This window comes from Danio aesculapii, chromosome 21 (assembly GCF_903798145.1).
Source record: "Danio aesculapii chromosome 21, fDanAes4.1, whole genome shotgun sequence".
In the NCBI taxonomy this organism is placed as follows: domain Eukaryota; kingdom Metazoa; phylum Chordata; class Actinopteri; order Cypriniformes; family Danionidae; genus Danio; species Danio aesculapii.
The window spans coordinates 6391242-6679599 of NC_079455.1; the positions used below are offsets into that span (position 1 = coordinate 6391242).

The 288358-nt window shown below is 37.1% G+C and overlaps 3 protein-coding genes and 1 long non-coding RNA gene across 5 annotated transcripts; 2 read left to right on the forward strand and 2 right to left on the reverse strand.

Annotated features, from left to right (window-relative positions):
- The first annotated feature begins 11704 nt into the window (after window positions 1-11704).
- On the forward strand, window positions 11705-66511 carry LOC130214446 (uncharacterized). Of its 2 annotated transcripts, XR_008835619.1 has the most exons (5): window positions 11705-11746; window positions 20004-20109; window positions 57108-57236; window positions 63257-63347; window positions 66128-66511. It is a non-coding gene; the product is annotated as an uncharacterized LOC130214446 (long non-coding RNA). The 2 variants fall into 2 exon arrangements; XR_008835618.1 differs by lacking the exon at window positions 57108-57236.
- On the reverse strand, window positions 14790-173723 carry adamts2a (ADAM metallopeptidase with thrombospondin type 1 motif, 2a). Its single transcript, XM_056446154.1, has 22 exons — window positions 173537-173723; window positions 168917-169308; window positions 117572-117740; window positions 82386-82582; window positions 65260-65343; window positions 63166-63322; window positions 62278-62383; window positions 60253-60396; window positions 58526-58658; window positions 57131-57244; window positions 56908-57053; window positions 53382-53557; window positions 44315-44448; window positions 38627-38750; window positions 35662-35742; window positions 35212-35375; window positions 31298-31457; window positions 30668-30800; window positions 30308-30515; window positions 28042-28171; window positions 26456-26530; window positions 14790-19564 (listed from the first exon to the last, which is right to left on the reverse strand). The coding sequence occupies exons 1-22, from the start codon at window positions 173619-173621 to the stop codon at window positions 18783-18785; spliced, it is 3894 nt and encodes a 1297-aa protein (XP_056302129.1). The 5' UTR covers window positions 173622-173723; the 3' UTR covers window positions 14790-18782.
- A 45605-nt stretch (window positions 173724-219328) lies between these two features.
- Window positions 219329-240330, reverse strand: cnot6a (CCR4-NOT transcription complex, subunit 6a). The gene is made up of 12 exons (XM_056445806.1): window positions 240227-240330; window positions 238698-238819; window positions 234886-235072; window positions 234198-234283; window positions 232568-232669; window positions 232230-232298; window positions 230078-230235; window positions 229796-229950; window positions 227581-227735; window positions 226506-226739; window positions 226226-226428; window positions 219329-224102 (listed from the first exon to the last, which is right to left on the reverse strand). Exons 2-12 carry the CDS (start codon window positions 238807-238809, stop codon window positions 223890-223892), a joined length of 1674 nt encoding a protein of 557 aa, XP_056301781.1. The 5' UTR covers window positions 238810-238819; window positions 240227-240330; the 3' UTR covers window positions 219329-223889.
- Window positions 240331-275205: 34875 nt separating this feature from the next.
- adra2db (adrenergic, alpha-2D-, receptor b) lies at window positions 275206-276848 on the forward strand. The gene has a single exon (XM_056446385.1). It carries the CDS (start codon window positions 275372-275374, stop codon window positions 276734-276736), a length of 1365 nt encoding a protein of 454 aa, XP_056302360.1. The 5' UTR covers window positions 275206-275371; the 3' UTR covers window positions 276737-276848.
- Window positions 276849-288358: the final 11510 nt, after the last annotated feature.

The window sequence follows — 288358 nt, forward strand, 5'->3', positions numbered from 1 at the left end:
GCCTCAGGTGACATAAGGGGTGTCTCTGTAGGTTTGGGGGACTCCACACACTGCCCTATAACAATTAATCAACACTCACATTGGTTTCGTCATCTTTGGAGTATGTCAGATAATCTTGTAAATACTTTGGGGGCTCTCTTTTCTCTTTTTGAGTGGTAATGTTTTTAACTAGCCGTGGCTGTTGGACCTGTACTGTTGTTGTTGTCTTCTGTGTCTACTTTTCTGTAGTTCCATCATGTTCTGACAACCTCTGTGTTGTCTGTATCAATACTCCTATGGGAGACGCACACATTATGGCACCACTGCAAGGGCAGTAACCACTCCTATGGGAGATGCACATCTTACCATACACCTCTGTCAGCACAGCGACAACTATTACGGGGATGTATACTTCACCACGCGCCACTGCTAAAGCAGTGACCACTCTCACAGGAGACGTCCGTCTCCCGTGGGAGTGATCACTCCTGCTGGAGACACTTAACGCATCACCATCAATACAGTAACTGCCTCCTCCCGAGACACACACCTTACAACGCACAACCATCAACTCAACAGCACCCCTCCAAATTTTAAAGATCAGCAAATTTTGGGGGGCTCACACACTTGTTTGGCTGCTGTCCTATAACCAAAAAAGGAATATTGGTGAGCGTTCTGGGGCCGGGCTAGATACTCGCTCGAATCCCAATTCCTCTCTGTTTCCTGATAAGGGGAATAACTCGAGTTGGGGTGTCTTCCCCGAGCTCAGAGCCCTTCTCACACCGGACAGCACTCCAAATATGCTTTATTCTGAAACGATTGCAAGTGTGAACTCGTGAAGTGATGTTTTGTAAACAAATTTTGGGAGGAGCACGCGCAGAAGGTTCAGTATCAAATACGTCATTGACAATTATTCATTATCCAATCAGTTCTTGACGCAAACCCCTATATATACACCAAAGCTGTCTTACTGTAGCATCTACGACTTTAATATCCTCCACCAGCTCTGCCGACATGACCTCACCTCTTAAGCATTACAATCCCGGGGAGAGTGTTCTGGGGCGGTGCTAGAGACTTTGGCTCGAATCCAATTCCTGCTCTGGTTGCCTTCCTGATAAGGGCGAATAACTTGAGTTGGTGTGTCTCCCCCCGAGCTCAGAGCCCTCATCAACCGGACCAGCAACGCCAAATACGCTTTTATTTGAAAGCGATTGCAAGTGTGAACCTCGGGGAAGTGATGCTTTGTAAAAAGTTTGGCAGGAGCACGCGCAGAAGATTCAGTATCAAATACGTCATTGGACAATTATTTAATTATCCATCAGTTTCTTTTGACCAAACCCCTGAATATACCAAAGCTGTCTTACCTGCAGCATCTCACGACTTTAGCATCCCTCCACCACCTCCCGTACACCGCACCTCTTAAGCATTACAATCCCGGGGAGAGCGTTCTGGGGGCCGGGCTAGATACTTCGCTCGAATCCCATTCCTCTCTGTTTCCTAATAAGGGGAATAACTCGATTGGGCTGTCTCCCCGAGCTTAGAGCCCTCTCCCCCGGACAGGCATGCCAAATACGCTTTATTCTGCAACGATTGCAAGTGTGAACTCATGAATGTCTAATCATCTGTTTAATCCCACCGCCTTTTCGCAGCACCGCACGACAGAATCCGCACACACAAAGACCAGTGTGACCGTAGCTTAAGATCTGACCATGTGGTGGCCCATCCATGTGTAAAAAATTATATTTTCATGCTCCCCCAAAAAAAAATTTTCATCACTCTGGAACAGGGTTAAATCAAGACTCATCAGACCACATGACATCTTCTATTGCTCCAGAGACCTATCTTTATGCAAACTGAAGCCATTTACAATTAGTCTTGTTGATAAGTGGTTTCTCTACACACCTGTTCTCTCAATCCCTTGAGTTTACTTAACAATGTCGGTGTGGAAATGTTCTTGCGTTTACTATTAAACATAGCTGTGAATTCTACTGCATTTTTTTTACAACTTCACTTCAACAGATGCGCAAGTAATCAGCGATCTTGATCTTTTAAGATTTTTTTTAAACCTTATCTTTTACCCTTAAATATTATGGTTCCCCAATATCCTTGCAAATTTTTGTAATTTGTTTTTAAGTAGTTTCAGCAACCTGTATGTGTCTTCCAACATGGTTTTTTAAGTTGTTTGAGAGAAGCTACTCTATGAATCAGTTAGGGTTAAATAACTTGTTAGCAGCTGAGGTATAATCATCCATGTAGTACTTATCCAATGGAAGACACTTGCCTTTTCACTTTTTTTGAGGGGGGGGGGGGATACAAGACAGCCTGTTACAGGTTTCATACATCATTTAGCCAATTTTACATCATTTTCAAGTGTTTAAAATGTTGATCATAATAATAAATGATGAAACCACCACTTATAATTTAATCCAAAAGTTATTCAAGCTCAATCAGATTATTAAGCGTTTACATGAAGTCTTGTCTGTCTGATTAAAATTTCAATAAGTTTACTAACAGATTATTTAGCTGCACCAAACCAAAACCTTTTTATAAAGGTTTTATAAATTTGTTGGCATTTTGAATTAGTAAAGTCCATAAGAAAAGCAAAATTAGTCCCCTAGAATTAAACTAATAGTTGAGTTTTATCATGTTTGAATCCATTTTCCATTTCTGGCTGGAGCAATTTTATCTTAGATCAGCAGAAATCATTGATTTGGATTAGACCTTCAGCATCTCGCTACAAAAATAAATAAATAAAAAAATATAATTTTTCCCGTATACTAACACAGATTACAAAAAGGAAAAGTTGCATTTCCTATGTCGATATGGCTAGAAACTATACTCTCATTCTGACTAAATAATCAAGGAGTATAGCTAATATACTGTACAATGGCTGCAGAACCTGAAAATAGTTCCGGCTACTGTAGGTAACTACTGTCAATAACAACACTGCATAAAAACATTTAAGGGATTTAAAAATGGTAAAACTCAACTGTTTAACTCTAGGGGAGTGGTAAAATGAACCTTTAATATTGTGTGTTCCTTTAATATGCACGAATGTATTTCATGTTTTTTTTTATTTAATTTTTTAAATAAATTTACTGTTTCGAAATGGAACAATTTCCAAAAATCTGAAACTAATGCAATACTTCAATTCGTAACTTTTTGATTCAGAAGGTAATTAGTATAAATTTGTACTTTTGCATTCATACATTTGCTCATCCCCCAATGGAAGTTGGATTTAGGGGTGGGGTTTAAACATTTTTAACATTCATACAAATTAAATCATATGAATTACCCACCTTCCCAATAATAGTAGTTGCCTATCCTCGGGAGGTTGGGCTGATGAAACACACTTTTAAATGTTTGCACTTTCAAGCCCCACAAAAGCACTGTGAATAATGGTGGGTTCCACACAATTCCTTCATGTTGTCCCAACAGAAATTGGCTAAGTTAATAGTTTTTACAAATTCAAGTAAAAAAAAAAAATAAATAAAAAAAAAAAATAATAAATATATATATTTATATATATATATATATATAATATATATATATATATATATATATATATATATATATATATATATATAATGTGACTCACAGCAGAAAGGTTGCTGGTTCGAGCCTCGGCTGGGTAAGTTGGCGTTTCTTTGTGGAGTATACATGTTCTCCCTGCGTTTGCGTGGGTTTCCAACAGGTCCAAAGACATGTGGTACAGGTGAATTGGGTAGGCTAAATTGTCCGTAGTGTATGTGTGTGTGAATAAGTGTGTATGTGTTTCCCAGTGATGGGTTGCAGCTGGAAGGGCATCCGCTGCATAAAACAAATGCTGGATAAGTTGGCGGTTCATTCCATTGTGGCGACCCCAGATTAATAAAGGGACTAAGCTGAAAAATAAATGAATGAATGAATATATATAAATAATATATTATAAATTTAAATAATATAATAGTTAAAAAAATAAATAAATAATAATAATAATTATATATATATATATATATATATATATATATATATATATATATATATATATATATATATATATATATATATATATATATCCTATAAAAAATGGGTCAAAGATTACAATGAGTGAGAAGTACTATAAATGTTAATTTATGTTGCGAGGGCCTGGAATGTGGAGCTGAAGTAGGTCCGGGGGCTTTGGTTCAGCAGGTACAGGCGGGTCATACACCCACAGTGGGTGAGGAGGCTCTGGTTCAGGAAGCACTGGCAGTTCATCTAACCCCAGTGGGTCAGGAGGCTTTGGTTCAGGAGGGACTGGCAGCTCTGACAGTGACGGTGGTGGCAGCAGCAGCTCAAGCCACTCAGGTAGTGGTGTCCATTCTTGTGACTTAGGTAATGGTGATTCAGACACAGGAACTATAGCAGTAAATTATAGAAGAACAGATTTGGGACATGAAACCTGTGAGCTGGATGGCTGGTTGTGGCCACTTTGTGAGCTGTTGGACTAGAGGCAGCCATCTTGTGAGCTGGAGGACTGGAGCCGGGCATCTTTTGAGCTGGAGGACGGGAGGCGGCAATCTTGAATGTTTTGTGGCAGCCATTTCAAGAGCTTGCAGTTTTTTAGCTGCCATTTTGTGTGATGAATGTGTGGCGGTGGAATGAGCAGCAAGCCATGTTGCTAGCGGATCTTGCTGTTCTTTGCCTCCCCAAAAAATCTTGAATGTGGTTCTCGAGGGACCGCTTACCTTTACGCTGACAGACCATTAAAACTGCTGGATCCGTTTTGTGGCTGAGCCTTCAGTAATGTGAAGTGGGGGGCGCTGACAAAGGGGTGTAGATCCAGACACAGGTTTATAAACAAGAATGGTCAGGCAAGCAACTGTCAAAACAGGGGCAATCAGATGTACACAGGCAAATCCTGGTTGTGGTCAGTAAACAGGCAGATGTTCAAAAGGCAGGCAGCATACAGGAATAAACACAAAACAAAGTGAGGATCAAACACAGCAAGACAAGGCTAAGAAAAACTAGTTGTAATGTTCACAGTACAGTTTATCAAGACTCAGAAATGTGTATGTGTGTGTGTGTGTTTGAGAGGTGTATAAATAGTTTGTGTAATTAGTCCTGAACAGCTTCAGCTGTGTCTGTTTGCTATCATGGGGATCTAGGCCAGGTGTGTAAGTGGTGCATGACTGGATATGTAGTTCTTTGGCTGGCAGATTTGTAGTTCTCCAGTGATCTGCATGGGTTAGATCGCTGGTGACGGTGATAAAAACCTTTAATCGCTAAAATAAAAATTAAGTTGTCCCCTCCCCAAAACTAAGAATTAAGTAGTTTAAACAAGCAGCAAAAGCCATTTTTTAGTGTGTTGTTGTGTAAATAAATGGCAAAATCCACCCACCAAAAAAAAAGTAAAAAGTTTTTAGTTGAAAATGGTGCTGTCTAAATTTACTTCCAAAAGTAAAGAACAGAACCTGCACTTTTAGCAGTTATCGGCTTCCATTAAAACCATTCCTGTCAGCGAAGACAGAAAAGACTCCAGGATGTCTAGGAGGCATTAGTGCCAATTCATAATGGAGTCAAACCACCACCTTTATGTAATAAAAAAAAAAACGAGATGCACTTTGTTGACAATTTGTGCTCTGCAGTCATTTTGTGCACATTCTGACCAAGAGACTGTGTTGATTTAAAACACACAGATTATCCAATAGCGAACTCTTTGTGCTGCAAACAGCTTCTAACACATCTCAAAGAAATGTAAAGTGACCCGTTCAAAGCATTTTAAAAGCTCACCGTGATAAACAGTAAAATTACACAACAGCATGTTACCTAATTTACTTCAATTTGCCCTAAAGTTCTACTCAGGGTTCATTTTAAGTAACGCTTACACAATGTGGTTACATAAAACGCTACCATGCAGAAGTGTGCGGTGGTTGAAGGGAGAGATAACAACGCCCCAAGGTTTCAAAGCATTTTTTTGTAATTCGCTGCTCTGCTGAATTATTCAGGTATTTTTTAAGACAAAGTCAACTTCAGCAGAGCAGAACACGCAACGGAGCGACCATTAAAGTCTCAGTGCTTATCTGTGGTAAGAAACATGGACATGAAATATTGATCGAATGACACGGATGGATTTGTTTGTTGTAAATGTCCTGCACATACTGTATGAGAGCGACAAGCAAGACAGTACATTTCTCATGATGTTCTCCGTGCTGATAAGAAAATTGCTTACAAACCACAATTAACAACTCTTAGTCATATTTGAACGTTATTATGAATCATACAGTTAATAAGAAGGATTTACATTAACATTATTTTTACTTAAATACTGAAAGACCCTTTTAATTCTTATGTGCTGTTGGGATGTTTTCATCCACTCTGGGGTGATTTTCGGTGTTCATTTGGCCATACCTTTTTCTGTGTTTCAGCTAGCAAAATGATTTTTGGCAATGAATCTCATTTTTACACATATTTTGATATTTATCTATGATATTTATTATAGAACAGGAAGAGCTATATAAAATTATAAATAGCTCTAAACCAGCTACGTGTATGTTGGACCCAAATCCAACTAAATTACTGAAAGAATTGCTACCTGCTATAGGAGAACCTCTTCTTAACGTTATCAATTCTTTTTATCTTTAGGCCTTGTTGCAAATCTTTACAAGCTAGCTGTTATTAACCCTATTATTAAACCCTATTATTAAAAAAATGCAACTAAACCCCAACAACTTATAATTATAAGTTATAAATTATAAATTATAAATTATAGGCCTATTTCAAATCTTCCTTTTATGTCTAAAATACTAGAAAAAGTTGTTTCTAGCCAATTATGCTCCTTTCTGCAGACGAACAATGTTTTTGAAGTGTTTCAGTCAGGTTTCAGGGCTCATCACAGGACAGAAACTGCATTAGTTAAAATAACCAATGATCTACACTTAGCTGCTGACCAAGGGTGCATCTCGCTATTAGTTTTACTCGATCTTGGTGCGGCATTTGACACCATTGACCACAGTATCCTCATAAATTGCTTAAATTCTACAGGTGTCCAGGGACAGGCTCTACAATGGTTTAAGTCATACTTAACTGACCGATACCAGTTTGTGAATATTAATGGACAGCCTTCACAAGTCAGCCCAGTAAAGTATGGGGTGCCTCAAGGATCAGTTCTAGGCCCTTTGCTGTTTACAATATACATGCTACCCCTGGGAGACATTATTAGAAGACATGGGATCAGCTTTCACTGCTATGCAAATGATACTCAGTTATATATTTCAACTAAACCTGATAAGATGTCTGAACTGTCTAAGCTAACTGAGTGTATTAAAGATGTTAAAGACTGGATGACCAACAATTATCTTCTCTTAAACTCAGACAAAACAGATTTATTACTTATTGGGCCAAAATCCTGTACACGCCAGATCTTGCAGCTCGATCTACAATTAGAGGGATACAAAGTTAGCAATAGCTCTACTATAAAAGATCTGGGTGTCATACTATACAGCAATTTAACTTTTGAAAATCATATATCCCATGTCACAAAAACTGCTTTCTTTCATCTGAGAAATATCGCTAAGTTTAGCTACCCAGCATCCTCTATTAACAAATTTCAGATAGTACAAAATGCAGCTGCCAGAGTTCTTACCAGGTCTAGAAAATATGATAATATCACCCCCATTTTATCCTTCTTACACTGGCTGCCTGTTAAGTTATTGAATTTAAAATATTGCTTCTTACATATAAAGCTTTAAATTAACTAGCTCCTGTTTATCTAACCAACCTTCTGTCTCGCTACAATCCAACTCGCTCAATAAGATGTCAAAACTCAGGGCTTCTGGTAGTACCTAGAATAGCAAAGTTAAGTAAAGGAGGTCAAGCCTTCTCATTTATGGCTCCTAAACTCTGGAATAGCCTTCCTGATAACGTCCGAGGCTCAGACACACTCTCCCAATTCAAAACTAGATTAAAGACCTATCTGTTTAGTAAAGCATACATTTAGTGCTATATCATTTATCATTTAAATCATTTAGCTATATGAAACATGAATGTGCTCCACACAGGTTTCTGCATCTTGTTTATATACACTATGAAGAGCAGCTACGCTAATTATTCTCTTTAATCTCCATTTCCACTTGGGGATACTCATCCCGAGGCCCTCAGACTATGCAGTCACTCATTCGATCCAAGACCAGCAACGAGATGATCCCAAGGTTTCCACAATCCTGGACCAGGCCGTATCCTGAGCAGCTGCTCATGGAGGAGTGAAGAGCATGAGACTGATTCTTGTGACACTCCAGGGACAGACAAGTCTTCGCTGAGGTCCAGCTTTCAGCCTCCGGCGCCTTGACTGCAGCTCTGCACAAGACTCTTACGGTTTTTTTTTCTTCACTTTCGCCAATTAGTGAAGTTTTTTTTTTTCACTCGCCGCTGTCGCCACTAGCTTGCATGGTTTGGGATCGGTAGAGCTGCGCATAGATGAATTTGCTCTTCAGTTTTTGGACTCTCAGTAGTGATTAATAAACCACACTGAAATGAGCTAAACTGATCTGAACTTAAACACTAAAAACTGAACTACACTGTTCCAATTTACTATGGTCGTTTATGTGATATTGCTTTGACACAATCTACATTGTAAAAGCGCTATACAAATAATGGTGAATTCAATTGAATTGAAAAACTTTAATGCATTGTTTTTGATTCATTTTCATTTTTTTTCTCCCTAATTTACTTTTAAGTGGCTGTTTTTTCCTCACTGACTTCCATTATAACCACATTTTTTTATTACAAAGCCATGACACTGTATAATCATGCATTTTTGATTGTTGGTGGTTTTCCCTGTTGGGAAGAAGTAAAATTAGTCATTTTTACTGTTGATTTACTGTTGTTTACTGTTTCTGGATTTTATATGGGGTATAACAGCAAATTAAAGTGTGTGAATGAGTGTATGTGAGTGTGAGAGTGACCTTTATGGACTTACCTTGATGTGTTTGAGACAATCAAAATATGCATCTCAGCTCTCAGAACTACATGGAGTAAACAAAAACAAAGACTGTGTATTTATGCACCATCAAATGTTGTTATAATGAAGGTCAATGAGGCAAAAACAGCCACCAACAGTAAATTAGGAGGAAAAAATTAAAATCTAACAATGCATCAAAGCCAATGTTGTTACTCGTTCACAAGTCCAAGACTGTGATAAAAGATTAAAAAATACAATCTACAATTACTTTTTATATTGAAAATATGTCATTTTGTGGTTTTTTCACCAAATCAGCGACATCATTTATGAACTTGGCAATTAAAGAGTTCAAATATTTTCACTTCAGTTTAGTAGACATTAAACATTAATAAGCACATTTTTGTTCATGCTATGTTTTATTGATTAGTATAAACAGTGTAAATACTTTACTCTTGATGATATATATTTACATTTGTTTTAAATGTTCATTTTTCTAATGCTTCAGTGGACGTTGCAAACAAGCACATTTACTATTACGATTTCTTAAGAGTAATCTATGTGTGTGTTTTTGGGGTAAAACAACTTCAAAGCTTCAATAATATGTCCCAAATGGGTACTAAAATATGAAACATATTCAAATAAAATTATTTGAAAAAGGCATTGCTATTTTTAAATGCATTTAAAGTGGATTCAAAATAAACTAGCCAAAAGTCAACACATTTTTTTAAAGTTAAAAAAATGAAAATACAGATTTTATAGTAAACAAGAATCATCACCATTTATACTTTTAATATTTTAATTTTCATTTTACTGTTTGAGACCACAATAATTATCTAGATGCAGATAAGATATATAGTATATTTTTTTCATGTTTGTGTTTTCCACATAGACATTCATGTGATGCAAAGGCTATGAGGAAACTGATTCATAAACATTTGACAGACAGCTTTGGTAAAAGACATTTTTTAAAGATGCCCTTCATGTTGTTGTGCACAATTACAAGGACGCTGTATTGGTAATCTGAAATTTTGTTTAAAAAAAAAGAAAGTTCACTCCCTATTTACACAACCTCATATGGTTCCAAACTTTTATGAGTTCTTTCTTCAGAAAAAAAAAAAAAGATTTTGAAGAATGTTGGAATTATTAGTTAATTTGGCATTCAAAGACGCTAGTTAGATTTATTTGCAAAACAGGAAAATCCATTCCATTCAGAACAAAACCATCACTTCCTGATAAGCTGCTGGTAGATATTAAAAAGAAAATCATAATTTGGTGGGATATAGGAAAAGTCACTGTGGTCCTTTTTCTCTTAAAATAAATTACTTGCACCTCAGAAGACGAAACACAGTTGGAGGTGCTCGCTTTTTTAGGAACACAGATGTTCAAAACAATTCTGGCAGGTAATAATACCAAACCACTTTAATGATGAACTGTGGCTGAAAATGTTTAGAATGACCATAACAACATTACAGATGTTTTACAAGGTGGTCTGGTTTGTCTAGTAATGGTGTCCCATAGCACCCATTTTTGTTATCACATGATCTTTTTAAACAAAATTACATGACTTTTTTTTATATGCATGCTGGAATCAATAAATCATAGTTTATGCATATTTTTCTTCTTGAATAAAAACAATACGTTTGTTATGCACGTTTTAAAAATTTATGTGAATTTTGTCGTTTCCATTGAGCATTTTATTATGCGACATTCCAAAATGTTCATAAAAATAGGTGGATGGAAATATACTGTAGCTATTGACAGCCATAGTAGGAAATAAAACCTACTGACAACCAATTTCAGACATTTTTCAAAATATCTACCTTTTTAATTAATAGTAAAATAGAAAAAGAGGCTTTGGTAAATAAATGATGACAGAACTTTCATATTTGGTGAACTATCTCCCTAAATGCCTATATGTTAAATAAAACTTCAATATGATGCTATTATTATGATATTTATAGTAATTTCAGACAATTAATGAATTATAATAAACCTAAGGTACATACACAGCAGCAATTAAACCTTTATTGTCTCGTTGACTTTGCAGCAATAATAAAAGACAAGCTATTTTGGTCAGGCCTTCATTTCAGTTGTCTAATGACAAGGTTGCTTTAATATGAAAACAGCAACTTTGAGACCTTGACTAGGAGCAGTATGAAAAACAAACCATAAAATCATGAAGCACAATTTCACTAAACTGCCATCTGCTGTCTGTAAATGTAATATCTTTAAATAATGCGAAAAAACTAATCTGTATGAGTTTGACCCTTGCATAAAGTCTTATGGACTATGATTTTTGTTTTTTTCATAAAAAAAAAGACAATTTTTTTTTTATTAAAAATTTTCTTAACTTTTTTTTGATAATTTTGTTAATGTTAATGCAAACAGCATGCATTTTGGCATAAATATAAATTTCATCCTAATTTCACTTCATAAATCTATTTTACATTACAGCCTACAAATAAAACAAACAAATTTTGATAACTATTCTAAGGGGCTTAAGCACAAATATTTATTAATTCATTCATTTTCTTTTTGGCTTAGTCCCTTCATTAACCTGGGGTCGCCACAGGGGAATGAACCGCCAATGTGACAGACTGTAAATGTAACAGTAAAATATAAAAGTTTAAGCAAAAAAAGTGCACCCCAAATTATTATTTTTTTTTATCTTTCTTTTAGTTTTATATTTGAAAAGACCTCAATAATAAATGTGTTCTGTTATATGAACTGAAGTGTGTTCAGGAGGATGCCTGTAGAGGGCGCATTACACTAGCGCAATGAGGAAGTTTGTTCCGGTCAAAGGGCAAAGCTATTAAAGAAAGCGCCAGAACGCAGCAGATCCTAATCTGTGTGAGTTGCATCTTTCTTACATGTATGTAAAATCGGTTTTATAACCCAATACTCATTTATATTGAAAATTAAGAGGTTCATAAACATAATAGATGATGGTTGTGTTGTTAATGTGATTGTTGATTTCTAAAAACGAGTACTTTATATGCAACTCAGTTTATGCAATTACAAGTTGAGTAATTGTTTACACTGCATCATACTTTAGAAATATAATGTGTTAATGAAAGATGTTTAACAACTTTTCTGTATTTCCTGTATAATCTTGATAGATTTGTCGGGATATTGTGCCATACTGATGTTACTCACTGTAGTTAAGGTGTAAAAGGGAAAACACAAAATGCTGGTAGTCTGGAAGGGTTAAACACATTATACATAGATAAATGAAGACTGTTGATTTTGATTAATTGTTTATTTAATCAAATTTATAATGTTGTTGTACTCTAGTGATGCTGATTTTCCTTTGTATAAAACCTCACCATAACTAAAATAGATAAGTGTATCATTAAGATACATTTATGTGTGAAGTAAAGGCATATGGTGGTGGTAAGAGACAAAACGTGTTGAATCGTATACAGATATTTATTGCTGCTTTAAAATGTATAAAGCGAAAATGTTAAGGTATTACGTTTATTGACTTCATGGATGAAAATTGTAATACTGTGATTTGAATTGTCCAGAAAGCATAACCTGTGAAGGAATAATGTTAATAGTTATTGACTAAACGTTTTGCACTTGCTGGTTATTTTGAAAAAAAGCAAAAGCTATTAAAGAAAGCGCCAGAACGGAGCAGATCCTAATCTGTTTGTATTGCATCTTTCTTACAGTTACTGGCTCTCATACTTCACTGTCTGAGGCTGGTAACACCAACTTATCCACAGCATATGTTTTACGCAGCGGATGCCCTTCCAGCTGCAATATCCATACATACTCATTCACATACATACAATACGGACAATTTTAGCTTACCCAATTCACCTATAGCGCATGAATTTGGGGGAAACTGGAGCACCAGGAGAAAACCCACGCGAACATGTAAACTTCACATAGAAATGCCAACTGACACAGCCGAGGCTCGAACCAGCAACCTTCTTGCTATGAGGCGACAGCACTACCCACTTTGTCACAGACAAATATTTATTTAAGTGTAAAATTTTATTATTATTAGCCTACTTCAAGTTTGGCCTATAAAGCAAACAAAGTCATTCATTAATTCATTTTAGCTTAGTCCCTTTATTAATCAGGGGTCACAACAGTGGAATGATCCGCCAACTTATCCAGCATATGTTTTACACAGCAGATGCACTTCCAGCTGCAACCAAGTACTGGAAAACATCCATATGTTCTCATTCACACATACACTATTGCCCATTTAGCTTAGCCTACCCAATTCACCTATAGCGCATGTCTTTGGGGGAAACCGGAGCACGGAAACCCACGCGAACACAGGGAGAACAATCAAACTCCACACAGAAATGCCAACTGACCCAGCCAAGGCTCAAACCAGCGACTTTCTTGCTGTGAGGCAACAGAGCTACCCACTGCACCACCACAGCAAACAAACTAGCTACTAAAAATAATATATTTATTTTTATGAGTAATTAGGTGTAAATAATGTTATTTAAAGGGTTAAAATCCATTAAATCAATGAATGTTTGGCAGTCGTCATAAGGGCTAATGCTGGTAAAGAAATCTATCAACAAGGGTGTGGAAATGTTTGTAAAAAATATATATTTATATTATAAATGAGCATTTTCTCCTTCGTGTTTTTTCTTTTTAAATGGAAGCTCATGGTGAAGTATGTCCTGTGGACCAAAATAAATCCTTCCAGGAATGAGAAACTGTGAGAGATTAAGATGAAAACAACTCGCGTCACACCAGGAAAAAGTGATGTAGAGAAACATCGCCATCTTGTGGAAATCAGTTGGTTCCTCCTTAGCGTCAAATTATTTGACAGACTTTCTTCTCAAACATTGAATGAAACGTGTAGACCGACCAACGCTATTAGCTCTGCAACTTTATTAATTCAAGAATGTGCAGAATCAAAAATGTTGACGTCCACAGTCGTATCCATTGAATCAAATATGTAGATATTTCATTTTTGTTTTATCTTATAATACTCATACTGATTCCTCAAGACAACGAGGAAGAGATTTCGTAGCATTGGCTCTTGTATGTGTAGGATTGTCAATCATGCCGCATGCACAAAAAGTGGTCTGATAAACACAGAATGCACAGGTGCTTCAATAAATAGAAAACAGAAAATTCCAGTTTATATTTACAACATTTACGAAGGGATTCGAGATCTGTGCATTTACTAAGAACAAAACTAGATGATGTTTGCTAAGGAATCAGCAAAAGGGGAAAAGAATAAACATAAAAAATCAAAGCAAACATAAGGGGCCATTCACACTTGTGTCCATCTGTGTTCTTCTCTCATGTAAACACTGCGGGATATTTGACTGCTGCAATCTCGCTGTTTATTCAACATCATGCTCATATAGTTTACATTCCATTATGCTGCATCTGGCTCTTTTACATTTATTGATTTAGCAGAATATAAATATTTTTTAACACATGAACAGAAACCTAAGGGTTATGATTTTTCAACATATGGTTCATGGTGTCCAAACTTTAGGTGGTCTGTATGAACATTAACTGTAGTTTTGTGATATAAGATTTCCCCCCAGAGATTGTGTTATATGATCAAGCTGCACATGCAGATTCATAAAAGAGTTTGTGAATTGAGTTGGACTTTATATGTTGCACCTTTATTGACAAGTGGATATTTTAAGCCTGAAAGAATTGATCAAATCTTGCTGATATGAAATAATTACCACTGGTCAAATTTAGCAAATGTGACTTCACCATTACAATTCTTCAGGTTGACCATTGTGAGATATCTGTAGGAACCCTGCAATCAGGGGGGCCCTGCTCCTTATGAGAAATAATAATAATAATAATAATAATAATATATATATATATATATATATATATATATATATATATATATATATATATATATATATATATATATATTTGCTTTTTTAGGGTTGTATGCTAAACCAAATAGGCTCAACACACCTGTTTACTGTAATAAAAGCCACTATATATGTTGAAGTACTAATTTTGTTTCCATCTATTAATAAACAAAACTGCTACTTTTCTAATTAAATGGCACACATATAAAATATATACATTTAACTTATTCGCATATTTCACAAACTGAATCATAATATTAAAATAGGAAATATTTTTAAAACAAGACTACACATGAAGTTACTCTGACAGTAAAATGAGTACATTCACTAAGTGGTTCTGCCACTGTGTTTAATCCTTTCTGTGCATGACTGTGGTATAGATAATGCCACATGCACTGTAATGTGTGGTAGTTTATTTTGAAATAAAAATAGTAAAATGTTTGTTAAGAGTTACATTTTCGCTGGAGGAAACAGCTGTGATTATGAGGTGATTGTGAGGAGGAAACAATAGATTGGAAACCCGACTGCTCCTATATGACATTGGGGTACAAGTGATACAAGTGTATCTATAGCAAAGAACTGCAAATAAGCATATTTTATAACAATTTATCAATAAACACACTCTGTTCTATCGTTCTGTGGTTTGCTGATCAAATGAAAAGTGAAAGTCGGGGAGGAGCCGAATTCTGCCGCTGTCTTCACATCAAATTTAAAGTGGACAGAGACGATAATTTGGTCTACAGTTTATGAGCTAATCCGAAAAGTTTTAGGGGGGGCTGAATAAAAATATAGGGGGGCTACAGCCCCCCTTAAATAGGCCTAGCGACGCCCATGCCTGCAATCTAGATTCTTGTAAGGGCACAATATTTCCACACACAGGTAGAGGTTGGTCACGCAAACTGACAAGAAAACCAAGCAGATATACTGAAAAAAACAATGTACATTTTAAACAAGCACTCTTGATGTGTTTGGACAAGGTGAACAAGATGGTGAAAAATCACTCCCCTGATGAAATTGAGAATTAAACAGGTTTGGTCTTGGAGAAATAAACAAGATGATGGCTTCACCAGCTGACCAAAACTCATCTAAAAACAACAAACCAGTTACAACTGACAAACTAACAACTGATTTGATTCTGCTTTCTGTAAGTTCAGTGAACCTTTAATGGAGAGACAATGATAACAACATGATGTTTCCCTTATAAGGTATTTCTAACATTTATATGTAAGAAAAATATGACAAAGTTTGTGACAAACATGATTTATGGATTTCTTCATTCCGCAATAGTGTTATGTGCAACATCTTTCATTTAAGTGCATTCAAACAGCAAAAACATTTAAAAACTCTCCTATTAGTCGGTCCGAACTGTATGATTTTGCTGGCCAAGACGAATTTTAACCAAATCTGAGGTCTTTAATGTAACGTACATGATTCACAATGATTTTTAGTTTTCAATGAAGTTCTAGCAGGGAAATTGTTGAGTCAAATGTGCTTTCAACAGCACCATTAAGACCTAAACTCTGGCCTAGTTTACTCCTGGTATTAAGATGGGCTCAATCAGTCCAATCTCAAGTGAACATCACTAAATAAAGTTGTAATAGAACCTGGATATTCTGGGCATCGTTTAAAGCATACAGTGCAAGTGATCTCTCCTGAACACATGGTCAGTTCCCTGTGTATGGATAACAGAAACTGAAAATGATAACAGAAACTGAATATTCTGGGCATCGTTTAAAGCATACAGTGCAAGTGAACTCTCCTGAACACATGGTCAGTTCCCTGTGTATCGATAAACCAGGGACAAAAAAGCTAGTGGTAATAAAAACTGACTGTGTTGTCGGCTGCTTCTGGACTCCTCTAGACAAAAAAGCTGCATGTGAACACACCAATCAAATGACAGCCAACTAAAATAGGAAGATCTGTTCTGCACCTGTGTGAGAGAATGTAGCTTTCCAAACCCACAGGTGGCAGTAGTCTATATTTTCTTTCCACAAAGGGAAACCGGTACAACTCCCACACATACAAACTGTAAACAAAGCACTTGCTCACCATTTTCAGCTTGTAAATATTTAAGAAATGTGACAAAATTACAGCTGGCTTCTTTGTATTTTCTTTTGACTTGTGTCATTTGCCTAGTTACAGTAAGTCACTTATGTTTTTGTTATTGTGCTCTGATTTGTAGTTGGACAGCCAATCAGAGCGCTCTCTTTTAATGACGACAGACACCAATTCTGCATGCTGAATCTGATGCTGCCAATGGCCAACTGTCTTTGAAAGGGTTGTACTGTACTTATGCGAGTCATTTGGCGTTTCTTATTCGACAGGTTTGTGTACTGTCGCACATCCTTGTAATAAGCAGAGTTTGCATGTGTTGCGCACCAACATATAGGCGCATAAAAAAATGCAGTTGGCTTTAGTCCAGGTTTTAATTAGTCAATGATATTGAGTACTTTTGAACACTAAACGTTCTTGCCAATGTGTTCAGTGTTCATCATGGAACAATATTCCAATCAGATTCAAGGGATAAGATTACAGTTTACGAAAATATATATTCATTCATTTTCTTTTTGGCTTAGTCCCTTTATTACTCTGGGGTCGCCACATTGGAATGAACTGCCAACTTATCCAGCATATGTTTTATGCAGCTAATGCCCTTTCAGCTGCAACCCATGACTGGGAAACACCAAACACACTCGCATTCACACACATACACTACAGACAATTTAGCTCACCCAATTCACACCTATAGTGCATGTCTTTGGATTGTGGGTGAAACCGGAGCACCCGGAGGAAACCCACACGAAAACGGGGATAACATGCAAACTCCACACAGAAATACCAACTGACCCAGCCAAGGCTTGGCCCTTCTTGCTGTGAGGCGATTGTGCTACCCACTGCGAAAAAAAATATTCTTATTATTTTTAACACATCTATAGTTATGCCGTGGCACAAAGTTAGACCTCTTTCTTGACTTCACACAGAAACAGCAACGTACTGTATGCGGTAGGACATCACTTTGTTGCAGAGACGCTATTGGTTAAATGCCGGTAAAGTAGAACACGGAAGCAGCTTGAAGCGGAAAGCGTGAGTGTGTCTGCGGTCTGAAGGTATTATAAAGTTGATGACATCATTGCCATAGCAAACTGTGAGATTTGTAAACTTGGGATTGCCTGCCGGGTATTTTAAGTTGAGGTGTTATTTGTTTTTATATTCGATTTTTTTTCGAAGTCCAAAAGTGAAGAATTTATGTTATTTATTACTTGATTGTTCAAGCTACCTCACAGAAGTGCTCTGTTTGTTAACAGAGTTGATGGATATTAAATAAGGTGAATTAAATAAAAAATAAGAAACATCCTGGATCTGTTTCTTCTTTCTTCTTATTTTTTATGTATTATAGAAGTACCGGATCGGGTTTTGGTATCGGTAGATACTGAAAATCAAATGACTCGGACTCGAGGGCAAAAAAACCTAATCGGGACATCCCTAGTTTTGTGCTTCCATGTCACTGGTGTCCAGCTATAAATCCTCTCTGATTTTGGGAATAATTTACAGTTAGAGTTAGGGATTTGGTTCCAGAATCAACATAGATGTAAATCCAGGACTGCATCCTACTTTGCAAAATCAGACCCAGCCATGTTAATACCATGAAAAAATGGCAATACGTCTTTTCTGATCACTTGAGATTGGACCACTAAAAACATGTTAATACCAGCTGCAAAAAAGATCAATAATGTGTATCCTACAGTCTGACTGTTAATGTTTACATTTACCCAAGATCTCACAGGGATCTACTGTAAAGGACTGCAAAACATCACATAGCACATATAGCCAATTTAAACTGCTGAATCTCCACTATGGGATTCATCCATCTTGTACATTTTAAAAGTAGCAAAATATGGTAAACCCCCACGAAAAGGGACTTTTTTTTTTTAAAGACTGAGATTTGGACTTTGGACCTTTTTAAAAATTTGTAAATGCCAAGAGAGAGTGTAGAGACCATGAAACCACCTCAAAAATATACTCTCAAAATACCACAGGGATAAAGGGAAGCAAATCTATCAGTCTCCTGGTTTTCGTTTCAGTCTTTGAAGCAGGAAGTCCTGTCGTCTTTTCTCCGCAAGGAGCTCCTGAATTCTTTTATTATGTGTTTTCTCGTGAAAAGACACTCGCTTTCTGGGGACAAAGTGGTTGAGTGTCACCTCATTGGGACTGACAATTCTGTAGGACACATCAATGGAGTTGTTCTCCTTCTTGTCCTCTGAGAGATGCAGACTGACTATGGCAGGAGGGCTCGTTGTGGCAGTAACATTCGACTGTGGCGTTGTCAAAAGGGTTGTTTCGATGTTTTCATTCTCAGGTGTGGTTGTATATCGTGGAGTTGTTGACCAAGGCTTTGAGGACGATGAGATGAACTCTGATGATTCAGACTCCGAGACTTCGCTCCATGTTTCGTCTTCATAAAAGGAGCCACTGCTTTCCTCTTCATAGTCAAATGAATAGGGATGTTTTAGGAAAGCTCCAGTTGTAAAAGGGATTTTTGTTGCTTGTTTTAGGGTTAAGGTGGTTGCTGATGTGGTGCTAATGTCTGTCCATCTGCTGATTGGTGGAGTGGTTGTTGTTCTGGGTTTCTGTGAGGTCCTGTAAATCAGTGTGGTGCGAATGGGAGTTTTGGGTGGGTTAGCAGTGGTGTAGGTCCAAGGTCGAGTCAGGTTGAATTGAGAGGTATAGTTGGTCTCGTTGCAGGACTTGCAGCACATCTGTCTGTAGCCGGGGTTAGAGCAGTACATACTGAGCACCTCCATTCGACAGAACACAGATTTGTCTCCTTTACAGCGGGACCCTGAGAGATAAACCAACAGGAGGATTAATGTGAAGTTAGCCTTTTTTCTCACATCATGTAATACAGAAAACTATGAAAGAAAATTAGGAAGTTTAAAAACGGATTGAGAGTGTGCAGTAAGCATGCAACAATAGCAAATAGTTAGTTATGTAAATACAAAAATAGAAAATAATGAAATTAATAAATATATTAATAGGCTTAGCCAAGACTAAATGAGGCCAACAAAATAAAGATAATTGAAAAAAGTAAATATGTACAAAATGTATATTTATTATATTAATTATAGAAATAGAACTTCAAAATGTACAGTATTAAAATGATAATACTTTGGTGGGGGAGGTGTGGTCGAAAGCCTCACAACAGTGGAGAGCGGTTCAGAAGACCGGCGGCTGGTAAGTGGGTCAATCAGAAGTCATGATTAACACCTGTTTCTTTTCAGTGATTGGGTCGGAGAGCTGCTTTTTCTTCTTCTTCCTTCATATTAGAAGAACTTAATCACATTGGTGTCGAAACCCAGGAAGAAGAAGACGGGGTCGGCGATTCAGGTAAGCAAAATGTTTTAGGCCCAGTCCCAATTCTACCCCTTAGCCCTTACCCTTACCCTATTCCCTTGTTTTGCATGTTCACGTGAAGGGTTAGGTGTGTACCAATTCTCTTCAGCTTGAAGGTGTAGGGCTAAGGGGAAGGGCTAGATAGCCCTTGAAACTGAGATTTTTCAGGACCACACTAAAAATTTCCCAGAATACACCATCTACAACGGCAGCATAGCTGCACGGGGAAGTAAGTAGATGCACAAATTAGTATTTCTTGTCATTATTACAAATTTTTACAACAAACATCATGTTTTAATATGTTCATAATGGCTTTCGTGTTCATGTTACAGTCTAAATAAAAATCTAAACTGCTATAAATAAAATAACCCTAAATTTCGCTATCTATAGCCCCTAATAAAAACTCCTGTATAGCAGTCCCACAACATTCTGTCACTCGATGACACTCAAATACCATGGCAGTAAAGTCTAGTGGCTGGGAATGACATTTTTACCGTGCCTGATATAATGTTAATGTCAGGGATTAATTTGTGATGGAACAAGCCGGATCCAGATCCGGCACCTCTGAAATCAGATCTGGCACCTCATTTTACTAAGCCCCCTCCTCACACACCCCCCCGCCCCGGCCCACCCTTCACTTTCTTCCGTGACTCCCCAAGCCTTTTTTACTTTTGTCCACGACAACCCCCCTTGTGCTCTTCACTTTCGTCTGCGACACCTATTCCTCTCTCTGGTAACATGCCAGATCCGGTACCCCTTTACAATTTACAAATTAAGCACTGATTAATGGTGTTTTTGTACGTTTACATAGATGAATATGGCCACAGTGTAAATGCACAGTACAGATACAATCTTATTGGCACATTATATGGTTATGATAACGTGATTTTGTTGCCTTCAGTGATTTCCTAAAGATAAATACTAAAAAATAATGCAACTGGAATACCTAGCGACCAGCAATCGCCATCGTCGATTTCATATGAAGCAAGAGATCACGATGACATATGATGACGTGTGCAGGTGTTGTAGTGCTGTCCCATTTCTTAGGGTTAAATTTTGAAGAGGAAGGGGAAGAGGTAGAAGTACAAAAATAGCTCCTCTTCCTGCTTAAAAAGCATCTCTCCAACCCAATCAGTAAGAAGAAACACGTCTTAATCATGACTACTTATTGACCCACTTACCACTCGCCCGTCTACTAACCCACTCTCCACTGCTACAGGGCCTTCGACCATGCCTTCCAGTGTTGCAAACTATTTTCAATGAAAAGGCGATAAGCTCTTTTCAAAAAGTTGCTATATTACATCATACATCAATTTGCATATTATTGACATCATCACGTACAGCAGTTTTTGTTTAACAGCCTATGTTTAATAAAGGGGTATTTATATTTGCACTGCGCTTGATGTATGCATGTCAATTTAATTAAATGTATTGTTGTTTGAATACAGTATATCAGTATAGATGTATAATGACTTTGCAGTAATCTCCCTAAACTCAGACAAGTTCCAAAATGGTCACTAAACTGTCATCTCTCCGATTGTTAACAAGAAATGAATAAACAGCCAAATTAAATTGTTAATTCAGAGACTGACTGCAGTATGAGGACTGGGTTGTCTGTGAGTGCTCTGAGGCAGGGGATGGGCCGACAGCATCACCCGCAGCTCGTTGAGAGGAGTAGGAATGGTACAGTATAGATGCACGAGAGTCTTTAAGAATCTCCAGTAACACCAAAAAAAAATTGCTAGATTAGTCGCTAGTCGCTTTTTTGAAAATTTGTCACTAAGGGGGTCTGAACAGTAACTAAATATAGTGACAAAGTCGCTAAGTTGCCAACACTGATGCTTTCCCCATCACAAATACATAAAAGAAAAATCTAAAATTAAATAATATGCAGTTATTTAAATCAATGAAAAAAAATTAAGTTATACAAAATATGTCTTAAGTTATAATACATAGGTAATAATAAGTATTAAAGCTGACCTCTTTTGCCCCTTTTTACAAGATGTATAATAAGTCTCTAGAGTGTGTATGTGACGTTTCAGCCCAAAATACCACACAAATAATGTTTTATTCACTCTTAAAGACTTCCTCTTTTGGACTTTGATCAAAATTACGCAGTTTTGGGGATTGTCACTTTAAATTCAAATGAGATTGTGCTCATTTCTAAAGAGGGCGGGGCTACAGATGCCTATGCATCATCATAGCAGCAGATTCAAAACAGAACTAATGTTATATCTGTGAAAACCTGAAAATGTCAAAAGAAGTGTCCCAGAAAGTGTGCCAGTCTATGTACACTACGGTGTTCATTTGTGCATCTAAAACTGCAAATTTATGATCCTCTTGGTCGTTGACATTATTTTCAGCAGGTAAAAACCCTAATTGCAGACGTCTGCTTCTTATTTAGGGCTATTTATGCTTTTAATAAACAAGAGATCGTCACAAATGGACAGGACTATCTCCCTCTGATGACATGTACAAAGAAAGAATGTCAATCAAAGTGTTTCTGCAGACTGTTTTTAAGTGTGATTATAAAAAAAAGAATTAATTACTTTTACTTACCTATTATTTACCATTCGAGTAAACAATGTTTAACATAACACCACTATATTCACACACTGTTGCCACACAACTGTGTTTAAACCTCTTATAATTGGGATTTTGGCATAATAGGTCCCCTTTAACGTGATAAAAATAAACACAATAAAAAATATAAATAATAAAAACTAAGCAATTGACAGTAATATAATACAATATAATATATTATAATATAATTTAATATATGAAAGTGGAAAAAGCAGAACACAAGAAATCAGAAAGGAAGGTGTCATGCAAGACAGTTAGTCAGCCTGAGCAATATAAGAACCTAAAACGACAAAGCACAAAATCAGAGGTGTTAAGAATTCAGTTTATTACTTGACCCTTTATTCCCATAAACACAGCCGACAAGGAACCACATTAGTTACACAGAGACTTCCTGTCAAATATAGAGCGTGTGCAAGACAACACATACAACTTTTCATCGTACAATGTAAACTGCTTTGAAGTGTCACACCATTCACAGTTTAGTAAACATCTCAACACCATCAAATCCATAAAAAAATGCCTGGATTACATTTAAAAACATGATGTAACCTCACATACCAAAAAAAAAAAAGACCAATAAGAACCAGCATTCAGTAGAAACAAGACTATTAAATGCTGCCATTAACAAACTAATGAATATGATTTTTAATTACTGAAGTGTCCAGATGCAGGATGGTTTGAATACATAATTCCAGAAACATGCTGGAAATAAATGCTACCATTAGTGCTTTTCAATTAAAGCTTTGAAATAAAGGAGGATTTTCAACCTGGACCCTGTTACATATATATATATATATATATATATATATATATATATATATATATATATATATATATATATATATATATATATATATATATATATTTGTTACTCAGAAGAACAGCAACACCCATTAATAACAACACAACCTTTCTCTCTCTCTCTCTCTCACACACACACACACACGCACGCACGCACGCACGCACGCACGCACACACACACACACACACACACTCACTCACCTTTATAATGCACACACAATGACACACACACTTTTGTTTTTAGCAATTTATGAGGACTCTCTATAGCTGTAAATGTATTTTGTACTTTAACAACCGCTTATTGTATAGCCTTACCCTACCCTTACCCCTAAACCCAACCTTTGGCAAATTTTAAATGTCAAAAGACCCTGTTAAATATGATTTTTTAAGCAGTTTGAATTACAGGGACACCAGACAGTCCTTAAAAACCACCTCAACACTGTATTTGCAAAATATGTCAAATTTTAAATGTCAAAAGACACTATTAAATATGATTTTTAAGCATTTTGAATTTACAATGACACCTGGCAGTTCTTTTAAATCACCTCAACACTGTAATACCTAGGACAAACCTAGTCAGTCAAACCTAGAAAGTCATTATGCAAATGTGTGTCCTCATAAACCACCAAATCCAATACACACACACGTATAATGCTCTGTTCATCATGATATGCTGTTTAGAAATGTCTAATCATTGCTTTGCAGGCAAGGACTCATAGCCTCTCTCACAAACACACAACTTTATAATACACAAACACACACACACACACACGTTTGTTTTTAGTGGTTTATGAGGACTCTCCATAGTTGTAAATGTATTTTATACTTAAAAAACTGCTTATTATATAGCCTTATCCTACTCTTACCCCTAAACCCAACCTTTACAGGAAACGTGGCAAATTTTAAATGTCAAAATATGTTAAATATGATTTTTAAGCATTTTGAATTACAAGGACACCAGGTAGTCCTTATAAACCACCTCAACACGGCAATGGCAAGCATGGCAAATAGGTCAAAATACCTATTTAAGCATTTTGAATTACAAGGACATCAGGCTGTCCTTGTAAACCCCTTCAAAACTGTGATTCCTAGGTCATACCTATGGTAATATGCAAATTCGTGTCCTCATAAACCACCAAAAACAAGTACACAGAGATTATAATATTTTGTTCATCTTAATATACTGTTTACATATGTCAAGTTATTACTTTCCAGGCAAGGAGTCATGGCCCCTCTCACACACACTCAACTTTATAATACACACACACACACACACAAAGACACACACACGTTTGTTTTTAGCGGTTTATGAGGACTCTCCATAGTTGTAAATGTATTTTATTCTTTATAAACTGCTTATTATATAGCCTTACCCTACCCATACCCATAACCCAACCTTCACAGGAAACATGGCAAATTTTTTAATGCGAAATATAATTTTTAAGCATTTTGAATTACAAGGACACCAGGCATAAACCACCTCAACACTGTAATGGCAAACGTGGCAAATTTTAAATGTCACAAGACCCTGTTTACTATGATTTTTAAGCATTTTGAATTACAAGGACACCAGACGGTCCTTATAAACCACCTCAACACTAATGGCAAACATGGCAAATTTTAAATGTCAAAATACCCTGTTAAATATGATTTTTAAGCATTTTGAAATACAAGGACACCCAGCAGTCCTTATAAACCACCTCAACACTGTAATACCTAGGTCATACATATGTCATTATGTACATCTGTGTCCTCATAAACCACCAAAACCAGTACACACACTACAATGCACTGTGCATCATAATATACTGTTTACATATCTCAAATCATTACTTTCCAGGCAAGGAATCATGGCCTGTAAGGTCAAAATACATAGATAAATACAATATATTACTTTCGTTACTGGTGTAAGAGATAACAGTCATTAAATATGTCATTAAGATTACTAAGTATATTCTACATCATGTAATATGTACACATACTTGCGGTATAGTTTGAAAAAAAGGCCCTTAAACTGAATCTGCATCGCTAAAGCTTCGTCCTTCCACAGACTTACAAACATGATATAATCGTAGTAAGATTACACTCGCTTAGCTGTAAACATCCATATTCACTGTGGTTCTCTACCTTAACTGCCTCTTTTAAAAACACGATGGCCATGCAATGTAAACCTGCGTTCCTTCAATCTAAAATAAGGCAAAAATATCTGATGTGAGTTTGAAATAAAGCAGGAGCATGAGGTATTGTTATCCTTCGATTATACGTCAACCACTGACACACAATAGATTTATACAGTGAAAATGTGTTAAAACGTGCACCATCTGATCGTTTCACATCAACAAGTACAAAAAAAGGTAAAAGACGAATAAAACATCTCTGTAAAAGTCGTTTTTCGTGATTCCCTCTACATACGTAGCATTTTTGAAGAAAATACATACAAAAATACATGACATTTGACAGGGAAAATAAACGAGGATTATGGCCCACGTTGTTATTTTAGTAATATATCATTTTATATAGAATATGTATCTAACTGACACACTCACTACAATGCTCCAATGGTACCACAATGGCACCTTCCCAGAGGAGTTTGTGTCACTGAGTTTTTTCACCCTGGAAATCGTCACAACAGTCATATCCATTTTACCTGACGTAGCAAATCCGTCACGGCTTCTTAAATCAAGACCTTTCCCGCACAGGCACCTACATTGCCCCCTTTCAATGCACTTTCAGGCCGTGTTTAGCCCTCAGCCCTGCAGAAGAGCCAACAAGGGCACAGGAAAGAAATAGCCCACAGAATTCCCTCGGATGAAGGGAAAGTTAAGACTCTGAGAAGGACAGAGAAGCGGTCAGGACAGAGTGTAACAGAGCCAAAGTGTAAGAGACAGAGGAAGGGTCCAGAAGCGAGTGGCCATGCAGCACGCGGCAGGCTGATGACTGGAAATGGGACGTTTACTTGAGGAGATTTTTGGCGCTGGGAACTCTGGGTCTGCTCTGGAGAGCCACTGGATCAGGAAGTTGCCTCTGTCATCTGAGAGTTGGGGGGAGATGATTTAAATAGTTAGTTGAGCCAAATAAAGTGAAATTTGGTCATTATTTACTCATCCTTCTGAGATTTGTTTATGTCTGGATCACAAGTCCATAAGCTTTGGGACAAAAACTTATTTTAATATGGAAAATATTCCTTCTATCGCATGCAGTTGCTTTTATTTAGAACTCAACTTAAATCAGCCTTAAATCGGCCTGTAGGCATGATAGTCAGGCACGCTGCTGATGTTGTCAATATGGCAATCTGCACTTGCCTGTGTTTTGAACCAGGTGTGCAATACCTAGTTCAACCACTGGGTGTCAAACAAATACTGCACCTTTAAAGCCCATTAACACCAAGCATGATAACGATAAATATAAATATAACAATAAATATATTTGTATCCACACAGAAGACAGATAATGATGTTTATTTTTAGATTATGCTTTAAATTCAGGATTATACCTTACCAGCAAGTGTCCTCAATTTGCTACCACTGCATCTGCACATACTGTAGAGCTTGTGACATGTAATCAATCTAATCAAAGAGTGAATTTAGCAATCGTAGTCAGCTCCCTAGCATTTTCAAAGAAGGCAACACAAAGACGATGGCTACATCCGAAATCACCTACTACTCAGTCGCTACTGCATTTAAATTTGAATTTACTACTTGACCATGAGAAAAGTACATTCTATACACTATAAATGTAAGTAGTGAAAACTATCCCTAAAGTATTTAAAACTATCCCTTTATCATTCTTGGTGTAAATGGGCCTTTAGTCAATGTGTTGTCATATTTTGAAATGAAAGAAGAATTCAGGATAGGACACATTGAGCATTTAGCAATCGTAGTCAGCTCCCTAGCATTTTCAAAGAAGGCAACACAAAGACGATGGCTACGTCCGAAATCACCTACTACTCAGTCGGTACTGCATTTAAATTTGAATTTACTACTTGACCATGAGAAAAGTACATTCTATACACTATAAATGTAAGTAGTGAAAACTATCCCTAAAGTATTTAAAACTATCCCTTTATCATTCTTGGTGTAAATGGGCCTTTAGTCAATGTGTTGTCATATTTTGAAATGAAAGAAGAATTCAGGATAGGACACATAGAGCAGTTCCACCCCTTTTTGTAAATTGCCAATAGCTAATTTTGTTTATTTTATTTTTGTTTGTTTATTTGTAGATTTATTTAACAAATTTTTTTAATTAATGGAAATTATCTGAATTGTTTTTCCCCTTTATGTGCCTTTCACCATTTAGAAAATAGTAACGGGGTAAACAAGTGACTGATTTTAGCTGTACATTAAAGTTGGTCATACACAGTGCGAATTCTGTCTGAAGATTGTGTCCACGCACATCACAAATGAGTTTATGTGAAAAAAACGCAGTGATTTAAACCTGGCAAATGACAAAGCAGGCACAACAAATGTCACATTTTTGGAGTAAAACATGTCATAAGTGAATTTTGTGGAGATTTTTATAATGCTGACTGCATTGGACACTTACTTGGACATGGTGCTGGCAGACAAAATCTGACACTCTGAGGTTTGGTGTCCATGCAGATGCCTATGGCATTATCAGGGGTGCTGCACATGACCTGCCGCTCCTGAGTCCCATTACCACAGCTGACCGAGCACTGCACATCCATAAACAACACACAGAAAAAAAAATGGCAGAATGTAAACAAGAAGGTAATATTGTGAGGAGACGAAGTCATAAATTATGAGAATAATGGAATGTTGGTTTGAGAATAAGGTTGTTACATTAAACTAGTAATACACTTGCAAAAAATAACTAGCCTTGAAAGGAAAAACAAATGAGCAAAAGCAAAATTGTACTAGCCATTTGCTAATTTATGCAAGCAGTATGTTAAACATGTCAGGAATCATACTAGCAAATTGCTAAACATATTAAAAAGTTAACCATATGCTAATTCTTTATAATATCATGTTGGCAACATGCTTATTTAATTATTTAATTTGTGCTAATAAAGTCAAATGCTAATAATTAAATGTGCCATAACGATAAACCATGCTTGGAATGCTAAACGGGTTACCAACATGCTAATTAATGATAAATATTTACTAAACATATGTTGGTAGCACATTAATAATTCTTAACAAAATGCAAACATGCTAGTTAAAACATGTCAACCACATGTTAGCAACCTGTCAAGACATGATAGTGATATAATAGTGCTACAACATGTTAAGCCCCGGTCAGATCACAAGATTTTAATTGTTGGTTATGAATGTCAGATTATGCGATTTTTTTTTTTTTTTTTTTTTTTTTTTTTTTTTTTTTTTTTTTTTTTTTTTTTTTTTTTCTTGATAAAACATTGACTTGTCGTAGGTAACAAATATGCCAGACTACATGTTCCTTCACGAACAGTTATTCTGTGATGTCTACGATGAGGGTTATTCCCCAAAGCAGTCACAAGTGTTGCTATAACAAGGTTTCTTATATCAATTTCAAATTTTTTTATCTTATTTCAATCTCAATAAACACTGATGCTTGCTGACAACTTTAGCCTAGATTATTTAGGGGCATTCGTTATGACATTAATAGGATCAAACATATATTTCTTTTTAAATATTAAGATATATATTTTTTAGATCTAAATGTATATTTTCCCACCAGGGTTGCTTCATAAACACTCTTGTCTGAACTTGCCACGACTGAGACGGAGAAAGTGAAAGCACATCAGCACCAAGGAAAAATCAGATGCTCAAGACAAAATCTTAAAAATAATGTTATAAGATATATTTTTTTAAATGTATGACAAAGGTTTATGATACAACAATTAAAGTGGAGCATTAATTAAATCCTTATTTTCCACAGAGCGAATGAAAAAAAAAATTAAAATAAATTATTTGTATCTTTCATTTGGTATAATTTGTCTCCTAATTTCTATGTATTTTATGTTGGTCAATTATCTTCTAGATAAACAAGAATAACGAATAACATCTGAGGTGAAGTGCTTCAAAACCCGTCTCTATATGCTTCAATGCCAAAGCACAAACTGGTTTGTTAAATAAAATTAAAACTAGCCTAAATAAAATTAAAGTGAATTACTCAATTTCAGAGAAACCTATATTAAATGACAAAATCATCCATTGTCGGTGAGTTTCAATTTATTTGTTCAATCAAGTAATTTGAATAAGCAAGACAGGCTTTTACAATGTATCAGCAGCACTGAACGTGTTTCCAAATAACCTCGAAAAAAGAAAATCTGTTGGAAGGATGAGATAACTCTGTGTGTCTGCATATTTGTGCCAGTCTGTCAGATAAAATTGCTTAAAACACTTTATTATTTTAGTGTAAGTAGGTAAAGCTTGCACCAATGATTAATCTTATCCACTGGAGACCCACCCATAAGTAGGCTAAATATGCAGCCTATTTTTTATTACCTGACCTGCGGATTAACGGCATCACCGCAACTATAACTGAGAAATTATGCACTCCTATTGCCCAGTGTCACCTACGTGATGGAACATGTCGTGAACAATGAAAAAGAAAATTAAACATGCTAGAATTTCTGCTGTGGATGTTGTGAAGCGTCGCAGACATGGTATTGGTTGTCGTGAACTATCCCACATTACACAAAACGAAATGATTGAATCTTGTGTCGTGACACATGTGATCGGACTTCATTTGTGTAAAAATGTTGAGCAAGTGTCAGACAGAAAAGGTAACTTAAAATAAAAGATATACAGAATCAACAATAAGATATTTGATACTGCGTTTTTTTCACTCTCAATCTCTGTCATACCTGAGACCAAGGTCCTGTTCTCCAGTGTGCAGGGCATAGGTGACGATTGCAAGGCCTTCGCCCTTCAGGCCGGTCATCATTGCAATATTTGGCATTGATGGCTTTGTATGAACCATCCAGTTCAGGTCTCACACAGCGCACAGGTCGAGTCTGTGAACCTGTCTTACCACAAGATTTACTGCACTCCTCCCATTCTCCTGTCACCCAGCTACACACAACACACATTAAAAAAAACATTATCCACTGAACCAGTCATACCCTTAAACCAGCATCCATCACTCATTTAGACAAAGGTGTGTTTAAGCACAACTGTGTGAGATTGGTTTGAAAACTAGCACATGGTGAACCTCATTTGCTTACATTGGTTCTGAGCACTCCTTCTGGTTGCAGGCTCGGCTGATGGCACGAGGTTTGGGTATGTTGGCACAGAGAGTGCGGTGTACCATTTTGCCATCCGACTTCCTTCGGCATCCAAAACGTGTGTACTGTTTCCCTACAAGCCAGACAAACAGACAAAACACCATGATACAAGCTGTTGTCTTCTACAGTTCGTCCAAGTTTCACTGAAATCTCATGTCTGTCAGAGTTGTGCACCATACTGAGTTGAATTCGGAATTAAACTATTGATTATTTGTTCCTCAGTTTGAATTGACGTACCAAACAGAATACAGAATGCAAATAATAAAACAGAAACAATTCTTTTAGTAAAGGTTTTCACTTTGTTTTAATAGATGGTTTTATATAATTTGTAAAAAAAAAAAATTAAATTCACTTCGAACAACCACAAACTATAAAACCATTTTCTACATTACATATGACAATTGTGAAAAATGGTTTAAATCAATGTTTTAAATGACACCTTAAGTATCGAATGCTCATTTTAAGCAAAATTTTAATTCACAATAAATTGTTGGACTTGATCAATTCAACAAATTTAGATAAAATTAAAAAAAATGAAGAGGGATACAGTTTATATATATTTTCATGTACCTCCGCCACATGGCTTGGAACAGTGCGACCACTTCCTCAAAGCCCACTCGAAGTAAATTGTGTCGTCCTGAGGAAGGGTGTTCTCCATTGATGAGAGCGGGTCTTCTGGCAGGATGTATTTGTATGAGATCGTGACTTTGGAAATGCTGTGAGACTGAACCTAAAGAAGATGTTTAATCATGTTTAATAACTTTTTAAAGACACATTTTACTAGCCTAATTGGTAACCAAAAATGTGTGATCTTATCTTACTAATATCCGGTATGCATTACACTCCCTGACAAAAGTGTTGCCGTCAATCCCAGTTGTAAAAGCAACAAATAATAACTTGATTTTTTAGTTGATCATATGGAAAAGTGGCAGAGGAAATCTTCTGTTGAACTGCATCCCAAATACTGCAGAAAACCTATTGGAACCTGCATGCACCCAAGATTCTCATAGAAATCAGTCATGTTTGGTGAAAGAAAAATCATGGTTTAAGAATCAGAATCAGAAAGAGCTTTATTGCCAGGTATGTTCACACATACGAGGAATTTGTTTTCGTGACAGAGCTTCTACAGTGCAACAGGATAACAGAGACAGGACAAAAAACAGATAATAAATATATTTTAAAAAAAATACAAGTAGTGAAGTAGTGAATACAAGTAAGTAGTGGATGGTTTGGGGTTACATTCAATATGAGTGCATATGAGAAATTTGCAGAGTGGATGGCTACAGGATAGCGCTTCTTCTCATACTTCAGCCACATCAAAGTTCCTAAAAAGCAACGAAGGTCAAGGTGCTCGATGTTTTGCCAGCCCAGTCACCAGACATGAACATTATTGAGCATGTCTGTGGTAAGATGAAGGAGGAGGCATTGAAGATGAATCCAAAGAATCTCGATGCTAAAGTGCTTCAAAGAATCTTGATGAACTCTGGGAGTCCTGCAAGAATGCTGTCTTTGGCATTCCAGATGACTTTATTAATAAGTTATCTGAGTCATTGCAGGGATGTATGGATGCAATCCTCCAAGCTCATGGGAGTCATACACAATATTAATTCTTTTTACACTACACCATGCCTTTATATTCTATACTGTACATCATTTATGTTAGGTGACAAGACTTAAAGCAAAGTCAGACCTTACTGTTCTAATTAAACAATTAAAAATCAAGACATGATCATATATTATTTTGGTAAAATAAGTGTAATCTAGAGGCATTTGCATTTCTTATAAGCCACCAAATGATCAACTAGAAATAAAGTTATTATTTGTTGTTCCTAAAACTTGGATAGGCGACAATACTTTTTGTCAGGTAGTGTACATGATTTAATGCCTGATTTTCACCCTTCAACATTTTTCCAGACATAGCAAACAAAGGTCCCAAAATAGGGGCATTTTGTTGCTTGTTCATGTTAGTCATGACTGCATATTTTAAATTATCAAAGACAAATCTGAAAGAAGTGCCAATACATTTCTGGTTATAATTTAGCTGGCAAATAACAGTCTGAAATTGGTTTCGACTAGAAACATGATAGGCAACAACCTACAACCATTGAGAGAGCAATTTACAGGGCAAGAGTTATTTCAAGTTATTTCATTCTTCCAAGTGAAATATTGCATAAAGTCTGACCACTAGTGACCAATCTGTTGTGACCAATGTGTAAAATCCAGTGACTTCAGGATACCCCAAATAGTTGTGTTGTGAAAGAACATATTTTTATGCCTATTATGCTTATTCAAAAGATATGTTTATGCAATCTTTGGAATATTGCAAACAACAACACTTAATAGAAGCACGCACATTTTAAAAATGCACAAAGAAAAGTTAAAGGTAGGATTTGCAAACCTAAACAGCTGAGTAGCATAAACCTTTTATCTGATGAGAAAAAATATGCATAAACTATGATGGAAACACATTTACCGAAGTTCCAATGTACACATCAAAAATTCATGTGATTTAATAGATCATGTGATAAAAAAAAAAATTGGTGCGATAGGACAGCACTAACGGACAAACCAGCAGACCCCAACCACATTGTAAAACATCTGTAATGATGTTTTGGTCCACTGCACATTTATTGTATTTCGTTTACCATCTTCTGAGGCGAGTAATTTATTATATAAGAACAAAAAGACCCACAGTGGCTTCTCCGACCACAGCAAATTCCAATTTTCTTTTTTATATTTGGCGCCAGTTTATCGGCAATTGATGGTTTTGTTCCCTTTGACTCATTGGATGGAAATAATGCTTTATTTGCAAGTGTTTTATGGGAACTGAGCTCAATTGGGCTACCAAACCACCAGGAAAATGTGAAAACTCACATTTTCATCACCTTTCAGTAAGCATTGTTTCTAAAGGTGTGACCTGAGCTTGCTGAATTATGAAAATATGATGGGTGTATACACTAACCGGCCACTTTATTACTGTAGGTATGACTAGGTACCGGGTTGGACCCCCTTTTGCCTTTAGAACTGCCTTAATCCTTCGTGGCATAGATTCAACAAGGTACTGGAAATATTTTGGTCCATTTTGACATAATAGCATCACGCAGTTGCTGCAGATTTGTCAGCTGCACATCCATGATACAAATCTCAAGTCCCACCACATGCCAAAGGTGCTCTATTGGATTGAGCTCTGGTGACTGTGGAGGCCATTTCAGTACAGTGAACTCATTGTCATGTTCAGGAAACCAGTCCGAGATGATTCACTCTTTATAACATGGTGCGTTATCCTGCTGGAAGTAGCCATCAGAAGATGGGTTCACTGTGGTCATAAAGGGATGGACATGGTCAGCAACAATACTCAGGTAGGCTGTGGCATTGACATGATGCTCAATTGGTACAAATGGGCCAAAGTGTGCCAAGAAAATATCCCCCACACTATTTCACCACCAGCCTGAACCATTGATACAAGGCAGGATGGATCCCTGCACGTTGTAGATGCCAAATTGTGACCCTACCATCCGAATGTCCTAGCAGAAATTGAGACTCGTCAGACCAGGCAACATTTTTGCTATCTTCTATTGTGCAGTTTTGTGTATAATTTGTATCTTAATTTCTGTGCGAATTGTAGCCTCAGTTTCCTGCTCTTAGCTGACAGGAGTGGCATCCTGTGTTGTCTTCTGCTGTTGTAGCCCGTCCGCCACAAGATTTGACGTGTTGTGTGTTCAGAGATACTCTTCTGCATACGTCGGTTGTAACGACTGGTCATTTGAGTTACTGTTGCCAGTCTATCAGCTTGAATCAGTCTGGCCATTCGCCTCTGACCTCAACATCACTGGCATCAACAAGGCATTTGTGCCCACAGAGCTGCTGCTCACTGGATATTTTCTTTTTTCCGAACCATTATTTGTAAACCCTAGAGATGGTTGTGAGTAAAAATCCCAGTAGATCAGTAGTTTCTGAAATACTCAGGCACCAACAACCAAATTCACTTAAATCACCTTTGTTCCCCAATCTGAGGCTGTTAGAACTGCAGCAGATTGTCTTGACCATGTCTACATGCCTAAATGCACTGAGTTGCTGCCATGTGATCGGCTGATCAGAAATTTGTGTTAAAGAGCCATTGGACAAGTGTACCTAATAAAGTAGCCGGTGAGTTTTTATTGCATCACCAAGAATTATTAAGGCTATGTATTGCACGATAAGCTGACAAATCGATAACTGTGAGAGGTCTATCATGTTGTGTATTCCCTGCTCAACTCTTAATTAATGGTATTTAGAAATGCATTTCTAGTTGTAGTGCATTTCTTTTTTTAGCCTCAGGTGGTTAGTTTTGGGTTTAAAGTTGTCAGATTTAGTTTTGGATTTAGATTTACTGGTAGTGAGTGAGGAGATTCCCCCCAAAAATGTGTGTAAAGCGCATCGAGTGTCCAGAAAGCACTATATAAATATAAGGAAATATTATTAAATTGTAGCTGAAATGTGCTTACCATGATGAGAACTCCATATCTGAGTGGTCCGGTGGTCTGGACCATCTCCATGTCATCATTGTTTGTGTACTCCCATGCCACACCTTTCTCAATTACTGTACGTGACTCAGGAAAATCACCCTCGTCGTTTAGGAAGAGATGGTCTGTGGCCTGGTTCTTCACCGCTAGCAAAAAACAATTAAACAGTAAGACACTCTCCATGCAGTCCTAATCACACAAGAATCAATCTTCATCAACCTCATTTTATATGCATTTCATGTGCCTGTAAATCATACTATTGGAAGGCATTACTTCTAAGGTGCTTCACGGTCACTAAGCTGGAACTCCTAATGTTCTCAGTGCCAGAAAGAATCTAAACCTCTCCATCAATAGCAAACAGTGGGCGGCCAGATGTATGAATCATGAGGGTCACTGTCAGAGTAATTAATCACACAGGCGTTTGCGCTCTACCTAAAATATGTGGCGTTCCTTTGAATTCATGGATCTGTATGTGGCGCGCTCCTCTGGGGATCTCCAAGATCTTCAGGAAACCTAGAAATGAAATTCACAACAATAAAAATGAATGAATGTTTGAATAAATCTGGTATAAAGACATTGACTATATTTATGTAACAGAGGCAATATATCAAACGAAGTGCAGGTAAATCTCACTTTCCTGACCTTAGGAGAGGAGGTGCACTAGTGACTGATGGGAGAAACTGCAGTCTTTCCCATATTGTTAGTGCGCCAGGCTGTAATACTGGAAATAGCAGTCTGAATAATGTGGTAAGACTTTATTTTGATGGTCCCTAATGGTCCCCTATGTTTTGACTCAAATTTGCATTGCAACTACATGCCAATTACTTCTCATTTGAGTATTAGTAGAATGTCTGCTTAATATCTGCTGATACTGCTCCTTCAACAGACATCTGACTGTCTATAAGGAACTTTGCAAGTACATCTCAACTTACACTAACCCCAACCTAACAGTCTACTTATAATCTAATGAGAATAAGTTGGCATGTAGATACAATGAAACTTAAATTTAACAAAATGCGTTAAAAAGACCATGCAAATAAAGTGATACCAATAATGTTTTATTAGATCTGAATGTGTTGGTGCTGAGATTCAAATAGGACTGAGGCTGCATTTACACCAGTGTGTTTTCTTTTTTTATCAGCATTTTAGAATGCAGATGATCCTCATCCAGACTGCCATTTTTACTGTAGTTATAAAAATGTACTCTTTTCACACTATACAGCCTAAAACGAGAATACATGACCATTCATACTCACTGGACATGAGCATATTTTGCCGGCATCTGTATTTGGAGTCTACTGTTACTAATGGTCATATGATAGGAGGTTGACGAATCAGGGAACAATACGTAATATTCCAGAATACCAATCTAGTGATTGTGAAAAAAATTTCTACATTGAAATAAAACACCAGGGTTCCGTTTTTTGTACCTCGCTTATACGATCTAAGATGATTTGGCAGATCCTGGATGTTTTAATCGTGATAACTGATCTGTGGCTAATTTGGTTCTTTAAACAAGTTCGAGAATCAGATTAAAATGTCTGGATGAACAGATCTGAGATCGCTGCATGTGTTGATCATGATCAGCAATGCAACAATTGGCTGATGGCACAGAAGTGTAATGACATAATCTGATTAATATTCAGTTATCCATGTGAGCAAAATGACAAAAAATATAGTAAAGCGTAGTAAACGGTTTGTACAATAAGATACACATTAACTTTCCACATTTGTTGTGGGCTGCATGCTTTACACTTTCATGTTTCAAGAGTATTTAGCCATTTATTTAGTTTTATAGTTAGAGCTGATTTTCTTTATTATAGTAGCCTAAGCCTATTCAAGTTTCTTCAAGTCGTAAGCTGAGTCCTAATTTGTGTAAGGAATAACTGGTTGTTTAAATTAATTTTGCATCACAAAAGCATTTTGATATCGGTAATGGTGACTGCAACTTTTGCAAAACATCTTATCACCATTATATTAGCCGTCAAAAGACGTGCATGACTGTATACATCATTATTCCTTTAAAAAAAATAAAAACAGTCGAATATTGGGCATGTCTATTATCATACACAAATTGCACTAAAGCTGAATTAGTATCTAAAAAGTCCATATGAACACATGTGACAGTTTTATTTATATATTTTTCTTTAACTTTAAACTTAAACTGTAACTATATATTTTTTATTCATCATTTCGTTTCGGCTTACTCCCTTTATTAATCAGGGGTCGCCACAGCAGAATGAACCACCAACTTATCCAGCACATTTTTTACGCAATGGAAACTTCCAGCCAAAATCCGCTTATAGTCACATTATTAAGGTGCATGTAAATGTAACTGCAAGTAGAAACTTTCGTTGGTGCCGTGACCCGTATTGGATTGAGAGGATGACTGTAATTGAGCCCAGCTAGAAAGAGGGAATGGTTCAACCAAATAATTTTATTTACTCACCCCAATCCTAACCTTCATAAACTTCTTTATTCTGTTGAACACTTAAGAATATGTTTTGAAGAATGCTGAAAACCTCTAACCATTGACTTTGATTACTATAAGTCAGGGGTTACAGTTTTTCTGCATTCTTCAAAATATCTTATTTTGTGTTCAACAGAAGAAAGGTCAAAATTGACAGAATTTTTAGTTTTGGGTGAACTATCCCTTTAAAAGTTGTATTAACAAATAATGCCAGTTGCTAACAAGTGGTTATTTGAGTTGCTGTTGCCTTTCTATCAGATGGAACCAGTCTGGCCATTCTCCTCTAACCTCTGTTATCAACAAGGCATTTGCACCTACAGAACTGCCACTCACTGGATATCTTCTCTTTTTTTCGGACCATTCTCTGTAAACCCTAAAGATGGTTGTGCATGAAAATCCCAATATGTTAGCAATTTCTGAAATACTCAGACCAGCAAATCTGGCACCGACAACCATTCCACGTTCAAAGTTACTTAAATCACCTTTCTTCCCCATTCTGATGCTCAGTTTGAACTGCAGCAGATCATCTTGACCATGTCTACATCGCTGAATGTATTGAGTTGCAGCCATTTGATTGGCTGATTAGAAATGTGCGTTAACATGCAGTTGGACAGGTGTACCTAATAAAGTGGCTGGTGAGTGTATAATTGAATTTTGGCATTTTTTGGTCAATGTATTTTTTTAGTTGTCTAGAAAATACTTCTTGATTTCAGAATTTTTAGAAATTTGTAAGCAGGAGGTAGCTAGGGTATTCAGGCCCACGGTACAGGTCCTGGTTGACTGAGGTTCCAACTCAATTGAAATTGCCAGGGGCCTTAGAATCATCACCTCTTTCTGCCCTTAAGTGATGGTCCTGTTTGTGAGTAAACTGCACAGATCATGTATCCAGACTTGCTCATTGAGGTAGCAAAGTGGGCAAAATCTCACCTGGTTTCCTTGTGCTGCGGGTGAAGTTTCCTTTGACAATCTTGCAGGTGGAGTTGTCTCCTCCACACACACCACACTTATCATCCTCCAGCTCCGAGGCAATAACGTTGTCACAGCCCACTTTCTGTACAGAGAGCAGGATTTAAGAGAACCAAGAATATATAGAGACATAGATCTAGCCAAAGGGCTGACCTTAGATAAGCTGAGCAGATTCACAGAAATGTTGCTTTATACAACCTTCATTGCTGGAACTTACAGACAGATTTACTAAACAGGTCAAATGAGCATGACATTGAGAATCTCATAAAAGTGCAGATGGGAGTGCAAAGTTGTGCAATTCTACCAAGAGCAGAACAAATTAAAAATGCTGTGGCTTGATAATTGATGTTTTAGGAGCACATCTTCCTGACTTTCAAATAAATTAACAGAAGTGGAGAGAAATTGCTCTCTTAGACCACATGTGACTTCTGCGTTCATGGGTTATGATAAGGGTCTACAAATAGTACTGGGGTCTTAACAATTGAATAAATATAATGATTACAAAATGTATTCATTTATTTTGGCTTAGTCCCTTATTTATCAGGGGTCGCTACAGCGCAATGAACCACCAACTATTCAGGAATATGTTTCACACAGCGGATGCCCTTCCAGCCGCAACCCATTACTGGGGAACACTACTCATGCACACACATGCACTATGGCCAATTTAGTTCATCACATTCACCTATACCGCATGTCTTTGGACTGTGGGGGAAACCGGAGCACCCAGAGGAAACTCACATGAACACAGGGAGAACATGCAAACTCCACAAAGAAATGCCAACTGGCCTAGCTGGGACTCGAACCAGCAACCTTATTGTTGTGACGTGACAGTGCTAACCACTGAGCCACCGTGCCACCTTACAAAACATTTCTAATAGCGATTAGATTTTTTACTCACATATTATTATTTTCCCAGTAAAACAAGCTCAAAATAACAATTCTCTCAATGCTAAACTGCAGAACATTTAAAATTTTCACACACATTTTTTTTGTAAAATATCCATAAAATTACAGTTCTATCAATAAAATATTACATATCATTAATATGTTTTTCCAACACGATCTCATGGCAATTCATAACTTTTTGATTTAGGGACTAATTCGTATGAATTTGTATGATTTCATTCGTACAATTTACAACAATTTGCTTAGTACGTACATTTTTGTATGACTGAACTCGTACAAATTAGCCACTAAACTGACAAAATATAAAATAGTTATGTTTCCTCATGAGATGAGGCTGGTTTTTCACATATTAGTAGTTTTCCACGAAGCATCCTTTAAATGTGCAGTATGTAAGATTGACACAAGGCAGTGCAGTTAGGAATGCTCATTTTGGTTAATTTTGCCAACCGGCAACCCGCCACTTGTTAACCAAATATTAAACATTAACTGGTCAGATTAATATAAAAATATTATTTAATAAAAAAAAAATTGATGTGTCCATTTTATGTGACACATCAAATATTGCATTTTAAAATACTGATTTATTTTAACATGTGAACAGCAGCATACAGAACAACAACAGAACTGCACATGCAGTGTTTCCAACAGCACAGGAATAAAGAATAAACTAAATAAAAAGAATAAAATAAAAAGTCTTGCTCTAGACATTTTTCACTGAAATTACAAATTTAGATTACAAAACGAAAACACTGACTGAATGCTTTTTAAGGCTGTTTGTTCCAATCATGCTTTTTTCTTCCGTCAAATAAAAATATCAGGCTACCTCAAATCGGAAAATATGCATTTATTTAATGCTCCACTGTTATCATTATCATATCACAAAACCTCTGACAACATTTTATAATAGAAGTCATTAGCCCGTTGGCACAATAGCCTAGTGGTTAGCCGACATATGATGCAGTAGCACATCAGGGTCCCAGCTCGAGGACGTTTCCCTACCCTACCCCCCTCTCTCTCTCCCCAGCTTTGCTTCCTGTCTCAATACTGTCCTATCTGATAAAGGCCAAAAAAATCTTTAAAGAAGTCATTAGCCTAAATATTACGCCTTATGATTATGACTTATTTCCTTCAGCTCACTTGCGGTTCATGTATGTGATGAAAGACAATGACAATGAACCTTAAGGCTCATATGTTGACTTTTAGTAAAGTATAGGCTACTATAGCATATAACAATTTTGTTGTTCACAAATGATATTGCGTTAATTTGCATACATTTTTATAAGCTATAAAATTAAAGTCTCAGTTTGGTGTAGAGTTATTCATTTTGCAAAAATCAAGAAAATATTTGTATTTGTTTGATTCGTAGATTAGGCTTTGTAGCCTATTTTAAAAATTGATATTATTCATTCATTCATTTTCTTTTCGGCTTAGTCCCTTTATTAATCCGGGGTCGCCACAGCGGAATAAACTGCCAACTTATCCAGCACGTTTTACGCAGCGGATGCCCTTCCCACACATACTCTATGGACAATTTTGCCAACCCAATTCACCTGTACCACATGTTGTTGGACTGTGGGGGAAACCGGAGCACCCGGAGGAAACCCACGCGAACACAAGGAGAACATGCAAACTCCACACAGAAACGCCAACTGAACCAGCCGAGGCTCGAACCAGCGACCTTCTTGCTGTGAGGCGACAGCACTACCTACTGCGCCACTGCGTCGCCTATTGATATTATATAAGACGTTAATGACACGGCTCCAGGCAGCACAGAAGCGATCAGCATCAGTGCTGGTTTGTGTCAAATCCTCTGTCAAACTGTGACCAGAAATATCCTCCTTTAATTTTGCTTTTTTGGCAAAATATGTCTGTAGGCACGTGTGGTTACACTTGTTACCATCCTGCGAGTTAACAAATATGTGTTGCAGTTACACATTTAAGGGCCGATCACAGCGAACGTACTTTATATAGTGCATCGAACAAGAAAAAAAGAAGCACGGTGTGTTTTTATGTCGCTAGACAACAACTGAATCAGCTGGGTATTGTGCGAGAGTGTTGCTGTTGATGTTAATATAATTTTAAAATGTAATTATATTGTGATATTTAAGATTTGTGAAGTTACACAGCTCCAGGTAACTCAACCCTGCTGAAAAATCCAGCTTAAACCAGCCTAGGCTGGTTGGCTGGTTTTACTGGTTGACCAGCCTGGTTTTAGAGGGGTTTTGGCCATTTCCAGGCTGGTTTCCAGCCATTTTCAGGCTGGTCTTAGCTGGTCAAGCTGAAAAATGACCAGCAAAATCCAGCTAAAGCCAGCTTGACCAGCTTGGTTTAAACTGGACATAGTTGGTTTTGGCTGGGCTCCCAGCCTGGCTAGGCTGGTCAAGCGGGTTTTAGCTGGTCATTTTCCAGCCTGACCAGCTAAGACCAGGCTGGAAATGGCTGGAAACCAGCCTGGGAATGGCCAAAACCCAGCGTAGGCTGGTTTAAGCTGTTTTTTTTAGTAGGGAAAACAGCAACCACAAGTCTCTCCTCCATCTTCAAAAAGTCTCCGTTATTGTTTTGACAACACAAACACTGCAGGCACCTCAATGGAAACCCAGCCTCTGCTTTCATTTGATTTCATTTCGCTCAGAGTTGACTTCGAGCGCATGGCACGCAAGGGCAAAAACGTGAGGCGCGCAGGGTGCATAAGCAGCGCGCAAAACACTCACGGCTGTTAGTAAATCATTCAAAAAAGGTGCCTCTTAATGCAAAAAGTGCATTAGGTGTGATCGGCCCCTGAATCAGCTGACCTGTATTGTGCGCAAGTGTTGCTGTCGATGTTGTCATAATTGTAATATTTTATAACATTGTGATTTTTAAGATTTGTAAAGTCATACAGCTCTGGATAACTTGAAACAGCGACCACTAGTCTCTCCTCCATCATTAAAAGTTCTCTGTAGTCTTTTTGATAACACAAACACTCCAGGCACCTCAACAGAAACCCCATTTCTGCTTTCATTTGATTGAAGGATGAAAAAGACACGACTGACGTAATGCGTTTTTTCTACTCAGGGTTGACTTTTATTTCAACTGCAAGCACACAGTGCGCAACAGCAAAACGTGAGGTGCGCAGGGCGCATAAGCAGTGCGTAGAACTCTTGCGGCCAGTAGTAAACCATTCAAAAGATGCACCCCTCCAAAAATATGTTATATAATTTTTTAATCGTTTAACTGATACCATTAATCGGTTACAAGCGCATCCTTTTTGTTAACGGTTAATCGGTTATTTTGAGCATCCTTAATTGCAGTCTAAATTCTAAACATTGGAGAGGGTTTTTTTTTCATCCAGCCCCTCCTCTAATGATGTAGGTTGCCAGATTGACGACACCAACAGGAGTAAGCATGCCTGATGATAAAGCCTTACACATTGCTCAGCATATTCAGTTGAAGTAAAAATTATTAGCACCCCTTTTAATTCATTTTCTCTTTTATTTCGCAAATAATGTTAAACAGAGCAAGGAATTTTTCACAGTATTTACTATAATATTTTTTCTTCTGGAGAAAGTCTTATTTGTTTTATTTCGACTAGAAAAGCAGTTTTTAATTTTTTAAAAGCCAGTTTAAGGTCAAAATCATTAGCCTCTTTAAGCTGTATATTTTTTCGATAGTCTACAGAACAAGCCATCATTATACAATAACTTGCCTAATTACCCTAACCTGCCTTAACTTAATTAACCTAGTTAAGCCTTTAAATGTCACTTTAAGCTATATAGAAGTTTCTTGAAAATCATCTATTAAAATATTATTTACTGTCATCATGGCAAAGATAAAATAAATCAGTTAATAAATCAGTTAATAGAAATGAGTTATTAAAACTAGTATGTTTAGAAATGTGTTGAAAAAAATCTCCATTAAACAGGAATTTGAGGAAAAAAACAAGGGGGCTATTAAATCTGACTTCAACTGTATATACACATCAAATACGTTATATTTGTAATATTTATATTTGATTATCGTCATGTGGATTTTTATAACTCTGCATATTTTTTTTCGGAGTTTGCATTTTTCGGCTGTCTTCAAGATTGACTTCAGCTGACTTCAAGATTGGGTAAACTGGCAGTGGTCGGAGTTACAAAGATGGATATTCCGACATGGAACACACATTTTCAAGTGAGAATAACTCACTTTAGCATTGTTTTTCATATAAACAACTATGTTTACTTAACATGTTTCTTAAATATCAGCAAACATGGTATTTTTATGATTTAGAAGAGTCAAAAAACTTACATACAGCACCTTTAATATAACATTTCTCAATCCAAATTCCTACCAGTATCTCTATTTGGCATTCAAAACAATAAACATCAATATAAATGTAAGACGTTCACATAGGAAACACTCTTACGCACACAACTGCATGGAAACAATCTTTTCCTCACTGAGAGCCAATTCACATTCAGACCCATGGTTTTCCAGACCTTAATATCCCTCTCAGATTACAAAGCAATACATCGTGGAATGCGGTTTATCTTTTAATTCCAGTAGCAAAACACGGCATGTAGTTCGTCAATCAAGTTTTTCAGTCAAGTTTTCCAGCCATAACAAAACAAATCAAAACACAGGCCTTTCGATTTGAGCAAATCAACACCGTACCTGGCAGTGAGAAGTGGAAAGAAGTCTGATTAGGCCTGATATTATTCATTCTATGGCATTTTGGAGGATGAACTGGAGGGATGGGTGTGTTTGAATAACCTTTACCTCACACTCTCCACGCACACACACGCTGTAAGGGTCTTTGTAGGAACAGCGAGTGCCGTCATGCACCATTCTCTTCATGGAAACCACGTCTCCGGTCTCTTTCGACTGGCAGTACAGTTGACATCTTTCATCAGCTGGACAAAAAATAAACAGACAAATTCATAAAGGTAACTGTTTGCTCATTAGATGTACAAAAACATTCACTGCAATGGCTGTTTTTTATTCATTCATTCAATTTACTTCAGCTTAGTCCCTTATTTTTTCAGGGATCACCACAGCGGAATCAACCACCAACTATTCCGGCATATGCTTTACGCAGTGGATGCCCTTCCAGCTGTAACCCTGTAGTGGGAAACACCTCGCAAACATGGAGAGAACATGCAAACTCCACAAAGAAATGCCAACTGGCCCAGCCGGCACTTGAACCAGCGACCTTCTTACTGTGAGGTGACAGTGCTAACCACTGTGCCACCCAATGATTTTTATTTACTTTTTAAAATACATTTTTCACCAAAAGATAAAAAATTGCCATTTGTGTTACCCTCAAGTGGTTCAAAACCATTTTTTTTCTGTTGGTCACAAGAGATGTTATTTAGAAAGAATATTGGAAATGGTAGATATTAACATCCATACTAGGGTGTTGGGTTGCATTTGGTTACTATTTTCCAACATTTTTCAGAATTAATCATTTTGTGTTCAGGAGAAGAAAACTAAAACCCTCAAAATTCATACTCAAACAGAATGTATTGGAACAATTGTAGGGGGAGAAAATGATGACAGAGTCTGCCATTAAGTAGGAGCAATTTTATAAATGCACAAAATGAGTAAAGAACTTTTTAAGTTTTACTGTGAATTCACGAGAATGATTAAATAGGTTTAATGCCACTCATTTCATTCATTCATTCATTCATTCATTTTCTTTTCCGCTTAGTCCCTTTATTAATCTGGGGTCACCACAGCAGAATGAACTGCCAACTTATCCACCACATGTTTTATGCAGCAGATGCCCTTCCAGCTGCAACCCATAAATGGGAAAGCCACTAATTTCACTTAACATCAATGGATGGATAGATAGACAGACGGACATACGGATAGATAGATAGATAGATAGATAGATAGATAGATAGATAGATAGATAGATAGATAGATAGATAGATGGATGGATGGATGGATGGATGGATGGATGGATGGATGGATGGATGGATGGATGGATGGACAGACAAGACAGATAAATTGATGGATAGATGGATGGATGGATGGATGGATGGATGGATGGACGGACGGACGGACAAATAGATAGACAGATAGATAGATAGATTTAAATTAGGAGTTCTTGAAGCAAAAAGTTCAAATGGTTTGCTAAGAGCGAGAACTGAACTGAACCTTAAAAGAAAGTGTGACCAAAAGGTCCAAGTATAACAGAATATATCGCAATATCTAAACCTCTCAGCAGACCCAAGATGTGACGAATTTAGAATTTTGATTAAGGATAGTAACAACAAAAATTATTGTTAAAATGATATTAATTTTAGAGCCACCTTAAAGGGGGTCTATTATGCTCCTTTTTCAATATGTAAAAAAGTCGCGTATGTCCCTAGAGTATGTATGTGAAGTTTCAGCTCAAAATACTACACAAATCATTTTTTTATATCTCTTTGAAACTGCCCCTTTTAGGCTTTGATCCAAATTGTGCCATTTTTTGTGACTGTCGCTTTAAATTCAAATGAGATTGTGCTCCTTTCAAAAGGGGGCAGAGCTACAAACACCTGTGTACCAGCATAGTGGAAGACTCAAAACTCAAAATTCAAAAGAAGCGGACAGGTGCTTCTCACTCAGGGCTTTTTATGCTAATGAGGGACAGATCATCAATAGTGGGTGAGGTTTTCTCCTCCAAACATGCACAAATGGAGAATGTAAATCACAGTGTTTCTGCAGACACTGTTTTAATAAAGTGTGATTATAAATTTTACCACCATATTCAAACACCAGCTGTGTTTAAACCCTTTATAAAATTGTTTCTTGCATAATAGGTCTTCTTTAAAATGCCTATTACATACATTACATACATTGCAACATTATTTGCAGTGTGTGAGGAAAACAACACTGTTTTAGATGTCTCAGCAGGAAAGATGGAGACAGGAGTGGTGATTATCCATCTACCTGCGTTCTCTCTACTGTTGCAGTAATTCAGACTCAGTGGACAACAGGAGATGCCATTGTGGCTTAATTACATTTTCATGTGCCTTTCTTCCAACCGCTGCCATCTAATGCTTGGCTGAAGCTCTTCTCCATGACTGAGCCAAAGCTTTAGTGAATATTTCCAAGCAGCTAAGAGCAGCTCTTCAGTTAACAAGCCTATTACTATTTATGAATTCCTACTTTTAAAGTTAGCAAATAAAGACATTAAAACTGATAATGTATGCATGAAGTGTAAGAGGAATACAATAATTAAAAAAAACTATAAAAATAATCAAGTCACAAAAATAGTCTTTTAGGGTGCTTTTACATCTGTGGTTCAGTTAATTTGGTCAGGACAAAGGACAACAATCAGAATCAAAATTAGAAAGAGCTTCACACATATGAGGAATTTGTTTTTGTGACAGAGCTTCTACAGTGCAACAGCATTACAGAGACAGGACAAAAAACAGATAATAAATAAAAAATAAATAAAAAAAATACAAGTAAGTAGTGAATGCAAATATACAAATTGACAAGTGTATGTACAGCTATATTACTATATACAATGTTATATGAGAAGCTGTTATGTGCAAATTGGCATGTAAAGTGCGTTGTTAAATAAGTGTATTTGTGTATAAAAGTGTATAGCAAGTAGTGATGTTGTTTCCACAATTATTATCAAGTGTTCATGAGATGGATTGCCTGAGGGAAGAAACTGTTTCTGTGTCGGGCTGTTCTGGTGCGCAGTGCTCTGTAGCGTCGACCAGAAGGTAAAAGTTCAAAGAGGCAGTGTGCTGGGTGTGAAGGGTCCAGTGTGATTTTGGCAGCCCTTTTGCTCGCTCTGGATAAGTACAGTTCTTGGGGAGTAGGAAGGGTTGTACCAGTGATTCGCTCAGCAGTCCGAACTATTCGACATAGTCTTTGGAGATCGTATTTAGTAGCTGAGCTACTAAAATGCAGAATCTGAGCTGCAGATTCAATGATGGAGGTGTAGAACTGTTTCAGCAGCTCCTTTGGGAGGTTAAACTTCCTCAGCTGATGAAGAAAGTACAGCCTCTGTTGAGCTTTTTTGACAATGGAGTCAATGTGAGTGTCCCACTTCAGGTCCTGAGAGATGGTGGTGCCCAGGAACCTGAATGACTCTACTGCTGCCACAATGCTGTCCATGATGCTCAGTGGGGGGAGAGCAGGGGGGTTTCTTCTGAAGTCCACTATCATCTCCACTGTTTTGAGCGTGTTGAGCTCCAGGTTGTTGTGACTGCACCAGACAGCCAACTCCTTAACCTCCTGTATGTAAGCAGACTCATCACCGTCCTGAATGAGGTCGATACGTGTGGTGTCGTCTGCAAACTTCAAGAGTTTGACAGAGGAGTCTTTTGAAGTGCAGTCATTCGTGTACAGGAAGAAGGGCAGTGGGGAGAGGACACACCTAGATGAGAATTTTCCCAGCTTCACCAGCTACTGCCTGTTTGTTAGGAAGCTGTTGATCCACTGACAGACAGAGGTGGGCACAGAGAGCTGAGTTAATTTGGGCAGGAGAAGTTTTGGGATGATAGTGTTAAACGCTGAGCTGAAGTCAACAAACAAGATCCTCACATAGGTCCCTGTTCTGTCTATGTGTTGCAGAACATAATGCAGTCCCATATTTACTGCATCATCCACAGACCTGTTTGCTCTGTAGGCAAACTGAAGAGAGTCCAGTGAGGGTTCAGTGATGTCCTTCAGGTGGGCCAGCACCAGTTTTTCAAAAGACTTCATGACCACAGATGTTAGCGCCACTGGTCTGTAGTCATTTAGTCCTGTAAGTTTGGGTTTCTTTGGGATGGGGATGATGGTAGAGCGTTTGAGGCAGGAAGGCTCTTCACACAGCTCCAGTGATCTGTTGAAGATCAGGGTGAAGATGGGGGCCAGTTGGCCAGCACAGGATTTTAAACAGGCTGTTGTTATAAAATCTAGGCCTGGTGCTTTTTTCCTCTTCTGTTTCCAGAAGACCTGGCGCACCTCATCTTCACTGAACTGAAGTGCAGGTATGGGGGAGGCGGGGATCGTGGGGGTGTTAATGGTGGCGTGAGGAGCAGTTCAGAGTGGGTGTGGGGGGTTTTCTCAAACCGGCAGTAAAACTCATTCAGGTCGTTTGCAAGTCGTTCATTGTCTACAGTGCTGGGGGATGGTGTCTTGTAGTTTGTGATATTTTTCAAACTTTTCTACACGGATGCTGAGTTGCTGGAAGAGAACTGACTCCTTAGTTTCTCAGAATAGTTCCTTTTTGCGACTCTCATCTCCTTTTCCAGTGTGTATTTGGCCTGCTTATACAAGGCCCTCTCCCCATTCCTGTAAGCAACCTCCTTGGCCTGACGTAGCTGTCTACTGTCTACGCTTTTCTGAGTTTTACAGTAAACCATGGTTTGTCGTTGTATGTGAGTTGAGTCCTGGTAGGAATGCACACGTCTTCACAGAAACTGACATAAGATGTTACAGTCTCTGTGAGTTCATCCAGATCGTTTGCAGCAGCTTCAAAAACACTCCAGTCAGTAAGGTCGAAACAGGCTTGTAGATCCCGCTCTGTTTCGTTAGTCCATCTTTTCACAGATCTTAAAACAGGTTTGGCTGTTTTCAGTTTCTGCCTGTATGTTGGAATGAGATGAATCAAACAATGGTCAGAGTGTCCCAACGCTGCTCGTTGGACGGAGCGGTATGCATCCTTTATTGTGGTATAGCAGTGATCCAATATGTTACTGTCTTTTGTGGGACATGTAACATGTTGTCTATATTTTGCCAGTTCATGGGACAGTTTTGCTTTGTTAAAATCCCCGAGAATGATTAAAACAGAGTCAGGGTGTTGTTGCTCTATCACCATGATCTGATCAGCTAGTTTCTGTATCGGCAGGCTTGCGTGCGCGTGTGGAGGAATGTAAACACTGACGAGGATGAACGAGCAGAACTTGCGCGGGGAGTAAAAAGGCTTACAGTTAATAAACAGTGCTTAGAGATCTAGACAGCACATCTTTTTTAAAACTGTTACATCTGTACACCACCTTTCATTGATGTAAAAGCACGTCCCGCCACCGCGCAATTTCCGTGTTGATTCTTCATCGCGATCCGCTCTGAACAGCTGATAGCTCAGTGGGTGAAGTGCGTTGTCCAGTATGGTGTCGTTCAGCCAGGTTTCCGTGAAACACAGAGCAGCTGAATGCAGAAAATCCCTGTTTGTCTGAGAGAGCAGAATAAGTTAGTCTATTTTGTTGGGTAGAGAACGGAGATTTGCCAGATGGATGCTAGACAACGCGGTCCGAAATCCGCGCTGTCTGAGTTTCACAAGCGCGCCTGCACGCTTTCCTCGTCTGCGCGCTTGAAAGCGTTTGAGCAGCACTGCGGCTCCGCCGACTACAATGTCCAACAGAACATCAGATAAATGATACATTGTAGCATTTTTCCTGCCGTCTCTGGGTCCTTTTCACACCACACTGATTGCTTTGGTCTGAACCAGATTAAAATAACCAAAATGCAGTCATGTGACAAAATCCACTTAAATCATTGGCCAAATGTTATTTAACGTATTTCCTAAACTGTTTTTCGATTGATCAGACTTAACGTGCGGGAAAAGGCCAATGGAACTCCCGCAAGTAAACAAACCAGCAGACACAAAATGTCGCTATTTACTATGGGAAACGACTGCGCTGGCTAATTGTTTTCCTGGTCATGGTATACTATATAGTTTGTATACATCACTTTAAACAAACTATATATTACGAAAATGAAGTGCGGTCATCTTCGGAAATATTACCAACGATCCATCAGGTAATGTTTTTTCTTCTCTCCCTCTGTTTACAATTGTTGGTAAACCGCTGTCAACACATATTTTTTCTCTACACCCCATAAAATGGGACTACGGCAGCTGGATTAGTCCAAAAAGGCACAGTACTTTTTGGGGTTGGGTCTGTTTTAGTTCAGATCATGTTCTCACCACAAACAAACCGCTCCAGGGTTCGTTTGAAAGCGTACCGAGACCACCTCTTCAATGCTCTTCAGCGCTTTTTTGGTCCACTTTTGGTGTGCACCCGAGTGTGATTGCTGCATATCCCAAACAAACCACACCAAGAGGAAAAACAAACTCTAGTGCGATTCAACTGAACTAAATAAGGCAGGTGTAAAAACACCCTTAGCAACCCTGTAAAGCCACTTTAAAAAGGGTTGAAGTTGTAAAAAAAAAAGTACTAAAGTCTTTCTGCTTCAAGAATCCTTTTCGCTTCCAGTTTTCAATATTTTGAGATTTCTTTGTTAATTAATTGTGAAATTTACTAGCTATAGCTAAGTATATACTTAAAATTCTGTAGTAAAATCGATACACAATATAAAATTTTTGTAGTTTACACAAACACAATAAATGTGACATTTGCAGTTCATGCACACCTTCTGTGTTGTCACTTATTGCATGTTGTGTTGTCACGTGGGGTTGTTTTTCCATGTGCGTTTGCTGTGGTGCATCAGTTTGTTGTGGTCGCGTGCTATGATCAGTATGTTCAGCTGTGTTATCGGCCAGCTCCAGCTGTTGTCTATCACTGCACCTATTTTAGGGTGGCATTTTCCTTGCTCATTGTCAGTACGTTGTGGTTGTTTCATGTTACTCGCCGTCTCCATCAGGACTCACAGGGGCTCTGTGCGTCGGACTTTCCTGTGCTTTGATATCCAACGGAGACTTTCTAGTTCTCATTCCGGCAGCAATTATTGCCATTTGAACTCTGTTTATTTTGACCGGCACATATGCGATTGCTTCACAAATAAACTACACTTGCAATTGTAATCTTTTGTTGACTGTTCTTTTCATCAACGTGACAGATAACAATATCGTTTTCAAAACATCCATTTTGAAACCCATTTTTCTTCAAAAAGAGAGCAAAATGCATAAAAAAAATCCAGATTTTATTTTATTTAAAGGGGTGGTCCACTACAATATCATATTTTAAACTTTAGTTGATGTGTAATGTAGCTGTCTGAGCACAAACAACATCTCTGAATATAATACGCTCAGAGTTCAATGCAAAGGGAGACATTGGCTTTTACAGAATTAGCTTAGCAAAGTCTACAGTGAACGAATTTGGGGATTAAAAAAATACATCCAGGCTAGTGAGACCACAAGGGCATTTACCTCGCGCGCACACCCTGTGCAGCGAAGGGGCGTGGCCAGAGGCTATGTAATATTATAGCAGAGAAAGCTAAAATGGAGTCCAAATGCTGCTATTTCCACAGAGCTTGTTCTATTTCTGTATTTGGACTTCCAAAGGACACGACACAAAGACAGAAGTGCTAATAATTAAATTTTAATTTTGTTTCAGAGAATAATAAAGCTAGCTAGCATTTGGCAGAGGAGAACTTCCAGAATCTTTCCCAGTTAAGTGCTGGATTCAGTTAAAACTCCTCCAACAGGCGATGATGTGAACTATGAGCCACAACCTGTAAGTATTTTTATTTGTTAAAATTGATCAACTACCGGCACAGTTTCTTGCATTAACGGTATGTTGTAGCAAGGACGTAAACAAAAGCAAATGCTGTTTGGCACCGCTAACAATTTAGCTACAAATTCATATTTATCAGTCAAACCCCTGTAAACACACACAATCTTCAGCAGCGCTGCAGTGTCTATGCGTGGGTCTCTATGTGGCTGCTTTCCGTTCATTCTACATCTCAAATAACAAATTCGCAAAAGATATGACAACGTTTCATATTACTTACACATGCTTATTCCAAATATATGTGAAAGACACTTGTAAGATTTTATTTTAGAGAGCAGGCGTGAGCTGTGTGCTCCATTTTTGTCTGATTCAGGCAGCTAGTGCTGCTAACAATTGCTCTGACTGGACTGTTTACACAGCGCAAAATCGCGCACTTGTATGGGCGTGACGTGTAGCCGATCCATGAATCACAGCACATTATGTTAGCTGACCAATCAGAGCCTCTTGAGTGTGGGCCTTTCAGAGAGACTAGGATAATGACAGTCGTTTTCACATAAGCTGAGTAGTTGTATATAATCAAAGAAAAAGTATATGAAAAAATAACCTGATTTCTACAAGTGAAGCATAGCACACATTGCTTTGCCTCTTATGAACACAGCCAGGCCTTAAAAATACACTGTGGACCACCCCTTTAATACTTAAGAATTTCAAGGGCGCCATGGTGTCACAATTGGTAGCGATGTCACCTCACAGCAAGAAGGTTGCTGGTTCAAACCCCGGCTGGGTCAGTTGGCATTTCTGGGTGGAGTTTGCATGCTCTTCCCATGTTTGTGTGGGTTTCCTCTAAGCGCTCTGGTTTCCCCCACAAGTCCAAAGACATGCGCTATTGGTGAATTGGGTAAGCTAAATTATCTGTGGTGTATGAGGGTGAATGAGTGTGCATGGGTGTTTCCCAGTGATGGGTTGCAGCTGGAAGGGCATCCGCTGTGTAAAACTTATGCTGGATAAGTTGGCGGTTCATTCTGCTGCGGTGACCCCTGATTAATTAAGGGACTAAGCCGAAAAGAAATAAATGTATTTCAGTTTTTCTTCTTCAAAATGTTGTTCACTCAATGTGTAACCTGCCATATCTTAATAAACACTAGCACTTTTTGAGCAAAAATGATTTCTACACAGTTTTGTTCTGTCTATTATGTAAAAAAAATGCTACCTTCAATATAAATTACAGAGGTCAGGAAAATATTTCTTCACTCTTATGCAAGGATAATATTTAGAGATAATGTTCCAACACACATGGCGAACATCAGGACGTGTTAAAATTAAACATGATGACAGTAAATCATTCACCAGCAGAAAACTAGCTGCAATAAAAGTGGAAATTGATTTGTAAAATAATAAAACTAAACAATAATCTTTCTGATCAGCTGATAATCACTCACGTTCAGAGTGCTCGTAGGGCAGCCAGTGGTGTTTGTTTCCTTCATGCTCAAAGTGCGGGTCCCACATCTTGCACTGCTCCTCTCTAAAGTCCACCAGGGCTTCTGCGCACTCCTCCGTGTTACATAACTGGAACTCATAATTGTTTCCATAACAAGTGCGCCCTCCGTTGGCTGGACTACAACACACACACACACACACACATGCACACACAGAAAAAAATAGGTTCTTCAGGAGATTCTCTGGTGGGGTTAAAGGGTTAGTTCAACCAAATATGAAATTTTGTTATTAATTACACACCTTCGTATCGTTCTAGTCCTCTGAGACCTTCATTCATCTTTGGAATTTTAAGGAAGACTATTAAAATTAAATATAAGAGCTCTCTCACCCTTCACAGACAGCAATTTCACAGTTTTTGGCTGCACAAAGGTGTTCTTGGAGCTTTGTATGATTACAGTTGAACCACTGAAGACATGTTTTGACAATGTTTTTCACTCTTTTTTTGGACTCTAAACGTCTCACGACACTTGTTGCCTACTGAGGGCGAGGAAGGTCTTGCATTCATCTAAACTATCTTCATTTGTGTTTCAAAGAAGAACAAAGGTCTCAGGGGATTTTAACAACACAAGGGTGAGTACTTAATAACAGAATTTTCAATTTTGATGATGCTTTTCAATCCTTTATGATGCTATATAGCAGTGGTTGAAACCACGTTCCTGGAGGATCACCAGCACTGCATGTTTTGGATGTCTACTTTGTCTGTCACACCCATTTAAGGTATTTCAGTCTTTACTAATGAGCTGATGATTTGAAACATGTGTGTTTAGTTAAAAGACATGGAAGATTTGCAGAGCTCACAGTCCTCCAGGGGCTGCATGGTGGTGCAGTGGGTAGCACGTTCACCTCACAGCAAGAAGGTTGCTGATTCGAGCCTCGGCTGGGACAGTTGCGTTTCTGTGTAGAGTTTGTATGTTCTCTCCGTGTTTGCTCTGATTTCCCCCACAAGTCCAAAAACATGTGCTATAGTAGGCTAAATTGTTTGTAGTGTATGTGTGTGATTGAGTGTGTATGGATGTTTTCCAATGATTGGGTTGCAGCTGGAAGGGCATCTGCTGTGTAAAACATACGCTGAATAAGTTGGCGGTTCATTCTACTGTGGCGACCCCAGATAATAAAGGGACTAAGCCGAAAAGAAAATGAACGTATGGTCCTCTAGGAACGTGGTTGAGAAACACTGCTATTCAATAAACCTTTTAACCCCTAACATTTCTTTGAAAGTTCTCTAAATCTTCAGCTGGGGAAAGGATTTAAAAATTACAAAAACATACAGTTGAGTATGTGCTGAAGATAAATATGGCTCTCAACCTTTTTTGCCCTCTATAAAGTAAATTTCCCAGGGCCTCACTCAAAATGTTTGATCTGAGAAATGCATAAAAGTGATTCAAAACAACTTAAATTCCCACTCATGCAGTAGCAAAACATAAGAAAGTGGAGTATCGTATCTAAAACCTCTTTTGCTGCATAGCACCATTAAAGATAGATACTATATAAGACTTTAAGTGGTTGTTTTATAACCACGAGCCAATGAATCACTTTTACTGCTATTTACTGCTATAAAGTACTAGTAGAATGGGTTTTTAAAAAATTAAAACTGCTTTTATTCTAGCTGAAATACAACAAATAAGACTTTCTCCAGAAGAAAAAATATTATCAGACATACTGTGAAAATTTCCTTGCTCTGTTAAACATAATTTGGGAAATATTTTAAAAAGAAAAAACAAATCAAAGGGGGTTTAATAATTTTGATTTTAACTGTATATACCAGGGGTGCCCAATATTTTTCTTATGAAGGGCCAAAAAACAAACCTTTATGTAGGACTGTCCTGGTCAGTGTCCTCACCGTGTAGCTATAGATACATGGAAAAGTTTTAAACAAATGTTATTGTAATGATGTAAGGAAGATGTAACTTTAGTTAAGCATTTTTTTAACGGATTGCTGATTATTGAGTAGCTTTACATGGACAAAGGAAAAATAAGGACCTGTTTAAAAGAAAAGACCTACAACACCATGTTCAGTGAATTTAAGACTTTTTAAGGCTAAAAATGTTGTCTTTGAAAATGAAGATATTTTAAGACATTTTAAGACCCTGAATTTACAGGGTCAGAATTATTAGCCCCCCTTTGAATTTTTTTTTTCTTTTTTAAATATTTCTTAAATGATGTTTAACAGAGCACGGACATTTTCACAGTATGTCTGATTATATTTTTTCTTTTGGAAAAAAGTATTTTCTTTTTTTTGGGCTAGAATAAAAGCAGTTTTAATTTTTTTAAAAACCATTTTAAGGTCAAAGGTTTTAAGCTATTTTTTTCGATTGTTTATAGAACAAATGTGTATTCTGATCTACAGTAACCTCTTTCAGCAGATGTGTGATTCTCAATTTTTGACATTTTTAAAAAAAAAGTTTACATGATTGCACTTATTATCTTCCTGTTTCTTCTGCTATTATCTAACTTTCATGTGCGAGCACAGATATCTATTAAATTACAAACTATGCATATTTTAGACCAGGGGCTTCAAACTCATTTTAGCTCAGGGGCCACTTGGAGGAAAATCTATTGCCAGGTGAGCCAGACTGGTAAAATCATGGTATATTTAACTTAAAAACAACAGCCTTAGATTGTTTTCTTTGTTTTAATATGATCAACATAAAACGTAAAGCTGGAGCCTGAGGACAACACAATCTCACAGCAATTCCTATCTTTTTGAAATAGTGGCTAATTCATATGAATTTGTATGTCTCATTCATACAATTTAGTACGATTCCCTTATCCACCAATGACGTTTGGGTTTAGCAGTGCGGTTGAGTGCCTCCCCTCCTTTTTAAAATTGTACATTTTCGTCTGACTGAACTGACAAAACATAAAACGTTTCCTCATAAGAACACCTCAGTGTGGTATGGCAGGGCATAGATGTGGTCTCTCTTTCTGAGAAGGCTGTCAAACTGATGCTGATTTAGGCTTCTGGATCAGATGAAATTAACAGTTTGCAATTGCTATTGCACCATCAACTGGAACAGCAGTTTCTTTTATTGAAAAATTGCAGCGCATTTTTATACTTTACAGAATCATCTCGCGGGCCAGATTAAACTAATTTGCAGGCCGTATGTTTGACACCCCTGTTTTAGACTAGAGTGTATACAGTATATGTAGATATAAACACCTATGTAACAAGAAAAGTGTCTTGTGAACACTTACAGTGTCTATAGGTGCTCCAGATCTACTGGTTTTAAATTGATTACCAAATAATGCATAGGCTGCAGGGCATGATCATGCATTCTCAGTGGTATGAACCATTATAGGGGTGGTCAAATGTATATTTATATCATCTATTATTTTATTTATTCAAATTATTATTTAAGATACAGATGAGACCAAACTATTTCTCACTAATTAAATATTAATTATATTTCATATTTAAATATAATTATTTTTTTCTGTTTTTGAGGGAACCATTCTGCAGACACTCACACTGGGTTGTTACACTCTCTCGTGCGGAACCGTACTCCACCACCACATGTTCTGGAACAAGAACCAAATTTGGTCCATTGACCCCAGTGGCCATCCTGCCTGAGAATATCCGGCGTCAGCTTGATGCAGTGACCCTTAAAACAGTTCTAGAGAAAGAAAGAAATCAAATTAAAGTCATATTTGGTACTTTTGTTTTGTAGAACATATGGTCTGAAAGTCCAACCTTCCCCGATGCACACTTAGTCCCGTCAATTGGAGGGCCCTTCTTGGTCTTGCAGAAGAAAGGGTTTTCTGGATGGCTGCACCACAGCTGCTTGCAAGGATCGTAGGTGCTGTACTAAAAGAAACAGTCATGCTCGCATTCATACACACAGCTAAAGCTCATGACAGCAGTGCAGATTACAGACCACTGCAGATTATGCGCTGTAAAATGTTTCACGTTGGTTAAACTTACAAACTTAAGTTCACCAGCTGCCTTGAAAATGTGAGGTAACTGAATTTAGAGAGATTCTTTGTTTCAACTTAAGATGTTGAGTTTTAGTTAAATATATTGTAAAACTCAACATCTTAAGTTGAAGCAAAGACTCTCTTTAAGTTGAGTTAACAAATTTTCAAGGCAGCTGGTGAACTTAAGTTTGTAAGTTTAACCAATGTGAAATGTTTTGCAGCATGGTGGCAATGAAATGGGAAAGTCTTTTTTATGTTAAATAGTTTTACTTTTGCTTTACCACCTTATATGTTAATTCAGTTCCTGTGCTTGCTTAAAGAAAAGTTTTTATTAATTATAGATGTTAAACCTTATGTATAAAGTGAGGTCCAAGAGTTTAAAAACCTTTCTAATTTGCATTTTTGATTTAAATAATAATAAAAAAAATAAATTAAAATTTATTGTTTTTACCTATGACATTTATTTTTATATTTTATTCAAAATTCACTTTTGTTTCTTTTTGTTATTACTATTAGCATAACAACGTTTTTATTTTATTTTTAGAACATTTTTTTTTGTTATTTTTAATTTATGGTATTTTAGTACATTGTTAACTAAATGATAATGAAAAATGTTGCTTTGTCTTTTAGATATAAAAGTGTTTTTAAATCTCCAGTATTAAAAAAATTACAGGAAACCATTGATAAAAATGGTTAAACATTTTGACTTATAGTTAAAGCATTATTATTTTAACTTTCAGCTTATGTTTTAGTGATTTTGATGTGTGTGTGCGTGTGTGATACATACATATATATATATATATATATATATATATATATATATATATATATATATATATATATATATATATATATATATATATATATATATATATATACGTATATATATATATATATATAAGCACAAAGATTTGTTTCAAAACTATTTCTAAATTTGGTTCTAATTTCCAGCAGATAAATAAATGAATAATAATAACAAACTGTGGTCAAAAAAAGCATTGCGCTGATGTATAATGGGCCCCAAAAAGTCACCAAGTGAATTAACAGACATTTTCTGCCTTTTCTACTTTTTTCTCTTGGACTCCACTGTATACATAACTGTTGGCTTTACTAACTGTAAACCTAAGTAGTTAATGTAGTTGAATGTGCAATGGGATGGCATGTCACTCACCGCAGTGCACATCATGTAGCCCATGCCGAAGTCAAAGCGGCACTGTTCATCCATAGAGTAATGCAGACCGGGCAGCTGAGGCAGAGTCGGCCACTCATGATCGAAAGGGTCATCACGGAGACAGTCATACGTACTGCATGAGTGAGAGATTATAAACCATAATCAATTACTGCTAGCAGGAAGCTGTCAAAACAAACGTCTTCAAGCTAAATCAATGATCAAACTGGAGAAACATCAAATGGAATCAAATCAGGTCAAAACAATGTTTACTTCAAGAGAAACCTCTTGATGAAGGGAACTTTCTAGAAAGAAATTATTTGTTGGAAAACAAATTTAAAGGGATAGTTCACCCAAAAATGAACATTTCCATACCCTTTCCTTACCTTCAAGTGGTTCTAAACTTTTATGAATTTCCTTATTCTGTTGAACACAAATGAAGGTATATTGAAAGATGTTGGAAAAAAGCAGCCATTGACATCCATAGTAGGAACAAAAAATATTACAGATGTCAATGGCTGTTTTTTCAACATTCTTTCAAGTTTGGAACCAGTGGAATGCAGAATTTTCATTTTTGGGTGAACTATGCTGTTACAGTATGTGCCTGGGGGTGTTGTTTCCTCCTCCCCCTGTTTTTATTTGCTGTCTGCAATCCTTCTAAAATCTAGGAGTTCCAATTGGCTAGTGGAATTGTCAGGAGTGAACCAATGAGCAGAGGATAGGGGTCATTTAAGCACTCCAGTGATAACTCACACCAGAATGGGGGGAAATCCTTCGTCTCTTGTCACTGCTCTTTGGCTTTCTGTGCGACTTGTGTGTATGACCTGTTCTCTGGTGCACTTTATAATGTTGAGTTATACATCTATTCTGAATGTTCAAACTAAATCTGCCTAAATCTACTAAAAGAGAAGTGAAAGTAAAGTACATCACGAGACTTACATCTTACATACAGGTAGCTCTCTATGTTTTCTCCAGTGAGGGCAGTTTAGTGAGGGGCGTGTGACGCCGAATATGTTTTTATTTCCTGTTTTCAGCTTTCTCTTTGGTTATTTAGAGGAGGGGAGTGTTTAGTTAGTGAGTGTTTAATTTATTTTCTTTGATTTGGCACCGCTTTTTTTCCTTATCTCTATCAAGTTTTTGTCAATTGACTTATTTGCTTATTTTGCATTTATTGTACACATTGTAAATATACTTTGGGTGATTTAAATATTCTTCATTCATTCATTTTCTTTTCAGCGTAGTCCTTTTATTTATCTGGGGTTGCCAACTTATCCAGCATATATTTTACGCAACGGATGCCATTCCAGCTGCAACCCATCATTGGGAAACACCCATACACACTCATTTACCCAATTTACCTATAGCGCACACAGCATGACAGAATGCTACCGCAGATAGTCACACAGTGTAATAACATCTGTGAAATGACTACTTTAAAAATTTTGCAGTCTAACCTCGGCATAACTAATTTGATGTATATAGACTTAAACAGATCATGGCTAACATTCTATATAACATTCTATATTGTTAACATTCTATATTGTCTATATGTTGTTTATGTACACATACACATTTCATTTGGCATCTTTCAGTTTGTTAGTTAGTATATTTAAAGCTATGTTGTTTTAAAGAGTACATACTTGTACAGTATGTGCTCTAGTACCAAGATGCAACCCTGATCTGAGAGACAAAATAGCAGGACAAAACAGTCGCAAGGAACAGTGACTTACTTGAGGTATCGCCGGAGCTCCTGCTGACTGCACCGGGACCAGTGAAAGCGATGAAAGGCTGCCTGAACCAGAGGAGCCATGATGCTCCCCATGGGCACCTCGTCCCCACATTCATTGGCCTGGCCGTCATGCTCCATCCCCAAACTGAAAATAACAAACAAACATCCCTCACTCAGTCAATACGGTCTCTTCTGTAGTCTGTGTACATACTGTATGTAAATAGACAAGTCCTTGGCATATATTCATATGTCCAGATTGAACATGTCATGCCAGAACTGTCTGGGACTGGAACACAGTTTTAACAAGAAGGATGCTCATCGTGCACTCCACTTTTTTTGGAAAAATAATCTAAACAAAAGAAAAGAATTTTAAACAGCTGATTTTTACCATTTTTTTATTTATTCAGCCAGGCTATGGGTTTGTTGGGAGCACTTTTAGCTTAGCTTAGCATAGGTCATTTAATCGAATTAGACCATTAGCATCTCCCTCAAAAAAATTCACAAAAAGTTTCAATAATTTCCCTTTTTTAAAGTTTGACTCTTCTGTAGTTACCTCATGTACAAAAACAGATAAAAAGAAAATAAAAAGTTGCTATTTTCTAGGACTAATATGGCTAGGGCAAATATACTCTCATATTAATCAAAGGACTTTTCTGCCATATCATGAATGCAGCAGGTGCAATGAAATTACCTAGTTACCTAGCTGAGGACAATTTTTATTTGCTGTGTAATATCATTGTGCCTGCTGCAGTCATGGTACGGCACCAAAGTTCCTTGTCAATTACACTGTAAAAGCTCCCAGCCATAGCAGTCTAAAAAATGGCAACTTTTGATTTTCCAACGGTCTTAATATGCAATGTAACTACAGAAGAGTCAAGCTTTAAATAGAACAATTATCTAAACTCTTTTTTTTTTTTTTTTTGTAATTTTAGTGAGGTGATAATGGTCTAATCTGATTCAATGATCTATGCTAAGCTTAGCTAAAAGTGCTACCACTAGACCTGGAGATTGGCTGAATGGATTAAAAAATGGTTAAACCAAACTGTTAACTCTATTTCCAAAAGAAGTAGAATTCCTTTAAGCCCATTGATAAGTAAAATGGTATAATTTTTAAAAAGTTTTTGAATTTCAGATGTGATTTAAATGAACCATGGCGAGTAAAAAGGTTTTAATTCTTAGGCCCTGTTTTACACTAATTTGTTTAGTTTTAAAACTGCATTTTAGAACGAAAACGATCCACATCCACGCTGCCATTTCACCTAGCGTTTCTGAACAGCTCTCCATACACACTGCTGAAAACGCACATCATGTGGCCACACACACACTCTGGCAAGCGCTGCACAGTATAAGCATGTCTGACCTCCAGGCAGTCAGTGGGTGGCCAGGTGCTTTGAGCATCTCTCCCCAGATTAGAGCAGCGCACGTCGGACAGTTCATCAAGGATCTTCCGCTGGGATTTCATCTCACTATAGTTGTTAAACGTGATATTTATTTCATCTTGTCTCTTTAATTATTTAATCTATCTCTTGTTCTCAGGTAACGTGTTTTGGCTGAGAGCAAAGAAAAGTTAATATATTAATTTATGCAACCTCGTACACTGATTCTGCATATTTGACTGATTGCTTGCCTTTATTTCCTATGATGTATACACTTACTGTACATTATACTCCTTGTTATTTTTGGTGTCTGTTAAGTGTATATATCAAAAGAGACAGTGAAGCTAGTGAAACATAGTGAAGAGAGTGAAACAACGTAGCCAGGGTGAAGCGAATGACGTTATAAAATATACTGTTCCCTTTAAAGATTTACCCGACGTGTCCTCGGGAGTTTGTTTTCTATATCCAACTTGCGAAGTCTGAACTTAAGAAAAGGATGTAAGACCGAACTTTGTGCACTTAAAATTGAGGAAAAAAGGCCAAATCAGATTCAATCAACGAATGTCTGCAGCCACACTATCATATGTGCTTCTCCAACCCTGGATGTTAGTGGAATATTACAATGAACATTGACATTAAGTTTATCTCACACGTGTCCAGTCTCGTGAGCCACAACAAAAGCAGAGGAGAAGCCGTCCTCATGGTTCAGAGTGCAGCTTCTCACAGGGTGACACATCCCTGTCACAGGAGCATAACCTAGAACAGAAAGACAAAATATAGCATTACAGTCACAACATTATGTTTAGCTGGTCATGAAAGTCTTTTTGTATAAGCCTTGTATAAGGGTTTATTAAGCAAAAACATCCGACTGGATGTACTTTCTCACATTTATTTCACGGCTACTTGCCACAAAATGTAAAAAATAAACATAAAACATTGTTTTGAGCCATAATAATTTGTTAATCTCTAATTAATGGCAAAGTTGACTGAAATGCAAACGGCTGAATGGAGCATACACCAACCTATGTATTATTCAGTTGCCAGATGGTGCCACACAATAAAAAAGCATGACAGGCAAGCATATACATTAATGTGAACACACAGTATACAGTATACTGATGGCCAAGATAATTTGAAGTATCCGGAAGAGCCTGTGATATTAGTTTCAGTAGATGTTATCTGGGAGCAACATTCATTGGAATGAACTGGCCAATCAGGATCAAGTATTTCGTTTCAGAGAGCCATATATAAAAGGTTTTGAAGACATAGTTCACCCCTCGCTTTATTCTGCCTCCCATTTTTTTCTTGCCAAATCCTGTAGACTGGTAACCATTGACTTCCATAGTATTTTTTCATGTATGTCAATGGCTACTGGTTACCAGCATTCTTTCGAAATATCTTCTATTGTACCAGAAATAAACTTTTTGTTCTGCAATGACTTGATGGGCAGGTAAATGGTGACAGAAATGTAAATTTTGGGTGAACAGTCTATTTACTTGGTCTGTTAGATTCTCATGCATGTTTAGAGAATGAATTACCCTGCATGCCAGTGGGCCCAAATTCTTGTCTGGTGAGAAAAATGGCATGATCGTGGTATTCAGCGTCATTCTTGTCCTCTTTCTGCTGCAGGAAGGCCCAGCGACAGACATTCTCCAGACTCTGAGATGCATTGCCCAGCTCTATTAAACCCATGGACTGACAACAGCAACACAAATCACAGGTTAATAACACAAATCATACAGCACTGACTAAGAACATTCAGTTTTAGAATTACAAAATGTTATCATGGTTTTATTGTAGTAAAAGTGTAGTAACCATGGTTTGCAGGTATATTATTGGTCACACTTTATTTTGATCGTCCGTTTGTTGAATTTAGGTTACATTGTATCTACATGCCAGCTAATTCTCATTAGATTATAAGTAGACTGTTAGGTTAGGGATGGGGTTAGGGTTAGTGTAAGTTGATTTGTACTTGCAAAGTTTCTTATAGTGAGTTAAATGTCTGTTGAAGGAGCAGTATGAACAGATATTAAGCAGACAGTCTACTAATACTCAAATGTTCTATCAAAATAAACTGTTACCATGTTAATTATCATAACCATTGCTACAATAAGCATGTTATACATAAAACCATGATTACAATGGTTCATGATTAAAATTATGGTTAATATCCATAAGACCATCTTCAGATAAATAATAAAATCTTTCTATTGATTTATATGAAATGTTTGATTTATATGTCTTTTAAAAGTATTTAAAAGTTAAATGTATGAATGTAATATTGCAGCAGGACTAGTACAGGATGTATACAATATAATAATTACAGAAAATACCATATTACAAAAAAAATGTAAGATATATTTAAACTTTTCCCCATATGTTAATGACTTTCAGGATTTAATAATATTTAATTGAACTTTGAATACTATTAATTTTTAATCATAAAGCGAAATTTAGGCAACTAAAATTCATTTATGTTGTTTAAAAACTTTTAATGTTATTTCATATTGACTTTTTAGAAACAAATATGCATGGTTCACAGTCTTTGAACAATCCTTCAAAGGAATTGAATAAAATTCTGTTCATTCCAATGGAGATAATTCTGGTAATTTTCAGATTTGGTGTTATTAATTAATAAAAAAAAAATATCAGGCGTCACGGTAGCGCAGTGGGTAGCACAATCGCCTCACAGCAAGAAGGTGTTAGTTGGCATTTCTGTGTGGAGTTTGTATGTTCTCCCTGTGTTTGCGTGGGTTTCCTCCGGGTGCTCCGGTTTCCCCCACAAGTCCAAAGACTTGAGCTATAGGTGATTATGTGTGTGAATGGCAGTGTATCGGTGTTTCCCATGGATGGTTTGCAGCTGAAAGTGCATCTGCTGCATAAAACATATGCTGGATAAGTTGGCAGTTCATTCCACTGTGGTGCCTCCAGATTAATAAAGGGACAAAATTGACATTTTGCATTATATGTATTATATATTATACATATATTATATTATAGCACATATTATACATTAATTAAGGGACTAAGCTGAAAAGAAAATGAATGAATAATTTATCAATTTAAAACGTATGGAGCAATGAATACATAACTGATAATAAATGTATTACATTAAACATGGTAACATTTACAACACTTTTTTATATGAAACAATTTTCTTTGTATGTAGAAAAGAAAACCTGTAACCATTTACCTGTACATTCATCATAGGTAAAACAAATACTATGGAAGTCAATGGTTAGGGGTTTTCAGCTTTCTTCAAAATATCCTCTTTAGTTTTAATGGAATAAAGAAACTTATAAAGGTTTCGAACCACTTGAGGGTAAGTAAATAGTGAGTATACTAGAATGCATATTTATTTATTTTATATATCAATATATTATATACCTAAACTCAAGCTTTCAAATTATAAATGTTAAAGATTCCTAAGAATGCAATTCACTGTTAATTTGTAACTCTTCTTTGGATTCCAATACCAGAATACACTTCAATACCTTATTTGTTAAAGTCAAGTGCATACGATTCTCATAGTTTTCATATTTGGGATATTTTCACTTCACTTTGAAGTGCTTTTGATACAACCGCAATCATCCAACATTTTTTAGAAGGAATCTGGCAAATGCTGTTTTTACCTTGGAGGAGCAAAGCATCATGATTCGAACCAGGACCACATTAATATGGGCACCCAGAGAGCTGTCCTGATAAATCTCATTTACCTGTAAAACAATTCAAAAAGCAAAGCATAAAACAACAGTAAATGATACAAATACAGCCCTATACAGAGAGGCTGGATGTGATGAATGGATGTGTAATTTACCTCGGCAATAACACGGCTACAGAAATTATGTGGGCAGGAAAAACTGTCACAGAACCAGGGGAGATTTGAGATGTTATAGAGTTTAACAGGCAAAAGCGGAGCAGTTTTTACAGCCTGAAGCAGCGTTTACCCTCACAGTCACCTAGAGAAGGATTTAAAGCTGAACCCTGAACATTGAGTCATCATTTACTAGTGCCCAGACATGTGTTCAGGTATGTGTTTTTGTATTCTGTAGAAGTATGACTGCTCTGCATGCTTATTCACATTCGGTCCAGGATTTAGAATAAAAAAAAAAAAACACAAAAACAAATAGAACCTGTAGGCGTATTTTAATAATAAGAATGATTAGAGAATGTTGATGTTAAAAGAATAGAAGAATAGAACAAAGTAGGATAGAATGTTCCACTTTACTTAGGTGCAATTAAAGTGTAATTATTAATTTAACAACTGAGAAACATTAATTACCTACATTTACTAAGGACACCTTAAAATAAAGTGTTACCAAAAAGAAAGTTCACAAATTCTGGTAATACCCAGAATAGCAAGTCTATTAAAGGAGGTCGGGCCTTTTCATTTATGGCTCCTAAAATCTGGAATAGCCTTCCTGATAATGTCCGAGGCTCAGACATACTCTCTTAGTTCAAAACTATATTAAAGACATATCTTTTTGTCACATTGTGCAGCTTCTCCATGATGTACCTCCAGCGTTCTCCAGTCTCCAGGACCTAGACTGCAGCTCTGCACAAGAAGTTTGACCAGAGGAAAAATGGTCATTCCAAACTGAGCCTGGTTTCTCTCAAGGTTTTTTCGTTCACTTTCGTCAATTGGTAAAATTTTGTTCCTCGCCACTGTCGCCACTGGCTTGCTTGGTTTGGGACTTGTGGAGCTGTGCATCGATGGATTTGCTCTTCAGTGTTTGGCTTTTCAGCAGTGAAAATTAAACCACACTGAACTGAACTAAACTGAACTTCAACTCTGAAAACTGGACTGGCAGTTTCAATGTACTAGAACTTCTATGTTAAGGTGCTTTAATACAATCTACATTGTAAAAGCGCAATAGAAATAAAGATGGATTGAATAAGATGAATAGTCTGTCTTGGTGGAATTGTTATGAAACAAACCCATATCAACTTTGGACCCAAGCTTTAGAACTTAAGTCAAAGCATGTCTCAGATGATTAAAAAATACAAATAATTTTAAAATGTGACTTCCGAAAATGCAAGACATAAATCCTCTAGACAGGTGGAGCTGGTCAAGGTGGAGGGTTTCAAAGACCTTAAAGCAAACAGTGAACCAGCGTGAAAGCATTTAATTGACTGTGGGATTAGCAGAGGATAGTTATCAAACACCATCTTGAAAATAATGTGATTTCAAAAAGACATAAATATGAAAACAATTGATTTTCAGGGACTCAAAGAAAATATATTGCATTGTGAAAATTAGCTGTAAAGTATGGATGAGTGCTAGTGGGCAACAGATAAACAAATGTATAAAAGGCCATATTTACTAATCAGGCAAAGCCATCATGAGAATGTTATTTAAAAGCACATTGAAGAGTAAAATGCTGTGCAAGTGATCAACTGACATGTTAATTGAAGAACTCAGAAAACAGCAGCTCCTTTACATAATGACCAACACAACACAAGAGCCATATCTATCCACCCTGCTGTTTTCTTCCTATTTTATCATCCCACATTTTTCCGTATTTTTTAGTCTTTCAATGAAAGATGGCAGTAAATTTACAAACAGCTGACACTCCTTATACGCATAATATCACCGGGAGGCCCTCTTGTTCTTAAATTTGATCCAGTGGCAAGAGATGCACCGATAAGAGTTTTGTGCCTAAACTTAGTGCAAATTTGTTAACAAATAGGTGTAGGCTTGTGTAACCCAGAGCAACATAGGGCATGTTTTTGTTGTTGTTGTTTTTTTTGGAAGAATATAAGGTGTGTGGGGGGTTGTGTTATGCCTTATTTTCACATCCCAATGTTGGAAGGAATGACCCAGAGCAACGCAATTTGAATCATTGATTAGCAGGTGGAAAATCTACTACAAAGACAAGAAACACAATGTGGATTCATTCAATTAGAGCAAATTGAGTGCATATGTGAGTAGATTATATACAAAGTCAACTTTAATGTTAGAATGAAATAAAGAGACAATTAATTAACAATTTTAAAAAGTAGTAACATTTAGTCTACACAGTCGTACAGTTATAACCAGTACTTTGAGGGCAGCCATAATGCTGAAGTGGCCCTCAGTGAAAAGAAGTTTGACACCCCTGAATTACAGTTTATTGTATAGTTATATAGTATGTATAATATACAATATAAGTTGATTATTTGAAGTGCTTATTTAAGTCATTTTGGTTGTCGCACTGATTGCATTCTCATTATCAGGTTCTGTGCTCTTATTGGATCTCGTAGTTGAACTGCAGAAGTCATACTGCGGAAACGTGTCTGAAACCTTCTCTTAACACTTGCTGCCAAAATTTCAATGGAATCTAAATGTTATTGCAATGACCATTAATCTACTGTCGATGAACACATCAAACAATTAGACTTGTTTTAGACTTTTTAGCCTAGGATTATGAAAAGTTTTTAAGATTTCCAAAAATGTTTTCCCAAACGACCAAGATAATCGATGTAACATCCCATTTATAGATGTAAAACTTTGGGATTGGTGTAACTCGATTAACAGAGCATTGAGTTATAGTAGCACAACAATCGTGGGTTTGATCCTAGAGAAGATGAGATGATAGAATGTGTGCCTTGCATAGACCATAAATCATGTTCCAGAGCCTCTGCCAAATGTGTAAACCTAAATGCAAATTTTGTTGATTGGAAATAGGAAAAGATGTGCATAAATGACTGTTTTAAAAGTCCACAAATTAAATTAATCTGCATTTTACTCCAGTCGTTCGTACTTTCAAACTTTCACCACTAAATACAGTTCATTTCCAGCTTAAACGAAGAACAGTTTTATTATGTTCACACCTGTCTCGATTCATTTACAGAAGGCCCTGGGTGTCATGGATTGGTCAGGCTCTCACGACCCCCACTCACGAAGATCACCATCACCTGACTTCTAATGAGCACACAGCTGCATCACATTCACGAGCACCAGATAAAAGCACAGCACTCCAGTCGCTCATTGTCCGGGCTCGTCTCGACGAAAGCGGACAACTGAGCGACCACTCAGCGTAGTCATCCTCAGCTAAACAAACGATTCACTTACCTGTTCTCTTTGTATTCCTCCTAGTCTTCCTGGTCCTCCCGAATCGTCCTGTCTTCCAGTCCTTCCAAGTCTGTGTCATCCTCTGTCAGCTGTATCTGGTGTGTGCTGTCCATCCTCGTGTATTCCTGTTACCCAGCCACGGAGGAAAAGACCCCAACATCATTCCTGATCCTCCTGGCTATCCTTCATGTGCTCCTTGTTGTCATTTAATAAACACCCTAACGTTTCCTTACCTCTGTCTCCTGTCCGCTTCATAACAGAAGCCCGGACCCTTAACGACGACAACATGAGCACCCCCGATCACCTTCAAGAGCTGGTGGACCAGTTGAAGCGGATTCTACAGCCACCAGCTCCACTTTCCAACGCACCACCAGCACCGAGCACTTCCGCCTCCACAGTTTCTTCTTCGGCCCTTCCTTCCAGTCCCATGGCCCGACCAGCGCCCTACTCAGGCGGAGCGGGGGAGTGCAATGGTTTTCTGTTACAATGTTCCCTCATATTCGAAATGCAACCTTCTCTATATCCCACAGATAAGTCGAAGATCGCCTACATCGTATCTCTACTCTCTGGACCTGCACTTAAATGGGCTGAGACGATCTGGAACCAAGCCGGGCCGGTCATGAATTCCATCACTACCTTCACGGAGTATTTCAAAGAGGTGTTTGGACGTTCTGATGGGGAAGTAGCCGCTGGAGAGCAGCTGTATCATCTAAAGCAAGGTACTCTATCTACACAGGAATATGCTCTCCGGTTTCGCACTCTAGCAGCTGCAAGTGGATGGAATGAGAGATCGTTGTTGACCACGTACCGGCTCGGCTTGGAACCCACGCTCCGAATCCAACTGGCCACATTAGATGATACAATGGGTCTGGAGAGATTCATCCAACATTCTCTCCGATGTTCCGATCGTCTCCGTTCCTATCAACAGGACACCATCACCCCCTCGTCTGCACTCCTCCAATCGCCTGAGTCAACAGCCTCTCCAGAACCAGAACCCATGATAATAGAGTCTGGAAGACTGACATCAGCGGAACGACAGAGGAGGCTGACCCGGGGTCTGTGTCTATACTGCGGTGTCAGTGGACACACCCGTATGGAGTGTCCCCTTCGTCCCATTCGGACTTCAGTGAGTGTATTCAGTACGAATATTGAACAATGTAAACCACTTACTACCACCGTACAAATAACTACTGCCTCTATTTCTCTCCTTGTCACAGCCCTCATCGACTCCGGGTCAGCAGGGAACTTCATCTCCCAATCCCTCTGTCGTCAACTCCACCTCCGTACTGAGGCGTCCTCGCATATATACCAGATACAACCGATAACCCAGTGCACTCGATCTTCGACCCGTATCCATCGACAATGCGAAGACATCCTTCTTCAAGTGGGGTTGTTACATCAAGAGAGGATTCAATTTCTGGTTCTGGAGGGTGCAAATATGGACATCATTCTAGGGCGCCCGTGGCTGGTGAAGCACGATCCCATCATCTCTTGGGGCACAGGAGAGATAAAGAAATGGGGATCTGGATGTACACCTGCCTGTTTTCCAAATCTCCCTCTTCAAGGTCGGAACCCCATTTCTTTGTTTGCAACATCGGTCGAGAGCCCTCCTGAGAAGCAGTCTATCCACATTCCTAAGGAGTACAGCTCCTTTCATGATGTCTTCTGCCCCAAGAGAGCTTCCCAGCTACCGCCGCATCGGCCATGGGACTGCGCGATCGACCTAGTTCCAGATGCCCAGTTGCCAAGAGGTAGGATCTACCCGCTCTCGCTTCCAGAGAATCAGGCAATGGAAGATTACATAAGGGAGGCTCTGAGTCAGGGGTACATACGTCACTCAAAATCACCAGCCGCCTCAAGCTTCTTCTTTGTGGCCAAGAAGGACGGAGGGCTGCGTCCATGCATCGACTACAGGGTCCTAAATAACGGTACAGTAAAATACCGATATCCCCTTCCTCTGGTACCAGCCGCTTTGGAACAGCTCCGAGAAGCTAAAGTCTTCACTAAATTGGACCTCCGCAGCGCGTATAATCTGATAAGAATACGTGAGGGGGACCAATGGAAGACAGCATTCGTGACCCCTACTGGCCACTATGAATATGAGGTCATGCCTTACGGTCTGGTCAACGCCCCCTCCGTATTCCAAAACTTCATTCATGAAGTCCTCCGGGAGTTTCTTCACCACTGTGTAATAGTGTACATAGATGACATCCTCATTTACTCCCGGAGTGAGGCCGAACATCGCCAACACGTTGCGGAGGTCCTACACACATTGAGAGAACATCACCTCTACCTCAAAGCGGAGAAATGCTCATTCCACCAGAAGTCGATTCATTTCTTGGGATACATCATTGACCAAACCGGTATACGTATGGATGGGAAGAAAATTGAGGCTGTTCTATCCTGGTCAGAACCCACTTCCATTAAGGAGCTCCAGAGGTTTCTTGGGTTTGCTAACTTTTATAGACGGTTTATCAAGGACTACAGCAGGATTACATCACCTCTCACTAATCTCCTCAAGGGTAAACCCAAAGGACTGGAGTGGACCAAAGAAGCAGCCGCAGCCTTCCGCCTTCTTAAGAAGGAGTTCACAAGGGCCCCACTCCTGACTCATCCTGACCCAAATCTTCCTTTCGTGGTGGAAGTGGACGCATCCACCACCGGCGTCGGGGCAGTATTATCTCAACATCATGATACACCGCCCCGACTGCATCCCTGTGCCTATTTCTCTCGGAAGTTGAGCCCGGCGGAGCAGAATTACAGCATAGGAGACAGGGAGCTTCTAGCAATCAAGCTAGCCTTGGAGGAGTGGCGTCACTGGTTGGAGGGAGCCAAACATCCGTTCCAGGTGATCACAGATCACAAAAACCTCCAATACATCAAAGAGGCCAAGAGACTATGTCCACGTCAAGCCAGATGGTCACTTTTCTTCTCACGTTTTGATTTCTCCATTTCCTATCGTCCAGGACCCAAGAATCTAAGAGCAGACGCTCTCTCTCGTTTACACGAGCATCACGATCATGAAGAACTCCCAACGAAGATTCTTCCCGAACACATCTCCATTTGTCCGATCACCTGGAACGCTCCTCCAGTCGTTGCCACTCCGGAAGCCCCTGCTCCGCCGGGATGCCCTCCTCATCGGCAGTTCATACCACCTGAACACCGGGTAGATCTGATCCACTCCTTACATACCTCGCTAGGCACTGGACATCCAGGGATCAACAATACTCTCTCGCTAGTATCCCAACGATTCTGGTGGCCAAACATGGCAAGGGATGTGAGGCAATATGTTCAGGGCTGTAAGGACTGTGCCCAATCCAAGAGCCCACGTCATCTACCCGCTGGAAAGCTCCATCCCTTGCCGATTCCGAACCGTCCCTGGTCACACCTAGGAGTGGACTTTATCACTGACCTCCCTTCGTCAGAAGGTAATACCTGTATTCTAGTCATAGTAGATAGATTCTCAAAGTTTGTCAAACTAATCCCTCTGAAAGGTCTTCCCACAGCCTTTGAAACTGCCGACAATATCTTTAATCAAGTCTTCAGGTCATTTGGTATTCCAGAAGATATTGTGTCGGACAGAGGTCCACAGTTCATCTCACGTCTATGGAAAGCCTTCTTCAAGCTCCTAGGTGTGGCCGTCAGCCTCTCTTCTGGATATCATCCCCAAACCAACGGGCAGACAGAGAGAAGATTCAGGAGGTGGGACGGTTCCTGAGGACCTTCTGCAGTGGTCACCAGAACTCCTGGAGCCAGTATTTGGGCTGGGCAGAATATGCCCAAAATTCACTGCGGCAACCCTCCACCGGACTCACGCCATTCCAGTGCGTCCTGGGCTTCCAACCACCGCTCTTTCCCTGGGATGGCGAACCATCTGATGTCCCCGCAGTGGATCACTGGTTCCGGGAGAGCGAGAGAGTCTGGGACGAGGCTCATCAACATCTGCAGAGGGCAGTCCGTCGAAGCAAGGTAACCGCCGATAGGAGAAGGTCTGAAGAACCCAGATACACACCCGGACAAAAGGTGTGGCTATCCACCCGGGACATACGCATGCGACTGCCCTCTCGCAAGTTAAGTCCCCGATTTGTTGGTCCCTTCACCATCGTGGAACAGGTTAACCCCGTCACCTACAAACTACAATTACCCTCTCACTACCGTATTCACCCTACATTCCACGTATCACTCCTGAAACCCTATCACGATCCTGTTCTTCCCTCCACAGAGCCTGACCACGAAGAGGAACCCCCTCCTCCACTGCTCCTAGAAGAAGGAGCCGTCTACGCAGTGAAGGAGATCTTGCGTTCCCGACGTCGTGGTGGCCAGTTGGAGTACCTGGTGGACTGGGAAGGGTACGGCCCCGAAGAAAGGACATGGGTTCCCAGAGCTGATATTCTCGATCCTAGTCTCATGGTGGAGTTTCATGAGAGCCACCCTGAGTTCCCAGCGCCTAGAGGCAGAGGGAGACCACCACGGCGTCGGAGGTGTCGGCCCTCAGGAGCGGGCCCTGGGGAGGGGGGTACTGTCATGGATTGGTCAGGCTCTCACGACCCCCACTCACGAAGATCACCATCACCTGACTTCTAATGAGCACACAGCTGCATCACATTCACGAGCACCAGATAAAAGCACAGCACTCCAGTCGCTCATTGTCCGGGCTCGTCTCGACGAAAGCGGACAACTGAGCGACCACTCAGCGTAGTCATCCTCAGCTAAACAAACGATTCACTTACCTGTTCTCTTTGTATTCCTCCTAGTCTTCCTGGTCCTCCCGAATCGTCCTGTCTTCCAGTCCTTCCAAGTCTGTGTCATCCTCTGTCAGCTGTATCTGGTGTGTGCTGTCCATCCTCGTGTATTCCTGTTACCCAGCCACGGAGGAAAAGACCCCAACATCATTCCTGATCCTCCTGGCTATCCTTCATGTGCTCCTTGTTGTCATTTAATAAACACCCTAACGTTTCCTTACCTCTGTCTCCTGTCCGCTTCATAACACTGGGGGCGGCCTGGGAAGAAATCTCTAAGGAGGTGCTGAGACTCAGGATAGATGACCAAGGTGTGTAAAAAAGGGGGGATTGACAAATGGATGACAGCTTGACTAGAGGCCATTTAAAAAAAAATAAAAAACTAGAACACCTCAACAGATTCAACCCATAAAGAACAGACCTACAGTTTAATCACATGAAAAACACTTCGTTTGTTGATGAAACTAATGTTAACTTTAAATGGGTGTGTGTTTGTGCAACAACTGCTACTTATGCAGGAATATTGATCCATTTACTTAATTTCTTTTTTTCAACAAATTGACTGAATGAATAGCTGTATCCTAAATAGCATTCACTTTTTAATAGATTTTTTGTTTAGATTAATTCGCCTCACAGCAAGAAGGTCGCTGGTTAGAGCTTTGGTTTGAGCTTTCTTTGTAGAGTTTGCTCTTTGTTCTCCCTACGTTCGCGTGGGTTTCCTCCGGGTGCTCCGGTTTCCTTCACAATCCAAAGACATGCGGTACAGGTGAATTGGGAAGGCTAAATTGTCTGTAGTGTATGAGTGTGGGTGAGTGTGTATGGATGTTTCACAGAGATGGGTTGCGGCTGGAAGGGCATCCTCTGCATAAAACATGTGCTGGATAAGTTGGCGGTTCATTCCGCTGTGGCAACCCCTGATTAATAAAGGGACTAAGCCAAAAAGAAAATGAATAATTGAATGAGTTAATTACTTTACAGCACAGAAAAAAAACACATCATAACATGAATATAATCTAGATGTACTACAACTTCTTGTCTACCTCCTAAATGTGGATATTGTTTTAGTTACATTTTGTTTTTCAAATTTTCTTTTGAGGGTGACTTTCCACCATTTTTCCAGGGTGATTTTTTTTGTTGTTTGATTAAATTGTGATTATTCGATAAATTAATCGCTACATCATGTTATTAATGACATAAAACAATTAAATGCTTAACACATGAGTAAATCCCAGGTGTTTGACGCATTGCAGCAAAATATAAAGACTTGTATGTCATCAAATGTTTCTTGGTCTAGTATATAAACTATTGTTACAATGAATTACATTATAGTTTGTGTCTTATTAAACACAGTAGAAATTTTTTTTTTGCAGCGATGTTTTTTGTTCATATAATAAATAAAGGTAGCACAGCGCAGTGGGTAGCACAATCGCCTCACAGCAAGAAGGTTGCTGGTTTGAGCCCCGGCTGTGTCAGTTGGCATTTCTGTGTGGACTTTGCATGTTCTTCCCGAGTTTGCGTGAGTTTCTTCCGGCTGCTCTGGTTTCCCCCACAGTCCAAAGACATGCGTTACATGTGAAATGAGTAAGCTAAATTGGCCGTAGTGTATGTGTGTGAATGTAAATCAGCATACTATAATCTCAAAAACATTGCAGAAATTAGATGTTTGGTTTCCAGTGAGGTCTTAGAGAAACATGTTTATGCTTTTATCACCAGCAGGGTGGATTACTGTAATGGACTCCTCACTGGCCTTCCTAAAAAGACAGTCAGACAGTTGCAGGCTTGCAGCTCATCCAGAATGCTGCTGCCAGGACTCTGACGAGAACCAGAAAATCCGAGCACATCACACCTGTCCTCAGGTCTTTACACTGGCTCCCAGTTACATTCAGAATAGATTTGAAAGTATTACTACTTGTCTAAAAATCACTAAATGGCCTAGGACCTCAATACATTACTGATATGCTCACTAAATACAAGTCTAACAGTTCACTCAGATCATTAGGATCAAGTAAATTAGAAATTCCAGTCAAAGCAGGGTGAATCGGACTTCAGCTACTGTGCCCCACGCTGCTGGAATCAGCTTCCAGAAATGATCAGATGTGCTCCAACATTAGGCACATTCAAATCAAGACTGAAAACACATCAGTTTAGCTGTGCCTTTTATGAATGAGCACTGTGCTACACATCCGACAGATCACACTATTGCATCTTTCTTTTCTTTTACATTCTTTTATAACCTGGTTCAGCATATTTTTATCTGTTTTAATAACTTTTAATTCTTTTAATCGTTTTTATATATTCTTGTTTATGTAAAGCACTTTGAATTACCATCCTGTATGAAATGTGCCATATAAATAAACTTGCCTTGCATGTTGAAGTAACAGTTCATTATCATTGTTGCTATGAAGAGAAATGGTGTAATATCAGTCTCCAAGAAACAGTGCCAGGTAACCTTGTTCCCACCTGAAACCATGTGTCAGCATTCAGTAATGAAAGCTATGTAACCCCGGCACATAAATGACTATTATCAGCGCATACGCTCTTGTTTCATTCTCCTCTCTCCCACACACACACACACACACACACACACACACACACACACACACACACACGCACACACACACACACACTGCTAATCACCTTAGCAGCGAGTCTCTCATTAGCACTGACTGTCTCTAGCCTTCTCCAGGACCCTGTCAGTATTTTATTAGTCCTTATCTCTGCTTGTAGCTGGCAGGTAGCTAATTGACGTGTAAGAGGCCAAAGTGCCAGAAAATCATTAGGACTAAATTAATAATGCAGCAAGGTCTTCCATCAGAGCTTGTCTTCTGCTTAGCAACGGAACCACCATGCAAACAAAAATGACCCGCCAATGAGGGAATCACAAGAATGGAGGAGCACTGAAGATGCAAGAGCTTCAGAATTGGTAGAAAGCCACATTTTATGCTTTTTAGACAAGAACGGAAATCTTTTTTTTTTTTGCTAAATGTACTACTAAAATTGCCACAGGGGGCACTATAATGATATTAGCAACGTAGGCTCATTCTGAAAACGTAGCCCTTTATATGTTTCTGGAGATCGCAAATTGTGTAGCCAAAAGTATGCATGGCTGCATTTTGTATTTAAAACGAACACTTCGGGGCGGTATGATGCCGTTCCTCTTTGCGCTAGCAGATGACCGCTACTCTCTGTGTGGATGACTTTCTTGCTGTTACCAGTTTGTCCAGTTTGCTCGCCATGTAGGTCAACGGACTTGAGATGTAGAGCGGAGTTGACCACGATGATGGGGTTTGAGTCTGATGAAGAATGGTTCCAGAAGGGGGGTAAGACAAAAACAGAAGGCAAAAAATGAAATAAACGAGTAAATAACAGGGTAGGAATGTGGTAAACTAAATGGTAAAAACCAGGTGAGGACTTTTCTTTTTCTTTGTCTTCCATTGAGTTTAGGGAAGTGGGTTGGCGGGTCAATCTGTGCTTTTAAAAATACTATTGGTTGGGCTTAGGGAAAAAGGAGGATGGGTCAGTCGATTCGTCAGTCATTTAGTCAGTCAACCAGTCAGTCGACAGTGGCCTTTGGTGGATTGACGCGAGAACAGCAGGTGCGAATGGCACTTACAAGAGAAATTTGACATCTCAAAAGCATACACAGTAGCTTCTGGTGGATTTGCGAAAACAAAAACTGCAAATAAAACATAGCTCTATGACGTATTTGGCCCTCTCCAGAAATGTATATAGCAGTACGTTTTCAGTACGTTTTACGAGATTATGACACCAACCTTATTTTTGGGCAACCTCATTTTTACACATTATAATCCTCTGAATGCTTCATTTGATCAGAAGTAATCCACAACTTGGTCATGATGGCAAATCTCCTCCAGAAATGACAGCGACTCCTTGAGTTACTCTTTGAGTAATTGCTGTAATGTGAAGTGCGCTTGAGAAGGCGGACTGTACCTCGTGTTCATTTCATACAGATTACAAAACCAAAAAACTTTTGTTTTCAAGTGGTTCATTTAAAAGTACAGATTTCAAGCTTTATGTGGATATATTTCTCAAGTCTGTGAAGCAAGTATTCGCTGAGATTCCAGTAAATTTGTTGACCACCAAACTGTCGTAAAAGCACACATCTGGTCTGAGTGTTCCTTTAAGCTTTGTGCTAACTAGCCAGCTCCCAAAAGAAACAACAGTTTGGGAATTAACAATCTGCATGAAACTTTCTATTGTTAACTGGAAATGTCTGTTGAAATGGTACTTGTTGGTGTGGCAGTAACTTTAATTTTCTTTGGTAGCTTTGAGAGCATCAATAGTGTATGCAATGCTGTATAGCTCTTCTTGTCTGTTATGCAACCACATTTAAAGTCTGTTTTGATTAGTCACTGATGTTAACCCAATACTTGATTTTTTGTCAGCAGATATGGAATGACATATTTGAGTAATCAACTTAGACTAACTGAAAATCAGAAGGTAAATGTGCATGTGGTTTATTTTTACTCAGAATTTTAAAGTAACTCTGTAGTTTGTTACTTCCACAGCAACTTTAAATTAACATTAAAGGGACAGTTCACCCAAAATAAACATTTATTCACTATTTACTGACCTTCAAGTGGTTTCAAACAATGGAAGTGTTTTTTCTTCTGTTGAACACAAAAGTAGATATTTTGAAGAAAGACTTTGATTTTCATAATGGAAAAACAAATACTATGGAAGCCAATATTAAATGCAAAATATCTTCTTTTTTGTTCAACGGTAAAAATAAACTGAAACAGGGTAGGAACAACCGTTGAATGAGTTAACAATGACTGAATTAAAATTTTTGGGTGAACTGTCCCTTTAAGGATGCTATTTGTACAATCAAGAAATCCTTGTTATTATTTACACTAGTGGCCATTTAGTGAACTGCAGCCAGTAACTCATTGCAAATGAAACTAATATGATTCAACACCTCAAAACAACCTTTTGCTTTCGTGACTAGCAGTAAAAAGTCTGAAATATCATTGTAAGAGATTCTGATAACAAACATCCAAACTCAATCCACACAATTCCAGTTTGACGCAGCCTTCGCGTGGTTGCCCTCACCGTGGCTGATGCGAACCTCTCAAAAAATTTAACTACATGTCACAACGACACATACAGCAAGCTCTGTGATTGGTTGGCTTGGTAGCTGTGACAAGTAGGGATAGTTCTGAGAGCCGTGAGCCCAATGTAGCGAGTGTTTACAAGTGTCGAGTGCTGTAAAGGAGCTCCAGATGGAAAGTTTTGTTTTTTGTTTATCTTATAATTAAAGTCGTTGCACATCTGCCGTTTCCCCCCTCTGAATAAGTGAGTTTTAGCTACTTGTACTGTACATTAAGGTAGCATTCAGGAAAAAACAAAACACCTGTAAAGAAACTCGACACAGAGGAGCATTAAAAACCTACTGCCTACTAAGCGCAAGACAGGTGCAGTGGGTCACGCTGATCACGCGACGCAGAAGTATAAACCAGCCTTTACACATAGCCTTTTTACGTTTGATCATACAGACTATATGACAGAAGAAACAAATAACAAAAATGGAGGGAAAGGCAGAAAATGATTAGGTTTGGTGGGAAGTTCATTACTAGTCTGGTCTTGTCGAGGGTCTCAAGTACATCAATCTTTCAGGTAGGAAACATTGTCAGGGATGTGAATGTAATTTCTTGATACAGAACAGTTGCCAGGGAGATGTATTGAAGTTTGGATCAGCCTTTATATTTCAGCTGTCAAATATCAAAGCAATATCTGGATAAGTGTTGATTGGCTTGAACAGAACCAGTATGTTACTGAAGCAAAATAACTTGTCCTGTAGATAATGCATAATTTAGTTATTGCCTTTGATTCATATAAGAATAACTTTGTTAACAAACAAACAATCTCTACAGTAAACATTTCAAAAGAAAACACTTTTTTCTTAGTGTGAAGAAAATATGAATAATCTACTTCTGCATTGTATTTGTTCCCGCTGTTCCTATGCTGTAACATGTAACTCTGGTAAAATGTAAATTTCTCATTAGTAGGGCCAAACAGAATCTGCAGACTTTTTTGTTATTTCTGCGCAGAATTTTGGAGAATGATTTTGGGAGTATAGTTACAAAAACTTACTATGTGAAATAAAAAAAAATAATAATACCTTTTTAACTTGTATTTAATGTTTACAATGCAAATCAAATTTGATCCAATTATTTGGAAAACAAAGCAAGTCTCTCATATAATATATCTACTAAAAGACAGAAAATACTACTTTAAGAACTGTATTGTAAATCATATGAACATTTTCATATTTGTTAATAGTACTACTGAAATTAATTAAAAGATTTAATAAATAGAAATTTACACACATTTACACAAGTAAATAAATAGACTTAATGACGGGCTAAATTTCGGCGTGTCGTTAGCAGTACCGTCGCAAGCTTAACTGGCGCTCTAGGCAACTGACAATCATGCAGCCCTCACGGTGTACATGCCGGCCATTTGTGGACAAGAAACCCCATGGCAGGTCATTGTTGTGGACAAAAGTAAAGAGCGGGGGGTTGTGGACGAAAAAAGTAGCCGGGAGGAGGGGGGTTGGGGCAAGATGCCTCCCTGGGCGATCGCCCATATTGCCCATGCTGAATTCCGCCACCGGTCATTAGCTAAGTTATGTCATAATAAATGCAAAGGTGACATTGTTTGAGATGTCTCTCAAACAATAGTAAAAATGTTTTGACATAGACAAATACATCATAAGCTGTCTTCGCTTACCCACTCACATCACATTACTAAAACAGCATTACTTGTCATAAATCTGTCATAAACATGATTGTCATGAGGCCATTGTAATTGGTGTGAATTTTATAACAGTGTTATTACAATTTTTCTAGACCTCGACTACATTAAAACTAAGAATTGAATTTGACATTTAAATTTCATAAAATGTCATTAAATAATAATGACTCTATTTTAATTTTATTGACGCGGTATTGACACTTTATAATGCCATGTGACAATCATGTTTATGACAGATTTATGACAAATTATGCTGGCTTGGTAATGTCAAGTTGTCATGACAAAGACAGGTTATGATGTATTTGTTTATGCCACATTGTCATAACAAAGGCATCTCTAACAATGTTACCTTTGCATTTAAAATTACAAACAGATAATGACTCTTAGTGACAGTTGTCAAAAGCATGAATAAATCTCCTTGATATTCTTAACGTGACAGTCATGCGATTTGTTGCTATTTTCAGACCAGCACAACAAAAAAAAATTTGTTTTTTGCTGTTTGAATAGCAAATCAACTTGCGCTACTTTGTGGACTCATGGAGTCACTATTATGAAGAACTGAAATAGACCGCGCCATTGACCAACTAAGAACAGGTCTAATGTGAGTGGGACGCTGACAAGGGAGTGTGGATCCAAATGCAGGTTTAATGAGAATGCTCAGGCAAGCAACAGTCAACACAGGGCAAACAGATGTAAACAGGCAAATCCAGATTCGTAGTCAAAATAACAGGCAAGTGGTCAGAAGGCAGGCAGCAGACAGGGATAAACAATAAAACAAACAAAACAAAACGATGTTCAAAACCGGCAAGACAAGGCAAGAAAAACACGTAATGTCACAGAAGCAGATAACATGACTCAGCAACAAAATGTTTGTGTGTGTGTGTGTGTGTGTGTGTGTGCTATTTTTATAGTCCTTGTAATCAGTCTTTGTAATCAGACTTCATCTGTGTCTGTGTGTGTGTGTCTCCTCACCGGAACTAGGAACAGGTGTGTGTATGTGAAGTGCATGTATGGAGTTGTAGTCCTTAATGTGGTGGATTTGTAGTCCGTTAGCTTACTGTGTGTTTACCAGCGCATCTGCAGCCGCTCGATCACTGTTGATGGTGACAGAGATAGCTATGCGCCTATGTGGGTCCAAATGCTTACGCATTGCTTAATACACAGAGGTAAATATTAAAGGATTAAAATGTTATAAAATAATAATTTACTACGTAAGTATAAAAACCCACAGCCTCCATGCCTTCTTCATGTTGAGGGGCTTTTTTCAGTTTATTCATGACAATTTGCATTTGTATAATGTTATATATTATTATTATTATTATTATTATTATTATTATTATTATTATTATTATTATTATTATTATTATTAGCAGCAGTAGTAGTAATAGTAGTAGTAGTAGTATTTATTATATGCATATTTATATTTGTTTTAATAAAAATAAGTTTAGATTTGTCCACCTGTCGGGTTTTGGACCATATGGGGCATGAGAATAGGACGTGTGTTTGGATATAACTAGTCTTTTGACCACACTTCATTGTTCAATTATTAATTTAGAAATTAGAACTTAATTCAGAAATAGTTTAATTAAAAAATAATTATGTTGGCTAATGGATATCTTCAGTGGAGTGCGTACAACACCGTTTCCTTATCCACGAAAGTAAAGGAGTAAAGTAAAGAGTAAAAGTAAAGTAAAGAGAAAGTAAAGAGGCTGAATGGAGGAGGCTCATTCTTTATCCTCGCACTGCAGATAGTCTGTTTAACTGTTTTCTCACTAGTGAAGCATTCAGTTTTTCCACTTACAAAGTCCACCATGTAAATAGCAAATGCACCATGGTGCAATGTAACTGACTCTTAAAGGAAATGGGAGATGTGCTTCTGATTGGTTCAATGCATGTTATGCTCAAAACACACCCACAACTAATAAAAAGAATAAGCACAGCCCTGTTAGACCATGCCCCAGGGCGCAGAGCATATTTTTCCATCCTTAAAATAGCAAAAGTGGATTTGGACATGCCCTCAATACTTTTGCGCCATGCGCTTTAGACTTTGCACCTTAATCGTTAAAATAGCCTTTAATCTTAATGCAGTGGTGGCCAAATTTATTAGAACATTTTGGTACTTCCCTAAAAATGGTGTTTAAATAGGAAATCAGTGCAATGCCTTTATAAGATATTTAGAAAAACTTACAATGTTCATGAGGGTCAGGAGGTACTTCTGGATGTGCTCTCTGCCATGAAACATCACCACAGAGCAATCAACCCCCAGTAGAACCTCGATGTTAAAGATCTCATCTTCATACGTCTCTCTGCGTGCTCGCGAGTTGATTTTCTTCTTCACATGTTGGGGTAAAAACTCCAGTGCAGCAAGACCACCCAGAGGAGAACCTGAGAAAACAAAAGCAAAACAAATTAGTCAAGAGGATCATTTAAAGATGCAAAATCATAAACAATGATGATTTATTTTATTTGTTTATTTATTTATATTTAATTTGATACCTACAGGCTTCAATATAAATCATATTAATAGTGATGTATGTTAGTTTTCGCTCTTCTAAATCATGAAAATATTATATGTTTTTAGATATTTAGGAAACATGCTAAGTGAACATACATGTTTATCTTAAAAACTATGCTAACGTCTGTTATTCTTTAAAAGTGTTTATACAACAGTTCTGTCTGGTTCTCGAATCTGATTGGCTAATAGCTGTGCGATATTCTGCAATAACAGCACTGGTACAGCATTCTCACCCTTCTGTATTACTCCACCCACATAGAGTGACAGCGGATGAATAAACTCACAACAGTTTGACAAATATTGCAGCTGTTGGACAACATAATGTACTTTTGAGGCTGTTTTAGGCGAGAATATAGTTGTTTAGATTGCTACTATGCAGTTTATTTATAAGAATAGTGCCTATTTTAAAGGGCACCTATGGTGAAAAATCTACTTTTCAAGCTGTTTGGACAGACATATGTGCAGGTATGGTGTATAGACCGTTCTATTGGGGTGATATAAACACACCCAGTCCTTTTTTTTTTTTCAATTTAGCAACCTAAACACGGTGGACCAATTGGAGCATTTTTTTTTTCGTTTTTTTTGGTGCGGTCCCCCCGCCCACCGAATTGATTGACAGCTGGCAGTATTAACATGTCCTGGTAGTCACGTGTATAATCATATCAACAAGACCAGATGTGCGCAAAGCAACCGGGTATAAAAGGTAGTGTTGGTGAAATTAAGTTTTTGAACCAGTGAAGCGCTCGACTCAAGTGTATCGGAAAAAGATTCGTTACTCGAAGCTTTATAAATCAGTGCTCGATGAGGACCTCTTCTAGTTAAGAGTGTGGGAAAGCACTGTGTTGCAATAATGTCAAATGTCCACAACTGACCAACTCATTCATGTAGTAATACAACAACAGTAATATAAACAAATTACTCTAGTTTTTACACATAAGGTTTGTTACATTACGCGACTGATGACTGTAGTTAAATCCAACGTATTCAAAAGTACTTACATTTATCATATTACAACTAGTCCCATTCCAAGCAGGGATCAAACCAGCAATTCCTGCATGGGAGGAGGAGGAGGAGGAGGCTATGTGAGTAATGCTTTCAGGTTGCACTCGCCAGCTGGCCTCCGTTAAACACTATACTACGATTTGCAGTGGTTTATAGTTGTAAAAAAGTACGCTAATACACTTTAGTATGGTTCAAAACCTTTTTACTATAAATTACTATTGTATTTTAATTTAATTACTGGTGTATAGGACCAGTGCAGTGCTTTGAAACATTAGAAATGTATGTAATCAACACCTAATTTCTCTCTATACACCTTACTAACCCATGGGGGTGTTTAAACCTTTAAATCAAAATTCGAAGCAGTCACGAGGGTATAGGCGAAAATTAAGCTTCGGACGTCACTGATCACGTGATGATGGCAAAACGAATCAAGCTCCGGTACACTGCTTCACTGCGGGATGTACCGTTTTTTGATACATGCTTGGAAGTCTTGGCGCACAACATCACATCACTTATAAAAGGTCTGTTCAGTTTGCTAGGATCATCAATCATCATCAAATGTGATCAAGAGTAAGTTTCACATGTTTAAAATGTTTTAAAACAGTGCACGTGTGTAATGAATTACAGCGATCTTCTTAAGCTTTACTTCATCAGCACAGCCGCGTGTCAGAACAATTATAAAAGAAGACGCTTCAATCCCGGTTTGTGGACGTTAAATCAGGTTTATTTTGTACATTAACATAACAGATATCCATAGAGCAGTGGATATTAACCTGTATCCTGTCACATTTGCGTGCAAAAAGAGTGCAAAGCTAAACGGGCGCTCTGTCTGTCTCTCTGTCTGTGTGTGTCTGCTACGGTGTGTGTATGCGCATGTGAACTTTGCATGACTCATCGATGCAACTGCACAAATACTCATTGGTAAAGTTCTTACTGTAATATTTCTCACAAACGCTACGTGAGATCTGCTTCCTTTAAATCTGTCTGTTGCCTGATGCAACTGAGGGAGGAGATTAAGGCACGCAGAAAGGCACGTAGAAACGGTGGGCGGGGAGGACTAGCCTTAAAGGCGCAGTATGAAAAAACAGCCCCCCAGTGCAAAAATGTATAAAATAGAATCTTGCAAAAGGTATAGTGAAAAATCTGATGGGTGTTTTGAGCTGAAACTTTACAGACACATTCTGGAGACGCAAAACACTTATATTAAATCTGAAAAAAGGGCTAACATAGGTGCCCTTTAAGTATTAAGAATTTCAGAGATTCACCATGTTTGCAGCCATCAGCCTGTCAGACTGAGCACAGCAAAGATGGTTGACATTGTTCATCCACAAGATGGCGACAGAGACTGCATAATAAGCCCTTGGAGGTGAAAAACTCAGCGTAATTTCTAACTACAGCTGATCAAATCATTATTAAACAGGTAAATGACTTTCTAAGTTGATCTCTTGCTTTTGTATGTTGTAGTGCCGTATTTATAGCCTAATGATTGTAATGTATTGAGTGTGAGATGGGACTCACATATCAGGAATGTATGTATTTTGTATTTTTGCCATCTGTTTGTTTCTAATGAGTCTCCTGTTTTCCTGTAAACCAGTTCAGTAAAATCCCTGGAAAATCTCTGTAGACTGATGGCGTTTCATGCTGTTCAGCCTTATAATCTTAAAATGTGAGCAAAAATCACCTGTTTTGTCATCACTTTAAACATTACGCTAGAGAATCACTCAAATACTAGCTCTAAGTGAAGTTTATTTATAAACAAATTTAGAGAGGATCACGTGCTTATGATTGTTCTCAGCTGTTCCAGCATCAGCTCATGATCGATTATCCAATCAGATGATTCCTAACTCACTATAAATAACCAGAGTTTTCTTATGTCAATATCTTCGTCTTGAAGAATGCTCCCGCTTCAGCATTGCACCATTTCAATACAGAAGATCAAACAAACAACAACAACAACAACCACAACAACTCCAGCCAAAGCCCCGCTCTCCCCCGAGAATCCAGCCGGCGTTCCCGTAAACGAGCCTGAGTAAAGAGCCTTCTACTTCAAATTGCCTCACACAGCGCAGTCCAAAAACTCACACTAAACTCTCAAGACTTGTCCAAATAACATGCACCCTAAGTAAATTGAACACACAAAATGTATACCATAGTCAAGCTCTCACAAGTACACCTCTCCTCAGTCATCCATATCTGTCACTTAGCTACAAATAAGCCAGGGGAGTCACCGAGATCTACCTGAGCTCAAACTCCCCTCTCGCCCTGCAAACAGGAAGGAGCCCAGGGCTCGAGGATCTCATAAGCTCAGGGCTCTCTCCCGGGACAGCATGCCAAACAAGCTTCATTATCAATCATCAGCTAAGTGTGAACTCTTGAAAGTGACATTGGTGAAATAGTAATGGTTCCTGCTGTTCTGACAGTCAGCTGCAGATGTGAATGAATGGCAGAAGAAAGTAGTTCCTCATACAAAAGGATTTTTACACTCTCTGTGTTTGATTTTCTTTTTGATATAGACGATTATGCCGTTGAACTGTTGTATAAATACAATATCACATTTGTAGCAGTGCGATGTGGCTGTATATCGTCACTGGTGGGACACTAAGGCACTCGGCTGGCAGCGTCGTGCCAACGCACGCCTTCCACCAGTGCCAATATACAGCCATATTGCACTGCTACTAGTGTGATATTCCTCATATACCTATCTTAATCTGAATATCTGTCTATGTTTTGATTTTGCGTAACTCCACCCACTGACAGTTTACCCAATTGTATTTCAGCACACTGGGTCAAAGACTAGTAGAATACACAAAACATGTTACTCACAGTTTTAAATTGGAAAAGTGTAACTGTCAATATGGTGAATGAAGCTACACCTTCTACTACAGCAGCCAATCAGCAATCACTATAGACTGAGGATTCTCCGGGGGAGGGGCTTAGATCAGACATGAGTTTCTGCAGATTTTGTGTGATCTGAACATTTAGAAATGAAACTAAAGACACAGTTGTTGTATAATGTCTTTGGTGATTCCTAATATGAAATTTAATCGTAAGCTTGGCAAGTAATTTTGGAAAATTTGCTGTTTCTGATTCAAGCAGAATGCCTGAGCATACTGCCACAGAGGCTTTTCAAAGATGGCCACCAAGTGAAATGACATTGACTGGGTTGCCTTGGTGAAAAAAACACCTCTTAGGTGGGTAGTAACAAGTTACATTTACTTCGTTACATTTACTTAAGTAAAATTATTGGGCAACATGTACTTTTTGAGTGCATTTAAATATGTGTACTTTAACTCAAGTAAATTATTAGAGAAAAATCATTACTCTTACTTCGCTACATTTGGCAACGTTCCTCCGTTACAGCCAAGTGAAAATAAATATGATCCATATATCTTGTTTGCAGATATCGCGAAGCGCCGCGAGTTCATACTGTGGTCCCGCCATGGCACCATCTGCGGTTCCGAGAAAGACGGTTACGCTGTCTGTGCAGTGAGTTTATCAAACCAGGTCATGTTTTTACACCAAGATGTCAACAAGAATAATTTCATAATGCAATGCATGCATCAAACTGACAACATATACATGAACTACAGCTCCGACCTGAAAAAAACACGCTGAGGTAAGTGGCAAAATTATCCATATTATTAGACCTTACTAATGGTAACTATGAGATAACTAAAGAAACTGCCATTTAATGGAATAACTGATTAGCCCTGCACACATTAGTCATTTAACCATTAAAAATATTACATTTAAGCATTATTTTTAACATACAATTGCTTTAATAGAAAGATTTTATCAACACATTTGTTTAGTTTTAATATGTAATTTCTAATAACTGATCTCTGCCCATCTAAATTGACAATTTATTAACATTATGGGAAGTTTTTTTAATAAGTCGTTTCAGATTTTAAGACTTTTTATTTAAAAAAAAAACACACATACTGTCTGCTATAGGGAATGCAAAAACTTTGAAGCTCAATATCTCAAAATCATTCCGAATGCAGATAGAACCTTATAATTCTAAGGTGACACTTTTTCAAGTGACATTTAAAGGCTTAACCAGGTTAATTCGACAAGTTAGGGTAATTAGTAAATAAATAAATAAATAATTAATGATGGTTTGTTCTGTAGACAATCAAAAGAAATATTGCTTAAGGGGACTAATAATTTTGACCCCAAAATATTTTTAAAAACATTAAAATCTGTTTTTATTTTAGCTGATATAAAACAAGTAAGACTTTCTCCAGAAGAAACAATATAGTAAATACTATGAAAATTTATATATATATATATATATATATATATATATATATATATATATATATATATATATATATATATATATATATATATATATATATATATATATATATTTATAATGAAAAGTTACTAGTAACTATTTACTTGAGTAATTTTTTCATCAGATACTTTACTTTTAAGATTTCCGCAAGTACTTGCACTTTTACTTGAGGATAGATTTTGGATACTCTACCCACCTCTGCTTATTTCATTTCAGTCAGGAAGGCCTCTAGGAGGACAGTAGCAGCCTCCGAAATGAGACAGATTTAAAGCATGTGAGGTGGTTTTTATTTTGCAAACAATTTTAATATTACAAACGTAATCATTAGCTGATCAGCTTAACGTGCAAGGTTCAAGCTTAAGACAAGCTTGCTATCAGTTGGTGTTGTCAATCTGGCAACCTGCATGTGCATCATGTCAGGGAGGGGCCGGGTGAAAAAAAACCCTATCCAATATTTTGAATTTGGACCGCAATTACTGATTGATCTTACATACTGCACCTTTAACGAATATTTGAATTCAGCAACTTGGTTCAAACATTCAGCAGTACACTTTAACCACATTTCAAAATAACATTGAAATCCAACATTCAAATGAGCCATAGAAACTAAACTGCCCATGGTTTATTGTTCAGACTGCAGATTAATATCGTTATTTGGCACATTACTGAATATGGAAGTACTTTTAGAATGTGTAAAAACAATGGCAGTGTGTTTCTCATTTCATGAAGCACATTCTCTCTCTTGTCACCTAATACACAGCACAAACACTCTCTCAACTCCAAAAGCTTTCATGTTCAGATTGGGTGGCACTGAGACATGTCTCTCAGTCTCTCAGCCTCTGCTTGTGCCAAAACTGTTTGAGCGAGGGATAGTAAGAGGTGAAAGAGATCCCAAACCCATACCAGCCTAAAAATGAATGACTGTGCCAATTCACTTTGACTTAATAAGTGCACAGTGGGGAGAAATAATTGTCAAATTCATTTAAATGATCCTAATAAAATGATTTCACACCCCAAAAACATGTTGCTCTCGTACTTTATTACACAGAGTGGCATTCCTCTCTTTATTTTAATGCAATGTGAGCTAAGAAATGCATTTATTCCATGCTGTGTCTTTTTATGATTCTGTTCAAAGATATAATCAAATGATTGGTTTGAATTGGTTTACAAATCAATTTGAATGATTTAATGTTAATTTCTCAGCACACCCATCAATTAATCCACTTTCTAAATCGATAGATCGATTAACGTCATCAGGAGCGCCACTAGGGGGGTAAAGTTAGTATGATTCTAAGGGTCCATGCTATTTTGGGCCCCCCTGAGATACTATTATGGACCTCAAAACGCCCCTGCATCCAAACCTCCCCAGGTGTTTCATTTTTAATTTATTTTAATTTTTTTGCTTTAACTGCAGTTCGGAAGTTTTTTTTTATTCAAGAACATTTAAATCAAGCCCCCATGAAAAACTGAAGTATTAGATGTGACACCGAATGGGAGAAAAAAACCTTGCATTTTGCGATGTATGTGTCTGTAGTCCTTTACTCACTCGTTAGATGCAGAGAATTGTGTCAAACAGCCCGGTGTGTAAGGAAAAATGCGGCAAAATGTCCTACACGATGGTAATAGTTTGATTAAGTTGTTTACGTCTGTACTGCACAATAAAGCGACTAAAATAGGCATACTCTACATGTCTTAATTTAATTCTCTTTTAATTTGATTATGACTTATGTCAATGACTTCAATCTGAAAATAGTTGTTTACATGGTAGACTCTTAATCATATTGGTAGACCTTAATCGTATTAAAATTGGATTATTTAATCCAGGCTCATTCTGAAAATGTACCGCTATATACATTTCTGGAGAGTGCCAAATACGTCCCAGGAGGTATGTTTTTTTTGCAGGTTTTGGTTTCACGAATCTACCAGAGACCGCTGTGTATGCTTTTTCAGATTTCAAGTTCCTCTCATGAGTGCCATTCTCCCCTGTTGTTCTCACGTAAATCCATCAGAGGCTGCTGTCGACTGGCTAACTGACCGATCAACTGATGTTCCCTCCTTCCCTAAACCCAACCGATGGTGTTTTCAAAAGCACCGATTGACCCACCTACCCATTTCTCCAAACCCAACTGACAGTTTTCAAAGGCATTCCAGAAAAAGAAAAGCCCTCGCCTAATTCTTACCACATTTTCAGATTTCACCACATTCTCACCTTGTTATATATTTATTTATTTTTTGGCTTCTGTTTTTGTCTTACCCGCTTTCTGGAACCGTTCTTTACTGAACTCGAACCCTGTCATTGTGGTCAGCTCCTCTCAGCGTCTCGAATCCACCAATGTACATGGCAGGCTAACTGGACAAATTAGTAACAGCAGGAAAGCCGCCCATACAGGGGTAAGTGGTTAGCTGCTAACGCAAAAAGGAACCGCCTCATACCGCCTTGTAGCTTTCATTTAAAAGATAAAATGCACCCATACATGCTTCTGGCTATATAATTCGCGATCTCCAGAAATGTATATAGGGCTACGTTTTCAGAATGAGCCTACATTTGGATTATTGGTGCCCATGTAAACGTACTCAATGTGAATGTGAAAAGCCTTAGATGAAGTTGAGTTGTATAGTCTGCTAACTTTAATAACTTTAATCGTAGTTCTGTCTGTAAAGAAATCATACTATTGAAGACAATTTACAGAAAAAAAAGAGTAAATTCACACTTACAAACAAAAAACAAAGATGAGTTTTACACAGGGCCAAAGTGGGACTCCTTTTCAGCCCTGGAGTTTCAAGTCTTAGACCGGCCCACCTCAGTTCACGACTGACTATATTAAAATAACGTCATTTCCAATTCAGTTTCTAATGACACTATCACGTCTTTTTCAAGGAAACAGCTGCTTTAGAACTTCAAATGTTTTTCATAAATATAAGAACATTAAAGAGTAGCTAAATCTTCAACACTATTCTTTGAAACATCACAATGCTTTTTCCTGCAATATCTGAATATATATTCTGTGCAAAATTCTTTATAGATGTCCAGTCATTTGTAACAGGCGTCACACAAAAAAATAAAATAAAAATGTACACCTACATAAGTAACCCGAACAGTATTACATGTCTTAACACTAAAAATGTAAAAAAAAAATCTACTCAGGTGAGGTTCAAACTCGGGTCGACAGCATCACAACACGACGTGCTGACCACTGGACCACAATGGCACTGTTATGTCCCCTTTTTAGATTTCTGATCAAGTTATGTCAGATTTGATAATGTAGTGAATCATCTGATTTTCATTGAGCAGGTGTAATATTCATTCATTTTAATTATTCGAATTCTTATTTTCACTAAGGTGCCACTGTTTGGGGTCGAGGGATAGTTACATCATCATTAACCTGCAGGCTGCATTTTGCTCACGAGGCTGCGAGAAAATAAATAAAAAGAGAGGAGCTGTGGCAAAATAATGAATAAAAAGAGTGAGGCTGTGGTCAGATAAATAAATAAATGAAAAAAGTGGGACTGCTGAGAGTGCAAGCAGCTAGGGACACCGGCCCTCGCAGCCAAAAAAAACGGACCGGCCCACCGGGAATTCTCCCGGTCCTCCCGATTAGCCAATCCGGACCTGGTATTACATGTGCTATCATTAGCTAAAACCACAGGTGAAATATGTGGATCACACTGTAAAACACATGTGGAACAAATGTGGAACTCGTGGCATTGGAACAATTTAAAGTGAAACCCATCTGCTCCTCATGTCTTGTCTTTTGTAGTGAGAGTTCAGTCATGGGTTAACTTGTGTCATGTGATCTCTTGTCCATGTGTCCATGTTAAAGCGTCGTTTCTAGCAAATTTAGTTTTGGTTTGGCACCGGGACACACGAACATGGTTAATTTTATAAACTATATTTTTTCTGCCTTCTCTTTGAAAGAAATTGAAGCGTCTTCTTTTATAATTGTTCTGACACGCGGCTGTGCTGATTAAGTGCATCTGAAGTGAATCACTGTAATTCATTACACACGTGCTCTGTTTTAGAACATTTTAAACTTGTGAAACTCACTCTTGATCACATTTGATGATGATTGATGATCCTAGTGAACTGAACACACCTTTTATTCCCGGCTGCTTAGCGCTCGTCCTCTCTTGATGATATGATTATACACGTGACTACCAGACATGTTAATGCACGCAGCTGTCAATCAATATTGGTGGGCGGGGGGACCGCACTCCTATGTAAAGTTGCAGTCGATCTGAAAACCGCTCCAATTGGTCCACCGTTTTTATGTTGTTAAATTTGAAAAAAAAAGGACTGGGTGTGTTTATTTCACCCCAATATTATACACTATATTTACACACATTTCTGTCCAAACAGCTTGAAAAGTAAATTTTTCACCATAGGTGCCCTTTAAAGCCTTTTCGATTAAATATTTTTACAATTTATGATGGCATAGCAGTCAAAATAGGAGAAATTAGCTCATGTATGGGACAACTTTTGGACCTTTGTTAGTTAGGGGTGGGTGAGACCAAGACCTTAAGAATGAATGAATGACAGCCTCTGAAAGTGTCAGAGAGACAACCTCTTTTTGCCCAGTAGGCCCACCTTGTGTTTTATTTGCTAATGATAGCTATTTTTAAAAGATAAATATATAACTATACATTATTTCTATTACTTCATATTACCTATACATCCGATAAGCTTTTTATATTAATGGACAATGCACAGATATTGATGTTTCACAATGTTTTTACACTACATTATTTAAATCTACCAAGCTTAGTTTACCATGTTTGTAATGTTTACATTGCTCTACTTACATTAAATCTAAATCCAAATATCAGAAATAACAACAGATTGTTAAAATTTAATTAATGTCAGTTTTAACATTGTTGATTAATACACTTGACAATTTCATTCATTCATTTTCCTTCTGCTTTTTCCCTGGTTTATCACAGCGGAATGAACCGCCACTTACTTGACAGATTATACATTTAAATTTTAGGTGGTTTGTGTATGTGTTTTATGGTAAAATAATTTCTAATTGCATCTTTAGTGATTTTCAACTAAATACACTGTCTTGTTCCAATAGGTGGATTTAGAGGGTTTGCATAAAAAGCACAAGTGGATTTAACTGGTTTTGACGCAAAAGAAAATTTACCTTGTTAAAAAACAAAGAATTGTCTAAAGTGATGTTTTTGAAAAAAGTGTATTTTATTTGCTAGCCAATAACCTTATCATTACATATAAAATGAAACTTCTGAACTTCTAATTATAGATGAAAGTCTCCTCACATTCCAATAGAAGTGATTGAAGTAAATGATCTATTTATTTGAATTTTTATATTCTAGGCATAAGACTAAAAAATGTTAATCCAATTAAAAATTGTCATAAGTAGCCCAAACTATCTGTCAGCAAATGTAGATTTGAACATCTGCACATCTGTTCACGCAGATCCGCCATTAGCCCGTTCATGTGCACACAAGACACATGAGATTACAGCAGTAAAATCAAATGCTGAATCAAAACTTTTTCAAATCCTGAATCAATAATGGAGTTACTTTAGCACACTGGAGGAGGGACGACACCATGGCTGAAGTATTTCTTTTAGACAGGTAATGTTATGTTTTAAAACTGTTTTAGTCACACAAAGCTGATGTAGATTTTGTTGTTATGAATGGGTTATACGCACAGAAGTGTTGTTCAGCCACAAAATCTTCTGGTGAAAAACTGATGTGACTATTTTCAGTTTCATAAGGGTCCTTTTACAGCATCAATAATGTAGATTTTTATTTAGTTTAACAACAAAACATAAGTAAATAGGGCTATTCCGCCTAGCCTGCTTTACTGAGGTAAAGTTGCTTTTATATTCACATTAGTTCATTTTTGAACAATGACAACCAGTGATGCGCTCCTTATATTGTTTACCATGCTACTTTGAATTTTCGCTCTGAAATAGTATACAAGTATGGCTTAGAAATAAGTGTAATTCCTGCATGCCACCCGCCAACCACTAACTACACTAGTTCATGACATGAACTAGTGGGTTGTCTGCTGTTGTGTGCGCGTTCGTGTTTCAGTAGGCGTGGCTTTGGATGGCAGGGGTGGTACTGTGTTTCAAAGCTATTATGCTAACCAGTTAGCATTTTGGCAGATCACCTACTGCACCTTTAAAATGAATGCTACGTGACGGTATGATGCTGTTCCTTTTCGCGCTTACCTCCCTATGGACGGCTTTCCCCGCTGTTACCAGTTTGTCCAGTTAGCTCGCCATGTACGTTGGCAGACTTGGGACACAGAGAGGAGTTGACCACAATGACAGGGTTTGAGACGGAGAACGGTTCCAGAAAACGGGTAAAACAAAAACAGAAGCCAAAAAATAAAATAAACAAGTAAATAACAGGGTGAGAATGTGGTAAAAGGTGGTAAGAATTAGGCAAGGGCTTTTCTTTTTCTGCATGGCTTTTTAAAACTGTCGGCTGGGTTTAGGGAAATAGGTAGGTGGGCGGGTCAATCAGTGCTTTTGAAAACACAGTTGATCGGTCAGTCAGTGAGTCATTCAGTCAGTTGATAGCGACCCCTGGTAAATTTACAAAAAAACAGCAGGCGAAAATGGCACTCATGAGAGAAATTTGAGATCTGAAAAAGTGAACACATCAGCCTCTGGTGGATTCGCGAAAACAAAAACTGCAAAAAAGTACCTCCTGGGATGTATTTGGCACTTTCTAGAAATGTATATAGTGGTCCGTTTTCAGAATGAGCCTGGGTTGATATTCTGTAAAGACCTTTTTCATAAATGTGAACCTCATTGTGTGAACCAACACTTTTGGCTGAAAACATTAATTAGACAGAAACAAGCAACATATGTTTTCCCCCATGGATCAGCAGTTTGGTATCAAATCAATACCCACAGAAATGTTAATGCGCAGTCTAATTAGGCTGTACAGATGCATAATGTAATTCAAACAAATGCTCTTCTCTTGTTGCTTTTGAATTTTATTTCCCAAGTCTAGCACTTATGGCATAATGTATGTAAATACAGTCTGTTCAGAATATGGAAGATTCCAAACGGAATTCCTTGGCAAAAAAAAAACATACATCTAATCTTCTAGTTAATTTTTAATAATAATAACATTTCTGGGGTATTTTTTAAACATGCACGAACACCCCATCATAATAGGCAAATGAGAAGCCAAACAAATGCACTGCACTACAATCCAAAATAAAAATTGGGTCATTGGTTTTGTTTGTGCACTGGACGTTTGCTTTATTTCCAAATCATCATGCCGTGTATTTAGAAACACATGACACTGGGAATAAACTGAAAAGGACAAACCAAAGCTGGTCCATGTCACATATTTCTGCATAGAGAAAACAAGCACTAGTATATGTTAGGGTGACCTATGAATGTGCGCTTAGTTCTGGAATGACATCAAAAATAGTGCCAATTACCAGGACATCAACACAAAAGGCCAGTGTCATGGAAAAAGGTTAAGCATTGGCTTAGAATTAAAATGATTTTCAAAGGAAAGTCAGCACTGACCCTGAGGAGTATCTACTGTGACTAATACAGCACAATTACTAGGTTAAATGCATTTTCCAGCAACATAGCAGTGGAATTTTTTCATAATAATAATGTGTAGCTTTACTAGTAGCAAGTTACTTTATGCAACAAGTACTGCAACCAATTAAAACATTGAGACAAGAAAAAGCTCATTTGAACTTAGGTTAGTCTCATATGTAGTCAATCACTGCATCCTAAATAATCCTCACTTTCATTTTAGGTGGTCAAAAGTCTGATTCGCATTCTTGTGAACTGGTTAATGCAGCTCTCACATGGTCGCCCACTGAAGCTAAGCAGGGCTGCGCCCGGGCAGTATCTGGATGGGAGACCACATGGAAAATCTAGGTTGCTGTCGGAAGTGGTGTTTGAGAGACCAGCAGGTGGCACTCAACCTGCTCTCTGTGTGGGTCCTGACGCCCCAATATAGTGAAGGGGACTCTATACTGCTCAGTGAGCATCGTCTTTCGGATAAGACGTTAAACCGAGGTCCTGACTCTCTGTGGTCATTAAAAATCCCAGGATGTCCTTCAAAAAAGAGTAGGCGTTATATGGCTGCTGTATCGTTCTCAGGAGATTCCCCCCAAAAATGTGTAAAGCGCTTTGAGTGTCCAGAAAAGCACTATATAAAATGTAAGGAATTATTACTATTATTATTATTAATCCTGATTAGTAAGCTTTCACACATCATTGAAAATCTGATTTTAAATAGCGAATTGGTTCATTATAAACGGTCTGATCTCTCACGTTGTTAGAAAGTCTGATTCTTAATAGTTATTTGGTTCAATCTAAATAATTATATTGATGGACAGTATTCTTTTTTAATAGTATGTTGACTCATCCTACTGCCTTACACTGTTGTACAGTCATTGATTTTAAATAAGATCCCCTAGTTTTTCACAACTTTTTTTGTAATTTTTTGCAATAAAATTGAGTGATTAACTTTTATTATTTTTAAACTTTTGTTATTTCCAGAAATTTGCAGACAATTTTGCGATAAAATATATATATATATATATGTATATATTTTTATTTACTATATTTTATTCCTATATACTATATTTTACTATTTACCATATCAGGTAGCCTATTATGTGCAATCTGACACAATGAATACATTTAGAAATATTAGGATTTTTATTTTTTTTTTTAACCACTTTAATTTAATTTACCAACATTACTAAGGCAAATAGTTTTAATAGTCAAAAACAAAATTATTTAAACAAAATATCTGATCTTTCTATAATAAAAAGCATAAGTGGAGTGTTAAAGAGACTCAAACTTGATAAATTAAAATGTTACAAAGTGTGTGAAATTGTAAAGTGCAAATGCGGAACAATCAAAGCAACCATTAAGGTGTGAATAATAATGACACAGTAAACCTCAAACTCTGTCAACAAAATAAATTATGGTGATCAAATCTGAGCTTTCAAGCAAAGGAACTAACCATCATTATTCAAATACATATTGCAACATTAAAAATTGTGAAGTTGAATGAATATATTAACCCCTATGTTAAAAACTCTTTCAGATGGGGTGCTAGTGGCTGGGATGCACAAGAAAAGAAAACAAAAAGTCACTCTGGCGGCATCCTAACATCCTTTTTTATTTACAATCTGCTGCTATACGGTACTTATTTTCGCATGTGTTGTTATTCTGACCTGAAGTGACAAGCATGTGTTTTCCTTCACCATTTTCAATGCACTTTGCGCTCATTTTAATTAAACAATAGCACTTCATATTGACTTTTTTTATCATTATTGATAATGGTGTTCGTTCAATAAATACTGATTCCATTTTTATTGCCCAGCCCTAACAAGTACAATACCATACAAAATGAGCTGCCAAGCAAACTGACTATACTGTAAAAGTTGTTCATATGGAGAGTGATAGATGAGGAAACGTACTCAGTTACAAATCATAGACAGGTTAAGAAGTGTTGTGGAATTTATTTGGTGTTGTGCAAAGAACTGTACGAAAATAATCTTTTATTTGTTAATTATATGTCCCTGTAAATATCATTAGTGTGAAAAGGGACAAAGGTTGTTTGCCATCTGTTCCATAGCATTCATTTTACAGAGAAAGTAAAAAGTTTGCATGGTATTTCCACCACATATGAGAAAATTGTTATATTAAAAAATTGAACAATCTCTTTAAGCTAAAACATTGAAGTGACATAACAATCAAGTGTGTATTACAATGTCAATTGAATCCTAATGCCATCATATTTTAAGGGTAACAGCCGTCAATGTGCCACTTCGTTCTTTTGCAATTGACTAAAAATAGAAAGCTACAAACAAGCATCTTGTGTCCTGGTTGGTGTTCAGAAAGACACCACGTCTGCTTCTAGTTATCCCCTGACCTGAAGTCAGTGGCGTTTCAACTGTAGATGGGATTTCCAACTGGTCTGCAAGGAATGAAGCTGATGTACGGAATATTGATGAAGGCCATGCAGTCAGTAACTGTTGCCAATTATCATAATTCTCCGAATCAATGAGCGCTGGGCTTGTCACTTTTGACATATCAGCCTCACAAGGATTATTTGTATTCAGGAAATGGAAGCATCATGAAAAACTGCAAGGATAACATGAAAACTGGATCTTTCAAGCAGAACTTTTCCTTTGAAAATGAAATCAAAGTCATTCGTATCTATTAACAACTGTAGAAATCCTCTTAGATTATGGCAGTGGAAGCTTGGCTTGACTCTGTCAATGTTTTTTATAAATATATATTTAAAGGGTTTTATTTTTTAATTCCTGAAAGTAAAGCTAATTTTGAATCAAATAAGAGATTATTATTGCAAAACATTGCAAATAAATTTTCATGCTAAGTAAATACATAGCTTGGCTTTTAATCAATGCTGGCAGATGTGACTGGAAACAAGCTGGAAAAAAACGAAGATGTGCTAAATCACAGTAAATGAAACCGTAAGATACAGAACGTCCTTAAAATATTGATTATTCATGAATATATGACCTTTTTCCTTTTTTAAAACCTCACTGGTTGAAAAACTTGCTTGGATGTAGGTCTGTTTGGGTCTGCTTAGACAAGTAAGGGTATCCTCAATGAAGGCGTGGACTCAGCATGGAGGAATACAACCTTACCCTACCTTTACCCCCAAACCCAGCCTTCACAGGAAACCTGTGAAAAATTTTGAATGCCAATAGACAACTTAAATGCAAATATACACAAGGTATATCCTCATAAAAACCTCGCCCTCGTAAACCACATAAACAAGCACACACACACACACACACACACACACACACACACAACACACACACACACACACACACACACACACACACACACACACACACACACACACACACTCACGCAGGCATGCATACACATTCAAACCCACAAAAACACTGACACAGAGCTTGCACTGAAAACTAGTTCAACCACTAGTCAGTTTGCTATGTTTGGGATAACTAGTTGTGGATCACCTAAAATATGTATAGCAGTTCTATTTACATGTAGAAAAGTCCAATTTTGCACACAGAATAAGAATATTATAAATATGTGTAAACATTACATAAATTGTTTAATTTATAATATTTGTTTGTTTACTAGATTCCCCTTTTTATGCCCAGCATTGTCAGTTCTAAAGTGGTCCTAAACTTGTATAAATTTATTTTCTTGTTGAATGTTGGAAACTGGAATCCATTGGCATCCAAAGCAGGAACAAAAAAAACTATGGAAGTCAATGGCTGCTGGTTTCCAACATACTTCAGTATATCCTCCTGTGTGTTCAACAGAAGAAAGAAACTCATACAGAAGTGAAATCTCTTTTTTAAAATGGATTTCAATGGAGGAAAGGCTTCACTAAACTGAATAAATTGTTTTTTGTCTGAAAAGAGCTCACCATTTTAGAATCAATAGCATATCAAGTAATCCTCTTCCACATTTTTAACAATAAACATTATATTTTAGAGTTAACATTCAAAAAAATCAAATCTTATTTGGGAAGAAAAAACAAACAATTTTGCTGTTGCTGTCATTGTTTCAATGGTCAACTTCAGAGTTGACAGAATAGACATCAAGGCTAGTATTGTGGTTAGTTATTAAATGTCCCAAATCCATCTCTAACAATGGTATACAATATGCAATTGAATTTTTACACACACAGCCAGAAAAAGATGATGTTGCCATTTACACAAGGTTAACACTGAATTAATCAATTGCTTACAAATATATTGTCAAAACTCACTTTCTCTGCTGTATATAAATGACTTTTCTCATATCTGATTGGTCTAGTTTGGTTTTGCGATCTCTAACCCAGACCTAAACTAGCTCTAGAGCTGGAGTGCATTTCCAAAAACCATTGTTAGCCAACATTAAACTTGAAATGATTAAAAAAAAAGTTTAAGTTATCTCTCTTACGTGTAATTAGCTTTTAAAGTATTTTTACAGTTCAGTTTTAGCGATCTTCATATTGACAATTGCGCTTCAGTTGTGGTGTAATTTGAAAACAGTTATGCCCTTTTGAATGCAGCCATGCCGAATGATGAAAGCTATAGGTGACCTATGATTTAAAAGCGGAACCTATGTTACATTTCCAAAACATGAAAACAAAAATATATAGGATAAGTTTATAGTTTTAATTTATAGTACACTATTTATTAAGAAATGTATAAGCACTAAAATATATATATATTGAACCTACACTGGTCTCACGGTTTGGTTCGATTACGATTATCATGCCATCGATTCGGTTCAATTCGATATCTTGGTGCATCATAGTGCACTGACGATGCTTTCCATACACAATTTTATCTTTTACTTCACAGGCGCTGTTCACTTATGAGTGACACAGCAGCAGCGCAGTGTTGCCAGATTGGGCGGGTTTTGGATAGCTTTTGGGCTGGAATCAGTCAGCTACATCTAGCAACACTGCAGTGGCGATCACAGCTGATCCATGATAGATGCGGTGGAGAAAACTCGTGCACTCGTGTCTGTATCCAGAAGTATCACTGTAACAGCCTAGAGTAGAGGAAAAGTCACACAGCCGGTCAAATAGGCCACAGTGAGAGAGAGAGAGAGAGAGAGAGAGAGAGAGAGAGAGAGAGAAAGAAATAGAGTTTACTTTCATTCTCTCAATCACAGTGAAACAGGGGCTTCTGCTGTTCAGTGTCAGTGAAAGACTGTTCAGCAAACACACACGCAATAAAATTGTTCACAGTTTCTGCGTTTTTAAGTAGTTGAAGCATTGTAAACACTCGCGCTCGCCTCCCTCACCATAGTAAGCTACAGCGACATAGCGCATATGAGATAAATGACGTGAGTACACAATAACCGGTTATGATTATTACTGAACCGATACAGAATTGTCCGCTTCTGCATCGCGGTGCACAGAAGAAACAATTAATTTTGACACCCCTAATATATATATATATATATATATATATATATATATATATATATATATATATATATATATATATATATATATATATATATATATATATATACATACACACACACACACCTGTATATAGTGTACATATACAAATATATATACATATACTAGTATGCTTTTACCAAAACTAATATTGGATTTTTTTTATATGTATGTGTGTGTGTGTGTGTGTGTGTGTGTGTGTTTGTGTGTGTGTGTGTGTGTGTCTGTGTGTGTGTGTGTGTGTGTGTGTGTGTGTGTGCGTGTGTGTGTGTGTGTGTGCGTGTGTGTGTGTGTGTATGTGTGTATGTGTGTGTAAAACAATGTAGTTTGCACAAAAACAAATTTTGGGCATTTCCTCTAATGAAGTTTAGAGCCTTGTTTAGAGCTTCATTATGGATGTTTTACATTATAACTAACATGTTTCAAATGATGGATGTTGCACAAGTTACAAGCGTGATAAAACCAAATCATAACCAACCCACCTTCTTGAGTCTGAACTCACCTTGATCCCAAACTAAACATGAATTTATGGCTTTGTGCAACATGCCTCAGAATATCTAGACCAATACTTTTAAAAATATGTTTTTTTATTGCCTTTGATGGTTCTACTTAAAACCTTTAACATCCATGAAACCTTTCAAATTCCAAGAAAAGGTTCTTCAGATCATTCGATAAGATTAAATAATTTCAGACTAAGAAAAATTTATTTTTAAGAACTGAAAAGGTTCTTTATGGAACCAAAAATCTTTTATTGTTTTACTACAAAACCCACACATTGGCCTTTTGTTTCTTCTCTCCAATAAAGATATCTGCCTGCAATATTTTTGAGGTCTTAATCACATCTTCACCTTGGCCATCAATCTTAAAACAAGCCAAGTGAACCCTGTAATGTGTTGGTTAATGTCTTATTCACCGAAGCACCATCAGTTATCACAGCATTGTTAAGTTAGCTCATCTGAAATTCCAAGGCAGAGAAAGATCAGTCTTCATTAGCTCTCCAGACGAAAGGCTGCAGGCTTCCTTTTAAAGACAGTCTTTACTTGAACTGCTGCAGAGGTGGCCCAGCGCAAATGGAGATATTTGCAGCTCTGAAAGCTGAATGCTCCTCCTTAATGTAAGAACAGGCCAACAGCTATTAGTCAATGGAACAACTGGAATGTTGTTGTTTCAGGGATGGGAAAAACGTTAAATGAAAAACACATGCGGTCACATTACACATTTCTGCAGACATGCACACACACATAACATAAAGCCACATTCACAAACCTATAAGATCTGCGATGGCAAGCTATAGGCGATATGGCACGTTTGGCATGTGCGGTGTGATACTGTATGTGTGGGCTGAGATGTCAGGGGGAATGAAGTGAGCAGGGCAGACAAATGTACTGAAATGACACCCTTCTCAAATGCACTGACAATGAGGATAAGAGTCAGGTTCGGATTTTTATCTAAGGTCATCACCAGTTATGTTTGTTATAAGATTTATTGCCTTCAGTGTATACACTGTAAAATACTGATGTCAAATGTACATTTAGGTTTCATGTACGTTTTAGAGTCTTAGAGACGTTGCCAAAGTTCTTCAAGACTTGTCTCAGTTTGTTCTGTTTCCTCATGTCATTCCAGACAGATGTTCAGATCAGATCTCTGTGTGGAGCACTGGCTGTTGTCAGACTCCTTGTCTCCTAATCTCACTGTAGAATTACAATTAATGACAAAACTAATGTTTGGAAATGAAGAGTTCAGATGCAAAAACCTCTAAATGCCACCTAGATTTTTCTTTTAATGAGTATTTTTCATTTCAAGTTATTTTATGTTAAAATCAATAAAATTAGCATATTCTTTGCCATAAAAGTGCAATTACTGAATTAAGACACAAGAGCCTGAGAAAAAGGCTAATTTTAGAGGAACATTTCAGATGGGCACTTAGAGGTTTTTGCATCTGAACTCTTCAAATGTAAATTGATATTTCAAACTGACATGCTACAGAAAAATATAGGAATAACCAACTTTACACATTTTTTGTGTGAAAATACTAGTGGCCTAAGACTTTTGCACAATACTGTATATATCAATAAAAGTTATTAAAGATCTATTTGCTAACCTAGCATTTTTGATCAGATCATATTCACAAATAATGCATGGCTCCGTAATTATTTGTTGCATTAATACTGATGTTAATTTAATTTAATTCATGATGGGAGAAAATGGTTTGATTAAAATGAATAAATGAAATACATTAAATGACAGTTGCATCAGGAATATTATATTATATATTATAAATGTTACAGAAAAAAGTGATTAATTACTTTAATTTAAAAAGTGAATAAACCAATTGCAATAAAAGTGACAAGTCGACTTTCCCTAAAAAAATGTGAGCAAACCGGTTGTAACTTGGCTGGTCAACTAACATAAAGTGCTGTGATTCATGGATCGACTCCACATCACCAGGAAGCGTGACGCCTCTACTAGCATGAGCTTAGCTTCTGTTGAGTAAAGACTGTCAGTCAGTCTAAATTGTTAGCAGTTCTAAATAGCATTTCCTATTGTTTACATCCTTGTTTATGTCCTTGCTACAGCATATCGTTAACACTAGAAACTGTGTGTGTAATAGATCAATTTAAAAAAACTAAATACTCACATGTTGTGGCTCACAGTCCACAGCTTCTTCTATTGTGGTTGGAGCTGCTCCTTCTTTGAGGAGTTTTTAGCCAAATCCAGCACTAAACTGGGAGAGATTCTGGAAGCTGTCCTTTGTCAAATGCTAGAACTATATCTTTTTATAATTCTCTGGAACATAATTAAAATTAAATTGTAAGCACTTCTCTCTTTGTGTCGTGTCCTTTAGAAGCCCAAATACATAAACAGAAGAAGCTCTGTGGAAATAGCAGCATTTGGACGGCATTTTAGCTTTCTCTGCAGTAACATTACAGCGCCTCTGGCCACGCCCCTTCGCACATAACCTGAAGGGTTTATGATTTCAATAACCCGGATGTATTTTTTTGTAGTCCCCAAACTTCGTTCGTTGTAGGCTTTGCTAAGCTAACTCTGTAAAAGCTAATGTCTCTCTTTGCATTGAACTTTGAGTGTTTTACATTCAGAGATGTTGTTATGCTCACACAGCTACATTGCACACCAACTAAAGTTTCAAATATGATATCCTGGTCGACCTTTAAATGCGATTGGTTGACTTTACTTTAAAAAAGTAAAGATTCATTGCTTTTAAAGCAAATATATCTAAATGCGTGATTTGTTTTTACTTTTGCTTTCGAATTTGTGATCATCATCTGTATGGGAAGCAGTGATTCTTTCTTCTCATTTTTATATATATTTGCAATTGTGTATTCCTGTGTATGGCTGAGGACTACAAATAGTTGTCCAACAGTAATTACAACAGCAAACCTTTAGTAATTACATATTTTTAAAGACAAAACATGCTTAATAGTGATGAATGAGAGACCAGCCTTTGCATTCAACCTTTATGAGGGCATTATGTATCCTCATTACTCACAGAAAATCTCCTCAATGCCTGAAAAGGAGTTACTAATTAGCATGTCCTCTATTTAGTAATCCTTAAATGAAGGGCTTCACCTGTATTATTATGAACAAAATGCCAAAAGCCACGTTTGAAGAGAAAGCACAAAGTATTGATGATTCAGTACTGTGAAGGCTAGCCTTCATTCTCAGGTTACAATAACAGGAAGTCCTTTTATGATTGTATGAGTGAACAGAACAAGAGATTTCTAGAATGAGTACTGCCACAGCTTATATAAATCCATGAGACACAATAAAATGAATACAAAAAAATCATACTTGACGCATTGTTAGCGTGTTAGCATGGTCCTTACCGCAGTTTTGCAACAGATAAAAACCAATAAATAAACATTTCTACTGTAGTTAAACAATGTTAAACACAAAATAACCATGGGGTTGTTACTCTGAACATAATTTAACTAAGGTTTTTGTAGCAAAACTATAGTTATAAATATGGTAATTAACCTATACTGTTTAAATTTACTACACTTTTGTTATGTTAGGAACGAAAACATCCACTGAATAAAAATGCATCAGATAATAATTTTTTTCAACTTTTTTTGCATAAATCTGTTAATCAACCTTAGTCCTGATCAAAACTACTAAAGTGTTTAGAAAATGTACAGGATTTTAACTCTTTAATTGCCAAATTCACAAATTATGTCACTGATTTGGTGGAAAAAACTCACAAATTGACGTATCTTCAATATAAAAAGTAATTGTGGACTGGATTTTTTTAACCTTTAATCACAGTCTTGGACATGTGAACGATTAATAACAACATTGGCTTTGATGCAATGTATTTTTTTCTCAATGATTTACTGTTGGTGGCTGTTTTTGCCCCATTGACTTCCATTATAACCACATTTTAAGGTGCATAAATACACAGTCTTTGTTTTTGTTTACTCCATGTAGTTCTGAGAGCTGAGATGCATAGTTTGATTTTCTCAGACACATCAAGGTAAGTGCGTAAAGGTCACTCTCACACACTCACAGACATGCATACACACACTTTAATTTTCTGTTATAGTCTATATAAAATCCAGAAACTAAGCTTTTTTGTACAGGCCTTTCTAAAGGGTTAATGATGCCAACTGATGATCAACAGTAAAAATTAAAAGTTTTACCTCTTCCCAACAGCGAAAACCACCAACAATCAAAGATGCATGATTATACAGTGTCATGGCTTTGCAATCAAAAAATGTGGTTATAATAGAAATCAATGGGGAAAAAACAGCCACCAACAGTAAATTAGGGAGAAAAAATGAAAACCAATCAAAAACAATGCATCAAAGCCTATATTGTTTCACATGTCAAAGACTTTGGTAAAAAAAATCCAGTCCAAAACTACTTTTTATTTTGAAAATACATCATTTTGTCTATTTTTTTCCACCAAATGAGTGACATCATTTATGAATTTGGCAATTAAAAAGTTAAAATACTGCATAATTTTTCAAAAACATTTATTAGTTTTGATCAGGACTGAGGTTGATTAACAGATTTATGCAAATAAAAAAAAAATATATAAAAAAAATATATATATATATATATCTGATACATTTTTACAGCTATTTAACCCTTGTGCACTACTCTCAAATGTACTACCCTTTTGTTATGTTCGGGATGAAAACATCCACTGAATTAAGCTGCTGTAAAAATGCCCCAGATAAATATTTTTTTAACTTTTTTGCATACAATTGTTATCAACCAGTCCTGATCAAATCTAATAAATGTTTAAAAAAATGATACAGTATTTTAATTCTTTAATTGTGTAGTTCACAAATGATGTCACTGATTTGGTGAAAACAAAAACCACACAAAATGACGTATTTTCAATATAAAAAGTCACTGTAGACTGGATTTTTTTTAAAACTTTTATCACAGTCTTGGACATGTGAACGATTAAAAACAACATTGGCTTTAATAAATTGTTAGATTTTCATTTTTTCTCCCTAATTTACTGTTGGTGGCAGTTTTTGCCCCATTGACTTCCATTATAACCACATTTTAAGGTGCATAAATACACAGTCTTTGTTTTTGTTTACTCCATGTAATATTTAGATTTTCTCAGACACATTAAGGTAAGTGTGTAAGTGCGTCACTCTCACACACTCACAGACACACATACACACACTTTAGATTGCTGTTGTACTCCATATAAAATCCAGAAACTAAGCTAAAACAGGGAAAAACACTAACAATTAAAAATGCATGATTATATAGTAGCATGGCTTTGCGATCAAAAAAATGTGGTTATAATGGAAGTTAATGGGGCAAAAACAGCAACCAACTGTAATAAAGGGAGAAAAATGAAAATCAGTCAAAAACAATACATCAACATCCAAGACTTTGATAATAAAATCCAGTCCAAAATTACTTCATACGTCATATTGTGTGTTTTTTCCACCAAATCAGTGACATCATTTGTGAATCTGGCAGTTAAAGAGTCAAAATACTGTAATTTTCTAAACATTTAGTAGTTGTGATCAGGACTGAGGTTGATTAACAGATTTATACAAAACAATTGGTAAAAATATTTATCTGAAGCAGTTTTTACAGCAGTTTAATTTAGTGGATTTTTTCATCCCGAACGTAACAAAAGGATACTAAACTTGCGTTTTTAAGAGTTAAGTAAAAAAAAAAATCTAAGCATTTTCTCAAAATATGTGTCAAAGCTAGCTGAAACACAGAGAAAGTTATGGCCAAATTAAGACTGAAAAATCACCCCAGAGTGGATGAAAACATCCCAACAGCACATGAGAAAAATTATGTTACTGCAATTTTATAACATGAAAACAAGGGTACATTTTAAGGGAAGTGTTATCATTATTGAATCAGTACTGGTTGAGATGGTCAAAGACTACATCAAGGTCAAATAGTCAACACACATGCATGGTAAATAACAAAACTGCTCTCCAACACAATGTCCAATACAAAATAAACTCTAAAGAAATGATATAATGAAAGTAGAGGAGTTTTTTTCCAGCATGTCTGATTATGAAACCTAATTTTGCAAGAGGAAAAAACCTCTCACCCATTCTCTCTTCCCACCACTCCATTTGCAGTAATTCAGAATTTTGTGCACTGCACGTCTGCCAAGTAGAACTTAAACTCTCATCAGGCTTTGCCACGTAGACACTGACTGCCTGCGTCCAGCATGTCTCTGCTGGAATTCAGTGTGAGCCTCTCAAACGCACACACACACACGCTCCAGCTGATGTCGCCAAAGACTGCTCGCTCAGAAAACACTGAGATTCACTTACAGATATATTGTGCTGTTATTTTTAGTACCGGCTTGGGCATATCCGCCAACATCAAGCCTATACTGCCACATGTGTAACCTTTCAGTTAAAGCTGAATATTGCTTTCTGATGAATGGACACACCCTCTAAGGGTTTTGACTGATTTATGGCTTTAATTTGATGTGTAACTGGGGAAAAAAAGCTAAAGTATTTGCTGCTGTGTTGAAACAGTTGGCAAAAATGTGAGGAAAATACTTATATAAAAGTTGCTGACTTGAGTCTTTATACTGACTGTTTTATTTTTACACTCTGTCTTATATTCTGTAACTACATTGTGATGTTTAAAATCAGTAATGATTTACCACAATATGGGTACATTTTACTGGAAATTGGAGTATTAGAGTTTGTGTGTGTGTGTGTGTGTGTGCGTGCGTGCGTGCGTGCGTGCGTGCGTGCGTGCGTGCGTGCGTGCGTGTGTGTGTGTGTGTGTGTGTGTGTGTGTGTGCGTGCGTGTGTGTGTGTGTGTGCGTGTGTGTGTGTGTGTGTGTGTGTGTGTGTCATGACTTAGGCCCAATCCCAATTCTATTTTTGTACCCCTACCCCTTCCCTTGGCCCTTAAAATTGAGTGTTAAGGGGAAGGGCTTTAAAATTTACCCCTAAGAATTGGGACAGCACTGCAGCACCTGCACACATCATCATATGTCATCGTGATTTCTTGCTTTATATGAGATCAGACAATCGCGACTGCTGTAGTTATTCCAGTTGTGTTATTTTGTGGTTTTTATCTTCAGGAAATCACTGAAGGCATATATCATGTTATCATAACGATCTAATGTGACAATAAGATCCTAACTATACTGTGCATTTACACAGTGGCCAATATTCATCTATGTATACACACCAAAAACAACATTAACATTATAGCAGACACTGTACAAAGCTCATTCCCAACCACAAGACTTTCTAACAGGGTATTTGAGTGTCATCGAGTGACAGAATGTTGCGGAACTGCTAAACAGGAGTTATTATCAGGGATTATAGATTGCAAAATTTTTATTTTTATCGCGTTTTTTTTTTTTAAAGCATGATTGTAAAACACGAACGCGGTTATGAATGTATTAAAACATGTGTTTGTTTGTTGTAAAAATTCGTAATAATGGCAAAAAAATACTAATTTGTGGATCTCCTTACCTCTCTTTAAATATCCTTTGCTATTTACATTCATCAATTTTCTTTTTGGCTTTATTAAACTGGAGTCGCCACAGCGGAATGAACCGCCAACTTTTCCAGCATATGTTTTACACAGCGAATGCCCTTCTAGCAGCAACCCATTACTGGGACACACCCATACATTCTCATTCACACAAATAGACTACAGACAATTTTAGCTTACTTAATTCACCTACTGTATATCGCCTGTCTTTGGACTGTGGGGGAAACCGGAGCACCCAGAGGAAACCCACTCGAACACGGGGAGAACATGCAAACTCCACACAGAAATGCCAACTGATCCAGCTGAGGCTCAAACTAGCGACCTTCTTGCTGTGAGGCGACAACGCTACCCACTGCACCATTTAAAGATAATGATAATGCATTGTGTATTTAAAGTGTACATGTATTTAAAAAGTACATCACTAATTACATCACTGACCAATCTGTAGACCATAAACCACCACCTGCAAACTAAACATGTCTCTAACCATACACATATTCCACCTCAATACCAGACAGAAGGAGCCTTGGATCTAACAAATAGTCATTTTCATTTATTTTCACTTGCAAACTACTGTTTGAAGACTGCAAACTAAAGTTTAGGAATTTTATAATAATGATCAAAATTAACAGTACAAATATTTAGAGTACACTCTTAGAGATAAAGATACAAAACCTGTCACTGAGTGGTAACTTTTCAAAAGGTACACTTTTGTACCTTACAGGGTCACATATTAGGGCTGATTGATTTGGCCTAAAATCTAAATCTTGATTAATCTTTTCTGAACAAAATAATTCTTGTATATGCTGTATATGATATTTTTTATGATATTCTGTAAACAAATATTTTCATATAAATAATAATTTTACTGTAATAGAAAATTTGTCTCAAGAAAATTGCCCCAGCTTCCAATAATCACCAATGTAGTGCAAATGTGCAATGTGTAGTTACATTTTTTACGAGGTGCGTGGGTATGCAACTGCGTGAAGTCTGCGCCCGACCATACCCATGCGTTTGACGCAGAAGTATAAATCAGCCTTAACAGAGAAGGGTCAAGTGACTCCACACGGGAAGTAGGGAAAGTAACTGAAAAAATCGTCCTGAAAAAATTTGATCGATTATAGGTTCTGAATATCGTTTTCGATAACATTTCGATTAATCGGCTAGCCCTACCACATATGTACCTTAACATTACATAGTTATACCTAAAAATACAAATGTGTACCTTATAAAACCTTAAAGATATAAATGTATACTCTAAAGGTGCAAAATTGTACTTTTAAGGTGCAAATGTGCACATTTAAGGTACAAAATTGTACCCTTTGAAAAGGTACCACCCCAGGGACAGGTTGTGTACCTTTATTTCTGAGTGTGTATGCATACTGTTGCAAAATTTGCTAGTTCACAAATGAACGTTTCAACCAAAATTTGCTGAGCTGAAATGAGCTGAAACAACACAACTGTTGAGATTTTTCTGGGACAACTTAATTGATAGAAATTATTAAATGATTGAAAAAGAATGAATTGAGTGGAACTCTGCATTTTTTTACAGTGAATTACAAACAATAACAATGGCGAGGGTTTCTAGCCCAAGTTCTCACCTTTTGGAAATAAATGTAAAGTAAATTTACTTTTGCACAGCAAAAAACAGCATCTTGACAACATGAACTCAACTACAGTAGTCTCTCACGATGCGGTTTAGCTTTTGCGGCATCGCATTTTCACCGATTTTTTTTTTTTTTTGTGCAATTTGACATGCTTTTTTTTTGTATTTTTTTTTACAGCACTTTGTGTTCTGTGTCCTGATTGGCTGTTGACCATTGTCAATTAATCAATACCCTCGGTGTCTCCTGTACAATACTGAATGCGTTCAACTTGCCAAATTAACATAAATCTTCAATCGCTAGTAGAGTTCCATAAAGTACGCAAAAAAGGTTGTAACTGTCCACAGTAAGACCATCGTAAAGGGGGTCGCACGGCCGATGCGATTCACCACGCAGCGCCATGCATTTTAGAATTGTAAACATGGGTTTATATGAGGGTTCGCACACCAGCGCAGTAAATCAGCAGCTGTGCATGGCGCCCTACGACTCAGGATACTGTTTATATTTCTGCCGTGCCACAGAGCACCATCTGAATAATTTCATTTTAAATAACATGCCAATGTGTGGGTCCCATGTGTGTTAATCCCAACTGTCATGTGAATGGCGCATCTGGTGTGCGACCCCCTAAAGGATGGAGTCTGCTTTAGTTTTGTGAATCAGTGACTGCAGGAATAAAGAACATTTTGCTGGATGCCAACATTATCTGCACAAAAGCTAAAAAGAGATATGAAGCTTTAGCTGAATGTTTGCTCATGACAACAGGTTTTGATCTTTGGTTTGGTTGGCTTATTTTTCTATGAAAATTTGAACTTTGAGAGTGTTTAAACAAGAGAGAAAATTGTGAAAATGTCAATGCCTGTCTAAGAAAAGGGAAGTGTGTAATGATGGGTTTTACAGCCTTTAAATATCTATAATAAATGTAAAAAATAAAGCTGACTACTTTGCGGATTTCGCCTATTGCAGATTATTTTTAGAACGGAACTCCCACGAATAACAAGAGACCACTGTATTCCAGATCTCAGCTACAACTGTCTTTAAGATTCAAAGTCGACATTGAACACTTTCAGCCATTGAAGACAGTAAGATGGAATGATGCACAATATTTGTAACAAACCAACGTAGGTTTGGGCAGAAAGTAAAACAAAACGTACACATTTAAACATTATTGCTTTTTAAAAGTACCCAACACTGGTAATGATTAAAATCTTGACATTTCTTTTCAAAGGATCTGCAAGATTTTGAGTTTTTCTGGCAAACATGGTTCTGTTGTGCAGTACTGCAGTTAAGCATTTCACACAGCTCTCCAAAACAAGGAGTCTAGAAAGAAAAATGAAAAACACGAAGGGACTATGATGCATGTCAAGCCTCTCCATATCCCCCGGCTGAACTCGACCGCTCAAACTCAATGTGACATGTGAATCCTTTTTAGAGAAGTTTATGACTTTATCCAGTCACTCTGCAGCTCCTCTCCTCACACGTCTCACACGGGATGCTGAGAGAGACAGAGACGGGGGCGGAAGACCAATGACTCAGCCCTGGAGAACTTTCCTCACTTTATCCTGCTCCAGAGCATTCAGTTAGGAATAGTTTAACCAAAAATGAAAAAAATTCTGTCATTATTCATTCATCCGAACTTTCATTTCAATTTTCAATCTTTTCTTTAATACTACAAGACATGGCTTTTAGACATCTAAATTCACCACATCAAATGGATAAAGCCTATGCAGTATTTGCAAAGACTGCAAATGTTTGCTAAGAGACTACATTTACCATGAGTTAAAATTTAATGTGCTTCACATATCATTTTAACACTCATTCCCTGTTCATCTCTCCCCAAAGAAATATACCAGCATGGTCCCCTTTGTGATTTCAGTTATGAATTACAGTTGTCCACTTGTCTGCATTATAAAACTTGGTTTATATACAAGTAGTTGAAACAAAAATTGGTTTGAGATTCGATAATAATTGCATAGTAGTTAACATATATTTTAGCTCCTGTGGGAGTTTTTTTTTTTTCTTTTAAGTGAAATAAATACTCACACCAGATGGTTGAGCTAGCAACACTTTTTTAGCATGAGTATAAGCAATATGAAGAAAGTTACCAACTACATTTTGCTGCAGACATTGAGCTAGTATTCGCCTCTGGACTATTATGGAAGTAATTTGGAAGAATATGTTCCCTAATAATAATAATATGTTTTTATGTCCTCCTTGCTCATTCCACATAGCACCAAATCTCTTGTACTCTCAAACATTCCGTCCACTCCTGAATCTCATCTACAATTGTTCCAACCCAGGTTCAATCTGATTACGTACCCCTATATACATTTCTGGGGAGAGCAAAATACGTCCAAGGAGCTATATTTTTTTGCAGTTTTTGTTTTTGCGAATCTACAAGCGACCGCTGTGTATGCTTTTTTTAAAGAGGAGGTAATCTAAATAAAAGATTATTACAAAGAGAAGCGTTCTAGAATCATAAATTAAAATCACTTACACCAAGAGGAATGAATGAGGAGTTGGACCTTTCTGTGTTTCTTTAACAGTTGGTTGTTTAGCTATAATATTAAGAATCATGGATTTTGAAGTTGTAGTGACACAAATAATGAGATGAAAATGGATTTTTTGAATTTCTGGATTTCACTGTATTGACATAGACATGCATAAGGGAATGATGATAACTGATATGCTATTTTCCTATAATACAATGTTTTTGAAGGTAAAGGTATTTTTCGTGTGGTTGATTATGATATACTGAAATGAAAAAGAAACTGTTGGCAATCATCAAGTAGCCGTCTAGATGATTGACACAATATAACAAATGTATTTTTTAATGTTTTGGACTGTCGGAATTTCATTGTATTGATGTAAGTATGTTTTCCTGTGAAATAATGTTTTTGAAGGTGAGAGTAAATATTTCTTGTGTGGTTAGTTATGTGTGTTGAGGTGAAGGTAAGATTGTCTTTTATAATCGAGTGACCGTGAAATGTATTTTTTAATGTTATGGACTGTCGGATTTTCATTGTATTGACGTACACTTGATGATAATTGATATGTTTTGATATGATGATAATTTAAATAATGTTTGAAATATGAAAGTAAATAGTCCTTATGTGGTTAAAGATGGAATAATGAAATGAAAACGAGATTGTTTTTTGATCATCGAGTGGCCGTCTAACTAATGACGCAGTGTAACTGACTACGAGATAAAAGGGTGGAGTGAGAGGATTGTATCACACACTGAGGAAGGCATTGTGCCGAAACGTTTGTGTTTTTAAATCACCTAAAGAATGTAAAAATAAAAACAGTACGAAGCAATTACTTGATGAGTTCAAATCATTACCTTTTTGAATAATAGCATTGACAAGATTGACGCACCAAAGAAGTTTCTTTAAAAACCGTGAGCATGCAGGGCAAACTTCACTACTCTATGCTTTTTTAAATCTCAAATTTCTCTCGTAAGTGGTATTCGCACCTGCTGTTCTCACTTAAATCCACCAGAGGCCGCTGTCGACTGATTGAATGACTGACTGTCCAACCGACTGATCTCCTCACCACCGCCCTTCCCTAAACCCAACCAATAGTATTTTAAAAAGCACCGATTGACCCGCCCACCCACTTCCCTAAACCCAACCAACAGTGTTTTGAAAAGCAATCCAGAAAAAAAAAGCCCTCGGCTGAATTTTATACCATGTTTTCAGATTTTACCACATTCTCACCCTGTTATTTACTTGTTTATTTTATTTTTTGGCCTCTGTTTTGTCTTACCTGCTTTCTGGAACAGGACTCGAACCCCGTCATCATGGTCAACTCGCTCTGCATCTCAAGTCCGCCAACGTACGTGTCAAGCTATCGGACAAACTGCTAACAGTGGAAAAGCCACCCACATGCAGGTAAGTGGTCAGCTGGTAAGCGAGAAAAGGACAGCATTATGCTGCCCCCATAGCGTTTATTTTTAAGATGAAATGCAGCAATACATAGCTCCGGCTACTAAATTCGCGATCTCCAGAAACGTATTTAGGACTACGTTTTCAGAATGAGCCTGTGTTAAATGGTAGACCAGCGCTAAACTGAAAGCAAAACATAAAAAGTCCAGGCCTGATCGTCTCTCTTTTTCCACTGCTGTCACTCCTCCTTTTAATATCCAGAGCTCCTCCATGTGACTCGAGACAGGTGGCCACCAGCCTCGCATGCTCACGGTTCTCGGCCCCACCACACACATGTATTTTGTCATTTAAACAGCTTAATAATGGTCATATTATTTGATCTATGATCTGTGCTGGGCACAGCCGTGTTAGGGGAGGGATCAGAGTTAATTCAAGTTAATTCATAAATTTCTTCCAAATTAAATGAAATTAAATGGCTATTTAACTAGAGAAAACTACAGTATAGACTAAATATTCTAAAATGTGTATCTAATATTACACATCTTCAAATTATTATTATGGTCATCTCCATAGACATCCTCGTGCATTTTACAAACAATGAATGTTATTTTTTTGCTAGTACATAAACCTATATTAAATGTTATTTGTTTGGAAACACTGATTAATTGTGACTTACATTTACATTTGAATTACACTGGTGTGATTGCACATGTTAAAGGGTTAAAAATCCCAGGATGTCCTTTGAAAAGAGGGTGTGTCCTCGGCATCCTAGCCAAACTTGCCCACTAGCCTCTTCAACATGGTCTCCTTAACATCCCCATGTTATCTAATGGGCTTCAGGACTCTGTCTCCTCTGTGTGTTTGTGTGCTGGTTGTGCGGTCTGGTGCAGAATGATCCAGGTAGTGTAGATGCTGCACACTGGTGGTGTTTGATGTCTAAAAGAGGTCAGACCTCTTATAGATCTCTTATTTGCTAAGCAAATAAGTCAAAAGAACAATACTCAACACAGCTATTGTTCTTTTGACTGATTTGGTTAGCATTTTTATACTGCTATTCAATAAGTTACCTTTTTAATATAAATAATAGTCCTATTTTTAATTGCATTTGTTTTTTTTTCTATTTACACACAGTTCTGTTGTATAAATGCAATATCACACTCATGCCACTGCAATATGGCTGTATATCAGCATATCAGTATATCAGCTGCCGATATGTATGTTCACTAATTCATAATAAATGTATTAATAATCTTTTGGTTTTTACCCCAGAAAAAAGGTTGGCAAAACAAGTAAAAATACAAACTTGTGGTGCAGTTTTTACTGACAGGCCTTCTAAATCAACCATCATACTTCCCTTGATCAACCATTTCCCCCAGAATTCCCTTTAAACATGCTTAAACCAGCATTGACCAATATAGAAATACATACTTTCTTTTTCAAACATTTCCCAAATGTTAAGAGAGCAAGGAATTTTTCACAGTACTTTCCATAATACTATTTCTTATGGAAAAAGTTTTTTTGTTTTGGCTAGAATAAAAGCAGCTTTTACTTTAAACAAAAACAAACAAAAAAAATTTTTAAGGTCAATATTATTAGTCCTCTCTAGTAATATTTTTTCAATTGTCAACAGAACAAACCATCGTTATACATCGTTAACATTTTTTGTTGTGCTGCTTTAAAGTCTCTTCACATTCCAATAATAATAATTAAAGTAAATGATCTAAATGTATTTATATGATTTTTTTTATATTCTAGGTAAGGCATAAGACTAAAAAATGTTTGTCCAATTAAAATTTGTCAGGCTGACAATTCCCATAATTCTGATAAGTAGTCCAAACTGTCTGGTATCAAATGGAGATTTGTACATCTGCGCACCCCTGTTCTGACAGACAGATCTGCCATTTGCGTGTGCATGTGCGCCATGTTCATGTGCACGTGAGAGAGAGAGAGTGACAGCAGTAAAAACAAATGATGAATCAAAACTTTTTAAAATCCTGAATCAATAACAGAGTTACTTTTGCACGCTGGAATTTCTTTTAGACAGGTAATGTTATGTTTTAAAACTCTTTTAGTCACGCAAAGCTGATGTAGAATTTTTTTTTTTTTTTTTTTTGCAAATGGGTTAACTTATATGGACGGAAGTGTTGTTCAGCCACTGAAATCTTCTGACGAAAGATTGATGTGACTATTTTGAATTTCATAAGAGCCCTTTTACAGCATCGATAATTTAGATTTTTATTTAGTTTAACGAAAAAACATAAGTAAACAGCTCTATTCCGCCTATAGCCTGCTTTACTGAGGTGAAGCTGGTTTTATATTCACATCACATTGGTTCATTTTTGAACAATGACAACCTGTGAGGTAATCCCTATATTGATTACATGCTACTCTGAATATTCAGTTTGAAATAGTATGTAAAGTAAGTATGGCTCAGCATATGGCTTGCATATGGCTTGCTAAGCATAGTCAGTTTAGGACAAAGCGCAAGAGATTGAGACCAGCGATTTTTGCATGCATTAAATAGTGCACATTATGACGTTTTGCTTGCTACACAACTGAAAACGTGCTAGATATAATACAGTTTTTCATTCTTAATTGTAGTATTATAATGTACTATAAAGTTTTCGAACTGGCGAATGACATGATCTAGTGGGTTGTCTACTGTCATCTTCAACGTGCGCGTAAGTGATTTCAGAAGGCGTGGCTTTGGACAGCAGGGGAGGGATGTTTTAAAGCTATTATGCTAATGGTTAGCATTTTGGCAGATCACCTACTGCACCTTTAACTTTTTTAACCTAGCAAACCCTTTAAATTGCACTTAAAGCTAAATACTAGTATCTTGAAAAATATCTAGTAAAATAATATGTACTGTACCATCATCATGGCAAAGATAAAGGAAATCAGTTATTAGAAATGAGTTATTAAAACTATTATGTTTAGAAATGTTTTAAAAAATTATCTCCATTAAACAGAAACTAGCAAACAAAAATACACAAGGGCTCTAATTATTTAAGAGGCCAAATAATTCTGTAATGTCAACCGCATGAAACTCAGCATCTCTCCCTATAGTAATCAGCATGCATGTGAAAGCTCTCAGCAGCACTCCATGATGAGCTGGTGGCATAAAGGTGGTCTGACCTCTGGGGTGAAAGTCAGCAGGCTGATTGACGGCCGGCTTCTTGATGTCAGAGGAGCGGTAGACGATGTGATGACGCCCGGGTCCTCCTTCCTCCTCTCCTGTCATGTCGCCTCCTCTCTCCAGTGGCTCGATAAAAAACTCCTCCTGACCTGCGCGGATCATCCCCGCCTGACAGGGTTTGAAAGAAAGGCAGAGATTAGGCTTTTTCAAAAACAGGTAGAGCACAAAGCTTGCACAATCAAGTCCATTAAGCGAATCAGGGCTATTTCTGTGCGCCTGCTATATCATGTTTTCATCAGCTTTGGAAGAAACCCTCGGGCAACCTGATCTCTGAATCGATCGGTCCTCTTTCTAACTCGTGTGGCCATCTCTGAAACTCTGTGACATTGCCTGTCATAAGCAAAACAACAAACTCTCTTCACTAATGTTGCGGAACAACCTGACGCTTTTAGGAGGAAAACGTGAGATTGTCTTGTTTATACCATTTAAAGAGGAATAGTCTGAGGGCAAAGAGGGAAATCCAAACCACGAGCGAAGATCAATATGAATCTTTCTGCCAGAGTGAACAAACTCACTGACAGATACACTTGACAGCTCATGTTGCGCTCTCGCTGTGTCGAGTTGAGATTCGTTGGCTCTGACTGATGGGCCGCGTCCATTGCCAGGGGCACTGTGAAGGTAACAAGAGTGAGAGAGAGAGACTCTACAAGGCTTTAGCCACACAGAGCTAATCGATTGTAGGACACGTAGCAGTCCCTACGACTTATTGGCTTTTCCCTGCCAGAGCGCAGGGTCTTTTCCCTTCGCTTCCATAGCAAATTAGACAGCCCAAATGAGAGCGTGAATCGATGGCAAGGTTAGACCTCTTCTCTGATGTGCTGGAATATCAAATGTGAACTTCAAGCAGGGCTGTTAAAGTCATGCTGGAGCCCCCTCAGTCATCGCAAAATTGAAGCCCGGCAAAGAACGGGCCGCTGAGCTAGTCGTTTAGCTCGGTCTCACAGGAAATATTACAGTCCCCTCCCTCCAAAACCCTCCCTCCTCATTCCCCTGAGGGTTCATTACGAAGGAAATGCCCACACGCTGCATAAATCGACACCACTGCATAAAGGGCTGCCGCTGCACGTGCTCTGGACGCACCGAAAGTGCTGATGTCCAAACACAGAGACTCGCATATACTTTTGTCCTTTCCCAAAATCCTCTACAAACAGGGTGTGTTATATCTGTTTCATATAAAAATGATGGCGTCATTGGAGTTAGAGGGGCTTATCCTTTCCTGACCCTCATAATGTGGGTTTTGAATGGTGTTATCTTTTTTGGGGTTTTCCAGTATTAGCACAATTAATCAAATTCTTTTGAAAAGATAATTAAACCTTCACTTTAAGACAAATAAAAGTTATTGATTGATTGATTGATTGAATGATTGGCTTGACATTAACTTTTTTTGACATTAACTGTGGCTAGTAGCTTCCAATGTTGATAGCCACTTGTCATTTTTACTAGCCACAATTGTGTTGTTGGGAAAATATATTTTATATGCATAAATTAGAATTTGGCATGCAAAAATTACTTGATTTAAATTTAGTGTTGCATTGCATTTAGTTTTATTTTATTTTTATTAATAGTTTATGTCACATGACATTTCAAAGTTTTCTCTGGCCGCACCAAACTAATTATTTCCTTGCCACAAATGTTAAATAATGTGTCAAAACAAGCAAAATATAGCTGTATACATACACTTTTTATTCAACAAAAATGTTCTTACCACAATTGACATTTTAAAAAAATTAAAATTATTCTCATGTATCTATGCACAGTAGTCTGTCCAGGCTAGTGACCTGTTTCCACTGAGTGGTACAGTGTGGTACGGGTCACCTTTATCAGGCTTGCGTTTCCACTGCCAAAAGGGTACCAATGGTACAGATGCTTCATACACATAAATACTTGTGTATGAATGTTCATTACTAAACTTTCTATGAACATGATTTGATTATAACTGCAGATCAATGAGGTGAAATAGCCTACTGTAATGTGTGCAATTATATAAAAAAAATAAATAAACTTAACATATGAACATATACAGACCCTTATAGTCTCCGATACGTTATCAATTACAGAAAAACTACACACAGCATACATTTAGTGCTTATTTGAGTTCAAAAACAACACGCAACATATAGCCCAGTCAGTGCAAACCTCTCATCTGTATCTTTAATCTTCACCAGCACATGTAACTTCTAGTTGGAAAGTAATTCCATCATTCCAAGTTCATAACAGTCCAAAAGGCGATGATAATAGTTAAACATGGCAGTTTGTTCATGTTTTAGGTTGCTGAAAAAATCATTTGTTCCTTTATTTTTTCGGTTGTCACTCTCGTGTTTGTCCATTTCTGAAAGGATGTCAGAAGCACTTCAATAATCCCACACATTATTATCATCAGCTCAAGAAGTTTGTTACTGTACCACTCAGTGGAAACTGGCTGTAAAGGTCCCAGACCACCAGTTAAATATACATAAATGAAGAGTTAATCTCCTATGAAAGCAATGGTATTGTAAAGGATGATAATTAAAACATATTAACAAAAATAACTATGAGCAAACGAAAGAAGGTGAAAAACTGTCCATGTGTGATAATGAAAGGATGATCGTGTGCACACTGTTAACGTTAGGCCCATTAATAATCTGTTCAAAGAATGGTTAAAGCGAAAGCGGCAACCACAGTGGTTTACACAAGAATCTGGAGCTCTTAAAAGCAGCAGGGTGCACGACAAGGGTGTAGATTGCTCTTGACATTGGTGGGGACATACATGCCTAGAGCGCATACGTTGAACAGCACAAATTCTGTTTCATGCTATTAAAAACATAAATAAAGTACTTAATAATATAAAATAAACACTTAATAATAAAAAAAAACAATCACGTCCCATGTTCTAAAAGTCAATTTACAAGCTTTTACTGCAGTCGGGCTTTGAGGAGGTATGAATGTAGAGAAATTTAGAGAGGTGTGTGGTGCAATTTAACTGTTTTATCCTGATTATTGTTTTTCATAATCATGGAGGCCAAAATCGAAACTGAATTTTGATTAATTGAACAGCCTTGGTTATTAGTATTATGGTGAACTCGTAGCGAACTTTACTTGGTGCATGTGTAGGTTAAGAGTTGAAGGAGCATTACTTTATTTTGAAGTCAATTAAATAATTTGTAGGGACATTTCAGTAATTGGTGCATATTGGTGGGGACACGTCCCTTCCGTTCATGCCAATTCTACGCCCTTGTTTCATGACACTAAAGCCCTTGTCAGTGAGTGAGGATTGCCTGTGTCACACAATGCACCTTATCATCTCATTCATTATTCACCTGCCTTCTTTTTCTCGTGTGAATAGTTATTTTGGTCAGTCATGCTGCTTCTCGATTCTAAGATCAGATTTGCACAGATATTGACAAACTAATTTTTAGAGATGAGCCAGCACGGGCAACTTAAAAATGATTTTCAACAAGCCAAAGTGGCTAGTGAGAGCGGCTGTCACTGAGCCACAGCTGAAATCTACCAGCATTTGACGAGTTGGCAGTGTTAATGTCAAGCCCTGAATTATTGATTAATTGACTGATTAATTGATTGCTACAATGGTTCACCAATAGTGATACAGATACATATTTATGAAAATAAATTAGGTCCCAACAGAAAATGGCTAATTTGACTTTTATTTTATTTAAATTTACGTTTTTTTTATACTAATATTTAACTTCATGGATAGTTTAACAAAAAAAGCATTTTGACTTCTAAAAAGAGTCTAAAATTACCTGGAGAAAAGACAAAGTCATTGATTATATATATTTAATCAATAAAACAAACAAACAAAAAACACATTTGTGTCGTAGTCGTAAGTGTGCGTGCACTTCTAGTATTGTTTGTGTTGTTGTCACATGGTTATGTTTTGCTTACCTCCACATGTGTTGTTGTGGCGTCTCAGTGTCATTGTGGTCATGTGGTTTATTGCTAAGCCAATCGGCTGTTCTGATCAGCTGCTTAGCTGTGGCTAAGTACTACAGCTATATCTGAGTGGCAGTCTTTTGTTTGATTGTCAGTTTGTTATTGCTTGTTCATGTTACTCTGTATCTTGTCAGGACTCTTGAGGGCTTCTCTTGAATACCTGGTCTGTTTTCCTGGTTCTGACTGACTACTGGATGCTATCAGCTCACGAATCTGCCACGTCTATTCCTCACTGTTTGGACTACTGCATTATTTTTGATCTCTGGTCACTTGCATCTTGGATTCATCTCTATTGTATTAACATTACTATTTTGGTAAGCGTGACAATTTGATGGTTATAAAGCAGGGGTGTCCAATCTCAGTCCTGAAGGGCTGGTGTCCTACAAAGCTTAGTTCCAACCCCAATCAGATACACCTGGGATTGGCTAATCAAGCTTTTACTAGGCTTTCTAGAAACACCCTTGCAGGTGTGTTGAGGCAAGTTGGAACTAAACTCAGCAGCATACCGGGCCTCCAGGACGGAGTTTGGACACCTTTTCTTTTCACAAAAAAAAAAGATATTTTGAAGAGAGATTGAAACCTGTTACCATTTACTTCCATAGCATTTATTTTTCTTACCATGGAAGTCAGTGGTTACAGGTTTTCAGTTTTCTTCAAAATATCATCTTTTGTGTTCAGCAGACTAAAGGAAGACATAAAGGAACCACACGAGGGTGAGTAAATAGGGAAGTAAACTCCCTTTAAGCTAAGTTTTACTCCCTTATTTGCTTGTATCTCTTCTAGGTTAAAACAGACTTGTTTATGATAGTTTATGACCTGAATTAGTCTACCAGACATCCTACATATGGGAAAATGTGAGCGATTTTGGCAACTGGTTTCTCACAGGAACAGAACCTTAAGATGTGATTATTACTGATGATTGATGCATATTCTTTCAATGATCTATATATATATATAAACAATTTTAAATAAAAACAATACCTTATAAATGTGATAGTTTATACTTTCGCACCGCATTGTGTTGTGGTTTTGAGTTATTTTGAAAGCGTGGCTGAAAATTGGCAGCAGATTTTCAGTTACATTTACAGACATTCAACCCTAAAGGGGTGGATCACTACAATATCATATTTTAAACTTTAGTTGATGTGTAATGTAGCTGTGTGAACATAAACAACATCTCTGAATGTAATACGCTCAAAGTTCAATGCTATGTGAGACCTTGGCTTTTTCAGAGTTAGCTTAGCAAAGCCTACAGCGAACGAAGTTTGGGGTCTACAAAAAAATACATTCACGTTAGTATGTCCATACACCCCTCGCAGAGAAGGGGCATGGCCAGAGGCTCTGTAATGTTATAGCAGAGAAAGCTAAAATGGCGTCCAAACACTGCTATTTCCACAGAGCTTCTTCTATTTCTGTATTTATTCTAAAAGATACGACACAATGAGAGAAGTGCTTACAGTTTAATTTTAATTATGTTCCAGAGAATTATAATAAAGATATAGCTCTAGCATTTGACAAAGGATAGCTTTCAGAATCTCTCCCAGTTCAGTGCAGGATTCTGCCAAAAACTCCTCAAATACACTTGTCAGATTTTATTTTAGAGAGCAGACATGAGGTTCAGCTGTGTCCTCTTCATTTTATGTCTAATTCAGACTCAAACTGACATGGCTACACTGACTGACAGGCACAGCGCATGATAGTGACTGGACGTGACATGGAGACAATCCACAAATCACAGCACTTTATGTTAGCTGACCAATCAGAGCCTCTGGAGGGCAGGCTTTTGAAGGAACTAGGAAATATGATAGTCATTTTTATGTTAGCTGAGTAGCTATATATAATAAAAGGAAGATATATAAAATAAATAACCTGATTTTTTACAAATGAAGCATGAGCACACATTGCTTTGCATCTCATAAACACAACCAAGCCTTAAAATACACTCTGGACCACCCCTTTAAATGAACCATATATATACACATCATTCTAAATAAATATGAATGGATATATAATTTAAAATACAGGTAAAATAAAAGTAATACACATAATTCTTTCACATTAAAAATACAGTGTGTCATATATTTTCTTAGATTATTATTAGACATTATACAAGTCCTATTCTCTCCCAATTTATACTAATATTTGAATAAGCTGCTGCTTTGCTAAATGACAGACTACAATGTGGTTGAATTTACTTTACTTACATCAAAAATGTATATATATAAAATTTAAAGAAGCCATTAAAGTTAGTCAAATGCCTTATTTCTGTTTAACTGGGCAGATGTTCAAGTAAAATCTAAAAACCTCTGATTACTGTTACTGGGCACAAAACATTCATGCTTAATGCAAGAAACTCAGTCTACTTGGAAAAACTAGTGAACTAGGGGGTTTACCGGACAATCGAACACATCTGCGTTTTTCAACCGACTAATTCTTTCCATTTGGAGTCCTTTGGGAAACCTCCAGATCCTGTAATCTGAAATGAAACCCACCATCAAAATCAAAGCCTGGGAAACTATGCCGGATGCCCATCTCTTGGTCCTCTGCAACACACACAGGCAGACTCTCTGCTCTCCAACAAACAATCTACAGAAAAAAAGTTAGACTCTAAAGCACAGAAACACAATGCAAGGCCTCTAACAGATCAAGCTAGGACAGATGCACCATTCAAAACCTCCATATCATATCAGCAAGACTGTTGTTGGGCCAAATTCAACCGGTCTAAGGCGTGAGGCCTTAGACCGGTTGAATTTGGCCCAACAACAGTGTGCCAAAATATCCAACGGAGAGTTCATGACAGATTCAGATGCATTATGTGTGTGTTTGTGTGCGCATGAATGTGTGGAAACAGACCACCCGTCCTCTCCAATAAGAAATCCACTTTATTCTGCGGTCACTGTGTGTGTTTGATCGCTCATAAAGCCAATATCTCTTTGATTCCGACAGATACAAACAATGAACGCTGCTGCAATTCGCTTCCCACCACTGCTTCGAGTTTTCTCGGCTCCAGGTGGCCAGTTTGGCTCTAACTTCGACTTTCTTGTTGTGGAATATAACAGGAATTGATAGCAGAGATAGTTTAGCAAGACATTCCTCGATGCCACCTAGCAAATTACTGTCTGCACTTCAAAGAGCGAGAAATATTTTTTCATTTTCACCCCAATCCACACCTAAGAGAAAACACAATCAGAGTCCATTTAGACGTTCCCGTTTGAGCCGAGGGATCACAGGGAGAAAAACACTGAGCCAATATCAGGACTTTTAAAACAACTCAAAACAAATCAAGACAATTTGCCCCAGTCAATTAATCTTTGATTCATTTTAAAACGAGTTAACTTCTGTGTCACTTATCCCTTTAATGGGGATAATAATAATAATAGAATTCCTCATGTAGAGACTGGTGAACATGTATATGTAATTTCATAATTACACTGCAAATTAATCATTAAAATGTACTGTTAATTTTAATGGCAATTTTGGTACTGTAAATTAATAATTAAAAAGTTCAGATGCAAAAGCCGCTAATTGCCACTTCCGCCAAAAATGGGCTAATGACATTGAGCGAATGCACATAGTACACAATCAACAAATATTTTTGCTTCAAATCATCTAAATCCCAGCATCAGCGCATTCAGAAATAACAGTTCGTTGGCAAAAGTCTCTAAAAGCCACTTGCGTTTGACAGCAAAAGCCGATATGTCCTGAGAACCAATCAGAAGGCGTAAATCGAATCATATGTTTTCAATGTGGCAGTGCGCTGATTTATTCCACTTCCAATTTAGATTTTAAAAGATGGATTTCGGTGAACTGCATTAACATGTCCGACTGTCACTGAATGGCAAATGAAAACATCCCTTACCTCAAAACTCTATGTGCATTATAAGAAAAAGAAAACACACTGTACAGTCGGAAGTGTAGCATGCATTCATACCATTTTTTTGCGCAGTGACGTCACTTTGAATGAGTCCAATTTACTTTACATTAAACAATGGCTGCATTAATCAATAATATATTCAAAATATATATATAAAACCCACTTTAAAATATTTCATAAAATATATCCGGCTAACTCATTTGTTTCCAAATATGTTGATATTCCAAGTAATTGCACATTTTGTGGTAAGGACGATGAAAGCTTAATAAATTTATTTTGTATGTGTGAATTTGTTCAGAAATTTTGGTTCAAGCTGTATCATTATTTAAACACTCCTCCTAACTTTGCACAATCTTTTAGTTTAAAAGAAATTATTTGTTATTATTCAGAATCTCCACATAAATCTAAAGAGTTTATCTTCAACTTTTTTTATCTTGTTTGGAATTTTTTTTATACTTAAACAAAAATGCTCTACTTTTCGACATTTTCTGATTGAAGTTGACTCACTGCTCAAATCGTTCCATATGTGTAACAACAAAAAAATGTGTCAGATTCTTGATTCTATATGAAGAACTGTTGTCTATTTACTTTCATTTGAGTTAGATGGCTTTCCTGTAATGCTCTTAATTTATTTATCTTCATACACTTATATACAATTGTAATTTACTTACCCCTTTTTTTGTTTTGTTAGTCTTTTTTCTTTCTGCAGCTAATGTAGCTTGTATTTTCCCTCTTTTGTATCTCTCTTATATTGATCTACTGATTGTGGTTGTATATTTTCATTCTTGATTTAAAAATAAATAAACTGCAACTTGATTTCACGAAAGACAAAGTTAAGATGTCATTCTTTTAACCCACATGGATGCTATGAGGACAAACAAGAGACGAAAAAAGACTGCGAGTATTGTGAGAATGAATGAATGACTTCTAAAAAGTGTCTAAGAAACATCCCCTTTTTGTCCAGTAGGTCTACCTTGTGTTTAATTGCTAATGTAAGCTATTTTGTAAAAGATAAATATATAGTATAAAACTAAACATTTTTTATATTACTTCATACTATCTATATGCCTGATAAGCTTTTTATATTAATGGACAATGTACAGATATTGATGTTTCACAAACTTAGTTTGCAATGGTTACATTGCTTTACCCAAACATCAGAAATGACAACAGATTGTTAAGATTTATTTAATGTCAATTTTAATGTTATTGACTTAATGCACTTACTTGACAAAATTAATAAATTTTCCCTTTGCTTAGTTTATTAGGGGTTACCACAGTGGAATGAACCGCCACTTACTTGACAGATTTATGTTTTTTTATTTTATGTGGTAATGTGTTTTATGTTTGATAAAATAATTTCTAATTGCATCTTTTGTGATTTTTCAACTAATTACACTGTCTTGTCTTAATAGGTGGATTTAGAGGTTTTTGCAAAAAAACAAAAAAACAAAAAAAACAAAAGTGGATTTAGCTGGTTTTGATGCAAAAGAAAATTTACCTTGTTAAAAACCATAGAACTGTCTAAAGCTCAAACCCATTATTTCTGATAGTCAAGAACTCTCACCGCATCGCCAAGTAACTTTAAACCTCAACTCTACAATGTAGGGTTTAATGCCTCAGTTTGCTTAACTATTTCTTTGCTGAAGCTGTTCCAGAGCAATATTTCGAAGCTTTGACACATTTGTTTTGACTGTTTCAGTGTTTCACGAAGCCTTGCTTTGCCCATCACTTGATCCACATGCAGTTTTATTAAGAATCACTGAGTCATCATGTTGCCACAATCTGCAGTGCATCCGGAAAGTATTCATGCGTAACTTTGTCCAATTTTTTAATGTTACAGCCTTATTCCAAAATAGATTAAATTCCTCAAAATTCTACACACAAAACCCCATGATTTTTTGTAATTGTTGCAAATTTATTAAATATAAAAACCTGAAAAAATCACATGTATATAAGTATTTACAGCCTTTGACGTGAAGCTCTAAATTGAGCTCAGGTACATTCTGTTTCCACTGACTATTCTTGAGATGTTTCAGCAGCTTAATTGGAGATCACCTGTGGTAAATTCAGTTGATTGGACATGATTCGAAAAAGCATTCAGCTGTCTAAATAAGGTGCCAGGGTCCCCATGTCAAAGCACAAACCAAGCATGAAGACTTGAAGGAATTGTCTCTAGACCTCCGAGACAGGATTGTCTCGAGGCACACGGCTGGGTAAGGTTACAGAAGAATTTCTGCTGCTCTGAAAGTTTCAATGAGCACAGTGGCCTCCATCATCCATAAGTGGAAGATATTTGGAACAACCAGGACTCTTCCTAGAGCTGGCCGGCCATCTAAGGTAAGTGATCGGGGGAAAGGGCCTTAGTCAGGAAGTGGCCCAGCCAGAGCCCAGACCTAAATCCCATTGAATATCTCTGGAGAGATCTGAAAATAGCTGTATACCGTCATTGTCATTATGGGGTATTGTGTGTAGAATTTTGAGGAAATAAATGAATTTTATCCATTTTGGTATAAGGCTGCAACATAAAAAAATGTGGAAAAAGTAAAGCGCTATGAATACTTTCCGAATTCACTAAAATAATTGATAGTATTCATAGCATTATAAATTAATGTAGTATTTTCTTTTCATGTGGGAGACATTAGCATTTTGCTAAGCTAACAGTAAACTTCTTAGTTTGATATTGAATTAAAGTTTCTGTCTGCCATCTTATGTTTTCACTTTATTGGAATGCATTCCTGGATGCGTTTCTAAGAATTAATACAACACCGCTTCAGCATTTGATGAGAAAGGCATCTTAGGAGGCACAAAAAAACAAAAGGATTAAGTTGTCTGCCATATGGAACTTTTCAAATTTCAAAAACACTCCCGCATTAGACTTTAGAGGAGGACAAATGTCTCATAACTTTTCAATTCAAGATGAGAATTAACAGAGATGGAGACAAAGTGCTTGTTATACAACACACACACACACACACACACACACACACACACACACACACACACACACACACACACACACACACACACACACACACACACACACACACACACAGTGTTTCTCCAGCATGAGAGGCCAGATTCTGACAGAGTGCAGGAGGCTACTGAAAATCTGTTTATGTTGTGTAAAAAAAAAGCTTCTGATGAAAGAGAAGCATGTGAGTAGTTGGGTGTGATGACACTAATGACAGCAGACAGATTACTATACTTAACATTCACTGTCCTGTCCAATCCTTCACATGGATATCGTCAGAGAGTGTGTAGACCATGACAAATGGTCAAAAGATGTTAATGGAATCCCACAGCTCACACATTAAACTATATGTCAAGTGTCCTGCACACTCATTTACTTTGAGTTAGAGGTTCAAAGTGCATATAAAACTGACAAACTCACTTGCTTTCAGTTATAACATATCATTTTCAAATTCAATGGTTTGCCAGTAGGGGGCAATCTTAATGATCCCATAAACGAATGTTAAAGGTGCAGTAGGTTTTTTGTTGTGCTGCTTGAATATCTCTTCACATTCCAATAATAATGATTAAAGTAAATGATCTAAATGTGTTTATAAGTATTTTTATATTCTGGTTAAGGCATAAAACTTGAAAACATTCATCCCTTTTTTCTCTTGGATAAAAAGTGCCCTTCAAAAAAGAACAAAACTTCTCCCTGGTCTTCAGTTTGTGACCGTCAACCAGTCGCTTGCTACACAACTGAAAAGATACAGTTAGAGATACTACTAGATACAGCTTTTCGTTCGGAATTGTAGTATTATAAAGTACTATAAAGTTTTCGAACTGGCGAAAGACATGATCTAGTGGGTTGTCTACTGTCATCTTTAATGTGTGCGTTCATTATTTCAGGAGGCGTGGTTGTGGACGGCAGGAGAGGGACTGTGTTTCAAAGATTTTATTTATTATTATGATTATAAAGGTTTCATGTCAGTCTTATGAACACCCTCTTCAAGTATAAAATGAATTAAACATTGAATACATACATATATATTAAACACATTTTTCATATTTAATTGTATTTAATTATTTGTTAACTGAATTTAATTTTTAATATTTAACTTGAACCATTTGAAACTGGTGCACTCTTTCCCCACAATTGACAAGACATCTGGCTGTAGTACTGTAAGTGACATTAAGTAGTGTAATATTTATATGTAATATCGGACAGGAGATGTTTTACAGACAGATCAATATTTTTTTCTTAAAAAGTCGATAAAATATTGGTAAGTTAAATACAAACTGTGAAAAAAACTTTCTGACAAGAGCATTTAGCCTTTTAACCTAGCATGTGCATTTGAGATGAATGGAAATGCTAACCAATAGCTCTCTCCAGCTATATTAGAACTCTTTAAAAGAGTAACATATGATAAACTAGACCATCAGTCATGGAATATAGTATATAGTAGACCAGCAGCGTATGCATTTGGTCCTCTGGATACCAGATGAGGGCATTTTTCTTTCCATACTTCTTGATGACTGTTATTCAATACTGGCCTCGGGAGAAAGAAGAGCAGCTAAGGTTTAGGTTTCAATCAAGATCAGATTTGGACAGTCTCCAAACATGACCTGTTCATAAGAAAATGGGAAATTAACCTTGTTTTTAAACACGATTAGCTTCAGTAAGAACTGTAAGGAGATCTGGCACACAAAGAAGCGGTGACTCGTGTTTTCATTCACACAGAACATTTGCAGTGTTTTAATTCATTTCCTTTTAAACAAAGCCAAAGCACATTAGGAGGTTTTTGATCAAAAAGAGTTATGATGATGAGCTTTCGCATCTCTGCTTTTGTTAGGACAACAGAGCTGATTGCACTTGAATTAGTGTTAAATTAGTGTTTTCTTGATACCTTAAATACAGCACGTTGCATATTCTAAGGGTTCAAAACATAATTTACTATGTCGATGTGCTATAATGTTCACAAAAGAAAGCCAATTCACTAAGACAATTAAAATATAAATAAAAAACATCATATGACACAATTAACATAGGATAGCCTGCATGTTCAAGTCATTCATTCGAAGAGTAAAGCCGTCCGTACTCATGCTAATACTGCCCACAATACATTGTGCACTAGACATGATTTTGATTAGAACTACAAACTCGGATAAAAAGTGTAAACAAACTACAAACATGCTGGATGCATGAGAAGTACACTGTAAAATATAAAAATACCGTAATTTTAATGGTAAAAAACTGTAAAAATGCCATGGTAAAACTCCGTAACCTGGTTAACAGTATGTTTCTTTAATATATATGACTTTCCCAGAATTCCCTGCATGGCACATCCCTTTTTATGCTTTTTGTTGATATTACTATGGATCTTTTTAGTTGTTTCCCCATCAGTTATGTACATTAGAGATTTATGTTACATCTAATGTTGATAAACAATGTTTATTTCTTGACTTTAATTTTATGCGCGTCACCATACTGGTGTTTATGACACACATAGCTGTGTGAATGAAACTGAGCACCCTCTATACTTATACACTTTTCTGCTTGTGGGAAAAGTCGTTTGTGATAAGCATTGGTTCATTATGTAACTTTCTAATCACCATCTGCATATGGCTTTGTTAACGAGTCTATCTGTGTACCAAAAGATGTGTAGATATTGGTAATTCAAAATACAGACATATTACATCTATAAATTAATGAAATACGGTAGTTTACTGTAAAAATGAGGAATTACTTTCACGGTTTGTGCTGTATTTTTAACTGTAAAATACTGGCAACCACAGCTGCCGTTTTTTTACCGTAAATTTTACGGAATTATATTTTACAGTGTAGAGAGGCTTGGTAATGTTGTTTGAATGACTATTGATAAAAATGTATCAAACTGGAAAAATTTTAAATCACGTTTTTCGCATTATATTTCATCAGCAACAACTATGTGAACTTATTAAAAAAGACATTTAGTTTATTTCGTTCATTTATTCACCAACCCAGTGCTTAATTTGTGAATTGCAAGGTCTCGGAATAGATCGAGGTAACGGATCCGGCGTGTTACCCGAGGATGTAGAGGTGTCGCGCATGAAAGTGGAGAGTGGGTGGGGGGGGGGGGTTCACGGACGAAAGTGAAGAGTGGTGTGGGGGGCTTGCATGGGTGTGGGGGGTAATGCGGGCGTTGGATGGCGAAGGGGTGTCGCAGACGAAAGTGTAGAGGGTTGGGGAGTCGCCAACTTATCCAGCACATTTTTTTTACGCAGCGGATGCCCTTCCAGCCGCAACCCATCTCTGGGAAACATCCATACACACTCACTCAGACTCATACACTACGGACAATTTAGCCTTCCCAATTCACCTGTACCGCATGTCTTCGGACTGTGGGGGAAACCGAAGCATCCGGAGGAAACCCATGCGAATGCAGAGAGAACATGCAAACTCCACACAGAAATGCCAACTAACCCAGCCGAGGCTCGAACCAGTGACCTTCTTGCTGTGAGGCGACAGCACTACCTACTGCGCTACTGCGTTGCCCCAATGTTAGAAATTTATCAAATAAATGGAAAAAAATACTAATTAATAATTCAATTATTTTTTTATTTTTATGTTTCAATATACAGTTTTCTTGTGCCCACTGTTTGTTTTATGTTTATATATTTAATGCTATTTTATGTATGTATGCATATGTGTATGCATGTAAAATTGTATCTTAAAATTTATATACTTTAAGTATTTAACTGTATTTTCCTGATGCTTTCTTGTTTGCTTAATTGAAATAGTGTATCGTTTTATTGTGTTTGTGTATGAGTATATTTATCTATATTATTTATGTTGTGTAAACAGTGTTATTATTTACTGTCTGACCCAAGATGAACTAAATGTAGTAAAAAAAAATACCCAATACCCAATTCACCTGTACCGCATGTCTTTGGACTGTGGGGAAAACCGGAACACCTGGAGGAAACCCACGCGAATGCAGGGAGAACATGCAAACTCCACACAGAAATGCCACCATGTCACCCCATAATGGTTTATTAATTCTTTAATTAAATGCTGAGCTGAACAAAACAAAATGGCTGAATGGAGCATACACTAATCTATGCATTATTCAATCACAAGATGGTGCTAAACAGTAAAGAATGGAAATCTGACTGAAACTAAACCAGCTGAATGGAGCATACATTAATCTATTAAACAGTCCAAAAAAAATTTGCATGGCATACAAGCATAAAAAAATTATGTGGATGGATGTATAAGGATGTGGATGTATTCACTGATGGTCAAGATCAGTATTCCCCAACCCCTGGGCTGTGGACTAATACCAGTCCATAGATCAATTGGTACCGGGCCGCACAAGACATCATTAATTACTTCTGTTTTATTTATTATCTGAGTCTGAACTAGGGCTGCACAATATATCGTTTCAGCATCAATATCGCATATTTGCAGTAGTCACATTGCAGGATATGCTATGTTGAGTTGGGATTATAGTTGATCAACAATTGACAATACATAAGATTTGTGGAGTCATTGCAAAATATAACCATAACAGAAAGAAACGTTATCAATTATATGGGTTTTACAGGCATTTCAAAAGAGTGTAAAGCATTCGCCATAATAACGTGCAACATTTGTAACTTTAATGAAGAATAATTTTACTGAAATATTAATACAATGAAGAATATACAGTTTTGGACATTTTATTATTCCATTTCTGTTCCTGAATACTAACTGTCTCTTCGGAAAACCATGAAGCACTGTTTATTTAAGGTTTTTTTGCTCTATTGTAATTTATTCTTGCTTGCAATTTGTTTATTATTTTTTTTGTAAATGATTTATCCCTTTATAAAATCACCCCAATCAATGTAAGTTAATAATTTTTTTTCTCCCAAAATAGACCTATTCAAGTCATCTTGGGAAATAATATTAATATTGCAATATATAAGCGCAGAAAGACAAATATCGCAATGTCAGACTTTTCCAATTTCATGCAGCCCTAGTCTGAATGATCTTTTATTTTGAAAAAATGACCATAATCTCGGTCACTTAAACGCACCAAAATGTAACCCACAAGCTAGCAAAATGAGTAAGAAATAGACGTCTTTGGAAGGTTTCTTTGCGAAGAGTGAAAAACCCAGTGAAAGACACACAAACTGCCAAGGAATAAATCCGCAACACATTTGTCAAAAAATCAGGTGAATCCAGCATGTTTGTGATCAACTGCTGGAGTTCGCAAATGACAACGATTGTTCACATATCACATCTTGTCCATGCACAAGTTCCTTATTTCCAATGGAGGCACCAGTTTTCTAGGTGAAGCAGTTGAAAACACCTTCAGAATAGGGGAGAGCAGGGCACAAAGTAACACTTTTTGGTTTTGGCCAAATCATGAACAACGTAAGGGGGTTAGATAAACCATTTGTTTTTTACCAACAACACACAACCCTCTCCTACAACTGAGAACTGGTTGTATGATTGCCGGACTTATGGTTTCTGTGCAGTATTTCCAAAAGTGCCAGCAGTATAAATGTTACTATTTACCTCACCTGCAGAGCAAGTTGTAACAGTCAGAGGGTTAGTTGTAACACATGCTTAAAAAGGCACAATTTCACACAATTAATTTAAATCCAGTTTACTTTAAATAGTAGCTATATTTCCTCAGTACTTAGCTCAATTTATTTTTTATACTACATAGCACAGTATGTTTATTTATTTATTTATTTATTGGATAAACACATTTGGATTTATTTGGATTATTATCCATTATTACACAGTGCATTCATTTGCAGTATTAGCAATAAAATATATTTTTTGTCAATTAAAAATATTTTCTATTAAAAAACATTTAATATAAAAAGTTCTCAACATTACACTTAAAATTCAACACTTATTTTGTTAGTTTAGTTGGTGTCCAACAGTCTGTGGCTTAATTGTAACACCCTGTTTCAACTAACCCCGCTGTGTCGTGTTTTCCTCAAAACTGGCTAGCAGTCACTGTGTGTTTTTTACATCTTTTAAAATGGTTCAAGACAACAATCACATGAATATAATATTTTACTGACATACTTTCACAGATTTTTTTTAATATAAAAAAATCTTGACTATTATAAAAATACTTTTATGCTGCTAAAATGGTTTCTCCTGTGTTTCTCATTCAAATTTTGCTGAACTTTTTCAATAATTGGCAGGAAGACATCTGCCGACACTGTGGTGAAAACCTCAGAAGCATGCCATGGCCAAACTTGAGCAAATACCTTAAAATTCCAGGTTACATTTAACCCTGTGTTACTTTGTGCCCAGCGCTCCCCTACAGCGAGCACACTATGAGTTGCGTGACAAGAACTGATCGATCAGCTTCATACTTTGTATGGAATACATATTTCAATAGACTAATTATCTCAGACAAAAACTGCAGTGCTTTTATTTTCCCCATTAATCAAACTTGTATCAGAGTTGCAACAAGATTTTGTCAGCTTGTCATCCCCTGAGAAAATGCTTCATGGCTGCCTAGCAATCTATGTACACCATTGCTGTAATATTGCCAACCGTCGACTAGTCTGCGGTTATAAAAGGTTGGGGACCACTGCTCAAGATAATTCGAAGTTCCTGAATGAGCATGTGTTAATGAGAGGTTGTTATCTTGGAATAACATATCTTGGAATGCCATGACTAGGGCCAGATGGAATATGCTGACATTTTTTGCCATTTCTGCGCCGAATTGTGTTATCTGCGGATTTATGCAGAATTATTTTGGGAGTATCATAACTAAAACCTTAATATATGAAATAAAAAATAATACCTTTTTAACTTTTATTTAATGTTTACAATGCAAATCCAATTAGATCCACTTTATTTGGTAAACAAAGCAAGTCTCTCATATAATATATCTACTAAAACTGTATTGTAAATAATTCATATGAATATTTTCATATTAGTGAATAATATTACTGTAATTAATTTAAAAACTGAATAAATATAAATTTACACACATTTACACAAGTAAACAAACAGAATCAATTATGGGCAACAAATCTGCGGAAATCTGTGGAATTCTGTGCGTGCATATTCCGTGTGGGCCTAGTGATGACTGACCAATGAGAATCAAGTATTCCAGACAGGCATGTAGTAATACCTGACATAGCATGCTAAAAAAATGAAAATCTTATTGTCATTTACTCTCTTTAATGTTTCATTAAAAAGACAAGAAGACATACACATTCAGAACGACTTGATATAAATAAATGATGATAGAACTTTTATCTGAATATTATCACCCATCATCTGTTGTGAAGTTAAGTCTCTGTTACCCATGTGGTAAATTGTGCCAGTCCAATGATTTAGGTCAGATTACTGAAGGATTATTGAATCGTGATTTAAAGCAGAAACCTGAGTGTGCGTGATCAGACACACAGTAAAGTGGAATAGCGATTCCTCAGAGAGAAGCGCAGCCTTACATGTTCCTTCTGATCATTTATCTCCAGAGCCCGGGCAAAGACAACCACATTCCCAGAGCCAAACTTACTGCTTTTCCACAGCCTGTCCAATGGCTGGCCTGTATCTTACGCAGACGTCTCTTCTCCTCTCTAAACAACTGACAGGGAATATGAGCAGTTCTCGGAAAGGAAGAAGAGCTCTGGATGTCTTTGCAGATTTTTGGTTTTGGAGCCATTAAAGAATGACAGATGAAGGCAAAAAAGAGCCAGAATTCCCCAATTATGGCAAAGAGTTTAGCAGGAATGTTGACGTACTGAAGAAATGATGGCGGCTGCTGAGTACTGGAAAGTATTTACACACGTGCGCGTGCGCACACACACACACACACACACACACACGCACGCACGCACACACACTGTACATGAATCAGGTCAGACCTCACACATATACACACACACACACACACACAGTTTTTTTCCTGTCTGGACAAAGTCTTAGAAATCAGTACTTACCCTTAAGGGGTTGCTTCCTTAATCCATTAAAGCGATAGTTCACCCAAAAATCTAAATGTACTTACTGTTTACTCACCCTCAAGTGGTTCCAAACCTGAGTTTCTTTCTTCTGTTAAACACAAAAAGAAGATATTCAGAAAAATGCTAGAAATATGCAGCAATTGACTTCCATTGTAGGAAAACAAATACTATGGAAGTCAATGGTTACAGGTTTTCAGCATTTATAAAAATATCTTCTTTTGTGTTCAACAGAAGAAAGAAACAGTGTTGCCATACATAGTTGACTTTTTCTGGCCCAAAAGCTTTCCAAAACCCCCAAAATAACCACCCAAAATATTAGATATTTTAATTTTCATTTATTTAAATTAAAATTAACCTAGTTACTTTATCTGTCATCGTTTTTAACCATACAGCAACCAACACCAGCTGTCACAGAATCACAGCATAACCGGATCACATTGAAACACTGCCCCCACTCACCCACACGCTGCTCTTAATGTTGTGTAGATTACACTACCTATTAGAGTACGTTTTACTTTTAAAATGGGGTATATAAATCCGGCTCATTTGTTGTTTTAAATTCTTTTGAACATAATTAGGTGCTGTTTGTCAATCAGACAACGCTTCTATGTTTGTTCTTGCTGTCAGCTGCAGAAAAAAAGATTGATAAAAGTGTCATGATAAACCGCATGATAAACTGCAGGCGCTGCGTGATGTGCGTGCATGCGAAGGGGGGTCCGATTTGTCCGGGAGTCAGATTTTGGGCCCTATCATACACCCGGCCAAGACATGTTTGGCACGAATTGTTGCTATTTTCAGACCAGCGCAACCCTAATGTTCATGTTTTGAGCCACGTTGTTTAAATAACAAATTCATTTGCACCACTTTGTAGACTCATAGGTGTGCCAGTATAAAATAGAGGTGTGTTAAGGCACATTGTTGGCAAGTTGCTAATTTGAAGAACTGAAATAGATCGCGTTACATTAGTTATGCGCCTACATGGGTTCAAACGCTTACACATTGCTTAATACACACAGGACGTAGAGCAATACACAAATGTCTTTATATATGAAAAAAATTTAAGTATTAAAATGTTACAAAAATTATTATTTTCTACATAAACATAAAAACCACTGCCTCCATGCCTTCTTCATGCCTCCATGCCTTTTTTCAGTTATTCATGATAATTTGCATTTGTATAACATTATTTATTATATGCATATTTATATTTGTTTGAATAAAAACACATTTAGATTTGTCCACCTGTCAGGTTTTGGAGACATACAGCTGAAGTCAGAATTATTAGCCCCCCTGTTTATTTTTTAACCCAATTTCTGCTAAACGGAGAGATGATTTTTTTCAACATATTTCTGAACATAATAGTTTTAATAACTCATTTCTAATAACTGATTTCTTTTATCTTTGTCAAGATTACATTAAATAATATTTGACTAGATATTTTTCAAGACACTTCTATACAGCTTAAAGTGACATTTAAAGGCTTAACTAGGTTAATTAGGTTAACTAGGCAGGTTAGGGTAATTAGGCATGTTATTGTATAACGATGGTTTGTAGACGGGGGCTAATAATTCTGACTTCAACTGTATGTGTCACTATATTGGGCATAAGAATAAGACTTAAAATAAAACTCAGTTGTTGGTCCACACTTCATTATTATTGTTCATTTATTAATTTGCTGGAAATTAGAACTGAATTTAGAAATAGTTTTAAAACAAATCTTTGCGCTTAACAAATGGAATTAAATATGTAGTGTGGCAGACCTGCCAGTGTGGTTTTAGCATCGCCATGAAAACATTTCCCTCACCTCAATCAGCACACCGATCGGACCAGCTGAGACTCGTTAAGAGAGGAGAAAAGACAGAGAAAGTTTGGACTGAAGGCTCGTGGCATTCCCCTCTCCAGCTACCCATGATCGGCACTCCACTTCCCCATATCGGACCTGCACGAACTGGGACTTGGCTGCAACACGGACACCTCGCCCTTCACACCCTGCACTTCCTTCACCCCTGCACTGTAAATAAACAGCCCTTCGAGGATTTCACTGTGTCTCTCACCTGTGACAGTAGGCTAATGAACATCATTAGTGCAGTGCATACAACACCGTTTCATTATCCAACAAAGTAAAGGAGTAAAAAGTAAAAAGAAAGTAAAGAGGCTGAATGGAGAAAACTTGTACTTTATGATCTGCCGATCATAGCGAGCATGCTTTTTGCGTTGAGAGGTGCATCTTTTGAATGGTTTACTAACAGCCGCGAGTGTTTTGCAATCTGCTTATGCACCCTGCGCAACTCGGGTTACCTCAGTCGCGTCTTTATCATTCTTCAATCAAATGAAAGCAGGAGTGAGGTTTCTGTTGAGGTAACAGCTGTGTTTGTTTTGTCAAGACAATTACGGAGAACTTTTAAAGACAGAAGAGAGACTAGTTGTTACTGTTTCAAGTTATCCAGAGCTGTATTACTTTGCAAATCTTAAATATCACAATATTAGTAAATATAACAACATCGATAGCAACACTCGCTTACAATACACAGCTGATTCAGTCGTTTTTCTAGCAACATAAAAAAAGAGCACCGTGCTTATTTTTTTCTTGTTGACAAAAAAGGCAGTGTGGTGCACCTTGCATTTCTGGAATGGAAAAGCGCGTTCGGTGTGATCAGCCGCACCAAGCAAAGGCTTACATTTTATAGCTTATAAAATATGTATGCAAATGAATGCAATATTGTAAAAAATATGTAAAATATAAATGAAAAAAATATGTAAAAAATAAAATGATTACATGCTATAGTAGCCTAAACTTTACAAAAAGTCAACATACTTTTTCAACATACTTTTTTGTTGAACCTCGTCATTGTCTTTCATCACATGCAGCGTGCACACATAAACCACGAGTGAGAGAGAAAATAATAGCACACAAACTGTAAGGTAAAATCAGAAGCTCAAGACATAATCTTTAATGACTTATGATAAAAATGTTGACAGAGGCTTACGATATAAGAATTAGAGCGGAGCATTAATTGAATGCATAGGCCTATTTTCTGTGGAGCGATGGATTTGAGGTAGCCTGTTATTTTAATTTGACAAAAAAAAAACATGATGTGAAAAAAGCCTATGCGGTTCTTAAAAAGGATTCAGTCAGTGTTTTTGTTTAGTAATCTTAATTTGTCATTTAGGTGAAAAATATCTAGGGCAGGACTATTTATTTTATTCTTTTTATTTTGTTTATTCTTTATTTATATGCTGTTGGAAACACTGCAGGTTCGTGAAGATGTTCTGTTGTTGTTCTGTTGTTAATATGTTCGCAAGTTGAAGTAAATCAGTATTTTAAAATACAATATTTAATGTGTCAGATACAAAATAAGAGACATCTTTTTTTAAATTAAATAATAATTTAATATTAATCTGACCAGTTAACTGTTAATATTTGGTTAACGAGCGGAGGTTGTCAGTTGGCAAAATTAACCGAAATGAGCATCCCTACACCAATGCCAAGTGAAGGGTGTGTAAATTATTAAAAATCTTCGGTTTTGAGAGAACTATCCTTTTATGAAGTCCAACCAAACAGCTAATAGTTGATTTAAAAAAATGGGGATCTGCCCTTTTTCATACAGAGCTGTGATTTTTTTAAACTTTTCAGTGTTTCAGCTCTCATTAAAAGCGTTTTCTATCAATGGGTCTATTCGTAACTGAAACCATGATCTCATGTAACAGACTCTTCACCACATCATCAGCTGCCAAGAATTTACTGTCTTAAACACAAGGAAAAACTGACACTCACACTTGCACTTCCAATGTGAAGCCTTCACGTTTCCTTTGAGTGGAGATCAAAATCAAAGACGAGAACAACTCAAATTACAGCTCAAAGTGATCGTTCACCCAGAAATGAAAATTCTGTCATTATTTACTCACGCTAAATTTTTTTGTAACACAAAAGAAGATATATTGTAAAATAGCGTAAACCTTTGACTTCAATATATTTTGTTTTTCCTACTATGAATGTAAATGATTACAGTTTTTCACCTTTTTTAATATCTTCTTTAGTGTTTAACAAAATAAAAAAAAAAAAAAAAAAAAAACTCAAATTGGTCTGGAAGCACTTGAGGGCAATGACAGATGTTTCTTTTTGGATAAACTATCCCTTGTTAAAGTCATATTTCAAGGTATTGAGAAAGAAAATGTGGCTTCACTGCTTTTCTTCGTCAGCTGAGGAAGTTTAACCTCCCAAAGGAGCTGCTGAAACAGTTCTACACCTCCATCATTGAATCAGTCATCTGCACATCAATAACTGTCTGGTTTAGCTCAGCTACTAAATAACCTCCAAAATAACCTCCAAATACTAAATAACCTCCAAAGACTACATCGAATAGTTCGGACTGCTGAGCGAATCACTGGTACAAACCTTCCTACTCCCCAAGAACTGTACTTGTCCAGAGCGAGCAGGAGGGCTGCCAAAATCACTCTGGACCCCTCACACCCAGCACACTACCTCTTTGAACTTTTACCTTCTGGTCGACGCTACAGAGCACTGCGCACCAGAACAGCCCAACACAGAAACAGTTTCTTCCCTCAGGCAATCCATCTCATGAACACTTGATGATGATAATTGTGGAACCAACATCACTACTTGCCATACACTTTTATACACATATACACTTATTTAACCACACACTTACATGCCAATTTGCACATAACAACTGCACATATAATGTTGTATATAGTAATAAACACGTACATACACTTGTCAATCTGTATATTTGCACTCACTACTTACTTCTATTTTTTTAAATATATTTATTATCTGTTTTTTGTCCTGTCTCTGTTATCCTGTTGCACTGTAGAAGCTCTGTCATGAAAACAAATTCCTCGTATGTGTGAACATACCTGGCAATAAAGCTCTTTCTGATTCTGATTTCTGATTTCATTTGAGTCTTACTGCCTTCAAAGTCTGACTACCTTTACTATATTTTTGTTTTTTTTCTTTTAAAAAAAAAAAACATCACAACAAATACACAAGAATCTTCCTGAAACTTCTTGCACATTTAGGCATGTAGACATGGTCAAAACAATCTGCCAAAGCTCAAACCAAGCATCAAAATAAGAAAGAAAGGTGACTACATTAAATGTGGCATCCCTACTTGTGTCATACATGCTGGTCTGAGTATTTTAGAAACTGCTGATTAACTGGATTTTTAACGCATAACCATCTCTAGGGTTCACAGAAAATGGTCTGAAAAAGATAAAATATCCAGTGAGCAGCATTTTTGTGGGTGAAAATGCCTTGTCGATTCCAGAGGTCAGAGAGAATGACCAGACTGCTTCAGCTGAAGCTTAAAATATCCTCTATCTGAGGTCTGCTGAAGAGCATCTTTAAACAAACAACACATCAAACCTTGAAGCAGATGAGCTACAACAGCAGAAAAAACACAATGGAGACACTCCTGTTAGATGCCCATATCAATCTGAAGCAAAACACTGGATAAAAAAAAAGCTCGATGCCCCTTGATTTCTGTTGCACAATTTGAATAGAATGATTAAAATGTACTTGTAAACTGCATGAAAGAAAGGAAAAGCCTTGTATTAAGGGTTCAGGCTGATGCTGGTAGTGTAATGGTGTGTGTTTCTTGGCACTCCTAGCCCTAACTAAGCATTGCTTTAGGGTTGATTCACCCCAAAATGAAAGTTCTGTTATTTATTACTCCCCTGAGACTTTTGTTCATCATTGAAACACAAATTAAGATATTTAAGATGAAATCCGAGAGCTCTCTCTCTTGTCTTTAATATACAGCAACAGTCCTTAGATGTTCAAAGTCCAGAAAAGGAACCAAAAACATTGTCAAAATATGTTATGCTACTTCAGTGAGAACAAAAGAATACTTTCGTGCTCCAGAAATCTGTAAAACAAGTTTCTTCACCTGCGTTCTGCATCAGATCAATGTGCTCATTTATTACAGGCAATATACGCTCGCTCGGTGCAATGAAAGAGAAGATATAGCCCAGCAAGCATTTTTTGTTTTTAAAGGACGTCTAATAGACGTCTAAACATAGTCGTCTTGACTGAAACAAAGCTAAGGGCGCACTCACATTAGGTAGAGTTGACTTGAACCGTGCCAAAGCATGATTGTCCTCCATCCCCTCAGCCTGCACTCACATAGCATTTTTTACCAACCGGACCTAAGCACGCTTACATCATCGATGATGCGACTGTTCAGTTTAACAGGAAGAGAAACGCTCAGCACAGTGGAGATTGCTTTAGTTATATTGTTTTGTATTGATTTTTTGTCGTTTGGGATGCAGTGACGCAGTCAAACTCTTTGCCGAACAGATCCACCACTTTTGACGGTCATAAATTATCACAAAAGTCCTCGTGCTGCAGGTATTAGGAGGTTTACTGAAGGTGCAGCTGACGTGCAGCGAGGGGGTTGCGTCATTAATGACCTACGACAGTTTGCGTTCATTGATTTATAAATCCATATGAAACAGTCCCCTAAAAGTGACATCGCGTCTTAAGTTTCGGGCTCAAGCGCACTTTGTACTTACACTACAAGCGTAGCACACAAAAGCCTAAGTGAACCGCGCTCTGGCACACCTCTTCGAACCAGGCCAGGGCCGGCCAACTGAACCGCGCCTGAACCCGATTCAGAGCACTCACACTTCTCAAACGAATCTGGATACACGCCTGGGCACGGTTCCGATAGCATAGTGTGAGTGCGCCCTAAATTTGCGCTGTCAGTGATAAATTAATAGGCATCTAATAATAGGCCAAAACTAGACTAGTCATCAAATAAACAGAAACGAATGACTACACATATAAAGCCTGTCTAATCTGTCTATTTGATCACTAGTGTAGTTTTGGGCTATTCTTAAACTTCTATTAGATTTTCACTGACAGCCCAAGTTTAGCCTTGTTTTAGCCAAGCTGTCTACATTTAGATGTCTATTAGATGTCTATTAAACACAATATTGTTGCTGGAGGTGAATTGAACAGTCATGTTTACATTTTTTGGCACACATTTTTTGGTGTTCTTGGAGCTTTGTATGATTACAGTTGACACACTAAAGCCACATGACAATGTTTTCAGTTTCTTTGTCTGTTTTGGTGGCTACTCTTGTCCATTATGTAGAAGAAAGTTCCAAAATATGTCACAATAGCAGTCTATAAGATTATTACACAAAATAATTGATTTTATTGCACTACTCCCTGAAACAAGAAAAAAAAAATCTTGCAGTGCAGCAATAAAAATGAACTGCTCAAAAGATAGGGCTGAGTAGATTTTTTTTCAAATTGTAAAACAGCAAAAACATTGATTAAGAAAATGATGTGTTTTGCAGTGCTTAACTAAGCCAATTCACTGACTGGAGAGGAAATATGACTTTCAAAACAGTGCTGTAGCACACATTCAGCACAACCGGGCCAGAGGGAGAAAGAGAAACAGAGCAATAAGGGAAACACCTCTTTGTCTCCATGAAACAACAAACTCAAATCTCAGTGTCATCCAATAATTTGAGGAATTCAGATATGAGCTGCTCGCAGTGAGTTCAACTAAGTACAGCCTCAGGGCCGGACTTCTTATCTGGCTTATGATTCCCTTCCCAGTCCTCCCCGAGCACATGCGTGTCAGTCCGGTCTCTGTTTTCTTCCCTCCACAGGAAGGAGAGGCGTGTGTTTAAGGTATCAGGAGACTCTCTGAAGCGAGCCAGACTACTCTCCCTTTCACAGCTGCCACATCACAAGACTCTCAAGTCAAGGTTCACAATAAAAGCAAAGAGGCCATTCCAGAAATGAGAGCTGTCATCCATCTGGAAGGCGACTCCTAGTCAAATCTGTGCCCAAAGCTCTAGAGTGAGTTCATTTGTACCTCTAAACCATTCTGGTACCTCAGCGCACTGAACTGTGAGCTCTGGAATTTGCAAAGTGTTTATTTCTTTCTTTCTTCACCACTTTATGCTTTGGAGAGCGTTGCTGCTGGAATGTAAATGACATCATCAAAGCGCTCAGACAGATTCCCAGGCGACAGGTGCCAGGAGATTTCAGGAGCAACCCCTACCTGAGTAGTTCTCTCCTTTCATCCTTTGCTACAGTATCATAACACACACACACAAATGCCACAAAGTGCCACCAAGGCCTGCTGCTTAAGTCTGACAGATGGCCCCACGAAAATACAGCACCCGCTTTCTCATTTGGAGCATTTTTCAATTCATTCGAGACAGCTCAGAGGTCACTTGAGACTCTTGGCTCTAAGCTTTTGCATTGCTCTCATGACGCTGCCTAAACCCACACTGAACAAACCTGACATCAAAAGAGAGTGTTCAGAAGATTAAAGGCTATCGGTCGGATCCTGAATCAGAGTAATGTACACTCGGCTTCATCAAAGGTGGAGAGAAAGGATTGTTTCAGCAGAGGAGATGACTGTTGGAGTCCTGTTCAAGAAATGCACACAAGCAGTGCACAACAGGGAGGTACAGAATCATTTTTATTAAAAGTCAGAGATAAGTAAGCTTGGGCTGGGCGATATGGCCTAAAATCAAAATCTCGATTAATTGAACATTTTAACTTGATTGCAATTAATGAACAATTATTTTATTTATTTATTCTATGTTTTTGCCCTCATACATCACTGGCAGGTTTTATACAGTAAATATGCTCACATGTTACAAGTGAGAGATTTTTCAATGTAGGGTGCATTTCATTGTACTCATTGTAATATTTACTGATCTACTGAAATTAAAAAAACATTGAATAAAACACAGCTCTCTGCACCACCCATCCTTGTCACCGCTACCAAATTGACCAATCACAAAGCTTGCGCTACACAAATTTGTGACATGTAGTTAAATTTTTTTAACTACACGCCAGACCCTACGCTGGACCATACGTGTGCACTTGGCCGAAGTATAATATCAGAATAATATAATAAGTCTAAAACATAATATAATACGTATAAATCAGCCTTAACAGAGCTGGGTCATGTGATACACAGTATAGTAGGAAAAGTAATTGAAAAAATTGACCTGGAAAAATCGATCGATTATAGGTCTGAATGCTGATTTCGATTCTTTTTTGATTAATCGCCCATCCCTAAAGAAAGCACTGAGGAATAGAACAATCGATTTGTGTTGGGACAACATGAAGGAATTAAGTTAAATAAATAGTTTTTTTTTTTACAAATTTAAGTGGATTGAAACATAAAATTATTAAGCTGTTCCAAGAATTGGGTTTTTCAGCTTATTGTATAGAAGTAGCTTGAACAATTGTGATTTTTTTTGGAGTATGGACAATGGACTATGAAGTATAGCAAGAACTTAAATTGTCCTTATCACAGGTGAAACATAGGGCATACCAAGCTGACGTCAAAGAACTAGCAGTGACGAAAACCGACTGTTTTGTTACCTAGAGTCGGCTGCGTCTGTTCAAAGTTGACTGAAATGAGAATGTGCGTTCTGTGCCTGTGTGAGAGTCTTTCCACACCCACAGGTGACAGTAGTCTGTATTGACATTCTACAGTGGAAACCAGAACTAGCGCTGCACACATACAGGTAAAACCGTAAAAAAGCAGTAGGTGATTGTCTTAAAAAACTTTTTTTTTGTTGTGCTGGTTGAACGTCTCTGCAAATTTCAATAGAAATAATTAAAGTAAATGATCTAAATTTATTTATATGTATTTTTATATTCTGGGTAGGGCAAACGATTTAAAAATGTTCGTTCAATTAAAAATTTGTTGGGCCGACAAATCCCATAATTCAGATAAGTAGCCCAAACTGTCTGTCAACAAATGTAGATTTGTACTTCTGCAGCCGTTCACACAGAGTGCACGCATGCTGCGCGTTCACCTGCACAGGAGAGAGAGAGAGAGAGAGAGAGAGAGAGATAAAAACAATTGCTGAATCAAATCTTTTAAAAATCCTGAATGAATGGAGGAAGGATGACACCATTGCTGAATATTTCTTTTAGACAGGTATGTCATGTTTTAAAACTAATTTAGTCATGCAAAACTGATGTAGATTGTGTTGTTTTACGAATGGGTTATATGCACGGAAGTGTTGTTCAGCCACTGAAATCTTCTGGTGGAAGACTGACGTGACTATTTTCAATATCATAAGGTACGGCATTTACAGCATTGATAAAGTGGATTTTTATTGAATTTAACAACAAAACATAAGTAAATATCGCTATTCCGCCTAGCCTGCTTTACTGAGGTGAAGCTGGTTTTATATTCACATTACAGCGCAATTCTAGAAAAATTACACTCAAGAATAGTTCTGTTTTCCAGGGTCACATATGAAGGTGGCGGTTCATTCCGCTGTGGCAACCTCTGAAATACACTAAGCCGAGGGAAAATAAATGAATGACATATGAAGGTAAAATGTGCTGATGTAAAAAATTCCACTAGATGGATGTTGTGCCACATCTAAGTCAATATTCTGGAGGTCAGGGACCCAGAAAACCACAGCAGCACCTTTCAGCATGTAAAATGTTCATTAATTATTCATTTTCTTTTCGGCTTAGTCCCTTTATTAATCCGGGGTCGCCACAGTGGAATGAACCGCCAACATATCCAGCACATGTTTAGGCAGAGGATGCCCTTCCAGCTGCAACCCATCTCTGGGAAACATCCATACACACTCATTCACACTCATACACTACTGACAATTGAGCCTACCCAATTCACCTGAACCGCATGTCTTTGGACTGTGGGAATCAGCCGAGGCTCGAACCAGCGACCTTCTTGCTGTGAAGCGACAGCACTACCTACTGCGCCACTTCATCGCCCGTTCATTAATTGTGTTGAGTTAAAAAAAGAAAAAATACAGCACTTTCCCTCATTCAGATGGGCGCAGAACTTAAAATCGATGTCTGATACAAAAGTTAACTGGCCTAGTGCTTCTGATATGTAAGTGGTATCTTCAAATAAACAGAAAAATGTAGTGGAACTAGTTGACAATTGCTCAGAACCCACTGCTAACAAAACAGAAACAACCATGCATCTGTGGGTGACTTGAATCAAGAAGCCAAACAAGCAGCGGTGTCTGAGTAATGAGAAAATGGAGGCATGTTTACAAAAAAAGAGGGGGTTTTCATTTCCATTTAGAATTCCAGATGTTCCTGTATCCCCTAATGTGCTGGACTAATGAAATCATAAAAATAAAACAAACCATCTCATATCTCAGCAGTGGAATTAATTCGTCAAACAACCTTTGAAGAGGCTTCCCCTCACTACGATTGCTGACTAAAAAGTGCAGCATGCAATTTCAGAACCAATTGAGTGGAATTGCAAAAATAATTATTTCCAACAAGTGTCCCCATATGCCATTGGTCAAGTTGAGTCATGTTGTTCTGTAAATCAACGACAGATCCAAAAAATAAGATGCAAACAACAACATTCCAAGGAGTCACTTGTTTACACTTTTCAGTCAACTGTTGAATTAATCAAATTAAAATGACACTTCATCTTAAAAAAACACACTGTAGTTATTCACAAACCCAAATAATCCCCATGTATATTGCAATAAACCTCATTGAGTAGGAGTATCCTGCTAATTTCAGGCTTCCTGCTAAAAAAACTAGCTTTAGCTGTGGCAACAGCTTGTGCCCCTGCTGGAGAACCAAGGCACAAGCGGTGAACCTCCCACTCACTTCACACTTAGCAGGGGTTCAGACCTCACAGCGCGCAACTGCCCTACTGAGCTCCACGACAGGCTCTGCATCAATGAGCTCTGAGCTTCATCCGCTGCTCTACAAAGTACATGAGCGTGTCAGTGAGGACACAATCAGCATATATTGCTCTCCTTAAGATCTTTATTACAAACAGGAACTGAGTTTTGTAACAAACTGGAACTGAGTCCTAGTGCTGGGTTGCATCTGGTAGGGCATCAGCTATGTAAAACATATGCCAGAGTAATTGGCGGTTCAATCTGCTGTGGCGACCCCTAATAAATCAGGGACAAAGCCGAATGATAGTGAAGAGGAACTGAGTTTAAAAGGATATTTCACCAAAAACTCTGCTGGCATTTACTTATTGCAAACACTTACAACTTTGTGAACCACAAATTAAGAAAATGCAATGATCACCTGTGAAGTTTCTGTCCCTCCAACAAACGTCTGGTTAAGCAAAATTTTAAAAAGGTCAAGAAGGCATCATAAAATGAATCCAAACAAATCTTCTGTAATTGCCATATGTAAAGTGTTGCTTACTGTATGTGTGTCAGATATTGTTTAGTTTAAATAGCCTCTATTTTGCATTATAAAAGTCATATTTTGGTTGTGGGGGTCTCCAACAACAGGCTGATATGCAAGCAAGGTCAAAACAACACTTTCATTGTCTTATAATATGCATTTATTTTTACTTAATTATCCCAACGACTTCCATATGATTCGTTCAGCGATCCATTGGTTCCCAAACACATCTGAGGCTAATCTGGGCTGATTGGTCCGATGACTCAGTCTGTTGTGATTGGTCGACTGTGATGAGCATGAAACAGAGAAAAACGCCCAAGAAGTAGTCAGAGCACAGAGTATATGTGTGAGCCCAATGCAGGAATGCATTAAAGCAATGCAGTTATACACTAGCATGTTGCTCTATTCTTGACCACAACCCCAAGTAATAACAACGACACACATCCAGTATTAATCCACACAGTAAAATTGACTACTCCGCATGTGTGAGAAACAGCTGATGCTGGCCATAGCAACAAACAGCAGGAGATCGTCAGCACAAAACGCATTTAAATCAGTAAAGGAAGAAGCATGCATCTCGTTTTCAGCGTGGTTTTGGACACGATGTGTGAAATAGCCCATACAGATTTAACCTGAGAGATACATTAGCACTGATCTATAACATATACATGATTACAAGCTGTGCGAAGCGATTACACATTACAACACACAATTCAATACATATTTTCCAAACTACAGAAAACGAGGCAACCATTTTAATCATACTTCACATTGTGTAAGAAGGAAAAACACTTACAGGATCTGGAGGGAGATGAAAATGGTCCATATAAACTGTGTAACAGTTACTGACAAAGTCTGACACATTAGTAGTTATTGCTGATCCTTGCTTTAATAACAAATGGCCGGTGAAGAGTGCGTTGCAGGATATGTTATTAATCATTGTATTAATCATATAAAAACTGACAGGAACAAACACAGTACATGATTGGCTATACTGTGGTGTTGTTTTGAAAACGAACTTTAACTGAACCACAGCCATCCCTCAGTGATAGTAATCTTCGTGTCATGATCAATCCCATGATCCCTTGCACTCCGCTAGTGTCTGAAGGGAAAGGTGCGTTCACGTTTTACTGGATCTGGTAGTTCATTTTTGGTATTGTTTTGTGTCGACGACTATACGAACAGGCAAAAGATCTGTACGTCTGTAGTCAAAAATTTTATTTTAAAAAAATCTATATTTTTAAACAAGGTGCATTTTCAGATTTAACCCTCAGCTGGATGTTTTCATTCACTTAGAGCTGTGTTGCACACTGTATGAAAGGTCATTTTCAAAAACCCATAACAGGGGCTCTTTAAGACAGCACATATGCTGATTGGTGGAGAGAAGAGAGAGTGAGGAAGCCAATTATGATATGAGGATGGTTAGAAGGCCATGATGGACAGAGGCCAGTGGGCAAATTTGGCCAGGATGCCGGGGTTAAACCCCTACTCTTTTTCGAAAAATATCCTGGGACTTTTAAGGACCACAGAGAGTAAGGACCTCGGTTTAACATCTCATGCAAAAGATGATGCTCATTGAGCAGTATAGAGTCCCCTTCACTATACTGGGGCGTTTGGACCCACACAGACCGCAGGTTGAGCACCCCTACTGGTCTCACTAACACCACTTCCAGCTTTTCCATGTGGTCTTGGTCGATTAAATAACTTAAATTAATTGTATGACTTGATCTATTTGGATGTAGTTTTGGTTTCAACAGAAATCTATAAGATTTTATGTTAAGTAAATAATTACAGAATTGTACATTTTGGGTAGCACTTAAAAAAATAAAACCAGCAGGACTTGTGCTATGCTACTGAACGTTGCTTTGTGGTAACATCCCATCGGGGATCAAAATCTATTGCAAGGACTTTCACCTTTAAAGTTAAATCCTGATGGAATAACTTGTCAAGCTCTATGGAGACATAGAAAGGCACATGCGTTTCATCAACACTTATCTGACTAATAACAGCACTCGCTAGCTCACTAGTACTTTATTGTTTTTCCTGCTTACCTGTTTAGCAAAAGTATTTTGCTAACTAAGACTTATCATGGCAGTTATATATTGATGCTATCTAGTGATCTGACGCATTCTGTTATCCTCATTTGTAAATGACTAATTGTAAATGTTTAGGGCTGGAGTCGAAGGTATACATGTTTTGCATTATAGACAACTCTGTGATTCATAGGTTGACTTAGATCAGACGTGAAAAGATTGTCATTTTTGGAACTTGAGCATACGACTTTCAATTCATAAAGTGTTATGAACTGGTTGCTGGACTGCTTAGGGAAGAAAAACAATCAACACAACAAAAGGGTGTCGGGAATGCAAGATTCAATGATTTCATCATGTGAAGTGTGTCATAGTGCACAACAACCCAGCAGGCACACAACATCATAAGACATTAATGTTAGGTTAGATTTAGATCATGATGTCAGGTGACCAAAATTCAATGTCAAGCCAGCGTCTAAGGACAACGTTATTCTGATGTCCAATAACAATGTAAAATTATGTTGATATTTGGTTGATTTTAGGTTGTGTTGGAAAGTGACCAAAATCCAAAGTCTGATAGATGTTATAGTCGTAACGTCCACACAATGTCAATGTGTAACATAATTAGATGTTGATATTTGGTTGATTTTAGGTTGGACATTGACATTGGCCTGACGCTGGGTTCTGACGTTCATTTTCAAACAAAATCCAATGTCCACATGGCCAATAGGAGCACAGAATCTCATTCTTACACAACTTTTAAAAAGCCCAAATGAAAGAGATAGGACTGTGCTGCAAGGTGGGCATATAAAATGGAAGAAGTTTTGGAGTTTTGGCAACAGTACGCTTACTCGTATAATTTGTTATCACTGGACAACCATGAGAAAATAAAAAGAAAAATGTTATTGATCGTTAGCGAAGTCACTTCCGCAGCCTAGTGAATGAGTACTTGAATTAGCCTGTTAACTAACAAATCATTCATTATGTTCTCATTCAAAATGAGGATTCTTTATTGATGTAACTTTAAAGGTAACTGGCTGCCTACGATTTGTCTACAAATGTTTTGTTGTCGTTTTAATTTTAAGTAATGTTAGCATTTGTGTAGCACATCCAGGGCTGGTTTGTATACAGCCGTTGCAGGGAAACCACTTCTACAGCTCCAAATCCACCTCTTGCTGGTACAAAAATGTATTCACTTATCAAATGTTTTTGTACAGAAAACACACATACAGTTAAAGTCAGAATTATTAGCCCGCTTGAATTATTAGCCCCCCTGTTTATTTTTTATTTTTTCTCCAACAGAGAGAAGATGTTTTCAACACATTTCTAAAAATAATAGTTTTATTAACTTATCTCTAATAACTGTTTTATTTTTTTTGCCATGACAGTAAATAATATTTGACTAGATATTTTTCAAGACACTTCTATACAGCTTAAAGTGACATTTAAAAGCCTAACTAGATTAATTAGGTTAACTAGGTAGGTTAGGGTAATTAGGCAAGTTATTGTATAGCAGTGGTTTGTTCTGTAGACTATCAAAAAAAATAACTTAAAGCTTTATGTTGACCTTAAAATGGTGTTTAAATAATTAAAAACTGCTTTTATTCTAGCCAAAATAAAACAAAATAGACTTTCTCCAGAAGAAAAAAAAATATTATCAGACATACTGTGAACATTTCCTTGCTCTGTTAAACATAATTTGGGAAATATTAAAAAAATAAAAATAAATTCAAAGGGGGGCTAATAATTCTGACTTCAACTGTACATGCATTGGGAAAACTTTTGTCTCTGGGGAAGAGTGTTGGTCAATAATGCGTTACTAGTAATGCATTATTGTAACAGCATTACTTTTGACCGTAACTAATACTGTAACACATTACTTTTTACATATATTAACTTCGTTATCATTACAATATGATGCGTTTGTCCGTTACTTGGCAAGTTAATTAATTTTGGCTGCAGTCTAGCCCACATCTTCCTGTTAACAGCAGTAATGCATTGTGGGATTGGTGAATGCCAACCAACCACCATAAAGAAGACATGGCGTGTATGAGGTGCCAGACAGAAAAGCTGGTTGCCAACAGCCAAAAACACACACAAGAAGAAGAAGAAGAAGGTACCAGACAGGACAAATGTCAAGCGAAAGCAGAGAGACCGAATGTGCTCGAGGAACACCAAGTGTGCACGAGAGGAGACCTGGTGTGCTCAAGAGAGGTCAAGTGTGCTCGCGAGAGAGACCAAATGCACGTGAGGTAGACTGAGTGTGTGTTCGCGAGAGAGACTATTAACATTACTATTATTAATTACTAACACAACTATGTTTGTTGTTACAAATAAATAAGCACACATTTGTTATCTGTATTTCTGCTATATTTCAGAACACGTTATTTAAATGTATAGTGTTGTATTGCCAGGGCTATCAACTCTCAGGCATTCGGCGTGAGAGTCACGCAATTGACTGTATTCCTCCACTCTCACGCCACACATATATTTTCTCACGCAGAACAATCATCGGTTTTAAAGACTTTTTTCCGTTATTTAAAGGTGTTATTCTCTGTGTGCTATCGAACCAACACTGGTGAAAGCAATGTAAACAAAAACAAACTGAAACATGCACGCAGAAAACATACCCGGCGTGCTTCTCGCACCACTCCTGCTTGATTCTATTCTAAATAATACGTGCTACTCATGCTCTGCTCATGCGTTGTGCAACAGGTGGTGTGCGAGAAATCCACTCCTGCTCTAAAATGCACAGACTTTAGGATAGGATTCTCAGTCTACATTAAAAAAACAAACAAACAAAGGCCATAACTGATTAAAACGTAATATAATAATTATTCATTCATCCATTTTTTGGGGGCTTTATTTGCCACAGCGGAATGAACCGCCAACTTATCAAGCATATGTTTTACGCACAAGGAAACATCCATACACTCTCATTCACAACGGACAATTTAGCTTACCTAATTCACCTATAGCGCATGTCTTTGGACTAATGGGGGAAACCGGAGCACCCGTAGGAAACCCACGCCACACGAACACGCAAAACTCCACACAGGAATGCCCCCTGACCCAACCGAGGCTTGAACCAGCGACCTTCTAGCTGTGAGGCAACAGCGCTACCCACTGCGCCACCACTTCGCCCTATGATTATTATTTTGATGGATAAAACAAAAACAAGTGAAACTCATTTTAAAACGGTTTTACAAATAAATGTAAAATCAAAAACTGACTATATGCACATTTCAGAAGAGGTGCATTTTATGGCAGGGGCAACAGTCTTTTATGTACAGGTGTCGGCATGCAGTGAGTTGTGGAAGTCGACAAAACTAAAGTTTAAATAATATGATGATGATCTTATTTTGTCTAAGCGTAGCTCCTGATAGATTTTTTTGTATGAAGTAGAAAGGAGGGATGACAAGTCAGGAAGGTAAGACATAATAAACCTAATTCTCTGCCATGAGCCCAGTCTAAGACAACACTCAACAGATTCTATAAAACATATTTTTTGTGTTCAATAGAATTGCCTATAGAATTTAATCTAATGAAATTAATAGATTTATTTAATATATATTATATTAATATCATATATTTAATATATTTATATTAACATATTTATTTATTTATAATAGAATAATAATAATAATACTCTCATTTATAATAAATATTTTATAAACAGTATTTATTAAAATAATATATGTATAACTTTTATGTATTTATAAATAAATGGGGATTGGGCTTGGGTGTGGGGGCAGGGCAAAAATTCTTACTCCAAGCTAAAACCAAAAGTTGCCAGCCGTGGTATTACTCTAAAAAATGCTGTGATTTTTTTTTTTTATTAATAAACATATTTTTATATCTGTTTTACAACAGCAGAATTTGCTCTTTGAGTAAGCACAGCTTACTTCCCATAGGTTTTTGACATACAAAATTTAATGTGTGGTTAGTTTGAAAATTGCCCATAGATTTCATTTTTGAGCAGCTGTTATGTTTTTGTTTTGTTTAATATGCATGAAATTGATGATTGTTTATAATTGCAGATTTTTTGGTTCTGAGTTTCACCAAATTGATTCTAAATGATAATTAAGATTACTTTCATTTATTATTTCATAAAGGTTTTGTGTTTGTTGTTGCTAGTTTTCATACTCAAGCTGTGAAGGAACATGTTTAAAGGTTAAATACAACTTTTATGATGCTGAAGCTTTTGCTTTTTTGTTTCTGAATATATTATTCTGCTAGTTTATAATTACAGTTGAAATCAGAATTATTAGGCGGCCAACTACCCCCCTCTTTTTTTTTATATTTCCCAAATTATGTTTAACAGAGCAAGGACATTTCCACAGTATGTCTGATAATATTTTTTCTTCTGGAGAAAGTCTTATTTGTTTTATTTCGGCTAGAATAAACGCAGTTTTTAATTTTTTAAAATCCATTTTAAAGTCAAAATTATTAGCCCCTTCAAGCTAATTTTTTTTTTCCGATAGTCAACAGAATAAACCATCGTTATACAATAACTTGTCTAATTACCCTAACTTGCCTAATTAACCTAATTAACATAGCTAAGCCTTTAAATGTCCCTTTAAGCTGTATAGAAGTGTCTTGAAAAATATCTAGTCAAATATTATTTACTGTCATCATGGCAAAGATTAAATAAATCAGTTATTAGAAATAAGTTATTAAAAGTATTATGTTTAGAAATGTGTTAAAAAAAATCTTCTCTCCGTTAAACAGAAATTGGGGAAAAAAATTAACGGGGGCTAAGAATTCAGGGGGGCTAATAATTCTGACTTCAACTTTTTTTTTCCTTAAATAAATCAGTGTTTAAAAATTACTTTTTATTTAAGTCTGTCTTATGTTTTAGTTGTGAGAATGCAAATTAATTAAAATTGTGAAGCTGATCAACAGTGAATTCTCCATGCAGCACTGAAGTGATGTTATAAGGGCATTATGTTCTTTGAAAAAGTAACTCAAAAATTACTTTTAACAGTAACGCATTACTTTTTGTTGTAAGTAATCACTCAAGTAATTGAGTTACTTTTTGAATAAAGTAACTAGTTACTAGTTACTATATCTGGAGCTGTCGGCGATTCAAATCATGCAGTGTTTTGACTGAAAATAACATCGGCGATCAGCTACAGCAAATGAGAGAGCAGCATTCACTAGCATGGATATCTGCAGGCCAGCGGGAGGTTGAGGGAGAAGTTAAAAGCACTCATTTTCAATTTATTTGGACCCAAAAAATGGAGGAAAAACTAGCAGAAATTTGGCAGGAGCACCCGTGTCTTTTTGACGTGTCATGTGAGCAGTATCACAACCGGGTCAAAGAGAAATTGCTAATTCTCTTTAAACCCTGGTGAGCAAATATTAACAATTTCTATCCCATTAAAGGCTTCTTTTTCATTATGTAGTTAATAACAAAAGATATACTACATGTTTTTGGTTGTGAGACGTTTGGACAGAGCGATTCTTCTTATTGTAAAGTCATGCAGTGTGAAATCCCCTGTCGTCGATCCATTGAAAACATCTGTGACACGACTACTTTGAAAAATATGCAGTCTGAACTCGGCATAAGCAGCATCTATATGCCCTCAATACATACTTCAGCTAATATGTACATTATTTGTGTTTCATGGCTGGTAAGAAATAATGGTAACACTTTACTTGAAAAGTCTTGACACTTTTATAATCATGACATGGCAGAATTTTCAACTTGTACCACTTTAGTTGATATCATGAATTTAAGTTGTCATGACAAAGACTACGTTATTGTCACAACCACCAGTAATCTAACCCTTATAGATCTCTGGAGAGCATTCATTATCACCCGGACTGCAATCCTGTCACCTTATGAACAACAAAGGACTACAAATTCTGTCATGCACCTCTCTCACACCTGTTCCGGTTTACCTTTGATTACACACACACACAGCTGGGAGCTACTCAAAGACTGATTACTCAGACTTTATAGACTGCTCACTTTGTTATTCCACGCTCGCACTAGAGTTTGAGCATGCAAAATTGTATTGTACGGCGCTGCAAAAAGGGGCAGGATTAAACGAGATGATTAGAAATTTTAAAAAGTGAATGATTGACTCATATTTAAATTTCTGTCCTGAGAGGTCATGTTTTGATCTTTGATTGGTCTCACGCAGTCACGTGATGCGATTTCACAGGTGAGAGTTCACAAAGCTTGAACTTTGCAATGCAGCGAACTGCAAACTTGCCGCACAAGCTTGCGGTACCGGTCTGACACAGTATATGGAGTGAAAAGTCCAGTGTGAACATGGCTTTACACACATTGCTTAGTCTTGTTATACTATTTAATGCACATTTTGATGCGTTTCCCTTGCCTTGCCTTGCCATGTTTGACCTTTGCTTTGTTTCTTTGCTTAAGTGTAGTTGGCCGCCTGTACCATTCACATGTTTACCGACCACACTTTGGATTACTCTGCATACACCTGTTTGTTCCTGTTTTTACCCTTGATTGCTGGACAAATCTCTTAATAAAACTGCATTTGGATCCTCAACTTCGTTGTCCAGTGTCCTCACATAACAGTTATGATGTAAAGTTGTCAAAACAATGTCACATTTGTATTTAAAATGACATAACTGAACAAATTACACTTAATGACAGTTGTCATAAGCATGTATGCAATCTTATCCATATTTATGACATGCGCTGTGTTGTGATTCTAAAGATTGAAGGGCAGTCATATGAACACCACCTTTAAGTAAAGTCATTCATTAATTTTCTTTTCTGCTTAGCGGAATGAACCGCCAACTTATCCAGCATATACTTATGATTATTATGTTTTTACACAGTGGATGCCCTTCCACCTGCAACCCAACACTGGGAAACACCCATACACACATTCACACACATTTTCTACAGACAATTTAGCTTAGAAAATTCATCTATACCGCATGTCTTGGGATTGTGGGGGAAACTGGAGCACCCAGAGGTAGCCAACGCAAACATGGGGAGAACATGCAAACTCCACACAGATACGCCAACTCACCCAGCCAGGGTTTGAACCAGGGACCTTCTTGCTGTGAGGTGATTGTGCTATCCACTGTGCCACCGTGCTAAAGTAAAGTTACTAGAAATTATTATTAAATATTATTAAATTTGGGCTCCTTGAGAACAAAAACAATGCTCTTCATTGAGGTCTACCACATTCATATGGGAAAGCAGAATTCATTATAATATGAATATCCACATAATGGATTATATGTTTGTTAAGAAAGGTCAGTGTGCCTTAATTACCATAAAATTCATTCTAGCTCCTGGACTTACGTAATTCCGTTCTTCCACAAACTCCTATTATATAAGAATTAGGCATGTGTGGTTGTCTGTGTGTATGTGGGTGGTTCAGACATTAAATATGAATGGAACTGAATACGCAGTCTACATCACGCAGTTGGGTTGTGAAGTCTTATACTTTTAAAGTGTCATTGAACGTAATATTGTATGACAAAGACTTTATTGTTCATTCCGAGGACTAAAATTGACTAAAAAAACAGCAACTTACTCATAGCTAAATGATTTTGATTGATGAGTAAAGCTGTACTCTTGGTCTTCTTCATTATTGGACAATCTTGTGATGAATTAATGCTGCCATGATCAAATAAACAAACAACAATAGTGAATCAAATAACTTTTTCTCTAGCAATGATAGCACAATAATGCTTAGTTTTGCTCGAAAGAAAGTTTTGTGCTGAAATACTGCATGGAAAAGTGGTGAAACTTCATGAATTTGCCCGAATGTGCAAAAAAAGTGCTTAAGAATAAAACAATTACCGGTAAAAAGCGGATATGCTGAAATAGACTGCATTTAGCTTAAGGGAAGGGAAGTTCTCCCCAAATGCAACATTAAATTCCTTTTACTCTTTAATAAGGAATGTAAAAAGGTGACTGTTTCCCTTTAGATTCCATCTCCGGAGTGAAAACCCTGTTGGTCAAATGGAATAATCCAGAAATCCACTCTACTAAAAGCCAGGCCCTGCTCTCCTGTGGTGCTGTACGTGTGTGTGAGTTCACTGCGGGGCTACTGTTCCCCCGCCTCTCAGTCTGCAGTGACGGCGGAGCAGGGGCTTGTACTTGTGAGGTCACTCTGGAGTGTTTTCCGAAGCTGCCCAGACATGCTCTAAACAGGCTCCAGGCACAGAAATGTAACACCCTCCGTGTGAGGAACGCCAAAAAGTTACAAGTATAGACAGTAAAAGGCTACTATATCCATCCATGAGGTCAAGGCCTAAACAGAGCAGAAATGAGCTACTCCCTTTATTCAGAAAGCTGGTTAGGTCCACTTTCCTACCATCTTTCTGGTAATTTGAAGATTTTCCATGGCCATGAAATCCTTAAAGAGCCAGCTCACCCATAAATGAGAAAGCATAGATGATTGAATGTTCATGTTGACTATTTGTGTTCATACAGTTCAAATAATTGTTCAATAATAGTTGTTCAAATAATAGTTCAATGAACCTGATATGCTGTTCACTTTACAAAATTTCTAATTTTGTGTTCTTATCTCTTTTAATTGTAATAAAAATAAAAATTGCACTCAAAAAGGCTTGAATCCATCAGGCTAGGGAATACTTCATTTTCCACGTTCCATTCCATCTCGTGCACAGCCTTCAAAGTATACTCAGCCATGGATGAGTGCAGATGAACAAGTTCCACACAAGCACTCTTCTGCCTCAATATTCACCTTTCGTGTGCACTCTGGCGCATACACTGTCTGCAGGGACACAAAAAATTGGGTTGAAGTGAAAAAAACTGTGTCCAGCTGATGGCACTAATGCGCCTAAAAATTAACCTCAAAAAATAAAAAAAAACAAGTAAATGAGAATGTGGTAAAAACTGAAAACATGGTAAAAGTTAGGTGAGGGATTTTTTCTGGATTGCTTTCAATCAGTGCTTTTGAAAACACTATTGGTTGGGTTTAGGGAGAGAGGAGAGTGGTTAGTCGATTGGTCAGTCAGTCAGTCAGTCAGTCAGCCAGTCGACAGCGGCCTCTGGTGGATTTATGCAGCCCACAGCTTGCTGACGTAGACGATCGTCAACTACGTAGAGGACCTTGTACTGACCCACTAAGGCAGGGGTTAGTGCCTCAGGCACCCCTCCCTCAAGATAAAATTATAATGCATGCGCAAACATCATTCGCATATTACTTGCTGCGTTTAAAGAGTCCAGCATTAACTAGATTATTAAAGTTCGTCGAGACAAACTTTGAGGCTGGCTTGAGAAAGCATGTTGGTAATAGTTTATTTAGTTTAAAACAGTTTTAAAAAGTATGAAAACATAGATAGATAGCATGAATTAGCATGTTATTAGCATGATTCTAGCATGAATTAGCATGTTGATAGATAGATAGATAGATAGATAGATAGATAGATAGATAGATAGATAGATAGATAGATAGATAGATAGATAGATAGATAGATAGATAGATAGATAGATAGATAGATAGATAGATAGATAAAGCAGTGTTCTGTAGATTTTCCTCGATTTAGTAAGCGTTTCTAGCATGTTAAAGTACTTAGCTAATCATTATTAGCATGTTGCTAGTCATTGCTAGCATGTGAATCATACAGGATGTATCGTGTGCTTGCATGAGTCAAACAAGCCAACCCTCGCTTCTCTACGATGTTCTGATACTGAGATATAGCTGCTGTTATATCGTTGCTAGGTTAGTCTGTTTTGTTGCTATGGAGTTGATTGACAGCTTAGACTGATGATGTATCAAAGCTGCTTGCCAGTATGTACAGTTAAAAACAACCCCCATGTCTCTATAACACTGCAGCATGACAATATTAATCTGGGCCTCTATAATGGCAGTCTATGGGACAGTTGCTAGGGTGCAGTATCTGGTTGTTAGGGTGTTGCTAGAAAGTTAAAAGGCCATCAGTGATTGGCTGCTGGCTAGACTGAGATAAATGAGCTCAGCCATTAGTCTGTGTGACAGTCTGATGGAGAGTTATGAGCTCACAAAGTTTGACTCAATGTTAAGTCTATAGGATTTTTCCGATGGTCCCGGGACGTTTTTTTGGAAAACCGAAAGTCGGATCAGTCGGAAAAGATATAACAACCCGAGCCAGACCAATTTGGAGGTCTGGTGTGAGTTTGGTGGTCATAGCTCGAAAGCTCTAGGAGGAGATGCGTTTTGTTTTTTGTTCAGAAGAAAAATAAGATAACAGTAGTCTGGCTTGCTACACAAGCCAGCCTAATTACATTGAAACATAAATATACAGCTACCTGATTCAGTGTGATGGCTGAGCCTGTTTCTGTGAGTACAACATGCTAATCTGTGGTTAGATTCCTGACACGACTAACTGTAAATCATCTTACACTGCCAATAAGCATGAGCCATAGCATACTTGCTTTTGATGTACGTACATACAGAAAATGCTGCTTCGCAAAGCCAAGATCGCAGAGCCCTGATGGTGTGGTTGAGTCGAACATTGAGTATGTTTATATGGGCAACAATACTTTAATATGATTTTAATATGATTAGCACAATACTCCGATTAAGAGTCTACCATGTAAACAGCGATTTTTGATTACCTTAATCCGACTAAAGTCATAACTGAACTAAACAGAAATGGAATTAAGATATGAGGAGTGTGCATATATTAGTGGCATTATTGAAGTACACACACCACGAAATGAGGTTTTTTTTTTCTTTCATTCAGCTTTCCAATAAAACAACACTCCTCTGCAGGCCTTACTTTATATTTGCGTCTAATACCACAGTTTGTCACGGGAGTGTGAATGATATGTTCATGAATGAAAGTGAAACTTGAAACGAACTGCAGTAAAGTTGAAAAATTAAGGATAAAACAACCAACATTTCCTCTGCAGGAAACGTAAATAGCCTGGTGAAGCAACATTCAAAAAGCACTTCACGTAACACCTTAATTACATTATTGTCTTATTAAGGCAAATAACTGATGTCCATGTAAACATAGTCAGTAGTGTCTTCAAAGTAAGTGAAAGATCCGAAGGGCTTCCTGCTGATTTAATTCAGAAGGGCACTTTTTTGTCAGACCCTCACCAGTTTGACTTTCATTTATTCACTGTCATTCATTTTAAAAAGCACCCGCTCCACTTTATTTGTATATATTTAACTCTAAAGGTGCCCGATAGTTAGCTGTGGAGCTAACGTTAATCATATTTGCTCTAGTGAACGCATAAAAATTGTCATCATAAATTTACTCGAGTGCACGCTTCAATGTCTCGTGCCCCCCTTAATAGGTGCTGGCGCCCCCCCCTGGTGGGGCGCGCCCTACAGTTTGAAAACCCCTGCACTAAGGTAACGCCCTTGCTACTGTGACGGTTGGGTTTAGGGTAGGGGGAGGTGTAGGTGATCATCGACTATGTAGTGGACCTTGTACCACCCATTAACGTAACGCCCATGCTACTATGCCGTTTGGGTTTAGGGTAGGGAGAGGTGTAGGGCTTAGTCAACTACGTAGTGGACCTTGTACCGTCTACTAAGGTATTGCCCATGCTACTGTGACGTTTGGGTTTAAGGTAGGGGGAGTTGTAGGTGATCGTCAACTATGTAGTGGATTTTGTACCGCCCACTAAGGTAACACCTATGCTGCTGTGATGGTTGGGTTTAGGGTAGGGGGAGGTGTAGGCCATGGTCAACTACGTAGTGGACCTAGTCAAATACATTATCAAGCTGCGGGCTGCAGCGAGGATTGTCTCGAAATTGAGATCTCAAAAAGTGTACACAGTGACTGCAAGCTACAAACTGCAAAAAAAAACGTAGCTCCTGGGACGTAGAAATGTATATAGGGGAACGTTTTCAGAATGAGCCTGGGTTGGAGTAAAAGATAATGGATGGCTTGAAGCACTTTTTATTATAGATGGATGTAATTTATTCAATTTTTTTCTGTACTGATAATAAAAATTAGCTGACCATTGCCATTGGAGAGCTGTAAAAGCCTAAGATAAATCTTGAAATAGCTTTGATTGGATTCAGCTGAAAGAAGAAAGTCATTTAAACATCTAAGATGCACTGATGTTGATTTAATTATGCAATCATTTTCTTTTTTGGGGTTAACTAACCCTTTAACAATTAGCAATGTAAAAAGTTGTCATGTGAACGCAGGACCTTACTTTGGTAACAAACCCAATACTGCATGTAGAAGCTGGTCGTAAGCTTCACATCACAAGCGACTCGCAGTGGCAAAGCGACAAGTGACCGTTCATTTCAACGGAGAGCTTGCGACTTCCGGCAACCTCTGTCTATAAAAGCGACAGCGACTGTTGGCGACCAGGTGGGCGTGTCGAGCGATGCGACAAAGTTGAGAATCCTTTAACTTTATGCAAATGATAAGTGACTTTCCTGAGCGACAGCCAATAGGAGCACCAGTAGAGTGAGTTTGCTCATTTCTTTACTGACAAGATCAATAATATCAGAAAGGCAATCAGCTCATCCAATCAGCCAAATTGTGTCGACGTCAGACTAGCTCAACCACAACTTAAGAAATCAGACATTATGTCCGATTTCATGGCAATTAATGGCAAAATCTTAGAAGAGATCGTGCAAGTTATGAAAACATCAACCTGCAGTCTTGACACGCTCCCCACATCATTCTTTAAAACGGTGTTGACCTGCTTAGAAATGGATCTTCTAAAAGTGGTAAATGCTTCACTTCTCTCGGGGATTTTTCCTAACTCACTTAAAACTGCAGTTGTTAAACCCCTCTTGAAGAAGAGCAACCTGGATAACACCATATTGAGCAATTACAGGCCCATCTCAAATCTCCCTTTCATTGGCAAAATCATTGAAAAAGTTGTTTTTAACCAGGTTAACAAGTTCCTAATCTACAAGGGGTGTTTGGACAATTTTCAATCTGGTTTCAGACCACATCACAGTACAGAGAGCGCCCTTATAAAGATAATCAATGACATCCGCCTAAATACAGATTCAGGCAAACTAACAGTGCTGGTACTGCTCGATCTCAGTGCTGCATTTGACACTGTCGATCACAGCATACTTCTGGATAGGCTGGAAAACTGGGTTGGGCTGTCTGGGACGGTCCTCAAATGGTTCAGATCTTACCTTGAAGGAAGAGGTTACTATGTCAGTATAGGTGACCATAGGTCAGGGTGGACACCCATGACATGTGGAGTCCCACAAGGCTCGATTCTGGCACCACTCCTGTTCAACCTTTATATGCTCCCTCTGAGCCAAATAATGAGAAAGAACCAAATCTCCTACCACAGCTATGCTGATGACACTCAGATCTACCTAGCCTTACTGCCTAATGACTACAGCCCCATTGACACCCTCTGCCAATGCATTGATGAAATTAACAATTGGATGTGCCAAAACTTTCTTCAGTTAAACAAAGAGAAAACTGAAGTCATTGCGTTTGGGAACAGAGATGAGGTTCTCAAGGTGAATGCGTACCTTGGCTCTAAGGGTCAAACAACAAAACATAAGGTCAAGAATCTTGGTGTGACTCTGGAGTCAGATCTGAGTTTCAATAGTCATATCAAAGCAGTTAGTAAATCAGCATACTATCATCTCAAAAACATTGCAAGAATTAGATGCTTTGTTTCCAGTGAAGACTTAGAGAAACTTGTTCATGCTTTTATCAGCAGCAGGGTGGATTACTGTAATGGCCTCCTCACTGGCCTTCCCAAAAAGACAGTCAGACAGTTGCAGCTCATCCAGAACGCTGCGGCCAGAATTCTGACCAGAACCAGGAAATCAGAGCACATCACTCCCGTCCTCAGGTCTTTACACTGGCTCCCAGTCACATTTAGAATAGATTTTAAAGTATTGTTACTGGTCTATAAATCACTAAATGGCCTAGGACCTCAATACATTACAGATATGCTCACTGAATACAAACCTAACAGATCACTCAGATCTTTAGGATCAAATAGATTAGAAATCCCAAGAGTTCAGTCAAAGCAGGGTGAATCGGCTTTCAGCTACTACGCCCCTCGTTGCTGGAATCAGCTTCCAGAAATGATCAGATGTGCTCCAACATTAGGCACATTCAAATCAAGACTGAAAACACATCTGTTTAGCTGTGCCTTTACTGAATGAGCACTGTGCTACGTCCGACTACTATGTTTTTCTCTTCTTTTTAATTCTTTTATAACACATTTTATCAGCTTTTATTTTATTTTTATTCTTACCATTTTTATGTTTGTTTTTAATTCTCTTATAATTGTTTCTTTTATTCCTGTTTATGTAAAGCACTTTGAATTGCCACTGTGTATGAAATGTGCTATATAAATAAACTTGCCTTGCCTTGCCTAGAGCTCACACGATCCTCTCTTACCTTCGAATGGATGTTTTTTTTACCAGCAAGATCAGTTTGCTCTGTAGCTCACCTTGTACAGCGTTGGATTAGGGAGGTGAAGTAAACTGGGGTTTGAGTCTGGTAAAAGACAGTTCTAGAAACCAGGTAGAACAAAACCAAAAAAAAAATTAAGCAATGTGAAATTGTGGTAAAACCACATTTCCACGATGTGCTTTTCTCTACTAGCTTGGACTTGAAAACACTATCGCTTGGATGTAGGAAAGTGGGTAGCTGTTGCAATCTTTTCAGAGATGTGCGCAAGAATGGCATGTACGTTGAGCAAATGTAGCCCAGTAATGTATTTGAGATTTGCAGAAATGTTCACAGCGGCCTCTTGTGGATTTACAAGAAATGGCACGTATGAGAAAACGTAGCCCAGTAACGCATTTGAGATTTGCAGAAATGTACACAGCAGCCACTAATGGATGACTGCAAGCAGACATAGTCCCATGCACGTGGCTCCAAAATGTAGCCCTTGGCATGTATCTCCAATAAGCCTGAGTTGAAATTGTGTTATGAGGACATCGTAAATAGGGGGAGAAGGGAGATGGAGGATATACGTCAAAGGGTAAAGTCATGAGGGGAATCAGAGAGCCATCCTACCCCCAATGTACCAAGGGAGACCAAGACCCAATCCCAATTCTACCTCTACCCCTACCCCTCATTTTATGTGAAGGGTAGGGGTGTCCCAATTCCCTTTAGCTTGAAGGAGTAGGGCTAAGGAGAAGGGCTAGATAGGCCTCGAAAAGATTTTTCTGGACCACGCTCGAAACCAAAGGGGTATGAAATTTCCCAGAATACATCGTCTACAACGGCAGCATGGCTGCACAAGGAAGTCAGGAGATGCACAAATTAGTATTTTTTGTCTTTCCAACAAACAAGCATATGTTTTATTACATTCATAACAGCATGTTTTACCATCATACTTAAAAAAAAAAAAAACCCTAAAAACACACAAAATTTCGATATCTATAATCCATAATAATAACTTCTGTCTAGCAGTCCCACAACATACTTTCACATCTGACACACGATGACACTCGAATAACCTGTTAGAAAGTCTAGTGGCTGGGAATGGCCTTTTTTCAGTGTCTGCTATAATGTTAATGTTGTTTTCGTGTGTTTCCATAGATGAATATGGCCACGGTGTAAATGCACAGTACAGTTACAATCTTATTGCCACATTATATATATATACATTATGACAACATGATATTTGCCTTCAGTGATTTCCTGAAGATAAATACCAAAATATATCACAACTGGAATAACTACAGCAGTCGCTGTTGTCAATCTCATATGAAGTAAGAGATCACAATGACATATGATGACGTGTGCAGGTGTTGTAGTGGTGTCCCATTTCTTAGAGGTAAATTTTAAAGCCCTTCCCTTTCACACTCTGTTTGAAGGGCCAAGGGGAAGGGGTTAGGGGTACAAAAATGGAATTGGGATTAGGACCAAATCTTGAGGAGCAAGATGAAGCAGATGGTGGCAAACGTAGTAGTCCTGGGCCTTAATCATTCATAATAAGTGCAAAATATAAGTGTGTCACGGCTGAAAGTACAGAACGAGGGGTAGGGGGGGTGGGAGTGGCCCTCACAGAATAGCCCTCACTATTCTGCCGCCCTAGGTCACCTCTATGGACACCCCGGCCCTGAGTATGGGTCATCATCCTTGGCTGTGTCAAGACTTTCCTTTACTTTTTGCAATCATCTCCTCAAATAAATCAGGTTGTAGGTAGTAAAAAGGTGCCTCCATAAGATGTACATTCAAAACAATGAAATTTTATGCAGATTACCTTTTTATCACTAACAACACCATTATGTAAATTGAGTTCCAATACACTTCAATGAGTTTGAAACAAGACCAACTCAGTAAGGGCACCAGCAAAAAAACTGAACTTGGATTCACATTACAGCAACTGTGCCCAGAGTAAAAAGACAAATAAGCACAAGCCAATGACCTTCAGTCAGGACAGCCATCTTTACTTTTTGACAAGAATGACAACGGTGCATTCAAAGGAATCAAAGGAACACAACTCCAAAAAATTCAACAGAAATAAAAACACCAAAGAGTTGTGAAAACTATGTGATCTAAATTCTTAGAATGCCATGGTAAAGACTATGTCTTTTTATGTAAATTATGTCATTTTCATATGTTCGTTTTCATAAATTCTATATGATGTCTGACCTGACTAAAATCTATGCTTTGCCATTAAATGCAGTCTAAATTGAGTTGTGCTTCATCATAAAAATACTGACAATGGGCCAGTTTTTTGAATGCGAAAGTCACTAACACGACTGCACTTTTTGCATAGTAGTCCACTGTGAAAACACGTCCAGACAATAGAGATATCCTGTAATGATAAGTTGTTACATAATAGGAAGCTTTTTAGGACAATCGGTTTGAGTTTTTAGAAAGAAGGCAATCTGTAACATTACCATGTTGGACTTAAAAAAGCCAAAGCTGAACTGTGCTTGAAAAAAAAAGAACCACTTTTCCACTTCTCTCTACCACATTCAAACCACCGCAGGCTATGAGAATTCCTTCAGTTTCATCCAATATATAAACACATGAATGATATCTATGTCCATCTCTAACTCAAAGACAACTGCCAAGGCCAAATAGCTTTTTAAGGGGCGATTTGTAAGAAGAACTGGTTCACATTGCTTCTTTTGTAAAGTGATGCTGTTTGGTACATAAACGAGGTGCACTGCACACTGTAGAATCATTTCTTGTGATGTCAATGAGTTGTGACTGGCAGCTTTCTTGTAATAGCTTTAACCATGCCAGTCAAGCACACACAGAACCTGCAGGAAGGACCTCAGCCGGATATCCAGTATAAGAACAGTTCATGAAATCTGTCTGTCTGTCTGTCTGACAGTCAATCAATCAATCCATCCATCCATCCATCCATCCATCCATCCATCCATCCATCCATCCATCCATCCATCCATCCATCCATCCATCCATCTATCTATCTATCTATCTATCTATCTAAAGCTCTAATGAATCTATCTATCTATCTATCTATCTATCTATCTGTCTGTCTGTCTGTCTGTCTGTCTGTCTGTCTGTCTGTCTGTCTGTCTGTCTGTCTGTCTGTCTGTCTGTCTGTCTGTCTGTCTGTCTATCTATCTATCTATCTATCTATCTATCTATCTATCTATCTATCAAAAGCTCTAATGAATCTATCTATCTATCTATCTATCTATCTATCTATCTATCTATCTATCTATCTATCTATCTATCTATCTATCTATCTATCTATCTATCTATCTATCTATCTATCTATCTATCTATCTATCTATCTATCTATCTATCTATCTATCAAAAGCTCTAATGAATCTATCTATCTATCTATCTATCTATCTATCTATCTATCTATCTATCTATCTATCTATCTATCTATCTATCTATCTATCTATCTATCTATCTATCTATCTATCTATCTATCTATCTATCTATCTATCTATCTATCTATCAAAAGCTCTAATGAATCTATCTATCTATCTATCTATCTATCTATCTATCTATCTATCTATCTATCTATCTATCTATCTATCTATCTATCTATCTATCTATCTATCTATCTATCTATCTATCTGTCTGTCTGTCTGTCTGTCTGTCTGTCTGTCTGTCTATCTATCTATCTATCTAATCAGTATGTCTGTCTGTCTGTCTATCAATCAGTCTATCTATCTAATAATTGAATTAAAATGACATAAAAATGAACAAAATTGACATGATATGATAAAATGTACCAAAATATTACAAATGTTGTTTTCAGGAATAATTTGCATTCTATTGCAATTCTATTCTATTCTAATTTTAAAATGTGAGAATATTTCACAAAAATTATGTTTTTTTTAACAGCGATACGCAAATAAATGTAGCCTTGGTGATTTTTCCTGCCTTCTATTTAAATGAATAGTATTTTTAAGATTTCAAACACAGGGATAATGTCATTAACCCACATTTCATCATGCAGTAATGCTTTTTGTATCAGATCAAACTAACTTACCAGGCCATCGCAATTGCTGATAGCCACGGATGTATCCTGCACATTGGTAACATAACCCACATATAAGCAGTCACTGGGCAACAAGGGCTCTGAGTGTGTTTGGTTATCATCCTCCAGCCACTCCACTTTAGCTCCCGGAGCCACAAGCCTGGAATTGAGCCTGAGGCGAAGGTGAAACTCCTGTCCGAAAACAGTGACATTATAAAAGAGAGTCTCCCGGAGCCTCAGGTGGTCCGTCTCTCCTTCCTGGTTGGCCTGTCTCCTCTTGCGCCGGTGGGACCCCTGCCCACTCAAGCGGCTGGCAGAGACGGCGTGGGTGAGGAAGTGCCCGTCTGCATCCACGCTCACCGGCCTCACCAGCCCGTACTCCCTCAGGACATGCTGCAGGGAATCTGCCAGGACACAGTGTTACACACATTCACAAACGCTAAGTCAATACATTTCACCGTCTGCACCACAAGCTTCCAGCAAACTCCATCAATCTCTAAATCAGCTGCAATACTTACATTATGCAGACAGTGCAGCTGTCCAAACACATGCATGTCTAGATTTCAAATAACAGCTATATAAAGCTACAGGTGCCGTCTCATTAAATGTATAAGAATATATGGAAGCGTACTGCATTGTCCTAAAATTATTATAATATAATGTAATAGAATTATATTATTTTTTATTAAAACAAAAGTTAATTATAATATAATATAATATAATATAATATAATATAATATAATATAATATAATATAATATAAAATTAACAATATAATATAATATAATATAATATAATATAATATAATATAATATAATATAATATAATATAATATAATATAATATAAAATTAACATAATATAAAATTAACATAATATAAAATTAATATAATATAATATAATATAATATAATATAATATAATATAATATAATATAATATAATATAATATAATATAATATAATATAATAAATGTAATATCAAATGTATATAATGAAAAATAATATAATATAACATAAAATTAATATAATATAATATAATATAATAAATATAGTATAAAATTATAATATAATAAATATAATAATACATATTATATAAAATTAATATAATATAATATAATATAATATAATATAATATAATATAATATAATATAATATAATATAATATAATATAGAAGACAGCAGACATCCTGAAATATCCTATTAAAGAAATGTAACAAGCTGCCATATCAATAGTGCACTAAATGTCTGATATACGATCATACGATATATATGATCTGGATATCATTTAAAACTAGAGCTTTAAACGTTACTGTAAACCAGCCTGGTGAAGACATAAAATTACACAATGCAAATAATTGTCAGCAATTTTTGTTTGTTTGTTTTATTTTTAGAAACATCATTAAAAGTATGAGTACAACTTCCAGAGACTTCCAGCAAACTCCTCCAATCTTTAAATTAGCTGCAATACTTACATCAAATAAGATTATGCAGACAGTGCATCTGTCCAAACATATGCATGCATAGATTTACAATAACATCTTTATAAAGCTACAGGTGTTGTCTTGTTAAATGTAAGATGAACACTTGGAAGTGTATTGCAGTGAGGAGTGTGGGGTAAGCTGTGTCACATTGCTTAATTTGGTCTCTTGGCATGGAGAAATGAAACAGATGTGAAACTATCTATTTCTTTGTTTTTCAGGATGTCTGCTGTCTCCTATGTCATAGGGAAGTCATTATGTGTCCATATTTTTAGGGTTATGCAGTCATTAATTATGGATTTCAAATTGTAATTTATTGTAAGACCTAGGGCTGCACAATATATTGTTTGAGCATTGATATCGCAATGTGTGTCCGCAATAGCCACATTAACAAGATATACAATGTTGAGTTAGGATTATAGATGACCAGAAACCACAGGTCAAAACACATGAGATTTGTGAAGACTTTTTTTGTCATGCGCATTTTTAAAACTTGTGGACATCTTGGCGTTTCCATCAACCATTTTTATGCGCATAAAAATAGGTGGATTGAAACGTAGCTAGTGTGTAATAATATTTTTTGCATGCAAGGATTTCATTGATGACAGTGTGCTTGGCTCCCCTGATGACATAGAATGTGACCTAAAGTATATACAAATCCTGAGGGCGTGCCCAGCAAGTCACGCAACAGTCTGCATTGTGTTCTGATTGGGCTGCTTTTCACTTGGGTTTTACACTTGGGGAATTTACATGAGAACAAGGAAACAATGGTGTTTGAGGCTCATGGCATTTTTATTTCCATATACTGAGCTCTTATTATTTGACGGCCTATACCCAGATTTTCTTTATAAGGCACCTTTAACTGCTCTAGTTGACCCCAGCATGCAAAAGCAACACTTATATTTATTCAGGTTTTGATCCAGCTTTTTTTTCACAGAAGCGCTTTCAAAGATTGTCTTTCTTTTCATTGATATAGTAGAAACAAGGTTGATGTTGTTTGACTGCCAGACATATAAAAATCTATATACTGTATGTTGACATACATAATCATAATGTTTAAAACAGAGATCTTCATTTCTAATTGGATGTAACTTTTTGTTTGTTTTATTGCTGAGCTACAAAAATACAAATCGAATATTAATGTTTCAATTAAATGTCGTAAATGAATCTAATTTTTTAAAATACTGTCAGTGGACAAATAGAGAAATATGCAGAAGACATTGGCAGACAAAACAAAGCAAAAACTAGCGCAATTCTGTTATAAAAGAGATTGTTTTAATTTTATTGTAATAAGTTTATTATTAAATGTAAATAAAAAACCTGTATTGGTTAATATAAAACAATGTTTTCTAGTAATTTCTAAACATTATTAAATAAATTAGCAAATTACCCATAGCAACTATATTTACCTTCACCCTCTAGTCTCAATCAAGTTTGGTTTTTGGCCCTTCATAAGAAAAAGTTTAGGCACCCCTGATCTAAAGTCTTTGCAAAGAGTTATTTACAGTAAGTCATCTGGAGAAAACTCAATATTTTATTTTATATACAGTTGAAGTCAGAATTATTAGCCACACTTGTTTATTTTTTTCCCCAATTTCTCTTTAACAGAGAGATTTTTTTCAGTGCAATTCTAAACATAATAGTTTTAATAATTCATCTCTAATAGCTTATTTTATTTATCTTTGCCATGATGACAGTAAATAATATTTTAAGACACTAGTATTCAGCTTAAAGTGGAGTTTAAAGGCTTAACTAGATTATTTGGATTAACTAGGCGGGTTAGGGTAATTAGGCAAGTTATTGTATAATGATTGTTTGTTTTGCAGACCATCAAAAAAAAAATTTAGTTTAAAGGGGCTAATAATTTTGACCTTAAAATGGTTTATAAAAAATTAAAAACAGCTTTTATTCTAGCCTAAATAAAACAAATAAGACTTTCTCCAAAAGAAAAAATATTATTAGACATACTGTGAAAATTTCCATGCTCTGTTAAACATAATTTGGGAAATATTTAAAAAAGGAAAGAAAAAAAAAATCACAGGGGGACTAATAATTCTGACTTTAACTGCATATCACAATATATATATATATATATATATATATATATATATATATATATATATATATATATATATATATATATATATATATATATATATATATATATCGCAGAGAGAAAAAATATTGCAATGTCAAATTGTTCCAACATCGTGCAGCCCTAGAAAGACCACTGTAAACCATAATACATTTTCTGAATTTTCCAATGCAAATAATTACAAAATTACCCCAAAGCATTCAACACACAAAACAGGAAAGACATTCACACACAAAACAGGAGAGATATTAAATTAAACTACAGATTCTTCTCAATTTTCTCAAGTCTGCCATATGAAAATTCATCCTGACATACAATATCACATTTCTTTATTATTCATAGGCAGCTAAATATTACATTTATATCTGTCAGTAAGATCACCTGACAAAAATCATGCAGGTTTTTTTTTTTTTTTTTTAGATGTGGAGGGGGACACATATCTTACCCCATTTTCTCTTATACAGTGTTCCTATCATACTGATGAGATACAGCAACACATTTGTCTGTGTTTATGCATTCTATGCATAAGTGTCCTTTACCCCTTTAGAAGAGCAGCTTGCAGGGAGCCAACACTATGATTTGTCAGATTTAATCTGATGCTATTATAATATGCATTGGTTCTTCTTTCTAATTTACTATTCTGTGTACTCATCATCTTGACACTAATGTCGGCATTTTGCGACAGTTATTTCAAGCAAGAGACACAAGATCCATCAGCTGTTTTACATTATTGACAGCTCGCGTGGGACTTCAATCAACCCACAATCAACGCGTTAATGGTCAATATAATGCATAATGCATATGCTGTTTTACGTTCTTTTAAACCGTAATAAAAGTTTCAGCTTAGATGTCATGAAAAGTTCCAGACACTCACATTCAATAAAAACGTCGCTGACAGACAAAAAATCGTCCATTCTTATAAAACTCATTCATATAAAAGTGTAAGTTGCTGAAACATGGAAACTGAGTTGCTGCTTCATAACGCTGGACATCTGAACCGATCCGTATCTCCTGCATAAAGTAACCGTGATCAGTGCTGACAATACAAACCTCTCCACCTACCTATACTGTTGGCGATGTAAAGAGTATCCGCGCGCTGAAAGTGGAGGAAAATAATGAAGAATGCACATCCAGGAGTAACATCCATGGCAGGTCCGCGGAGAGGGGAGAGCGCACGGCGAAAGGCGGACTTTGAGATCTCAGATAAGCGATCCAGCAGTGAACGCGGCCCCCTCCTTCCCCCCTCCCCTTCCAGACTGACTGCAAAGTGCACTGGGGAAGAGAGGCTCTCATTCTCGCCCTCCCTGTCCGGCCCTCTCTCCTCCTCCACAGGCCACGGGAAATGCAGATCCTCTCCTGACAGCAGATGACCACCGGCAGCTGATCCTTCTTCTGGTCAGAATAATGGGGAATTGCACTTTTATCATGACTATGATGGACTTGTTAGACACAATTAAGTTTATTTGTATACATAGTTTGATAGATTCAAAGATTGATGGGAGATGTGTTAATTAAAATTAATTAGTGTGTTATGAAATCATAGCACTAAAGGTACTTTTTTGTAGACATTTAGACTAAGTACATCAACTGTGTATGTCAACTGTGGATGTACAGTCGCATGAGAAGGTAAAAAGCAGTCTTTTTAAAAACAAAATTGGACGTGGAGCGGGTCGCCCTCTCATGGGCACCGCCATGTTTGCATCACATGACCAACCATAGGTTTTAAGAAAAAAAAAAAATACTACAAATACAAACTACAAAAAACTACTACCAAAATGTAAATAAAATAAATAGTAATAATAAACAACCTACTAATAAGGCGCTATTATTATTCTACCTGCGTCAAACAAAATTAACAACATCTTTGCAAGTGTTTACATCAATAAGGAAACATGCACCTTCCTCTCAACAATAAAAATGAATCCATGAACAAGTGACACCAGTGAAAGAACAGTAGTTAAGAAGGCATCCAACTGTAGTGGTGTGAAAATGTTTGTGCCAACTCAGCACTTTATACAATCTATTGCTTTAATGAAAGCAGCTTAACAGTATCAAACATGTCCATTTCATATTCATAAAGAATAGCAACTTCAATTTGAACTATAAATCAGCTCTCCAGTGTTTGTTTTTACTCACGGACATCTGATCTTTATTGATAGACTGATCTAGGGCCACACCTATTACACTAATCTCCACAGACTAATGGTAGGTCAAAGGTGTTTATCACTAGACAAAACTTTTTTGGATAGTTACTTTAAACAAGTCCTGAAATAAACTCTAACCATCTTTTTTTGGAATGATTTTTTTTTAATTGTCACATTAGTTTTTCATAAATTTCATTTTAAGTGTATTGTGGCCATTGTGGTGCACTTGGGCCAGGTGTCTGCCAAAACTAATAAGCCAAATCCGGGTCTTTTCAGAAGAAACGTTTACAATTAAAGGTGAAGTAGGATATCTGGGAAACTGCTAACTTTAGCCTAATGATAGCATTGAAAATACTGCAATTCCAAAATTAAAAACCTTTTGAAAAGCAGAATTATCTAACACTCTTTGGTTGTGTAGAAAGCAAAACTTGTCAGTGTGTAATAATATTTATTGCATGCAAGAATTTCCTCAATGAGAGTGTGCTTGGCTCCCCTGATGATGTAGAACAGGGCTTCTGGACTGTGAGGGTATTCAATCTGGACCCGACTCCATTTTGTATTGCAAGACCATGTGTAAAGGACTCAAATTGTGGATTTCCTTCATTGATGAATGCATAAACCTTGTAAATGAACTGTTAAATTGTTTGCGTTTTTGTAAAAAAAAATAAATAAATAAAATAACGTATAGGCCAAAATAAAATCTAAGGCAAAATATTCAGTTTTCCTGCATGACTTTGTTGACATGCAGTGATCAATGATTTGAATGGATGAAGATGTCGGTCTCACGGAAAAGAAAACTTGAAGTGAATAGACTGCCATTTTGCCACAAGCCAGCACAAAGCCAATCTGCTTGATTCGTAATGAGACAATTGGAGTTGTAAAGAGAGGAAATGTGAAACTCCTCTACGAAACAAAACGCGTACATTTTGAACGACAGTATCCACAAAATACAAACATAAGGACTGCAAAACTAATATGAATTGTATTATGAATTGTTCCGGACTCTTGACTTTAATAAAAATTCAAATTTGGACCTTTTAATGTAGACATTAAGAACCCCTGATGTAGAATGTGAACTAAAGTACATACAAATCCTGAGGGCGTGCACAATAAAAATAAATAAATAAATAAAAATCACATATTATACTTTTAAGATGAAAATATGGAATAAGAAGGTGTTTACTATAAACTGGCATTCCTCATCTTCCACGTTCTATTTCTTACCACACACAAAATGAGTACATCTGTCATAGTGTTTTTAATACCATACATTATATTTCTTCTACCGGACCACACAGCAATTGAAGAAGAAGCATCTTGCTGTGTTATGAAGTTAGCGGATTATTGAAATAAATCACCTGCTGAGATTGGATGCCTGCTTCTTGGAAAAAGAATATCTAATGCATCTCTGTGGCACAGGAGGAAATGGATCATGTGACATCTATCTGTCAGCACCTTTACTTCAACCACCTCTGTTGGTAAAGGTTGTAAAAGTACAACGATCAGGATATTTGAAAGCATTGATGATGATCAAAGCCGTGCAAGAGCCCATCACTACTGTGTGGTTTAATGAGAAACACTGTGGAGCTTTAACACTGATGACCATTTATAATGGAATGGTGTAAAATGCTTTTTTCCAATAAATTCTCCTCTGATTACACAGAGATGGCAAAATTATTTGGGCTTGATATAAAACTATTTGGTTTCCTCTAACTTCATGAAACACAAAAGTAGATGCTCAGAAAAATGTTCACACTACTATATTCAATGAAAGTGGTTGATGAACTAGGATTGGCACTATTCAAAAGAGACAAAAGTACCAAAATTCCTGTTATGAATGAAGATTTAAAATCTGCATTATAGTTTTCAATTCTGAGTTTACTATTACCCTATATTTATCCAGTGCTAAAATTTTAAAGTCTGATTCTAAAATCTATATGGCAATGTTGAGAGTAGGATTACAACAAACAATTATTTTGATTATCAAATTATCAAATGATGTTTAGGATGAATAATTGACTGATCGAATATTTAATAATATTAAGTAATGTATTTTTACATAGAGGGTCCCCCGATCCAATTATTCAAAAGTTTGGGTTTCAGTTACAATATAGATTTAAATTTATTATTTATTAATTTGTATAATATTTTTAGACCAAAGAGTAAAATGCACTGACACTCGCAATTCCCAAAGCTACAATGTGAAAATATAAGTCCTTTCAAACTTACCCCATAACATTCCTGCCAACATTTGTCTCCGAAATTACGGAAGAACCATGGGGGGGATGGGCAGTTGGCTTTGGGGGTGGTGTTGTGTATTTCTCCGAATAACATTGGGTTAGTAGCTGTACTGTGGACTGGGTTTTGGGTGCCACTGCAATCGGATAATATACCAAAATTGGGGAGGGTCGCCGCTGGCCCCCACAGGCCATCTGACAACCTTTCACAGACCAAAGTGAAGAGGGTGGGGGGGTTGGTTGGGTGTCGCAGGCGAAAGCGGAGAGGAGGGGGGGGGGGGGCAATCTCAGCTTGCATCATAAAGGCCGCATCCAGATACTAATGGGGAGGGTGGTGGGAGATGGGTCTCAAATACGGGAGACTCCCAGGAAAAACGCAAGGTTTAGGGTAGGTAACCATGGTACCTAGCTAGAGGTTGGACGAAACCATAAGGAAGAAGGATAATTCCAGCACTACCTGTGATAAATGAGATGAATTTATTAATAGCACTATCAATACATTTGTCTCTTTTATCTCAAGTATTGCTTGAATCCTCTTTTTGCTCGTTTTGCTATTTTTGTTTCCATGCACCTTGTGGAGTGGTAGAGTTGCTCCAGATCTCACCTCACTAGAGGTTAGACAAGGCAGGAGAAAGGAAATGAAAGTATTAAGATAAATCCAGGCTTATTGTAGATACGTACCCCTATATTTCTGGAGATCCCGAAATACATTCCAGGAGGTACGTTTTTTTTTTTTTTTTTGCAGTTTTTGTTTTCACGAATCCACCAGAGACCGCTGTGTATGCTTTTTCAGATCTAAGATTTTTCTTGCAAGTGCCATTTGTGCCTGCTGTTCTTGAGTAAATCCACCAGATCTTACCACATTCTCACCCTGTCATTTACTTGTTTATTTTATATTTGGCTTTTGCTTTTGTTTTTTGTTTCTGGAACCGTTCTTTGCCAGACTCGAATCCTGTCGTCGCGGTCAACTCTTCTAAGTCCATCAACGTACATGGCAAGATATTGGGCAAACTGGTAACAGCAGAAAAGCCGTTCACACGGAGACAAGTTGTCAGCTGGTACCGCAAAAAGAAACATAAGCCGTCGGTGGTGTCAAACCGCCTCGCAGCATTCATTTTAAAGACGAAATGCAGCCATATAGCTCTGGCTACATAATTTGGGCTCTCCAGAAATTAATACGGGGGTAAGTTTTCAGAATGAGCCTGTGCTGATTAAGATAGAGAGAGAGAGAAAGAGGGGTGGGAGAGGGAAGAGAGGAAATAATAATTTCCCAAACACACTGAAGCTTGGTCCTTAGAATTCGTAAAGCAGCTAAAATTGCATTAAAAGAGACCATCGCTTTTGTTACCTGGTGTCATAGGATGTGTCTTGATTTGCTGCTCTGTCCTCTGTCTCCCCCTTCCTTCACTCTCGCTGGTCCCTTAGGGCAAGAACTGTAGACCTCAGTCTCTGGGGAATTGTGGTGACTCCTCTGCCCCCTCACATATTGCAACTGCCCCTCCATACTGTAGCAGACAGCAAGTCTATCAGTCCCCCTGGCGAGCTCTTCCAGCACAAGATTCAAACATCCATGATGACTCGATCCAGACTAATTTTCCTCTCACTGTTGAGGGCTCTCCAATAACATACGGACAATCAGTCTAACTCTAATAACAATATAAACAAACAACAGCACAAAAGTGTGCAGCAGCTCCTCATAGACGACTGCCACAGAAATAGTATCAAGACAGCAACATAAATTGTTCCAGGTCTGGTCCTCTCTTGGTTTTAAATGGCTTCAGTCCTACTTTTCTCTGGAGCTCCTGTGAGGAACATGAGATAGGGGTAGCACACATATGACATTATCACCACCCTTCTGCTCTCACTTACTTAAGTATATGCTTAAATAAGCTATACTTTAGGCTTTGTAATTTAGGCTATATCATATTCAGTAATGGACTAAATTTCATTCAGAAGAGAATTCATTAACACTTTACCACCTTCAGTGGTGTTCATAAGACTGTCAAGACACATACGCTACCTGACATAAGTCTTGTTGCCTATCCTAGTTTTAGGAGCGACAAATAATAACTTGACTTCTAGTTGATCATTTGGTATCACAAGTGGCTTATATGAAAGGCAAAGGCCTCTATAGATTATGCTTATTTTATCTAAATAAAATATGATCATGCCTTGATTTTGTTTAATTGTTTAATTAGGATAGTAAGGTCTGACTTTGTTTAGACAAAAGTCAAGTAACTTAACAGAAATAATGTACAGTACAGGAAATAAAGTCATGGTGCAGTGGAAAAAGCATTAAATTTGTGTATGACTCCCATGAGCTTGGAGGACTGCATCATACATCTCAGCAATGATTCAAATATCTTATTAATAAAATCATCAATGACAATGGCAAAGAAAGCGTTCATACAGGACTCTCAGAGTTCATCAAGATCCTTTGGATTCATCTTCAGTGCCTTCATTTTACCCCAGACATGCTCAATAATATTCATGTCTGGTGACTGGGCTGGGAAATCCTGGAGCACCTTGACCTTCTTTGCTTTCAGGAACTTTGATGTGGAGGCTAAAGTATGACAGAAGCACTATCCTGCTGAAGATTTTGCCATCTCCTGTGGTTTGTAATGCAATGGGCAGCACAAATGTCTTGATACCTCAGGCTGTTGATGTTGTCACCCACTCTGCACATCTCTTGCATGCCCCCATACTGAATGTAACCCCAAACCATGATTTTTCCTTCACTTGACTGATTTCTATGAGAATCTGAGGTCCATGCGGGTTCCAATAGGCTTACTACAGCAGTAGTTCTCAACTGGTTTGGCCATGGCACCCACATTTTTAAATGGTCATAAAGCCGCAACCAAATTTTTAGGAACTATAATATAATTTAGGAATTATAATTCATTTGTATTTATATGTTAACATACACAAGTAGTGACGGATAAATCATAAGAAAATCACCAAGACTTACAAATAAACAATACTTTATTGCTGTAATTTAACAAAATGTATCAAATTATAAAAATATTACAAAGTAAAAACGACAAATACTGTAAACAAGGCTAGGAAAGGTTCAGTTACCATGAACTAAACTGAACTGTTAATAAAACATTAACACCGATCCTGTTGAACAGAACAAACCAGCAAATTACCGTAAAATGATTAAAATAATCATAATCATTTTTATAATAATCCCCAGTTATTTGCTCCTCTGTTCTGCTATTGTGTGGGCTTTCGTGGCCTTTGCTACACGGTGAGCTACACAGTAAGATGCGCGGAATGCCTATACTTGTTTTGAACATGAAGATGTTAGCCACTTTTGTGATGCCCTCAACTCTTGGAGTCGTCTTTGAAACAGGTTTGTCCACAGGTTTGTCCTTACAACCGGGATGTTTGGTTTCTAAATGTCATTTTAATTTAAAAGGTTTCATGCGCTCTTGTGAGAGCACCTCACTACACTTGACACACTGAGGTTTTAAGCCTTTTTTGTCGTCAATATATGTAAATCCATACTTTACATATTCGGGGTCGTACTTGCGCTTCGATATATTTGTTGCTATAATTAAATGAAATTTCACATGTCAAACGGTACGATTGATGCACGCATTTCAAAATAAAAGTCCAGTATAAGCAAAATAAGTTCAAAATTAAACTTTTGTTGTTTTTTTGACCACAGACTACACGACTCACTGAAAATGTCCCCACCAGTTGAGAAACACTGTACTACAGTATTTGTGATGATTCGGATGCAGTTCAACAGATGATTCATCAGAAAAATCTACCTCTTTTCCAAATGATTAATTAGAAGTCAAGTTATTATTTGTTGCTCTTACAACTGAGATTGATGACAAGACTTTTGTCAGGTAGAGTATAATCATAACATCACACGTGTATCAGATGTCATTAAGAATCATTCGCTAAGTTGTGTCAATTTGAATGCAAAGGTTACATTGTTTGAGATGTCATTGTTATGACAACTAGCCCTTAAAAAGACAACATAACTTGTCATAAATCTGTCATAAACATGACATTTCTGATTATCTTTTTTCCAGTGGAACAAAATTAATTAATCATTAAAATTATCAATACTCTGCCAAATAGCTTAATATCAGAATCAATAATAATTAATGACATTTTTAATGACAAATTTAATTAGCTTAATTTATAATGGTCTCATGACAATCATGTTTATGACTGATTTATGACAAGTAATGATGTGTTGTTAATGTCAAGTTGTCATGACATAACACTGACAGGTTAAGGTATATTTTTTTTACGTCAAGTTCATTCATCCATTCATTCATTTTCTTTTTTGCTTAGTCCCTTTATTAATCCAGGGTCACCACAGCGGAATGAACCACCAACTTATCCAGCACATGTTTTACGCAGCGCATGCCCTTCCAGCCGCAACCCATCTCTGGTAAAGTTACGTCAAGTTGTCATAGCAAAAACATCTTAAACAATGTCACCTTCACATTTAAAATGTGAAAGACATCCAAGACAGTTGTCATAAGCATGCAAAAAATCTCATGTTGTTTCATGATTATAAATATTTCACACCAGTCTTTGAAACGCCCCTTCAAGTAAAGTGTTACCAGCAAAATGCATGGAAACAGGTTACTATGGGAAGCATTCTGGATCAAATAAGAGTGTAAAGAAACCAGCACACTATGAAACTATAAGCTCAGTTAGCAAAAGTCAGCTGTGGTTAACTTTATGACATAATTGCAGAGACCTCAGATTGTGGGATTTTAAGTGCATAGCAGAAGAGATGGTTTCTGAGGGGGGCGGCACTTTGGGCAGCTGGGACACCGTCCATTTGTCATGCTTCTCTGACTGAGGTAAAAGATTGAGGTTGTCACTGTGGTAAAGGCAGACTGAGGTTTAATAGAACCTCTACATTCTAACTCTATCACTCTATTACTATCTTGCAGCTGACATCCAGAATGTAAACCTAAAAATTCCTGCATTTAAAAATGTAATAGTACACCATATTAAGGCCAAGCACTGTTTGAAGCTGTAAAAGTATAATTTATACTTATGGGGAAGGTCATGTCCTGGGAATAGTTGAGAGTTTTGTCATTTGAACTTGCTAGATGAGGTCAGATGAGGAAAGGCTACTTGAGTTTTGGTTCACTGAACTGAAAGAAGTTGCAAAAGTGTAAATGTGAAAGCAGATGGTCATGTATATTAATCCTTGTCTAAATAACACCCTCGGAGGCAATCTGTGAAAGGAATATTTTCTCTAAGCGCTTTAAAAATTGGAATATGTCTATGATTGATCCTCAAAACCCAACCTAGGCTCATACTGATTACATACCCCTAAATACATTTCTGGAGAGCGCCAAATACGTGCCAGGAGCTACGTTTTCTTTTTTTTTTTATAATTTCACTAATCCGCCAAAGGCCGCTGTGTATGATTTTTAAAATCTCAAATTTCTCTTGTGAGTGCCATTCGCACCTGCTCTTCTCGCATAAATCTACCTGAAGCCAATGTCATCTGACTGACCATCCGACCGATAACCACCACCCACCCACTTCCCTAAAGGCTGATTTTTACGTCTGCGTCGAGTGAGCACCTGCCTTGTGCATAGTCATGCATTTATACTTCTGCATGCTGTTTGTGTTGCTTCCAAAAAACACTTCCAAAACGCTAGCTGGGTTTTATGTTCCTGTGTGTTGAGTTTCTTTGTGGGTATTTAGTTTTTTCTGAACGCTACAGGTAGCTAAAACTTGCTCATTCAGAGCCGGGAACTGGCAGATGTGCAACAACTTTAATCATAAGATAAACACAAAACAAAAAATTCCATCTGGAACTTCTTTACGGGACTCGAAACTTGAAAATTCTCGCTCCATCAAGCTCGCGGCTCTCAGCACTGCCCACACCCATCACAGCTTCCCAGCTGACCAATCACAGAGCTTGAGTTACGCATAGTTACAATTTTTGAGAGATGCGCGTCAGCATCCACGAGGGCTATGCGACCACACGAAAGCTGCACCGGACCATACGCGTGTGCTTGACGCAGAAGGATAAATCAGCCTTAACCCAACCGATAGTGTTTTAAAAAGCACAGTTTGAGCAGCGCCCACCCACTTTCCAAATTAATCCAACTGACAATGTTTTGAAAAGCAATCCAGAAAAATAAAAACCCTTCCGGCAGCCTGATTTTTACCACATTCTCACCCTGTTATTTACTTCTTTGCTTTATTTTTTGGGTTTTGTTTTTGTCTTCCCTGCTGAAAAATCCAGCTTAAACCAGCCTAGGCTGGTTGGCTGGTTTTAGCTGGTTGACCAGCCTGGTTTTAGAGGGGTTTTAACCATTTCCAGGCTGGTCTTAGCTGGTCAAGCTGGAAAATGACCAGCAAAATCCAGCTAAAACAGCTTGACCAGCCTGGTTAAGCTGGACATAGTTGGTTTTGGCTGGGCTCCCAGCCTGGCTAGGCTGGTCAAGCTGATTTTAGCTGGTCATTTTCCAGCCTGACCAGCTAAGACCAGGCTGGAAATGGCTGGAAACCAGCCTGGAAATGGCCAAAACCCCTCTAAAACCAGGCTGGTTTAAGCTGTTTTTTTCAGTAGGGTTACCTGCTTCCTGGAACCGTTCTTCACTGAACTCAAATCTCTGCTCTGCATCTCAAATCTTCCAACATATGCGACAAGTCAGTGGACAAACTGGTAACAGCGAAAGGCTAGAGAAGGAACGGCGTCAAACCGCCTTGTAGTGTTCGTTTCAAAGACGAAATGCAGCCATATGTTCCTCTGGCATCATAATTGCAAATCTCCAGAAATATATACATAGGGCTACATTTTCAGAATGAATCTATGTTGCAACCACCAAGCTTTTGGATTACTCACTCACTCACTCACTCACTCACTCACTCACTCACTCACTCACTCACTCACTCACACACTTCAATCCATCAATCAATCAATCAATCAATCAATCAAATGGTTAAGAATTATATATATATATATATATATATATATATATATATATATATATATATATATATATATATATATATATATATATATATATATATATATATGTGTGTGTGTGTGTGTAATATCACACTCGACACTGGTGGGAGGCGTTGGTGCGTTAGTATCCCACTAGTGATGATATACAGACATATCTCACTTCTACAAGCTAGTGTATATAAAAAAACATTTATACTAAAAGAAAATCAAACACTTTCACCATTCATTCACATCTGCAGCTGAGGTCAGAACACCAGAAACCATTGCTACTTCACAAACGTAATTTTTTGTCATCAGACGGATGAGGACAAATTAACAGGAGTGAATCTGTTATTTATTAGTCAATAAACCAACAAGCAAGCAAATAAAGAATCGATAACTAAAAAAATTGTACCAATAAATTAACAAACCAATTAAATGGATACTATATAAACAAATAAACAAGCAAAAACAAATGAAATAAGGAATTGATCATGCCAAAAAAAATAATTTTCTATCAAAATAAAAAAAGCACTTTAAAATGTATTCAGTTAGAAAATAACTGTTTAAAGTAATTTTAATAGGAGATATAAGTCTAAAATAAATATAAATATTAAAATTTATCTTACAACAACATAATACTACATATTTTTTAAGTTGAAGTACACAAACACACACACACACACAAAAAACAAGCACAGCACAGAACACATTTCAAATTAGAAAATGTAATTTACAAACCTAATGTTGTCAGGCAACAATAGACTATTGCTATTCCAACCCATTTACTGCCCACTGTGGACGAAAAAAAGATGAGTCAGCAAACTTCATGTAATAGAGCCTGAAGGGAAAACCAATAGATGCACACTGCAGCTAAACACAAGCTTTCCATACACAAACCAGCATCTGCGTTTATATACAACCTAAAGTTTAAACACGACCATCTAAAGTCCCCAAACAACTCCATTATGACCAATGATATCATCACAGACCACATGTGCAACAACATGTCCTAATGTGTGTATCACACTGTTTGAATTCCTTTTCTGTTCCGGTAAATCCAGCCAAGTCTGCCATATGTCATATGATTCACTTCTGAGGATCCGGGAATCAGCAAGCTGACAAGATATGCTTTCTTACTTTGCCTTTGGTTTTGATGGAAGATCAGACCCAGAGCTGGCAGCTGTTAGCACTAGAGGGACTTGTTACTGGTTGGTGGCTGTAAAAGAGAGCTGGATCTATGTTTGCCATCACTCCTGGCTTTGAAACCAGCCACGGCCGAGCCAGTGTGTCCCGCCAGGACGTGTGTTTTACATTTGTTCCTCCGCTCCTTCTCTCCCCTCTCCTCCAGAAACGCCTTGCTCAAACTCACAGGTCACGTGACCCGCAGGGCCAAACCGCTGCTACTGCTGGATTACATGAACATACACTTAAAGGCATACAAGCACCCAGATACAAGTACTGACAAGACACTTAAAGGCAGAGTTCAGCCAAAAAGAATCATTTATTCAGCCTCATGTCATGTTGGCCTATGGAACACAAAAGAAGATAATTTGAAGAGTGTTCATGCTGCTCTCTTCCATTGAATAAAAATGTTTTTTCAGGGATTTTTGTGAATCTTTTAGTTTTATGTATACATACAGTCAGGGACGGACTTACTGATTTGGGGGCCTTAAGCAATTCCAGGTATTGGACCCTAGCACTGAAACTCAAAACCTTCTCTTTCTCTATAGATATTTTTTCTCTGTCTATTATTATTATTATTGTTATTATTTTATTTATTTATTTTTTTGTAAGTAAACTGCATGTTAAAAATATATATTTAAGTATATTTTATTTTTAAAAATATTTTTAATGAATCCAGAAAGTATTAATAGCGCTTCACTTTTTCCACATTTTTTTTTTATCTTACAGCCTTATTCTAAAATGTATTAAATTCAATTATTTCCTCAAAATTCTACACACAATACCCCATAATGACAATGTGAAAAAAGAGTTTTTGAAAATGTTGCAAATTTAATAAAAATAAAAAAGCTGAAAAATCACATGTTCAGAAGTATTCACAGCCTTTGCTCAATACTTTGTTGATGCAACTTTGGCAGCAATTACAGCCTCAAGTCTTTTTGAATATGATGTCACAAGCTTGGCACACCTGTCTTTGGGAATTTTCGCCCATTCCCCTTTGCAGTAGCTCTCAAGCTCTATCAGGTTGGATGGGAAGCGATGGTGTACAGCCATTTTCAGACCTCTCCATTGATGTTCAATAGGATTTATGTCTGGGATCTGGCTGGGCCATTCAAGGACATTCACAGAGTTATTATGAAACCACTCCATAAATATTTTGGCAGTGTGCTTTGGGTCATTGTCCAGCTGGAAGATGAACCGTCGCCCCAGTCTGAGGTCAAGAGCACTCTGAAGCAGAGTGTGAAGCTTCACTGTAGGGATGGTATTAGCTTGGTGATGAGCGGTGACTGGTTTTCTCCAAACGTAATGCCTGGTATTCACTCCAAAGAGTTAAATTTTAGTCTCGTCAGACAAGAGAATTTAGTTTCTTATGGTCTGAGAGTCCTTCAGATTCCTTTTCACGAGTTCACACTTGCAATAGTTTCAGAATAAAGCGTATTTGGCATGCTGTCCGGGGAGAGGGCTCTGAGCTCGGGGAAGACACCCAAACTCGAGTTATTCCTTTTATCAGGAAACAGAGAGGAATAGGGATTCTAGCGAAGTATCTAGCCCATCCCCAGAACGCTCCCCCCGGGATTGTAATGCTTAAGAGGTGAGGTGACGAGGTGGTGGAGGGATGCTAAAGTCGTAAGATGCTGCAGGTAAGACAGCTTTGGTATATATAGGGGTTTGGTCAAGGACTGATTGGATAATAGAATAATTGTCAATGACGTATTTGATACTGAAACTTCTGCGCGTGCTCCTCCCGAAATTTGTTTATAAAACATCACTTGGCAAATTCCAGACAGGGAGTGCTTCTGTCTGGCCATTCTACCATACAGGCCTCCCTGACTAAGGCCCTTCTCCCTGATCACTCAGCTTAGATGGCCGGCCAGCTCTAGGAAGAGCTCTTGTTGTTCCAAACATTTTCCACTTACGGATGACGGAGGCTACTGTGCTCATTGGAACTTTCAAAGCAGCAGAGATTTTTCTAAAACCTTCCCCAGCTTTTTGCCTCGAGACAATCCTGACTCGGAGGTCTACAGACAATTCCTTTGTCTTCATGCTTGGTTTGTGCTTTGACGTGCACTGTCAACCATGGGACCTTATATAGACAGGTGTATGCCTTGTCAAATCATGCCCAATCAACTGAATTGACCACAGGTGAACTCCAATTAAGCTGCTGAAACATCTCAAGAATGATCAGTGGAAACAGAATGTACCTGCGCTCAATTTAGAGCCTCACGGCAAAGGCTGTGAATACTTATATACATGTGATTTTTCAGGTTTTTTATGTGTAAAATTTTGAGGAAATAAATGAATTGATCCATTATGGTATAAGGCTGTAACAAAAAAATGTGGAAAAAGTGAAGCGCTATAAACACTTTCCAGATGCACTGTAAAGGAACCTAAATCTTCTTAATGTAAAATTAAATGCAATAAATTCACCAAAAAAAAAAAAAGCTATATATAGTTAATTAGCCAATATTTGTGATTATATTTTAATATTAACTAAAAAAACATTTAAACAAATTTAATTCACAATCAATCAAATTAATCTTTTCACCATTTTTCATATAAACTGAATAATTGTTGTTTGTGAATCAGCGGCTGTTATTTTCATTGGGAAATGTTATTTTATTTGAACAGATCCTGTCTTAACAAGCTCACAGTGCTCATCATCTGACAGGTGTTTTGGCCAGAAAGCCGGATTGCTGAGGTAGCTGCATTTCATTGTTCTACTTTTTTCCCCTAAGTGTTCCCAAAATAGGCTTCACGGTAGCTCTGTGGATAGCACTGTCGCCTCACAACAAGAAGGTCGCTGGTTTGAGTTCCAGCTCGGTCAGGTGACATTTCTGTGTGGAGTTTGCATGTTTTCCCCGTGTTGGCGTGGTTTTCCTCCGGGTGTTCCGGTTTCTCCCACAGTCCAAAGACATGCACTATAGGTGAGTTGAATAAACCAAATTGGCCGTAGTGTATGTGTGTGAATGAGTGTGTATGGATGTTTCCCAGTGATGGGTTGCAGCTGGACGGGCATTCGCTGTGTTAAACATATGTTGGATAAGTTGGCGGTTCATTCCGCTTTGGTGACCCCTGATTAATAAAGGGAGTAAGCCGAAGGGAAATAAATGAATGAATGAATGGTATTGCATATTACTGTACTATAGGAATAGAGAGGCAATGTAATCTTGAGGAATCTCAAGCACCCTTAAATGTCTATGCCATGTAGACTATAAAAGTTCAGTAAGTTTCATTTTTAGGTGCACTATTCCTTTAAGGAAACAATAAATCTGTTGAGTCCAATGAATATATTATGAACAACCATGGAAAACTAGGTCATACACTCCAGTAACATATTTTACACCTCAACACCAGTGTGGTTTACTGTCATGCCTTTCAGCTAAATCTCAAATCCTTGTTTTGGTGGATGGGTATTTGCATATGAAGCAAGAATTACATCACAGCACATTTCTTACAGTTCTCAAGCGGGTTTATACCTCAAATGTGTATTTTCCATGGCAAACCTGTTTTGCTTTCGCTTTGAAAGAGTTACAATTTTATACAGCGGCTCACCCCACAAGAAAAAAATGACTTTATAGGTTGGTTTTGGATGGAGTCCTTCAAGAGCCCAAAACAGCATCTCAGAGCTGCGTGATTTACAAAGGACATTTACAGGACCAGAAAGAAAACAGTGAGGACTAGTAAAGGGAGCAGTTTGGCACTGTTATGAAAGCTGTTGTTCAGCTTTCTGAACTCTTTATAAAGTTATATAACCACGTAGACTTTTTTATACACATGCAAACCTATAAGTCTGTTTGACCATAGACTGTTAAAAAATGTGGGCAATGCATCTCCACTTTCATCCATTGAATGTGAAGCCAAAATGACCCACTAAGGGCCGCCATCATGTTGTGTTGATGATGTCACCTAAAGCCACAGTCTGTAAAATTGTAATTGTTGTTGAATCAAAACTTATTCTAAACTCAAGTGTAATCATAATAAATAATAAAAAAAAAAAATTAGTAACTGCTAATTAACGATCATCTGCTTTTCCCATGTATGTTCAGAAACTATAACCAGAACACTTTCATACATTGAGTCCGTTAACATGGACACCGATTTTAATGCGATAAGAGTCTACCATGTAATCAGTGATTTTTGAATACCTTAATTTAGCCTAAGTCATAGTCAAACAAAATAAAAATTCAAAAATTTAATTAAGACATGTGGAGTGTGCCAATTTTAGTCGCATTATTTAAGTGCAGCAGACATGTAAACACTGTAATCAAACTATTACTGTCATGGAGGATTTTTGTCGCGTTTTAACAAACATAACAAATGTCTATACAGCAGTGGACATGTATCCTGTAACATTTACTGTGCAAAAACAGTACAAAGTTTAACGTGTGTGCTGTGTGCATGCGTGAACTTTGCAACGACATTGTGAGTGACTCGTTGCAGAAAGACTTAAATTCATTTCACAACAAATACATCAAATAATCATTGGGAAAATTCTTACTGTAGTATATCTCGCTAATCTGCTTACTTCATGTCTGTCACTGTGCTGTTTTTCTGACGCAGCCGAGGCGGAGATTGAGGCACACTCACACACAGTAACGTGGGAACGGTGGGCGTTCTAATGTTACAACTCACATGCCTTTAATGCTAGAACTAGCATTAAATGCAAAGGCAACAAAAACAGCTACTGTGTGTTTATATTAAAAAAAAGCTACATTGTGTTTAAATTCTAACATTCTGAAAAGGTATAATAAATAATTTGATGGGTATTTTGAGCTGAAACTTTACAGACACATTCTGGAGACACAAAAGACTTCTCTTAAATCTTGAAAAAGGGGTAAAATAGGTGCCATTTAAAAAAAATAAACTGTTCTAGTGATTAAAAATTGAGGTTTCTAAAGGGTGTTTCAGAGCGATTTCATTTAAGTTTCCCTTTCAGTAAAGAGTTCTTCAAAGAATCAATTCTTAGTATGAACAACATTTTAATAATGTAAAAAAACACAATTTTCCACTATAAAAAAGCTTTTTATGGCATAAAGATGTCACTCGAACCTGCTGTGTCATCAGTTTTGTGATAACACACTGCTCAACTGACTATAAAGAACGGAGAGGGATTTTCAAGGAATGCATTTCTCACAGGTACATCCTTCTCTCAAGCGATGGAGACGAATAGGCGACTGCACCTCAGTGGTGATGTCTCCAGTGAGTTCAGGTGAAGGTTATTCCTTTCTGCTGTTTAATAGAGGAAGATTGGGAAAGCTCTCTGCTGTAGTGCACAATAAACCCACTGAGCAGCCATATGTCAGATCAGCAGTGTGCTCACTGTGGGCCAGCAGGACCTCAAGGTCTTCTGGATCTTCTCCGGCATTGACTAATATCCATTACTGTGGAGCTAAAGCATGAGTGGGCTTTATGAGACATGGCTATGACAGGAGCCAGTGGAATTTGCCTGGAAAATGGAGCGGTAGACTGTCATAGTGGTCAGGCACAGCGACAGCGGAAATCCTCATTATTCAGTGTTTCATAGACAAGGTGTCTCTCCTGAAGGAAACACATCCCCCTCTAAATCCACTCACAGCACGGAGGAAACAGGTAAAAGATTCTGATTATAAGACAAAAAGTTCTGCACAATGAAGAAAGAAAAAAGAAAAAATGTATTTACTGTAAACTAGGCTATGTTTATAGCATAGTTTTAAACACATTAAAAAGATAGTTCACCCAAAGGTGAAAATTTACTCATTATTTACTCACCCTCAATATTTGTTGAGTTTCAACTTTGTGAGTTTCTTTTTCTCTTGAACACAAAAGAAAATATTTTGAAGAAAGCTGAAAACCATAGTAGGAAAAACATATTAAGGAAGCCAATGGTTACAGGTTTTCAGCATTCTTCAAAATATCTTCTTTTGCGTTTTACAGAAGAAAGAAAATCATAAAGCAGGGGTCTCAAACTGCCGGCCCGCGGGCTATTTGCGCCTCCCATCCGCAACTGACGTCAAAAATATAACAAGGTTCAGCGCAACAAAACGTATATTTTTGATTCGCTATCATTGTTATGCAGTCGCATATACACTTGTGGCTTTGAGCCCACACCTACTGGACATTTAAGGTATTGTACTATATATTTGGGTTAATTTCGGTTTCTCTCATTGCCCGTTTCCACTCACTGGTACAGTACGGTATGGTACGGGTCATCTTTATCAGGCTTACCTTTCTACTGCCTTATGTTTTCCAAAGGGTACCCTTTTGGTGGGCGTGGTGTACGACAGAAAGTTTCAGTTAACGTCATTCTCGCTCAACGAAATGAGAAAGTAAAGCTGTATGGGTCGTTCACATATCATATGAGAAGTACTTCTCGCAAAACAGATGCTTACACACATAAATACTTGTGTATAGATGTTCATTACTAACCTTTCTATGAACATGATTTGATTATAACTGCAGACCAATGACAGTGTGAAATAATCTACTGTAACATCTGCAATTATATAAAATAAATAAATAAATGCAACATATATGAACACATACAGCCCCTTACACTCTCCGATATGATACCAGTTACAATAAAACTACACACAGCATACATTTAGTCCGTATTTGGGTTCAAAAACAACATGCAACGTGACTTACAGTCAGAGCAAACCTCTCCTGTGTGTCTTTAATCTTCAGCAGCACATGTAAATTAAAAGAAAGTAATTCCGTCATTCTGGGTTCATAATAGTCCAAAAGGTGATGATAATATTAAACATGGCAGTTTGTTCATGTTTTAGGTTGGTAAAAGAATCATTCGCTCCTTTGTTTTTTCGTGCGTCACTCTTGTGTTTGTCTGTTTATAAAAGGATCGGATGTCAGAAGCACTTCAATAATCACGTGCATGTTATTATTATCAGCTCAAGAAGTTTGTTATTTTAAATATAGTTGCGCCGCAAACGATCGCGAGCTCCCTGGAGAAAATGAAACCGCTCACCCTTTTGGACAGCCTCGTAAAACAAAAACAGGACACAGCAGATTTTGTTCTTCTTGGCTTTGTGGCTTTACGTCAAGACAATGACAAGGTTTGTCTGAGCTCGGGTTAACCATGGCTTGTTATTATATGCATATAGTATTACAATGTAATGTCTTGGCTGTGTATTTAAAAATGGCGGTTCCTTTGTTTTCGATCTTCTGCTTGTGTATGCACGAGTGACGCTTCTCTGTAAACCAACAGCATTCAGCTACGTATCTGGCTCTGCCTTCTGGTACACTTTTGCCATGCTAGGTACCCTTTGCAAAGGGTGCCCAAAAAGTGGTATGGTACAGTTCGCTTTTAGGTATCTTTTGACAGTGGAAACGGCCATTAAAGAGTAACAAACCGTACCATACCACTTAGTGGAATCGAGCCATCAGTGTGCAATGGAGCACATGCAGATTATTTCTGGGGCTCATCTAAACCTTCCATAAGTGGTCTAATTTTGTAAATATTCAAGAGTTATTTGATTATAATCAGTTTTATACCACCTGTATTTTGTTGTACAAACACCTCTTCATGGTGTAAATATGATCATTTTGCTAATATTCAATTCAAACGGTCTCATTAATAGATTTTCCTAATATACATATTAAGAATTGCATAAAAAATGGGCATTAGTAAAATTTTACTGCTGGCTTAATTGAACATGTTAAAGTAAATGTTAATATTTACATACTTTTGCCCTCTTTGTTGTAGTTTTACAAAAAAAAAGAATGATATTGAGAAGAACATATGCCAGTAAAGTCAATAAAGTTACCCTACCTGCTTATGCTATCTGTTAAAGTTTTGGTTAAGCAACAATTGATTGGGACATAATAATCATTATTATTATTATGCCTAATATTAAATTGTAGTATTTTCATAGCAATTTATACTACCCCTTCAATATGTACAGCAAGACACAAAAAGAAGGAGCTTTGATACTCCGAGTCTGAGTGCATCAATTACATCAGGTTACCGCTTTTTTTTTTATGCTTAAATGTTAAAACGGCCTTCCTATCAGTCACTGATATGGCCTTCTGCCAATTTGAGTTTGAGATCCCTGTCATAAAGGTTTGGAACGTAAAGGGTGAGTAAATTATGACACAATTTTCACTTTTGAATTTACTAATGTCTATCTGTATAACTATTGTTATGAATGGGAAGGTAGATCATCAATAAATCAATATGTTTTAAATATCTGTCAATATGAGTAGACTGACAACAAATCAGTGTATATCTGTAAAATGTTTGTATGAAATCAGATCAATTAATTGTAGCATGTATGTACTGATATTTAATGTATTTAATGTATTTGCAAACTTTAGGTACTTCTCATTGACCATTTTTAATGAAATAATTTGCCTAAAACTTTAAATTCTGTAAAAACACTCATCCTCCACTTATTCCAGAATGAGTTAAAACACAAAAGATGACATTTTGAAGATTGTAGAAACCAATAGTCATTGACTTTCATAGAATTTTTCCCTATTATGATAGTCAATGGCTACACATTTCCAGCATTATTCAAAATATCTTAATTTGTGTTCAACAGGGGGAAAAAAGGTCCATATGTTTGGAATTATTTGGGAGTTAGCAAATGATCCGTAAATTTCCATTCTTGAGTGAATTATACTTTTAAGAACATTCAAATATATAGTTTCTGAGTCTCAGGTTCAATTTTGTAGTCTATTTACAGAAAGTGTCAAGGATTGCATAGCTCTGAAACATGGCGAGAGCTATAGCCTTGTAAACAGCCTTTTCTTTCCTTGGTAACATCCTCGCAGTGTGAATATAAACTGAATAACAGACTGTGCACCAAACAAGACTGCGAAGTTTAATCCCTCTGTTTAACCAGAAGCAGTCCCGATTTCTGGCTCTCTCCGCAATGTGCACCACATCTTCTGCTTCCAATTCCATGATCAAAGACATTGAAACGTTGGACAGGAAAGAAATAGAATGGAATGGGAGGGAAATCTTCCAAAAAAGTGACTTGAAGAATTGAAATCCCCTGGTGTTTCAGGAACAGTTTGTTTTTAACTGCTCGTCCTGTCTGCAAATCTGGTGACCGTCTCTGCAATGTTCAGCACCACAACATAAATTACTGTCTCATTTTCTGCCCAGTAAAAGAAATCAAAAAGCTTTGATGCATTAAATCACGGGACGACTTGCTGAGAGACCCTTGAAATGCAGGCAAAGTGTGAAGAAACTGATTTATTTGTATTTGTATTTAATATGGAAGGCTATTTCCACATGGTGTTAAAAAACGAAAAGGTAACTTTATATGTTTATATGTTAGTTCTGACTTATACATTTTGAAATATAACTCTACACCTAAAAATTCTGACTTTATCACAAATGAGAGTTCGTTGGCTTCATCGTGTAATTCTGAATTTATTTAGCAGTTTTCGAGGTTTGTGAAGGATTGATATAAACTTTAAATTGTAAAATACAAACTTGGAATTCCAAGAAATATAATCTAAATTGAGATATTAAAAGTGAGATATTAACTGAGAATTCATAAAAATAAAAGTCAGAATTGTGATGAATGAAAATGTAAAATGGTTATGTGAATTTCATATTTAAAATTTTATTCTGAGACAGAAACAGGTTTCCATGCATTAATCTTGCATTGTTCTTGGTTTTGTCAAACAATATTTAAAGAGCCCCTATTATGGGTTTTTAAAATGATTCCATGCAGTGTGTAACACAGCTTTAAGTGAAGTGAAATATCCAGCTAAGGCTTAAATCTAAGAGTGCATTATTCTATTGAAAACTATTGATTCATCTATAAAAGAGTTGACTCATAGTGGTTTGAATGAATCTTTAGTCGTGTCGGCAGGACATCAATACGGAACTCAAGTCCCACCGATTTGTTGTGTGCGCAGACCCGGGAAAATTAAAAAAAATTCGAGTTGACCAATTACAACAGACTGGGTCATCGAACCAATCAGCGCAGATTAGTATCGTGCTAAGGAGGGGTTTGGGAACAAAAGAATCGCTGAACGAATCATATGGGAGTCATTGGGATAATTAGGTAAAAATAAATGCATATTATAAGACAATGAAAGTGTTTTTTGACCTTGCATGCATATCAGCCTGTTGTTGGAGACCCCCAAAACCAGAAAATGACCTTTTTTAATGCATAATAGGGGCTCTTTAAAAGTGTTAATTCCTAAATTGAACTTTTTTATACACTGACAACTGCCATTAATGCTAATAATACAATAGACATTAATATTAGGTTAGACTTAGGTCAGCAGTGTCTAAGGACAATGTTATTTTGACATCCAATAACGGAATGACATTGATATTTTGTTGATTTTAGGTTGTGTAGGAAAGCAAAATCCAACGTTGAGTCAACATCTTAAACCAATGTCATATTGACATCATTAGACATTGATATTTTGTTGTTTAGGTTGTGTTGGAAAGTAACCAAAATGTAATGTGTGTTTGACGTTGGACATTGTTGTTGACTGACGTTGGGTTCTGATGTCAACCCAATTTTTATATCCAAACCAAATGCAACATCCCATGACGTTGGGGTACAAAATAATTCTGACATCATGTTAACGTCCAGTGCCTGCTAAGTGTAAACTGCTTGAACTAAAAAAAAAAAAAAAACACACACTCAAACTGTTCTCTTAATGCTTTAATTATCATCAGGAGAAGCTCTTTTTATGGTAGACTTGTGACCTATTTCATTGCACCCTAATGGTGCTTATCAGAGTCTAGGGCCAAACTTTTGCAGGCCTAAAATGGGCATTAAAGCAAAGCTCTCCACCTTTAATTTCTCCAGATGGTAAAAAAGCATTCGAAGATGTTTGAGAAAGCATGTCATGGACATCAAAGCTTATATAAAGACTCGAATTTCGAATATTTAGAATATTAAAATGATGTTGCAACATGCCAACAAAGAAATGAGCATAACAGCTTCGCCTTTCCTTTTAAGAAGAGTGCCATAAATTGAGGATATTCGCTGTTTCGCATATTTAAAATGTTGAGCTCAAGTGAAAAAAAAGCTCTTTCAAAACCAAAGCACGTTCCCTTATGAGAGCGGATTCTGGTAAACAATAAGAAATTCCCATCTGCTCAGTCATGTTTGCTGTGCCTTCTCACCTCGCACTCCTCCCTGCACTTTTGCAAGCTGCCTGTTCTGTTAACTTCACTTCAGACTGCTGAGCTCAGCATTTCCCCATGGATTCGGCAGCGGCAGCTACCTGGAACTGCTGTCACCCTGCATCTACTCATCCTACCTGTACCAGCACCTCCAGCTGAGCCTCGCTCCCCCGCTAGCAAACATCAGTGTCCTTGATGTCTCTCCGACACTGTGGCAGTGACAAACGCCTCTCCCTGGCTCTAGATGCTGCAGTTTAGTTCAGTCCCCTAAATCTCTCCACTCGGAGCGTGGCTTCATCAACAACTCAATTTGAGCGGGGTTACTTAAATAACTCCTTGATGCAGCAAGGGTCCTTGTGAGCCTTAGATGGATGATGGTGAGAATTCGAAGTGACAAAACTAAGGAAGCAACACACGCGCTGACAAGTAATCAATCGGGTTTGTTAGGTAAAGAGCGAAGGGGGTTCGTTGCGAAATGAACTTTTCTGCTTTTAGCAAAAGGGAAGAAAGCAGGTGACATTGGGAGCAGAGCACAACTCAGGGGAAGTGGAGAGGGTGCATTTGGGAGCTGTCTGCTGACATTTACATCAAATCAGCCTCACTGAGGTGACTGCAGTCAAGACCCATCTGTGTTTCTGTGTGGCAGCACTTCTCTTGCAGCACTGATATTTGCACTATCACTGAAAATAACAATGTAATCCACAACTGGGACATAGGATGCAGACTTTCTCTGTGTGAAGTTAAAGAACGTTGTGGCTTTTAATCCATCTCTCGGAGCTTTAAGGTGCTGTTTACATTAGAGTGTTTTTTTAAGCTTATACTTTTTGTTATGCCTGGCATCCACACTAGCGTTTTCAAAATGCTGATGACCCCATTTAGGTTGGGACATGCTGGTGTTCCATTTTAGTTGCAAACACGGAATCCAGTGACGTGGTTGAAGGAGTTCTGCATGTATGCCTTTCCGGCGCTTCTGGAAAGAATTATTGTAATTCATTACAATTTATGGGCCAGTTTTACTTCTGACCTTACAAATAATTTAATCTGACTTCAATTTTTATTATTCCACTTTTCCGTTTATGTTTTTATCTGATCATATTATTAGTTGTGATATAATTTAGATTTTGATATTTTTTTTGGGTCCGAAATTATTAATTAAATGTACATTAGGGATCAAACGCCACTTAGAGTTCCAAGCCCCGGGATCGTGTTTCTTCTTACAGACATTATCCCGACACTCTGAAGTTCGTCAGAGGATGTAGGGTCAACTAAGGGTGTTTTCCATACTTGGTTCAATTGCCTGGACCGAACCCAAGATCAATTGTTCCCCCTTGTTACCTTCTCGGCTGGTTTGTGTTCACACCTTCTTTTTCTTTTTTCTAGTTTTGTGTACAGCTGTTGCTAGGTGACGGCCATGAAAGCAAAGTGCCAAAATAGAGATGTTCACATATGACGGTCATTCTGCTTTTACTGAATCTTTTAGTTTTATTATCAAAACCAAAATACAGAGAGCCACAAAAACATTCAAAATTTTCAGAACATCACGCGATGTCTGCAGAAATAGTTTTTGGTGGAGACAAGCAGACATTATCACTATTTTCACTGGGTCATTCCTGCTTGTCACCAAGGTAGGTGATACACAGACACACACACACAAATAAATGTGTGAAAAAATAAATAAATACTTAAATTTGTTGTACATTTGGTGGTTCACTTCCATTATTTGGTACAATTGCTTTCATATCAGAAGTGAACCAGACCGGAGTTTGCATGAATCGTACCCTAGACCACCTCTTTAAGGCAGATTCAGGTACGGTTCATGGATGCGCACCCGAGTTCAGAAGACAGCATTCACACTAAACATACCATACTTTGATGCCAAACGAACCCGGGTGCTGATCAAAAGTGCTAAAGTGAAAGCACCTTAAGGCTCAAGTAGTCTGATTGCCTCCTGCTCACTTACAGCAGGCACAGGACGTCAACATGACATCATATTGATGTTGTACCCCAACGTACCCTAAAGGCATGGGGAAGTTGGATTTTGTTTGGAAATAAAAATCGGGTTGACATCTGATGTCAACGTCCAACCTAAAATTAACCTAAAATCAACCAAATATTAACGTCTAATCATGTTACACCTTGATGTTGTGTGGACGTTACCACTATAACATCTATTAGATGTTGGATTTTGGTCACTTTCCAACACAACCAAAAAAAAAAAACAAATATCAACGTAATTTGACGTCGTTATTGGGCGTCAAAATAACCTTGTCCTTAGACGCTGGCTAGACATTGAATTTTGGTCACCTGACGTCATTACCTAAATCTAACCTAATATTAACATCTTATGATGTTGTGTGCCTGCTGGGCTCATACTAAAAGAGTAGTTAATTTAGTCATTTCCAAACAGCTTGCTAATATCAATGATTATATGATTAAACAGTCTTCATGCTGCCGTGCCTCCTGCTCTGTACAGTCAAATGTGCCTTAAAAATTGATAAAATCATGTCACATCATAATGGTAGTGCAGACTCCACTTAATCTACTGGATACAATGATCCAGTAGCGTAATATAAAAACACTCAGTACTAATACAAGGTTTAAACTTAATTTCATAAAGTCAGCATACCTTGCAATAGAAGAAACACAGAGAGGCTGTGCGGGAAGTCTGGCTTCAGAATCTTCCCCAAATGTTTTACCAGATTCCTTTAAATACCCATATACAGCCAGAGAACAGTCATGAATATTTAGCACCCAAATATTTGTGTGTTCTCAGAAATTCTAAACTGCACATCTATTGGGGTTGTAACCAAGTATGGCCACACTTTATTTTGATGGTCCGTTTGTTGAATTTGTTACACTGCATCTACATGCTAACTAATTCTCAGAGTATAAGTAGACTGTTAGGTTGGGGTTAGGATTAGGGTAAGTGTAAATTGACATGTACTTGCAAAGTTTCTTATAGTCAGTTAAATATCTGTTGAAGGAGCAGTATCAACAGGTATTAAGCAGACAGTCTAATAATAGTAAAATGTACCATCAAAATAAAGTGTTACCCAAAGTTTATCAAAGATCTTTATTAATTTTTTCATTCATCAGGAGAGGAGACATTGTTATCTCGAACCAGACCTCTCTATCAGGGAACAAAAACTAACTACCAGCGACATCTGAATATTTGTTTTTACTTTGCAATACCAGTTGGGAAGGAAATTTCTAAGCTCAGCAGGGATGAGGGCAAGAATGTGTCAAAGGTTGTCCTGGGCCCTTGATCACAAGTCCTCTTCTTCAAGTTCTGGATATTTTTTATTGTATTATTTTAGGGCACATTTGAATCTGGGGAAATCCTTACACATTAAACATGGGCTAAAACAGACTTTTAAAAATAAAAACACTTCTCGTCCAGTGTTTTTGTTGAGTTTACAAAAAATTAATTCCAGCTACATTACATAGCCTAAAATGCATGATATGTAACCTTTCACGCTATGAACATTTTTAGGCCCTGTCCACACTAACATGGGCATTTTCAAAACCACACTTTTTTACGCAGTTTTGCTGATTGTCCACACAAAAACACAGTGAGATTGAAAGCGAAACTTTCTGAAAACATCGGCAAGTGTGAAGATTTTCCAAAAATTTTTATTACCGTGGATACAAGTTTTATTTATGGAGAAAATTACAAAACACGGCAGTGTTTGGGTGTTCTGTGTTTGTCTGAGATAATTAGTCTACCGCAATGTGTATATTCCATACAAACTGAAGCTGATTAGTCAGTTCTTGTCACATGACTCGTGGTGCGTTTGCGCCATTCATTCAACTGGGTGTGTCTGGAAAGTACAAGTGCATCATGCCGCCTGTGCACGCAAGTTGCATACCTCCATTGGAAATAACGAACTTGTGTGAACTCTAGAAAAGATGCAATATGCGAATGGCCCCTAAAAGGCCGCCGTCATTTGCAATCTCCAGCAGTTGAACTTCTTGCACAGATATGGTGGATTCCCCGGATTTGTTGACAAATAGGTTGTGGATGTATTCCTTGGCAGTTTGCGGGTCCTTTACTGGGCCTTTTCCCCTTAGCTATGAAACTTTCCAAAGACAACTGTAATTTACTCATTTTGCTGCTTCTGGGTTAAATTTGTGCACTCAAGTGACCGAGATGTAAGTGAGAGAATATGGTCTTTTTTTTTTCATTGATCCACAGACCGGTATCGATTTGTACACGATTTATTTATGGAAATACTTATTTAATTTGGTGTGAACCCAGCATAAAACTGATATTAGTGCCGCCTGTTGGTTCGGTGTGCCATTAACATGCATCACATTTCATTTTTGCATTTTCATGTAGACTGAATTTTATTTTTCAAAACAACATGACCTTAGAGTAACAGGATGGGCAGTTATGGGCTAATAGTTAGGGACTTGGACTTGCAATCTAAAGGTTGCAGGTTTGATTCCTGGTCCTGGCAGGATGGCTGGAGTAAATGAACCTCAGCGATTTCAAGGATGGGTAACCATACTTGACTTAAGGGACATTCTACCAGAGATGTACATTTTAACATATAAAAATGTGACAGGGCCTGACCTTTCAGCAAATAAAATCAAACAATTCAATGATAGAATGCATCCTTAAACAGTCAGCTTCTCCTCCATCAAATGTCACTTTGTCTAAATCATAGCCTTAAAGTAGCATTGCACGCATTTTATGTAAATTTAATGCAAATGTGAAAGAACTGACAGAAACATTGGGACAATCGTAAAATATAATTTATTTGTTGAATTTATATGTAATTTCATGATTTTAATGAATTAATGTGAACGATAACAATTTAAAAAAATTGTATTTCTGAAGTTTTTTTTTTCTAAATAACAGATTTTAGCATGACAAAACTATTAAAGCTGTAGGTTCAATTGAACCAGGGACAAGGACAATGACAGAGTTTGTACATTTGTAAAGTGGAAATCAACCATCAGTCCATTTTATGATTATATATTTTTATTTAGCTTTTTTTCAAAAGTTAACAATACAGAACAACAAAACTAAGCAGCAAACAAACTAAAGTAAAACATACACAATATATAAAATAAATAAGTAAAATAAAAAATAAATAAAAGGGAGGAAATAAAGCATAAACCAGTGGTTTACAAATCATGTGGTACTGTCCATCAGTTCATTTTAGACATTTTGGGATGAAATTATTTTTATTCACTATATTTATGTTTTTATTTCAGGGAATAAACTCTAACACCATTGTAATGGGAAAAATGCAAAACACACCATTCTGTCATCCGCAGAGCTGGTGCTGGAAAAAAATATTGTCCACCCAAAAAAAATAATAATATATAAAACTGAAAGCAATTTTAATTAAGATGGTAAGAAAATAAAACACAATTTGAATTCTGCCAACTGGTTTCAACTGTTATGTCTTCACAAGAAACAGCACAATTTTCTTATCCTCTTGCATTTCTCTCAAACGAACATTAAACATAAAAGAATCATGGACACAACACCAAAATTATGACATAAAGAGTGGCACATGTGTTTGATACAGAGCATTTCTTTGAACATCAAAGCATGACATCTGAAAACAGTTGTCAGAATATGAAATCCAAAAATACAAAGAGTCACGTATTACAGGAAACTCATTCAGAACCTCAGGATGCTTGATTTATTCATTTACAAAACCCACTGAACAATTTATGAGCCTAAGAGGACGAACTGCAGAGAACCATGAGCTTCCAGTTTCCATGGAACGAAATCTATTTTCGTCTATAAACTTCAGCTTTCATCTTTAAAAACTTTAATCCACATGTATAATATTATACAAAGTGTTCAGCCATTTTAATTACATAACCAACCCTAAATATATGACATCTTTTCAAGAAAATAAAATATGAAAACAAAAATTGTGACAGTCCTAATTAAACCAAAATTTTATTTCTGAATCTCATTCAGAGAAGCACTTTTCACACTAGCCTTTTTTTCCATCTTCACCCACGTGCTTCTCATTAGGATGACATCATGCCTGTTAAAAAGCACACAAATTTGACACCAGATGGTTTAGCGTTTAATCAAAATAGTGGCCTGGACCTCGTCCCATTTCTATGGTCAGAAAGTCAAAACATGAATTCAATTCAATTCAATTCACCTTTATTTGTATAGCGCTTATACAATGTAGATTGTGTCAAAGCAGCTTCACATAAAAGGTCACAGTAAATAGGAACAGTGTAGTTCAAGAACAGCTTGATCCTCAATATCCCCTTTTCAGCTTTTAGAATACATTTGGCGGAATCTGTTGTATTGCAATTTTATATCATGAAATGTGTCATGAACTGTAGTACCTTTTTTGTGCTAAATAATAAAAAAGTTATTGTGGTGTACCAAAAAGAAATGAGCCAAAACAGTATGACCCCCATTCCAATATGCCGTGGGCCCAAAAGGTATGAACTTTGAAAGACCTACCTGGCACCAAAACATTAGCAAAGGATCATTTCTCTTTCAAGAAGAAAAAGTTGTGAGCCATCATTGGTCATTTCACACATGCTCTACTGCATTGAGATTTTAGGGAATTTAATGGCAACAGCTTGAACTCTTAATGCTGAACCTTTAAACCAGGGGTGCTCAAACTCTGTCCTGAAGGGCCAATATCGTGCAGACTCCAACTTGCCTCAACACACTTTCATGGATGTTTCTAGAAAGCCCACTAAGAGCTTGATTAGCTAGCCCAGGTGTGTCTGATTGGGGTTGAAACTAAACTTAGCAGGACACCAGCCCTCCACGATTGAGTTTGGGCACCCCTGCCTTGAACCATTTCTGATCAGTGTGAGCAGTGTGTATTATCCTTCCACCAGGAATATTCAATTCAATTCACCTTTATTTGTATAGCGCTTTTACAAAACATGGCATAAACAGATGTGCAAGAAAAAACCCTACAACACACAGTCCATTTCAATTATATTGCCCTCCTTTTGAAAAGAAAGATGTCAAAGCATACAACCGATGGACAGCATACAGTTCGATGGTCCCCAGTTGAACAGTGCATTCCATTTGGAAGGGCTCATGCCCATACCCTAATCCCTTTGAAACTGACAATCCAGAGGCCAAACCTTTATGCTGCGGTCACACTAGGGTTTGAGCATGCGGAATTCTGTAGTACGGCACTACGAAAAGAGGCGAGATTAAACAAGATGATTAGACATTTTAAAAAGCAAGCAATTGGTCCATATTTTACATTTCTGTACAGAAAGGTTATGTTTTGATCATCGATTGGTATCACGCAATCACGTTATGCGATTTTGCAGGTCAGAGTTCACCAAGCTTGAACTTTCCAACGCAGCGATCTGCGAAACTTGTCGCACAAGCTTGCGTTTGTGGTCTGACGCATTCGCGTGCGTATGAATGGAAGTCTATAGGTAGAAAAGTCTAATGTGACTGCAGCTTTAGGTCTGTGCAGGTCTGCACAGTTTAGTTTTACCAGAAAGACTTTTTAGGAGGCAGAGAAACGTTTTAACATTTATTGTGAAATGTTTGGATAAATGCAAGTTCGTTACTGTCCTTTCATAAAGTCCTTTGGCGGAAGCCCCGTCTATGGTGCAGAACTCTGGATGAGCTGGCAGAGCCTGCCTGAAAATTAAGGCAGGGCGAAGCTAACCCCCTGAGTGGAGATGAGGCCGACCTGGTGGTGGTGGTGGTGGAACGGATGGCGGGAAACTTTCGAAACGTCACCTGAGTACAGCAAAACAGATTGTTTAGATGGGCTTATATGTAGCGTGCTTCGTTGTTATAGGCTGACGGGATAATTATGATTGACGTGACATATCAGTTTTCCTAGCAAAACTATCACTAAAGCTTTCATTTCTAACCCTGCTTCAACTGACTTAACCCTAGGTTTCAAACAAGCGTAAAGCACTCAATTAGTTTGATCAGGTGTGTTTTATTAGGGTTAAAGCTAAACTGTGCAGAGCTGTGGCCCTACAGGAACTGGATTTGACACCTGTGCCTTAGGGCACCCTTCCAAATGGAACATGCTGAAAGGGACTGCAGCTGACCATTTAAATAAAGCGAGTTTGGTGTTGCAAGACCAATGACCCCAGTAATGCAAATTCTCTCTGACCAATCGGTGGGCTGCTCTTTTGTCATTTTTACTATATGTAAAATAATTTTTTTGTGTCTCCAAAATGTTTGCACAGACACACTACACATATTTTTGAAAATTATATATTGCAGGATAGGTGTCCTTTGCATAAAATAAAAAAGTATGGGATAATAGACTATGAGGTCGAATTCATTCATTTTCTTTTCAGCTTAGTCCCTTTATTAATCTGGGGTCGCCACAGCGGAATGAACCTCAAACTTATTCAGCACATGTTCTACGCAGCAGATGCCCTTCCAGCTGCAACACATCACTGGGAAACACCCACACACTCTCATTCACACACATACACTAAAGACAATTTTAGCTTATCCAAGCACAAGGCTCGAACCAGCGACCTTCTTGCTGTGAGGTGACAGCACCTCCTACTGCGACACTGCGTTGCCCCTGAGATCGAATTATTTCGCAAAAAAGCGAATCTACAAATCATTTATTATAAACACTTCAATAATACATCAAATTAAATTTCAATTTCATTGTGAATTTAACAAACATTTGTATCCATCAATATATAATTATTATTTTTAAATAATTTAATAAATTAAACAATTTTCTTAACCAGTATTGACTTTTTTCCAATTATAATATCCCAATAAGATACATAACTCGAACATAAGAGCTAACACAAAGACATCTATGCTAAATTACAGCACCTCTGCGAGACTCCTGTAAACGATGTTAACTGTTTTAGAAGAGCTAGACATGACCTTTCCTCCCTTTGGTATTTTTACCTGTCAAGCAGAAGTAAAGGAAGCTTGACATGCGCTTTTATACTTTGAGACTCTCAGCTCCCTCCAGCAATGAAACGCTTTGGCAGTGCTTTTCTGTTGTTGTTGTTGTTGTTGCTGCTGCTGCTGCTGCTGCCGTCTCCTTTTCCCCTTCCATTTCTTTTTAGTACATTTGGTGTTTGCTGCACTGGTTTTGACAGGTTTATTATAAAAGATTACAAACATTTCTACTAAGAATTTGCTGAATGACTGACAGGATGAAATTCCTTTCTGACTAGTTAAACAACGTTGACAAAATGAACAAAACCACCAGTAGGTGGCGATGAAAGAAACAATACACATCTTTTCAAATGTGCTTCTGAAATTCACTATTGTTAGGGAAGCAGACGGACAAGTTAGGTGAGTATATAATGAAAGATGTTTATTACAGCAGCGGAGCACACAAGGATAACAAAGGGGATGTGACTGTAGTATGGTTGAGCTGATATTCCTTCTTCGGAGCAGGATGGATGACAGACACTGAGGGAGACCGAATGCACACACCAGAGGGCTTGCGGGGAAGACAGACTGAAGACACACTCGATATAGACAGGACACCGGGAACACTGGACAGACTGGAACGAAACAGAGAGCAGGTAAGTTCAAGAGATTAGATCAATGTGATAGTGACTACCAGGAGGTACTTGCTATGAGTCCGCTTCGTGGGAACGAGACCGGACACTGACTGAAGTGAGGTGTGTGCTTACATAGTGAATAGGAGTGATTGGGTGCAGCTGTGCGTGGTTAATACTCAGGTGATGGTGATCGTTGCGTGATGCTGGTGGAAGAGCCTGGCCAATCCGTGACAACTATTGTTATTTTGGATGCCAATTATTCATGGATGCCTAAAGACTAAACACTGTTTTCACAAAATCACATCTTTGTTGAAGGTATCACTTGCATTAATAAAACCAATCCAGGCTCATTCTGAAAATGTAGCCCTATATACATTTCTGGAGAGAGCAAAATACATCCCAGGAGCTACGTTTTTTTTGCAGTTTTTGTTTTCGCTAAAATCCTCCAGAGGCCATTGTGAACGCTCTTTCAGATCTCAAATTTTTCTCACGAGTGCCATTTGTGCCTGTTGTTTTCACGTAAATGCACCAGAGGCCGCTGTTGACTAACTCACTGACTGACTGACCAACAGTCCAATCCACCCCACCCTCCACCTTCCCCAAACCCAACCAATAGTGTTTTGAAAAGCCCCTATTGACCCGCCCACACTCCTCCCTAAACCCAACCAATAGTGTTTTGAAAAGCACCTATTGACCCGCCCACACTCCTCCCTAAACCCAACCACAGTGTTTTGAAAATCAAATCAAGAAAAAGAAAAGCCCCCTAATTTTTACAACATTTTCAGATTTTATTAAATTCTGACCCGGTTATTTACTTGTTTGTTTAATTTCTTTTTTTAATTTTCTTGCTTTCTGGAATCGTTCTTCACTGGACTCGAACCCCTTCGTCACGATCAACTCTGCTCTGCATCTCAAGTCTGCCAATGTATGTGTCGAACAAACTAGACAAACTAGTAACAGGGGAAACCCGTCCACATGCAGGCAAGCGGTCAGATGGTTAGCAGGAAAAGGAACTGAAAAAAATCATACTCAAGTACAGTGCATCTGGAAAGTATTCATAGCGCTTCACCTTTCCCACCTTTTTTTATGTTAGAGCCTTATTCCAAAATGGATTAAATTCATTGATTTCCTCAAAATTCTACACACAATCCCCCATAATGACAATGTGAAAAAGATTTTTTGAAATTGTTGCATATTTATTAAAAATAAAAAACCTGAAAGATCACATGTACAGAAGTATTCACAGCCTTTGCTCAATACTATGTTGATGCACCTTTGGCAGCAATTACAGCCTCAAGTCTTTTTGAATATGATGTCACAAGCTTGGCACTCATGTCTTTGGGAATTTTTGCCCATTCCTCTTTGCAGTACCTCTTAAGCTCTATCAGGTTGGATGGGAAGCTACAGTGTACAGCCATTTTCAGATCTCTCCAGACATGTTCAGTAGGATTTTGGTCTGGGCTCTTGCTGGGCAACTCAAGGATATTCACGGAGTTGTTGTAAAGCCACTCCGTTGATATTTTGGCAGTGTTCTTTGGGTCATTGTCCTGCTGGAAGATGAACCGTCGCCCCAGCACTCTGAAGCAGGTTTTCATTCAGGTTGTCTCTGTACATTGCCCCTATCCTGACTAGTCTTCCAGTTCCTGCTGCTGAAAAACATCCCTACAGCATGACGCTGCCACCAACATGCATATGGTATATTTACAACATGGAATGGTATTAGCAGTGCCTGGTTTACTCCAAACGTGATGCCTGGCATTCACTCCAAATAGTAACATTTTAGTCTCATCAGACCAAAGAATATCGTTTCTTATGGTCTGAGAGTCCCTCAGATGCCTTTTGGCAAATTCCAGGTGGGGAGTGGCTTCTGTCTGGCCACTCTACCATACAGGCCTGATATGTGGATTGCTGCCCAGATGGTTGTCCTTCTGTAAGGTTTTCCTTTTTCCACAGATCAACGCTGGAGCTCAGACAGAGTGACCATCAGGTTATTGATCACCTCCCTGACTAAGGCCTTTTTCCTCGATCACTCAGCTCAGATGGCCGGCCAGCTCTAGGAAGAGTCCTGGTGGTTCTAAACATATTCCACTTACGGATGATGGAGGCCACTGTGCTCATTGGAACTTTCAAAGCAGCAGAGATTGTTCTGTAACCTTACCTAGCCTTGTGCCTTGAGACAATCCTGTCTCGGAGGTCTACAGACAATTCCTTTCTTGGTTTGTGCTTTGAAATGAACTGTCAACCCTGTGACCTTATATAGAAAGGTGTATGCCTTTTCAAATCATGTCCAATCAACTGAATTTACCACAGGTGATCTCCAATTAAGCTGCTGAAACATCTCAAGAATGATCAGTGGAAACAGAATGTACCTGAGCTCAATTTAGAGCTTCACGGCAAAGGCTGTGAATACTTAAGTACACATGATTTTTCAGGTTTTATATTTTTAATAAATTTGCAAGAATTTCAAAAAATCTTTTTTTTACATTGTCATTATAGGGTATTGTATGTAGAATTTTGAGGATATAAATGAATTTAATCCATTTTGGAATAAGGCTTTAACATAAAAAATGTGGAAAAAGTGAAGTGCTTACTTTCCGGATGCACTGTAAAAGTGCCATTTCTTACCGCAAACTGTAGTTCAAGTACAGTAAAAGTATCTGTTTTAAATATTACTCAAAGTATGAGTAAAAAGTAGCCCTTTTAATTGTACTCTGGAGTAGTGAGTAGGGCTGGGCAATATTGCAAAAATAAATTATCACAATATCATGTTTCATATCATTCGATATCGATAATTATTATATAAAGATATAACTTTTTTTAACAATCCATTTAAGAATATTAGGATTTTTTTTATTTAACCACTTTATTATTATATTCCAACACTACTAAGGCAAATAGTTTGTCAAAAACTAGAATATTGATATTTTGTCAACATCAATAAAACTTTTTTATTGATATTGAAAATGGTGTTCGGTCAATAAATATTGATTGTGATTTTATCGCCCAGCCCTAGTAGTGAGTATTACGCTTTGAAAAGCTGATGCGTTTACATGCAATTTCTGCATGTGTGAGTAAATGTAACATTCTGCAGTGCATTTAGTGATTGTTTAAGAATATTTGGTGATTTCAGTAAAAAACAGTAAACATCTGTCATCTTCTCATCAATGACATGCAGTCTCTGGGTCATTGTGTGTAAAGATTTTGAACATCTTTTTGGACACTTTTAATGCTTTCAAGCGGTTTGCTGCATTTATAAAGCGCCCATGTCTTCAGGTCAGTATGATGAGATCTACTTTTTATGTGCGATTTGATTGGACAGGAATCACAGGACTGATTTTTTTCCCCTCAGCTAATCACCATAGACATGAAAAAATTTAAATAGTGACTGCAGGTTGAAGGAAAGTAATGGAGTAAAAGTCCCGATATAGCACTAAAAATATATTCAAAAGGAAAGTAAAAGTACACCTTTTTAAAACTACTCAGTAAATTACAATTCCTGAGAAAATCTACTCAATTACAGTAATTTGAGTATTTGTAGTTTGTTACGTTACACCGCTGTGGATCATCTAAAACTGTTGTTTTGAAAGTTTAATTTTAGCCTCAAAACTTTGCCATTGGTAGAAACATCATAGGCCTTTTTCTGATCATGACATAGTTGCGCTGTAACATATCCCCAGAATGATAAATTTACTATTAGTATAAGTCATTTTTAGGCCAAAAAGACACAAAGTTTACTGTGCCGTTCAGAAATCGTGATGAATTAGATATTATAGACCTCCTCGGGATAGACAGGCTCAGGCATGGACATGCATTTGGTAGAAATGTTTCTGCTGGCAGAGGACCAAATGATTTAAAATGTAGTTTAAGGAACAGCATTAAGGCCCTCAGTGTAAAGCCAGGCGAATTCTAAAGTGATCGTACTTCAAAAAGTGGCTGTCCCATGAGGTGGTGTCTGAAAAAGTTTCTTAGCAGGGATCATTGCTTTGGGTCATTATAACCAACATACACCACCTACAGATAGATTTTAGAAAGATTCCCAATGGCCCAAACCTTGAAATGAAACTTCAAAACTAATGAAGTCTATCCAAGGATAAACCCAACCTGTAAACAACTGCAACTTTATGGCAGCGAAATTACAGTGAAAACAGTTTATTGTACTGAGAGAAACACTAGAAACACCAAACGCTGATCAAACTATCAACACTGATCAACAAACTGTCTGTCTGTCTATCCGTCCGTCGGTCCATCTATCTGTTTATCCAATCATGTCTATACATTTCTGTCTGTCTGTCTGTCTGTCTGTCTGTCTGTCTGTCTGTCTGTCTGTCTGTCTGTCTGTCTGTCTGTCTGCCTGTCTGTCTGTCTGCCTGCATATCTATCTCTTTATACCCATCTATTTATTTGTACCTGTCTGTCTATGTATTTGTCTGTCTGTTTATCTATCTATACATCTGTCTATATGTCCATCCATCTATCTGTTTATCCAATCATGTCTGTCTATCTATCTATCTATCTATCTATCTATCTATCTATCTATCTATCTATCTATCTATCTATCTATCTATCTATCTATCTATCTATCTATCTATCTATCTATCTATCTATCTATCTATCTATCTATCTATACATGTCTGCCTGCCCATCTATCTCTTTATAGCCGTCTGTCTGTTTATCTATCTATGTCTGTTTATCTACACATACCTGTCTGTGTGTATGTCTATCTATTTATACCTGTCTGCAAGCATATCTATCTCTTTATACCCATCTATTTTTTTGTACCTGTCTGTTTATCTATCCATCTATCTGTCTATACATACCTGTCTATGTATTTGTCTGTCTGTCTGTCTGTCTGTCTGTCTGTCTGTCTGTCTGTCTGTCTGTCTGTCTGTCTATATGTCTGTCTAATAGGCTCTCTTTCATCTGCACAATCGTTTAAGTTTATTTTTTCTAACTGTCTCAATGACAGGTCAATAGAAGACATTGCTTTGATATTTTCCACTTTGTGCATATCATTATGATTACATATCTCAGGTTCTTAGTGATACATAATTTGTAGCACTTGGCTGTCTTATTGACAAAGTTTAAACAAATTATGACTGACATGACTTATTCATCTGAGCGCTGCAGATGTTTGCCGCATTGCTACCCAAGACTGACTGTTTATGCTGCCTGTGATGATCATTTTGCACAAGGGTTTGTCTCCATGGTAATTGCATTAAATCACAATGGAACTGCAGGGAAATGTATGTTTACACATTCATACAGACCGTCAATTTGAGGGCTTTTGTAGACAACATAATACACATTCATTTGTGTGTGGTAAAAACACTGCAATCTTTCCCTAAAACACAAATTTATCCATTCTTCCCACTGGATCCTTTGGAATTTTAGTGTCATTGGTTTGTGCTTTTAAAACCTTTTTTTAACCTCCATACAGAATTCTTGCCAAGCTTACAAATGGGGAAAAATCATTTCATCAGAGTTCATAACTGGGAAGTAAAGACAAAAAAAAAAAAAAAAATTCCAATGATCAGTGCTGTGAGACATGCACTCCATCTGCTGGGTGAAGCACATCGGAGCAGACCTAACTATCAGTCTGTGGAAATACTTCTCACAGGTTAAGAAAATAAACCTGCCATTTTACAATATTTAAGGAGCATTTAACATTAAAATGAAGCTCCACATTAAGATTTAAATGTTCACTTTTTGTTGGAACACAAATTAAAATATTTGAACTCAATCTGAAACATGTGTCTCTCCATTGAAAGTCAGTTCACTCAAAACTCACACTATAAAAAATAGATAGATAGATAGATAGATAGATAGATAGATAGATAGATAGATAGATAGATAGATAGATAGATAGATAGGTAGGTAGGTAGCAAGGGAGGTAGGTAGGTAGGTAGGTAGGTAGGTAGGTAGGTAGGTAGGTAGGTAGGTAGGTAGATAGATAGATAGATAGATAGATAGATAGATAGATAGATAGATAGATAGATAGATAGATAGATAGATAGATAGATAGATAGAAAGATAGATAGATAGATAGATAGATAGATAGATAGATAGATAGATAGATAGATAGATAGATAGATAGATAGATAGATAGATAGATAGATAGATAGATAGATAGATAGATAGATAGATCTCTTGTTAAATAAACCCACTTGAAGAATCTAACTAAGGATCTGAGAATCCTTGTAGCAAACTTATGTGTGTGTTGTTTCAAGAAAACAACCATTCATTTGTGTTGTGTTTTATTTAGCTTTTTTATTTATTTATTCTTCATTTGATTATTTTATTTAATCATATGATCAGTAGTCATTTATATAAATATCATATATCATTTTATTGATCATTAGTTAATGATTTGATTATTATTGATTATTATTTGTCATTTTATTATGTTTTTATATTTTATTATTACAATTTCCATATAATTATTGCTTTATTATCATTTCCATTTTTCCATATTGTTATCTTATGTCTGTGGATTCAAGAGGAATTTGTTTTTATGAGTAAGAGATAAGAAAATGTGTCCATTTGAAGGTCTGTATTGTCTCTGGACAATGTTGTGAAGCAGTAAATTTCCATTGCTGTTGCTTGTGGTATAATAACACTTGTTGGATTTATCCTGGTAAGAAGTCTGAGCATTGAATCATACGCAACTAAGATTATTCAATAAACTCTGCTCTTTTTTTATCATCATTACTTCATCTCCTGCTTCTGCTCCTCTTTGGTTTTCTCAGTCAACTCCTATATTGATATTGATAATTAAGTCGAATACTGGTTAACAGGTTTAGGTATAGGAAACTCTGCTGACTTGTTGTCCATATACCTGGAGAAACAGACATTTCCTGACAAGATCTGGTGTCCGGGGCTGGATCGTATTTATCTGGCATGGAGATGGTGGTCTAACACACAGAAACAGGTACAAAGGATTTCTTATATCGGTTCAACCTTCACTTAGGGACTCTATATCTCCTACAAGAGGGACGCAGTTCATAATGTGGAAACAAAAAAAAGTGGATGGAGTTGGATCATTCAGAATCCTTTCCACCTGATTAAGGACACAGTTCTCATATAAAACTTGAGGATTAAAATTTTCATCACTTGAATGTATTCTTAATATTCTTACACAATATTTATAAATTGTCACTTTAATGTTTCAGATTAAACACATTTAAATAATAGTCAAACATAACTCATCATATAGCTTTGAAATGAACGTTTTGATCATTAAGAGGAACAAAATACACAACAACATAGCCCAAAAGTGTTTGCCCCTAACCTAACAACTGCAAGGGGGTCCAACCCTGTAATAGTAAGGTGTACCTAATAAAGTGGCCGGTAAGTATACATTATTTTGAAAAACTTGTGTAACACAACTGACTTCCAGAGTATCAACAGGCAGCAACTGTTTGGTCACCCACATTGTTTAGCATATCTATTTGTTTGTGTGTTCAGCAGACAAATGAAATAAATACAGATTAGAGACATCATCCTTAATGATAGCATGTTTAGCCCCAATCCCAATTCTACCCTTTAGCCCTTCCCCTTACCCCTCAGTTAGCGTTCACGTGAAGGGTAGGGGCGTCCCAATTCTCTTTAGCTTGAAAGCATAGGGCTAAGGAGAAGGGCTAGATAGCCCTCAAACTGAGATTTTTCAGGACCACACTCTTATTCCCAGAATACACCAGCTACAACGGCAGCATGGCTGCACCAAGAAGGAGATGCACAAATTTATATTTATATTTTACAACAAACAATCATATGTTTTAATACATTCATAACGCCATTCGTGTTTTACTGTTATGCTTTTAAAAAATATATAAAATACGCTAAATTTCGCTCCATGATCCCTAATATGACTCCTGTCTAGCAGTCCCACAACATACTTTCACATCTGTCACTCAAATACCCTGTCAGAAAATCTGCTGGCCCTTTAAAACCTGCACAGTACACACATCTGTTTATCTGTTAACTGTATTCTGTCACTTTCGTGTTAGACACATCAGCCGAACATGTTTGTGTAACTCTTGTGTGTTTTTGACAGTTTTTCTGCAAATAGACTTAAGATAACCTTTTCGTAGATAGGCACTGTTAGACAAGGCACTTTCCTGAGGTGTGCAGGTGGGGTTGGGTGGGGGCATTTGCTGCTCATGTTTAACTAATTAAACTAATGTAAATTTGTCATTATGAATAAATGCATGAGTGTTACTCTACCACTGCGTTAATATTTCATGTGATTGTATGTTGTGTTGTATACCTATTGAGCACAACAATCGTATTGAGCAGATTGTGGAGACAGTAATCTTCCACAATCAAAAATAATCACACTCCTATGCCACAGCATCTCAATCGGATTCATTTCAGGACATTGACTAGGCCAGTCCAAAGTCTTCATTTAGTTTTTTCTCAGCCATTCAGACTTTCCTGAGGTCACTAACAGATGCCTGGATATTCTCCTTCAGATAATGTATACACAGCAGATTTCATGATTCCATTTATTACAGAAAGTGTTCGAGGTGCTGAAGTAGCACAACAGTGTTACTTTTTCACCACACATAACTCACACCTGCCAAAAAGGTCAACTTTTGTCTCATCAGTCCACAGAGTAATTCCCAAAAGTCTTGGAAACATCAGGATATTTGCTCAGCCAAGGTTTTCGTCTTGAAAATTTGCCATGCAAACTGTTTTCCTTATGAGCTTATTTCCTTATGGTGGAGTCATGAACACTGAGCTTAACTTACCTGCTGTTCTTTTATGTCTTTTTAAGACCTCTTGAATGAATTGTTGCAATGCTCTTGGGGTAATTTTGGTTGGCTGGCCACTCCTGTGAACATTCTTCACTACTCTAAGTTTTTGTCATTAGTAGATTATGGTAGAGATGTGATGTTGTGCACCGAGGCTTTGAAGCATGCATAAAAAAATTATCCATCTCGCAAGAAGCAGTGTACCAAAGCTTGATTTGTTTTGCCATAATCATGTGATCAGTGATGTCCGAAGCTTAATTTGACTGATTTGAATTTTGATTCAAAGGTTTAAACACCCTCGTGGGTTAGTAAAGTGTAAATCGACAGATTAAAACACTAGAAATGTATGTAATCGATGCCTAAAGCACTGCACCAGTAATTCAACTAAAATACAATATAGTAAAAAGCTTTTGAACCATACTAAAGTGCATTAGTGTATTAATTACAAAATTTTTAATCAATTTTACATTATATTGTAGTATAGTGTGTAACTGAGGCTAGCTGGTAAGTGCAGTGCTGGAGAACCACTGCCCTAGCCTTCTCAGAGCCTTCTCTTTTTTTTATTTTTTTTATTACATATAAGGTATGTTATGTAACGCCACAGATGACCGTAGTAAAATATATATATATATATATATATATATATATATATTTATATATATATATATATATATATATATATATATATATATATATATATATATATATATACAATAATTGAGTAATTTGTTTATATTACTATTGTTGTATTACTGCATGAATGAGTCGGGCGGTTGTGAACGTTTGACATTTTTGCAACACAGTGCTTTCCCACACTAACCAGCAGAGGTCCTCATCAAGCTCAGATTTGGAAAGCTTTGAGTAATGAACCTTTTTCCGATACAATGGAGTTGAAAGGTTTGCTGGTTCAGAAAGCTTAATTTCTCCAATTACTAGATAATGGGTCTCATTGTGGTTTGCAGCAGTTCCAAATCTTTAGAAATAGCTTTATAACGTTTTCCAGAAGGGTAGATCTCCATTTTCTTTCTCATTTGTTTTTGAATGTCTTTGCATCTCGGCCTGATGTCTAGATTGAGGATCTTTTGATCCACTTTGTCAGGCCAGTCCTATTTAAGGCATTTGCTGCTAATGTTTAACTAATTAAACTAATGCACTTTCGTCATTATGAATAAATGCTTAATACTGCTTTAATATTTTATGTGAATGTATGTTGTGCTGTATACCTATAGAGCACAATTGCATTAAGCAGATCATGAAGCCCTTTTAATTGTGCATGATAATAATAATTTAAAAAATGCCCTCCTATGCCACAGCATCTCAATTACATTCAGATCAGGACTTTGACTACGCCACTCCAAAGTCTTTATTTTGTTTTCCCTTAAGCCATACAAAAGTGCTTAAGGTCACACAGACACTTCAGAATATAATTTCTTGATTGTGAACGGGGGTATTCAAGAAGAATCTGAATCAGAATCAGAAAGAGCTTTATTGCCAGGTATGTTCACACATATGAGGAATTTGTTTTCATGACAAAGCTTCTACAGTGCAACAGAATTACAGAGACAGGACAAAAAACAGATAATAAATATATTTTAAAAAATAGAAGTAGAAGTAAGTAGTGAGTGCAAATATACAGATTGACAAGTGTATGTACGTGTTTATTACTATATACAACATTATATGTGCAGCTGTTATGTGCAAATTGGCATGTAAAGTGTGTTGTTAAATAAGCGTATATGTGTATAAAAGTGTATGGCAAGTAGTGATGTTGGTTCCACAATTATTATCATCAAGTGTTCATGAGATGGATTGCCTGAGGGAAGAAACTGTTTCTGTGTCGGGCTGTTCTGGTGCGCAGTGCTCTGTAGCGTCGACCAGAAGGTAAAAGTTCAAAGAGGCAGTGTGCTGGCTGTGAGGGGTCCAGAGTGATTTTGGCAGCCCTTTTGCTCGCTCTGGATAAGTATAGTTCTTGGGGAGTAGGAAGGGTTGTACCAGTGATTCGCTCAGCAGTCCAAACTATTCTACGTAGTCTTTGGAGATCGTATTTAGTAGCTGAGCTAAACCAGACAGTTATTGATGTGCAGATGACTGATTCAATGATGGAGGTGTAGAACTGTTTCAGCAGCTCCTTTGGGAGGTTAAACTTCCTCAGCTGACGAAGAAAGTACAGCCTCTGTTGAGCTTTTTTGACAATGGAGTCAATGTGAGTGTCCCACTTCAGGTCCTGAGAGATGGTGGTGCCCAGGAACCTGAATGACTCCCCTGCTGCCACAATGCTGTCTATGATGCTCAGTGGGGGGAGAGCAGGGGGGTTTCTCCTGAAGTCCACTATCATCTCCACTGTTTTGAGCGTGTTGAGCTCCAGGTTGTTGTGACTGCACCAGACAGCCAACTCCTTAACCTCCTGTCTGTAAGCAGACTCGTCACCGTCCTGAATGAGGCCGATATTTGTGGTGTCGTCTGCAAACTTCAAGAGCTTCACAGAGGATTCTTTTGATGTGCAGTCATTCGTGTACAGGGAGAAGAGCAGTGGGGAGAGGACACACCTCTGGGGGGCGCCAGTGCTGATTGTGCGGATGCTAGATGAGAATTTTCCCAGCTTCACCAGCTGCTGCCTGTCCGTTAGGAAGCTGTTGATCCACTGACAGACAGAGGTGGGCACAGAGAGCTGAGTTAATTTGGGCAGGAGAAGTTTTGGGATGATAGTGTTAAGGCTATGTGCAGGCTATGTTACATACCCGGGTATGTTTAAGAGTAAATAGGTGGATAACCTTGGCTTTTGGTTCCAAAAACGGAGGTAACTTTTGGGGTATGTTAACGTGTGTTCCTGGCAAAAAAAAAAAAAAAAAAAATGCTTTGTCTAACACCATTACTTTGTTCATTATTTGACCAAAACCAAAAAGAGTTACTTTGTGCCCCGCTCTCCCCTATACATCTATTCAGACTGCACACACACTATTTATATACATTTTTTCAGGGTTTCCAAATGCTATATTACAGCCTGTTCAAAAGCTCCACCAGTCACTAAAGGACTCTGATAATATGAAATCTGGCCATAGTATAAATGTGCAGATACAACTTCATTCTCTGTCCTTAATCTTTTGGCGTTTCAGTTATTAAACTCATTTCTGCTTCCACTATAGCTCATATATGATGACCCCACCTCATCACTATGTTGAGGCCAAATGGCTGATTTTCAGGCAGGAATGATTCAAGTGTACAATACAAATATAATAAATAAATAAAAAACATTGTGTAACGCAACATTTGCTTTACACAATATATATTTTTAACTATATTTGTATTATACACTTGAACCATTATTTGTTACTTGCTTTTTCTGCCTTATATGACGCTACCTGCAGCCTGACCCAGAGGAAACCTCAGTGACCCAAACCGACCAGAGATGGAAGAGAAAAAAAAAATTAATAAAATAGTTTAGTCTTAAGCACTGTTCATTTCTTTATTTCCTGAAATAAAATGAATATTTTTTTACACTGCTTTATACACACACACCTTTCTAAATGTAAAATGTTTTTCTCTACATTTCTCACCTTAAGGTGATGCTCATGTGACTTGGTCTTTGAAGATGGACCATATACAGCTACAGTAAAATTTAAATAAAAAAAAATATTGTCCTTCGATAAAATAGTAAAATTCAAATACGGAAAAGTGCAGACTTCTTACACTTTGTTAGTTGAGACAGAAAGAACTTCATCTGCATGGAAAACAAAAAGCATAAAAAGAACCTAAAGCTACCTGACAACAATCACTTACAACTGTGACAGATTGTGTGGTTTAACTTCAAATAATTCAACCACTCATTAGCCTTTATTAAGGGACAGAGCAGCTTCTTTAACTGGTGGCCCACAGCGGTTAGACAGACCTCAGCCTCCTTTCTTTTAGCTGCATGACAGAAAGAATATTCTAAAGTGTTTAATACAGCTCCAGTAATCAAATCTTACCTTTTCAGAGAATGTTTCTGTGTTTAATTATGACTTGTTTGGACAGAGTTCTTCTAGCTCCAGAAGGATTCATTTCTATAAGCCCTAATACACATTAGTATTGTGGGCTTAAGAAATTAATGGCAGGAAAATGTAATGCATGAATGGTTACAAAACTCAAAGAGCATGTTAAAGACTAAAAAGGTTTAAGTTTAAAGTTAAAGTTTAATTTTTCATTACAATAAAACGGATGGTGGCATGTGTAATTTAATGAACTAACACATTCTTATTTTTTCTTTTCTTATCCATTTATTATCTTATATTTCATTCCTTCGTTGATGCAGATGTGTAATCTGTGGTTAAAACCTCCAAGTCCGCCTCTGCAAAGTGCGTTGCACTTTTTTTCCCTCGCCATGACTTTTCCCGTGAGTCGTAAATTCGACGATCTTCCGAAAATGCCTTCAGGTATGGGCCGACCGCGCGCATTAACCCGCGGTAATTTTCAGGAGGTGGATTTAACCAACTCTCGGCTGTTTTGGAACGGACGTACTCTCGGTAAGCAGGTTTTGGGTTAATCAACCGAGAGTTCAGGGTTAAGCAGATGGTAAATTAACCCAGCTTTCTGGAATAGCCCCCCCGGGTTACCTAGCAGGTGAGGTAGGAGTTGTTTTAAGAGGGGGGCTATGTAGTTTTTGGATTTTGTTTTCCTTTCATAATAATAAATAATAAAAACAATATTAATAATCTTACCTTAAAAACTGAATGATGCGTTTAATTGTTATCTTTTACTAATATTGAAATTTACTTGATCTCAAACATTCAAGTATGACAAACATGCAAAAAATAAATATATATATTAAAAAAAAAAAAAATGAGTAAATGATGCCAGCATATTTTTCATTGAAGTGAAGTCAAACAGGTTTTGAATATATGGACTAAGTAAATTACAAATTTAAATTGAACAAATCCTTTAGGAACATTTAATATTAATATTGCACCCATGCACAGTTTTATAACCAATTTCAAATTAAAACACAAAACACCAAGACTGAAACAGATATAGAATTTATTTAACCATGAGTAGGAAAAAATACATAGGTGTAAAGGAAAACAAGCTGACCCTGTTATAAACACATCACTACTCAGAGAACCAAGAGAACTGGAGAAACCGTGAAATCCAAAACGCCTTGTTTACCATTAGGTTTTTATCCCCAACACTTAATATTGAATTAAAAACAGCTGCCATTATTTGATTTTTGTACATCTATATTCTTTTACCATATATATATTTATTTAATCATATATATGCAACATTCTTTTTTTTCATTAAACATTGTGCAAGTGTTATGCTGGTATTCCATAAATGGTAAACAAGAGTTGGTCCAGTGCATTATATAGTGACATTACCTAAATATTTATTGACTCTCGGCTGATTCAACCACAATCCTGACCATTGAACTACTACCCCTAAAAACAGAGAAAAGTAGACTATGAAACAGGAAAAGGAAATGAAAAGGATTTCTATGGTAAAGCCAAGAACATCTGCTCAAAGTGGATGTGAAAAGAACAGGAAAAAAAAAAAGAAAAAAATGGCTGCGAGTCATTATTGCCAAGTTGAGCATGTTGACATGATTAGCATCACGCTGTTTTTGCTTGTCGTGCACAAGACACCACCTGAAACCATTGTCGTGTTTGACCCAAAGGAAATGAAAACTTCTCAAAACATCGATATGGCGATGGCAACAATATTTAAACATGCAGAATTTTAGAAGTGACTTTTTTTTAGGAAGTCAGTGACACTGAATGCACAGAACACAATATGGGCATCAAGAACACTTGTTAATATAAAACATGTCTCTGTCTTATTGAACCCTTAGGAACACTATACTTTAATAAAAAGGGGCTCATTTTACAAAATTAACCCATTCAGCCGATCGCTGACACTTTCAGCCAAGATGATTCAATCACATTAGTAAATTAGCATCGTTCCCAAAGAGTTGATCACTTGTTTAAATCTCATCTCTTCTGTTGTTAAATTGTGTACAAAGACTGACAGAAAATAAAAAGTAGCTAGAAACTATACTCTTCATTCAGGCGTAACAATTAAGGAACTTTACTGTGGTCCGACGCGTAGTATTACGCAACACCTGAAAATCAGCAAGCATGTCAAAATACTATATAGTACGCTAAAAATCAATATGCGAGCCTAGCATGTTCGAATTCATAGAATTCGAAAAACAGTATGTGAGAAGTACCCAAACAACCTACTATTTGTGGAGAGATTCTGAAGTCGCATTAAAGCTACCCCCATGGTGCACCGTGAAAATTTATGAATGGGAGTAAAACGACGGAACTGAAGCAGGTAGGTTATGCAATGACAATGGCGGATGTACGTCAGAGTTCCACTCATACTACTGACAATCATACTGTATAGAATGTACTTTTCTAACGACCGAGTAGTAGATTTATATTCAAATGGAGTGAGTAGTACGATGGGCAATTTTCCACAGCCCATGTCTTCATGTCAATTCAGAACATTTAGTTTGGTGCGGATCTATTTTCACCAGAATGCAGAGATTAGCTGATTTTCAGGAATATTTTGCCTGTTGGAGGCATAGTACAACAGCAAATCCTTTGATTATTACGCCGGAACGTCTAGTTCTAAGCAACATTGGCTTCAAAAATAGCAACTTTCAAATTTTACGTTGATCTTAGCACATGGAACTACAGAAAAATCAAGCTTTAAATAGGAAAATCTAAACTATTTGGTCATTTGAGAACGATGCTAATGGTCTAATCCAATTCAATGATTTATGCTAAGCTAAAAGTTCTCCCATCAGACACTGCCGAATGGATTAAAAATAAAAAACAAAACCATAACGGTTAAACTCTACGGGAGCTGTAAAATGAGGCCATTTTCAAAAGGTGGAAAGTTGCTTTAGCCTTTTACTATCTTCTGGAGAGTAATAGCAAGAAAACACCTATGAAAGGAGGAATTTATAAAAGAAAAGGAGGGAGGGAAAGCGTCTGCTATGCTTAATCCAAATAACATTCGTATGCTTTAAACTACTGGCTCTGAAACCAGGTAAAATGCCACAAAGCTCAGGGTCAAAGTTGAAACTGTTTGGTGACAAAATGACAGCTCTTTATTTATATGTGACTACAATTTCATTAACGTAGTTTTTCTTTTCTCAAAAGTATCTCGAAGTGAAGGTTAGCAACAATATAAATCTATAATTCAGTGTGCCAACATTTTTACAAAAAATTTGGTTTTGAGTATTACAAAACAAAAGCAAGATGAAAAAAAACAAAACTATTAGATATAATACACACACATCAACACAATTCATGTCAAGGAAAAGGAAACGTGATACATTATTCACACTTTACAAAAAAAATCTTTTTTTTTTTTTACTACAACACCATCAGCAATCCAATAGAACCAGACAAGTCGCTTTCGGTTTAAGAACCAGAAGGAAAACAAAACAAATGAGAGGAATAAAACATGGGACACCAAAAAAGGGGAACTAGAAGATGGTCCTCCCCCATTTCATCTATTTACTCTTGCTTGATAAAAGTCATTAAAATTGACCTCTGCCTCATGACAAAAGCATGTTATAGTTTTTTTAAAAAAAGCAAGGAGTAGCTGCACCAGTGATCTACAATAAGTGCTTGTCAATCCGTTCAACTTTTAAAACATGACAAATGCAAAAGGGAAGGAGAAAACGAAAAACAAATTGGCTTTGCGAGCATGACGCCAATGAAGTCCAAAAAAAAAAAAATCTGACTACACTACAGGAACGCCGGCCTTGCGTTTAGAGCAGAAAACAGACAAAATAAAAATCACCTTCATCAGGTCAGAAAACAGGTTTTACAGTAGTAAATGGAGCTTTACACTTGGCCTTGTGGCATTGGATGGCACGACGCGAGGAGATAACTGTGACCTAGCAGGAAGCGAACAAGCAAAATAGACTTGAAATGAAATCGCCTGAGTCGAGAGGGAGAAAATGGCAGTAAATACAGAATTCAAACAAAGAGGTGGATGAAATTGAAGATGACTCAATTGACTCACTTTACTTGATTTTGTAGACACCCGAAAAAAAGAAGAGCGGAATAAAGATGTTCACTATCCAACACAGAAAGAACCCAACAAACAGAAATGAGGATATTGTAGGCTGTTCAGGTGTTCACCGATAGCACTGGCAGTGCGCTTAGAGAAATGAATCAGTGAGGCACAATGTCATGTGTACTTTAATATCAAAGCGGGTAACAGGACAACGTCACCAGAAATCTGCCTTGGAGCTATACGTTCCAAAAATTCAAACAAAAACAGAACTGGTACACTGGGTAAAAACTGGGAAACCTGGACAAGTGCAACTTTACACAGCAGAAACCTGAAAATAATTAATTTACACGCGCTGGTCTTTTGTATGTTCATCCGGATGAACATCTAAAACTGATAGAAATTTTGCTTTCATTTACAATACAATCATTATTTTTTTTTTCCATCCAAATCTAAAAGTGTACGTACAAAACAAAAAGGAAACAAAAAGAATGCAGTAGATCAGGACTTGTGTTGCTTGTATACAATCATGTAGAGAAAAGGAAACTAAAAATTTACACAAAAAAAAGAAAAGAAAGGAGTGAACTGGAGACTTGGCTGGGCGAGGCGTCTACTGGTCGCATCGAGGGTTTTATTTATCCACCTATGACTGGGATGTGCTTGTCTTTGCCCTATTCTCTGCATCTTAATGTGATCTCCAAAGAAAATGGAAAGGCTACGGTCATTCACTAAAACACAGCTGACCCTTCCCGATGACTTTCCCTTTACTGAAACTGTTGTATGCACCAGATTAGCAGGTGATCTATGGCACATGAAGCAAGACAACTTCATAAGTCGGCCATTTTGGCTCTTGAAATGCTGCTTTCTTAAAAGTATGAATATAAAAAGGTACTGGCATCCAATGGACTATAGACGAGGCCCGAGTAGGTGGCGTCGGTGGGCCGTTTTAGGATCCGTGGAGGCCTCAGCACCGCAGAGTGCAAATGTGAGTTCGGCCAGCTCTCTTTACACATTAAAAGCCCTTTTTTTAAAGGGTTGCTCTTGGAAACCGTACTATCTGACCTAAGCTGGTGAAATTGTTTTTCTTGTGTCGTCATCAAATTCAGCTGCTTGCTCTAAACTGGCCTCGTAGTTGCATGATCCAAATTATGCATTTCATGATAACTGATCTGGACTCCCTGCATGTGTTTCAAAGATATTGCCATTGAGTTATTCATATATTTATATATAAAAAGCTTTTTTTTTTTAATCTGTCGCAAGGTAAAACTTACATGATCACTCAGGGCCCCTTAGGAGTTTTAAAAAAGTACAATGTTAATTGTGCCCAGAAACGGAGAAAAGGAAAACGATAAACCGAAACAAAAGAAAAGTGGGTGGTAGGTGGTATAGATAAGACTGACATAAGTGTCCGAGTTAAAATCCATGGGAATAAAAGTTTGCCATACCCCATCGTCTCCCCTTAAGGATTCAGATTTGTACACAACAGCCCTCCTTCTGCGAGAGCAAAGGAGTTTGGGGGCCGGAGCTCCCCCTGCTGGCTCGGAGAACTACCTGCGGCCGGGCAGATGGATGCCGTTGACAGCAGGCGGGAAGGGCAGGAGCAGCTCCAGTTGTGCAAACAGGGAGAAGTGATCGGAGGGGATGTGGGGATGAGGGCAGCCAGTGACATTGTTCTCGAGGAGCCAGTGGTGTTCCAGGGGACCCAGTACACCCAGCACGTTAAGCAAAGGTTGAGAGTAGAAGATGTAGTCAATGATGCCCTGAAGAAAAAAGAAAAAGCATTTATTTCAACCGATCTACTGGTGGTTTGACATCAAGATAAAACATGCTACTTTTAACACAAGCATACTGTATTGTCTTTTAAAATTATCCTTATATCTGAAATATGCCGTGACTTGTATAACAAACTTCAAGCAAGCAAAACACACGCATTTAAATGCGTGTAAAATGTGACAAGAACATGTTTAAAAAAAAAAAAAAAAAAAAAAAAAAAAAAAAAAAAAAAAAAACCACTAAGGCTTGACATTCACATTTGTTTACTTAGTTTTTAGGATTTGAAAGAGTTCACACTCTTTCATGGATACCACTAGGGCTGCGCAATATATCGTTTCAGCATCAATATTGCAATGTGCTTATCTGCAATAGTCACGTCACAGGATATGCAATATTGAATTATTACAGTTGACTCGGAAAAACAGTTCAGAACACATGAGAATTAGGACTGGGCCGATAAACATTATTATGTAAAATCGTGATAAAATGTCAACAATAATAAGCTCTCTATATTGATCTAAGAGCTGATCACACAGCAGAAATTTACAGCAATGGAAACCTAGAGGTTGATATTAGAGAGGTACCGAATTTGGCCACTGAAAATTTAGCCGCCGAAAATGTCATTTATTGGACCCTCTAATTATTGTGGCTACAGTCATTGTTGGGGTGCTCTTAAATCCGGAAGCATTAACAACTTGTCTCGAAATATATATCGTTATTGTTCAATATGCAAAATAATTAGAGATTGCATTTTTGCCATATAGCCCGGCCCTAATGAGAATTGTGTAGTTATTGCAGAGTTGAACCATAATGGCTTGAAAGTTTTTTATTTGCAGATGATTTTAAGGCCTGACAGTTCAAAGTATTCAGGCACAAGAAATGTTACCATTTGTAACTATTGTAGAATAATCTAATTGAATTATTAAAGACTTTTGTAGTGTTCTTTGAATCAAATTTTGTACCTGAATGCTATTTGCCTGCCCAGAAAACCATAAAACACCATTTTAGCTTTATCTTTGCCATTTTGTATGTCTATGATGATGGGGAGTGATAGAACAGTGTAGAAAGTTTTATCTCCCTCCCCCAACACATCTCTAAGCGTTTGTATGCGAAGAATGGGGGCTATGGCATCTCTTTGGGGATCAAAACAGGTTTAAAAGGGCAGGCTGGGGCTGGTGGGCACAACGTTGCAAAACCTATGTGAATTTTTACCCACAAAAATAAATTCAAAACCGCCCAATCTGGCAAAACTGTCACTAACTCTTTTGCATTAAAATGTCATGAGGATTTAAAATCAGTCAATTTCACAAATATGTTGACTGTTTTAAACAACAATTTTAAAAAGTGTCATGTTCAATGAACTTTAATACAATCAGTTTAATTCGATACTGGTTAATAGTCAAATGTGGTTTCTGAAATATTGATAAAACACGTTGTCACAGCTCAATTATAAACTTTAAATTGAAGATTTTTACATTAAGAATTTGTTTTTTTGTGCAGTTTTTGAAAGTAGCACAATTGTTGAAATAACACCATAAACTTTCAATTCAAGAACTTTCAAAGATCTGTTTGTTTTTAAGTAATTTCCAGGCCTTGAATTCTGAAAATTGCATCAAATATTCAAGTACTTTCAAGTGTGGGGACTCTAAATGAACAAATGTTACATTATAGCTGGATTACATAATTATTTTTTTTTATTAATTCTTTGTATTTTCCCTCTCTCAACGCTATGTTGACAGTGTGAAAAACGCAGTACACTGACACAAATTAAAACCTTCCTAAATTTAATCCCCAAATCATTGTTTGTTTCGAGGACATATACATTTGGACCACTTCATTTAATAATTGCCATCAGGATTTGAAGAGTCAACCAACAGAACAAAAATAGTTTCTGAAGATGGATTCTTTTGGGTTTACTTTGACTCAACTTGTTGACATTCGCCACTTCCCACATCTTTCTTAATTGAATGAGTTCGAGTTTGAGCTACTTATACAGTAGCATCGCACACATTTGATGCAATTTCAAAACACTTGAAAAACTCGACAGAGTGGACTAAAGACCTACTGATGTGAATGACAGAATTATTGTATGAAAAAAATTAAGTCGAACCTTGAAGTCAAAGGTGTAATTGGTGTAAGGCATCAGGCCGTTCTCGTAAGCACTCTTCAGTTTGAAGCCGTGTGTGATCCTGGTGCTGGAGGTGCCGTTCTTGCCGTTGCAGTTGAAGTTGGTCAAGCTGTCAATATAGCGCAACTCTTTAAAGTCCTTGTGTGTGCCGTCCACTCCACCTGTGCTCAGGTACTCCACAACACCTACGGGTGCAAGAAAGCCTCCTCAGGAATCAAGCAAGAATTATATGTATAAAAAAATAAATAAGAGGCATACACACCTGAGTCAGGCAGAGAGTTGAGGTCAGCGCACAGGACGAGAGGAATGGCGTTGGTTTCTCCAGAAACTGAGGAGAGCTTCAGACTGCGAGTGGCTTTATCTACAATGTTCTTCACTTCTGACAGGAACATCATGGTCTGGACGAGCTTCACGTCCGAGTACTCAGGGTCCCAGTGCATGTGAGCGTTGGCCACCAGGAGGAGCTGTTTCTCCATGCCATGCAGAGGCTTTCCAGCTATGGAGAAGAGAAAAATAAATAAGTGTTTAGACTTTAGACAGAGATGGCTTAGTATTACCATTTTTGGTACATTTTTTTTTACATTACTAAAACTTAGTGAAACCCAAATTAATAAAATGGGGAAAGTTCGGTTTTCATAAATGTAATACTTTATTCCTAATTTGTTACATCGACATAGTTTTCCCAGTTTCTTTGCAATACATGTTTAGTTAAAAAAAAATTGAGTGTTGCCTACCTGAAATAGTTTGTTCTGTTGTTCTGTTGTTGTTGTTGTTGTTATTATTATTATTATTATTATTAATATTATTATATCTGCTCTTTTCTAAATTTAAAAAAGTACGTAGTCCTACAGTTTAGCACCGATGTAATATTTAAAACTAAATGTGTATTGGAGCAAGTGGGTCGCTTGTCTGTTTTATTTTCCTGCATAATGAAATATTAGCCATGGCGAGCTACCTGAAATCATGGCAAAAGTTAGCAAAAAGTAGGACACCCCTGCTCTTTAACATCAGCTCACACTAGGCATGGGCTAGTATACGATTCTGAAGGCATGATAACCTTGGATAACAATATCACGGTATTGAGATTTCTGCTCTAAAAGACTTTTTTTTTAAGTCTTTGAACTTTTTTTTTTAAAATCACATATACTGTAGGAACTGTATAACAAATTCTGGCGGTATACCTTGAAAACAGTTATCCCATGCCTAGCTCACACACTTTACAATAATATTGCCATTTCTTAAAAATCATACAGCCGTAGAATGAAGTCACACTGGAACTGACAACAATCTCCTAAAGTGCAACTGTAGAGAAAGAAAAAGAGAAAAGGAATACAGACCGGACAGCTCCATCATCTCTTTCCGCAGCTCTAGTAGTACAGCCACCCCGATGTTGTCCTTGGTCATCACTCTGTTCAACATGGCCTCCGAACCCTCAGAGTTGGCCATCGCCAGCTGGTTGAACTCTACTGTGTGTTTCTGCACCAGACTGAACCTGTGGAACACAGAAACACCGAGCTCAGGACAGCACATGCAAACACAACAGTAAAACAACTGCTGTTCAACAAGTCATTCTCTGCAGGTTTTCTACATCCTAATGTTACAGCTGTTAATCCTAATCCACCTTTTTCCATACTGGTTCAAATTATGGGTGGCATTTCAGTATTGGAGAGCATCCAATCAAAAGAATTCAAACCAATCACATGAAATAATAAGGTCACTATAAACAATCCATATATACAGTGCAAAAAGTGAGAGATACATTACACTATGTGCTTTTTTTTTTGACCAGTCATGAAAGTAAATGTTACACTTGGTATTAGCACTGCACAGTAATTAATTTTAGCAACAATATCACAATGTGCGAGTCTGCAATATTCACATCGCAGTGACCTGTAACGTGGTCAGGATTATAGTTAACCAGAAAATATTGCAATATCAGTTTTTCAATATCGTGCAGCCCTACTTGTTTTTTTTTAAGTGACTTTAGTATCACAAGCATGTGTGCAAAGCTTCTCCAGGTTTTGCTCACCAGAATTTTATTTTGTAGTACAGTGCAATAATGTGTAACATCAATAACGAAAGGCACCTCACTCAACTCCATTTTTTTAAACACTTGATCGATTGCTTGCAGTTGAATTGAAATTTATTTCCATAGTCAGGGTTCCTACTTGAAGCAAAGTCAAATTCCCTGACTTTAACTGAATTACCATGACATCTAACGAACAGAAAAACAGGCTGCTTGTGAGCTTATTTAAATATCATTAGATTAATAGAAGAGGTCATAATAACATTACATTAAATTGCTTGGCTTGAATATCTTGATGCATGACTTAAACACTATGGGAGAATAAAAAAAAAAAAAAGAAAAATACCACAGATTTAATATTCATTCAAAACCTGAGGTACTTTCTGTTTGTGTGGCTGTGAAGTGCTCACCCATATCTAGTAGCTTGATTTAAGTCTTTTCATAAACTTTACATTTAGCTTTTCTGTAGTCAATTTTTAAAGTGCCAATTTTGATGCCAAAGCTCTTAAATATATTTCCTGCCATGTTAGCCTTTGTTAACAGGCACAGTCTTATGACTGCATCTGACTTAAGAGTTAGGATGAGCATGAAATGATTAGGAATTAGCAGGAAACCACACATTCATTCATTTATATAATCATTTTATCAATAATATAAATGACTTTAATAATAATATAAATGACTTGGTCAATAACTTAGACAAGTAATATATATAACAATGTTATAAATGTTATTATTATTATTATTAATAATAATAATAATAATAATAATAAACAAAATTAATTCAATAATATTTCAGGAATATTCTACAACCCGTGTGAACTAGGCATGGGCCGGTATAGGTTTCTGATGGTATGATAACCTTGAATATTAAAAAAAAAAATAAAATAAAATAAAATAAAATAAAATAAAATAAATAAATAAATAAATAAATAAATAAATAAATAAATAAATAAATAAATAAATAAATAAATATATATATATATATATATATATATATATATATATATATATATATATATATATATATATATATATATATATATATATATATATATATATATAAAAATATAAATATAAAAAATAAATCACCATTTCACAGTACTGTGCATTTACTGCTGTAAAATAATTTCTTTTAAAACTTCATAGTAAAAACAACAAAAATTTTCCCCATTTCACACAATACATTACATTTAAAACATTGTACATAATATTTTGGAACAGTAAACATGTCAAGCTATTTAATTAAAATAAACCGTTGACTTCCATCTTCAAAAGTTTCAAAAACACAGATTTCCTTACAACACAAAAAAAATACTTAAACCTTTACATTATACCTTAGAAACGGTATAACAAAACATTTGACGTTTTAATACCTTGACTTTTCCAAACGGCTTTAAACTGGTTATCGTCCCATACCTTGTGGGAAACCTGTATAGTTCACACAAATCTCCAGGGGTGGCAGGAAAAAGATAAATAGAAATGAGAACCACCAAACAAAGGCGATGTTCTTAAGATGGACTCACTTGTCTGTTTTGTAGAAAACTGCACAGCCGTCCACATGTTTGCGATCAGATTCAGACATGGTCCTGGCTCGGGACTTAGGGCTAAAGAAACCTTCATAACCCTGCTCCTTCAGCTCCACCAGGAAGTAGTTGTAGTACTGCTCCGTCTCCACTTCCTGTTACACCCAATGGGACACCATTAATTTGAGGCATTTTGATTTCATTGGCCAACTGTATTAAACTGTGCTGTTAGTTTATTTGAAACAGAGAAGTGCAGAGGATTTATGAGAAAGGCTGACAGACCTGTAGGCTGATGATGTCTGCACTGCAGCTGAGGATCTCCTGCATGATGGACTTCTTCCTGTATTCCCAGTTGAGGGCCCACGAGGGACAGTAGCCATAGAGCTGACGCGTGGCGTACTTATCACATAGCACGTTGTAGCACATCACAGAGAAAAGTGCTGAAGTGTGAAAAGAAAAAAAAAAAAGATTTAATGAAAGCTGGCTCATACAACTCCATTCAAAAACCTCAGTTCAATTCAGTTGTGTTACAGCCTTACATCAAACATATCAGCTAAAACCTTGCACTGACATACTGATAAGACTACAGCTAGTAAAATGGGTTTGAGCAAAAGAAAATAACTAGGATATTGTTTACCAGGAAAAACAAACTGCTGTTTCATGTTCTGCTTGTGTAATTAGCCAAATCATTAAAAAGGAGTGCGTTCAAAATAATGGCATTGTGGAGATTGAGAATTGTTTTTGCGAAATATAATTAACTTTCATTAATGATCCTTTGAGGAAGGCCAGCAATAAAATATTACAAATTAAAAAAAAAAAATTGTATGGTTATAAATAGGACTGCAGGATTAATATATATATTTTTTTTAAATTGCGATCTTGAGTTGACCCTACACACAATCCTAATTCAGCTTTTCTACAATTCAGCTAATTATATTTTCATGGTCAAGCATAAAGGCAGCATAAAGGCAGAAATTATTTTTTTTCCCTCATTTTAATCCAGAGACTTAAATCATTTTCAACTAAGCAACAACCTTGTTGGCTGGATTTTAGACTTTAACCAATAGAACACAAAGAGTGTGAATAAACAGTTCCCTGTGAGAAAGCCTGTGCCACTCCACCAACTCAGGGGTGTGTGTTATCCCCACTTTTACTTATTCTGTACACAAACATGTGTCAGAGCACATTTGAAAATCATTTTATTTTATTTTAAAATATGCAGACAACAATGATTGTAAGCCTCCAAGGAGATGAAATGGTCCTCATGGTCCCATAGTGGATCATTTTGTTCAGTGGTGTGAGGAGTCTAATATAAAACTTAATGCAACAAAAACTAAAGGATATGATTATTGATTTAAGAAGGAATCACACAACAGCTGAGGAGACTAATATCAGGGGTCAAAAAGTAGAATGCGTGGAGAACTACAAATATTTGGGCAGCATTTTTGACTGATCTTTAAATTGAGGCAAACTGTGATGCTGTGTGCAACAAGGGGCATCAGCGCCTACATCGTCTCAGGAAACCATCACGTTTTCACATTGGCTCCAATATGCTTGCTTTTTTCTATCGTGCTTTTGAGTCTATTCTATCCGTCGCTCTGGTGGCACGGTTTGAAGGTCTGTCTCTAAAAAACAGGAATAGACTGCCAGGTGGTCTAGCAGGTTGATCGGTGAATCACAGAGGAGTATTGAATCCCTGTATAGTAGGCAGCTTTTACGGATTGCCCAGAACATTAGTAGCTATAGCTCTCATCCTCTGTCTGAGGAGTTTATCCTGCTCCCTTCGGGTCGAAGGTTTCAGATGCTTTAGTAGGACAAAACGGTTCAGGAATAGCTTTGTCCCATCATCTATTGTCGCTCTGAATAATCTGTAATCTTTAATAAGGTACTGCGTGTATATGTGGGTATGTATGTGTGATTTAATTGTTTGTATCAAATGTCAAACTTTGTTGCAAAAAGAATCTACCTACAGGTTCTAATAAAATCAACTCATCCCAAGGCGGTCACACCTTGTTTTATATACGTTGCTCAGCAAAAATGGAGTTTCCAATTGATGTCAAGTGTCAAATACTGTATTTATAAGCTACAATTCACCCCAAAATGTCATTTCGGTTTTCACATGATGCATTTGGCAGCCGTGAATTTACACACACACACACACGACCTGACATACGGTTTGTTTACTACAGAGGACCTGCATAGGCTATGAATAAAAGGTAATAAAGTTGTAAATAACTGTCAGATTGTTCAAGAAATCGTGATCTCGATTTTATGAAAAAAATATATATAAAAATTGTGATTGTCATTTTAGCCAGAATCGTGCAACCCTAGTTATAAAATAGATTTTTTTTTCCTGACTTGTGATGTAAAATTGTGTTTTCCCAAAGAATAAATGGATTGTCTGTATGACAGAGCTAAAGTGAAACCTCCTCACCTGCTGGCCGTGTTCTGTCTGGCTCCTGCAGTGGTATCCATGAGCGAGGTGGAGGCTGTTCTATGGGTGCTACAGGGAAAAAAATAAAAATAAAAATTTAAAATAACAAATGTCAATGATTACACCTCAAAAACAGACCGACTGCCACACTGTCGTGCAAGAACATAGTAATTATTCCCACAGTAATTCAGAGCAAATCAATAGAAAGAGTTCAGACAACAATGCTGTGACTCATTTGATTGCATGAAATTAATCTGCTGTAAAAAGAGCGTGTACAAGAATAGATGCTTTTCAGATCGCACCACAAAAGCGGGGCAGCTGTATGACGGTTGACTCACCGCGTTTGGTGCCTGCGAGATTGTCCAGCAGGTAGTTGAGAAGCCGACGGGTCCCATCGGGCTCTTGATAGAGGTTCAAGATTTCTTGTGCAAGAGGGTTTCCTACAGAACCACCAAACATGAAGCATGAAATGTCACAGGAACATGCAAAATTATGGAATCAGAAGATCATCAGTGAAGCTAACAAACAATCTAAATATCTACATCTCACTAGCTATAAGTGTTGAAACAAAAAGGACTAGAGTTAACAACAAAACAGCCTAAAATTTGTAAGGCCCACATGGAAAAGTCCTGTAAATTTTCTGGCCTGTGAGTGTTTTAGATATCTTGGCTAAAATAAATGCATTTCAGATATCACAAATAATTCTGGGAATTTTTTCCCAATTGTAAAAGCTCAAACTAAACATTAAAGCAGTTTAATTTTAAAATCTAATTTGGGGAATAATAATAATAATAATAATAATAATAATAATAATAGAAAAAAAAGAGTTGCGTTCTTCTGTTGAACAAAAAAATAATAATTTTAAATCAGAAAACCAGTAATCGGTTGGAAAAATTATGGAAGTTAAAGATTATGAGTTTCCAACCTTTTCAGAAGCATCTTATTGTTTAACAAAACTCAAAGGTTTTAAAATCAATTAACTGGATGGTGTGGATGCACATAGTTATAGCCGTTTGTAGTGTGAATGCGACAGCTCATAGGCATATCATCTAGACTGAACTAGGCATGAGATGATAACAGTCTTCAAGGTATACCGCGGTTTGGAAAAGTCAAGGTTTTAAAACCGCCAACATTTTTGTTTTTGTTTTTAGGACAACAGAATCTCCAGCAAAAAAATAAATATCCAAAGATGGCGTTTTATATTGTAAAGAAAATCGGTGTTTTTGAAACAAATGAGAAAAATGCAACAATTCATTTGAATTCATTAGCCTGACGGGTTTACTGCTCCAAAACAAATCTTTCAAGAAATAGAATGTATTGTTTTCTAAGGGGGAAATTTTTTTTTTTTATTTTTACCCAGACATTTAAAAAGAATACATTTTAGAGCAGTGAGCACAATACTGTGAAATTATGCAAGGTTATCATACCGTCAGAATCTTATACCGGCCCATGCCTAGACTGAACATCTCTCTAGTTCCAACTATTCGTTCATACAGAACGCATGTTTGCATTGAAATAAGGCAGGCAGTGGAATCGAGTTGAGATTTAGGAACATATTCGAGCAGATTTTTATAATGTTTAATTTAAGACTATGGAAAAGAAATGCAAAAGAATTACAAAACCTGCAAGAGACTACAAATCGCATGATGGTGGTCAGCTGAAAGACGCTGCTATTCATTTAACTTTCTGTAACAATTTACAATTGATAATGCTATTATTACTACTAAATGATGATAATCTATTGGTTTTACTTGAGTTCATTTTACTCATGAGTTCACCTCTAAAGATAGATGCCTGCATTTTTGTTAAAAATATTCAGCATTCATGCACTAGTTTAACATAAGAAAAACTAATTTTTGGTTAGCTTGGAACTACACAATGTCAACATTCATTCTTTCCTCTAGAACTGGCACAAAAATCCACCTGGGCCTGAAAACTACTGTTATGGGTTATAAAAGGAAGTAGTACCTTTCAAACCCAATGTTTGTAACTGAAAGAGTTTTCCAAGCTCAAAAGGCAGAACTCGTAACTGGTTGTTATTTAAAAGCAGTTCCCTGTGAAACAGACAAAAAAAAAAATTGCAGCGACAGTCAATAAGCACAAAAGCATACAGAGTGTTTTTTAAAGAAAGTAGTGCACAAAAACCCAAATGCAAGAGAACTACTAACATCAACCAGCCTTTTAGGCATCTGATCCCCTACACAAAAAGCTACTGCAGCCTGGTTCATTTCAACTGTTGGATGCAATCCCAACAACTTTTAAGAGTACCTAATACAGTAGCATTCAGCACCTCTCAGAACAAGATTTATAACCATCCAGAGCAGCAGTAATCACACTAGCAGAGAAGTGGTAACATATTTCAACCTGTGACAAATGGAATTGATTCAGAGCAAGGCACTGTGTCACCCACATATGAGAACGCTGGTGTTATCAGAGTGCAGCCCCTGGAGGCAAGCTAACGTCACCTCTGAAGAATATAGGACCTAATTAACAAAGCCCTAGGCTAAGCGACATGCAACAAAATATGAGGTTTGAATTCTCTGCACGCTAACATAGCATCCATCTGCCTGACATCACACCACAATCTTACTTGCGCTTACATTGTCTTAATAAGCCGTGCAATTTACAGTGTATAAGCGGTCAATAAGCATCTTACCTGAGATTAATCATGTTGCCTAGCTCGGCGGGCAGGCTCCTGATCTTATTGGACGAGAGGTCCAGATACACCAAGTTGTTTAGTTTGGCAATGTCGGGCGGGATTCGCGAAAGTGAGTTATCACTGATATAAAGAGCAGTGAGGTGGGTGAGGGACCATAATGCTGAACTCAAACTCTTTACTTTACCTGCAAAAAGAGAAAACACTACATTACATTCAGAAATGCAGATGCAAAATCAAAATAAAAAAAAATGTTAGCTAGGGCTGCACAATGCAGTTTATAGAATATAGTTTCACCATCAATATCGCAATGTGCATATCCGCAATAATAACGTCGCATGATTTACAATGTTATGTTTGTATTATGGTTGACCAGGTGCCACAAAACACAGGATTTTTAGAGTCACTGCTAAGATAAACCATAATAAAGAGGAAGTTTATCATTTGCATGTGTTTTTAAGCCCTGTGATGGAGCATTTCAAGAGTTTAAAACATTTGGACACAAGTTATGACTTTGAGGCGTAACAAAGATTAAATTACGCTTAATTTATACAAAGATGATAGTGAGTTCACATGTAACAAAAAAAAAAAAAAAAAAAAAAAAAAAAAAAAAAAAAGGTCAAATAGACAATTCAAACCATCTGGTGAAACTGTTCATGGCGCAAAGTTTATAGCTAAAAAAAATTTAATATCACAATGCCCGATTTTTACAATATCCTGCAGCCCTAGCTGTAGCCAAATTGTTATATTTTCCTACTTTAATGCTGGTGAGAAACATGGTCACAAAATAGTAGCATGTCAGCAAGAATCTATCCCTATAAGAACTATCCCTTTAAGAGAGATAGGATATTGTACCCTGCTATTACTTTCTCCTATGCAAACTTCGGTAATCTGTGGATGACGTAACTGACACTGATAACAACAAAGCAAACGTACAGTATGTGAAAGCAATTTTTCTTCATAAATACAATAAAGTACAGGTCAAAAAGTAATGAATTAAAAAAAAATAATAAGTCAAGGTCAATAGATATTAAATAAATGGTCAAAAATAATAATAATAAAAAAAAGTTATCTGAAGTTTTCCAATTTGTCTGATGTGCTCAATATAGTTACTGAATTTAAATAAAAAGGCATGCTTGCTGTTAAAACAAACATTTACACAAAATGTAAATAACAGTGGGATATTCTAATATTCAGATAACACCAACCATAAAATGCAAGATGTCCTGAGGAAAATCTCTCCAAATTTAGTGCACAAACCAGCCAAAGAACCTGACAAGCATTACAGAGACAGTTGACCAAAAAAATGTAAATCCCTCATTTGCCATTTAATGTTTTTTCCAACCATGGAAGTCAGTGGCTCCCAGTTCAAAAATCCATTAATGAACAAGTAGTTTCACAATTCTCAGTTTCCCAGAGGTAACAATTAATTGCATGCATTTACATGTTAATGCTTCACACTGTGCAATTCTAAACTCAAGGTTAACATCTTTATTTGAAGCGTCACTGATTGGATGAACACACACAGACGGTTTACAGAAAGCCTCTAGGATTTGCCTTTCCTCAAAGACTTCCAACTGCTAGCTTTTATCTTGATTGGATTTAAGACACAAAAAAGTTAAACTTTGCTTAAACTGATAAATTCCAGCACTATTTGACATCTTTTTAAGCCCTAAGAGAAAGTTCAGCGTTCATATAGCGGTCCAAAGCACTGTGAATAGAAGGCTTGTGATTAGCTGCATTATCAGATCGTCATTATCTGAATTGGATTAGGATATGATCCAAGGTTTAGCTCATGAACACGCAATACAAAAATATAAAAAAAAATTTTTTTATCCAATTTTATGAGTTGGCTAATAACTGAACACATAATTTATTGCGTCATTAGCACTCATGCGCCAATTTATTGCGCCTTTATTGCGTCATTAGCACTCATGAGTAAATGTTGAGCTGTGTAAAATCTTCTGGGTTTTTTTTTTTTTACATTGGGACAATATCCTATGCACATTCAGGGGAAAACAACACAAAACAACATTAACAAAAATTATTAGCTCGTATAGATGCACACATGCCTCAACTGCCAGTGTGTGCATCTGACAGAGCACTAATGAAAAACTATTTTAATCATAACATTTAACCATTAAATGGCTTGATTAAATTCCAAATCACTCAAAGTAAAACCATTTTTTGGGCGAGGATACTTGCATTTAGGGTGTCATTTGCACATCATTATTTAAAGACTGACAATGGTTATGTTTCCATCCAAAGATGCAAATTAATTGTGCAAAATCAAAAGTAAAAACAGAATTTGCTGCGGTAGGAGAAGCTGCGTGAATCTTTTTTAAATTTAATAAAGGACTTGAACCTCAGAAGACAAATGCTGACACACAATGAATGCATGGTGGCATTTGAAGGCATGAGACAGAGCACAAACACTCTTGACTATTTTGGAGGTGATTAATAATATAATAACAATAATACTGAAATGGTTAAGACATTTTAGAATGTAAAACATCTGAAATGTTGTTTGATCAATGTAGTCGCCTGCTGGTTAGACCATTTACACACATTTTTTTATGAACACATGATCTCTTATAACAAAATGACATGACTTAATGCGCATACTGGAATTTGTTCAGTAAAAGTGTTTCCATTGTAGTTTATGCACATTTTTTTCTTATTGAATAAAGTTTATCCTACTCAGTTATGCACATGTATTTATCATCAACCATTTTTGAAATGCACATCTCAAATTGCACAAAAACAAGCAGATGGAAACGTAGTTCTAGGTGTCAGTACCACTTTAGCTATTTTAGGTCATGACGAATTTATTAATTATTCATTAAACTAAACTGATTGATCCTGGAAATTTGTGTAAACTGACTAGGCGTGGGACCATAAACAGTTTAAAGCTTAACGTAGTTTGAAAGGGTGAAGGTTAATACCACTAAAATTGTCATACTATGATCCCAAGGAATATGTAAAAAAAAAAATTATGTATTTTATGTGTTGTAAACAAATACACAGTTTTGAAACTAATGAGGAGAGAATTCAATGATTTATTTTCACTATTTAGTCTGACATGTCTGCTATTCCAAAATATCAATTTTTTCTTAAAATTTAATAAGTTGCGGTTTTTTGGGGGGCGGGGGTGGGGTGTTGCTTGCTAGGGTTTGACCCAGACATTAAAAAAAAAAAAAAAAAAAACTTAGAGCAGTAATCACAATACTGTGATACCAGCTCATGCCTAAAACTGACATCCCTGATTTTAACACCACATTTTGAAAAGTGCCCGAGCTATATTTTAGATACATTATCAACAGAAAAGCATTTACTGCCATGCATGAACAATTCTTAATCCTTAATTTGCAAGGTAGCATTTATTGACCCTATTTTTCAATGCGCTTGTTTTGCGATTATTTTAGAACTTCCTAGTCATTTCTAGTATAGGCGACGGAATCTGAATAAATGGCAGAGAACAGTCAAACTACTTGCTCTACAAACAAGTATTCATGTCTGTACAGACAAAGCAGAATAATATTATTATAATAATATATCAGTTTGAAATATCAAGCAGCATAACAAGCTGTTTATGACATCTAAAAATGAATGGAAGTGAATAACACCAGAAATCCCTACCCAAATGGCTGCACCCGATCTTATGTAACGGTGAATAAAATGTACAAGATTAGAAAAAATAAATGCAACCTTAACTAAAACCAAAACAAGATCCACTTTGAAAAACTGTATAGCTTTTTAGTTCATTTGAGGAAAGTAAACCAAGCCCACCAAAGAGAACCCCCAAACTTTACCAACAATCTCCAGCTCTGCCCAAGTTGACTTCTTTCCATTGGCCGCCTCCTCACTGGACATAATCGTGTACATCCGCCTTGGGTCAGGCGGATCATATTTTTCCTTGGGCATCCCTGTAATACTGAAACAAAACATAAATCACTTTCACTCCACAGCACTGTTGCGGGAAATGAACAGCATATGGGATGTACGTCATAAACACGGGCTGTTCAGGAAAGAGTGGGTGTAACTGTGTAAAGAGCAGGTGAGATGCCCGGTAAAAATGACTTTAAATAGCCTGGGAGTGTAAAAAGAGCAGGAACGCACAAAAGCAATTCCAGGATCAATAGCTGAAGGGATTTTTCCATTACGCGGATAACAAACAGACACTCGCACGCCGCTTAACGTCACTACGATGCTTAAATTAGCATAAAAGCATTCAAAAACAAGATTAAAACGGCTATTTTCGCTTGCTAGCATTCATATTCAAAACAAGGATATAAGATGACAACTCGCTGCTGAGTCTTGTCAGAAATTAGCAACTAGCGTTAGCAAGGCAATGCGTGAGGAGTTAGCATTTTAGGGTGATTCTTCTGAGAATGTGGATTTAAACCCAATTGTGAGTGTGAAAAACTAACGAGGCGTGGTACAAAAAGCCGACTCGTGTTACAAATCCCCAAAAACAAAAGGTGCAGCCGAAAGCATTCCGAATAAACACGCCGTGCCAGTATATTTCCATTACATAACTGCAGCGTTAATCGCTAACTAATCAGTAAACCTACAGGCCAGTTGCGGGTCGTTTTTGGTCTTTCATCATTGCTGTGCAACGCAACCCAAACAAAAACACCACCACCTCGTGTTTATATCCCAGAGCCACGTTACAGAGCCAGGATTGCTAGCTGTGCGAGTTAAATCCATGCCGATAATTGCAACATGGCTGCAAGACGCATCAACGAGCCAATTAAGTGCACGTAACGTTAATTAGCAAATTGAGTGGCTTTCCATTGTAAAATAGCATTGTCGCACATTTGCTAAAGTGAATTAGTTTGATTGGACCCCCTACAATGTGAGCGGTTATAAGAGGACTTTCATGCATGCACATCGATTTATTTGCATGTATATTAGTGCTGTATTAATTTCATGGATCATCAAAATAAACCATGCAAATGTTTTATTGAGCTTATGTATTTACATGGAAATTTTGTGTTAGCTTATGTAGCTTCCCTATGGACACAGCAGGCTGCTTATATAACCAGCAACACATCTTAACAGAAAACTGCTTGGTTGATAATTTTAGCATCGTTTTTAAAACGCATACGCACGCGTATATCGTTGAAATGAAAGAATCGCATTCATTTCGATTCACCATTTCCTCTCTGTTCAGATTGAACAAATTAGCATGTTAGCTAACTGGCTAACATGCGATTATACATTCACAAAACTAGACCAATATCAACCGCGACGCATAGCAACGGGAAAGAAAACATGCTCCGTTGTTTAAACGCCAACGGGTGATCTTGAAAATGGATCAAACGCGTGTAGGTTTTACCTGTAAGCTCATACCAGTTCACAAAGACGAGTGCGCGTTTCCTTTGTTTCTGATCCGCTGCTCTTTCTCACTGAAAGCAAACAAGCATCATGGCGGCCGTGAGAGTTTCTGGGCGCGATAAGAAGAGCTCCCTCCATTGGCTTCGCCTGAAACGACCGATGTGATTGGTCTGCTTGTCTGCTCGACGCCTACAGACTGTTTACGCCAGCGAGGCAGGCCAAAAACGGGAGTCACAAAAATAGGTCAATTTTGCGGATGTTGACAAGTGAAGTAAAACAAAGATGCGGTTTGATTTTAACGTGCTAAAATGTATTTTGTAATGATAATGTTGACCGTTAGAGACGAAAAAAACATGTTTTAATAACATTTAAATATTACTAAAAATATAGTCGACGTGCTATTATATTATATTATAATATATTACATTTTATTACTGCATTGCATTGCATATTATACTGTATTGTACATAGGCGTTTCCTTGAACATTAAAGTGAAAGGATTACTGTAAAATGCGCTAACCACTCCTCAAATGATTATATAAATATCATAAGATGACATGATTTCAATGTATTCTTTAATTACACCAGCAACGAGACTTTAAAGGGCTTCTTGTTTTTATGAAAACATATTACATTTTTTCAATAGTTGATGGACTGCAGTTCATTTGATAAACACTGGGTGGCATTGTAGAGCTGTGCATTATCACATAAAACAATCGGCCACTTTATTAGGTACACCTGAAAGTTAGACCCTTTACCAGGGAGTGGGTTTAACCAATAAGCGAGGTAAATGGTTGCTTATGGCCCCAGGAATTCTGGGGGCTACAATAAACACATTTACGTTTCTATATATTATATTTAACTTAGTTTTCTATCATATTTTGTATGGTGAGAGTCAGAATCAGAAAGAGCTTTATTGCCAGGTATGTTCACACATACGAGGAATTTGTTTTCGTGACAGAGCTTCTACAGTGCAACAGAATTACAGAGACAGGACAAAAAACAGATAATAAATATATAAAAAAAAATAGAAGTAAGTAGTGAGTGCAAATATACAAATTGACAAATGTATGTACGTGTTTATTACTATATACAACGTTTTATGTGCAGCTGTTATGTGCAAATTGGCATGTAAAGTGTGTATAAGTGTATATGTGTATAAGTGTATGGCAAGTAGTGATGTTGGTTCTGCAATTATTATCATCAAATGTTCATGAGATGGATTGCCTGAGGGAAGAAACTGTTTCTGTGTCGGGCTGTTCTGGTGCGCAGTGCTCTGTAGCGTCGACCAGAAGGTAAAAGTTCAAAGAGGCAGTGTGCTGGCTGTGAGGGGTCCAGAGTGATTTTGGCAGCCCTCCTGCTTGCTCTGGATAAGTACAGTTCTTGGGGAGTAGGAAGGGTTGTACCAGTGATTCGCTCAGCAGTCCGAACTATTCGACGTAGTCTTTGGGCAGTCCGAACTGTTCGACGTAGTCTGAGGGTTAAACAAATAATGATGTACCCCTACCCAAATCATGTACTGTAAAAAAAAATCTGGGTTGTTTTCACAAGACTGTTATGACGCTTTTAACGGTCATCGTAATTTTAAATCTTTGAAAGTTTTTAATATTATGCTGATTTCCTACAGGATTTTCAGCTCCTTGTAGGAATACCTGCAGGAATTTTATGAAGGAAACAAAATATATGCAGGAATTATTCCTGCAGAAATTATAATCCTACAGGTCTATTAAAATATACATTTCCAACAGGATTATTGTGCATGATAGATATGACGTTGGAGAAATTTCACAATGAAACAATGTATTTTCACAAATTATTTATTAAAATTGTAAAAATTAGAAGAAAAAAGTACACCAAAGCAGAGTCCAATTCATAGCAGGCGGCGTTTACTTCATTTTCCTGAAAAAAAAAAAAGTGAAGAAAGTTTCCTGTAAGGGGTAGGGTAGAACACAGTCTGGACAGTATAAAAACCATTACAGCTGGAGAATCCCAAACAACCAATGGACTGTTATGATGCATATAATGGTCATCATAATCATAAATCCTAAAAAGGTTATAAAATTCAGATTTTTTTTTAAACATATGAACATTTACATGCAGTTATGTATGTATTATATCATCCTTGCATCTATGGGGCTGAGAGTATTTGAGGTTATTCTCTCATGTGGCTGCAGTTATCAGTCTCACAAAATGTTTTTTCCTTTTTCTGAAAGGCTTGATAACACCATCGTGGAGTTTTTCTTTTAATATTTCAGCAATTAGGATTGTAAAAAAATATTTGTTGTATTCTCCTATTCACTGCGCTCTAAGTTTATCCAGCTTTGACGCCTGCTGCTACTGAGAAAGCAGGAAATGTGAAAAGGGTCTAATTCTTCATGTTGTCCCAACACAAACTGATTAATTTGATTTAATTGTTTTTGCACATTTAAGGGGATTGAACATAAAACTATTAAGTGGTCCCCCCAAAAAACTCAAAATTGTGTTGATTCAGCTCATTTTAAATAAGCAGTTTGAACAACCTTTTTTTTTTTTTTTTTGAGGCTGGATTTTTCCAGCAGTCAAATCAGATTAACATTAAGTCTTAAAAATGCAAGAGTTTATTTTATATTTTTAGTTGTGAATTCATTTAAAGATAATAAATCATTTAAAATGTAGAGATTGTATTACAATAGAAAAGAGTGATATAAGAAAAAAGACACCAAATCAAAAATAAAACTAATAAATGAAAATGAAAAAAGGTGCATTTTAGGATTGTTAAGCCACATGGCTGGAATTGCTTAGGGCTCCCAAATCACGAAATCCACCCCTGCTCTTTACACTCATTTTTATTAATGGCAAAAATCCAAGAAGTAGCAGTAAACATTCCCTTGAGACTGTTTTTTTATTATTGACATGCTAGCATCACAGTTGTTGCAGACATCTTGAAGGTGATCAATTGATTGAGATCTGGGCCCAGTTTTTCAAAAGTAATTCAGTGGGCTTTGGATCAAATCTTGGAAATGGGTTTTTCAAAAGTAAAAGAGGGATTTTGAATTAAGATCTAATACATGTAATCCAACCTTACATTTGATTTGGATCAAACCTGCCCTTTGGACTCAGATTGGAATATATTTGATACAAAAAACCCAAAAAACAGGATTATCCTGATCCCAACAGAAGAGTGGATTCAGTTGGGAATTCTTTGAACCAAATAAAATAAAAAGTTTATTTTTTACAACAGTACCTGTTGTTCTTTGCTAAGCCAGTAGGCTACACTGTTGGTTCCACTTAAGGCTCTGGTAAACAAGATTTGGTAATCCTGAAATCTGGTATTTGATCCCACCTAATGTTCCTTAAAAAACTGTCATCAATTAAGATAGATCAATTAATCCTAGTTTTTAATCCTCCAATTTGATCCAGATTAAATGTTTTGAAAAACAGGATCCTGGTGACTGTGCCATTTTAGTTTGTTAAACTCAAGTTTAGTCTTCAAGAAACCAGTCTTGAGTTGATCTGAGCTTTGTGACATAGTGTGTTATCATGCTAAACATAGACATGTTTAGACATGTTAAATTAGTACACTGTTTGTGGTGCAGTAAAAATCCCCAGCGAACCATAAGCCAAACCAAAGCCTGAACCGTTGATACAAGGCAGGATTGTTTCAATGCTTTTATGTTATTTATGCCAAATTATGAAGCTGCTTCATGGATTGTTGTGTTGTGTGTTCAGAGATGCTCTTCTGCAGACCTCAGTCAGTTGTAATGAAAGGCTATTTGAATTACTGTTGGCTTTCTATTAGATTCCCAGCAGATTAGCAGTTTCTGAAATACTCAGACTAGCTCACTTGGCACCAACAACCAAGTAATATTGAAGGCTACTTAAATGACAATGTTTCCCCATTCATGAGGAGCTGGGTTGGTTTTGATTGGGTTTTATTGCCTGCTTCAGAGCATGTTTTATTGTGGGTTAAAGATTGCAAACCCAAACTGGATTTGTTTGGCTTTATCAATCTAAAACATAAACTACAGCAGCCGAAAATGTATCAAAATAAAATACTGTATTTTGTATTTTGAAAATACTTACATTGCAAAAATTCTATCAATAGGCATATTTGATCAATCCCTTCACCATTAAACTGACTCAGTGAAGTAAACTGAACCTCTGAGCAAGTTTAAGTCAGTTTCTCTGCCAACTCATTCACCTCTACTCCTGTACCAGAGGAGGTATTCAAAAACTTGTGTTTCTCCTTCATTTTAGTATAAATTTTGAACAAATTTTATACAGAAAGTCCTGTCTTGAAGATGATCTCTTTAATCACTGTAAAAACCATGTAATGCAGATAAGGAGTTGGAATATTGCACTATATCTCTTTATTGTGTTTCCATCCATTGGGTGGCCAGTGAAACTGCAACAATCTCTTAAGAGTCTTATATTTTTAAAATGGTGATATATGAAGATGTTATTAAAATTTTTTGTTCCCTTATTTTTTTTAAATCTATTTTTTGCAATTGAAATTTTCAATACCTAATGTAAAAACAAGAAAACTACTAAAATCTCCAACTTTAGTCATTTCCATACTTCATGTTTTTTGCAAGTGTTCCCTTCAATCCACAACATAAAACATGTTATCCCAGGTATCTGTTTTTGCAAAGTCTGGAGTTTTTGACCAGTCCAAATAGGCTGGAGTATTATTATATATTTGTGTCTACTATACTGGATTGTGCCACTTTGACATCTTTAGACAAGCATCTTTCCTCTTCATTAGCCAACACAATCTCACGGCAATTTGTAACTTTTTGATTTAGTGGCTAATTCGTACGATCTAATTTGTACAATTTAGTACGATTTGCTCATCCGCCAATGACGGTTAGGTTTAGGGGTGGGGTTAGGTGCCACTCCTTTTTAAAATCGTACAATTTCGTATGACTGAACTTGTACGAATTCGTATGAATTAGCCACTAAACAGACAAAACGTAAAATACTTACATTTTCTCGTGAGATCAGGCTCAGTAATTAATAATTTTTTTTGGGAGGGGAATTTTTTATAAATTTCTCGACAGTCAAAAGTTTACATACATTTCCTTAGTATTTTTTTAGCTTTGCCTTTAAACTGTATTTCTTGGGTCAAACATTTTGGGCATCCTTCCACAAGCTTTTCACAATAGTTTGCTGGAATTTTGGCCCATTCCTCCTGACTGAACTGGTGTAACTGAGTCAGATTTGTAGTCTGTCTTGCTCGCACACACTTTTTAAACTCTGCCCACAAATTTTCTATAGGATTGAGATCAGGGCTTTCAGAGATCAAAACATTCATTCTGTTGTCCATAAAGCACATTTTAACTATATTGGCAGAATGCTTAGGGTTATGGTTCCTTTGGAAGATCCATTTGTGGCCAAGCTTTAATTCCTGACTGATGTCTCAAAATGTTGCTTCAATATTCCTACATAATGTTCTTTCTTCATGATGCCAACTGTTCTATGAAGCACCAGTGCCTCCTGCAGCAAAACACCCCCACCCCATGATGCTGCCACCGCTATACTTCACAGTTGGGATGGTGTTTCAAGGCTTGTAAGCCTCCCCCTTTTGTCCTCCAAATGTAACGCTGGTCTTTATGGCCAAACTTAGGTCAAATTTATGGTCAAATTTAGTTCCATATCTTCAAAAATTAAAGTCTTTTTTCCCAGTGTGATTTTGCAAATTGTAATCTGGCTTATTTATAATGCTTTTGGAGTAAGGGCTTCTTCCTTGCTGAGTGGCCTTTCAACCCATGTCGAAACAGGACTTGTTTCACTGTGGATAATGAAACTCTCTCACCAGCTTCAGCCAGCGTCTTCACAGCATCTTTTACTTTTGTTCTGGGGTTGATACACACAGTTCGCACCATAGCACATTCATCTGCGAAACACAATCCTTCTATTTTCTGAGCGATATGATGGCTGGTCATTCCCATGCTGTTTACACTTGTGTATAATTGTTTGAACCGATGAACGTGGCACCTTCAGGCATCTAGAAAATGTACCCAGAAGAACCAGACTTGTGGAGGTCCACAATTCACTTCCTGATGTCTTGGCTGATTTCTTTTGATTTTGCCTTGTTGTTACACAAGGAAGCAGTGTGTTTGAGGTTTGCCTTAAATATTAATCTACAGTTGTGCCTCCAATTAACTCAAATGTTGTCAATTAGCCAATCAGAAACTTCCAAAACCTTGACAGCATCATCTGGGCTTTTTCAGAGGCACAGTAATCTTATTATATGTAAACTTTTGACTTTGAAGAAAAGTTGTAAAAAATTCTCAAAACGTACAAAAATCCCAATTTACCTAAAAGAGAAAAACTTTAGTCACATTTAACATCTGACATTTTTTAATTTCTCTTAATCAACTGAATAAGCATGCTCTATAGTATGAATGTTTGCAAATTATACAGTATGTCCAAAAGGTAATCTGTAATGCATTACATTCGCTGTGTTATTATTATTATTATTATTATTATTATTATTATTATTATTATTATTATTATTATTATTATTATTATTATTATTATTACGTGAACCACCAGCACTTTTCACATTTCTCCCCTTGTTCACATGGGTTTCATTGGGTGCTCCGGTCTCCCACGATCTAAAGATATGCAGTAAAAGTGAATTGGATAAACTTAATTTCCATAGTGTATGAGTGGGTGTGTGAGTGTGAGAGTGTATGGGTGTTTTCCAGTACTAGGTTGCGGCTGGAAGGGCATCCACTTTGTAAAACATATGCCAGAGTAGTTGGTTCATTCCACTGTGGCAACCCCTGATAAATCAGAGACTAATCTGAAGGAAAATGAATGAATTATCAATGTTTTATGAGTAGCATACTGTGAATTCAGACATATATCATCACATATACTGATTTTTAGCATACAAGGTGTTAGCACATGACATTTTGCGATACATTATTGTCAAATTAAGGTTTGTAATCTAGAAATTCCAAGGATATATCAAATTTGCAATACATGGAAATAGTTAGAATTTTGCTGATGTTATGATAGTGAATGCTTATTTTTTTGTTAATGTTAATTCATTCATTTTCCTTCAGCTTAGTACCTTTATTCTTTTATTTATCAGGGGTTGCCACAGTAGAAAGAACCGCCAACCTATCCAGCATATGTTTTATGCAGCAGATGCCCTCCCAGCCACAACCCAGTACTGGGAAACACCCGTACACTCCTATTCACACACATACGCTACGGCTAATTTAGCTTATTCAATTCACCAATACCACATGTATTTTGACTGAGGGGGAAACCAGAACGCCCAGAGGAAACCCATGCAAACATGGGGAGAACATCCAAATTTTACACAGAAACACCAACTGACCCAACTGGGGCTCGAACTAGCGCCCTTCTTGCTGTGAGGTGACAGTGCTAGCCACTGTGCCACCCTATTGTATTTATATTTTCATAAATATATATATATATTCATAAATTATAATCTCAGCAGATGCTGAGAAAAGTACCACACACCTAGAACAAACACTTAAACAAAATGACATAATGGACAATATAATTATAAAGAATTAGACTTTTTTTGACTGCGTGCCTTTGCACAGTTAACATTGCTAGGTATGCCCTAACAATATTTTATTGTTATTTATTTTGACGATGACAATATAATTAATTGGACTGAAGTTAGCGCATGACATAGGATACAACATTTAACACATTATAGGGATAGTTCGCCCAAAATTTAAAATTCTGTCATCATTTACACATGCTCTCAAACCTTTGAGATTCTTTCTTTTGTTAAACACAAAATCGGATATTTTGAAGAAAACTGGAAACCTATAACCATCGACTATCATAGTATTTGTTTTTTTCTACTATGGAAGTCAACAGTTACTGGTTTCAGATTTGTTCAAAATATTTAGTTTTGTGTGTTTGACAGGAGAAACCACATAAAGGCGAGTAAATAGTGAATAATTTGTCATTTTTGGGTGAACTATCCCTTTAAGGTTTGTAGTAGCTAATCTAGAAATTCTAAGGATATATAAAATTTGCATAACATGGAAAAAGGTTCTTAGAATTTTGATCATGGTATAATAGTTAAATGCAGCAGAATTAAAGTATATTTGATGCTTTTTTAAATATAATTTTTTCAAACTGTAATACACTGTGTTCATATTTTAAAAAATCGCAATCTTAGCAGGGCGTCACAGTCATCGTCTCACAGCAAGAAGGTCACTGGTTTGAGGCTCGGCTTGGTCAGTTGGCATTTCTTTGTGGAGTTTGTATGCTCTCTCCATGTTGGTATGTGTTTCTTGCGGGTGCTCAGCTATGTGTGAATGAGACTGTATGGGTGTTTCCCAGTGATTATGAGAAGTTTCCCAGAGTTGCAGCTGGAAGGGCATCTGCTGTATAAAACATATGCTGGATAAGTTGGTGGTTCATTCCGCTGTAGCAACCCCTGGTTAATAAAGGGACTAACCCGAAAAGAAAATGAATGAATAAATGATCTTAGCAGATGCTAAAAAAATTGTCATACATAACACAGAACTAAACACTTAACCAAAAGTGACACATGCATGTGGATATTATAATAAGGAATTAGACGAGAAAAGTATATATATTACATTAATGGCAAACAAAACAAGTAAATAACGACCAGAAATCCTGTGGAGGATATGTGCTGGTGAATTCACAGCCTAACACACCACTGACATGCACAAAGGAATGTAGCTTTTCCAGAAAACTGTGCTTGAAATGTGGGATGTAAAGATTTGGTGACAACACACTGAAACTGTCAAGAGATAATCCTGCCATAAGCACAAACACACTCCCACCTGCTGAGGGCTAAATATAGTTTCATCCCTGACATCTTCCACATCATGATACACACAACCAACCAGGGATAAACCTTACACGGCAGAACATCAGTAGGTCTAAGAGTTTGAGGTCAGAGTCAGGCCTAGGATACACTGTACCTTGATGTTATGCATGCCTTTTTGTTTAGCAAAGTCACATTCCAGATATACTCTGTTAATGATCTTCTGTAGAATCTACAGTAACCTACTAGCAGCAGTTTGCCAATAACTTACTGTGAGTCAATTATAGCAAAAATACTGTATTTACAGCACAATTTATTTGGCTGTATATAATGTATATGTTTACTGTAAAATATCCTGAATTATTCACAATGCAACTGTTAAATACAATAACATACTGCATAACTGCCCTACAGTAAAATACAGTTCATATTACAGTTAAGTCTGGAGGAATTTCAGTGTGTAAAGAACAAGGATGCTAGCCTAAGCTGAACTACCGTGATCTCCAAACCCTTAGGTGGCATCAAGAATCTTCGTTAATCTACAGGGTGGGCCATTTATATGGATACACCTTAATAAACTTATTGAGTATTTCACAAGAAAAAACAATGGTGTGCATGGTCTTAACGTAACTATTCTTTCATGATTTATTTACAAGCCCCCTCACATATACTAATGTGCCACAAATAGGACGTTAATATCACCAACCATTGCCATTTCATTAAGGTGTATCCATATAAATGGCCCACCCTGTTGAAGCGATATCACCACATGGGCTCAGGACTACTTTGGCAAACCTTTGTCAAAGACCACAATACATAGTTATATCCACAAATGGCAGATAAAACTATACTGTGCCAAAAGGAAGCCCTATGTTAACAGTGTCCAGAAGCGACGTCGATATCTCTGGGCTCATGGGCATCTGGGATGGACCATAACACAGTGGAAATGTGTATTGTGTGGTCAGATGCATCAGTATTTCAGGTCTTTTTTTGAGAGATGTGGACGCCGTCATTTATACTTAATAGAAAAACTTCTTTGACATGCTATAAGGCTAATTTTACAGCTAGCGTGTTATGCATCCTCAGTGAACACAATTAAACAATGTTTTCATGCTCTTCGCATTATGTGACTAAGTCATACCTTGACTAGAATTGACATCAAAGTATAAACGCTTAATGAAGTTCCTTGGTTTTCTCCACATATCACACATCTCAGATTTAATCTCGAGCACTTCTCTAACATGTCTCCTTGCTGATCATGTGGAATAATTATCAAATTATGTTTATACTGTACATTCCTAAGCATTCAGTATTCAATACTATTCAGGTTCTTATCGATTTCAGACATCTGACAATATGATGACAGACAAGTCAGAAGTTTCATAAACAGTGTCATCTCTCAAATTCTGTTTTATGAGAAAATTTAAATAATTTGGAGCTCTTTCACTTGCCGTGACAGATCATTGTAGCCAACTTAGTTCAAATGAAGCAGAAGTCATCTCTTTCACTACATTGCACAACCTAACCAAACGTGTCTTGCCTCACTGCCTTATGTTATTGCTTATTCAACATTTTAATTGCAGAATGACACCAACGAAACATTACATTTAACACTTGAATGTACTGTGCAGAAAACATCATTGTCAAATGTTTCACACATCACTATATATACAGCTATTTAAAAGACCACTTGGAAATTCTCAGTTGTACAGTTTAGTTAACGTACTTTATTTTGTTCTGCAAACTACTTATGACATTTAATCTAAATTAAAATGAGCATAGAATTTAGGTCAAAAAATGAGAATTGGTCAAATTTTAAAAGCTGTTTTTATGTTTATAATGATATTGAGACAACATTATACCAGTTTTGTAACCTCGGAATAATCAAGAAATCAACCTTTTGGTGTAATAATCTTGAAAACATTCAACTCTGAATCTAAATGTAATTGAATTATAAAATAAAATTTGTGTTAATACCCAAGCCTAATAAAAACACATTAGCAATCATTGCGTAATGTAAACACTGTCAGTAAATCTAATGATTTTTTTTTCAGTAAATGATCTGACAGCCATAGTACTGAATGAATGTAAAAACGGTACTGAATTTTGACCTGAAATTGTCACCAGATGTCAGTAACAACCAAACTAATCCATACATACAAAAAACGAAACTAATTAATTTAGAAATAAGGTATGTATAATAAAATGAAATGGCACAGGGAAATATTGAACACATGAAGAAAGGGAGGTGTACAAAGGAATGGAAAACCCAGACAGCAGCTAAAATCTCTCAGTAGCTAGAAAGCAACCCTGCCCATCATCAGTATAAATTAATATTAGCTGCTTCAGTCCCTACACCTGCATTACCAGGAGGATAAAGATCCTAGGCTGGACATTTTGGCTGTTTCTCAGTATGCGTTTTTGTGTCTATTGTTTTCTCATGTAACATCATCAATCGCCAAAGTTCAGTTCCAAAACTCAAGACCACAATAACTGAGGACGCATGAAAGTTCTCGGATGTGTTTTTGATATTGAGGATGCATCGATGCAGACTTGAGCACAAAACCCACTCGAGAATAAAGCTGAATAAAGGATATAGAGTATTATTAAAGTTTAGAGATGTAATTTATTTATCTCAGGAGTTTCCGTAAATAAGATGGTGAATAAACATTAACATGAAAATCTTAATAAAGGCATAAACACATAAAGGGTGTTTATTTGCTGGAATTCATACTAAAATATGTTTTATTTGTATTGTGCAAAGTATATTTGTAAGGTTTTTGTGCATGTTATATATATTAAAAACAGAAAAAAACAATACATTGTTGTATAATTTTCATAAAAATTGTGTGAAGGTCATGCGACAGAGAGGAAGAATGCAGCATCTCATTTCTCACAGGACGCCTTTTGCGTTCTCGCAGTCTCCTGAGTTCATTCTTCTGAGATTACTGCAAGTCTGTTCTCTGCATTCTTGAGAAAGAGCCTTTAGCAAGACAATGATCCAAAACACAAAAAAGAAGCTCTCAACTGGATTCAGAAAAGAAAATAAAGCTGCTAGAATGGCCCAGCCAATCACCTGACCTGAATACAATAAAAAAAGAACTAAAGATCAGATTTCATAGACGAGACCCACAGAACTATCACTATTTAAAGACTACTGATGTACACGTATGGTGCAAAAATTTGACCTGAGCAATGAATGAGACTTCATTGTCCATAAAGAGGCATCTTGAAACTGCCATTACCAAAAAGTCTTTTATACAAAATGGGAAATAGATTTCAATGGAAATAATTTGAAATGGGAAATAGATTTGTTTGTTCATTAAGCTCTCTTGCTGCATCTGAAATAACCAACTCAGGCTCATTCTGATTACTTACTAATATATACATTTCTGGAGAAAGCAAAATACATCCTAGGAGGTACGTTTTTTTGCAGTTTTTGTTTTTGTGAATCCCCCAGAGGCCGATGTGTACATTTTTTTCAGATCTCAGATTTCAGATCGCAAGTGCCATTTACGACTGCTCTTCTCACGTAAATCCACCAGAGGCTGCTGTTGACTAACTGATTTACTGACTGACCAACCAGCTGATCCCCCCACTCTCACCCTTTCCTAAACCCAACCAATAGCATTTGAAAGAGCTCCGATTGACCCACCCACTTTCCAAAACCCAACCGCAGTATTTTTAAAAAGCAATCCAGAAAAAGAAAAGCCTTCGTCTGATTTTTACCACGTTTTCAGATTTTACCACATTCTCACCCTGTTCTTTACTTGTTTATTTTATTTTTTGGCTTTTACTTTTGTCTTACCTGCTTTCTGGAACCATTCTTCACCGAACTCGAACCCCGTAGTCTTTGTCAACTCCGCTCTGCGTCTCAAGTCCATCGACGTACATGGCGAGCTACCACACAAACTGGTAACATCAATAAAAGCTGTCCATATGGAAGTAAGTTGTAAGCCAGAAAAGGAATGGTGTCATACCACTCCGTAGTATTTCAAAGATCAAATGCAACCATACGTAGCTCTGGCTACATAATTTGCTATCTCCAGAAATGTATTTATGTCTACGTTTTCAGAATGAGCCTATGTTGGAAATAGGGACTGTATATAATCATTGGAAATAAACTGAGGTCCAAACTCTCTGTGGGTAGAGGTGTAACCCTGGTGTCCAGGCCAAATTCCCTCCATTGACCCTCACCCATCATGGCCTCCCAATCATCCCCAACCACTGAATTTACTCTATCACTAGCTATGTTTCCATCTAAAAATAAGAATCAAATTTTTGCGCAAAACTGGATTATTGCATAAAAGACGTGCGAATAAAGCAGTGGCTCCATCCAACGAGTCAAAGTGAACATAATCATCACTTTCTGATTATCTGGTGCCAAATATCAACAGTAAAAATGGAATTTGCTGCAATAAGAGAAGCTCCATGAATCTTTTCTTCATTTAATAAATGACTTGTGCCTCAGACACGCAGTGAACGCGTGGTGGCGTTTGAAGACAAATTCTCTTGATTTTGGAGTTAATTAATAATTTAATAACACTAATACTGAAATGGTTAAGGCATTTTAATGACAAAAACAACATTTCAAATGTTTTACAATGTGCACAGCCTGCTGGTTTGCTCATTTGCATGTTTTTTTTGCGCATCTTGGCCTTTCCATCAACCTTTTTTTTATGCGCAAAATGTGTATAAAAACAGGTGGATGGAAACGTAGCTATTGTCTCTGTGTCACTGGGGCCATTGTCCTATGGCTGCCGTTGCATCATCCAAGTGTATGCTGCACACTGGTGGTGTTGTGGAAAGACCTCCCTCATGATTGTGATGCACTTTGGGTGTATGGCCATACACGATAAATGTGCTGTATAAATACACATTACATTTGAATCTGAACATACTTATCAATCATCAGAAAAGTATGAATATTAGTATGGGTGCTTCTCAACTTTTCTTCCTTGTTTTCATCATACCAACCAAAGGCTCACCTTCCTTACATACTACTACCCTACATGCTCAAGTTTGACAAAAAGCCACTTGTAAGAAGTAATGATGTCATTTAAACGAGAATATCAAATCTTCCCCAGTGTCTGATAACATTAGATGTGCATTTCATATATTTAACCAAGCCATAACTCTCTCGGCTCCATAATTCAAAAGAAATCAGAGATGTAAACATTTCTTTTTTATCCACATGTGCCCAGCTGAATCCACATCATCCAATTAGCACCCACATACATTCAGCGCGTCAGTTTAAGTAGCGTTTTCATTTAGCAGCACGCTTATTGAAAATCTAACAGATGCTTTAGCGGCATTCAGATATGTGAGGGTTGCAAGGGTTGCGCTTGTCAAACGTTCTATCGTCTTGTGTTTCTCTATCATCTCGTTCCCACTTCCGCTGACTGTGCAGATGTGTGCCAGAAAGCTCTCCACTGCAGTGACTTAACGCTTTGAACTGTAGGATTCATTTAAACGACTGTGATTGAGACATCCCTGCCAAAAGCTTTTCAGTTGCTTTCAATAGCATGCAAGTGTCAGCTTTATTAGCGCTTTCATGAAATCGACCGCCCCGGGTTATATAAATCAAACACTTGATAATTAACTAAGCTTGGTAGGAAAGGGAGTCTGGTAATGTCATCATTTCCCATCCCTAATGAATAAGGACTAAAGGTCAAGAGAAAAAGGAAAGGTCGTGATACGAAAAAAAGGGAAATCTTTCATCATGAGCTTGCAGTGTTGCTTATGGAGACATTGCAACACAAAACCGCCATCCATAAGTCTTGATTCGTATTCATGGAGGTGGATGAACTTCAAAAGGAGACTTGTGTTGACTTTATGTTTCCTACTGAATGAAGATCAACAAACTGTACGATACAAACTGTACAGTCAACAGAATAAAGCAAATAAACTGATTAATTATTGTTTACTGTAAGTCTCCATGTTTGAACCGAAGAGGATTAAGCATCTCTTGTTTGTAATTGGCTTATTGGAGTCTGAAGAGACATTCTCTAATGTGGAAATCTCTAATCCGCTTGTTTCGATGAAATTATACAAAAGTGTCTTTTTGTGTAGAACATCGGTAGTTGATGAATCCCTAATGTCAATTTTTGTTCATGATTATGTAACACTCAGTCAACTTGGTTCTGGTCAACTGTAAGGACATGGTAATGGTAAATAAAATGGTTAATGTAAACCGTTTTTTAAGTAAAAAGTGGTTAGCACTAGCACCTCACAGCAAGAAGATTGCTGGTTCGAGTCCCGGCTGGGCCAGTTGGCATTGGCACAGTTGGCATGTTCTTCCTGTGTTCATGTGGGTTTACTCCAGGTGCTCTGGTTTCCCCCACAGTCCAAAGACATGCGCTATAGGTGAATTGGGTAAACTAAATTATCCTTAGTGTATGATTACATGTGTGAATGTGAAAGTGTATGGATGTTTCCCAGAGCTGGTGTAACAGAGGTCAGCTAGTGAAGTGCTGTGCAGGTATACCTCATTCCTCTGAACATGCAAAGGTGCTGTAGCGACAGATGCTAGAAGCTATGGTCTTTAGCTTTCTTATTAGAGCAACTGACTCGCATGTGGAGAGTCGCCAGTTCGATCTTAGCTTGTAGCAGGTTAAGTGGTTTAGGACCGGCAACTTACATTGGTGCCATGACCCAGATGGGAGTGAGATTTAGGGGGGTGAATGTAACAGAGGTCAGCTAGTAAAGTGCTGTGCAGGTAAACCTCACTCCTCTGAACTTGAAATGGTGCTCTAGCGACAGATGCTAGAAGCCATGGGCTGCATCTGAAATCATCTACTACTCAGTAGGTACTGCATTCGAATTTAAACGTACTACTCGGCTGTTAGAAAAGTATGTACTATACAGTATGAATGTCAGTAATATGAATGGAACTTGGACGTACTACATCTGCCATTTTTTGACCTACCGGCGTTATTTGTGACGTATCACTCCCATTCATGAATTCTCTTGCGGTGCATCATGGGATAGCGAAGCGTCCATCCGATGCACATTTTAGAATCTCGCTGAAAATAGATCATACAATGTACTTACTAGGAACATACTAGGTACATAGGTCGGGTGCTTCTTGCATACTGTTTTTCGAATTCTATGAATTCGGATATACTACTCTGCTCGCATACTGTTTGTACCGTACTATATAGTATGAAAGTTTGCGATTTCTGACGCAGCAATGGTCTTTAGCCTCCTTGTTAGAGCAAACAACTCCCATGCGGAGAGTCACCGGTTTGATCCCAGTTTAGAGCGGGTTGGGTAGTGAAGGACAGGCGGCTTACACTGGGTTGCGGCTGGAAGGGCATCCGCTGTGTAAAACATATACATGAATTGTTGGTGATTCATTCCGCTGTGGAAACCCCTGATAATAAAGGGACTAAGCCGAAGGAAAATTAATGAATAACAAATTATATTAGTTCTCTTGCATGCACATACTCACACAACCATGAAAGTACATGTACATGAATGTGCTATTAGCACTTCCCACGTAATTATTAATAGCTCCGTTTCCATCTACCTTAATTTGAATAAAAAACACATAATGGAAGCGACAAAATTTGCATGAATTCTAAAAACACACACAAAAGCATATGCGCTCAGCGTGAGTAGGATAACTGACAAGAATAAAGTGCATAAACCAATGGATACACATGTGCGTTTATAAAAAATCAAGTGATTTAGTCTCAGATGATGTGATTAGACAGTCTAATAAAGACCACAATCTCAAATGTAGTTTTAATAAATTCTGCAAAAGACATCTGAGTGAAAGCTCATCTTCCATATGATATTCATAATTACTTCCTAACACTTGTCTACTTTTCTAACACAATAGTTTTCACAAACTTGAGGCAATGCCTCCAAAGCAAGACATAACAGAGATTGTGTAGTCTGCAGATGTTAACTGTATTTTAAATCACACATTTTTTATATATTTTAAATATGGATAGAAACATAGCTATTGGGATAGTTTTGTGACTGAAAATAAACATACATTCCACTTCATATTAGGTAGAATTGTTTCTTTACTCAAAACTAATTTAAATCTATTTTAAAAGTGGGTCAAGGCCAAACTTACGTGGCCCACATATACACTTAACATCTGGGCCAAATACTAAATTTGATAGGGCCACATTTATCAAACCCAGGCCATGTTTGGCCCAGATGCTGTTAGCCAGTGCTGGATGAATGCCTGCTGTACCAGCTTTATGCCAAATCTAGGCCAGAATTCTTTGCTACCTGGGTAATGTAGCCATTTGAACATAAATAACATCTCTGAATCAAACACTTAAAGTTCAATGCAAATGGAGACATTGGCTATTACAGAGTTAGCATAGCAAAGCTTACAGCGAACTAAAATTACATCCTATGCATCTTATAAACACAAACAAGCCTTATAAATACACTCCAGACCACCCCTTTAAGTACAATGTAAAACCATAAATTTACACAATAAGTACATTGTAAAAAATTATTAATTTCAATGTAAGTACATGATATTAGTTAAGGTCAGTTAATATAAAGCGAGACCTACATTTCTTAGTAGATAGGTAGTAACTTTCCTGTTTTTTGAAGCAGATTTGTTATCTATCTAATTAGAAGCGATGCTACCCTTGAACACTGCCTATAGACTATCAGAGATTAGCACAAATACATCAAAAAGTATTTTGCTACAATTACAAATAACATGAATTACGACACAGATGAAATATCATCATCTGCAGCTCAATTGGCAAAGACTTTCTTGTCTCACCTACTAATCCAGCTGTACATTTATGCATTTGTCAGATGCGTTTACGCTAAGTGACTTACAGTGCACTGAATGCACACATTTGATCAGCACTTTCTCTGCCTGGAACTCAACCCACAACCTACTATTTGAGATACCGAAAGACTGTACAACATAATTTCACTATTCAACCTGCTTCACCAATAATTATTACATTAAGTTCACTCAGGATCTTTAATGGGGGTGTTCTGTGATCGTGCAGGTTTGCAGTGCTCTTCCTTAATAGAGCATGATGAACCACTCTTTGTCCAGGCCCTTGACATTTCTAGGCTGGATTATTGCAGCTCTCTTCCAGCTGGACTTCCATCATGTGCAATCAAACCTCTTCAAATTGTTCAAAATGCTGCAGCGTGACTGGGTCTTCAGCAAACTTAAGAGAGCCCAAGTCTCCCCTCTCTTTATCCCACTGCACATGGCTACCACTTTTAGCCTTCATCAAGTTCAAACCATTGTTGCTTGTTTACACAAAAAAAACTCCTACCTTCACATCCCCTTCAGAAGCTGAGAGGCTCTAAAACACTATCCAAAACCCTCTTATGCACTGTTGTTGGCTGGTGGGATGATTTTACCATCCAAAATGTTGAATCCTTGACACATTCCAAGAAAACTCATATCTTTCGAAGCACTAAGCACTTTATTATTACCAACATTTACCAACTGCTGCATTTCACCACTTATTTTCAATAAAATATTCAAGTCTTACTGGCACTTCTTTTGATTGTTTGCCTTTTTATGGTGAATGTTTTGTATTTGTAACTTACTTTGGATTGAGGTATCTGCTTAAAGAATGAAAATGCTTATTGAATGTTAAATGCTTAATTTACCTTATCAAATAAATAAATACAAAATGGGTAACATATTTGTTTATTTTTTCCCCATTATTTATTGTGCTTAAAGCAAGCTAGGCTCATTCTGAAAATGCAGCCCAATATACATTTCTGGAGAACGCCAAATATGCGCTAGGAGGTACGTTTTTTGCAGTGTTTGTTTTCACAAATCAACCAAAGGCCGCTGTGTATGCTTTTTGAGATCTCAAATTTCTCTCACGAGTACCATTCGCGCCTGCTCATCCCAAGTAAATCCATCAGAGGCCCCAAGAACAAGCAGGAACCAAAGACAGTTGCCGTAGAGGCCTGGCAGAGCAACACCAGGAATTAAACTCAGCGTCTGGTGATGTCTATGCATTCCAGACTTCAGGCTGTAATTGACTGCAAAGGATTTGCGACCAAGAATTAAAAAGTGAAAGTTTGGTTTATGACTATTATTCTTTTCATTTACTTTTGGACCCTTAACAAGTCGGAGGCACATATGCAAACTGTTGTAGTTCCTACAGCTTTCATCTGATTTGGATGTACCCTCAAATTAAAGCTGACAGTCTGCAGTTAAAGCACATTTTGTTCGTTTCATTTCAAATCCATTGTGTTGGTGCATAGAGCCAAAAATGTTGAAATTGTATTGATGTGCCAATATTTATGGACTTAACTGTACATTTTAATAAAATACTAATATTTTTACCAATAGTATGATAATGCAGCTGAGAACATTGTTTACTGAAGCAGAGGTGTGAGATCAGGTTTAGTTTTTCCTTTTGCCTTCTCAGTTTCCCTTTAAATCAAACAAGCTGGATGTGTTCGTCAAACGTGAACAAAGAAAGCTCCTGTTGATCTGAATCCCGAACACAGAAGGCCCCAGGGTTTTCCTTGAAGCTGCAGCGGCCTGGGAATTTGTCGCAGGGGCTGCATTTGACCTTTAACACGAAGCTGTGACAGTCCTGATCATCCAGATTGTCTTCTCTTTTTCTTGCGTCTCATTTAATAATTCAAGATAAGCAGAGTTGTTTTTCCTTTGTTTTGTTTCCCTGTTCAATTCTCACACTCACACCCCCACATTCACACCTCCAGTGAGAACGTCTCTAGCAATAAGAGCAATGTTATAATTACATTTACCTCTTTGCATAACAACTTGAATGGCCATATATGCCTACAAGTTATACTGAGAAATGAAAAAGCCATTATAGATTAAAAAAACACAGTGTGGGTCATTAAATGAAATACTTTTGATATAAAACAGCTGTTGCATTTACATTTTCCAGCTTTTTCTTTGACTCTTAATTCACTAATGGCAAGTAGTGAATGCAAATGTTTATCAGAAGCTCCTTCAGCAACATTCAGCTCCTTCTTTGCATTCATCACTCAATCAGCCAGTCATGTTCATGCAGGGCAATAAGCTGCCCGTCACACACCAAAATGGATACACTGTAAAAAAATGTGGGGTTCCACGATTGATGCGTTTTTGGACAACATGAAGGAATTAAGTTAACATATTTTTTTTTACAAATTTAAGTGGATTGAACATGAAACAATTAAGTTTCAGCTTTGTAGGTTTCCATCCTATCAGCTCAATGAAATCCAATAGCCGCATTTCCACTGTCGGGCCAGTGCGAGCCAGGGCTTTTATCGGGCCGGGCCAATCGCCCAGGAGGTTTAGTAGTGAGGCCAAAATCATGTCACGTTTCCACTGACGGGCTAGTAGCTCGCAGCGCATCACGCAAACCCCACCCCCTGAACGTCCCCCAAATCAAACGTCACACAACCCACCCAGTTCAGCGGGAATCAGGCAGATAAAGCACACCATCGCATCACGAAACGATTAAAATGAAGATGTAATTATGTCCATACGCACAGGCCAACACAATCTGACAGCAATTCATAACTTTTTGAGTTGGTGACCAATTCGTAAGATTTCGTACAATCTAATTCATACAATTTAGTACGATTTGCTCGTCCCCCAATGACGGTGGGGTTAGGTGCCACGCCTCCTATTTAAAATCGTACAATTTCGTACGACTGAGCGAATTAGCCACTAAACTGACAAAACGTAAAATATTTAAGGTTTCTCGTGAAATCAGGCTGCACAGGCCTATGTATTTCCATTCATTATATTTGTTTACTTACCAACTGACTGTTAGCATTGTGCATCGAGTGGTCTCACCACTAACAGAGGGACCCAGCGCAGTGAGCGCACCCATCCAAAAACATAAAACCACAGAAATTCTCTGGTAATAACTCGGTATGAAGCGTATTTTATAACATCCTCGTTTTGATAGACGTCGTCAAACATTCAGCCCAAATGCTCCGGAAAGACCTAAAACATAAAATTTTTCCCTAGGCTATATGACATTTAAACATCTTCCCTTTATTTAAGGATGTTGCATATTATTTGGTGATCTTAAATAAAGGAAAGTGTTAAGTGTTTCAACACATAAGAGCAAGTAATAAAATATAGCCTATCTTTCGTTGCGCTCAGCAGCTATTCACTAATAAAGCGCTACATTTAAAATTTCATTTTTAAATTACCACGTCATATAAAAACAAACACTTGTTTGAGGACATAGAACACATTTTGTATTTGCAGTTTTCCCCAATGCGTTTGTAAAGCCGCGCTGCGCAGGACTGGATGACAGAAAAGGTGGTTTCTGCTTTCATTCACCCAAAAATGCTCTGTTTGCATGATTTGATTAATATCATCGTATCCAAATACTTTATAAATAATATTTTAAACCTCCTTTGGTGTTTGGTTTTAGAAAATATCTGAAATCTTTTTTTCAGATAGGCCTTTGGTTGTTTTATATTGGTTTATTTATTTAATGTGATTTTATTGTATCTGATATTTGTAATACTTTAAATTATTTCAATATCGCGGCATCAACAGAGCTGTCAAGCAAGCGCTCTTCTGCCCGGTCTTACACTCACATACAGGCATCTAAACGTTATCATGCACAAACATCAAGGAGGACGCAGCAAAGAAATATCACCTATAAATTAAAACTTTATTATTTTATGCAACAGCCTAACATTTAAAAGGGACACATAAGGGCGATCATAAGCAAAAAGACCCCTTACCCCTTGGCGTTTTATGGAATAGCCCATCTGACCAGCTATATGTTTTCTTCCCCTTATTAATTAATTTATTTGTCTGCCACATGTACTTGTGTGCGATTGGAAAACTAGTGTAATGACGGCATGCCATCTTTACCAGACTCAGGCAAAGTCCGCCCCTCACTCCGTCCCAAAGCCCCAGCTTCTCCCTCTTTGGCCCAAGGTATTCGGCGGGCAGAAAAAGGCCGGCTGCTGGCCCTGAGAAAACCCCGTTTTGGCCCAATCAGGCCCCGGAAGTGAGTGGAAACGCGGCTAATGAGTGGTCGAAGGTTAAAATTTCTATCTGTTTAATTTCTAGCACTTCTTGTTTATTAGGATTTATTTACTTCCAGGTCCAAATTTTATCTGACTCCAATTTTCAAGGGTTTTCTAAGTAGTAACGGATTACTTTCGTCACAAGTTAATACATTTGCCTATTTGATTATTTCAGATACACTATACTTTGAGATATTCGTTCAATGTAGAGCAGTTGTCGTCCATGGGTGGCCAATTCACATGTCTGCACCGCTTGAGCTCAGTACGACAATTGGTCTGTAGCGAACGAATAACTCAAAGTATAGTGCATCTGTAATAATCAAATATGCAAATTTAACAACTTTCGATGAATGTGATCCATTACACATTGAAACAGTCTAAATTTAATCACTTCAGTCAGATTAAATTCAGAGCTGGAAAATAAATAAATTCTAATAAAGAGGATAATTATTTTCAGAAGTGCTAGAAAAGGCTTACATGCATTTAACCTTCAATTATTCCGTTATTGGACCGATAGAATGGAGCCCTACAGCTAAATAAGTAGTTTGAACGAACAGCAAAAATCTTTTTTTGAGTGTAAAGCAGTTCCTTAAAGCTAAAAACACGAACACTGATCTACCAACCTTCAAATTCAAATACAACAGCCCTCAAGAGAGCAGCCTTAAGTAAAATATGTGTGCAAGGCTGCTTCTGAGCTTAGATACACAATAGTGATGGGAAGATCAGATCTTTAATGCAAACCAGATTTTTGTGACAATCTTCCCAAGTTTGGACTCAACATATCAAAAATATGTAGTCAGCAATCAGCAAATTTTGCAACCCAACTGAAGCATGATTCACTTATTTAAATTCCATTGGGATTTACTGTTATGAAATAAACGTGTTTTGCCAGATCCTCTCATTTAAACCTTTGGTTTACACACGCTGCAGTTGTTCAAGTTTAGTTCAGTAACACTCGGCAGGCTATCATGAACTGTTTGTGTTCGGTTCACCATCTGCTGAATCACGCGTGTGCAGTAATATCAGTTCACTACTTCTCAAATCTGATCTCAGTGTACTGTTCTAATTACAAAATAACTCAGTATATATTGATTTATTTCGAGTCAAAGGGGGATATCGAGCATGTTAAAAAGTAAGATTTGGTGAATTAGTTCTACCTGTTCACTAGAAGATTCAGTTAAACTAAAGGATCCATTCGCGATCACCAATACAGAAATAAAACCCATTATTGGGTACAAATGTGTTAAATTAATACTAAGTTTCTGTTCGGGTCGCATTTAATGTGTCACCGTGCTGCTGTCATGTCCAGCCGTTGTTTTTGTCACGTGAGCAACAGCGAGGATGACTGGAGGTAGACCGGCTCGATTTGGCCACTGGCATCAGGATTACAGACTCTGAGGTATCGTACGGGTCAAACACCTGGCAGTGCGAAGTAAATAGATTTAGTTCTAAAAGGCTTACAGTATTTTAAATACATTTACAAAAACGAAGGACATTTTTGCTATAATTTTAGTTAGTTTTGCATGCACACAATACAGTTTTGGTTAGTTCAAGTTTTATCAAGATTCTCATTTTTTTTAATCTCAGTTAATAAAAAGATTTTCAATTTTAGTTTGTTTTTTCATTAGTTTTTCGTCAACTATAATAACCTTGGCTCAGAGCAGAGTTAGAGACTAGATATGGCTGTGAGAGACTAACAACATCACGAGAGACTAGTGATGTCCTGCATGAGACTAGTGGTGTACTGTGAGGGACTAGTGATGTAGACACATATACCATGAAACCTTGATACCCATGATAGATGTTCCCCCTAAAGCTCCACAGCTTGAAAAATCCCAAACAGCACATGACATTACTCCTCTACTGAACCTTGACGGCCAAATTGAATAGACAAGATGCCACATAGATACGTAGTGGATTAAACATGAGCTAAATGAGTATTTAATGCATTCTGGGGGCATAACATCTGCCATGCGTTTATATCACCACAAGGCCAAGGTCTCAATTCACAGAGTCTGAAAGGACAAGTCCTTTTTCAAACCATATTGCCAGTTGTCAGACTTTCTAATTTCAGCCAAACTTTGGTAATTGCTTTTCCTGCTTTGTCATGCTCAACATAAATGGCTATTAAAAGAATTTATTTTGACGGTCAGCTTTAGACATTTTATGATTATGTTGACAGTATAGATAAACTTGCTATGAACCTATAAAAATAACAAAGAAAAATTTTGCAATAGATGTCAACTAGCATTCATTTTTGTAGTAGACCATAGGGTTATTTTAAGTTGACATACCCTAACTTAAGCTGCGATCACACAGGAGTTTGTGAGTGCGAAATTCTGTCGTACGTCGCTGCAAAATGGGGCGGGATTAAACAAGATGATTAGGCATTTAAAAAAGGGAGCGATTGGTCAATGTTTTAAATTTCTTTCCAGAGAGGTCGTGTTTTGATCCTCGATTGGTCTCACGCAGTCAAGTGATGCGATTTCACAGGTCAGAGTTCACCAAGCTGGAACTTTGCACCGCAGCAACCTGCGAAACTTGACGCATGACCTTGCGTTTCCAGTCTGACGCATTCGCGTGCGTATGAATGGAAGTCTATGGGGAGAAAAGTCAAGTGTGACCGCAGCTTTATTTATCATCAATACAAAGACTGTTAGGGCACATTGAATATAAACTGATTTTATAGGAATTACAGAAAATCATACACAGGAGAAAGACACATGTGGAAACACTGAAACATTAATAAACTGCGGAAAAATGGAACAAAGGAATCACATGACGTAAATATAAAGCACATGGAGCACAGCACATGGGGAAGTCACATACCATAAACACAAGACACCAGACCGTGACAGAGATTCAATTCACCTTTATTTCTATAGCGCTTTTACAATGTAGATTGTGTCAAAGCAACTTCACATAAAAGGTCACAGTAAATTGGCACAGTGTAGTTCAGTATTTTAGTGTTTAAGTTCAGTTCAGTTTAGCTCAGTTCAGTGTGGTTTAAAAATCACTACTGAGAGTCCAAATACTGAAGAGCAAATCCAACGAAGCGAAGCTCTACAGATCCCAAACCATGTGATAAGGGGCCTATTTCAGAAAGTAGGTTAAGTAAAAACTCAGAGTACATGGGATAATGTGTTTCATGAAAAGTGCTGTGAAATATTTAGCAAAAAATTTATCTTTTATTTTATGTTAAAATATTTTTTATTCTTTATTATAAATGGAAAAGGTGCATTTACACGAAAAGAAACTTAAAAAAAACATTGTTTAAAAATATATTTGATGTTTTATATTTACTGAAAATAGATTGACGCATTTTGGATAATGCAAAATACCTTTAAATAGTTCTTGAAGGAACACATTTGACACTGTTAGGGTACAAAGTGTCTTGTCACTATAGCGATACCTTCATGGATCAGATTTGTACCTTAGATGACGGTACAATATTGAATCTGCAGGTTTTAAAAACCAAAGGTGCATTTTGGTTTCCCATGGTACAAATCATGTCCTTAAAGGTACAAACTGCTATGGTACAAATTTGTTTCTTTGTCTTAAAGTACAACTCTGTTCCATAAAAAGGTGCTGCCCCAGTGACAAGGATTTGTACCATTTTTTCTTAGGAGTGTACCATCACAACACTGAAATAAAAGTATGTAGTCTATCTGTCAATCAGATGTGTGTGGATATTTGTCATAATAAAGGCAGGATTTTAGCACTTTATCAGCTAGGAAAAAAACTAAAATAAAGTACAATTTTTAACAATAAAAGAAGATAAAAATCTTCTTGTCATCCATCATAATGTATTCAGGTCAAAACCTTTGCAGCTCTCTCACTCACTGACATACACACATAGTGTGACGTACTCAGAAATAACATGTGCAAAACAATCATATAATATGTCAATATATCAAATGATTCTTCAAAATATATATTATTAAAATATATATATATTTTAAAAATATATTTTAACAAATTGAGTTGATGTCTTCAACTGAATCTCAACTGAAACTTTTCATCTGAAATGCTGGAGATCTTAGTTTTGTTGTGGATGAAATGTGGGCAAAATTCTAATTGTGCTCGACAGAAATTGCACTTTGAAGCTGTACTGTATATGAAAACATAACCAGGAATTATTAATCAACCTCTCCATACAGATGATGTTTAATAATGTGTATGGCTGTTCTTTCACTTCAGAAAAATGACGGTAAAGTTGACCAATTAATTAACCTCCTCTCTTCCACACCTAGCTGAGAAACAGGTAACAGAAAGAGAGAGAGGGAGACCAGAAACCAAACACAACAATACATTCAAAACACGATTGAATGTAACAGTATATCCAGCGTTTTGCTTTGACAAGCTGTAAACCAATCTCTGATGGAGAAATGCAATGTAATGGCATCTGTCACATACAACCCAGGCTTATTCTGAAAACGAAGAGAGAGCTCAAATTTCTCTTGTGAGTGCCATTCGTGCCTGCTGTTCTTGCATAAATACACCAGAGGCTGCCAGAGGACTGACTGAATGACTGATCGACTGACCCACCCTCCTTGTTCCCTGAACCCAACCAATAGTGTTTTCAAAAAATACGTATATGTTCATACGTACTTCTGGCTACATAATTTGCGATCTCCAGAAATGTATATAGTTTTCAGAATGAGCCTATGTTTGTCACTTAGCAACACATAGAAAACAATCTGCAAAGACCATGATGTAGCTGGCTTTATTACTCTCCCTGCATCCCCCATTTTCAAAATAAGAGCCCCATATACATTCATTCATTCATTCATTCATTTTGAACCACCAACTTATCCAGCATATGTTTTACGCAGTGGATGCCCTTCCAGCTGCAACCCATCACCTATAGCCCATGTCTTTGGACTTGTGGGAGAAACCCACGCAAACACATGGAGAACATGCAAACTCCACACAGAGGCTTGAACCAGCGACCTTCTTGCTGTGTGGCGACAGCACTACCCACTGCGCCACCCGCCCCATATATATATATATATAGTAAGTTTAATATAAGCTTAAATAAACTTAAAAATAAGGAGCGCTTATTATTCAGCTTTGCCTAGGTATACCCAGACTTTCTTTTTAATCAGTTCTTTTAAACTGAAAAAAGACTCCCCATTGATGGAATCAATTCTGAACTTTGTACTTGACTCTTGATTCTCAACACCTTAAAATCAATTTTCAGCCTCAGCCCTAGTAAAACATTGATTCTATTGATTGATTGATTGTGACAGAATGTCATGGTCCATTCTAGATGCCTCCGAGCCCAGAGAAGTCAACAGCGCTTCTGGACACTGTTAACATAGGGCTTCCTTTTGGTACAGTACAGTTTTACCTGGCATTTGCGGATGTAACTACGTATTGTGGTACATGACAATGGTACTACATGATGTTTCTTGATGCAGTGCCACCTGAGGAATCAGAAATCACGGTTGTTCAGCTTAGGCTTGCGCCCTTGTCCTTTATGCACTAAAATTCCTCCAGATTCCTTGAATCTTTAATTATGTTATGCACTGTTGAAAGTGCACTGTTGAAGGTGAAATATCCAAATGTCTTCCTCTTTCTTTAAGGAACATTGTTTTTAAACATTTCAATAATTTTCACACGTATTTGTTGGCAAACTAGCCATCTTTGCTCCTAAGGGACTAGACCTTTCTTGAATACTGCTTTTGAACCAAACCATAATTACAATCACCTGTTGACATCACCTGTTTCAAATCACATCAATGTTTAAAGCTACGGTCACACCGGGCTTTGTGCGTGCGAAATTCTGTCGTGCGGCGCTATGAAAAGGGGCGGGATTAAACAAGATGATTAGACATTAAAAAAAGCAAGCGATTGCTTCATGTTTTAAATTTCTGTCCAGAGAGGTCTTGTTTTGATCCTCGATTGGTCTCATGCAGTCAAGTGATGCGATTTCGCAGGTTAGAGTTCACCAAGCTTGAACTTTGCACCGCAGCAACCTGCGAAACTTGACGCATGACCCCGCGTTTCCGGTCTGACGCATTCGCGTGCGTATGAATGGAAGTTTATGGGAAGAAAAGTCAAGTGTGACCGCAGCTTAACCTGATTACTAGTCCTAAATTGCTCCTGTCCAACATTTTTCTGGAATGTGTTTCAGGTCTGAATGACAGGAAAGGATGTATATAAGTTGACCAGACAAAAGATGACATTTTTTGTGTTCATATTGTCTGCAATGAAATTCAAATCAAAGTAAATTTGGAAATCACTACTTTCTTTTTTATTTGCGTTTTCCATACTGTCCAACTTTCCAACTTTTTCAGATTTGGGGTTTTATGTAACCTGAGCATCTGTATGACATTTTTCCATTCCATCATGCCATTTCTTGAAAAGATTTACAGACTGTTGCTTAGACGTGAAAACAGCAATGAAGAAAGCCAGCAATCTCAACAGTACTTCACGGATTGACAATTTGCTCAAACGAACAGCTAAATCATGCATTGCTGAAACTGCTGTGTATTCCCCCCTCTTTGAAGCTTTAAAAAAAAAGCAGGCTCATTAGCTGACGGGCAAAAACCAAAGACAACGACAGCGGAAACCAGTTCAAGGCTAAAAACCCTTGTTGGATCTGTATTCTGTATGTTTGACGATGGCGTCATTGAATGCTACAGCTGTGATACTTGCAAGACCATCATGTCATTACACACACAGAGGGAGTTCAGCATCCCTGAGTTCATACACCGCCACAACCCGCTGACCCTGGTGATATTCCCCAGGAAAGTCTGTGCTTGAACGTGATCCTGAATGCAAACAAATATAAGAAAGCAGGAGCCATGAACCTGAAGTTAAATCGAGCCATAGTTAAAATTATTCAGAAAAAGATTTGAGCAAAAAAAGGCTGTAAAAGTAATTTTACATTGGATATACCTTTTCTTACACTCAAAAAGTTCACAAAAATCTAACCTTTCATTAAAATAATCACATTATTAAATAAAGGGTTTTCCTCCAATACACATTGGTCAAATTTATTGGCCAATAAAGGTAGTGTCCGACAGCTGTTGAGATGATTTTTTATTATTTTTTTGTAATGGAAAGGTTGGATGACCCCTAGATTCAACTAATTTCAGCAATCTACCAACTACAATGTAACCATGCTTGCCACTCAAACTCCACATGAATATGATGAAGACGTATTATTCTCATTTGATCAGATTCAGAACATCTCCATTAGATTCTATAGTTTTGAAATGATTGATCTAATGGTAGAAATTGGAATTTTCAACTTAACCTTTTGTTAAAGAAGCTTTCTATTTTATAAAGCTCAACACTCTGTTGCTGCATATAAGACCTATACTTTGCTTTTCGTCATTGTGATGATGGATGATGGAGTTTGGCTTTTGTGTTTCATATTCTCACTCCTGTGAAACAGAGAGCCATGGCTGGATAGAAATTTAGAATTTCTAGGGGTGCCAATAATTTTAACGATGTCTGTATGCTGGCACTAAAACAACCAGTTCCCAGTTTGAGAGCAGGAGACCCCCCAGTGCACTTCACTCATTAAGATGTGAACCTCCAGTATTCATTACTCAGCATTCAACATGACTATATCAGCATCTATCATCATTTTTTTATAAGTCCTGTGGCTCAGATATTAATAATATAATATTGACCTTCTCCCTAAATTACAATTAAGAGAGCACAACTGAATCAGTAATTGCATCTATCAGCACTTTGAAGCCAGAACACTCACCCTAGAAGAGCCATAAAGTGAGCGGCTGATTACCCAGCAAACACCTAGTGAGTTCACTGCTGATATAATAGTCAATGCATCACACTATTGTTTTTCTCATGTGGGCTAGTCAACAGAATACAAAGATGATATTTAAACACATAATACACTACCTGACAAAAGTCTTGTCATTGATCCAAGTTATTAGAGCAACAAATAATAGCTTGTGGCAGATGGTAGATGAATCATCTGTTGAACTGCATCCCACTCATCACAAATGCTGCAGAAGACCTATTGGAACCCACATGGACCCAAGATTCTCACTGAAATCAGTCAGGTTTGGTAAAGGAAAAATCATGGTTTGGGGTTACATTCAGTATGAGGGTGTGCGAGAGATCTGAAGTGGATGGCAACATCAATAGCCTGAGGTATCAAGACATTTGTGCTGCCGGTTACATTACAAACCACAGGACAGGGCATATTCCTCAGCAGGATAGCGCTCAGTCTCATACTTCATACTTCACATCAAAGTTCCTGAAAGCAAAGAATGTCAAGGTGCTCCGAGATTGGCCAGCCCGATCACCAAACATGAACATTATTGAGCATGTCTGGGGTAAGATGAAGGAGGAGGCATTGAAGATGAATCCAAAGAATCTTGATGAACTCTGGGAGTCCTGCAAGAATGCTTTCTTTGGCATTCCAGATGACTTTATTAATAAGTTATTTGAGTTCTTGCTGAGATGTATGGATGCAGTCGTCTAAGCTCATGGGAGTCATACACAATATTAATGCTTTTAACACTGCACCATGACTATATTCTATACTGTACATTATTTCTGCTAAGTGACAAGATTTTTGTCTAAGCAAAGTCAGACCTTACCATCCTAATTGAATAGTTAAAATTCAAGGCATGATCATATATTTTTTGGTTAAAAAAGGGTAATCTAGAGGCCTTTGTCTTTCATATAAGCCACTTCTGATACCAAATGAACCAGAAGTCAAGTTATTATTTGCTGTTCCTAAAACTTTTGACAGGTTTTTGTCAGGTAGTGTATATGTTACATGCTCTTAAAGGAATGGAATTCACTTTTCAAAGCAATGGTTTCCAAAGTATGAGCTAGGACCCCATGTAACTAACAAAAGATACAAATAGTAGTAAGCTGTTACATAAAAAAACAACAACAACAATTAAAAAGGCATCAGCCTGATTATTCCCCCCTCCATTGGATTGTGACCCCCTCGGGCTTTGACAGCAATAGTGTCAAAAACTGAGCCTGTGCAGTCAAAACTGTTCATCCATGTTCTGACACTTTTTTGGCACTCATGCACATTTAAAATAAATACAGGTGACTGAATGTGGAGGATGATATCTGAATGGTGGTCTCCAAGCATGGGCTTACTGTGCTCCAAACATTGTGCCCACCCATTTCATTAGTTGAATTTAATGTTAAAATTGAACAAATGAATACATTTTTTAAATCTTGCTCTTTTAGTGTTGTCAAGATGCTTGTTTATTTAAGCATCACCAATGTGAACCACATTTGTATATAACTACCTCCAAAAATAATGGGGGTCGCAAGTAACTGGCATCGTTATTTTGGAGGAAATGGGTTGAAAATCCACTTGAGATCCTTTTAACCCTTTAACTGCTTGCTCTACCAAATGGTTGACCATATTTTGACTGTTAAAGTTATTTAAAGAATGACTGTTTTAAAAAATGGTTCACAATACACAGCATTGTTGGTTTACAAAAAATCAAACAAACAAAATCCCCTTGCACTACTACACTTGTTTTTGGTTTTATTGTAAAAACAAAAAACAAAACAAAATAACAAGTATTAATTCCGGTACTTTTACCATAAACCAACATATCTGCCATTTGGTAGAGGTTGATAGTTTAGAAATTATGGGATGTGTTGAAAAAAAGTTCATTGAGTGTGTTAAATAGCGACATTAGAAGTTAAGGAATGGAATCCAAAAATTGTTTTCTTGGTAGGGCAGTTAAAGGTTTAAAGGATGTAAAGTAGCTCTATATTTGGCAGTCTATATATAGACTTCCAAATATAACAAGCTGTAAATAGAAGCCAAAATTTCCATATCGGTTTATCACTATAGCATAAATAAACCATGTTCACTCTATTTCAGTGCTAAATTTTAAGTCTTTGTCTATAAACATTATACCTATTACTGTTTTAATACCAATGTTAATTTGGGGGTCATGAGCCAAAAATCCCCTTTAGATTCTCTTAAAGGATGTAAAGCAGCTCTTTATATTTGGAAGTCTATATATATGTACAGTAGAAGTCAGAATTATTAGCCCCCCTTTGAATTTTTTTTTCTTTTTTAAATATTTCCCAAATTATTTTTAACAGAGCAAGGACATTTTCACTGTATGTCTAATATTTTTTTTCTTCTGGAGAAAGTCTTATTTGTTTTATTTTGACAAGAATAAACTGAGTTTTTAATTTTTAAAAATCCATTTTGAGGTAAAAAATATTAGCCCCTTTAAGCTATTTTTATTTTCAACAGTCTACAGAACAGAACATTGTTATACAATAACTTGCCTAATTACCCTAACCTGCCTAGTTAATCTAATTAACCTAGTTAAGCCCTTTAATGTCACTTTAAGCTGTATAGAAGTGTCTTGAAAAATATCTAGTCAAATATTATTTTACTGTCATCATGACAAAGATAAAAATAAACCAGTTATTAGAAATGAGTTATTAAAACTATTATGTTCAGAAATGTGTTGAAAAAATCTTCTCTCCGTTAAACAGAAATTGGAGGGGAAATAAACAGGGGAGCTTATAATTTAGAAGGGCTAATAATTCTGACTTCAACTGTAGACTTCCAAATATAAGTGACTATAAATATCATCCAAAAATTTCATGTCGGTTCATAATTACAGCATAAATAAACCACAATGTTCGCTCTATTTCAGTGTTAAATTTTCAGTCTTTGTTCTTGTCTATAAACAATATACGTATAACGTTAATAATACCAGTTATTAAATTTTTACTGTTTAATAATATTGTGCAGTCAATGTGTCAAACTCCAACCCATTCTCACCCCAAAGGTGTCAAAATCTGAAGCATGGTCAAGCCCCTTGTGCGTCAGCAACCTCAGTTGAAATTAAACGTTGACAGCTATTTGTGTTATCTATGTACACTAAAAAAAAGTTGATTCAACTTAAATTTGTAAGGCAACTTGCTGCACAGCTTTTTGTGAGTCGACTCAACTTTAACCAAAATACTTTAGTTGACTTGATTTAAGTTGAGTCAACTCAGAAAGCTGTGCCGCAAGTTGCCTTTAATACAATTTTAAGTTGAGTGAACAATTTTTCTTACAGTGTACAGTAGATTGCAATAGTGGACCAGTGCGTTAGGCTATGTTTTGGAACAGAGCTATTATCATTTTCAATAACACGCTCATGTATGAAAACCATGGACTGTTTTCTTCTCTCATTAAGTTGAAAGGTGAGTCAAACTTTCAGTTTACATTATTTTTTAATTTGCATTTAGAAAGCAGTACACACGTACAGCATTCTCGAGGGAAGAAAACAACACACTACTCAAAGCAATACTTACAAAGACATTTTCTTCCTCTCTCAGTGGAAACATCTGACCTAAGACTGCTCTGAACATCTTTGATTCAGTATTGAAATATGGCTAGTCGGATGATGAAAAATGTAAGACATATGATGACATAAAAACAAGAAATATTTAAGATTCTGCTCTGTTTCTTATCCACAGTTGACTAGCAGTTGAAGTCAAAATTAATGCAAAGTATTGCCGAATTCCTATTTAAATATACACAATAGCACTTCCTATTTTCATAGCTTTAAGCTATTTACTGATATTAATACTTGCATTTTGACATTAAAAGTAATTTTGCTTGGGTGCTGACTGAATTAGCGTGTATTTAATGTCATGGGTCATTAAGAATCATTTTATTTGCAGAATACTTAACTTATAGGTCAGCAAGTTTAGCTAACTCCTGAATTCTGCTTATAGACTTGAACATGCAGAAATGTTTTCATTTGACTTAGGTTATTATTAGCAAAGGTTCATGGGGTGCTATTTGGTGGATACTGACATCCTAAATTCTACCTAATTTGCTATTTACAGCAAGCACTCAATGAATCGCTAAGCACTTTCGATTGCTATATTCACTTGTGGACTGACAGACTTAATAACTGCACAGCAAGTTAACAAGCCAGACTCCAAAAATAAATAAACGATTGTCGCTAAAGCTGCAGGGTAAAGAGAAACTTCCACATTTCCCCAAAGTGCAAAAATTTTGCATAATATACAGTAGCTTTTATCAGTTCACACTGGTAAATACATTAGTGGATGATTGACTTCAGCAAGTGCTGCCATAAGACTATATACAGTTGAAGTCATAATTATTAGCCCCCCGTTGAACTTTTTTTCTTTTAAAAATATTTCCCAAATGATGTTTAACAGAGAAAGGAAATTTTCACAGTATGTCTATTTTTTTTTCTTCTGGAGAAAATCTTTTTTGTTTTATTTCGGTTAGAATAAAAGCAGTTTTTTTTTTTTAACAACCAATAACCATTTTCAGGTCAAAATTATTAGCCTCTTTAAGCTTTTTTTTTTTTTTTTTTTTGATTGACCACTGAACAAACCATTGTTATACAATAACTTGAATAATTACCCTGCCTAGCTAACATAATGAACCTATTTAAGACTTTAAATAACATATTATTTACTGTCATCATGACAAAGATAAAATAAATCAGTTGTCAGAAATGATTTATTAAAACTATTATGTTAAAAATTGGTTGGAAAAATATTCTCTCCATTAAACAGACATTGAGACATTGAAATCAACAGGTGGGGCTAATAATTCAGGGGGGTTAATAATTCTGGCTTAAACTGTGTATATTAAAGGATTTGTTGTTATATTTTTAAATATACATGTAATATTAATATCGACTTGTACAAAATACATTAAAGTTATTTTATTTCAAGATTTTGGTTATTTTATTTATTTATTTATTTATTTATTAGTAGTAGTAGTAGTGGTATAGTAGTGGTAGTAGTAGTAGTAGTAGTAGAAGTATGCCACCACATTTCTTTAAGTTTTCTTTAAAATATTACTTTCTTCTCATTTGTTTAATCAAATATGCTCATTATTTTTAACTATTTAATTTTACTTTATCTCAATAATTTTTGTACTAAATCTGACAACCACAGCTGCCACATTCTTTTCACTGAGTAATGTGTGTAAACTTTGATTAATATTTGGATATATATTATAGTCTCGCATATTCATGACGTGTTAATGAAGGTTATAAAAACACACGACTATGCATTTTACAATCTTTTATTGTTAATTATACAAAAGCGTGTCTACTTTGGCAGTACAAACAGCCCACCCCGACTTTAAAGAAGAAAAACGAGAGAGGGAGAGAGTCGGAGGAGGAGAGACACGGGCTCAAACACTCCCATATTTGTTCAGCGCGACACAGGAGCTCAACGATGCGCATCCCTGCCGCCTGTCCGCGCGCGCTCCTGCAAACAAAACATGCCTTGGCTATGTGTGCTTCAACACTGCCCCGTCAAAACGGCAGCAGGAACAGATAAAAAACAACCTAATCAATGGGGAGTTATAAAAGTTATTAGAGCACCGTCTTTGGTATGATACGTCTGGCGTGGAGTGCGTGGAGGACTGCGCAGAGCTTCACGTTGGATGCTACAAGTTTGAAGGATGACAATACGCCTGGAAATGGGGGATCAGCGCCAAGGGAACCAAGAATGGATTTAAGTACCATCGCCTTTCTCTTGCCGAACTCATCCGAGGATACTAACGGCACGAGCGCGCCGAGCCTGCCGCCGCACTCACAGTGCGCGTCGGTGCTCATCGTTCTCGTGGTGACCGTGATCATTTTGGTGACCATCGTGGGGAACGTGTTGGTCGTGGTGGCCGTGTTTACCAGTCGCGCTCTGCGCGCCCCACAGAACCTCTTTCTGGTCTCTTTAGCGGCTGCAGATATTTTGGTGGCCACTTTGGTTATTCCTTTCTCCCTGGCCAACGAAGTAATGGGCTACTGGTACTTTGGAAGCACCTGGTGTGCTTTTTACCTGGCTTTGGACGTGCTTTTCTGCACGTCGTCCATTGTTCATCTCTGCGCCATAAGTTTGGACAGGTACTGGTCGGTTACCAAAGCGGTCAGCTACAACCTGAAGAGGACTCCGCGGAGAATAAAGATCATGATCACGGTTGTGTGGGTCATTTCAGCGGTGATTTCCTTCCCGCCGCTTCTCATGACTAAGCACGACGAACTGGAGTGTTTGCTGAACAACGAGACTTGGTATATCCTCTCCTCCTGTATAGTGTCGTTTTTTGCACCGGGTGTCATTATGATTTTGGTGTACTGCAGGATCTACAGGGTGGCCAAACAGCGCGCGTCCACTGTCTTCGTGGCCAAGAACGGAATGGAGAGGCAGCCGTCGCAATCCGAGACCTGCTTCGTGCGTAAAGGCAAATCCGAGGTGGAGAGCCCCAGCAGCCACAGCTCGGGCAGCCGAGAGCGCAAAGGAGAACTCGACGACATCGACCTGGAGGAAAGCAGCGTCTCCAACAGGCACAGGAACTCGCGCTTCGCCAAGAGCAGGAAAGTGGAGGGCGCGCAATCGTGCCCAAAGCCCAACGGGCGGCTGTCGTGGGCTTGCAGCCGCGCGTCGGAGCTGGAGCAGGAGCCGAGGGCGCGTCAGCTGTCTTTGTCCAAATCCAAACTGGCACAGATGCGGGAGAAGCGCTTCACCTTCGTGCTGGCGGTGGTGATGGGGGTGTTCGTGCTCTGCTGGTTTCCTTTCTTCTTCACCTACAGCCTTCACGCCATATGCCGAAAAAGTTGCACAATACCGGAGTCTCTGTTCAATCTCTTTTTCTGGATTGGTTACTGTAACAGCTCAGTGAACCCCATCATTTACACCATTTTCAACAGAGACTTTAGGAAAGCGTTCAAGAAGATAATGTGCCGACATTCTACACGCACGTAAATGCACACACATATTGTATGTGGGTCAGTGACAAGTAAGAGCGTTACAGATGAGGGAAACAAATATAATATAATATAATATAATATAATATAATATAATATAATATAATATAATATAATATAATATAATATAATATTTTACATTGCATTGCCAACAAGTAATATATACAAAATGATCCTGCAATGAAAATTAAATGTACTAAGCGTTTTCAAACTGTTTTTAACAACATTTTTAACATGACATGAATTCTGATGAATAAACCTGAAGTTTGTATAAACTGGTACTACACTTAAAGTAATAGTTCACCCCAAATTTAGAATGACTTTTTTGACATCAGAAGAAGACGACATTTAGCTAAAACTGTGGTTGATTCATTAAGATAATCTTTTGGACTTTGAGAGTCACAATAAATAAATAAACAAACAAATAAATAAATAAATAGGTAATACAAATTTAATAACGTTGACTCCTGACAATACATCAAGGTCTTAGGAAGCAAAATGAACTGACCCATATATAATGTAAGTGCTGCAGCGTGTGCATGGACACATTTTGTTTACCTGTGTACGAGTTGTCTGTGTGCTCTGTAAATAGTGTTATGAGATCTCTAAGCTCTTTGTGCACATATTTCGAACTGCGATGTATTCATATTTAGTCTAATGAATTGAGTATTTTTTATTTCCTCAGATAAACACGGCAGGTTACCTGGTCAAATGTGAAAACTCCTTCAAAGGCAGTTGCGGTCCACTTTAATTAGGTGTTATTTATTGGAATAAATGTTCAACATGCTACAAAACTGGATAGAAAAGGCTTAGATACGACACAGGCACTTTCATTACATTGCTTCTGTGTATAAATACATGAATGTGAGACGTTTTATTAAAGTTTTGGAGCAGTGTTTATCAAATAAACCTACATTTAACTGTTAAAACCTCTGAATATTTTACACAGCAGCTGTTTTCTTATTAGAAGCACATGTTTTTTAGTCTCATGTCTGCTGTCCTCGGTCCTGATGGGCTTGCAAAGTAAACCTCGTTGTGAATTTGTGCCAGTTAAAGAATATTAAAAACATGCAAAATTCATTCCCCATGATGCTTAATTACCCAGATCAGTCAAAGGCTGCATACGATGACAAGAATTATCACGATTTTAAAGTCTAAATTTGATTATGCCCATTTAAATGCAATTTATATGTTAATGCAAGTATAATCATGTAATGAAATGTCCATGGCATTTACATCTCAGCAACAAATGAACAGTTTATTCATGTCTCTAATATCAAAGATTACATTCAAGATCTCAAGTCTGGGCCAAATTAGAAGGATTCATTTATTATTTAGTTTGTTCTTCTTATTTGGCAAGTCTTATTATGCCATTGTGTTAAAAAATACTGTATTCTATTTATTAATGCACTTGAGTTGAGGGCTTGGGTGTTTTTCAGCAACTTGAAGTACGACAAATAGTTCTTATATATTCTTCTAACAATTTATAATCAACAAAAATGAATAATTATTCGGTTAGTCACCATATCACAGGTTTTACAGCGGGTTAAGGCTCATGTTAACAACAATATATGTTAATAAACCTCAGTGTTGGAGGATGTGTGAAGATTATGCAAGTGGCAAAAAATATCAATGTGTTTCGGGTTGTACAGTACACTCTTAAAAAAAATGGTTCTTTGTTGGCTCCATCTAACAATCACACAACTTTGCCCAATGCACAAACGATTCTTTATAGTGGAAAATGCTTCTTGATGATGCTTTTTTCTAATATTATTTTCAGATAGTGTGTAATGTGGCTGTTTGTGAATGTAAAAGGTTTTATAGACCAAAGTGAAAGATAAATAAAATGATTGTCCCCTATAAGAAAGCATCAGTTCTGAACTGCCGAAACGAATTGTTAAGAATTACGGTTTCACTTCTGTAACTGATCTAAGTAGATCCGTAACAAATTAGCACAATGCCTGTCTATGGTCTTCAGTGACTACTTTGACCTGACCGCAAACACTTTGGTTGATTTGGGTTCGTGACATTATGTAGAGAAGAAGCATCTATTGTTGATGCTATTTAGTTTAGTGTGCACACTATGCACTGTAAAAATGTTTGCATTTTGGGTGAAATATGGAACAACCCAAATGCTGGGTTAAACATTTTATTGAAAAATTCAAAAATGTTCATCTCAACAAAAAATCTTTAATTAGATATTATTCCAGCATAGGCTCATTGGAAATATGTGCCTCAGCTTACATATATTGTAAAATGTACCACCCGCTTCAAATGTTATCACTAGATCAAATGCGCATTATCAGTGGTTACCAGCTGATAGATATGGGCCAGTAGGGGCCTTCTGCGCCTACTGGTAGTCTCAGAAGTCTGTTATCATCCATCCACAGAAGGTGCAGAAGGCTCTTACTGGCCCATATTTATCAGCTGATAACGCCTATTCAATCAAGTGATAACATTCGAATCAGCTGAATGTAAAATACGTTCTAGATTTTGTTGCATGCTTCAGAAAATCCACTAGAGGGCACTGTTTTGCAAATCTGAAATAGGTTACATATGGTACATTTTGTTATTGATCTTATTCTTCACGTACAAGCTGGTGCAGCGATTGGAATCTTTCTGGCTCGATACTTCCGGCCTCATTCACTTGTATTGAATTCGATTTTTAGACGTTAAAAACAGCTTATTATGCTACCAAATATGGACCAAATATGGACCATCCATTAAACATTTTGGTAAAAAATTTCAGAAGTTTTCATAAGCAGAAAAAAAATGTGTGATTGGTTATTATTCCTGCATAGGCTGATTGGAAATATGTGCCTCAGTTTACATATGTTGCGAAACGTAACACCCGCTTCGAATGTTATCACTCGATTGAATGGGCTTTTTCAGCTAATATATGGGCCAATAGAGACCTTCTGCTCCTACTGGTAGGCTCAGAAGCCTGTTATCATCCATACAAGTGGTTAATCAGCTATACTAGTAGAGAAGATTCCAGATCCAGATCTGTTTTTCATTACTGTGACGGTTGGGTATAGGATTGGGGTAGGGGTAGATGTTAATAAAATACAATTATTAAAGAAATTTAATAAATGATATAAATAATTCTTGGTAACTTCTGGCCACAGTCATATGTGATCTATAGCGGATTAACCATCTGGATGGATGATAACAGCCATCTATGCTTACCGGTAGGTGCAGAAGGCCCCTACTGGCCCATATCTATGAGCTGATAACCACTGATAACACGCATTCAATCTAGTGATATCATTCGAATCGGCTGAACGTAAAATACATTCTACATTTTGTTGCATGCTTCAGATAGAAAATCCACAAGAAGGCGCTGTTTTGCAAATCTGAAATTCGTGGTACATTTTGATACAGACCTTATTCTTCAGGTAAAAGTGCGTCCAGCGATTGGAATCTTTTTGGCTCGATACTCCCGATCTCATTCACTTCCATTGATTTTTAAATGTTAAAAACATCTCATTATGCTGCTTCTTTTTGCAAACTGATACTGCCTTATTATATCATTCTTTTTATGTATTGTCATGTACACACTTGTTTGTAGCAAGTAGTTTGGTCATTTTATGCCATTTATTATTTCTATTCATCTACCATAGGAAACTTAATTGGAAGTACTAAACAATCGCAAAAAATGAGCGCACTTCTGCATTGCAGAATAAGGTCAATAGGCCCACAAGAATCCTAAATGATTTATCCTACAAATCACTCAGTGAAACATTGATCTAAATTCTTCCCTAAATTCAACCAATAGTTCTTTAAAAAGAAAACGAAAGAAAAAAGTGTACTGCAACCATATAGTTTTTACCTTCCTTTTACATGGTTTTTATCTCTTTGTGGAAATGCCACAGTTGGAAAAAATGTAGCATAGTCATTTAAGGGTAATCTGGGTCTAAAGCTAAAGAGGCTCACACGAGTAAGTGCACATGTGGCCCAGTTATCTTAAGACATATGTGGGCCACTTCTGGCAAATATTTGGCACAGTAAGCTCTGGCTATAAACTTGGAGAAAAGTGTTTGCTTTAGTTAGGCTCAAAGCCCTGAACCTTATAATATAAATTTTCTTTTGGGCTGCTGTAACTTTTAAGAACTTTGCTTGAAAAGTTAATTCATTACAGCAAACAAGCCTAGTAAAAAAACAAAAACAAACAAAAAAACAAAACAATAAAATTAAGTGAGGCACAACCTGTGATGAAATGATATAATTCACTGATGTTAACCAGTGTTTAATCCATTATTAGAAGTAACGTAATAACATGCTTGCACATGCCACAGAATTATAAGGGTTTATAAGCTTATGCTCAGAAAGTCATCAATAATCTTTGTATGAACCTCAACAACAGTGTCAATCAACAAAATGAACAAAACTCACAAACAGTATACTAAAAGTGACAAAATCAACAACGTCAACATAAACAGCAGAATCAAAATCAAATAATGAATACTGTAGCATAGATAATCTATATAATGTATTCACACTGCAATGCATGCTGGGATTTTATGCTATGGCTTAATTGTGGCCCTAATCTGGCGAACAGGAGCAGACTGCCCAAGTGCCATCATTCCATGCAGTATATGGGCCGGATGTACTGTAAGTGTCTGGTGTGGGCCGGATTTGAGCCACATGAATTAGCTGAATGTATCATTAGTCAAGTCAAGTCGGCTTTATTGTCATTCAACAATATACTGTGCAGTACACAGTGAAATGAAACAAACAGTGTAAAAAGGAACAAAAGGACATTGCTGGTGTCTTACTACTCTGTGGCATTCATTCTACCTATAAACTAATGTCAAATGTATGTCTAATACATTTTTGTGGCTTCACAAAAATGTAAGTTGAAGCATGCATTTCCAATGAGCCTGTGTTTTATTCCTTTAGCTACAGCAAGTTAAAAAATCTGATGTGGAATTTCTATAATTGACACTTTATTTTCACAGTAATCACTTCAGAATTGACAGTCATAATAGAAGACTCGTTTATCTTGTGATTGTATTTTTATTCATTTTGGTTACGTTTTAGCTGCAAGGCCTAATTTTTTTTCAGACACAACTTTACAAACAAAGTTAAGAACGTCTTGCTCATGTTGTGCGATGGAAATTTGGGTTGATCTTCCAATTTAGTGCTTTTAGTCCATCATGATTGGACACAGTAGTGATCGATATGGTGAACTCAATGCCATCATTATCCTACAAGTGTGTACAATTGCTGAGAAAGCCTCCGGAGATGACCTTCAGATATTGTGATGGAAGTTTTTGTTTTTGTTGTGTGCTGTAAATGGCAGACCAATCTTAACTGACTGGGCAATCTAAACATTCAGAACAGATAGACTCTTGGAAAGAAGTGGTTCAGACAGGCTGGACCTTCAATCAAATCATTTGAAATTCTTTGAGATTTTAAATGTATATTTTGTGAAACTGAATGAATTTTTGGAGCCCTCTAAATTAAAATATTTATAATAGCATAACAGGGGACCATTTATTTAAAAACCCAAATCAGAGAAGGTTGTGACAAAAAATAAAAATTAGTACAAAAAATAAATTAGTGATTTCCAAATTTACTTTGACTTGTATTTCATTGCAGACAATATGAACACAAAATGTTTCATATTTTGTCTGGTCAACTTCATTTGATTTGTAAATATACAACCTTTCCTGTCATTCCGACCTGCAACACATTCCAAAAATGTTGGACAATTAAGACAGTTAATGTTACCAGGTGATTTTAATTATGATTTGGTACAAAATCTCCATCCAAGTAAGGTTTAGTCCTTTAGGAGCAAAGATCGGCTGAGGGTTGCCAGTTTGTCAACAAATACATGAGAAAATTATTTTTAAAATATAGGAAGACATTTGGATATTTCACCTTCAACAGTGCATACCATAATTAAAAGTTTTAAGGAATCTGGTGGGATTTTAGTGCGTAAAGGACAAGGATGCAAGCCGAACCTGAACTACTGTGATCGCCGATCCCTCAGGTGGAACTGCATCAAGAATCCTCATTCATCTATAATTATCACCACATGGGCTCAGGACTCCTTTGGCAAACCTTACCACAATACGTACTGTAGTTACATCCAGAAATGCCTGTACACTGAAAAAAGTGTTGCATGCAAAACTGTTGCTAACAATTTATTTGTGTTGAATTTAAACAAACAAATTAAATTGAGCAATGTTCAACTTAATTTGTTTGTTTAAATTCAGCCCAAATAAATTGTTTACAACCACTTAATGTAAAAAAATTGAGTAAATCCAAGGAATCATCTTTGAATAACTTTTTTCAGTGTATGGTGCCAAAAGGAAGCCCTATGTTAACAGTGTCCAGAAGCACTGTTGACTCTGGGCTCGGAGGCATCTGGGATGGAACATCACACCGTGGAAACGTGAACTGTGGACAGATGGATCAGTATTTCAGGTATTTTTGGGAGAAATGGATGCCATGTGCTCTGGACCAAAGAAGAAAAGGATCATCCAGACTTATACCAGCAACAAGTCCAAAGGCCAGGGTATGTCATGGTATGGGGTTGTGTCAGTGGTAACTTTCACTTCTGTGATGGCACTATCAGTCCTAAAAAGTACATAGATTTTGGAACACAATATGTTATCTTCAAGAAGACATCTTTTCCAGGGATGGTCATGCATATTTCAACAAGACATTACAAAGTCCTGGCAGCGGAGGAAGAGGATATATGTACTTGACTGGCCTGCCTGCAGTCCCGACCCTTCTCCAATTGAGTTGCCCTTTTTAAGACTTGTTTGCAGGAAGAATGGGACAAAATTACACCTGAAAAACTTCATCACTTGGTGTATTCAGTTCCTAAACATCCGTAAAAGTGTTGTGAAAAGGAATGGCAACATTACAAAGTAGTAAATGCTTTACTGTTCCAACTTGTTTTGAAATGTGTTGCAAGAACCAAAATTTGAATGTGTTTATTTTGAAAAAGAAAAAAAAGAAAAATCATGAGGAACACAAAATAGTGTTTGTTGTATTGTTTGCAATGAAATACAAGTGAAAGTAAATTTGGAAATCACCTTCTTTTCACATTTGCATTTTCCATATTGTCCCAACATTTTCTGTTAGGGGGTTGTATTTAAAATAAGAAAAGAATGTTTATTTTATGAACTGTTTGCTGAAAGGATCTTTGGGGAGGCCAAATGGTTCTTCCTTGGGCATTACTGTGACGACCGCTTTTGAAAAATTAATTTTTTATGAGTGTATGTGATTGCAAAACAACAAAGATTCAAGTTTAGAGCATCTTGATAACATATCTTACTGCTAGTTCAGCTACAAAAACAGGCCAGAGGGCGTTTCACTGCTTCAGACCCCTGGGAGTCTGGGTCCCCATTCAGTAATTCTGCTCTTTTCTTTTCTAGCATCAACTGAAACCAAGTGGCCTAATAAGCGAGCTGACAGAACTGGTACATAGATATAGCTAAGGCAATCTCGCCCTCCTGCTTGAAAGCTATTGAAAAACTTCCATCTCAACAATTGGCTTCCAAGAACAGTTACATCATGTCCAATGACCAGAGCCGCACTTCAAACAGAATAGTAAAAAAGCAACAAGGGAAAATCATGCCTATGATGTGCATCAAATTTCCCTCTTGACAGACCCAACACAAAGCACACTGCTGTTTTACAACAAATAGTGTAATGTTTTGGTGGGCACAGGATTTGCAAGATTTCAAACTGTGATATGAAATGTTCTTGTCACTTACGGACAGTTAAACCATCAAAAAAACACATGTAATGTCTTGATTGATGTCCTTGGAAACTGCAATGTGGCAGAGCTCCCCATCAGGACTTAAGCGAGAAGCTTAATAAATTTTTCAGAGAACGTAATTGCAGCTGCTTGTTGGCCAGGCTGATATATATAAATATATAAAAGCTCACGCTGAAGTGGCTAAAAGCGGGGAGGCATCCACTTTGCATGCACATTGATGATGGTTTGGAAAGAAAATGAGAGAAAAGAAATCACATGAGTCCCGCTTTGAGAGATGGAACGGGGTCATATCAGGGGAAGCTGGGGGCGGCCGACAGCTCCAGCACACGCTAATCTGATGAGGGCCAGCATTGTGTGCCACAGCACAGAGGGAAACGCTGAGAAGACGAAGCCTTCAGTTCTCACTGGAATGTGTGTAACCTCTGAGCAAAACAACACGCATTGTTGCAATTAGGTTATGGATGAAAAATTAGACAGGACAGATGCTTTAGCAATATCATCATATGACAGCAAAGTGTTCGATTTTAGGGAATAATTACATTATGTATGGTGCAATCTGAAATCACATTACAAAACCTGCTTAAATCTTATTTAAGGGAAGAGTTCTCCAACTGATGTTATTGAACACCTGTATAGCATTGGAATATTTAAGACAATGTTTTGAAGAATTCTGGTAATGAAACCATTTTAGATTCTATTATATCTCTTTTAATGTAAGCAAACTGTTTTGGAACAATATTATGAAATTTCCATTTTCATGTGGACTATTCTTTTATAAAAGGCTTCAGAATTCTGAATAAAAAAAGATAGGATGCAAATTGAATAATATATATGACAGATTACACACTATATTTGGGTGAAATGTTTTAAATGTTTTTGAAAACAGCACAGTTATTGTCTCAAATGACAAATTTTAAATTGATCAAATATCACGAGTTTGTGAAAACTTTGATGTCATGCATACAGTTGAAGTCAGAATTATTATCCCCGCTTTGAGTTTTATTTTTTGCTTTAAATATTTCTCAAATTATATTTAGCAGAGCAAGGAAATTTTCACAGTATGTCTGATAATATTTTTTCTTCTGGAGAAAGTCTTATTTGTTTTATTTTGGCTAAAATAAAAGCAGCTTTTAATTTTTTTTAAAACATTTTAAGGTCAAAATTATTAACCTCTTTAAGCAATATAGTTTTTTTCAATAGTCTAGAAAACAAACCATCTTTATACAATAACAGGTTAGGCCTAATTACCCTAACCTGCCTAGTTAACCTAATTTACCTAGTTAAACCTTTAAATGTCACTTTAAGCTGAATACTAGTGCCTTGAAAATTACCTAGTAAAATATAGATAAAATAAATCAGTTAAATAAGATGAGTTATTAAAACTATTATGTTTAGAAATGTGCCGAAAAAAAATGTGTGTCTTCTAAACAGAAATTGGAGAAAAAAATAAACAGGGGTGGCTAATAATTGAGGGGGGCAAATATTCTGACTTTACTTGTATTATGTGTTGTTTTTAATTATGTGTAAGCTGTTGACAACTAAAACAACAATGGTTGACTGCATTATTGTATGTGAGCAGATGCATAATGTTTCTTTACAAAGTGAGATTACCACCTGTGACATGCAAAGTATAAGTTTCTTAGCTATTGTTTTGTGCATTTTAATGAGGATCATTTTGACAATGGTGTCAAAACTCGCAAATAACAAACTTTTACGTTTTTTTAAGTCTTATATGTATCTTGGAAGATACATTATTGTCAGATGCTGCAAGGTAGAGGTCTTCGCGGGACTTTTTGTTATAGTCCCGCTCCTGCAAGGTTTTATTCTGTACCCGACCGCTCCAGCTGTATATTCAGTCTTTGTTTACCAACTGCCCGCTTAGAATAATTTTACCGGTGCCCAATAAGAATGAGAAAAATCGAAAATATGCTGTTCTGAAATAACACTGGTATTCGGGAAAGCTATATTGTTAGACCACCTACTCATTTTCAAATTACACCAGAGTTACCAATCGCTACCACGTTTTATTCTGAAATTTATTCCCGCGCTGCAAGAAATCTGGTTGGGTCCTGCGGTTCCTCCAATGCAGACCTCTACTGCAAGGTCTAAATAAGAATCATCCATTGGTCATTTCACAACAACTCGATGTATTGTAGCTGAATTAATACAGTCAAACCCGAAATTATTTATACTTCTGGCAAATTCTGACTTAAAATTACTTTTATTCAACAAGTAAGATTTTTTGGTCCGAAAATGACACAGAGTTTTCCAAAGTAAAGTTTCACAAACTAATTTGGAGAGGAGCACGTGATATGATTGAACACGACTGGCTTCTCAATTGTAATTATTAATAATCCAATCAGAGTGATTCAAGTTTACTATAAATGGATTGTTTTCTCCCTACTGCTCTATGTTCGTTTTGGAAGAATTCCCCCTTCCACCCCACCCTCCTTTTCCTCCCTTTTCTAAGGGGGAGCTCTCGAGAACTACCTGATCTCGGATCCTCTTATATGCTTATTGACTGAGCAGGAGCCTTGGGCTCAAGTATCTCCGAGCTCAGGGTTCTCTCCCGGGACAGCATGCCAAACCTGCTATAAATGCCAAGCATATCTAAGTGGGAACTCTTGAAAGGTAATAAGCTGATGTACAAGAGGCAAAATTGTGAAAAACTGTATTTACATTTGAACAAAAACTTTGTCCGAATATTCCAGGGGTACGATTACTTTCAGGCTTGACTGTATGTTTGAATGAATCGCTCACTTTAAAATCCTGTAATAATGCACATTTTGAAGTATCGCATGAGAAATGAGTGATAGAAATGGCAAATATCAATGAAAAATCTCTACATGGAATTTTTTTACTTAGCTTGAGGTGGTTTAGACTTAATGCAGGGATATTGCAAGTCAGATGTTTCCGTTATAGTTGCCATGTTTACTCTTGGTTGCTAGGTAACCAATACTACAGTCAACCACTCTAACAACTTGATGCAAATAAACAAAATTCACGTTTTTTTATTTTTTTGTGAAATTTAAAAAGATATCAAGGCTGTAATGACAACATGACAAATATAGTGCAGATCTAATTCTTAGTGCACATGCACTTTGCAGTTTTTTTAATGACTTCAACATTTTTTGGAAAATGTAGTCCTTACTTAGTAGCTCCATTCAGAAGGGCTCATCCTTATGCCTAAATCCCTTTGAAGGGTTTACCCACCAGAATGAAAAAAGCTTTGAACTGTTTAGGTGACCAAAAACAGCTCTTTTGAAAGAATCTGCAACACAAAATAAACAAATGCCAACTCCATCTCACATTTTGGTGAGTCAGAGGCTAAATCACATCAATTAAATTCTGTCATGACAACAGATTTAGTATGGTAATAAATATGTATATGGCAATGTTCATGAGTTTGGCCTTGGTGGCATAGATCTGCTATGCTGCTGCTTTTATAGCAGAGCTAGCACTGAAACTTGCTGCCAGTATATTCGCAGACATGCAGTCTGAGACTGTAACACACTGCTGCTGCAAACAAAACAAAACATGTAACCCCCATAACAGATTTAAACACAGAGTTGGAGTGGAGAAGAGTCTCGGAAAACACCCTGAACATAGTGTAAAGCAACACTATAGGCATTTAAAATGTTGAAGAGCAAGCTCACTGGCTGCTGAACAAGGCAATAACCTATCACCTGCACAATGTAGTGGATGATGTAGGAGCAAATTAAATGTGAACTATCTGCCTGCGTATGCAAAGTTTCACGACATAAATTTGAATGAAATCTCATTCATATAAAAGTTTACAATTTAAAAAAAGTTAAGATAGCTAATAAAAATAGTTAATAATTGAGATTTTATAAATTCATACAGATAAGCCACTTAATT

What these genes read in the sequence shown, in the direction of transcription:
- adamts2a (XM_056446154.1), bottom strand. Translation starts at nt 173,621, where the DNA reads ATGGATGTTACTCCTGGATGTGCATTCTTCATTATTTTCCTCCACTTT. An exon ending in TCAGCAATTGCGATGGCCTG is followed by an intron (nt 117,741 to 168,916) that starts GTAAGTTAGTTT and finishes AAACCCTGTCAG; the next exon opens with GCGGGGATGATCCGCGCAGG. An exon ending in GCTCACGAGACTGGACACGT is followed by an intron (nt 60,397 to 62,277) that starts GTGAGATAAACT and finishes TGTTATTTTCAG; the next exon opens with TTTGGGGATGGAGCATGACG.
- cnot6a (XM_056445806.1), bottom strand. Translation starts at nt 238,809, where the DNA reads ATGCCCAAGGAAAAATATGATCCGCCTGACCCAAGGCGGATGTACACG. An exon ending in GGCAACATGATTAATCTCAG is followed by an intron (nt 234,284 to 234,885) that starts GTAAGATGCTTA and finishes TCTGTTTCACAG; the next exon opens with GGAACTGCTTTTAAATAACA. An exon ending in AGACAGAACACGGCCAGCAG is followed by an intron (nt 230,236 to 232,229) that starts GTGAGGAGGTTT and finishes TTCACACTTCAG; the next exon opens with CACTTTTCTCTGTGATGTGC.
- adra2db (XM_056446385.1), top strand. Translation starts at nt 275,372, where the DNA reads ATGATACGTCTGGCGTGGAGTGCGTGGAGGACTGCGCAGAGCTTCACG.